We start from the raw sequence: 227,259 nt of genomic DNA, 5'->3' as shown, positions 1-227,259 counted from the left end.
TCACCACCTTAATAATAATAATAATAATGACAACTTGGGCAAAAGTCTTCTACTATAGTCCTGGGCCAATCATAGCCTAGGAAATGGACAGAAACATATACATACATACACACATACATATATGTGTGTGTGTGTGTGTGTGTATACAGGGTGCCGTGAATAAACTGTCACCTAAATTACACAAAAATGAAAATAACACTGACATCTCATTTTAACAGATATATTTACCAAAATTACATAAAAATATCTTGGAATACTAAAGAGTAAATTTATTCAATAAAATCTCCAGGCAACTTTGGAATCTCTTGCAACTCTTCTGGACGGTCACCTTGTTTAAATTGGTGAATGCTGTCATAATCCTTCCCTCAGTTCATCTTTGGTGTTACAAGGAGTTTTGTTGGTCTCTCGCTCAACTGCACCCCACACATAATAATCAAGGGGGTTGCAGTCTAGGGAGTTAGGTGACCAGATGTTAAGGGTGATATGGTTGCAGAAATTGTTTGACAGCCACGACTGGGTCCTACTGCTTGTGTGGCATGGTGCAGAGTCTTGTTGACCCTGTTGACCCAGGGCAGCACTACCTCCTCCAGGTCAAGGTGGTTGTTGTGGTCATAGTTGTGGTCTTGGTGATCATGACAGTGGTGACCAAATTAGAAGTGGTGGTCACAGCTGTAACCTTACGTCAACATGAAATACCAGACAGAAAAAGAGAAGTGGTGTAAACATAAAGCAAAGTATGGAAATGTGACTGTATGCGAAGACAGCAAGATCTTGGCTAGTCAGCTGGATATTTGTGGATATTGTGAAGGCAAATGCCTTCAAATTAAAGGTAGTAGTCCCAACAGACAATAACGCATCTCTAAGAGAAATAGAAAAATTATCCAAATACAAAGAAAGGTCTGGGAATTGAAGTAACCAGAAATGTTTAGAGCAAAAATTGAAATGATTCCTATATGAATAGATGCATTGGAGATGATCTTAATGAAAACATGCAGACTAAAACTTAATCAAAACTCAGGACTTAGAAATATTCACAACATCCAGAAACCTGCACTGCTAGTCATGACTCAATACAGTAGAAAATATAAAAGCATAACAAAACCCCACAGATAGGTCTGTACTCAATAGTACAGTGAAAGTATGCGAAAAAAAGCAAAAAAGAAAAGAAAAATAATAAAACTCCTGCTAAGTAATAATATAGACACAATCCACAAAGCAAACAACACAATCATCACTCAATATAGTGGAAAAAGTCTCAAAGTATATACATTATATTAATAGTTCTTGAAATTTCTTTTTAAATTTGTGGTTCACTAGAGATCAAACAATAAAATTACTAGCGTATTTTACATGGTGAGTTAAAGAAAATTATGTTTTAAAGTTAGAAATTAAGAAAAGTGCTGGGAAAAATTTTGCATAGTTTGTTTATTAATCCTTTTGTTATGATATTTCTACTGAAATGCACTACTTTTATTTTAATTAATTTTGAAAATAATAAAGGATTTTATTGTAATAACTTTGTCATTATTAATCTGGTGTTCTGGAACATAAATTAACATGATGTTTTGATGGAAGGTTTTAATTCAAATATTAAAGCATGAAATTTGTATCATAAAACCAAAGGTAATTTCAGGTAGGCTGGTGTCAAATTTTGCTAGTCGTAGGAGTGGCTGTGTGGTAAGTAGCTTGTTTACCAACCACATGGTCCCGGGTTCAGTCCCACTACGTGGCATCTTGGGCAAGTGTCTTCTACTATAGCCTCGGGCCGACCAAAGCCTTGTGAGTGGATTTGGTAGACGGAAACTGAAAGAAGCCCGTCGTATATATGTATATATATATGTATGTGTGTATGTGTTTGTGTGTCTGTGTTTGTTCCCCCAACATCGCTTGACAACCGATGCTGGTGTGTTTATGTCCCCGTAACTTAGCGGTTCGGCAAAAGAGACCGATAGAATAAGTACTAAAGAATAAGTCCTGGGGTCGATTTGCTCGACTGAAGGTGGTGCTCCAGCATGGCCACAGTCGAAAAGACTGAAACAAGTAAAAGAGATAACTGTTTATAGCAAATACCATCTGGTTGGGATTTGAACTTCTTAGCCACACTGCCATGTAACAATAATAATCAAGAATATAATTAATTTTATTGAAGTAGTTATTTAGAAACAAAAATCAAGAATATAAGTAGTTCATTAGAATAATCATGTAGAAATAATTTAGCAATTAGTGACAGAAACAGCCTTTGTAGCAAACATTCATTAGCACAGTCAACCTAAATTGGATGTGTTGTTTAGAATGCTTTAGATTGTGGTAAACATCTTAAGAAATCATCTTGTGTAGATGACAAATGCTAAAAAGCATGTAGAATTAATAATCAAAGAAATAAAATAGTCTATTAAAATAATCATAAAGAAATAATAATTAAGACAATTAATGAAAGCTTGAAAATATGATTTGTTTCATATTTTTCAGAAATTTTAAAATATTGTTAAAGGACAGGTTTGGTTGATGTGGTAACAATCAACAGGCATAGGTGTGGCTGTATGGTAAGAATATAGGTACACATGGGGCTGTGTGGTAAGAAGCTTGCTTCCCAACCACATGGTTCTGGGCTCAGTTCCTCTGTATGGTACCTTGGGCAAATGTCTTATACTATACCCTTGGGCCAACCAAAGTCTTGTGAGTGAATTTGGTAGATGGAAACTAAAAGATGCCCGTCTCATGTGTATGTGTGTGTGTGTGTGTGTATATATATATATATATATATATATATACATATATATATATATATATACAGGGTTGACAAAAGGTTACCTGACAGTAAATCAAAATTCCATGAATACTATCTGTAAATCTGTATTGACTCGAATGGAAAAATGTGTCTCTCAAGAAGGACTTCAGTTTGAACAATTTTCATATTTAGATGTTTTATTAAAATTCATTCAGTTGTTGAACATAAATAAATCTTGGAATTAAATGGTTTTGATTTACTGTCAGGTGACATTTGGCCAACTCTATGTATATATATATATATATATATAAAAACAAATAGTAAATGAGTATATGCATATATACGTACAGGTATGTGCATACCGACATCCACCTGTATGTATAGGTGCATATCTGGGTACAGGACATTGCAAACAAAACGTAGACGAGAAAACACACAAGCCACATAGAAAACATTCTACTTCATCAGCTACACACGTTTTAACACCGGCGTTTCGACGAGCTTGGGCAGGACGCATCGTTAAAACGGCTCATCCCACGGACCGCAGATTAAATTTGTATACGCAAATTAAATCTTGCCATGGAGGAATGTAGTGGCGGACAAAAAACAAGACAGGAAAACAAACAGAAAAGGCTTTACGGCCAGACGAGAAAAATTCTGTGTATATGAACGCTGTGAGGCACGAACTTGAAAGGGACAAAGATTCGCGTGTTTGCTCGGCGATAGCCAAGGAAGAAAAGGATTATTGACCGGAAGCATGTGACCATGCCGGTGTAAGGGGAAGAGAGAGAGTGGTAAAGGGAGAAACAAAGGGAGGAAGTAGAAGAATAGGTGAGCAACGAGAGGAAAAGAGAAAGAGAGGAAGTACGAGGGGGAAAAAAGAGATACGTAGTAGTAACAGAGGAAGAACAAGAGGGGTAAAGCGAGATACGTAGTAGTAAAGAGGAAGAACGAGAGGGGGAAAAAAGATAGAGAAAGAGAAAGAGATAGAGTAGCGTCGGAAGATATAAGTTTACGAAAACTACTTACGATTGGAGACGCCGCGTTCAGTCATGTAAAAATAAATAGTAAATGAGTATATGCATATATACGTACAGGTATGTGCATACCGACATCCACCTGTATGTATAGGTGCATATCTGGGTACAGGACATTGCAAACAAAACGTAGACGAGAAAACACACAAGCCACATAGAAAACATTCTACTTCATCAGCTACCCACGTTTTAACACCGGTGTTTCGATGAGCTTGGGCAGGACGCATCGTTAAAACGGCTCATCCCATGGACCGCAGATTAAATTTGTATACGCAAATTAAATCTTGCCATGGAGGAATGTAGTGGCGGACAAAAAACAAGACAGGAAGTGTGTGTGTTTGTTTTTGTATCTGTGTTTATCCCCCACCACAGATTGACAACAGGTGTTGGTGTGTTTACATCCACTTAACTTGGAGGTTCAGCAGAAGAGACCAATAGAATAAATACCAGGCTTAAAGAAAAGAAAAAATACTGGGATTGATTCATTTGACTAAAAATTCTTCAAGGTGGTGCCCCAGCATGGCCACTGTCTAATGACTGAAACAAGTACAAGAAATGATATCGAAAAAATCTTCTTTGGAAAACAGTACTGTTCAATATTTTATGTCTGACTTATGAAATTAAAATTAAAAATTGTACTTAAATTATTTCTTTTCATAAACTCTATTTAAAATGAAATTGTGTAAATGAACATTATTATTTCATATCGTTGGGCAATTTTTTTTTTTTTTTTTTGATTTTTAAATAGATGAGAAACGAACTGAAACAACACTAAAATAACACAAAATGTTTTTGAGTCACTTCTTCCATTTCTTTTCCCTCTCCTTGAATGGTTTCTGGGAAAAAAATGGCTCATTCCTCCCATTCTCCTCTACTTTAAAGCTGAAATGGGCCATATTAGACAGAAGACATTAAGTATATGCAAGTACAAGTGAGGAAGAAAGTAAGGCATGGTAAATATTTTCTTGCTATGTGACAACACAGTTGAGGTACAAAGTTGACTGAGTGGGACCCCAATTTAATGGCAGCCCTCCCAGCTTGCTGTGATGGAATGAGAAGTTATGGCAAAGTACAATTGCTGTGGTGGCTAACTCTTCCCCTGCCAACTTCTCCTGAGCTTTGCCATGAAAATATGTTAATGGAATATCGTGTTTGGCTCTCCCCCCCATCTGATAAATAAGAGGATGATGATATAAAGCGCATATATATATGTATGTTAATAGTTCACATAAATTCACATGCATACACAATGCATATCTACACACACACACACATATGAATACATATATGTATGCATGTGTGTGTGAGTGTAGTGTACACATATAAACATGCGCACACACACACACTAACACAAATATATATTTATATTTATGTATATATATACGTATATATATATATATATATGCATAAAAAGAAAAGCTATGAGAAACTTTGAGTGATCTCTTTTTATGTATGCATGCATAAATGATGATGATGATGTGTGTGTGTGTGTGTGTGCGTGTGTGTGTGTGTATTGCAAGTTGTATCTCTGAACCTCACAAATCAGAATTTTTCTAAACACTGGTGAGAGATAACTCTGAGTAGCAACTCCCACAGATATAGATTTGAACCACTATTACTCTAATCTACTAAACAATACCAGCTACATTTTTTTTCTCTCAATTACAATTCACACCAGTATTTACCTATTGTCTATTGCATACACACACATGTTCACGCCTGCACACACACACACACACACACACACAAACACAAAGACACACACACACTCAGCTGCATTGAATTCTCTCTTTTGACAATCTGTGTCAAATATAATCAAATCTATATCAGATCTCTGTGTGAGTGTGTGTGTGTGTGTGTATGAGTGTGTCTGTGTGTGTGAGTGTGCCTGTGTAACTATTTATGTGTGTACATATGTGTCAGTGTACTTGTCTATGGATCTGTCTACATATATATACATATATATAATATATACACATATATATACATATATATACATATATATATATATATATAGAGAGAGAGAGAGAGGGAGAGGGAGAGAGGGAGAGAGAGAGGGAGAGAGAGAGAGTGATGATGATGATATAGATAAATACAGATATAGATATATATATGTATATATATAGGTATAGATATATGTGGGTGTGGTTATAGGTTTGGGTGGGTGGTTGGGAATGTGTGGGCATTAAAAATCAACAATGGATTTGTTAATTTATGTGTTATGAGTATTATATAGTCATGTAGTTGTTATTTCTTTGAAATGTATCTACAATGCAAACTTACATATACACAAACATGCATATAAATATATATATATATATATATATATATCATCATCATCATCATCATCGTTTAACGTCCGCTTTCCATGCTAGCATGGGTTGGACGACTTGACTGAGGACTGGTGAAACCGGATGGCAACACCAGGCTATATATATATATATATATGTATATGTATGTACTAGCAGTATAACCAGACCTTGTCCGGGTGTGACTTATTATGCCATCTACGATAAGTCTTGCTAGCTGAAAATCAACTAAAAAAGAAAGCCTTACAACGAAAAAACCCTTATGATGTAAATATGTTCATAATTCAAAAGACGATGAAATTAATAGGGAAAGTCTGAAGGCTGTTTTGCTTAAAATTATTAAGCATATGTAAATTTCATCCGAGTAATTGGCTATAGAAATGCTTGTGCAAAACAACTTTTTGCGCTGCCCTGATTATACATAGCAGGGTAATCCCTTTTAGCAGGAGCTAGGACGGCAATTTCTGATGAAGCAATTGCTGGCAATCTGTTGCTAGACAGTTTTACCAGAATTCTATCAGATTGGGCAGAAGATGTTGATGCACCATTTTGCATTATGTTCAAAATAGCTTCTGGAATGTCGTGCATTACTGCAGTCTGTTGCTGTCATTTTAAACCGGTTGCTGTCTTTCCCCAGCAAACTCTCTTCTTTGGAGGCATAATCTATGTATATATTAAACAGAACAACAAAAGTTATAATAGATGGCAGTGTCGGTACTTTTCACATATCTGTAATTTTTCAGATTAACACCCGCACGATTACCCAACCCTAATCCTAACACTAACCCTAACACTAACCCTAACCCTAACCCTAACCCTAACCCTAAAAACCGTAACCGTAACATTAATCCTAAACCTTAACCCTGACCCTAAAACCCTAACCCTAACACCCTAGTGAAAATCTTGGTAAATTTATAAAACATTGACGAACATGAGTTATATTTTACTGAATGATTGTGTACTTGCACGTGTATGCTTTTGAGAGAGCGAGAGAGAAAGAGGTAGAGAGGGGGAGAGAAAGGAATAGGGGTAGTTAAAAGTTTTCTTATGACTGCTTCTCTTCACTGCCTATTACTTCATTAGAAATCTAAGGATGCACATAAGCACATAATAGAGAAAAATGAAACAAATATGGACAATTTGCTCCGAAACACCACCGAGTGGGGAACACTTCTCAAAAATAACCTGCAGTTGTTTCCTTCAAAATTCCTACATGCTTGAAATGTACATACATCAAGGTACATTTGTACAAAATTTCATGAAAAAATATTCATTTTCCTGGAAGTTAAGAGGAATTTAAGTGGAATTTCCGAATATTGTACCCCATCCCCTTCCAAAACACTTTCACCGAAAATTTTTGTATATTTGGAATCTACATAATAAATAATATATGCATAGAAAATTTCATAAATAAATATTCATTTTTATGAAAGTTATGACCTTCCAAAGTTGGGGGATACAACTCTGTAGTTATGCCATCAATGTTTTGTAAATATACCACGATGTGAATGATTGTGTTTACTTGCACATGTATACGTTTGAGAGAGCGAGAGAGGAAGAGGGGGAGAAATGAATAGAGATTGAGAGCAATGTTGTATGTTGTTGTCACAGGTCATGTATGTGTGTGTTTTTACGTATCTATGTTATGAAAAATAGGTAAAGAATACTGAGATGAAAGTTTAATCTATGACGTTGTATGTATCACTTTCTCTCTCTCTCCCTCTCCCTCTTTTACTTTTACTCTCTATATTTTTATGTTGAGCGCGTGTGTAAGAATGGCGTTCCAGGTAGCAGGGATGAAATATAAAAGTTGCTAGAAACAACAGCCAAATCTCCCTTAAATCACACAAAGTAAACGGAATTTAAAAAATCTAATTACTGCACTGGAAAGTTCAGATCGAGAAAATTCCATTGATGTAAAAATTTTTACGAAAAAGTGGAAAATGTGGATTTCTATAAACATTCAAAAAGGCTTCACACAAACGCACAATTTCAGATTTATATATTAAGATGTATGTATATGTATGTATGTATATGTATATGTGTACACACGCACGCATATGTGTATGTATATATATATATATATATATATATATATATATATATATATACATATATATATATATATATATATATATATACACACACACTCACACATATGTATATGTATATAATCATGTGTGTGTATATGTCTGTCTGTGTGTATTTAAAATTTGAATATATCCTCATGTATTCTCAGTGCATTTTCAACTTCATTTATTTCTTTTGTACTACTACTTGTTTAGATTAGTAACAATTTATATATATATATATATATATATATATCAACTTTAAAGAGAGCTCAAAACTGATCCATTGAAAATACTTTATTATAGTAATAATAATAATAATAATAATAATGAAAATGACCTACGAACATTTCGATGCAATATCCAGATCGATTCGTGCATATTATAAAATATTATAAAATATTATAAACTATGGGATACTACATCTCATCGGGGCCTTATTATTATTATTAGTAGTAATATGCAGACAATAAAAATAAAAAACATTCATATACAATTTTCATAGTTGACCTATGAAAACATGCAAAGCAGGTTGAAAAGACATGAGATGATATACAACCGTTCATCTTAAAGGTGTTGAGGTCAAGCTTGATTTTGCTTGATCTCAACAAGAGTTTGACCACCTCTTGTACCTACACCTTAGAAACATCATGGCATCTGATGTGGTTTTTTTAAGCCAATGTTTTGAAAAGACACCCACATAGATTGCATATCCGATTTGGATCACCAAGAGCTGCAGTTAAGTTCTGATTTTTGTGGATCTTAAAATGTCTTTTGAGACCTTCATTAGATTTGCAGACCTTCTGGCACACATTGCATTGAAAGGTGTGCCCAGACATATAGGCAGAATAGTTAGTGGGGGTTCGTTTTCCATGGATTTGCAAATGAGACTTGAGCCCAGCAAAGGAAAGGCATGGTTTGTCAAAAACTGTACACCCTAAAAGGTCATTGTGATTCACCTTCTCGATTGCAACATTCTTCTTAAAATCCCTCTTGTGTCTTGCATGCGTTATCCGAAGCATATGATAGATGTCTTTCTGTCTCCATCCACCAAATGCTCTCACAAGGCCTTGGTCAACCCATGTCTATAGTTGAAAACACTTGCCCAAGATACCATGCAGTGGGACTGAATCTGAAACTGTGTGATTGGAAAGCAATTTTTTCAACATGTGGCCCCACTTACGTTTACCCAAGCCACGTCTGCTCTTACGATCTACGCTTGTATCTATGCAACATGCTTGTTCCTACTTGCCACACCTGCTCATGCAGATAGGAGGTGAAGGTATCTTTATCTTTTATCTTCTACTTGTTTCAGTCATTAAACTGCGGCCATGCTGGGGCACCACCTCAAAGAATTTTTGTCGAATTAATCAACTCCAGTACTCAAATTTTTAAGCCTGGTACTTATTCTATCGGTCTCTTATGCTGAACTGCTAGGTTACAGGGACATAAATACACCAGCACTAGTTGTCAAGTGGTGGCGGTGGTGGTGGGGTAGACACAAACACAAAGACATACACATTGATATATATATATATATATATATATATATATATATATATATATGATGGGTTTCTTTCAGTTTCCATTTACCAAATCCACCCACAAAGCTTTGGTTGGCCTGCGGTTATAGTAGAAGACTCTTGCCCAAGGTGCTATGCAGTGAGATTGAACCTGGAACCATGTGGCTGGGAAGAAAACCTCTTACCACATAGCCATGCCTGTGGTTAAAAAGTTTGCTTTCCAACCCCAAGATTTCGGTTTCAGTCTTACTGTGTGGCATATTGAGCAACCCCTGGCCAACTAAAGCCTTATGAGTGAATATAGTAGAAGGAAATGTCAAATCATGAGAGTTTGGTATGCATTTATAAAAAGAAAATGAAATTAGAAGATATTCATATTTTCATATTATTGTGTTTGTGTTGTCCCTCACCATCATGACTTCATTGGTGTTGGTTTATTTGTGTTTCTGTACCTTGGTGGTTTGGCAAAAGAGACTGATATACTAAGTACCAATTATAAAAATAAATACTGGGATCAATTTGTTCAGCTAAATTGACTGGAATAGATAAATAAACAGAAAAAAAAGAAAGTGTAACTCATATTCACTATTGCCTCCAAGAACATTTTCTCCGGTACAAGAACCTTTGCAATCCTATGAAAAAGGCAACAATTAGAATAAAAATCTACCCATCATTATCATCATGATCATTGTCGCTGTTGTTCTAGATGGAATTTGTTGAAGCAAATTTTTCTATGGTCAGATGCCTTTGCTGCCACCAATCCTCACCTATTTCCAAGTAAGGTAATATTTCTCCATGGCCAGGCATGTCTCGGAAGACTGGAAACAACAACAAAAGCTGCTACCTTTGTTACCAACAAAGGTCATTGCTCTCTGAAAGCAGCTGGGAAAAGTTCAGGGAGCTACTACCTTTGTTGGTAACAATGGCTCTTACCCTCAAAATAGAAGGCAGATTGTATGATGCCTGTGTACGAACAGCTATGCTATATAGCAATGAAACATAGGCTGTGACTACAGAGGACATGCAAAGGCTTGAAAGAAATGAAGCCAACATGCTCTGCTGGATGAGTAATGTCAGTGTACATATATGACAGAGTGTAAGTGATTTAAGAGAAAAGCTGAATGTAAGAGGCATCAGATGTAGTATGCAAAAAGGACTTCATTGATATGGTCATCTGATGCGTATGGATGAGGACAGCAGCATAAAGAAGTGCTGATCTCTAATTGTGGTCGGAACCTGTGGAAGGGGTAGACCTAGGGAGATGCGGGACAAAGTGGTGAGAAATGATCTTCAGACATTGGATCTCACAGAGAAGATGAGGGGAAGGAAAGTGTTTATGTCAGGCACGTTCAATTAATAAAGTGCAATGCGTTTATCTCTCCTTTTCTCTCTCTCTCTCTCTCTCCCCCTCTCTTTCAAACCCTTTCTCTCTGTTTGTGTATATTTCTGCACGCATGTACGTGCATGCCTGTGTGTGTGCATGTGTATGATTGTGTGCATTTGTCCTCAGTGTCAAAAAGCACTGTCGGCGGATCAGGCTGAATAACCAGTCAGCTGTGCTGAATCATCAATGTCCAAACAGCTGTGCCCAAGTTACCTCAGAAATAATAATAAAAAAAAAGAGAAACAAACAATTAGCATGTGTGAAATAGAACAATGATCAATGTTTGTTGTGCTTCTCTATACTTTCCATAAACAGAATCAAATTATATGCTTTAAATTTTGTTTTAATTTTTTTGTTTTCCTTTGTTCAGGTATTTCTCTGAATTAATGAATGAATGAATGAATGAATATATCAATAGTGTCTGAAATGGATTTACTAATTTCATTTGTGACATTAAAAACAAATAAATGTTTTTCTCTTCTTTTATTTCTTGTTTTGTTACTTTTACTTTTCTCTATTATTGTGTGAAAATTTTTTCAAATGAATTTGCATAATTTCCACAATAACAAATTTTCTTTCAATCAAACATGGCCTCCACTCATTTATTTATTTTTTTACCATTATTTTTCTTTTGTCTTCTTTATTTATCTTTTAATCTTCTACTTGTTTCATTCATTGGACTGTGGCCATGCTGGAGCACAGCCTTGGAGGATTGTACAGTTATTAAATGTAGAAATACACTAGAAGAAAGAGAATCTTCCCAATGTGGACCCAAAAGAGGGACCTGCTGTCCCAGTTGACAGCAGTAAGATAAATAAGGCAATTAAGGATGTGAAGAAGACAGGAAAAGCCCCTGATCCATCAGGAATTACTGCTGAGATGCTTAAAATATCTGGAAGAATAGGATACAGCCTTGTCAAATGTATAGTTAATCAGATTGTGCAAGAATGAGTCATACCCAATGACTGGTGTAGCAGCATTATAGTCAGCTGTTACAAGAGTAATTACAGAGGTATGAAATTGCTGGATAAGGTCATGAAAGTTACAAAGAGAGTAATAGTCCAATTAATTAGGAACAGAATTAGAGTAGATGGGATGCAGTTTTGTTTTCTGTTATAGAGAAGTACTACTGATGCCATCTTCCTAGTGAGGCAACTACAGAAGAAGTATTTAGCTAAAAGAAAAACATTGTACTTGGTACTCATTGACCCAGAGAAAGCTGTTGACAGAATCCCTTAATTAGTTACCTGGTGGTCTCTGAGGAAGCTAGGGATACATGAATGGCTTGTTAAAGCCATGGATGCCATGTTCAGGGGTGTTAGTAAGGTGACAGCCATGAGTACAGCGATGAATTTAAAGTTCAGGTAAGAGATCACCAGAGCTCAGTTCTAAGTCTTCTTATTCACCATTATCCTCCAGACCAAAACAGAAGAATTTAAGACTAGCTATCCTATGCTGATGATATTGTTCTTAGGGCAGTGTTTGTAATAGAATTGGAAAAGGAATTCCATGTATGGAAGCTAAGACTCTGCACTCTTCAGGTAATGGCTTAATATGTAGGAAAGGTGTAGGTAGGAATTCCATATAGTGTACCTAACCTCCAGCTGTAGAAATTATACCAATGCTGACAGCAGAGCTTGGCACAGCCCTATGACTTGTCAATTCTTGTAAGACCATCTAACCCATGCCAGCTTGATGATGATGCTGCTGCTGATGATGATGATGAGGAGGGGGAGGAGGGGGAGAAGGAGGGGGAGGCTGATTATGAGGAGGAGGAGGAGGAGGAGAAGAAGAAGAAGGAGGGGGAGGAGAGGGGGAGGCTGATGAGGAGGGGGAGAGGAGGGGTGGAGAGGGGGAGGCTGATTATGATGATGATGAGGAGGAGGAGGAAGAGGAGGAAAGAGATGATGAGGAGGAGAAAGATGATAATAAGGAAGAGGAGGGGAGGAAGATGATGATAATGATGAGGAGGAAGATGACGATGATGATGATGAGGAGGATGGTGAAGAGGAGGAAGATGACGATGATGATGATGGAGAGAAGGAGGAAGAGAAGGTTGATGATGGTATGAGAAATCTCAATGAATAAAAGATTTTAATTCCAAACAGACCAGTATAAAATATTTACTCCCAATATTAAAAAAAAGATTTTGATTGTAACTATTAATCTTACTCTATCCCTTTCCCTTCTCTAGCATGAAAAAAAAGATTCTTTTTAAAAATACCAAGTTAACCATTGGCACAAATATCAAATTATGCATATGCATAATGGCTATATTGTCCTAGATATTTAGTATGCTATGCATCTTTCTACACTGGGTAGAGTTAACAGTTATTCAGCAATGAAGAAGTTAGATGTTTTTCAACCTTGAAGTGAAATCTGGTCTTTGTTATGTAATCTTAGCTATTTGATGAATGTATATTTACCATGAAGGGTTACTATAAAAATATTTAACCCCTATGATATCAACCTGCCTGAGACTGCCCCTGGTTCAAAGATACAAACTTACTGTTTTAAACTGATATCTTAATTAAAACCTTCCATCAAAATTTCATGTTTTATGTTCCAAACACCAGTTTAATAATTATGAAGTTATTTTACTAAATGCGCCACTATTTTCAAAATTAATTGAAACAAATGGGTATGTAGGTATTTGAAATACCTCATGGAGTGATGATTGCGCCCTGCATAGTTATGGGCTGCCTTTTGGCAAGGCACAGCACCTGTTCAGTCACCCTGCCAGGGATACAGTGAAGTCATGGGACCGCAGCATGGTGGATTGTGAAGAGGTAGTGGAAGAGCCCAACTGAGTCAATGATGCTTCTTACATTGAAGCTGAGTGGAGGAATCTTGGAAGATCTATGGTCAGGATCGCCATCTCTGTCAAGAGATTAACTGCATTCAGCAAAAATTTCAACAAAAATTTTCATCAAAAATTTTCATCTAAAATTTTCATCAAAATTTTCATCTAAAATTTTCATTAAAATTTTCATCGAAAATTTTCATCAAAAATTTTCATCAAAAATTTTCAGCAAAATTTTTATCAAAATTTTTCAGCAAAATTTTCATCAAAAATTTTCATCTAAAAATTTCAAAAATTTTCATCAAAAATTTTCATCGAAAATTTTCATCAAATAATTTATGGAAGTTTTGGTTGCTATTTCTTGCAGGCTCAGAGACCATGTAGAGGCACTCTTGCTAGGTATGTATTCTTTTCAGTTTGAGATCACATAATCCTGTCACTTAAATAGTATTTGGTGGGGATTGTGGAATAACAGTCAGGCATTGTAGTATCTATTTTAAGACATCCAGTTTCAAGATTGCATATCATGAAGAGAAAATGGTGCAGGTTAGCTGCATTTCTTTGGGATTTACTGCAGAAGGACTGCAACCTAAAAAAAAAATAATCAATTAACCAGAACAAATTACCATAAAGTATCTGGTCCAACATGCTTACATTTCTGTCAATCCACTTGTTATGAATTTATTCTTTTATTCTTTTACTTGTTTCAGTCATTAGACTTCGGCCATGCTGGGACACCACCTTGAAGAATTTTTTAGTTGAATAAATTGACCCTAATATTTATCTCTTTTTAAAGCCTGGTACATTCTATCAGTCTCTTTTGCTGAATCACTAAGTTATGGGAACGTAAACTCGTCAACACCAGTTGTCAATCGATGGTGGACCCATTTCTGGGTAAGATTGGCCACCCTGTTTATCACCTTACCCCAGTTTTTCTCCACCTGGAGGTCTGGACTAAATCAGACCCTGAGTAATTTAACTGGACTGTCTGTCTAGCACCTCATGACGTTGTTGAGTAGCATGGACTTGCCTCTCCAGTTGCCAAATTGCAAGCCAACTGATTTTTCCACATTACCTACAAAATTACCCACCATCTTTCAAACAACAATCTAGGACACCCTTTTGAATTCCATGCATCTAACACTCATAGGCATGCTTACAAAATCAAAAAACAACACAAGACCTATGACTTTTGGAAATATTTTTTCACACTCAAAATTGCTGAAGCATGGAATAAATTAATTTATGTTTTCAACACCTGTTTCATAATGACAAAGTTCACTAAATTCTTCATTATTTTCAGAAATAATTGAAATAAAGGCAGTGTTTTTCAACAGAAATATGGAAACAAATTGGTCAACCATTCAGCTATACTATGCCTAGTCTTTCTCTCCCCACTTTTCTCTCCATCTTTCTCTATCTCACTCACACACTGATACATAGTTAGCCTTGAAATGTACTTTTTTTTTTCAAGTGAATAACTTGTTAATTTCTTTATCAGTACTAGAAAGATTAAAAAACAGAGAATCAAAGTTTACCTTTACTGAATTCAGTAAATATATATATATATATATATATATATATATATATATACAGAAAGAGAGAGAGAGAGAGAGAGTGAGAGAGAGAGTGTGTGTGTGTGTGTGTGTGTATGTTGGGTACTTGTGAACACAAATTTAGTGGGCTATAAATGGAAGTCAACCTATCATAATGTTACACAGCATGCACCAAACTTTAACCTGACTTTTCTTTCAAATGTATCAATAGTATCAACATGACAGATTACTATCTGACAGAGAAAGTGGTAATGCTTGTTGTTCTAGTCTTCAATCACAGTGGCTCAGAGATCACCAGTTTCTTGAATGTGGCTGAGTTCTTCATGTTCAGGGTCTGGAGAAAACCAGTAACTTCTGGTGAGGTTGTGTCATACATAATCAAGATAAAAGAAACATTATCAGCGATGACGTGTCATCAAGTTGGTTGAATTCACCTAGTAGGTTTAGGACAACAACATTAAGCTCAATGGGCCATTGAAAGCCATCTCTGAACAGCTCAAGATGATAGCATTTCTTATCAGATGTTTGGTGTATGAGGGCATCATGTGATTGGTGGAGGGCAGTCCATGTTTGGCAAGACGTAGAATTGTTTGATCATGTGAATTCCAACATTTTGTAACCTTCTAGCTCTTCTGACTTGGAATCCTGAGACTTCTGCAACTGGGGTACGATCAGAGAATGAACTGATCAATGACCTCCCTGTGCCAAGAACTCATCAGGATCTTCTCATCATTGTTGTAGGGAGTGATAGCCTAACTGTGGTGTGCAGTTACTTCTATGGTTGCATAGGAGCTGTCATTAACCCTTGTGTTACCATATTTCTGTTGACATACACTGCTTTTGTTTCAATTAAATTAGAAAATAATGAAGAATTTAGTAAAATAACTTTGTCATTTTTATGCTGGTTTCGAAACATAAATTAACACAAAAAATTTTGATGAGAAATTTTAAATTACAAGGGGTTGCTGAAAAGTTCCTGGCTTTAAGGGTAATGTGAAAGGCATTGTTGGAGGCCCAACATTCCAAGTTCTTTCATAGGACTTAGAAAAACTGAAGGACTACTGCAATAAGTGCATGAATCTAAGATGGGAATATGTTGAATAAAATAATTAACTGATCCTTCTGTACTTTCTTTTACCCAAAGCCAAGAACTTTTCAGCACCCCTTTGTAGATCACTTTAAGACATTGTAGAACTAGGGCTGGTCTTAGGCATGTTGGTATAAAACAGTTAAGATTGTTTCTTTGATATACCTAGTTGAATATGTGTGCCATTTTACTGGAAGTATCTTGTTTTTCTAATTGATGATTTAGCTTTCTGCTTGGAGTTTTTGCATTTTGTTTAGTGTGAGTTGTTGTTGTTGGTTCCTTCTCAAGCCATGCCTAGCTCCTGGTTTCATTGATGTATAAGTTTCCTGCCTGGATGGGATGCTGGTCCATCACAGGTGAGCTGCTAGATGCAGGGGGAAAGAGTGAGAGAAAATTGTGGTGAAAGAGTCAGCAGAGGTATGCCATTATTGTCTGCCGGAGCTGCATGGAGCTTAGGTGTTTCACTCATAAACACACACATTGCCCGCATTCCCTTGACTGTGAGTCTGCTGCTCTAACCACTAGGCCATGTGCTTCCACCTAGTGTGAGTACTACATATATATATTTGTTTTGTATGAATTATATATATGATATGAATCCGGAACCATGTGGTTGGTAAGCAAGCTACTTACCACACAGCCACTCCTACACCTATACACACACATACACACATGGCAAATGAAATACACAAGAATTTATTAATCATTTGCCACACACATAACGATCGCTGTCAATGTGACCATGCTTTACCAGTAAGCTACCAGGTGTAAACCATTCGTTTGTAACTTTTTTATACTTTCTAAACTTTTTTGTACTTTCTGGTTTTTCCTATTGTCAGTTCTTCCTACTCTGGTTGTTCTTAGCCACTACACATTCTTTATTTTCTCTCCTTGTTTCTTTCTGTGTTCCTTTCTGTGGAAGAGCATAGGCTCGAAACGTTTTTCACTTCCTAAGTGTTATGCTAATACACCTGTTTGTTGTCTACACCACCTGTCTTCGTCTTTTGTTTTTTTGTGAATTCTCCCTATACATATGCATATATATATATATATATATATATATATATATATATATATATATATATATATATATATATATATATATATATATATATATATATGTGTACGTATTTATATATGTGTGAAATCACACACACACACATTTGAGTTTATAAACTAGAGGGAAAAATAGTTCATGCAGAAGTAGAGACTAAATATTTATTAGCTAACTAACCTATGAAAGGACACAGAAGCTACTGAAACAGTCTAGATAAGAAAAGACAAAGAAGAGTTAATAAATTTGGTTTATGGAAAATGAGTAATAAAATAGGAATATACTGCTTTAAAGAGCTATCATCACTCCTTCATAGTCAACCTATGAACATTTCAGCTCACCCCTGTGATGTAAAATTGTTGGAATATACAGAATAGACCTGGTGTGGGCAATCTTTTACAAGCAGCAAGCTGCATGAGATATGGGTTATAATCAGGCGGCTGCTCTAGTAACAGATTCAAGGCAATTTTTCACTAGGTGTGCCTTTCAGAAAGTCCTGTGGGTTGCAGTTTGTCCATGACAATAATCTGTTATTTATCTCATTATACTTAAATTACTCAAGTCTCACCTGTGGCCGATTTTGTCCTTCATAACTTTCAAGGTTGATAAAATAAAAGTACCAGTCAAGTACTGGGGACCAATGTATTTGACTGTTCTCTCTTCAAAAATTTCTTACTTTGTGCTGGTGTAAGAAATTAATTTCATATAACTTAACTCTTTAGAATTCAGGTTAGTCTGTCAAACTTAATGTTTATTTTAATCATATTGTTTTTTATTGTAGCTTCAAGATTTTAATGATATGATTGTTTATTTTTAGAATGACATTGTCAGGTAGGTGTGACAAGCTGCATTCAGTCAGTTTGAACATAAAACAGGTGGAATATTTAGGCTGTATGGGACCAGTTTAAATGCTAAAGTTTTAATGTTACATTTTAAATAAGGTGTATTAGCTTAGCAATTTCTGACAAGTACCTAAATTTTAGGCACAGTTTCAGAGAGGCACATCCGTATATCATTCTCAATTGATAAATGTGTGTAAGATCTATTTTTAGCCATAAACTTTGCTGAAAATCCTTGCTGACAACTGTAAGTGGATGACAGCAGCAAAAGTTCTCCAAACATTTTTGAGTCACATGAGTTGCACTTAGCTGGTTGTTATTTCTTAAAAATTCCAGTGTTTTTACAGACCTCATGTATTCCTGCAATTTCTCTTGCATACCCTTATAGGTACATATACCCTGCTTTCAGAAATCTTTTTTTTTTTATCTGCAAGAACTATTTAATGGATAGAATAGTTTGCCAAGTCATGTAAGAAGCATCACAACCAGTGAATGACTTTATTGATAAATATGAAAGATATAAGATGAATGCACAGATTAAAATTTATTTGATGAGGAGTGGAGGCAAGCAGAAAGGACTAAGCAGAACATAATTGCATCATTTCAACTGGTGTCTGTAATAAGTGCTGAAATTGCTACCCAACCTTCTGAGTTCTCTTACAGGACTTAGAAAAACTAAAGGACTGCTGCAATAAATTTGAGTGGGGAATATATTGAATAAAATCATAATTAACCGATCCTCCTGTATTTTCTTTTACCCAAAGCAAGAAACTTTTCAGCCCCCCCCCCCCACGCACCTTCTTGTCTTGAGGTCACCACTTCTTTGTTATCTCCCCTTTTTCTTAGCTCTCCTGTGTGATCCTTCTGTCCGGCATTCGCCATGATAGATCGCTGACCACTACATTCATATTTTTTTTCTCTCCTTGTTTCTTTCTGTTGAAGAGCGTAGGCTCGAAACATTAAAGACTTTCTCTATTCCAAGCATTATACTAATACATCCATTTGTTGTTTACACCACCTGTCTTCGTCTGTTGTTTTTTTCATAAATTCTCCCATACATACATACAGTTGTCTAAGAATGCATTCCTATATTTGTCAGTAGAGTGGGCATATTAATCGAAGTATACAGTATTATTGATTCATTATAGCCAGTCTTACCAATCAATTTTGTACTGGATATTAGATAACGGGGTGGCTACCTAATACATGTACTCTTCAGAGATAGCAAGAATGGAAAAAATATCATAAGATGACTTTGGGATATTTTTTTGTTGAATATTTAGGTCATATGTATTATCATGGTACTTTATTGTTATCCTTTTATCTCAGTTCCTGTTTTAGACAATGCACAGATCTCAGAACAAGAAGTAACCATGACTTATTCAAATCAATGTTAAGAATGTGAGGTGGTCATGTAATTCAAATTCAATTTCTACAGAGTTAAGGATTTAAATTCCAATCTATGAAAAGTTTCCATTCTACAATATTCTTAAAGGAACAAAAAATCATCCAGCAACTCAGGATAATATGAATGAGCCTGGTAGGTGTAAAAGACTAACTGGTATCTCTTGTCAAGAGTACAGATGACAGTCAGATCGCTAATGTTTGCTGTGCACCCCGCTGTCGTTATTTGATTGCTGTTATTCTGTGTATCTGTGTGTAAAGATCAGTTGTGTTTTGCAGAGTTGCTTTATTTTTACCCTTAACTTAGAAACAGAGAAAGACATAGTGCTAGATATAAAAAAATAAGCCATTTTGGGCTAGAAGTATTATGTAAAGACATGAAATTCTTTGAACAGGCATGTGTCTTATGCGAAATCTCTGACGAGCCCAAGTAATGAAATATGTGATGAGTCTGAGTGACAAAATCTGTGATGAGCCTGAGTGACACTGAGGACCTAGAGTCACCTCTGATATATACATACATACATACATACATACATATATATATATATATATATATATATATATATATATTATTAAAACATATGGCAAAAAATCATATATTAATTAATATCGATTAATTACCAGGAAGCTAGCACATTTAAAGAATCAAAGAGATTCAGAAACAGTATCTGCAATCTCAGGGGATTAAAGTACATTTTTATATATGATGTTGACCACTAACGTGGACATTCAATGTGCTAGAAATAGATCACATCTTGTGTCTAATAAGACCAAAATTGTTCTCAACATGAAATATAGCGTGATACCAAAACGTAAGCGGGCAAGACATTTAAAATCACCGAAAAGGAACATTATTAAACCGGTTTAATAATGTTCCTTTTCGGTGATTTTAAATGTCTTGCCCTCTTACGTTTTGGTATCACGCTATATTTCATGTTGAGAACAATTTTGGTCTTATTAGACACAAGATGTGATCTATTTCTAGCACATTGAATGTCCACGTTAGTGGTCAACATCATATATATATATATATATATATATATATATATATATATATATATATATATATATATATACAGGGTGTGATGGGTAAATTGTCGTCAATTTATATTTTTAATTTCGTGCAAATGCATTGTTTGTTTTTTATTTTGTCATCTACACAGTATAGTAGGGTCATTGTGCGTTATAAAGATGTGTATTTGTGTATGGTATGTGTATACATATATGCATGCATACATACATACATAGTGTACTATACAGTAGTTTCCGGATTGTTTGAAAATATGGTATTCCTTTTTTGTTTTTTAAAGTAACACCTGCATAATCGCGACTGGCTGCCACTGTTGCTGTTTAGCCCTATTTTGACCCGTATCCAGCAGACCTATGATTAAAAAAATATTCAACTAGAGAGAATCACGTCTTTTTCTTTTTGTTGAAAGTACAACTAAACACAAAAACATATATTCATGTTTCGTTTATTTCTCGAGTTGTCGAAATTTTCGTCGCACCTCTGCAGCCTATTCCGCGACGTGTTTGAGTGACCAGGTAGTTGTGGTGCAGCTGAAATCGATCTTCCTTGGTGCAGTTTCAACACATGATCTTAGATCAAGTCAGCTAGATAAGTACCACTCCGAAATTGTTGAATGTATTTTTAAGTATTTAAAAAAAGTTTTTGTCTGTCTTAAACATTTTCATAAGTTTGTCCTAAGCTTCCATGCTTGTTTTCAAACTTTCAGTTAGCTCTTGTTTCATACATACGTCCCGAGTAATATAAAGCTTTCGTTTTACCAGTTCCAAGTTACAGTGGTTGAAAAAAAAAATTATATATGATGCATGGAATCCAGGGAAATATGCCCTCACAGGCAAAAGGTTAAAAACTGGAAGTGTATGATTGAATGGAGATTTGACTGCTATTTCTAGCAGGTTGTGACACCACGTGGAGCTTCCCTTATTGGTGTCTCGAATTGATCGATACCAAACACACAAGCAAATCGATGTTGTTTATATTCAACTTGACCATGATCGCCTGAAGTTATGCACTCTGGCGATCAACCGGCACTGAAATTTTGAGAAAATAAATATGTAGTATATAAAATATATAATATATAAAAAGAAATAAATTGCGTTATCCCAGCATAGCCACAGCCTTTGGGTGCGAACACATAAAGGAACAGAGGAAATAAAATATAATTTTGAAAAAGTAAAAGAAAATTTTGAAAAAGAAAATTTCTTTTCAGAAACGTAATCCCATATTTTAAAAAAGATGGAATCCCCCTTTCGAAAAAAGGTTAAGAAAAAGAATTAAATAATGAAGAAGGTAACCAAATTGAAAAAATTGAAAGGTACATTTTCTTATGCAAAATCATAATTTCCAATTAAAAAAAAAAGAAGAATTCTAGGAATACGAAGATACTTTTTAGAGGGAAAAAAATACGGGCGAGTCAGTACTTTCATATTTTCACTTTCAGTTTGTGACCACAGACCGAAAGAATTTTATTAAAAGTAGATTAGAGCTATTTTCTCTTCCTTCTCACTCCAGGTAACCACAGTCCCATGTGGTTATTATTATTATTTTTTTTTTTGTCCTATGACGTTAAAGTGTGTGATTTGAGGAAGATTTGATTGCTATTTCTAGCTTACGGAGAGATTACATTGAGAGACTCTCTCGTCGACGTGTCGTACTTATTTATTACCAAACACCGAACACCAAAGCGGCTTATTTGGTACCAGCAGCCGTTGACTGCAGTCAATGCCGTAGCACAAAGAAGAAGAAGAAATCTGTTGCGAACGAGAGGGGGACGACGACAAGAAGAAGAACCAGAAGGGGGGAAAAGAAAGAGGAAAAGAAGGAGGAAGTGGTGTGAAGCTGAAATGTGGCAGCTCTGGGAGCCATTGATGATTATGGAGAAGAGAAACGACTTCCTCTAACCGGCGGAGTACTACCAAAAAAAAAAAAAAGCATATTTGTTTTTTTTTTTTTCGAGGCCTGCATTTGTTGATTATTATTATCTGCTGCAGTCATGGGGCTCATTTTTTCCCGGTCCAAAGTAAGTTGTTCCACCGCAATAATTGTATTTTTTTTTTGGCTGTGTTTATCTTCTTTATTTATTATTATTATTATTATTATTTTTACCTGTTATCATGTTTGTGTTGAAACTGAAACGCGCAACAAAATAAAGTTAATGCTGTTCAAAATAGAGGGATCGGTTTTGTATAGATTCTCATTGGAATTTCAGTCCCCGAATTTGTGTCCGTTATTGACAGCGACCTTATATCCACCGATGTTGAACGATTATTTTATACATAAACAAAATTTCTGTTTTGTAATTGTTTTAGCTATTGTCATAATAATGACAACTAATAATATTGCTATCTCTGATTTCATTAAAGTTCATCACTAGATGCTGTTATTTTATTTTTAGTCAATATTTATCTTGTCACTGACATTCTCTCAAACCATCTGTTCGTTCCTAACATGTTTTTAACTAAAATATATTAGTGTATAACAGGTTTCAGTTTCTGTATATAGTTATTTAGTTTCTATATTTATTCAAGGTAATATTTTTGCCCAAATTCTCTTGTTTATGCTGTGTAATTTACAAGATGAATACGTGAATAAAACTCAACGGTATTTTTTATCTATCTCTCTATACATACGTCAATCAAACGAAGTTTTAAAACAGTCCGTTTCTTTTAACCAACTTTTGAATTTCTGATAATAAAATACGAAATACTACAGCAGTAAAGATGATACATATACAGAAATAAAAGCAAGAGAGAAATTGAAACTGACTGATACAATTATTTACATTCATTATATATTCCTATGAATAATAATATGCAATCGGAGTGGTGAAGATAAACATGTCATGTTCAGTGTCTTCCTGGTTTTGAGTTTCAGTTTAACCTGATCGACAATAAATACCAGTAAATATCAAATCCAATGACTAATATTCGATTCCTTTACGAAAAGAACAATGTACAGGCTTTAAATCACGTAAATATATTTTATTCATATGTTTTATTTCATTAGGCTGGATGAAAACATTATTAATTTCTTAATTTGTCATTAGACTGTGACCACGCTGGGCCACCGCCTTTTAGAGTATAGTCGATTATTTAACGCCTCATAGACCCCCAGTACTTGTTTTAACAGTATGAAAACTATGAAAGATATAGTGGAATTGGTTGGAATTTGAGCTCTGAATGTTAAGGGGCGTATCCAGGTACCACAAAGTATTGTTACCATAGTTTAGAAACAAAAGTTCCTTGTTCGAATCCGGTCTGTGATCAAGTGCACATTCAGGAATAAGACACTTGTTGACGATCGGAGATCAATGACCAATTAATATGTAGTGTAGATAGAAGTATACGCTAAATATAATACATTGTTAAATCATATTCTTATGAAAAGTTATTGTGTAATCTATTTATCCAATCCACCCAGGCGGAAACTGATGGTGTCCATAAAAATCAATGATGATATTTTCATCCCGTGACGTAATTCATTTACCTATCCTAAATGTATGTGTAGTTGTTGAATGGCTGAGTGGATGTAATCAGTACTGAGTTTACTGGTTCACTTCATATCTACGTCTGGTTTTGTGTTTCTGGATAGAGCGCTTGGCTATATACATATCATTTTTACTCTTAGTTTTTAGGAATAAGTATCTACTCATTGAGAAATAGACCTACAGTAGACTGGTATTCTGCCCAGAGTGAGAATTCTCTCATCCTTTTCTCACCATTAAACCAAAGTTATGCAACAATTGTCAGGAGTTTTAGGACTTGTGCTACATTATTGTCTAATGAATGTTTTGTTGGTTTAGGCTTGCTATAAGATGGGAATCTTCCTGAGTTTTTTTTTATATAATGGGTTAGTCAAATAGGAAGAGTGGCACCCATTAAATTCTCACCGAATCCCAGTCGCTGGCAAGAGAACTGATCTGAATACTTGTAAGAGTGGACTCTCCTAAGATACTCAAGAGACAGGTGGTAGTAATGTAAAAACTAGGAAAAGGATTAAAACTCAGGAACACATACATTCCATTTGATGGTCGTTTGTACAGTTTCCGTCTACTCAATTACATTCACAGGGCTTGGGTCAACCCATCACTATTGTAGAAAATACTTGCACTGTCGCTCTGATGTGACCTTCAAAATCACATGGTCTCCCGTATTCCCCGTCTCTGGCAGTGATGGCCTTGAGGGACAACCTATGTGGATATCTATTGTGTAAACTGATCTGGAACAAGACATCAGTATGAAAGCATAGTGTTTGATACAGGAGTATAGTGTTTCATGAATGCTTTGCAATTCTTGACTAAAAATGTTACTCCCTAGAATTTTTAATGTGACATTCTGTTGAACCTTGCCAAAGAAAAAACAGCTTTAACTTGATCAAGATTTTCTTTTGTATGTTTTAACTCCTTGACGAGATTTCTTTGAAATAAGATTGCCAAAGAATTTTATGGATGCTGGACCATAAATAAGAGGTACATTGCAAAAGGAGTGAAAGAGTAAACAATTGTTAACTGGAAAGTAATATTTTCAGATGTGGTATTGATATTCTGAGATTTCAACTGAGAACATTGAGAGCACCAAACTAGATATTATAAAGCAGTGGTTCTCGACCATTCTTTGCCTATGGACCTATTTGATTCCTATTTTCTTCAGGTGGACTTCCATAGCCATTCAATGTTTAAAAAAGACTTATTATATTATTATAATTAAATATTATTAGGAATTGTATAAAAAAACATTGTCATATATTTTGTGTATTGTTGAAGTATAACCAATTATTCACACATAAATTTTAACAACAAAATCTTATATGGACGGCCAAGGGTCATTGCGGACTCTAATTGAGAACCACTGTTATAAAGCAACTTGTTGCTTTAAGGCTCACTCACTTTGCTGACAAGAAGTTCATTTTTGTTTTTACATTGTTGCAAAGCCACAAATGGCTAATAGATTTTAAGTGATTTAATCAAATCGTAATTATTCTTTTCACCCACAAATAATGAAAGGCAAAATGGATCCTCAACCCAGTAGGATTTGAACTTGATGCAGAAGGATTCTCCCATTTTCAATTCCATCAAAATATTGCTGGTGATAATTATGTATTTCTTGACAAATATTGTCAAAACTCTTAGTAAAAGTAATACAATTCATTATCACACTCTGCTTAAAGTTTTTCACCTTTTGTTATACTATAATCACACCTGTCGGTGTTCTCAGAATTTACCTTACCACACATACACATTTATAGTGTTAGATTTTGCTTCTAGCTCGGCTTTTGAAAAGGATTATGAAAAATATTTAATATATACTCTAAGCTATCTGTGTGTGTGTGCGTATGTATATATGTACACACACACACATATATATATATATATATATATATATATATATATACATACATCCAGATGATGTTTTTTAGTGCCTTCAGGTACAATTGCTACAAACATCCTCTCCCACTCCACTTTAAAATTGACAGTTGAGTATAAAAAAAGATGTTTCACTTGAATGGTCTGTTTTGATGTTGGTTGGCTGCTTACCAGGTCAAATTTAGTTATTGTTTTTTTAAACGGTATATCAAACAAAGAAAATACTTTTTCGTCTAAGTTTTTAAACCGTATTAAAGCTATTTTGTAACCCAATACTAATCTGATTGATTATACATTCTTTTAGTTTTACAAATGTCATAAAATATACACGTCTAATATATTGTCTGTTTCTGTGGATTTGTCATTTGACAATGAGCATCATTTACAAGTGGCTTTCTTTCCGTCATGTACAGAGTAACAGTTTTATATCGTCTTACCCCCCCCCCCGCGCGAATTTTCCACTTAAATGATTCCATATTTACATAGCAAGTCTGTGATCATTTTTTTTTTTTGTTGATCATACCTAATGTTATTTTACATGTCTTTGTTTTGCTTCTGTCCGCAATGCTCGAAAAATGATGTTTCATTGACAATGAAAGTAGAAACTTCCGGTTGAGTGTATTTTCAAACAATCGCATATTTGAATTAAGTCTAAACCGTAGAAATTTGGAAAACAAACACACACAGCGATGGGTAAACTGAAATTGGATGGTAATTACGAGTTTTTTTTTATTGCTGACAAAGAAAACCTGTATGAATAAAAATGTGATGTACTTTCATTCTTTTGTTGGTTTCAGTTGTAGTGTAGCAAAGTTATTAAAGCTATCTATTGCTAGGGCATTGCCGTCAAGAGCCGATTATCTCGATCCCCTACTTGAATTCTGACTTTTATCGATTTCGCAAGGGACAAAAGGCAAAGTTGATCAGGCATAAAGGGAAGTAACCTGAACGGAACAAATTACCGCAAGGTATTTTTGTTATAAACCGATTTTACCATCCCATCCCTGCACATATATATTATATTATATATATATATATATCTATCTATAGATATATATATATATTTTCGGAGTGGTCTTTTTTTTGCTAAATAAACACGCACCATAGTGCGTGTGTTTATTTGGCAAAAAAAAAAAAAAAAATAATAATTAAACCCACCATCCCGAAATATAACAGTATCTGTTGCAACACAGTTTCACATCAGGAATCTTGCAACACAAATTCATAAACGAAAATATGTAAACGTGTGTGTGTACGTATACATATACACACACACACACACACACACTAAATGAGCATCAGGAATCAAGAAATAATTTGGCAATCTTTTAATAAGAAAAGAAAATGAATTGAAAGAAAGTTACATATACGAATAAATATTAGGATTGTTAGGAAAAAAAAGATTCATGTTACGAGAAATAGATATTAACTCAATAATTATACGTTTGTATTTTCGAACAAGACAGAAAAAAAATGCTAATTCGAGTACTTTTATGCGTTCGTTCGTGCTATGAAAGGATGCTGTTTCAATGTTAATCTTGGATCGAACGCGCAAACGCCGAATCTCCAAATAGAGGCAATAGATGGTCGTGGTGTTGGTGGCGGGTGAATCATCAACCTCGAACGAAAATAAATATTTCAACTTTTTCTGCCACGAATTTGTAATAACTAATACACATGTGCGCGCGCTCACACTCGCATACACACTTGTGTATTTCAAGTGTGATTTTAAGTGGCGAATTAGTATTATAAAGTCAATAGTTGTTTTTTTGTTATCTATCAGTGGAGAGATATTATTTGTTAACTTCTTTTATCTAAACCGATCAAAAGCTCAAGGAAATTTGGACTACTTTCAGTCAACCATTCATTCTTTCATTCATACTCTTTGAGCAGCCCCTGTCCATTCATCTGTTGTTGGTTGTAAAACCTACTAAAAATACTTCTGTGCAAATTTACTATCCCAGCTCCACTACTCTGCGATTTGTTAGATATTTATCAGAAATATTTTCTTGCAAAAGATTATATATATATATATTTATATATATATCATATTATCGTTGGCCAGCCTTTGTTTCATTCATTTTATTTAAAAAATTTAAAGAAAATATGAACTTTTTTCTCCTGCTTAGTTTTTCATTGTCTGTCTCACCAATAAGCCCCCCCTCTCTTTCTCTCTCTTGTTTATGGCTGCGTGCATACCCGTGCATGTCACCATATGTGTGTGTGTATATATAACTACGCACATGTGTTACATATATACGCATACTTACTCGTGAACAAACCTTCAGACAGACTTTATTCGAAGTCTGTCAACCTCTTCCTATGTTATTTATCACTTAACATCCATTTCGATTCACACACGCATACATGCGTATAAATGTACGTACATATGCACGCATATAAAATGTATGCATATATTAATAATATACGCATAATTTTTTGTATACATAAATATGTATGTGTGTATAGGTATATACAAAGAAAGTGGGCGCGTGCATATAATATATTATCAAAGTGGTAAAGTTAATGTCCGGTCAAAGAATGACCTATGGTTTCGCATGATGCGAAACTATTGGTCACTGCTTCTTTTCTTTTTTTTCGGATATATGATACATTGACGATATATATTCTTTTATTCTTTTACCTATTTTAGTCATTTGACTGCGGCCATGCTGGAGCACCTCGACCTCAGAACTTATTTTTTGTAAGCCTATTACTTATTCTGTCGGTCTCTTTTGCCGAACTGTTAAGCTACAGGGACGTAAACACACCAACATCGGTTGTCGGGCGATGGTGGGGGGAAAACACATGCATAAATACCCACATACATACACGACAGGTTCCTTTCGGTTTGTGTCTAGTAAATTCACTCACAAGGCTTTAGTCGGCTCGAGGTTATAGTAAAAGATATTTGACCAAGGTACCACGCAGTGGGACTGAACCCAGAGCAATGTCTTTGGGGGAGCAAGCGTCTTACAACCACGCCTGCACCTATATATATATATATATATATATATATATATATATATGGTGGTTGTCTACTCCTTAAACAGAGTTTGACCACCTCCTGCACCTACACCTTAGCCCTTTCATGGCGTCTGATGTGGCTTTTTAAACCAGACAGTGTTTTGAAAAAACACCCACACAGATTGCACCTCTGATTTGCACTACCAATACCTGCAAGTAAGTTCTGCTCATTGTGGATCCTAACATGTCTTTTAAGACCCCCATTGGATTTGCAAACCCTCTGGCACACACCACATTCAAACGTGTGCACAGACATATAATCAGAATAGCTGGATGAGGTTTGTTTTCCAAACCTTGTATATATATATATATATATATATATCTCCAAACCTTGTATGTATATATATATATATATGTGTATATATATATATATATATATATATATATATATATATATATATCTGATTTACCATGCTTGCATGGTTTGGCTGAGTTCTTTTCAACATACTGTCGTTTGGTGCATTCCTTTTTAATCCCCTTTGTGAAGTTTAACATTGTGATATCAGCTTTGTCTACTCCTAGCCATATGTTCCTTGTTCAACCTCTTTTTTAGTTTTCTTCCTCTTGGATCTCCTGGCACTTCTTTACTCATCTGTTATCATCCCTATGCCATTTCCTTTGCCCATCCTTCTTTGTGTTCAGTCCATGTTTTATTACAATTCAGCATTGCATTTTGTACACAACGTGTAATGAGATAACCCTAACGATGCCAGCCGAGGTAATAAATTACCTGTAATTTTCTGCTTCTCATTCTGGTTATTTTGCATTCAGAGCACCACTGATGATCAGGTTGCTAAGTAACAAGCTATAAACTATTTCTATGGTGCCTGCCAAACATCAAAAGGGAGTTATTTTACTAATGTTCCGATTATTAACTACTTTTGTACATCTGCTTCATACAGATTCTTTATTCAATGACACCTACCTGTAATTTCAGTACACTTCTTGTGCACCCATAGCTCACCATGTATAGTGTATGGAGATTTTTCCCTATTTTTTTTTTCTGTATACTGAGCACAACCATTTCTCCAGCCTGAGATTGATCTCTGTTGTTGGGGAGATGCAGTTGAGTGGGGTATGGTAAGATTTTTAGAAGCTCAAGCTTTTGTTCTCTCATTGGATTGTTCAGAATGTCATGGAGAAACTGTTAACTTCCTCTGAGCACATGAGATAAACTTGTTTAGTAAAGCCAAAAGAATTAGCAACAAATGCAGATTACCTTCTAGCTCTCTCTCCTCTCTCTCTCTGTTTCACTTCTCGTATGTCACTCGACAAAGGGTCATAAGCCTTTTGGGGCCAGCCAGAGCCTTGTGAGTAGATTTGGTTGAAGGAAAATGAAAGCCCATTACATATATGTATGTATATATGGGTGTGTATGTTCCTTCTTGACATTGGAGGTGTGACTGAAGCTTACTTCTCAACCATATTGTCCTAGATTCAGTTTCATTATGCAACATGTTGGGCAAGTACCTTCTACTATAGCTCTAAGGCCAACCAAGGCCATGTGAATGAATTTGGTGGAAGGAAACTGAAAAGAAACGTGTTGTATATGCATGTTTGTGAGTACCCTGGCCTTGACATCATGTGATGGTTGTAAATGAGTGTCATCATACAAGCAGTGTCATTCATCTCCAATCTTCTGTGAAAACCTGTCTAGCCATGCTTGGAAATAGGTGAGGTTTGGTGATGGGATGGGTATCCAACCATAGAATATCGGTTTGAATAAATTCAGTCTAACCCATGCAAGCATGGAAAAATATATATTAGAACAATGATGATGATATATGTATGTGTTCATGCACTGTATTTTATTAACTCTTAGCACATTCGGCTATAATGGACTAATACTTGATCATATTACAGTGTGTCACAATTTTCTGATACATTATTCCACTGTTTCTCAACATTTATAATATTTGCACAAGCTCCACTCAATAAACACTCCTAACACTTGACTTACACTTCATATTATATTATATTATACAGTTTATATTTTGTATTAGACTTTCAGAACACATAGTAACATTATTCTAGAAAATAGTAGCCCATCTAGGTATACAACTGTAAAGCACCTTAACTGTATTCAAGTAGTTGACATTACTTTCCAAATATTACTCACTTATTTCTCCTTCAAGGTGGTGCCTCAGAATGGTTGTAGTCCAATGATGAGTAAAAGATAGTTGATGATATGACTTTAGACTCTTGCCTATGATCTCTTACCTTTGCACTTTGGTGGGGTGGTAGTGGTGGTGGTGGCAGTCTCCCTCCTTCACTCATCTTTATCTCTTTTTCTTCCATCTTTCATCTTTCCACTCACCTTTACTCCTCACTTACTCATGAATAGTATGGGGGTCTATTTGCACTTAATCTGTGAACCCCAAATAGCTCCCTCATCACTCTGTCACCTTCACCTTTTATTAAGCCTGTGTATAAGAAACTTCTTCAGACTATCCGCTTCACTCTGCCTGAATGAAGAGAATAGTCCGAGGACTGCATTGTGCTCCAGTATCTTCTTTGGCAAGTGTTTCTACGGCTGAATGTCACTCCTAATGGGACTGCATTGAACTTTCTGTACATTTTACACTCTGATTCCATCCTTTGAGTACTGCCAGCCATCACTCTCTCTCCCTTGGGTCGTCTACTCTTACCTTTGTCCACCCAGGAATATACTAGAAAACACTTGCCCAAGGCACTATATATGGTTGTATACATAGTATTTGTGTGTATCTCATTCATCATCCTCATTTAACATTGACATTTTTATACTTGAATGGCTCAGATGGAATTTGTTGATTTGTTGAGGCAGATTTTCTGTGGCTGGATGCCCTTCTTGTTGCCAATCCTCACCTGTTTCTAAGCACAGTAATATTTCTCTTTGAACAAAAATATTTTTCATGGAAGACTGGAAATGAACAACATTGCTTGTTTGATGGTGATGCTCATTTGCATCCATCACATAATGTCAAGGGAGGGGGTACTCACATATACATAGATGGCAGGCTTCTTTTCAGTTTCTTTTTTGCCAAATCCCCCGACAAGTCTTTGGTTGACCTGGAGCTATAGTAGAAGGTACTTACCCAAGGTCATATAGTTGAAAGGTAAGCTTCTTAAACACACAGCCACACCTGTTCCCCCTGTTGCTTCCTGTAGTGGAAGTGTGTGGCTTATTGGTTAAGGTGTTGGACTCATGATTGTAAGATTGTGGTTTTGATTCTTGGACCAGGCAACGCGTTGTGTTCTTGAGCAAAACACTTCATTTCACATTGCTCCAGTCCACTCAGTTGGCAAAAATGAGTAATCCTGTGACGGACTCGTGTCCCATCCAGGTGGGGAATATATACACCATGGAAACTTGGAACCTGGTCCTTATGATTTGGTATGACTTGAGAAGGAAAAAGAGAGAGAGAGAGAGATGTTGCCTCCTGTATGTGTGTGTATACATATACACACACACACTTTTAACTAGCATTAACAGGCTAAGAGTGCATGGCAAAGGAGAAAAGCGGTTACAAATATCATACTTTGCAACATCTGCAGGCTTTGCAAATTGTTGGCGGGACTCAAATGTCACACTTGACATATGCATTATGTCTGACAAAGAAAGTGTAGGTTGTTGGATCTTCATACATTGACACCAATGGGAGAGTCCATCATGCGCGCACACGCACATACACTGTATTCTAACATCTGCCTGGAACAAGATAGAATGTGTAGTATCATTTTCTGTTAGTTGATATCATCATTCTTTTGTGTCTGCATTTTTGTTTTCTCTTTGATAATGATACAAGAAACACTATATGTTGAGTTATTTGCCTACTAGAAATGAAAAAATAATGACAGACTACTACAAAACAATTATTAAAATCAATTATATAAACCAGTTAGTTTAGAGTGCTAAATTATATATAAATAGTAACAAGTATTTAAGAAATTTCACCAATGGAAAAAAAATGGATTTCTTTGTTTTATGGTGATGTTTGATTTATAGGTTATTGGCTTAGTTTACTAAGAAAATATATCAGTGGCTTAGCATGGCTATGTAGTCAAGAAGTTTGCTTCCCAACCATGTGGTTTCAGGTTCAGTCTCCCTGCATGACACCTTGAGCAAGTATCTTCTAGACCTGAACTGACCAAGACCTTGTGAGTGGATATGATAGACAAAAACCAAAAAAGGTTCATCATGTGTGTTTGTTTGGGTCTTCTTGTCTTGACATCAAGTTATAGTTGTAAATGAGCAACACTGTCAAATAAGGAGTGTCTTCAGTTTCCGATTTTTCATGTAAACATTTCCAGCCAAGGGGAAATATCTCGCTTGGAAGCAGGTGGTGGTTAGTGACAGAAAGCTCATCCAGTCATAGAAAATCTGCTTCAACAAATTCTATCTGACACATGCAAGCAAGCAAAAGTGAAAGTTAAAATGATGATATTAACATAATCATGCCCTTAAGATGTTTGTTTTGTAAGCACATGGTTCTGGGTTTAATTCCAAGTTGTAACATCTTGGGCAAGTGTTTTCTAACCTTACTGCAGGTTGACCCAATCTTCTGTAAGCGAAATTGGGTAGATGGAAATAGTTAGATGGACTGTACTTGTTCTTGAATGGTAGACCTAGTCTTTCTGCTAGTCTCACACTTCTATCTGAGTTCACTTTGCTGCATTCACTCAGGCCAGTTATCTAGTTTGAGGATAACTCAATGTTTCTTAATGTACTAAGCCTGGTTTGAAGATAAATCAGTGCTTCTTAGTGCACCAAGCCTTGTGTTGTGTTTTTTTTTTTCCATACTTTTCCATTAGTTTCAGAGGATTTTCATAAATTGACGAGCACTGTTTGTCATTCTTTGACTTAGCTACAAATAAGGTTGAATATAAGTACTAGAATAGCAAATTAAACACAGTTCCAGAAGGAACCTACAAGAGTGCCTCATAATGTTATCTTAACTTAGCTAGGAATTTGCTAGAAATAGTAGCTGAATCTCTCTTAATCATACCCTATCATCTTTTTAAAAAAATAGGACACATTGAATAGTGTTGTTCTAGATACATTATGCAGGAATAAAAGATGGCATGGTCATGGCTGAAATGTCTTTTATCACCGGTTTACTTAAACTGGACTGAACTAGGGCTAAATAACAACAACTAGTGCCGTCTTAAGGCATGGGCACACTGGGTGGTTGTCTTAGGGCCCCATGGGTCTAGGGGCCTTGAAACAACTGCTACTGGGCTCATTGTACTGGTTTGCCCAGAAGCTTTTGATACTACTAACACATCCTTGACCACAGCAACTACAAATACATAGAGAATTGTTCCAACAGAATTTTAAAAAATTACCTTTATCAATTCAATTTCAAGACATTTTATTGTTTGGTCTTACAAAGGACATTCAGCTGTAGAAACCATACCAAAGAAGACACTGGAGCATGATGCAGTTCATAGGCCTATCAGATCCCGTCAAACTGCCCATCTGAAGCCAGCACAGAAGATTGATGTTAAATGGTGATAATGAAAAATAATACAGGAAAGTCACTCTAAGTGAATCAGATGACAAAACATATTAATTTCTGGCAGTAAAATACTCTCATAAACTTGTAATTGCCTGTAAATGAAATATATTTGCGAACTATTGACATAATTAATACTGAGAAAACATTTACCAGGTAAAATATGAGGTAACATAAAGGAGAGTAGTTGGGGAGTTTTTTTTTTTTTTTGTAATAGATTCATACATCTACTGACTTGTATGCAAATATTAATAAAATTAAAACTTTTTAAATATTGTTTCAAATAAAATAAAATAATATATAAGAAAAATATCCACCTAAATAATGAAAAATTAGTATAATTGAATAAGAATTTTTTTTAAAGCATAATTCTAAATGAAAGGAAATACTTTTTAATAATTGGGTCTAATATTGATTACTGCTAATTGGTTTAAGTCATTACTTAAATATAAATCGTTATAAAACTTTAACAAATGAAAAATATTGAGATTTTTTTTTTAGAATCCTTCAGACTGAAGCCTTTAGCAGTAGCTTAACTAGCTTATGCCTAAATCTGGCCCTGCATTCAGCCATTGTAGTGATTATGCATTTCAAAGAAACAAGATAGCACAGAAAATGATATGGCAAATAGCATAGTTTCTAAAAATAGAACATTTGCTAAAGTAAAAATAATGTATAATAATGTATGTTCTGTAATTAGTTTCCTTTTTCTTGGAGATTCATTTGTCTGAGCACTTGGCCTATTGACTTATATTAGAACTAGGCTCTTGAATGTCCTACTCCATATTTTGTGAACATGATATTTTAAGAGAGAGAGCAAAATAGGGTGTCATAAACAATATAGTGTGTTTTAAGACATTGAATAAATATGAATTAATGGGTGGTGGTGGTGGAGAATGAAATCTTTATAGATATAAATATACTTAAAAATAGTTTTTTTAAACCTGTTGATACTAGAAATATCAACTTTTACAGAAATGAAAAGTCTTAAATGTATCATAATTGTAAGAATTTAAATGTGACATTGAAAAAAATTAGGATTATTCAGTTTAAATATAAATTTTTATTTCATATATTTTTCAGTATTTTAACTTTGTTGATCTGTTTACATTTAGAACATTTCCATAGAAGCATTGTGAAATATGTAAATAAGTCTTCTATAAATGATGTAATCCCAAATGCCATTCTAGCTGTAAAATGTAGCTCATATAATCACGGCATGGCTGTATGGTTATGATATTTATTTCCCAACTATACTAGTTTCAGATCCAGTCTGACTTTGCAACATCTTGGGCAAGTGTCTTCTACTATGTATAACCCCAGGCCAACCAAAACCTTGTGAGTAAATATGATTAGATAGAAACTGAAAGAAGCTCATGGTGAAACTTTTATTCATGATTTAACTTAAGTGAAACAGTTTTTGGCAATGAATCAAGGCTGAATTGCATATTTCGTTTGCATAATTTATTTTTTAGATAATTAAATGTTTCTAATTTATTTCTTAATTCTCTTGGTAGTTGTATTAGTTATAGTATCAGTCTTGTTTTGTCTCATTTTTGTCTTTTTAGTAAAGGTATATTTATAGGTGCAGACACTGATACCAACAGCCAAGCAGGGATCTTTAGTACTATACATAAAAATATTACAGTATCAAGTATCACAAAACTCTAAATATTGAAGACTTTGCATTAGATAAGTCATTGTTACACACACATACACAACTATACCGATCATTTTTGATATAAAATTGTTTTTCTGTATTTTGGATTTTTAATAAATAGTGACAGCACTTCCCCCACAACTCTTTAGTGTTTAAACCAGTCATATCAACTCCAAATATTCCACCTATTTTATGTTCCAACCAACTAGATCCAGCCTCTCACACCTACTCTACAAGGTCATCTAAAAATAAACAATCCCATCACCAACATCTTGAAGCTACAAAATAATGGATGATTAATTCAAAACAATGTAGATAAGTAAATATTACATTTGACAGAGTAATCTGAATGCTAAAAGGTTAAATATCACAGTTGATAGATTCTAATGGTGTTGGGTGCAAATCAAGAGTTTTGCGACTAAGCTGATTTAAATGATTAAGATAGCTTTTCTGTGTTTTGTCTCCTTACCTAACCAACTGTCATTTCAGGGTTAATTAGTCTGGTCTCTTGTCTGATCTGTCTAATTGGTTAGATTATTATTAATTCATAGATAATTTACCCTGTATTCTCTGATTAGCTGAACTGTGTGTAGAAATAAGTAATATGTCTGCATAAACTACCTGTGATAAGGTCCATTATATTTAACACATTTAAATGTTTGATTGATGTTGAATTTATGACTTATGTTCTAAGCTTTAGTTATTTGGCCTGCACTAATTTATATTGAACTTTACAAAGCATGTGCCATTAGCATAAATATAACATTGCCATTAAAATATATTTTGAAAATTATTGCTTTCTTCTGAAGGGAATTGGTTGAACACTTTTATATATATATATATTTATGCCGATGACAGTACCACCTGATTGGCACTCGTGCCAGTAGAACATTAAAAGCATATTCAAGCATGATCGTTGCCAGGGCCACAGATTGGTGCCCATGCCGGTGGCACGTGAAAAACAACATTCAAGCGTGGTTGTTGCCAGAGCTGCTGGACTGGCTCCCGTGCAGGTAGCATGTAAAATCACCTTTTGAGCGTGGTCGTTGCCAGAACAGCCTGACTGGCCCTTGTGCTGGTGGCATGTAAAAAGCATCCACTACACTCTCGGAGTGGTTGGCATTAGGAAGGGCGAAACTTTGCCAGATCAGATTGAGCCTGGTGCAGCCTCTGACTCACCAGTCCTCAGTCAAACCGTCCAACCTATGCCAGCATGGAAAGCGAATGTTAAAAGATGATGATGATATATATGTTTGTCTGTGTGCATGTGTTAGGTTCAAGTTTACAGAAAACAAAAGATGAAGACAGATTAGGGAACAACAAGCAGGTGTATTAGTTTAACTGTTGGGAAGAATGGAAAAATCTTTGACATATTGAGCCTATGCTGTTCAACAGAAAGGACTATATACATGTATATATATAATGTTAGCTGTTCAATCCTTATATTTAAAACTAATGAATGAAATAATACATTCAGAATTTTAACTTGTTTTATTTCTGATTTATCCCTCCTCTTTTCTCGCTACCCTTCCTTCATTGGTAAAACAGAACTCAAAGCATGAGTATATATATATCATCATCATCATCATCATCGTTTAACGTCCGCTTTCCATGCTAGCATGGGTTGGACGATTTGACTGAGGACTGGTGAAACCGGATGGCAACACCAGGCTCCAGTCTAATTTGGCAGAGTTTCTACAGCTGGATGCCCTTCCTAACGCCAACCACTCAGGGAGTGTAGTGGGTGCTTTTATGTGTCACCCGCACGAAAACGGCCACGCTCGAAATGGTGTCTTTTATGTGCCACCCGCACAAGCCAGTCCAGGGGCACTGGCAACGATCTCGCTCGAAAATCCTACGGGAGCCAGTCAGGCGGTACTGGCAACGGCCACGCTCAAAATGGTGCATCTCATGTGTCACCCGCACAAGAACCAGTCCAGGGGCACTGGCAACGATCTTACTTGGCTTGCCGGGTCTTCTCACGCACAGCACATTTCCAAAGGTCTCGGTCAGTAGTCATCGCCTCGGTGAGGCCCAATGTACGAAGGTCTTGCCTCACCACCTCAGCCCAAGTCTTCCTGGGCCTACCTCTTCCACGGGTTCCCTCAACTGTTAGGGTGTGGCACTTTTTCACGCAGCTATCCTCATCCATTCTCACCACATGTCCATACCAGCACAATCGTCTCTCTTGCACGCCACAACTGATGCTTCTAATGTTTAGCTTTTCTCTCAAGATACTTACACTCTGACGGGTATTCACATTGACATTACACATCCAACGGAGCATACTGGCTTCATTCCTTGCGAGCTTACGTATGTCCTCAGCAGTTACAGCCCATGTTTCACTGCCATGTAGCATGGCTGTTCGTACGCATGCATCATACAGTCTGCCTTTTACTCTGAGTGAGAGTCCCTTTGTCGCCAGCAGGGGTAAGAGCTCTCTAAACTTTGCCCAGGCTATTCTTATTCTAGCAGCTACACTTTCAGCGCACCCACCCCCACTACTAACTTGGTCGCCCAGATAGCGGAAGCTATCGACTACCTCTAGTTTTTCACCCTGGAATGAGATAGAAGTTGTTTCCTGTTTGTTTACAGTCTTTATTGCACCTGAACATCTGCCACAAACAAAAACTAACTTGCTAGTTAACCTGCCTTTGATGTTGCTGCACCTCTTATGTGTCCATAGCTTGCACCGGGTACATCTTATAGAGTTACTACCTTCTCCTTTTCTACATACTGAGCAGGGCCATCTACCTGAAGGGGTTTGTGTTTTATCTACCTTCCTACTTATTAGGATTTTGGTTTTTGCTAGGTTGACTCTAAGGCCCTTCGATTCTAGTCCTTGCTTCCACACCTGAAACTTCTCCTCTAGTTCTGATAGTGACTCCGCAATTAGGGCAAGGTCATCAGCATAGAGGAGCTCCCAGGGGCAACCTGTCTTGAACTCCTCTGTGATTGCCTGGAGGACTATGATAAATAAGAGGGGGCTGAGGACGGAACCTTGGTGGACCCCTACCTCTACCCGGAATTCATTGCTGTACCCATTTCCAACCCTCACCTTACTGGCAGCATCTCTGTACATGGCTCGCACAGCTCTCACTAACCATTCTTCTATCCCAAGTTTCCTCATTGACCACCAGATAAGGGATCGGGGGACCCTGTCAAAGGCTTTCTCCATGTCAACGAAAGCCAGGTACAGAGGTTTATCCTTAGCTAGGTATTTCTCCTGCAACTGTCTCACTAGAAATAAGGCATCAGTAGTGCTTTTACCTGGCACGAACCCAAACTGCATCTCATCTAAATTGATTCGCTCCCTAATTAGTTGGGCTATGACCCTCTCTGTAACTTTCATAACCTGATCTAACAGCTTGATGCCTATATATATATATATATATATATATATATATATATATATATATATATATATATATATATATATATATATATATATAATTTTTAATAGTCAGAAAGATTTGTGCATTAACACTTGTCAAACTCTGATAAATGCAATGCATGGCACCCTTGCCCCTTGAGAGTCATTTTATAATGTCTGCCAATTAAATAATAATAATAAAAATATCCACTTATTTCATCCATTCTCATTAGCTTCTCAACTTAGACTATTCCAACTTCCTTAAAATTCAGTATACATTATTTCAATCATCTTGTTACAACATCTTTGTCCTTTAAACATTCTTTTAAAATAAGCTGAGAAGTTCATTTTATAAATACATATTTGCATATAGACATAGACATGTGGTTGAGTTCACTTTACAGTCTCTGTCTCACGGATGTGCCGTCTCTTCACCCTGCCTTTCCTACCACTACTACAAGCACTACTACTCCTTAAAACTGACTGGCTGCTTGAATGCTATATCTACTCTGTTATTTCCTATTCACTCATCTCTCCTTGTCATCCATATTGTATTCTCCAACCATCTCCTAAGAATTACACTAACCACTTTGCTTAATCCTTGACCTCCCATATGTCAATCCTCTGGAATTCCCATCCTGCTCATGTTTTTCCTGCAGTTGTCAACTTGCGATGATTCACAAAGAACATCAACTGCATCAATCCTACAAGCAAATGACATCGGCATACCTTTCCTTATTAGTTTACTTGCATTGTTGTCCAGTGTTAAACAGTAACCTTCAAAAGGTGTAGCTCTAACCTGCAAAAGCTGCAGCTCTTTTGCAATAGACAAAAACCATATCTGAAAATTCATCATTATTTTACCTCTGTCTTTTTATTTCATGAAAACATGCAGTTATTTTTCCAGAGTTCAACACCAGCTCCATTGTCTTTATTTAATGTTGTTGGACCATTTCATTTTTATGAGAATTTTAAATAATGATTTCTGACTGATTATATTGATAGGATTCAATATAATTGTTCTCTCCTAAAATGTATGGCACAAGGCCAAACATTTTGGAGGTGGGAACGATCAATTATATTGATCTTTGTCCCTTGGAATGATAAAAGAGTGAAGTTGAGGACTTTAGCAAGATTTGAATGCAGAACTTACAAAGTTTCAACTAAATATTGTAAAACATTTGGTCTGTTCATCTATTGATTCTATCCACTATTTGCCAGAATGGAAAAATGCATGTATGGAAACATAATTTGCATGCATGATTGAATGTAGATTAATATGTGTAGCATGACACAAGCATGACTATTCTTTCAAAATATCAGCAATGCATATTATAAACTGGCTATTCATTGATAACTAAATTTATGAGCTTTACTGAAATGATCTGCCAAATCTAGTAATAAATATTTGCTTAATAATGGAGAACGAAGAATTGAATATAAAAAGCCTGTTGCATGTGAGCACACATGCATGCATTGTAAATAGACATTGTTTACTTTGTGAAAACACGTTTGAAATTGGTGGTGAAGTGTTTTTTAGTAGGGATAGTTGAAAGAAAGTTGTTTGGATTAGATCAGAGGACTTTATGCCTCTCTTAGATGAGATATTGCTTTATTGAGACATGTACAAAGATACTTGTTTTTAAAGCCATTCAGTGAATGTAAGCATCATTAGCATTAAAAAAGGTATTAAAATGATGAAAAAGAGATAAGTGTGTATGGTGGCAGCTGTATGTATATTTATGGCATACTTATTACTTATATAAATTAGAAAAGAACTATTGTGGAAATGAATTAGCTGGGTCTAAACTCAAATAATTGCATGAATAATTGGAACAGATGTTTCATAACTATGCTTTTCCTAACAAAGCATTCAACCATAACATGAAAGTGGTACCTAATTTCAGTGTACTATAGTAAAACTAGTAAGTGAATGTACCTATAGATAGACACAATGCCATAGTTTTTGTGTCAGCAGTTATCATCACACCTGCTCAGGTAGTAATTCTGTCTTCTTCTCTCTCTCCCTCCTTTCTAGCATAAGTCTGTATTGTAGGGGACTCTTGTACCATGATAGATTGATGCAAAGCACATCATTCAGCCTTCACAAAAGACACACTCAGTGCAATGTGCAATATCTTCATTGTGGAAATCTAATGCTCATAGACTATATTTCTAAAGTTCAGTAGTCTGATTGTTTCTAATTATGGAGATATTGGCGTGAATAAATCATAGCAAAGGAAAATGATCTGCTGGTGGAAACCTGTGTATTATGACTTTAGTATTGTCACATTCTAACCATGCATAACCTGTCAACAGACCTAAGATCTAAATTCAATAGCAAAGTGAACTGAAACAATTGATAGACTTTAGCTTGCAGCCAAATTTTCTTGGGTGATTTGGTATCTCTTCCTTAGTAATTAGAAGTTTTGAGGTAGTGCAGAATAAAGTATTCTTGTGAGAAACATCATGAAATATTAGCAGGTGATTTAAAGTCACAATCTTGTGTAGGTCAGAGGTTGACAACGGGTGGGCCATTGAGGTATTTTTTGTGGGCGTCAGACCTTCTTTAAAATCTTCTCAAATTTTATGTATTTGTGGGCCACTGATGGCTTTTAGAGATGGAAATGGTAAGAGGTAAACACTAGATATTTATATGTGAGGATAAAGATATTTTATGTAGAAAATATATAATATATAGGTGGGCCATGGGTAAATGCAAGAAAACATTGACTCTAGGTCATTACAAAAAATTGTCAACTATTGATATCAGATGTGAGTGTGTGCGTGCATGTATATTTTAGGAAGTTAAAAGTTATGACTAGTCATAGTGACCATTTTTTTCTACACTTATGAAGTGCTTAGCCATATAGGCGACTCATCAGACTCAAATGGCTGAAGGCGCATAACCTCTCTACTTCTCTAGAGAGGTTGTGTGCACATAAATTTTAACAGCAAAATCTTATATGGACCTCAAGTTGAGAACCACTGATCTAAATGAATGTAATTCCTTATATACAAAATAGTAAGATGATTACAACTGGAAGGTCTGTTTGATTAAGGCTAATCTGGGTTTATTGCAATCACATCTGGTTATGGTGTTGGGATGTCTGTTGGTTTGTTGAAATCTTGAGGATTTATTTTGTATCATAGGAACTGGGTTCCCTTTCAAGCTCCCAGTACACTTATTAATGGATGATAACATAGGGAGATACAAGTTCCTACTGTAAGTAGAGTAATGCTTTGAAGACTTGGCAAGTGTTTTATTAGCACATTGTGCTGAGCTCACATTCTTCTATAAGACACCCTCCTTCTTCCTTTGTGATAAATCACAAAAAAATTATCGTTCCTTCTTGTTAAGATGCCATTCAAGAAAGAGTTTATGGCTATACACTGGACATTCTGGTGTAAGTTCCTGCATAAAATAAGCTCAATCAACGATCCATTCTAACCCGCCCCTCCCCCACTACCTCTACTTAGCTATGTGTTAATTGTTTCACCAGGAATCAATGTATGTATGGCATGGAAAATGGGGAAGCTACATTGGTTATGACTACAAGTTGAAAGTGTCTACTAAGATCCAGTTGCCAGAGAAATAAATCTTATGTTAGACAGGATACCATTCCCTTTCTCATATGACCTGGTATTTGTTCTTGACTGATAAATAAAAAGAGGAATTATAGGATTTAGGGTTTAGAGGGTTGGAGAACAACCTAGGAAAAAAAAATCCTTTTAGTATTCAGATTACTCTGTCAAACATGACGCTTATTGACTCACATTGTTTTGAATTAATCATGCAGGTTCATATAGCTTCAAGATTTTGATGAAGTGATTGTTTATTTTTAGAATGACATTGTAGTGTAGGGGTGAGGGGCTGAATCTGGCCAGTTTGAACATAAAAACAAGGTAGAATATTTGGGCCTGATATGACCTTCTAAATGCTAAAGGGTTAAAATACCTATTACAGATTTGAACTTAAAACCTAAGCTATCTACTTCACTTTTGCAAGAACAGACACAACAAGGGAATCCAGGTAAAATGAAGTGTCTGGGTAGTTAGATAAGCTCTAACTACGAAACCAAAGAAAACTGATGTATAAGTTTATTTGATGATACCAATGATTTTTTTTTATGCTGGTATTCAGCTGAACAGGGTTGGCAAATTTATATGTATGCGTGTGGTAGGTATAGAATATACAAATATGCTAAGTAATCATGAGATCTAGATTAAAGCAGATTCAAAGTACATCCAGCTCATTTGTGCTCTGTCATTCATGTAGACTAAATTTATACAAGAGTATGTTGGCTTCATTTCTTTCTAACCTTTATATATATGCTGTATTCAAGGCTTGCATTTTGCTACCATGTAGTATTGCATTTTATACACATGAGAGAGAAATCCTTTGTTACCAGTAGAGGTAATAGTTCTCTGATCTTTTGCCACCTGTTACTGTATCCTCAAAATACCCACCTTCACAATTAATTAGATTACCTAGGTAACAACTGCTTCTAAGGAGTCTTCTGGGTATTTGAAAGAAATCTATTTCATGTGTTCTCATACTGATGCCTGCTTCTGTGTATCTGCCACTTGAAAAAATTTATCTTCTCCATCAGCTGCCTGTGATTCCATTACATTTCTTGTGCATCCATAGTTTACAATGAATACACTGTATGACATTTCTACTTAATCTTTTTCTGCATATTAGAACATGGCTATTTCCTTCATAGCAACAGGCCTGCCTTTTTTTTTTTTACTACTGACTGACTAAAATCTCGATCTTTGCTAAGTTTACATTGAGACCTCTCAATTTTTAAGTTTGTTTCCATGTCTGGAATTTGCTTTCTCTAATTCATCTACATATTCAATTGTAAGAACTAGGTCATTAGCATACAGCAGTTCTCACAGACAGCTGGTCTTAAACTTCTCTGTTATGGTTAGGAGGGGGCTGAGAACTGAGAAGTTATGGACTTCCTACTTACATGCTAAATTCCTTGCTGAACTTGCTAGCTCTCAATTTGCAGACAGTACTTCTATGGCTCTCACAATCTATCTTCATTATCTGTAGTCCAGAGAAATACAGATAGTGCAATTCTGTTAAAAAGCCTTCTCCAAGTTGCTAAGTATTTCTACAGTTGTCTCACTTGGAACAGGACATCAATAAAACCTCTTCTTGGCATGAAATTGATTGAATGTGTGTCTGTTGAGTGATATTTTAAGCATAAAACTGAACTCCCTGATCAACTATGTAAATGACTGCCACCAGATACTTTAAGCACCCCAGCAACTAACCCCGATGATCTAGCTGCGTTCTTCTGCTCTCATATCCTTAATCATACTTTCTACCATTCTACTGTTGTCAGCTTCAAATGCTGATCTTTCTATAGGGGAGTAAACCTTATTTCTTCCATTCAGTCTTCTCATTCAAACTCTCGTAATAGCATTTCCATGCTTCAGCATTAGTAAGTGCTGTTGAGTCACTGTCACTTCATTCACATTTCTTTCTAATGCTTCCCATCTTTAATCTATCAGTTTTCAATCCAGGACACTTCATGCTTTTCATCCTCACACTACAGACCATGTGTACACCTCTTGTTTTTTGCTAATTTAATTGATATCTTATTTCTTTTCTAGCTACTTGGTATTGTTTTCTGCTGCCCACCTTTCTTCCAGTCCTTTGAGACCTCTCCTTTTATATAGCTGTACAGCTTTACATACAGTTCTATTCCACATATCACCATCTGCCTGGTTTGGAATCTTGCATCGGCCACAAATCTAATCTGTAGCCCTCAACAGGCTCTCATAGAATCTTCCAGTTGTCTTTCTGTGTTATAAATTTCTGTCTCCTCCTCACTCCTGTTCTATGTGTCAATTTGTATTTCTCTGAGCCTGCAAATGGTTGAGAGCTTTTTTCAGCTTCCAATCCTTCCTTCTTTCAGATTGTCGTGTGTCTCTGGGTCTATCTAGTACTTAGTCTGAAGTCACTAATCACCTGTCAATGTTGAGCGGTGCATTCACACAGACATTCTGTCTTTCCTGTTTCCTTACAACTACAATATCTATCTGGCTTGTGTGTTTTCCTGATTGGTAGGTGATCAGATCGCTGATTATTTTCTTGAAGTTAGTGTTGTAAATAGACAATTTAATTAGCTAAGCAAATTCATGTAGCCATTGCAGCTAATTTCTAGACTGTATTTGATTCAACCCTTTATCATTTAGATTACTTTATCAAATGTAATGCTTATGTACCGGTGCTGTGTAAGCGCACCCATGCTGACAGCATGTAGGAAGTACCCAGCACATTCTGTTAAGTGATTGGTGTTAAGAAGGGTATCCAGCCATAAAAACCATGCCACAACAGACAGCTGGAGTCTGGACAGCTCTCTGCTAGCCAGTTCCATGTCAAATCATTCAACACATGCTAGCATGGAAAACAGATGTTAAACGATGATGGTGATGATGATGCTTGTTTGAATTAATGATGCATTATCTTGTAGCTTCAAGATTTTGATGATGTGATTATTTATTTTTAGAATGACATTGTAGGGTAGGTGTGAGAGGCTGGATCTGACTTACTTGAACATAAAACAAGGTAGAATATTTTGGCCAAATATAGCTGGTGTAAATGCTAAAAGGTTAAATAGCAATTGCTTCAAAGGCAGAAGAATGAGGTGGTACTTGTTCTCTCATGAGTAATCAATGAGCCATGACACATGCCTGGGCAGTTTCCTTTATTATCCTGTGCATGAAGAGAATAACAATGTATTTTCACATCTTGGTTTCACAGTGAAGGCTTTAAAATTGTAGTTTAACTAGGGATCAAAGTGTAGGAAGAAAGTTAGCTTCAAACAATCTGTAGTAAATATAAAAAACGACTTTCAGGGACAATAGTGGTCTATTGAGATGGAAGGTTGTGGATTTTTAAAAAGAAAAATTTCTTTTTATCTTTTGCTTATTTTAGTCATTTGATAGTAGCTATGCTGGGGCACTTCCTGGAAGGATTTTAGTTGGACAAACTGACCTCAGGACTTATTATTTTCTGAAGCCTAGTACTTATTCTATGGGTCACATTTGCTGAACCGCTAAGTTATGGAGATGTAAATGCACCAACACCAGTTATCAAATGGTAATGAACACACACACGCACGCACGCACGCACGCACGCACGCACGCACGCACGCACGCACGCACACACACACACACACACACACACACACACACACACACACACAATGGGCTACTTTCAATTTCCATCTTTCCATCTATCAAATTCATTCACAGGGCTTTGATCAGCCTGAGTCTATAGCAGAAGACACTTGCCCAAGGTGCTATGCAGTGGGACTGAAATCAAAAGCATGTGGTTAGAAAGCAACCTTCTTACCACATCTATGTGTGTGTGTGTGTGTGTATGAATTTATCTGTATATAGTGTATATTTATATGTGTGTGTGTGTACATGAGATGAATAAAAATGCATACAACATGTACGAGTAGAAATCTGGCTTTGTTTTCCCTGTTGAAACATTCTTTTTGTCTTTCAATTTTCCCTAGGGATTTTTTCCTACAAAACTAAAATGCTAAGTTTGCTTTGTCTCCCGTCTTCATTGTGATCTTAATTTTTGCATTTTCTCTTTCTCTCTCACCCAGCTTATTTGCTTATTTTTTGCATTTCAACTTGTCTTATAATATCCTAATGTTCAGTTCAGTATTAACTTCCTTGTACAACTCTGAATGTGATTAAGGTAACATATCTACCCTAGATTAATTTAATTTTTTATTCATTTAAAAAAAAAAAACTATTTGCAGTTAGGACACTTGATGTGAAAGCTAAATTTTTTTCTGGATCAAAGCTACTTATTGCATTTCTCACTCAGTCAGTAAGGTGTCAGGTTATGAGCTGAATGATCATTGGTTTGTATTTCGCCACCTGCGTTCTGCTGCATTCAGAGCTAAAGCACTGAACTTTCACTGGCTCAGTCTACTCATCTGTATTTAGACACCACATGTGGAACAAAATCAGATCCACATGCCACTGGACTCCAGTATAATTAATAAACAAGTGCTTCAGGGCCATGATCAAACCTTGTTAAGAGCCTTACTCTTTTACTTGTTTCAGTCATTTGACTGCGGCCATGCTGGGGCACTGCCTTTAGTCGAGCAAATCGACCCCAGGACTTATTCTTTGTAAGCCTAGTACTTATTCTATTGGTCTCTTTTTGCCGAACCGCTAAGTTACGGGGACGTAAACACACCAGCATCGGTTGTCAAGCGAAGTTGGGGGGACAAGCAGACACACAAACATATACACACACATACATACATATATATATATATATATATATATATATATATATATATATATATATACGACAGGCTTCTTTCAGTTTCCATCTACCAAATCCACTCACAAGGCTTTGGTCGGCCTGAGGTTATAGTAGAAGACACTTGCCCAAGGTGCCACGCAGTGGGACTGAACCCAGAACCATGTGGTTGGTAAGCAAGCTATTTACCACACAGCCACCATGATAGAAATATTCATACCATTGCCTTGTTTCAACCAACAGTTTAAATGCTCCTTCTTTGGCTCATGTGTCCTACCTATATTTTTTTTAATAACTATAAAACACTCAGTGATGTTAGGAAGGGCATCCAGATGTAGAAGTTTTGCCAAAGCAGACATTATAGCATGCCAGTCCTCTGATGTGTTGGATAAACTGTCCATCCCATGCCAGCATGGAAGATAGTTGTTAAAAAAGTGGTGATGATGGTGATGGTGAGATTTGAGAAAGATTTGACTACTATTTTTAGCAGAGTGGCCACAAAGAGAAAGAGACTCCTCCCTTGTGAAGTTGAAAAAATTAAATAATTTACATTGATTGTATCTTTTAACTTTTCCTTTTCCTGTTGAATACAAGTGATTATCTTTGCTGATATATTAATTCATCTTAAAATCTTTTCTTATCTTCCTTCCTGAATCCATATCATTGTATATAACAAAAAATCTTGGATTTAATTACTAATTTCTTGTTAAACAATTTTTCTCATTTCCTTGATGTTAATAGTTAGACAATGAAAAGCAGCATACTTTCAGAAATGTTAGGCTACAAAATTAAATTGCCTGACTGCTTTTAATTTTACCCTTGTATAGTTGTATTCACACTCCTGCCTTTCATTTCTCTGGCGATGAGGAGGGAGAGGTCAATACAATATGTACCAGTAATATACTGCATTTGATTTAATTTACTCTAATTCTTCCTCAACAAAGTTATTTACTAACTCCTTGTTTCTATAACTGTTATACTTGTCTTTATTATATGGGTTTTTCTTTTTAGAAAAATAGTAAGCTTTACCAGCGTCGCCTTCCTGGCACTTGTGCCGCAACTTCACGCTCCTAGCACTTGTGCCGGTGGCACGTGAAAAGTCATTTGAGTGAGATTGTTGCCAGTGCCGCTGGACTGGCTCCTGTGCAGATGGCACGTAAAATACACCATTTTGAGTGTGGCCGTTGCCAGTACCGCCTGACTTCATGCCAGTGGCACGTAAAAGCACCCACTACACCCTCGGAGTGGTTGGTGTTAGGAAGGGCATCCAGCTGTAGAAACTCTGCCAAATCAGATTGAAGCCTGGTGTAGCCATCTGGATCACCAGTCCTCAGTCAAATTGTCCAACTCATGCTAGCATGGAAAGCGGACGTGAAACGATGATGATGATGATGAGTTTCTGAATATTCTTTGTCAAGTTTTATCACAATGTTTTTGAGGTAGGTTAAGTCAAGATAGTAACATGAAAATATATTTGTAAGCATTTATTTTAAACTTTCCATAAAGAAAAAAAGAAGTTTCATTAGCACTCAGCTTTAAGTGATTGTGTATACTTCATGTATATATAATGTTATGTTTATGGTAACAGAGAATCACATGTGTATATCAATTTGTGAAAGTGAGTTCCATTGTACAATCAAGTACAGTTAAAATCGAATTCATACTAGTCATACCAGTGACCTAATAATTTATGTTTTTGTATTTTGAATGTTTACCTGTCTATATTATTTTTAACACATTCCTCTGAAGAAGCCAACCTGCTTTTCTAGATAGGAGGGAAGAGATAGTGTTTGTGCATCTGTTTCACACAGATATCTACCATCTATATGGACACAAATATGGCTGTGTGGTTAAGAATTTTCCTTTGCAACCACATGGTACTGGGTTCGATCCTACTATGTGGCACCTTGATTAAGGATCTTCTACCAAAGCCTTGGGTTGACCCAATATCTTAGAGGTGAAACTTGATTGTTTGAAACTATGTTGAAACCTGTCAAATATGTCTGGATGTGGATCAGTGGTTAGAGCATTGGGCTCACAATTATGAGATAGTGAGTTCAATTCCCAGACCAGGCTGTGTGTTGTATTCTTGAGCAAGACATTTTATTTCACAGTGCTCCAGTTCACACAGCTGTAGAAGTGAGTTGTGATATCACTGGCGCCAAGCTGTATTGGCCTTTGCCTTTCCCTTGGATAACATCGGTGGTGTGGAGAGGGGAAGCTGGTGTGCATGGGCATCTGCTGGTCCTCCATAAACAATCTTGCCCAGACTTGTGCCTCAGAGGGGAATTATCTTGGTGCAACCCATTGTCATTCATGACCAAAGGCGGTCTTTACCCTTTTATAGCTTTTGCTGTACATCATTAGAGGATGCAAATATCAGTGAAAAGTCAGTACTTCAGTAGTTTTCAAGGTTAAGATCAAGCCTTGATAGGAACCTAACCCATGATAGGAGTATTCATACCATTGCTTGGTTTCAACCAGTTTAGACATCACTTTGCTAAAAGAGTTCTGAACTTCAAAATACACTGTGTTGTAGATACTCCTTTATTGCTTACACTATCAAAAATGCAGTGATGTAATGGTTGGCCCCGTTGGAAACCCATAATCAGCAAAGCTGCTGTTAACAAGTTGCAGTAACAAAATAAAAATAAATTTTCATTTTAATATGTTCCTTTTCTGCAATAAATCAATAAAGGGATAAAACAAATAATTAGTTATCACCATCACCATCGTTTTTAGATCTGCTATTTCTATAGGGGCATGAGTTGGTTGAGATTTGGTGAGGCAGTATTCTATGGCTGGATGTTTTCCTTGACGTCAAACTGTACTTGTTATTCAAGTAGGGTACATTATTCCATGACTTCATAGAAATTGCTGAGCTGCTGAACATTTTGTTTATGAGAGACATAAATGTAAACACTGCTAGTTGAATAGTATTAATACAAAGACTTGTACGCATGCACACACACACACAGATGCATGTGTGTACATATACACATGCACACATACATGCATATATGACAGGTACCAAACTTCATTCAACCTGAGGCTATAATAGAAGACACTTAACGAAGGTTCCATGCAGTGGGACATAACCCAAAATCATGTGGCTGCCAAGCAAACCTCTTAATCACACGGATATGTCTGCAATCTTTGTTTAATAGATTTTGAATTGTTCATATTTATACACATGTGTACACACACACAAATACAAACTCTTTCTCTTCTGTCCTGTTGTAGATGACAGATGAGGGTTTTGCTGCACAGATGATTTAGCCTGCACATTAGCTCACTCCTTCCATCAAATCAACATTGCCTGAACTGGTGCATGGTGTGCCACATGTCAGATGTCAAAGTGACTGTAGAGCAACATGAGATGTTTTGCTCAAGAACACAAGACAGTGACCCATCCAGGAAATTACACCCATGATATCTCAATCATGCGTGTAACACTCTAACCACTTGGTCACATGCCCGCACACATATATTTATATACCAGTCTACCAGTTGTCCTCAGTGGGGTTAGTGCAGTATATGTGAAACCGTTAGAGATAAACATGAGATTGATGGATAGGTGACCTACAGTGGTGGCATTCATGATTCTAGGGTGGGAGATTGGTGCATGCTTGAGATAATAGTGATTAGAGAGGAGATACAACATCAATTGGGTTTAGATAGTGTGGTTTAGTGTTAATGAGTTTTGAGGAGCAGGTGTGGCTGTATAGGTAAGAAGCTTGCTTCCTTTCCATGTCCCACTGTGCAGCGCACTTTGGCAAGTGTCTTCTATAATAACCCCAGGCTGATCAAAGCCTTGTGAGTGGATTTGTTAGATGGAAAGTGAAAAAAGTTTGTCATACATATTACTCTTTTACTTGTTTCAGTCATTTGACTGTGGTCATGCTGGAGCACCGGCTTTAGTCGAGCAAATCGACCCCAGGACTTATTCTTTGTAAGCCTAGTACTTATTCTATCGGTCTCTTTTGCCAAACCGCTAAGTTACGGGGACGTAAACACACCACCATCGGTTGTCAAACGATGTTGGGGGACAAACACAGACACATACACACACACATACTTATACATATAAATGACGGGCTTCTTTCAGTTTCCATCTACCAAATCCACTCACAAGGCTTTGGTTGGCCCGAGGCTACAGTAGAAGACACTTGCCCAAGATGCCATGCAGTGGGATTGAACCCGGAACCATGTGGTTGGTAAGCAAGCTACTTACCACACAGCCACTCCTGCGCCTATATATATATATATATGTGTGTGTATGTGTGTGTGTGTGTGTGTACATGTGTCCTTTATAGATTTGTTTACATCTGCATAACTTAATGATTTGGCAAAAGAGACCAAAAGCATAAGTATTAGACTAAAAAAAAAAATAAAAAAAGGTACTAGAGTTGATTTCTTTGATTAAATGCCCTTCAAGGCGGTGCCCCAGCATGCTTCAGTCTATTGACTGAAACAACTATAAGATAAATGATTGCTGTATTACTGGTAGAAATGACAGGTTGGAAAGAATGCAGTGTAGTGGTTCGGTATTTGTCAAGCATTGGTAAATGAAGCTTTTTGTTTGACTATATCAAGAATGTCTGTTTGAGTCTGTGTGGGGATGTGTGAAAGTGAACCATTATGGATATGTGAGCATGGGGTGCAGGTTGCTTCTTTGAGATTTGTGATGTTAGTGTGGTGAAGTTGTGAAGTGTCCATTCATAAAGAATATAAAAGCATAATAAGTGTTAATTCTGTTAAGTGAACAAAGTGTGTGTGTATGGGAAGAGTGATGTAGTCGGTAGGAGCATGAATCTGTGGCTGTCACAGTAGTTTTTATCATTAATGTCAAGCAATAAGGCGGTGAGCTGCTGGCAGAGTCATTAGTATGCCAGACAAAATGCTTAGCATCATTTTTGTCTGTCTTTATGTTGTGAGTTAAAATTCTGCAGAGGTCAATGAAATAAGTACCAGTTGAGCACTAGGATTGATGTAATTAATTGATTATCAACCCCCCCCCCCCCCACTCACCCTATAATTTCAGGCCTTGTGCCTGTTGTAGAAAGGATCATTAATGTTAGGAAAGGTTTTGAAGAGAGTAGCAATTCAGACTTGATTAAGCAGACTACTCAAAAGCGTTCCAACCATGACCATCCCATTTCCTTTTCTTTCCTGCTTGAGAAAGAGGAAAAGCAAAAAAGAAAAATTAAAAATCTGGTTGGCCATGTTTGGAAAACACACACATATGCACCATGCACACACACACACACACACACACACACACACACACACACACACACACACACACACACACACACACACACACACACACACATCCAGTGTCTTCTTTTTATGAAATAGGATGGGATTTAAGGAAAATTTGGTTGATATTTTTAGTAGATCAAGCAATCATATAGATGTTCCCTCATTGGTTTGTAGAGAGAAAAAAAAAAAAAGAGAGGTTTATGGGTTTTGTAAAATCAGGAGCTTAATTATGGACACAGTATTTCCGGTTGATTGATCACCAGATCACTGACAGGCTCTGTTGCCTCATTAAATTATAATCACATAAGATACTATAGCTTTGTACATGGATTGGCTCGAAGTGTGGGATTAATTTTGATAGAGCAGAGTAGTTGGTCAGACCATAAAAATGTGTTAATGATTGTGGTATTACAGATTATAGTATTATAAAGCCAGAAATAGCACTAAGAAAAAACAAACAAACAAACTCTCTTTGTTATTTCAATTGCTACTAAATTCTCTTAAATAATTCATTGAATAATTTCACTGAAATATTTCTTGAAGAATAAATTACTGGAACTAAACACAGTATGCTCCTTGGTAACTGTTTTAAAATTTATATGTTTACCTTATATTTTAAAGTAACCCCCCTGACAAGGTTAGTGTAGATTGTTTTGACTTATTTGCTGGTTAACTTGCATGAAAATTAAAGACTGAAGAACAAAATCAGGCATCTACCAGTTTGCGTGTAATATTTAAGTATGGTCCAAGTGTGAATGTGTTGGAAGAAATTTGCTTCCCAATCACATGATCTTGGTTTCAGTCCCATTGCGTGGCACCTTGTGTGAGTGTCTTCTGCTATAAGCTCTGGCTGACCAAAGCCTTATGAGTGGATTTAGTTGATGGAAACTGAGAGAAGCCTGAGGAGAGCTGTGTGCACCATGTGCACACACACACACACACACACACACGTGTCACTCCCTAACAGTGGAAAGAACCCGTGGTAGAGGGAGACCCAGGAAGACATGGGATGAGGTGGTGAAGCATGACCTTCTAACGTTGTACCTCAAAGAGGTAATGATGAAAGACTAAGACCTCTGGAGATATGCTGTGATTGAGAAAACCTGGCAAGTAAAGTGAGATCACAGCTGTAACCTACATCAGTGTCACATAACCAGCCCATTTAAAAAGTACCTTTGAATTGTTGGGCGACATTCCATGCTTGAGGAGACCTATTGAGTCAAGTAAAATCAAAATCAAATCAAATCACAATCAGATGGAACTGTAGTTGTGGCTGATGCCAGTGCCACCTGACTGACTCCCATGCTGGTGGCACGCAATAAACACCATGCATGTGTGGGTCGTTGTCAGTGCCATCTGACTGGCTACCCAAAAAAGCACCATCCAAACATGGTCAATGTTTGGATGGCTCCTTTGTTGGTAGCACGTAAAAAGCACCATCTCCACTTAGCCGATGCCAGTGCCACCTGACTGGCTCCCATGCTGGTGGCACGTAAAAAGCACCAACTACACTCTCAGAGTGGTTGGCTTATTTGCTGGTTAACTTGCATGAAAATTAAAGACTGAAGAACAAAATCAGGCATCTACCAGTTTGCGTGTAATATTTAAGTATGGTCCAAGTGTGAATGTGTTGGAAGAAATTTGCTTCCCAATCACATGATCTTGGTTTCAGTCCCATTGCGTGGCACCTTGTGTGAGTGTCTTCTGCTATAAGCTCTGGCTGACCAAAGCCTTATGAGTGGATTTAGTTGATGGAAACTGAGAGAAGCCTGAGGAGAGCTGTGTGCACCATGTGCACACACACACACACACACACACACGTGTCACTCCCTAACAGTGGAAAGAACCCGTGGTAGAGGGAGACCCAGGAAGACATGGGATGAGGTGGTGAAGCATGACCTTCTAACGTTGTACCTCAAAGAGGTAATGATGAAAGACTAAGACCTCTGGAGATATGCTGTGATTGAGAAAACCTGGCAAGTAAAGTGAGATCACAGCTGTAACCTACATCAGTGTCACATAACCAGCCCATTTAAAAAGTACCTTTGAATTGTTGGGCGACATTCCATGCTTGAGGAGACCTATTGAGTCAAGTAAAATCAAAATCAAATCAAATCACAATCAGATGGAACTGTAGTTGTGGCTGATGCCAGTGCCACCTGACTGACTCCCATGCTGGTGGCACGCAATAAACACCATGCATGTGTGGGTCGTTGTCAGTGCCATCTGACTGGCTACCCAAAAAAGCACCATCCAAACATGGTCAATGTTTGGATGGCTCCTTTGTTGGTAGCACGTAAAAAGCACCATCTCCACTTAGCCGATGCCAGTGCCACCTGACTGGCTCCCATGCTGGTGGCACGTAAAAAGCACCAACTACACTCTCAGAGTGGTTGGCGTTAGGAAGGGCATCCAGCTGTAGAAACAGATTGGACCCTGGTGTATGATGAGTAGCTGCTATACTCAAAAAAATTTTCTGGACTGCATAAAGAAAAATACCATTAGACTGAGTGGGAAACTTTCAGTTATCAAAGATCTTCAGTCACTTGTCCACCAACACACTCTACACAATCTTCAAGTGCACAAGAGTAATTACGTGGTTACTCAACTAGCTAGAAATAGCAGCAAAGACTGGCTCAAATCACAACAGGACCTGTGAGGTAATGTTATCTTGAATATGTTTTTAAAAGGATGGCTAGATTTCCTTTGACCATAGGCCTGCTCAAACAGGATTGATGGGGTTTAACAATAGCACTCTTCTCTCTATGATTCCTATACTTCTCAAATATCAACCTATAAATTACTCCTATTTAAGCTCACTCAATCATCATCATCATCATCATCATCATCATCGTTTAACGTCCGCTTTCCATGCTAGCATGGGTTGGACGATTTGACTGAGGACTGGTGAAACCGGATGACAACACCAGGCTCCAATCTAATTTGGCAGAGTTTCTACAGCTGGATGCCTTTCCTAACGCCAACCACTCAGAGAGTGTAGTGGGTGCTTTTACGTGTCACCCGCACGAAGACCAGTCAGACGGTACTGGCAACGGCCACGCTCGAAATGGTGTCTTTTATGTGCCACCTGCACAAGTGCCAGTCCAGGGGCACTGGCAACGATCTCGCTCGAAAATCCTACCTCCTGTTTTTTTTCCCTCTTACTGTCCTCACTGTATTTCTTTCCCTACCATCCCTGATGTACTAAAGGTCTTTTTAAGGTTTAATCCAGACAATCAAGCTGAATCTTGACTGCATTGACTTCACATATCTGTGGAGCTATGGCTTCTGCTCCTATCTCTTTAGACTAGAGAATAAAAACTGAAAAAGAAAAAAAAAAAAAAAATCCTCTTAACTAGTTGGAATATCCGAAGTATAATTGAAGTATTCATTACACTTCAGTAAACAGTCTTTGTTGCAGAGTGACTAAACTAATTTGTGTGTGTTTGAATAGTGTAACAAAATATTGTATTTGTCGACATTTAAGAAGACTTTCTGCAAAAGCAGCATTCACCATTATTGTAAGGATATTTTGAAGAAGATAAAAACAGTTTTAGTATGATGTCCCATCATACATTGAGTGAAAGTGATTTCAAAATGGCTTTGATGGGCAAACATCTTTGTGCATGTAAATACAATATACTGGAATCAGGTATAGAATCATATATAGTAACATTGAGAGGAAAATAAATTGAATTTACTCCAGATGAAAAGAAATACCATACATTGGTTATGTATAAATACTATGCAGACAAAGCAAACAATGCAATAAACAATTTTTGAGAATTTTGTTAAGAAAATGGCTACAAAGCAAACAAAAAGGTACAATAAATGTGAACAAATTCCTATAGATACAGTATATACAAATAAAACAATTATTTTGTTTATATCAGAACTCAGTGGGTAACGGGGTAAGGGAGAATTGAATACACTCTAATAGAGACTGACATTTCTGTGAATTGCATAGGCTACTGTATAGCAAGCATTAGAGTAGAATAGATATAAAAAAAAAACATTATTATGATTTATTTATTTGTGGTCTACAAAATCCTAAGAAATTGTCATCTCCAGATCAAGGTAAATCGTTATCCTCAAAGCCTGCACCCTCATCTGCATTGCTGGCTTTCATATTTATTCTCTCAAAAACCAAAATTGTCTGCAATAGTAACTGGATCAATATTTCCTTCAAGCAATAAATTCTCCTTAGTACTTTCAAAAGCATTACCAATGTCATGTTTCTAACCTTTTTGATATCCACTTACTTGAAACTATCCTTACTTAGTTCTCTGATGCAAATTTCCCATTTTAAGGTGATCTGAATTAAAATCTTCCTTCAAAATGCCATGTTTATGTTCCAAACACCTGCCTAATAACAACAAAAATATTTCAATAAATTCATTATTTAAAAAATTTATTGAAACAAAGGCAGTTATCATCATCATCATTGTCGTTTCACGTCCGCTTTCCATGCTAGCATGGGTTGGACGATTTGACTGAGGACTGGTGAAACCAGATGGCAACACCAGGCTCCAATCTGATTTGGCAGAGTTTCTACAGCTGGATGCCCTTCCTAACGCCAACCACTCCGAGAGTGTAGTGGGTGCTTTTACGTGCCACCGGTACGAGGGCCAGTCAGGTGGGTACTGGCGACGGCCACACTCGAAATGGTGTATTTTACGTGTCACCTGCACAGGAGCCAGTCCATCGGCACTGGCAACGATATTCTTCAAAAAGAAATATGACAACAAAAAGATTAAAATGTTTCCGTAGTTACATCTTTTAGGTATTATCTGAACTTTTTCTCACTAACACATCTCTGTAAGAGTGGACCACTTCCTCCTCTTTGTTTCTATCACTTCAGAGTCTGAATTCCACTTCTTTTTTTACTCTTCCCTTATGAATGAACCCTGTAAATGGTTTATTGGTTAAGATATAACAATTGCAAGTAACTGATTTAACCTTCTGGTATTACAGTTGAGTCTTCAGTTATCCAACTTTAATCTTTGCAAGCTTGTTCCTGTGAGTCTAAAACCATTCTGAACTAATAATGCAGGTCTCTTTTCTTGTCCACTAGAGCACCTGAACTACATTTTATCCACACTCTCATTCCTTTCTCATTCATTCAACCTTTAAAATGGACATAAGCATAAACTCTTTGGGTATACCTACTTTAGGTAATGTTTTACCTTTAAAAATAAGAAAATATTCAGTCTTGCACGAACAAAGTAGCCTTCTATAACAACTGTGTGTTCTCATGGCTAAATGTTTTAACAGAGACAGTTCACATTTTTGTATTCCATCTTGTTTGATAGTACTTCACATGTTATGTAGTATGATCTATGAATCTTCATCATCATTATCATCGTCATCATCATTAGTAGTAGGTGTAGTAAGGTAGCGAGCTGGCAAAATCATTAGCTTGCCGGGCAGAATACTAAGCAGCATTTCATCTGTCTTTACGTTCTGAGTTCAAATTTCACTAAGATCGACTTTGCCTTTCATCTTTGAATCCAGCAGATAAGGTACAATATATATATATATATCATCATCATCATCATCATCATTTAATGTCTGCTTTCCATGGTAGCATGGGTTGGACGATTTGACTGAGGACTGGTGAACCAGATGGCTACACCAGACTCCAATCTGATTTGGCAGAGTTTCTACAGCTGGATGCCCTTCCTAACGCCAACCACTCCGAGAGTGTAGTGGGTGCTTTTACATACCACCGGCATGAAGGCCAGTCTGGCGGTACTGGCAATGGCCACGCTCAGAATGGTGTATTTTATGTGCCACCCGCACAAGAGCCAGTCCAGGGGCACTGGCAATATATATCTATATATCATAAAAATGAGAATGTGTGTCTGTCTGTCTGTCTGTCTGTCTGTCTGTCTGTCTGTGTGAATCCCTAAAACTCGAGAACTACGCAACCAATTTCAGTCAAATTTTACACATGCCTTACTTAGGGTTCCAGTTGTGTTTTAGTAAAAAAAAATAATTAATTTCTTGCAGAGTTCGAGCACACGGCAACATAATATCTCCTCCACTATTTAAGTATTACGTGTCAAAAGTGAAACAAAAACACTCATGTCAAATACTTTCACTTTAAAAATGAAACTATTCCACTAACTGAAACAATCACATTTTGATACTGTAGTGACAGATACTTTCACAGAGAGAGAAAGAGAGAAAGAGAGAGACAGAAAGAGAGAGAGAGAGAGAGAGAGATGTATATGTATACATATACATGTATATGTACACCATTTCGATACTGTAATGACAGATACTTTCAGAGAGAGAGAAAGAGAGAAAGAGATAGAGAGAAAGAGAGAGAGAGAGAGAGAAAGAGAGAGAGAGAGAGAGAGATGTATATGTATACATATAGATGTACACATATATGTATATATATATAGATCTATACATACATGTATATGTATACATATGTGTAGATGTATATATATATATATATATATAGATGTACATGTAATATGTACACATATATACATATATACATGCATACAGATATCTATACATATATACACCCATCACACACACATACACATGCACACAAACACACACATTAGTCATTTGTTTTCTTATCCAAAACTACGTCAAAAGTACTGAATGGATCTTTATGAAATTTGGAAATTATATTCTTTGCATAACGGCCATAACTCCCATGAAAATTCATATATTTTTGATGTTGATGAAATTTTAACCCGAACATAACAGATGAGCATTATTTAGAAAATGATGTCACACGTTATCGAGGCTACCATTCTTTCTGGATGTGCAAAAGGGGATGACGTCTTTATTCCAAGAATTCCTCTTACTCCATCAGGAGCAGACATTCCTTTTACATTCAGAAGACTACAATTCCCCCTTCGTGTGACTTTTGCCATGTCCATAAACAAATATCAGGGTCAAACACTGTCTGTAGCTGGTCTTCTCTTGGAAGAGCCCTGCTTCTCACATGGACAACTGTATGTTGGCTGCTCAAGAGTGGGCAGCAACAAAAAACCTATTTGTATATGCTCCACAAGGGAAAACAAGGAACAGAGTTTACAATGAGGTGTTATAATCACAACAGCAAGAAAGTATGTACATGATCACCTTCTTTTACGAAACTTCATTGACTTTCATATATTTATATTGATATACATATATATACGTGTGTTTGGGTGTGTGTGTGTATATACATCTCTATATATAAAGATGATGCGTAGTCTAGACGGCGTTTTTAGATTTCATTATTCTCTTTAACCCAGGCAATGCCGGGTATTTCTGCTAGTATATATATATATATATATATATATATATATATATATGATTGACCGTTGACTGAACACTATTCAATTTTTTTTCTCCGTGTTTTTCTCCTTGTCTCCGTACTCTTTCTGTTGAAGAGCGTAGCTCGAAACGTCAAAGACTTTCCGTATTCCCGAGCGTCATACTAATATATACTTTTGTTATTTACACCACCTGTCCTCGTCTGTTGTTATTTTTTGTATAATCTCCCATATATATATATATACATATATATTAAATAAAAACATTTTTATCTTCTATTTTGCTCACCTTCTTGTACCATGAGAGTTTGCTCTGGTACTCCATCACTACTTTCCTTTATCTCCTTCTCAGATACTTTCACCCACATTTATCTATAATGTGGGGGTAGCCCTGTATCTCCACTACAGCAAACCACCTGTGCTTGTCCCTCTATTATACCTTAGCCTTTTTACACGTTGCATCAAGTAACCCTCCCCCCCACACTTAGTAGTGGGAGTTTTACTGTTTTTCTTTTCCTTCTTTGCTTTTCTTTTTCTGTCTTGCAAGTTAAATGGCAACCTAAGTAGTGCTGGTACAAAAAAAAATGCACCCAGTACACTATGTAAAGTGGTTGGTGTTGGAAAGGGCATCCAGCTGTGGAAACCATGCGAAAGCAGCTCGCAATCTGCTGGATCCTGTCAAACCATCCAACCTCTGCCAGCATAGGAAGTAGATTTTAAACGATGATGATGATGAGATATATGTATGTATCTCTCTCTCTCTCATATATATATATATATATATATATATATATATATATATATACATATACATACATACACACACACACACACTTTACAATGAGAAAAACAGTATAAACTAGAATTTAGATTTCAATAAATTTTTGTTGGTTTAAAGCAATAAACCTTGGTGATAAATCATTGTAAGTACAAAGTTTGAGTGTGTTTTGCATAGTTTTAGAGGTACAAAAATCAAATCTCTTTTCTTCTTTTCCTATATTTTCTTATACTATATATACAGTTAACAAATCAAGCTGTATGGTATTTTCTTTCTTTCCTTTTTTTTAGCTACTGTGCTTTTTAAATGCTGGGAAATATCACTCTAAATGAAAGCATCTATTATTCTTTTCACCAGCAAAGCACTCTAGACATGTTGTCTCACTCATAACCAGCTGACTTAAGGACCAAAGTATAGGTCAGGATAAAATCAAGGCCGGCAGATAAATGCAGTGTGTATGCTTTGTATTACACAATAAATTTTACTCTTTTGAACTCTAAGTTTAAAAAGCAAGTGATTCACTAGAGTAATAATATGAAATATTTCCAGCTTCCAGTCTTTTTGAACAACTTTCTCCACAACAGCTATTTAATTTACAATCAATCTTTTTTATCATTTACTTGCTTCAGTCATTGGACTGCAGCCCTACTGGAAGTGTGTAGTCAAAACAAACTCACCCCACTACTTTTTTTTTCTTTTTTAAAGTCCGGTACTTATTCTGTCAGTATTTTTTTGCCAAACTGCTAAATTTTGTGGATGTAAACAAACCAACTCCGTTTGTCACGTGGTGGTGGTGGGACCAACACACACACAATCACACACATATGATAGGCTTCCACACAGTTTTCGTGTACCATATTCACTAATTCACTGACAAGGCATTAGTTGACCTGAGGCTGTAGCCCAAGTCACAGCGCAGTGAGACTGAATCTGAAACCATGTAGTTGCAAAGCAAGCTTCATAATCACAACCATGTTTGCACCTGTGTTTTTTTATGTATTTTTTAAAAGTAATATCAATCTTAAAAAGGAAAAAATGCTCCATAATATAATGAAATGTTGAAGATCTCATTAATAAAATGGTAGTGATGTGATAAATTTTTTTATACCCTGCCATCTCGCAGAACTACTAAACATGAAACATCATTGCTAAAAACATACTTTTTTATGGTATAAACCAAGATACAGTATAGGTATGTTGTGTCCTTATTTGTCATAAGAGTTAACTAAAAGGTTGACAACAGAAAGGTTGTTAAGTCATAAAACACTTCCTTAAAAAACAAATGCAAGCCATACCAATATGGTAAAGCAGATGTAAAACAATGATGATAAGAATGGTAATATCTACTTACCTTGTGTTGTGAGGGGCCACCTGGACACTTCATTGTCACTATCTCTTTGCAGCTCCTACTGATCGTTTTTTTTTTTTTTATCTCTCTCTTAACTGAATCTGAGTAGCCATGCAGCTCCTCTGCAAGAAACTGCTTTGACTCCTCCCCCTCTCTCATACTTTAACCTCTCATTCCCTATCATAAGGTCAACCCCCTCCTCTACCTGCCTTGAGGTTTGTAGTTTTGTGGCCAAAATGGTGCTGGTGGTACGAAAAAAATGCAGCTAATACATGCTGTAAAGTGATCGATGTTAGGAAGGAAATTCAATGATAGAAACCATGCCAAAGCAGACACTTGAGCACAATGTAGTCCTTGAACTGATCAGATCCTGTCAAACTGTCCAACCTATCCCAACATGGAACATGGTCATTAAATGATGATGATGATGACAATGACAGTATTATTGCTTTTTAATTTGTTGTTGTTGGCACTCCGTCACTTACGACGTTGAGGGTTCCAGTTGATCCGATCAACGGAACAGCCTGCTCGTGAAATTAACGTGCAAGTGGCTGAGCACTCCACAGACATGTGTACTCTTAACGTAGTTCTTGGGGATATTCAGCGTGACACAATGTGGCAAGGCCAACCCTTTGAATTACAGGCACAACAGAAACAGGAAGTAAGAGTGAGAGAAAGTTGTGGTGAAAGAGTACAGCAGGGTTCACCACCATCCCCTGCCGGAGCCTCGTGGAGCTTTAGGTGTTTTCGCTCAATAAACACTCACAACGCCCTGTCTGGGAATCAAAACCGTGATCCTATGACCACGAGTCCGCTGCCCTAGCCACTGGGCCATTGCGCCTCCATGCTTTTTAATTATCCCTGTGCTAGTGTACATAAGCAGTGAGTTGCTTAAAGTTTTGGTGATTAGAGATATTCATCTATGAATGGGTCCTCAGCAAATGGGGCCAGGGCAAAGTCAATTTCATTGACTTCATTATTCTGCAACAACTTATTTTATATTGGCCCCCAGGAAGGTTGGAAGATAAAAGCAAACCATGGTAAGAATTGACCTCGCCAACCCACCACCTTATGTATAGTAACAGATGTAAACTAATACTTAGATATATAAGAATAATGTGTGTCACATGCTACATAACATGTCGTCAAGTGTGATAAATAATTCTATATACAAAAGTATTTCTAGTCTTGCTCAAAAAATATTTTATCCCTTGAGAAAACATACAGGTCTAACAACAGAGAAGTCAGAATTTTGATTATATATAGCAAGGCTTGAAATACTCTATTATAAAGAATTAATTAATTCATATGCTCTCTTGGGTGCGACATAATTTTCTTTGTACAGTAATTACCAATTGTACACCAGTAGATCCTTTATTATGGATATTGACTGATATATGATGAACTTCACTGAGAGAGAACTTGTGATCCTAACTGCAATGAAGTTGTGTGTGTGTGCATGTGTAGGATTTGTATGTATAGAGGTAGGTAGGTAGGTAGGTAGTTAGGTATGCATACCGATAGCTTATGATATTATATCCTTTTACTTGTTTCAGTTATTGGATTATGGCCATGCTGGGGCAGTACCCAGAGGTATTTAGCCGATCAAATCAAGACCAGGACTTTTTAAAGCCTGGTACTTGTTCCTTTGGTGTCTTATGTCAAACTGTTAAGTTATGGGGACATAAAAATAACACCAGTTGTTGAGTGATGGTGGGGGAGAAAGACTAAGACAACCACATATAGATACACACATACACACTCACACACATGCATGTGCGTGTGTGTGTGTGTGTGTGTGAGATGGGTTTCTTTCAGTTTCTGTCCACCAAATCCACTCGCAAGGCTTGGTCAGTCTGAGTCTGTAGTAGTAGAAGACGCTTGCCTAAGGTGCCATGCAGTGAGACTGAACCTGAGACCATGTGGCTGGGAAGCAAGCTTCTTACCACACATATATGTATATATACATACATACAGTGGCTGTGTGGTAAGAAACTTGCTTCTTGATCACATGAATCTGGGTTTTGTCTGGAACCTTTTGAGCAAGTCTCATCTATCATTTTCCCCAGGCTGACCGAAGTCTTGTGAATAGATTTGGTTGACAGAAACTGAAAGAAGCCTGTGTGTATTTTTGTGTCCCACCACCATTTGATAACCAGTGTTGCTTTGTTTACATTCTTGTAACTTAGTGTCTTACCAAAAGAGACTGATGGAATAAGTACTGGGGTTGATTTATTTGACTAGATCCTTTAGGGAAATGCCCTTGCATGGTTGCAGTCCAGTAACCGAAACAAGTAAAAGATAAATGATATTACTATGCTGGCATGATAATATAAACAGGGCTTAAAGTATCTCACTAACTGTTCCAGTCATCTAGCACACGCATCAACAAAGAAAACTCTCTGTCTTTGTTGTTATGTATGTGCTTTTATTTATATATTTTCTTGTGTGATTTCTGCAGCCCTGATTCTTTATTACCGTCACCAAACTGTATACAACATGGACTATGTTCATATAATTTTACCACTGGCCCTAGAGTGATTGTCAGCAATGACATTAAGTGGCTCCTATTCTATGTTTCACTTTTCATAAAAAAATTCAGAGTTACTAGATTCCTAGACTGTATATGGCTTGCATGGTCCACCTCTCTTTTGTTCATTTGTGCTTTTCAACATGCCTTTTACAACCGAATGTCCTTGCATCACCATTTTTTAATGTGTCTGAATGTATTTTATCATGCCAAATTTTTCCATTTCTTGTAACCACTTCTTCCTTTTGAAAGCCCTTGGAACTCAGGTTCCCTGTTATTAAATATGAAACAGTTATCTACCTGCAATGATTGCTGTAAAATTCAAATGAATGAGAAAGAAAAATATTCACATTGTTACAATCTAATGCAGCTTATACAATAATGAGAATGATGTCAATATTTTAATTAACTCTTTAGCATTTAAACTGGCCATATCCAGCCTTAAATATTCTACCTATTTTATGTTTGAACCAGCCAAATCTGGCCTCTCACAGCAATGACAGTTGCATCATCAGATTCTCAAAGCTATGAGATAATGCATGGTTAATTAAAAACAATGTGAATAAATAAGCATTAAATTTGGCAGAGTAATCTGATTGTTAAAGGGTTAAAATGTGAGAAGATAAATGATATTGTTGGGATGGTAATATCCGGATAGACTTGGCTTTCTGAGGTGAGATTGTAATATAATAGATGAAAGGTGACTAAAACTAGCTGAGATCAGAGGACTAAAAGTAATTTTAGATAATGAGAGGGTTAATTATGTTGACACTTCCTCTTCACATATTTATTTTTATAATTTAAGACAGTCAAATCCACCCACACAGTCATATTCTGCACCTGTGCCATGCCTCTATATATGTGTGTGTATTAGTGTGTTTATATATATATATATATATATATATATATATATATATAAATATATAATATATATATGGCAGGGTATCATATACATACACAGTGATTATTATATACTTGTATTAACTTTCAATGTCTGCTTAGTTTAAATTATTCTGGAATTTCCAATATTAGCTCTTGTACTGGAGCTGCTAGTTTCCAAATAAACACTTTTCTTAAATTCAGGCTGGTATGGGAATAATACCATATTTTTGAGTTGATTACTTGAAATAATTATAGGTTTTGATCTCATGACATTTCCCTATTTTACTGATTTAAAGTGCATCTGATTTAAATTAATTTCTTATGCTGATGAATACTCTCTGTTACCAAAGAAATACTTTTTTGTTTTAGAATGTCAATTCAGAGAAAATTGGAATTGCAATCTATTTCATCAAATTTATTGAGGAAGTGTGATATTTTTTGAAGTTGTCTGTAATAGCCAAACTAATCAAAAATATTTTATTTCTACTGTCAGCTGGTCAGCTCCTGTCAAACTGTCCAACCCATCTCAGCATGGAAAATGGATGTTAAATGATGATGATGTCAAATGAAAGATATTAATACGCTTTCTAAAACTTGCATCACATTTCTTACTTATACCACTGAACAGAAAATCTCTAAAAGTATTCTGAAAAATTGCAGTTTATTCCCTTATTATTGCTTGGTTATTTTGTATTTATCCAATTAGGTGTATTGATTTAACTAAAGGGCCATGAGTTTGATTCCTTCTCTATTGTACTTTTGATTATTTGTGTAAAAGTTTATGGTAAACATGGTTGTATTAGACTTTCTCAATGTATATACTCAGTGTGATGATATAATATATATATACAACCATGCTACATGGCAGTGAAACATGGGCTGTAACTGCTGAGGACATACGTAAGCTCGCAAGGAATGAAGCCAGTATGCTCCGTTGGATGTGTAATGTCAATGTGAATACCCGTCAGAGTGTAAGTATCTTGAGAGAAAAGCTGAACATTAGAAGCATCAGTTGTGGCGTGCAAGAGAGACGATTGCGCTGGTATGGACATGTGGTGAGAATGGAGGAGGATAGCTGCGTGAAAAAGTGCCACACCCTAACAGTTGAGGGAACCCGTGGAAGAGGTAGGCCCAGGAAGACCTGGGCTGAGGTGGTGAGGCAAGACCTTCGTACATTGGGCCTCACCGAGGCGATGACTACGGACCGAGACCTTTGGAAATGGGCTGTGCGTGAGAAGACCCGGCAAGCCAAGTAAGATCGTTGCCAGTGCCCCTGGACTGGTTCTTGTGCGGGTGGCACATGAGATGCACCATTTTGAGCGTGGCCGTTGCCAGTACCGCCTGACTGGCTCCTGTAGGATTTTCGAGCGAGATCGTTGCCAGTGCCCCTGGACTGGCTTGTGCGGGTGGCACATAAAAGACACCATTTCGAGCGTGGCCGTTTTCGTGCGGGTGACACGTAAAAGCACCCACTACACTCTCTGAGTGGTTGGCGTTAGGAAGGGCATCCAGCTGTAGAAACTCTGCCAAATCAGACTGGAGCCTGGTGTTGCCATCCGGTTTCACCAGTCCTCAGTCAAATCGTCCAACCCATGCTAGCATGGAAAGCGGACGTTAAACGATGATGATGATGATGATGATATATCATTGCACTCCATCGGTTATGACTATGAGGGTTCTAGTTGATCCGATCAACGGAACAGCCTGCTCATGAAATTAATGAAATTAACGTGCAAGTAGTTGAGCAATCCACAGACATGTGTAACCTTAACATAGTTCTTGGGGAGATTCAGCATGACACAGTGTGACAAGGCTGGCCCTTTGAAATACAGGTACAACAGAAACAGGAAGAAAAAGTGAGAGTAAGTTGTGGTGAAAGAGTACAGCAGGGCTCGCCTCCCCCCCCCTTGTTGAGTTTTAGGTGTTTTTGCTCAATAAACACTCAATGCCTGATCTGGGAATCGAAACTGCGATTCTACTACTCCGAGTCCGCTGCCCTTATAACTGGGCCATTACGCCTCCACTATACATATACATATATATATATATATATATATATATATATATATATATATATACACATACATACATACATACATACATACATACATACATACATACATATATATATATATATATATATATATATATATATATATATATATATATATATATACATATATATATATATATATATATATATATATATTGGTTATATGTTAGATATACTGATGTAGGATTTCAGCTGTATTGTGAATGATTTATTGAAAAAGAGCCAAAATTCGATTTTTTTTTTCTTTTTGTTTTCTTGTTTAAAGTTTTTCTCTTACACTAGGAGTCATTATCATATGAGCAGTCATCCATTTCTGTGAAATCAGTCGTGTCTAGTTATGGAGAAATATTACCTTGCTTGGGAACAGGTGGAGATTGGCAACAGGAAGGGCATCTGGCCCTTGAAAGTGCCTCAATAAACCCTCTCTGATGCATGCAAGCATGGAAAAATTGGACCTTAAAATGATGATAATAATCACACACACACACATATATATATATATATATATATATATATGTATATATAATCACATGCACTTAATTTCTGTAATAAGTTGAGTTCAGATATTCTAAAGCCTTACATTTTAGTTCAAAGATTAGCTGTTAATTCTAAACTGTCGAGAGGGTAAATTAAAAATCCTTGATTTAGGCTTATAATTAGTCACTCTCATCAGCTGATGTACCTGTGCTAGACATTTCAGTTTCATTGAGAATAGTTGATCTTGTTCTCCCCCACTTCTTACGCACACCACCTTAGGGCATATCATAGGAAACATGTACATCTATTCTTGGAGCTTACAAAATTATTACAGCAAGGTGGGAGGGGATTAAGTGTCAAGATGTTTTCCTTCTAATCTCCTCTCACCTTTTATTTTACAGTTTTCTTATTTACTGTTCAATAATATTTTCTTGTTGGCTTTCTACATTAACTTCCCGTCCTCTTTCTCTCTCTCTCTCTCTCTCTCTTTTTTCTTATCTCTAAATATGTATTATCTCATATTTTTTTCCCTTCTCACAGCTGCTTTACCATCTTCTTGACTTTTAATATCTAGAACTCTTGATCCTAGTAAACTTGTTCTCATTGTTTCTACCCTGGTTGTAAATAGAACCAGAGCTACTGTGACCTAGAAATTTACATGGAGTTTTTTTTTGTTTTTGTTTAGTCCTTTTTTTTTAATATATTTTCTTTTTCATTCCCCACCTTTTTATACATTGAACAACTGTAACACTACTTTTTATGTTGAAATGATGTGTGTGTGTGTAACTGCATAAAAAAAGAAAAAGAAAAGAATGTGAGACTCAAAATACTTAAGACTTGAAACAATGAAACTGGGGTATATTTTCTTAATTTCGTTTTGTTCTGATGATTTCTTTTTTTTTGTGTGTTTGTTACTTTGTTAGCCAGCGAAGTTCAGGTTACTGTTATAATATAGTTACACTAGTTGCCCTCTACTAGCTTTCTCTTTCCCTTGTTCTCTGTTCTACACAGACAGAGCATGTCTCTTATTTACCTTAAGGCACTGTTGAATGTTGCAGTCTTTATTAGCTTGTACCCCACCCTTGCCACACACATACACACACACACTTCATTTCTTGATTATTTTCACCCTCTGCCCTTACCTCCTGGGCATCGTTTAATACATATAATGGGTTTGTAACACAAGAATTGATTTGGCTATCAATGAATTTAGCAGTTTTATTGAACAATAGTTTTATTCATTCCCTTTTTTGATGACTCATTTAAATAATTTTTTTTTTTTTTTGATATTTAAATTTAATCTAAAACCTGAACAGATAAGGGGAAAGAAAAAGAATTGCAATTTCAGTTTTTAGTCAGGATAAATATTATTAATCAAAATAATGATCCCAAAGAATATAAACATTTTTGCCAATTTAACAAAATGCTCATCAATTACTCCATGCCGGAGACATTGCAAGCATTAATGGATATTAAGAGTAAAGGATTTTTCTGCAAACACTATGCTGAGAATGGGATATGAACTATTGATCTCTTTGGGTAGTCCACAAGTTTCTTAACATCTTCCATAGTTTTGGCTTTCTGTTGCTTGTAATAGTAAACATTGTGACTTCATTTTTCTGAGTGGCAGAAATAGTAGGGCTTTCATACCATCTGACTATTTTTGAAGTTGTGTCCAGCCAAGACTAACCTGACTTTTCAACTCTATCTGGGATTAATAGACATAAGTCATGTTCTGGAGTTTGAGCCATGTAAATGTGAATATGTCATGTGCTATGTGACCATAATTGAAATTGTTGTTGTAGATTTCATTTTTAGTTTGGTCTTTTCAAATTTATTTTTAATAACATGGTTTAGATGATTTTAAAGCCTGAGTCATTTGCAAGAAATTTTTTGATCAAATATTTTAGTACCTGATGATGCTCTTCCATTATGCTAGCTATTCAGCTAGCTGGGATGGTATATGTTTTCAAATAAGTGGACTTAATTACCATTTTTGAGGGCACAGTATAGAATATCAGTTGTAGGTTTTTATTTTATGGATTAGTAGTAGTCAAGCACTTTAAGCACTTAGCAGTCTTTCTTTTCAGAAAATAATTTTGGACTCCAGGTGAATACACTCAGTATATCTATCATTGAACTTAAGATATTGTTGTATTGATTTTTAAGGTTCGTTGGAGATTTGCTTGGCATAAAGGCTCTCTCTCTCACACATACACACACTAGACACACACCACATGCACACAAAAGAAAAGTAGAAATGAGATTGTGATAATCATGTTTTCTCAAATATATTAGTGATACAAGTGTTTTGTCATAGTTACAAATTGGGAATCAAAACAGAGATAACTGTAAGAATAAAAGTTAGTAAATTCAAGCATTAATTTTATTTATTTCTCTTTCTGATATTCCAACAACTCTGCGACATCTTAATCCTTTTGTGGCCATACATCTAATAAATACATTCTCTCTTTGTAGTGTTAATTTTAAAAAGCATCAAGAATTTTTGAGATATTTATTAAAATCATTGTAATTATTAAACTGGTATTTGAAACATTACTGAACCAAAAGTTTCCTAGATAAGATTATGAAGGACATTTTTAATTTAAATATGAACAGCCTAAAATGAAAGGGTTTTATCAAAACAAAAAGATGGTTACAGATGGGTAGGTGTTAAAAGTGTTAAAGGAGGCAAGCAAGTAAGTTGACAGAAATAGTAGAATGCGGTCCTAACTGGTTTGTGGTATTCAGTTTTGTTTTCAGTCAGTGAAAATAAGTATATTACAATGGTTTGATTCAGTCAGCTATACACTTCTATAGCAATTGGCTTTGTGCCTAGTGGAAGAACCTTATCTTATAAATAAACAATGAAATTTGCTCTACTGAATTCCTGAAGATATATCTCTTAATTTAAACTTTCTTTTTTTTTCTTTCTTTTAAATCTGTCTACCCTATTGTATATCTAATGATTAATCTTTCTTTAATCTAAGATTTTCTTTAAATTCCAAATATACTCAATACCACTAGCAAGTTGCTTTCAAATGTCATTCATATCTAGTTAAGTTCTTTGGGTTTTCTTACTTTGCCTCCCCCATTCTTTCTGTCTTTCTTTCTTCCTGCCTCTGTCTCTCTCTCTCTCTCTCTCTCTCTCTCTCTCTCTCTCTCTCTCTCTCTCTCTTCTCTTTCATGCACAGATGCATACTCTCCCTCTCTGTGGGTCTGTCTGTCTTGAATATTCATTTTAGAAGTGTGGGGACTGGATTTATAAAGATATAATTAAAGGATTATGTTATCTGATAGATAATAGACACTGTGTGTATGTACACTGTATCAATTCTTTAACAATAGTTTTATACAGCTAGTATAATGTCTATAATCCTTTACAGTAGTATTTTTGAATGGAAACACACACACACACACACACACACATACATGGATATATGCATATGTATGTATATATATATATCTGTATATATATGTGTGTGCGTATATATATGTATATATATATATGTGTGTGCGTGCGTGCGTGTGTGTGTGTGTGTGTTCATACAAACATACATGTGTACGTTTGTATGGTAGCTCATGCATAATGACTATTATGCATTTCATTCAATATATTTACTTAGATATTTGCTGTTTTATATCCCCCCCCCCCTTAGCTTCATAAAAGAGCTAGTTCTTTAAACTTATATGTTTATATATTGTTGGAATGAAGTCTTTTTCTAGTCAGAAACTCTTCCAGTTGTTAATCACTCAACCACAAAATATAAGTGATACCTGTTAGCTGGGCAGAAATTCTCTGACCATTATAATATTCATGTTGTAACCTGCTTTACATATTTAGTGTGTCTGACATATAATTCAACATGATTGAGCCACATCTTGAGCTCCCAAAAGTGGCTGAGATCATCTGTCAGGTGCCATGTTAAATTGCTCAAAGGTTCTCTTTGTCTACACTCTGTATAACCTCAATCTAATGACTAAAGCTATTTTTTAAAAGAAAAAGAACCTTTTAGTTGTTTTTGCAGTTTAAAGATCGAAGTTAATTATGTTGTTCAATGTGGGCTGCTGCAATGATAAAAGATGTTACTGATTTTCTAAGATAAAATAATCTTATGTTCTTTTCAGTCAGTGTTAATAATTCTGAATATTATTTTTTTTCTTGCAGAAACAGAAGACAACTGTTGAAATTCTTGAAGAACTTGATAAGGTAGTTCTATGTTTTTTAATTGTTTTTCCTTTTTTTTCTTTTTTTTTTCAAATTTTTATTTTTTAATAATCTCAAATTCATTAAATGTTTAAATGTCTCAAATTAGTTGTTGATGTTGAGATTATAATTTTTCCAATGATTAGCTTCATCTTTAAAGTTGAAACAATTTATTTTCCTATTTGCATATATGCTACACTCAATCAATTTGATATCTGATTGTCATTAGGTGCACGCCTGATCAAACCAATTTTGTGCTTCATGAAAAAGTGGACAGGTAAAATGAAGTCTCTTTTAGGGAATGTGCATGTCAACATAAATAACTGTTGGAGAGTTCACAAATGCCTCAGTGATGTACCTCTCTGTAAAGGATCAATAGACAACAAAGAATAGAATGTTACAGATTCAGCATGCTCTCTCTGACTGTCTGAAAATGTTATTCTCTGATTAATCAGTTTTGAATTTTCTATGTTTATTGCAGAATATGGCAACAATGTAGTAATAATCGCATATGTGTGTGTATGTGTGTCTGCATATACATATATATCTTCTATGTTAGAAATTAAGTGATAAATGTGTCCATGGTCATGTGAGAGATTACAATTCATGTGATGTGATGTGATGTGCGTGTGTGTGCTTATGCAAATATAGGTGAGATGTGGACTCCATAAGCTGCATCACAGTTTCTCTATCTTGAAGGGCAGTAACTCCAAATAAAAACTGATAGAGTAGGGAGTCCCTTTAGTCCTTCTCACAAGGGTCAATCCTCCTAGTGCTAGTGGCTTCGTAACAGGTACCTACTACACTCTGTAAAGTGGTTGGTGTTAGGAAAGGCAGCCAACCATAAGGAATATACTAAAATGCATTGCATGAGCAAGTTGTGTAGTTAGCCTTTTGTTGGTTATAGCAGACAACACTTGCTCAAGGTGCCACACATTGGGACTGAACCTGAAAATATATTGTTGGAAAGCAATCTTCTCTGTAGCAAATTTATAGTATTGATATTATCAAGTATGAGCATAGCCATTGAGAACATGGCAAGAACTTGACAGCTGAATCATTAGCATACAACTGATATGTTTGAAAGAAGTCGTTGTCGTCGTCGTTTAACGTCCGCTTTCCATGCTAGCATGGGTTGGACGATTTGACTGAGGACTGGTGAAACCAGATGGCTACACCAGGCTCCAATCTGATTTGGCAGAGTTTCTACAGCTGGATGCCCTTCCTAAAGCCAACCACTCAGAGAGTGTAGTGGGTGCTTTTACGTGTCACCCGCACGAAGGCCAGTCAGGCGGCACTGGCAACGGCCACGCTCATCTCGCTTGAAAATCCTACGACAACCCCACACAAGAGCCAGTCCAGGGGCACCGGCAACGATCCCACTCGAAAGATTTCATGTGTCGCCCGCACATGAGTCAGTTCAGAGTCACTGGCAACGATTTCGCTCGAAAATCCTACGACAACCCCACACAAGAGCCAGTCCAGGGGCACCGGCAACGATCTCGCTCGAAGAAATTTCATGTGTCACCTGCACAAGAGCCAGTCTAGGGGCACTGGCAACAATCTCGCTCGAAAAACCTCATGTGTCACCCGCACAAGAGCCAGCTCAGGGGCACTGGCAACGATCTCGCTCGAAAAACCTCATGTGTCACCCGCACAAGAGCCAGCCCAGGGCCACCGGAAACGATCTCGCTCGAAAGAATTCATGTGTCGCCCGCACATGAGCCAGTCCAGGGGCACTGGCAATGATCCCGCTCGAAAGATTTCATGTGTCGCCTGCACATGAGCCAGTCCAGGGGCACTGGCAACGATCCCGCTCGAAAGATTTCATGTGTCGCCTGCACATGAGCCAGTCCAGGAGCACTGGCAATGATCTCGCTCGAAAATCCTATGACGGCCCCGATCTCGCTCGAAACATTTCATGTGTCACCCACACAAGAGCCAGTCCAGGGGCACTGGCAACAATCTCGCTCGAAAGATATCATATGTCGCCCGCACATGAGCCAGTCCAGGGGCACTGGCAACGATCCCGCTCGAAAGATTTCATGTGTCGCCCGCACATGAACCAGTCCAGGGGCACTGGCAACGATCTCGCTCGAAAATCCTACGACGATCCCACGCAAGAGCCAGTTCAGGGGCACTGGCAACGAACTCACTTGAAAAATTTCATGTGTCACCTGCACAAGAGCCAGTCCAGGGGCACTGGCAATGATCTTGCTTGAAAAAACCTCATGTGTCACCCGCACAAGAGCCAGCACAGGGGCACCGGCAATGATCTCGCTTGAAAGATTTCATGTGTCGCCCGCACATCAGCCAGTCCAGGTGCACTGGCAACGATTCTGCTCGAAAGATTTCATGTGTCGCCCGCACATGAGCCAGTCCAGGGGCACTGGCAACGATCCCGCTCGAAAGATTTCATGTGTCGCCCGCACATGAGCCAGTCCAGGGGCACCGGCAACGATCTCGCTCGAAAACCTCATGTGTCAGCCGCACAAGAGCCAGCTCAGGGGCACCGGCAACGATCTCGCTCGAAAGATTTCATGTGTCGCCCGCACATGAGCCAGTCCAGGGGCACTGGCAACGATCTCGCTCGAAAATCCTACGACGGCCCCGCACAAGAGCCAGTTCAGGGGCACGGCAACGATCTATTTCTATTTCACTTGCCTCAACAGGTCTTCGCAGGTGGGGTTTAGTGTCCAATTTAATTTAACTCGATTTCGATTTCACTTGCCTCAATAGGCCTACGCAGTGGAGTTTAGTGTCCAATGAAGGAAGGAAGGTACGCATAAGTGGACTGGCTGGACCTTAGATTTAGGTCTCACTTGGCTTGCCGGGTCTTCTCGCGCACAGTATATTTCCAAAGGTCTCGGTCAGAAGTCATCGCCTCGGTGAGGCCCAATGTTGGAAGGTTGTGCCTTACCACCTCATCCCAGGTCTTCCTGGGCCTACCTCTTCCACAGGTTCCCTCAACTGCTAAGGTGTGGCACTTTTTCACACAGCTATCCTCATCCATTCTCGCTACATGACCATACCAGTGCAGTCATCTCTCTTGCACACCACAACTGATGCTTTGTAAGTTCAACTTTTCTCTCAAGGTACTGATACTCTGTCTAGTATGCACACTGACATTACACATCCATCGGAGCATACTGGCTTCATTCCTTGCGAGCCTACGCATGTCCTCAGCAGTCACAGCCCATGTTTCACTGCCATGAAGCATGGCTGTTCGTACACATGCGTCATACAATCTGCCTTTTACTCTGAGAGAGAGACCCTTTGTCGCCAGCAGAGGTAAGAGCTCTCTGAACTTTGCCCAGGCTATTCTAATTCTAGCAGCTACGCTTTCAGCTCACCCACCTCCACTGCTAATTTGGTCACCAAGATAGCGGAGGCTATCAACCACTTCTAGTTTTTCTCCCTGGAATGTGGCAGAAGTTGTTTTCTGCACATTCCCAGTATTTATAGCTCCAGAACATCTGCTGCAAACAAAAACTAACTTCCTAGTTAACCTTCCTTTGATATTGCTGCACCTCTTATGTGTCCATAGCTTGCTCCGGGTGCATCTTATAGAGTTACTTCCCACTCCTTTTCTACAAATCGAGCAGGGCCATCTACCCGAAGGGGTTTGTGTTTTGTCTGCCTTCCTACTTATGAGGACTTTGGTTTTAGCTAGGTTGACTCTAAGGCCCTTCGATTCTAGTCTTTGCTTCCATACCTGAAGCTTTTCCTCTGATTGTGATAGTGACTCAGCAATTAGTGCAAGGTCATCAGCATAGAGGAGCTCCCAGGGGCATCCTGTCTTGAATTCCTCTGTTATAGCCTGGAGAACTATGATAAATAGGAGGGGGCTGAGGACAGAACCTTGGTGGACCCCTACCTCCACCCGGAATTCTTCACTGTACTCTCTGCCAACCCTCACCTTACTGACAGAGTTTCTGTACATGGCTCGCACAGCTCTCACTAACCATTCTTCTATCCCTAGTTTCCTCATTGACCACCAAATGAGAGATCAGGGGACCCTGTCAAAGGCTTTCTCCATATCTACGAAAGCCAGGAACAGAGGTTTATCCTTGGCTAGATATTTCTCCTGAAGCTGTCTTACCAGAAATATAGCATCAGTGGTGCTTTTCCCAGGCACGAACCCAAACTGCATCTCATCTAAACTGACTCGCTCCCTAAGCAGTTGAGCTATGACCCTCTCCGTGACTTTCATTACCTGATCTAAAAGCTTGATACCTCTGTAATTATTTGTATCTAAAGCGTCACCTTTACCTTTGTAGCAGTTGACTATGGTGCTGCTACACCAGTCTTTGGGTATGACTCCTTCGTGTATCACCTGGTTCGTAATATGGGTGACTAGGCTATAGCCGACACTGCCAGATATTTTGAGCATCTCTGCAGTGATTCCTGATGGGCCGGGGGCTTTCCTTGTCTTCATACTCTTAATTGCTTTATCTACCATGGTACTGTCAACTCTGATAGCTGGTCCCTCTGTTGGGTCGACATACGGCAGACTCTCTTTCTCCCATTCATTCTCTTTATTAAGCAATCTATCATAGTGGCTTCTCCAGATCTCTTTCTTTGCAGCTTCATTTAGAGCAAGCGTACCATCATCCATGCGAACACATTTCTCTCCTACTACATCACTATTCTCTCTCCTACACTGTCTTGCGACATGAAATACCTTAAGTCTTTGGTCCTCACGGCGCAGAACATTGGCAAATCTTTTCTTATCTGCTTCCCCTCTGGCTAAATAAACCTGTCGCCTAGCTTCCCTTCTGGCAGATTGGTACAATTCCCTGCTACCACCGTTCTTCCAGTCCTTCCAAGCCTGTTTCTTTTGTCTAATAGCCCTGTCTACCTCCTTGTTCCACCACCACGTTATTTTGGGTCGAGAAGGGACCTTGCACCAACCACAGATCTCGTCGGTGGCCCTCAGCAGGTTGTCCCGTAGAAACGTCCAGTTGTCCTCTACATTGTGTGAAGCTACATCCCCCTCTATTTCGTCGAAGGCTTTGAGTAATAAGTCTCTATATCTCTGTCCATTCGCAGGATCTTTGAGCTTCCATACCCTTCTCCTCCAAGCTGGTCGTCTTCTGGGCAGCCACTTAGCTCTGATCCTAAAGTCACTAACTACTAGTCTATGTTGTGGGGTACATTCTTCGCCTGGGAATGTTTTGGCATTTCTGAGCAGCCGTCTTTCCCTTTTCCTGGCGAGGATGTAGTCAATTTGGCTTGTGTGCCTGCCAGAACGGTAGGTGACTAGGTGACTGGTAGGTTTCCTGAAGTTAGTATTACAGACCATAAGGTCATTTGCATCACAGAACTCCAGCAGCCTGGTTCCCTCCTCATTGCGGGAACCAAAACCATAGCCTCCATGTACGTCATAGAAGCCCCCTGAATGTTGTCCAACATGTCCATTGAAGTCACCAGCCACAAAGAGAAGGTCCCTGTCATTCGTCGATGAGGTAGTCTGCAGAAGGGTGTCATAAAATTGGTCTTTCTGTTCGTCGGGTAGCCCGGGCTGAGGGGCATAGGCCGAGATAATGGTTGCTAAACCATGGTGTAGGACTAATCTAATCTTAAGTATTCTATCGCATACTCTAACCACCTCGATTACCTTATCTACCCATTTCTCTGCAAGAAGTATACCCACACCCCCGACCCCGTCTGTGTTTCCTGCCCAGAAAATCTTGTACCTGTGTTCTTTGCCTGTGAGGAGCCTAGCGGAACAACCTCTCCACCTTACTTCTTGGAGGCTGCAGATATCGACACGTCTCTGTTCAAGCATCTCAACAATCTCACCAGATCTACCTTTCAGTGTGCCGACGTTAAGAGTGCCAACCCTGAGGGTGTGGGGGGTATGGACTCGTGAAACCTTGGGGCGGGGAATGGCGTCATGTACCTGAAAAGAAAGCTCGCATTTTGCTGAGAACAACAATCAGTAGCATTCCTTTCAGCCAGCATCCACTATACTATAGTATTATGCACCATATGATCTCTACCTTACATGAACTCTTAAAGTTTTACACATAAAAGCTGACTTTCATTCAGTATCTGAAAATGTAGGTTTAAACAGGCTGAAGAGACAAGTTTTTGTTTACCAGTACAATGGAATCTTGGTTTATGAACATCTCTCATCATGGACAAATCTGTAAGTGTACAATTTTTTGAACAACTGGTGCCTCAAGTAATGAACATGCATGCTGGCAACAATGGTTGACGACAAGCTGGGATTATCAGCTGGAGAGCATTAGTTGCTGTTTAGTTTTCATTCAATGCAATTCCTACTCAAATTTGCCATGCTTTCTCTTGAATTTCCTATGAGAAAAATAGTTCTGGTTTACAAACATTTCAGGTGATGAGCAGCCTTCAGGAATGATGAAATTTGTAAACCCAGGTTCTACTATATTGCTTGTTGTAGTATGGAAAAGGTGAACCTGCTTATAATGACTTGCAATGTAAATGAATGATAGTTTCCTGGATTTAAGAAATAATGAATTCTAAAATGAAAATTTAAAGGGATATTGCAAAACCATTATTGTAGACTATTTCTCATGATGTCCCCATTAAGATTTTTCAACTCTCTAGATCTGAAGTATTTGGATTATATATATATATATATATATATATATATATATATATATATATATATATATATATATATAGACACGCACGCACGCACGCACACACGCACACACACACACACACACACACACCTAATTCAATTTGTTTTAGTTCATACAGCTGATATGAATAACCAGCACCAGATAAATTACCTCTTCCTAGATTGGTAGAACTCTGTTCCAGGGTAAATTTATCATTCAGCCACTTAACTGCTAAAACTGAAACCTTATAAGTCCCAGGAGGCTTTATACACATCAGTATTTTATTTTATTAATGTTTATGGGACAATATTTGAGTGGTTACTTTGAAAGTAGTAGAAGTCTGGCCTGTAATATTCCTTGCTCTTTATATATATTTCATGTCTGTCTCTCATCTGGATGAATGAAAGTAGAGTTAGTCTTAATAAAAGAAAAAGAAAAAAATCTGAAATCATTGACTTAGGATTTTGTCAGGACTGATTTTATTTTTTTTTTCATCTCATTGTGAAATGCTAGAGTCAACCCTTTCAAAACTATTTCTAACCAAAGACACTGCCTTTGTTTCATTTAATTTTGAAAACAAATGAAGCATTTAGTAAAATCTTTATCATCATTGTTGTTTGATGTCCGCTTTCCATGCTGGCGTGAGTTGAATGGTTTGACTGGCAAGCTGGGAGGCTTGTCATTTGTAAGCTGGTGATTGGAACATAAACTAACTTGAAATTTTGACAGGAAACTTTAATTTAGATCATTCTAAAACAGGAAATTTGTATTATAGATCCAAGGCAGTCTTGGGTAGGTTGGAATTAAAAAGGTTGACTGTACTACTTGCATACTACTCTGAAAAAAATTGGCTTTGTGTTCAAGCAAGAAATTTCATATTTACATCAATATACACACTTGAAACAATATTAGATTATAATAATTATGTATATTACATTTGTATATACTTTATAAATGTTATGCACATTGTTATTTTAAACTAATACTGTTTCGGTATTTACGGTACAAAAATTAGACTAAATTTAAGCTCACAATTTTGTTTGTTTATTTTGAACTTTTTGCTATCAACCTATCTGTTTTTTAATATAGAACTGTCTATTTTAAAATGCTCAGTGTTTAAATTAAAATATATTGTCATACTTTTATGCAAAAACCTTTCTGTATGATCATGAACACAAGCAGCTGAAATATGGTTCCTCTGAAGGGTCTCTGAAGCAACGTTACTTGACAGGGCACATAGCTTGGAGATCAGGAAATCTCCTCTGGTCAAGCTGTTACTTTTCTGTATTGAGGGATCACAGCTCAGGTGCATGTGATTAGAATGTTGCAGGAAAGGATTGGAAGATGGATTCTTAAAACTGAGCCAACTGGCAGGAGACCTAGAGGTAAACCGAGAATGAGATCATTGGATAATAACCATAGTCTCAGTTAGTCATACTTGAGAATCTAGCTGGAAACTGTAATGGCAGTTGCTTCTGACACACAATTCTATGGAAGAGTGGCTAAGGACTCTACCCACACAATCCTCCCAGGAATAATAGGTGGAGAAGATGAATGTTTGGATGGAACTTTTTAGTTAAGTTACATTCAAAACATCTGCTTAATTAAATGAAAAGTTATTTTACCAAAACAGTTTTTTAATTTCTTTTTGAAAGAGGCAGTGTATTTCATTAATAATATGGTCACAAAGGGCTTAAATAGAATTATCATACCTCATATTGTGATAGTGTTGTTGAATTTGGTGAATGTTTGGCATTAAATATTTCATTAAATGACCATCTTAAAATTTTATTAAGCTAAAGTAGATTTGTAGTAAGGCTAGCCATCATCAAGTGGACAACTGAGGAGGAAGGAGAAAGAGAGACAGACTGGTGAAGATGTGGTAAAAGACAGCACTAGAAGACTTGATGGAGATGTTTGTCACCTGGGAAGAAGAGCACAGTTTGGTTCAGAATGGTACTTCTTGGAGAACCTTCATTGCCTGATGCTCTTCAAGCAGATAGAGATAACATTATCTTCAGAATTGAGGTCTAAATGATATTCTCTGAAGTAATGCATTTTTGTTTTAATTAAATGCAGTCTAACTAAATGTGCTGCGAATTTGACATGATGAACTCAGTGTGAAAACCATTAATCTAAATTCTAGAAAGATTGGTTTTAATAATTTTGAACTTAAGTACTTTTGCTCTTTAGTCCCAGGTTACTCCAGATCAATTAGACTTATGTTCACATTACTCTAGCCCTGTCTATCCCATCATATTTTCTGTCAGTTATCCAGTCTATCTACCCTTTTTTTAGTAAGGTATTGTTTGAGGGGTTTTTTGCATATACTTTCAGGCAAGTTAAACAACTATCTAGTTGCTCATTTGTTGATACTTTGTTCTGTTTAATTCTAAGGTAAATTTAGAATAAAGATATATTTTATACATCTGCTTTTCTCCACTAATGAGCATGGTTCAGTGTTTATTTTATATATTCATACATTACACAAGACGTTGAACTAACAGCTCATAGGTGTTGTATTCAAATCAACTGCTTGCATGTATTGTGTACATTGGTTACTAAACTTAATTCATCAGTTCTCTTACATACTGGAAGTGTGTAAGAGATATTCTGGCTATGTCACCTTTAATAGACTCATGCTTTCTTTTACTCATGACCATAGATCTAGAGCTGAAACTGTTTCTTATGAAAACTTTGTCTTTGGAGGTCTACCTTTAAATATTGTATTAGTTCAATGCCTGCCTAACGCAGTGAATTGGCAGAATTATTAAAGAGTTAGATTGAGTACCTTACATTATTTCTGCTCTCTACGCACTGGGTTTAAATCCCACTGAAACCATCTGCACCTTTCATCCTTATAAGGCTGATAAATTGACAGCGGACTAGCACTGAATCCTATCCTTCTTTCTCTATGGATTATCTTTGTTATTCAAAGGTTCAACTTTGTCACGTTGTGTCATGCTGATTCAGCTTGAGAATTGTGTTAAAGGTACAGTTCACTGTAGATTAATCAACTACTTACAAGTGGTCAAACAACTGAATACTAATTGTCAAGATTGATGGAGAATACATTAGTTTTTGATGTCCTTTGTAGCAATATTCTACAAATGCTCTTTTGCTTGACGCCCTTTTAATGTTAAATATGGTTTAGGGCAGTGAGTTGTGTGGAGGATTGAACCACAAATTAAATTTTTTTTGATCTTATGTGTCTAGATTCAAGTCTTGTTGGGATTGATTTTGCCTTTTCATACTTCAAGGGGGATAAGTACTAGCAACCAACATTTCCCCTAAATTTACAACTGCTGAGTGGGAACTTGGGCTGCTTTGGGCAAAAATATTTTTAATTCAATGCTAGCACTTGGGGGAGTATTCATACTTAACACAGCTTATGGAGTACACTCTTGTAAATTAAAATGGGCTGCCACATTTTGATGTGTATGGCACCAATACATGGGCCATGCAACTGGACCTACATGCAGCTTTGGGTGTACATTGCTAATAAGATACTAGTATCAAGAATTAATTTTATGCTTTGTTAAAGGAAATCAATATTATAACTCTTTTTTTATTTGATCAGATGTTATTTGTGAATTTTTGTGGTAAAGGATTAGCTGAAAAAAGAAAAAAAGGAAAATTATTTGGTGTTGACTAAGAAGCATGTGATAGAAGTCGTATAAGTCTGTCACTGGTATAACAAGAGAAAAAGGGGAAAGTGGCTTTAAAATCACGTTGATAATGACAATGAAATTGGGTTGATTGCAGATTAACCTCATATCATTGGATTAATAGACAAATAGTACAACTTGACTCATTCTGTCTATATTATTTACCAAGGAAATGAAAGGAAAATATTTCTGAATTCATAGCAATTATAAATACAGTTTAAGTAAAATATCTGGAAAAGTGTAAATGATAACATTGGTGAAAATAATGAGTCCATGATGATGGACATATGGTAAATTAAGGGTTGTCATCTGCACCTTGTATAGGTAGTTAAATGTATGGTTATTACAGGCCATGGGGTCATAAATAAAGTAACAATTTAATGTACTGAAGGAGAATGGGAACGAGCCCAACTGACTCCCTTAGCATGAATGTTTAATCTCTTGAGTGACAAGATGAAAACTTTAATTCCAGTTTGCAGTCATTAGGAAAAATTCAAGAAATCTATTAAATAACAGGGAATAAGATAGCATTAAGTTGTGTCATCCTGAGCTTTTTTTCCTTTCCTTTTTTCATTTTATCGTTTTGTCAAAACATTATGCTAATTACAGTAGTAACCATCTGCACTATTAGAGTTATTTAAACCTACTGTCTATCAAGAGTTAAAGGTACAGCTCTATAGTATATGATTACTGTATAAGTAAATGATTCACATGAACAGTCTCTTACAAATGCACACACAAATACATGCACGCGCGCACACACACACATGCAGAACAAAACTAGGAGAGCTAATGAGGTATAGGCATAGTGTGGTTATTGTTAAATGAAAACACACGAGCATGCACGCGAAGGAATAAGTCTAAGATTAGGGAACAAGAATGGGTATGATTTAAGCCAAAGGATTTCCACCTTTTAATAAATGAGTAGCCGTCTACAAACATGAACAATGAATGAAGGAAAGTAGAAAAAAGGAACCCCCCCCCCCCTAATAAGAAAAGCTAAAAGAAGAATTAAAAGTAAATACTTTGAGCAGGTGAGGGTTTCAGCATAGCTGAAGTGTTGTAGACATTTGATCATTGACATGACTTGGAGGTCTGCCTAAAGGTTAGCATTCTAGATTAAAGTTGTAGGTGTGTAATCTCTTGAATGAAGAAGGTATTTGTAAAAATAAATAATTAGCTACAACAACAGAAACAAAAAGCAATAAGTAGATAAAAACAAGCAAATTCAAATCAAATGGAATGTTTTTTGTTTTGTTTTTTTTAAAGGGCCTTTGTTCTAGGCAGGATGTTGAATCAGTTTCTTATAGAGTTCAAATATAATATTTTGAAGGGTATTAGTTCATACAGTTAACAGAGACCTGCTTGTGAAAATGCTAGAGTTAGTCTCTTTGTATAGTGGAGTTTGGTTGGATGATGTATAGGTTTAAATATTTTAATATAGTGGATGCATTAAAATGTATACTGTGTCAGTAAGCAATATATTAAATATGTGCATCTATATCTCTCTTTCTACCCCTCCCCCCATTACTCCCTTCCACTTTTGTATAATGTGAGTGACCATGTATTACCCCTGTACCAAGAAACCTGTTCTGGCCTCTTCCTGCATGCTTTAACCTCACATCATCAAGCATACAGTTGTCTCTCTCTCTACTGTAGTCCCACTCAGTCAAAAAGATTCTTGGTCTTGTGAGCTACATGTTGAAGTCAGTAGTGCTGGTGCCATGCAAAAAGCATCCAGTACACTCTGTGGCATCCAACTGTAGAAATCATGTCAAAACAGATTGGAGCACAGTACGGTCTTCCAACCTGTTGGATGTTGTTAAACCACCCAATCGATGATGGCATGGAAGATGGATGTTAAAAGACAACAATGACAGTGTGTTAATAAGTAATATACTGGAATGTGTGAATATGTAATGAAGTTCAAAAGATTGATATAATTCAGCTGAATCCCAGTTGTAGTAAATCTACAAGTACCATATTTAACAGTATAGAAGATGCATGGGCATATTAGACAAAACCCCAATTTTAATGGTGCATATGAAGGGAAAACATGTTTTTTGTGCATTAAAGCATGTAATGTAGACCCTATGTGGTATTATCATGTGTGTTTGCGTGTATGATGCTACCTTATTGTTTTATTATAGCTATATCCTTGACCAAGTCAGAATGTTGGAAAATGCTTCCCCTATATATATTTTTTTATATCTTAAATACAAATGCAAACAGTAGTTTTTGTTTATGTATCATACTAAGATATACATCAAATTAAAAGAAATCCTATTTAAATCATGCCCAAATATTCTTTATTATTTAACTGATTTCAGTCATTGGACTGCAGTCATGTTGTGTAATCACAGTCTATTCTATAGTCAATTGTATTGACCCCCAGCACTTGATTGGTACTTACTTTATCAAACTGAGAGACGTCAAAAGCAAAGTTAATCTGGGTGAACTTAGTACAGTTATGTCACCAAACACCTCGATGAATTTTGTCTGGTGTGCTGCTGATTTTGGTCATCCACTATCCTTTGCTGCTAACTATTTACTACTAATTGCAGGAACATACCATTTTGCTACTGTTTGTGGTTATGGTAATTTTAGGGAGAAAGTTCATTTACCAAGCAGTTATAACATCACTCTTCATTTCAGTCGTTTTGTCAATGTGAACATGAAGCAGCATTTATAGGGAGCTGTGATGAAGACTAGGGCAGGAGAATAGGCAGCAAGATCAGAAAAGAGGTGGGATGCCATATGTTATAAGCAGGAAATGATGTGGTGAGATAAATTATGAAGAGATAGCATAAATGTGTGTGTGTGTGTGTGTGTGTGTATAAGCTCTTTTAGTTAGGAACTGAGTAGGTGTAAGAAGAAAGATAAAAATTGTAGCTGATAAAATCAAAGACTGTAAAGGAATATTATACAGAAAATATAATGAAGACAGTACTGTGATATACATTCCGCTGGTTAGAGCTCGCCAATGATCAGACATACTTATCTGTGTTAGTGGAGATTATCACAAAAGTCAAATGCAGGAACATGGTTATCTGTGCTTGGGTCTTTAATGATCATATTGCAGAACATCTAGATGGATACTCTGTTGTTGGATGAATGTTATTAAGGATGGTGGGTGGTGGGGGACTTATCTTTTATCTTTCTATTTATTACGCCCATAAGATTGTGGCCATGCTGGGGCACTACCTTAAATGACAAGCAAGTTGATCTTAGTACTTTTTTTTAACCCATTAGCATTCAAACCGGCCATATCCAGCCAAAATATTTAACCTGTTTTATACAGAAACTGACCAGATCTGGCCTCTCACCTCAGCCCTACCATGTCATTCTAAAACTAAAAAAAAATCACATCACTGAAATCTCTAAACTACAAGATAATGCATGATTAATTCAAAACAATATAAACAAACAAACATCACATTTGAGAGAATAATCCAAACACTAAAGGGTTAAAGCCGGGTACTTATTCTCCTGGTCTCTTTTGCTGAACCACTAGGTTATGAGAATATAAATAAACCCAGTTGTCAAGCAGTGTTGGTTGGACAAATACATATATACATATATCTATCATCATCGTCATCATAGAGATATATGTATGTATTTGTGTTTGTCCCACCAACACTGCTTGACAACTGGGTTAATTTATTCATATTCTCATAACCTAGTGGTTCATAAAATTCTGTGTCTGTTCCCTATGCATTCTCAAACGGCTCCACCAAATCAAATCAAATTTTGCAAGGTAATAAATAGTATTACACCTCACCAGTGTCAACATGTAATTTTTATTTTCATTTGGATTAAAACTGTATAACATTTTCTCAAATAATCTTTCTGTACTCAACTATAGTAAAGGACATTTTATACCACGACCACAACCACGACCACATTTTGTATATAAGTGTGTATGTGTCTGTGAGTGTGTGTATGTTTGCTTGTTCGTTATATACAGGTATGTCTATGTTGTCTGTTTAGTATATGTGAGTGTATGTGTATGTCAATGTGTATGTGTGTGTATATATATATATATATATATATATATACACAAAGAGTGTCTTGCAGTTTCTTTCTGTCAAATCTGTTTACAAGACAGATTGTTGGCCCAGGGCTATAGTAGAAGACACTTGCCCGAGGTGTCGTAGAGTTGGACTAAACCTAGAATCCTGGTTGTGAAGCAAACTTCTTACCACACAGCCATGCCTGCACTTAGCCAGAGCAATATGTTTAAACAGTTAAGAAACTTTGAGGACCAGAGATTAAGCTAAAGAAGATCAGAGAAAAAGTATTGGTGAGTGAAGATTCTCCTGTCAGTAGATGGCTCTTCTTTTATACAATCCAGTGCATGTGTGTGTGGGTTTGAATGGACATTGTACTGGATGTGTGAGCAATATCTTCAGACTAACATGTAGATTGTATAGCTCTAACTTAACTTTTGCAGTCCCTCATTATACAAAAGTAAATAATTTGCTTTTATGGAAATAAAAAATGTTTTTAAGGGTTGAGAAATTTAGTAAATAAAAATCATTGAAATTGATTTATATTGTATTCTCCACCTAATTATTTTATTAATAAGTTTTCATTTGTTATATGTCTTTGCAGGACATCACCAAACTTCATCTATTTAAGCGCCAGAATCAAGAATATCAAAAAAAGTTAATTGCTAGTCTCCTACTGTACTCTTTCTTCATATGTGTCATTGCTGCTCTCATCATTTTTCTGTACTACTTGCCTACAAGCTGGAAAGGCTGGTTTCTTGTCTTCTTCCCAATACTGATATTTATTGTATTGTAAGTATTGAAGATTATTTTTATTGTTGTTATTAAGGTGATGAGCCGGCAGAATCGTTAGTGCACCGGATGAAATGCCTAGCAGTATTTCACCTGTCGCCACGTTCCGAGTTCAAATTCTGCCAAGGTTGACTTTACCTTTAATCCTTTGGGGGGGGGGGGGGGGGGGGGGGTCGATAAAATGAGCACCAGTTGAATACTGGGGTTGATGTAATTGACTTATTCCCTCCCCCCAAATTTCTACCCTTCTGGCAAAATTTTAAACCATTATTGTTGTTATTAGTTGCAGTTTCTTGTCAGTAAAAACTGTGGAGTTGTGGTTGAAGCTAGAAATATAGAATATACATAAAAATAAAGTATTAACTTCGGTGTTCTACCATTCTGAATTTTATTGCTTTTTGTTGTTCGAGAGTACAATGCTCCCTGGCAAGAATGGACTGAACCACTACATATAGATAGTAGCAGTCTGAGTAAGTGAGGTAATTCATGCTAGTTCCCTTGTTTTGTACTGAAAGGCTTGACTGAACGGGTGTTAAATATCGCCACGTGCTCGTCAGTGATGGTGTGAAGAATTTGGTAGCAGAACGGAAAAAAAAAAAGTTGAGTGAACTGGAGCAACATGAAATTAAGTATTTTGCTCAAGAATAGAATGCACTGCCTGTGGTTATAGGTGCAACACTCTAACCACTAGGCCACACACCTTCACAGACAGACAGCGGTGTGAAAATGAAAAGCATTTTCATTGAATTGTAATGCTAAAATTTGTTTCCTAGTCAAGCAAGACACCTGTAATAATTAGTACCATATCCAGAGAAATTTATTATTCATCTCCCAACATTACAAAACCCAGAGAAAAGCACCAGCTATATGAACCTGTGTGATATGAGAGGCACTTAGAGAGAGAGTATACAGGGAATGTCGCTTCTAATAAAAAGAAAATTGTTTTTTGCCTGTAATTATTAATTACATATGTAATATGCAGCTTTTAACAAACATGTCACTATCAATAATAGCAGAGTCCTAAGCATTCAGGTTTACATCATTGGTTTAAACTTTGACACACATGTTACATTTATCATATTTATCTCTTTGTACTTGCCACTGTCTACTCAGCTGGAAGATATTAAATCGTGTCATTCTGTGATAAGAAGTTTTACATTTTGAAGAGGGACTGGGTACAGAAAAGTTTCTCTAACTACTCATGCAAATCTCTAAATTGTAGACCTGTCTAACCCATTATTTTATACTTTAATAATGTAACAGATGGCAAGTCCTGAATAGCATAGGTTGTTGTAGTGGCAGTATAGAATGAATTTAGTTGGAATGTTGTTCTTCTCCAAGGGCATGACACACATGTACATTGACATAATAACACCACTACAGTTTGTGATAGAGAATGGTGTTCAAAATCAGTTCACTGGAATCTCTGCTCAGCTCTTTAGCACTTACCACTAACTGTAGCTAGAATTAATATTATTATTTATCCATATCACTCTTTAATGTCTGTGGCTTTTAACTCTGTTTTGGTCTTTATCCCAGTCCTTCATGCAGCTATCATAACCTTTCAGGTATGTAGCCAGGTGGGGAATTACTAGTTTATTCTTTATTCAGTGTCTGATACTGTTTGTTTCCTTAATCTCTTTTAACTTCATTTGAACTTAATCAAACTTCTAGATTAATAACATGGCATGTAGCAAATTGTGAAGGTGCATAACCTAGTGGTTACGTTACTGCACTCACTATTGCTTGTTCATGGGTTCGATTCCCAGACTGGCGGGATGTTGTGTTCTTGAGCAAAACACTTCATGTCACATTGCTTCAGTTCCCCTTTCAATCAGAGGAGGAATGTTAGCCTGCTCACTAGATGCAAATTGCATTGCAACTAGCAATGTGTAACAACGTCTAATAGTCTGGTCAGTCATGTGATAACATGATGTAGTAAATTATATTTATACTAATATTCTAAAGTTTCTTAACTACCCAACTTGCACGGCCAAACTGTGCTGTGTTTCTTATTGCTTGTACCTTGTCCTTTTTGTATTTGAAAGAAATAATTTAAAAGAACGTGCTTTTTTTTTTATCATCGCTTCCTGTATTTGCAGTCATAATTGGCAGTGTTCTTATTAAATTACTAAGGGTTTTATCTGTAATTAGATTAGTTAGTTTTGGCTGCTTATTCTAAATGTTATACTAACTAGAGTAAATGTTTTTGTCTTATCAGAATATGGCTGGTAAAGAAGGTTTTACAATGGTATTATGTTAAACGGATCTCCAGTAATGGTTTGTATTTCTTTTAACTATTTTCATATCTATCATCATTAATTCTACACACACACACACACACACATTTGTTAGGCTTCATGTAAACATGCACACTTACACATGTTTTCACTTATCAGTGAATACTCTTACATTTTGTCTTGCAAACAAAGTTTTCCAATCCTCAAACAATTTACTTCCATTGTATGCAACTACATTCATGCATGCTGATATTACATATCTTATGAGATATGCTTGCCTTATGTCATTTCAACATTTGTGTATCCTCTATGTTCAGCACCCATGGCTTACCCCTGCACACATCACTTGATAATATCATACTTCATGCAATCTGCCCTTCATTCACAGTTTCAGTTATTCTACTTTTAAAGACAGGTAATTTTCACTGATCCCAGAACTATAGCATAATTACACTCACTTCTAGTCTCAAACATTTATAAGTCAGTGCTCCTCAGTTCCCCTCATATTAATCCAATCTTACAATGGAACCAAAACAACTTCCACAAAGACAGGTCAACACTACTGTTCAGAATATTGTATTTGTGCATTTCTTTAAAGCACTTGGTAATGTGTATATCTCTTGTTTCCCATTATTCCCTCCCCTATCATTGATTGACATGTCACTCCTTCTCTTTTACCATCACCCATCTTTATTGCTGTCCATTACTCAATCTCATATTACTTCTTCCTCTAATACCCATTGTTGTCATTCCCCATTCTCTTTCCCATTTTCATTCCTCCTTCCATCACTTTGTTTCTTTCTTTCCTGTCTCTCCTTCTACCCTACTGCATTACACATGCTGTTTTCTATTCAATCTCCTTACCAACAATCAGCATATAACTGTCAATTCAATTTCTCTTTCTCTTCATTCTCCATCACTCTAACTTTCATTACTTTTTCTTCTGTTTCCCTCATGGACATGTTATGAATGAACACTGACAACATAGAGAAGACTTCTTCATAGGACAAGGCAGTCTTCCTAATGCTGTGATAAATGCACCCACTAGTGTTAGATTGGATAAGATACAGTTTGGATTGCTACATTGATAAAGGATCACAGATATCACATTTGCATGAGTTAAATGCATGAGAAATTCTTAACTAAAACCAGCAGTTCTTCTTGGTACTTATTGAGCTAGAGAATACATGAGACAGGACTCCATGTCCTGTATTCTGAGAAAACTAAGTACAGATCAAGGGTGTGTGAGAGCCTTTCAAATTGTGCCTGTCCAGAAGAGTGCTGTTTGTCTAACAACTGGTAGGTGTTAAGTAGAGTTTTCCTTATATGAAAATTAGAGCACAGGTGAGTTAACATTGAAGGCAAAAGAGATGTTGTGCTTGTATGTAATTGTGATAGATGACATCTATAACTAAAAAAAGTGATGGATGCTGTTAGTAGAGGACACTTTCTTCTAAGCAGTTCAACAGCAAACCTACCCAACTTGTCATTATATAAAACCCTTTATTTCTTTTTAAGTATTTCTGTTGTTCTTATCTGTTTGTTTAAAAAATAAGTTGTTTTAATTTTTTAGCTTCTGGATGTGAAGCATTTTGTTTAAATACATTCTGCTGTCTTCTATTTCCTTAAGTCTAAAAAGATTTTAAGTTATTCTTTTGTAATATTAGGAAATTGATATTACATTTACTGCAGATTAATAATTACCATAAAAATTGGAAAGGTGTGACTATTTACATCTTAACTTTTACGATAACTATTTTCTTCTTTCTTAAAATCCGAGAATCTTACCACTTCCTGCTGAACAAAGTCAATAAAAATGGTTTAATCATACTTGCTTTTTATTCTCAAGGTGTATTTAAAAATAGGATTTCTCAATCATTTTTTTTTTAAAGTGTTTTTACTTTTGATATAATTCAATAAGTTATTTAATCCATATGCTTAGAAATGAAAATATTTCTTTCTAGTTAAACTGAAATAAAAGACTAGTTAGATTTTTGTTAATTAGTCAATTGATATGCTGTGGGAAAAGAAAAAGGAATTTCGTTCATTAAGTCATGCAAGTTATGTGAGAGCTTGTTGACACTCGGAAGAGTGTAACACATGTGTTACAGCCTGTGAATAAATAGCTTTGAATCTCATAGATAACTCAGTGGATAAATATTTAGTAATTAAGAATAAAAATTTTTTTTTCCTTCTGTAATATAAAGATGTTATTTTTATTAGAAGACCTTTGCTTTTCATTTACTGCTATGTGCATTAGATAGTTTTCATGAAATAATAATTATGTGATTTATAGCAGTAAATAATATACATAATTAATTCCAGTTCTGTGGGAATGTTTCTGTTGTGGTATTTACATTTTTCAATTGTTTGTGAAACAATGTATTTTAGCGATACAGGAAACATCACTAAATGCTTTTTATTAAATATATAGCCTAAAATAAAAATTCATAATAAAACTCCTTTGAAACGTGACTGGTATTTGTTTTACTTATCATTCTCTTCTAATTTTCTTTGATCTCTTTTTCTCTAGAGCAAGATCTTCAAGAACTTAAAAGTAAGAAGAAAGCTATAGTAAGTATTTTTTTCATTGATGTTAATTTTCATTTCATACTGGGATTATTTTTTTTGTTTGTGGTTTGACTTTCTAGGTCAGGCATGGGCAACTATTTTGCCAGGCAGGCTGCAAGAGGCATGCCTCACCATCCAGTGGGCTACATCACATATATATGTATGTATATATATATATATATATGGGTGGTGTGTGTGTATATGTGTATGTATATATTTGTGTGTGTGTGTGTGTGTGTGTGTGTGTGTGTGTGTGTATGTGTATGTATGTATATATTTGTGTGTGTATATGTGTATGTATATATTTGTGTGTGTATATATGTGTATGTATATATTTGTGTGTGTGTGTGTATATATATATATATATATATATATATATATATATATATACAAATATATATATATATATATGTCTGAGGTGGTATCAAAAAGTTCCCAGACTAGTTCTGTAGCATGCCAACAGATGGCAGCATATTGATTGTGTGCGCTGTGAGAGCTATCAGTGACCTTCATGAGGCAGTGTGCTGAGTGACTTGCTGTGTTTACTTTGCAAGTTGTGAAATTTGTGTTTTTGTCATCATGTGTATGCTGTAGTCTGCAATTTTGTCATGGACAAGAACTAGAGCCAACATGAAATTTTTTGTTAAACTTGGGAAGCCTGCTGCAGAAACATTGAGCATGCCTCAGCAAGTGTACGGCAATGAGGCAATGGGTTGCATACAATGTTTTAAGTGACAAGGGTGCTTCAAAAGCATATATATATACAGGGTGCAGTGAATAAATTGTCTACATTATGCATAAATGAAAATAACACTTACATCTCATTTTAACAGATATATTTACCCAAATTACATAAACATATCTTGATATACTAAAGACTAAATTTATTCAATAAAAACACCATTATTTTCATCCATCACCTCCAGATGACTTCAAAATCTCCTGTAGCTCTTCTGGAAGGTCTCCTTGTTTAAGTTGATGAATGCTGCCATAATCCTTGCCTTCAGTTCATCTTTGGCATTACAAGGAGTTTTGTTGGTCTCTTGTTCAACTGTGCCCCACACATAATGATCAAAGGAGTTGCAGTCTGGGTAGTTAAGTGGCCAGATGTTAGGGGTGATGTGGTCGCAGAAATTGCCTGAGGCTGTGTGGAAAGATGAATGGAAGCATAATGTTGCAATCACTAGTGATTACTCCAAACCCGATGATGTTGACTGGATGTTTGACTTTTATCACTCTTGGTACATGTTTTGGGAACATGACAGCCAACAGTTGTTCTGTATGTTCACCATCTGATCCTGGCAGAAATTTTTCACATCTGAGAAAAACCAAAGCATGTTTGGTTGGAGGGGATGCTTGAGTTTGTTCAAAAGCTTCATAGCACGGTCTTTCCTCTTGTCCTTGATGACTTGGGATAAAAATTGGCCCTTTCTCTTCTTGTATGAGGAATGCTGAATGTCTTCATGCACTACCTGCCTGATAAGAAACTCAGACACTCCCATGTCCCTGGCGATGGACCTGATTGACTTGGAAGGATCGTTGTCAATCATGGCCTGGATCTTATCAACAAATTCAGGAGTTGTTTTCGTATCAGAACGATCAGAGTGAGTTTTCCGAGCTGCCGTACCTCCATAATCACCATTAGACTCATCCAACTCTCTCTGAATCTTCTGCACTGTTCTCAGATTGACACCCAAACTCTGAAATGTTTGTATTGGAGCTTCCAGCATGAATGCCAAGCAGTACAGCATGTCACTTCCAAATTTCTGGCAGAGTGAATTACATCGTAGTGCTGTTTTTCTCACAGACGGTGCCCAACTGACTCTACTATACTGTGTAATCGACAAAATCAAAAACAAACAATGCACATGCACGAAATTAAAAATATAAAGTGGCGACAATTTACTCATTGTGCCCTGTATGTATATATATATGTGTATGTGTGTTTCTTTAAATATGTATATATTCCTTGAATAACTTAGTATCATTTTCACACATTTTTGCCAATGTTTGTTACAATGAAATCTTATGATATGTTGTTCTTGTTTATGACTCTTCTAAAATACTCTTTTTAATCTCTAAACTTTCTTTTTATTGCATTTCAGCTTGAAGAGGTTCTAGAAAATGAAACTTACAAAGTAGCTAAAGAAATCTTTGAACGATTCGATCCTGCAAGATTTAAAAAGCTAGAAGTATGTACTGGGTGCCTTTTCTTTTACCTTTTGGCCTTGTTAACTTATCATGCCCTTTGTTCAACATATTTTCTTTGCTTGCTAGCTGTTACTTTACTGTCTTCTTACTAGTTAGGGTGGAGGCGCAATGGCCCAGTGGTTAGGGCAGTGGACTTGCGGTCGTAGGATCGCGGTTTCGATTCCCAGACTGGGCATTGTGAGTGTTTATTGAGCGAAAACACCAAAAGCTCCACAAGGCTCCAGCAAGGGATGGTGGCGAACCCTGCTGTACTCTTTCACCACAACTTTCTCTCACTCTTACTTCCTGTTTCTGTTGTGCCTGTAATTCAAAGGGTCAGCCTTGTCACACTGAATATCCCTGAGAACTACGTTAAGGGTACACGTGTCTGTGGAGTGCTCAGCCACTTGCGCGTTAATTTCACGAGCAGGCTGTTCAGTTGATCGGATCAACTGGAACCCTCAACGTCGTAAACAACGGAGTGCCAACACACTAGTAAGGGTGTTTCTCCATCATCGAGTTTTTAGGAAACAACTGCCTCATCTCTAGAATGTCATTGTCCCATTGTCTTCAAAAAGTGAATGAATATGTTGCTTTCCAAGATGAAGCCAAGTGCTGCTATTCTGGCCCAAAATACTAAAATATTTTTTCATTATCCTAAAATATATCATATCTGTAAAATAGACTGGATGGTCACAGCCGGAATGCTTTTGATCAAGGATCTGTTTAATCAAGGTTGACTTGACTTGAAGCTTGTAGAAATCAGTATAAATACAGGACGGATATGATAATACTGTACTAGTGATATAATTTAAAAAATTCTTTTTCTAATTATTTTAACCTTCTTTTTCTCATATATTCCAGAGTGATAAAACAACTCCTGAGCCAAAACCAGGTGAGTGAGCCATGTTTGGTCATTTTATCTTTTACTGTCATACTTTCTTTTAAACTGTCACATAGGTGGCCGCAGTATGGCCAAATGGTTTAGGAGTTCAGATTGTAATCAAGAAGTCTTAGGTTCAGTTTTACAGTGTGGCATCTGCAAGTTCCTTTTATCATTGCTTGAGTCAACGCAAGCCTTGTAAACGAAATTGGGTAGGTAGAAATTACACAGAAGCCTATTGGATGGATTGTACCTGTTATTCAAAGGGACATCCTTGTCACATATTGTGCCATGGTGATACTGCTTGAGAATTACATGTGGTATTAACAGTCTCTGTTAATTTTGATAAGAGACAAGAGCAGTGTCTTAAGTTAGAATAGAAACCAATGAAAGGAGAAATATTTTTTTGTGATCAAGTATGATTGTTCTAGAGTTTGCTGATGGTTAATGCATCTCTCATGAGTATAACTACATGGTTCTGGATTCAGTCTCACTGCCTGGTAGTTTGAGCAAGTGTTTTCTACTGTTGCTCCATCTCTTTGTGAGTGGAGATGGTAGGTGGAAATTGAAAGAAGCCTGCTGTATGTATGTGTGTGTGTGTGTGTGTGTGTCCTTATGTTGACAGTGCATGCTAGTTGTAAATGAGTGTCACTCTCATGCAAGCAAGTTCATTTCCAACATTCTGCAAGAACATGTCTGGCCATGAACAAACATTACTTTGCTGGGAAACAGGTAAGGGATGGTGACAGGAAAGGGCATCCAGCCATAGAAAATTTGTCTCAAATAAACCCCTAAACTCTATTCATGGAAAAAATGGATGTTAAATAATGGTTCTTATGTTATTATCAGTTACAAGGGGATACCCAAAAGTTACTGGGAACATTCTCTGTGGGATAAGCCTGTTGTAGTTCAGGCTTCTGCCACTAGAAGCAACTTGATGTGACCCTCAGGCATCAGTCTGCTGATTGACATTGTCCTATTTAGTTGTACTGTCATGTGATGTGTCTTTGTTTTGCTGTGCTTCTCTGTTCATCAATTTTTGCAATGGCTGAAACAAAGGAACAGCGTGTTTCTGTGAAATTCTGTTTTCTGCTGGGGCAAACGGCAGCTGATACAGATGTCATACTTCAAATAGCCTACAAGGATGCTGCCATAAACAAAACACAAGTTTATGAGTGATTTCCATGCTTTAGGAATGGTCATTTGAAACCAACCTCATTCAGGGCAACTGTTAACCTCCCGAATGAATGAAAACATTGTGAAAATTCATGAACTGATTTTGGAGGACCGCCACTGAACAATTGATGAACTTTTTGATATGACTGGTGTGTCCTGGGGCTTCTGCCAACGAATTGTAAATGAAAAGAGTTGTAGCAAAATTTGTTCCTTGCTTGCTCATGGAAGATCAAAAGCAGTCATGACTGAATGCATGCCGTGAACTGTAAGAACAGTTGGAAGTTGATCCAGACCTTTTTTCGAAGGTCATTACTGTTGATGAAAGCTGATGCTATGGAATTTGCAGATGTGGAAGAGGCGAAGAAAAAACCAAGAGGTGTTGAAAGGCATCCCTTTGCAAGAGTTCCAGCACTGCTTCAAATAATGGAAAATGCATTTATACTGATGCATTGCTTCAAATGGAGAATACTTTGAAAGCAATAAAAGTGTAAATATGTGAAACTAAGTGAATAAAATAATATTGCAAAATTTCAGTTTCTTTTGGGTACCCCCTTGTACTTGTTAGCATATTTACTTCCTTATTAGTTAGCTAGAATAGAATGTTCTCTGTTATTGATGTTGTGTGTATTTTGTGCAAGACTAAAGTCACGGAATAAATGCAAAGAAAACTTTTTAGTATTTTCGGCCAGAAAAGCAGAATTTGGCATCATCTAGGAATGAAAGTTCCCTTATAGGCACAGGAGTGGCTGTGTGGTAAGTAGCTTGCTTATCAACCACATGGTTCCGGGTTCAGTCCCACTGCATAGCACCTTGGGCAAGTGTCTTCTACTATAGCCTCGGGCCGACCAAAGCCTTGTGAGTGGATTTAGTAGACGGAAACTGAAAGAAGCCTGTCGTATATATGTATATGTATATATATATGTATATATATATATATATCTGTGTGTGTTTGTTTGTCCCCCCAACATCGCTTGACAACTGATGCTGGTGTGTTTACGTCCCCGTAACTTAGTGGTTCGGCAAAAGAGACCGATAGAATAAGTACTAGGCTTACAAAGAATAAGTCCTGGGGGTCGATTTGCTTGACTAAAGGCGGTGCTCCAGCATGGCCGCAGTCAAATGACTGAAACAAGTAAAAGAGAGTAAAAGAGTTTTATGTCATTGATTGCTGTCTAAAAGAGTTTTATTACTCTTATTTAGTTAATTATAACTTATTTTATTAACATCAAATGGACGGAATCTCAAATCCTAGTTCTCTATCATTTGGGCATCTGCTTTATTAGAACTAACAGAAAATGTGATTGAAATTCTTCTTGCAGGGGTCTGTCTTTAATGAAACTGTTATATTATTTTGTTCATGATCTTGAATATAAATACAGTGGAAGCCACTTATTATAATCACAGATAATGTTATCAACGAGTTCCAGTCACCAAACTTTGTGGGTCCCAAACTCTTTATTTGCTTAATGTTTTCAGCTGGCAATTGCTATCAAAAAGGCTTCATCGCAAGGTGATCACAATAAACAGCTTTCACTGTACTTCCTTTACTTTCCAAACTGTATTTTCAAGGATTTATGCTTGATCAATAGATTAGCATCAGATTTTTCTTTTACAATTATAAATCCAGGCAATTTTGTGCAACAAGCAATGCTTATCATTTCACTTATCAGTGCACAATAAATTGCAATGTTGCTATTTGTTTTCACATGAATTTTAATTTATGTTATTATTTATTTGTTTTATTTCATGAAATACTTTTGAACTCCATATTAACTGTAACAATCTGCTTATTTGAAGTTCATTGGCTATGGACAGTTATGCCACCCTCAGCTGTGACTATAAAATAAATAGTATAGGTTTATACAATCTGATTGTGGCAGGTCTTTTTTTAATCTTATTTTTAATGTAGAAAATAACAGACTATTATCATGAGCACCATCTTATTACAAGTCTTGAGACAGATGTGTCAATAACAATTTCACTAGATACTGTATGATGTAATAGTGTTGATTGGTTTGAGAAGGAAAGGAAAGTAATGAATGTATGTGTGTGTGTTTGTGTGTGGAAGGAAGGGAGGTTGAGAGAGAGAGATAGACAGGCAGACAGCAAGAATACATATGTCTGACAGTTAGAAAATGCTAACTTGTAATGAGTTTAACATCAAGCCTTATAGATATTATTGAACATAACAGTGGAGTAGGATGTCCATGTAGTAAAGATAAGCATCCAAAGGTGTTTGGACAAGAGGAAAAAAAAAACAAATCATGGGAACTAATCAAGATGTTATGGGGGGAGAAGAATAGAGATATTTATTTAGAAAGAAGACAAAGATGTAATAAAAGTGACTGTTCAATAAATACTATAAAAGCTCTTAAGTGTCTTGAGTAGCATATGGATAACATTAAAAAAAATAAACAATAATGTTCAGTGTTGATTTTAGAATAGTTCAACTTAGTTGAATTATACTGTACATTCTGAAATGACTTTATAGATGAGAGGAGTGGGGTGAGGTAGAAAATTTAAAAGGAAAAAAAAATAGATTGATGCAGGTATGGCTGTGTGTTAGGAAGTTTGCTTCCCAACCGCATGGTTCCAGGTTCAGTCCCATTATGTTACACCTTGGACAAGATAGAAACTGAAAGAAGCCATGAGCTGGCAGAAATGTTAGCACGCCAGGCGAAATGCTTAGCAGTATTTCGCCTGCCATTATGTTCTGACTTTAAATTCTGCCGAGGTTGACTTTGCCTTTCATCCTTTCGAGGTCAATAAATTAAGTACCAGTTACGCACTGGGGTCGACATAATCAACTTAATCCCTTTGTCTGTCCTTGTTTGTCCCCTCTATGTTTAGCCCCTTGTGGGCAATAAAGAAATAAGAAACTGAAAGAAGCCCATCACCGGCCCATCAGGAATCACTGCAGAGATGCTCAAAATATCTGGCAGTGTTGGCTATAGCCTAGTCACCCGTATTACGAACCAGGTGATACACGAAGGAGTCATACCCAATGACTGGTGTAGCAGCATCATAGTCAACTGCTACAAAGGTAAAGGTGACGCTTTAGATACAAATAATTACAGAGGCATCAAGCTGTTAGATCAGGTTATGAAAGTTACAGAGAGGGTCATAGCCCAACTAATTAGGGAGCGAATCAATTTAGATGAGATGCAGTTTGGGTTCGTGCCAGGTAAAAGCACTACTTATGCCTTATTTCTAGTGAGACAGCTGCAGGAGAAATACCTAGCTAAGGATAAACCTCTGTACCTGGCTTTCGTTGACATGGAGAAAGCCTTTGACAGGGTCCCCCAATCCCTTATCTGGTGGTCAATGAGGAAACTTGGGATAGAAGAATGGTTAGTGAGAGCTGTGCGAGCCATGTACAGAGATGCTGCCAGTAAGGTGAGGGTTGGAAATGAGTACAGCAATGAATTCCGGGTAGAGGTAGGGGTCCACCAAGGTTCTGTCCTCAGCCCCCTCTTATTTATCATAGTCCTCCAGGCAATCACAGAGGAGTTCAAGACAGGTTGCCCCTGGGAGCTCCTCTATGCTGATGACCTTGCCCTAATTGCGGAGTCACTATCAGAACTAGAGAAGTTTCAGGTGTGGAAGCAAGGTCTAGAATTGAAGGGCCTTAGAGTCAACCTAGCTAAAACCAAAATCCTAATAAGTAGGAAGGTAGATAAAACACAAACCCCTTCAGGTAGATGGCCCTGCTCAGTATGTAGAAAAGGAGTAGGTAGTAACTCTATAAGATGTACCCGGTGCAAGCTATGGACACATAAGAGGTGCAGCAACATCAAAGGCAGGTGAACTAGCAAGTTAGTTTTTGTTTGTGGCAGATGTTCAGGTGCAATAAAGACTGTAAACAAACAGGAAACAACTTCTATCTCATTCCAGGGTGAAAAGCTAGAGGTAGTCGATAGCTTGCGCTATCTGGGCGACCAAGTTAGTAGTGGGGGTGGGTGCGCTGAAAGTGTAGCTGCTAGAATAAGAATAGCCTGGGCAAAGTTTAGAGAGCTCTTACCCCTGCTGGCGACAAAGGGACTCTCACTCAGAGTTAAAGGCAGACTGTATGACGCATGCGTACAAATAGCCATGCTACATGGCAGTGAAACATGGGCTGTAACTGCTGAGGACATACGTAAGCTCGCAAGGAATGAAGCCAGTATGCTCCGTTGGATGTGTAATGTCAATGTGAATACCCGTCAGAGTGTAAGTATCTTGAGAGAAAAGCTGAACATTAGAAGCATCAGTTGTGGTGTGCAAGAGAGATGATTGCGCTGGTATGGACATGTGGTGAGAATGGATGAAGATAGCTGCGTTAAAAAGTGCCACACCCTAACAGTTGAGGGAACCCGTGGAAGAGGTAGGCCCAGGAAGACCTGGGCTGAGGTGGTGAGGCAAGACCTTCGTACATTGGGCCTCACCGAGGCGATGACTACTGACCGAGACCTTTGGAAATGTGCTGTGCGTGAGAAGACCCGGCAAGCCAAGTAAGATCGTTGCCAGTGCCCCTGGACTGGCTCTTGTGCGGGTGGCACATGAGATGCACCATTTTGAGCGTGGCCGTTGCCAGTACCGCCTGACTGGCTCCCGTAGGATTTTCGAGTGAGATCGTTGCCAGTGCCCCTGGACTGGCTTGTGTGGGTGGCACATAAAAGACACCATTTCAAGCGTGGCCGTTTTCGTGCGGGTGACACGTAAAAGCACCCACTACACTCTCTGAGTGGTTGGCGTTAGGAAGGGCATCCAGCTGTAGAAACTCTGCCAAATTAGATTGGAGCCTGGTGTTGCCATCCGGTTTCACCAGTCCTCAGTCAAATCGTCCAACCCATGCTAGCATGGAAAGCGGACGTTAAACGATGATGATGATGAGATATATATATATATATATAAATATATGGGAGAATATACAAATAATAACAACAGACGAGGACAGGTGGTGTAAATAACAAAAGTATATATTAGTATGACGCTCGGGAATACGGAAAGTCTTTGACGTTTCGAGCTACGCTCTTCAACAGAAAGAATACGGAGACAAGGAGAAAAACACGGAGAAAAAAAATTGAATAGTGTCCAGTCAACGGTCAAATAACTATTTAAGAATCCATAAGTCAGGAAAATATATACTCATATATTTGTTAGTAGAGTGGGTGTATTAATCGAAGCATACTGTATCGTATATCCATTACGGCTGATCTTACCAATCGGTTTTGGACTAGGGGTTCAGTGGAATGTTAAGTATGCAACGTTTTGAACCATGAAGAATTCGTACCGGATTTTTGCAGAGTTTTGAATTTTTTAAAAACATTTTTTTGCAATTGTCTGATAATACAGACATAGACTTGCCCAAATGCATCAATAAATTAACATTGATTTTTTTTCACTATTGTTACAATCATCTGAAATGGAACTGTCAAAGTGCGATATTCAAGCAGTTTTGCTATTCAACTTCAAAAAAGGATTAAGGCAGCTGAAACTGCTCGCAATATCAATGAAACGTTTGGTGAGGAGATGACCTGTGAGTGGTCAGCTCAGAAATTGTTTGAACAATTTCGCAGTCAAGACCTGAGCTTCAAAGATCGTTAGCATAGTGGATGCCCATCTGTCATTGATGACGGTCAGTTAAAGACTGTCACTGAGAAAGACCCATGTAAAATCACTCGAGAACTGACAAAAGAGCCTCAAGTTAGCCAGGAAACTGCCTGCAATCATTTGCATGTGATTGGAAAATCAAAAATGCTCGACAAGTAGGTACCACATGTTTAGAACGAAAATCAGAAAATGTGCAGATATGAAATTTGCTTGTCACTTCTCTATAACCAGACCAATCCATTTTTTAACTGTATCGTCCAACCCATGCTAGCATGGAAGGCGCACGTTAAACGATGATGATGATTGTAACTTGCGATGAAAAGTGGATTCTGTACAATAATAAAAAACATTCTTCTCAGTGGTTGGACCAAAATAGAGCACCGTAAACCTTCCCTAAACCCAAGTTCTTCTAAAAGAATATTATGGTGACTGTTTGGTGGTGTACTGCTGGACTCATCCACTATAACTTCTTAAAATCCGGAAAAACCATAACTGCAGAAACATATTACCAAAATGAATGAAAAACTAGTACTCTTCCGTCCCAGATTGATCAACAGAAGAGGGCCAATCATTCTTCATGACAATGCTGGACCACACGTTTCACTCCAGAAGTTAAGGGACCACACCACACTCCAGAAGTTAAGGGAATTTGGTTATGAAGTTCTTCCCCACCCAGCTTATTTCCCAGACCATTCTCCTACTGACTACCACTTTTTCAAGCGCCTTGATGGTTTCCTGTGTGAGAAGTTCAAAAATTAAGCCAATGCTGAAAGTGCATTCAAAGAGTACATCAGTTCCAGAACTCCAAATTTTTATGTTACCAAAATAAGCAAACTTGTAATTCATTGGCAAAAATGTATTGATTGTAATAGTTCTTACTTTGATGAATAAAATTCTGCTTTGTTGAAATATATTGTGATGAATTTCCTGTTTCAAAACGTTGCTTACTTTTTACTCAGTCTGATAGCTCACTTTCGCTGTTTACAACAGTGCTTGGAAGGAAGGTGTGTAGCATGCGATTGTTGCATTGACCACGACAGACAAAGTTGAGCAGAGAATCTGCATCAAATTTTACCAAAGGCTTAGTGATACCTGCTCAGAGGCCTACACAGAATTTTCAAAAAGTTTTCATCATTCTTGACACAATCAAGGAGATCTTGTGCAACTGAAAGCCAACTTTTTGGTCAACTGAAAGCAGTTTTGGCACAAACTTGGCAGATAAGTGTCTCATACCCAAATCTTCAGTGATAATGGACTGAACTAAACTGTAATTAATCTGCACATCCTCTGATGAATCATGGATGGTAATTTGCCGATTTCCCCTCAAAGCTGTGTGCACGTCTGCGATGTTTTTTTCAGTTCTGCTAGTTGTAGGTCTCCCAGAACATTCATCACTATCGACATTTTTTTGGCCATCTTGGAAACATGTGAACCACTCATACACTTGTGGCTCATACACTTTCTGCAATTTTGCAAAGGCCTCTGAGCAGGTGTCACCATGACATCTTTCTCTGTCATGGTCAATGTGACGATCACACACTACACACCTTCCTTTCAAGCACTGCTGTAAACAGTAGACTTGAGCTAGAACGTTAAAACTTAGTATGCATGCACAGCAGAGTTCAAAATCAATCTGTGCCAAGCAGCTTTACTCTGCATGCTTTAGCTTTGTTACTATGGCAACAGTCCGGATACTTATTGATCAGACCATATATATATATATATATATATATATATATATATATATATATATATATGTGTTCGTCTTGGTGTCTGTGTTTGTCCTCCATCACCACTTGACAACCAGTGTTGGTGTATTTCCGTCCTTGAAACTTAGCAGTTTGGCAAAAGGGACTGATAGAATAAGTACAAGGCTTAAAAAAGTAACATCTGGGTTGATTCACTCGACTAAAGTTCTTCAAGGTGGTGCCCCAGCTTGGCCACACTCTAATGACTGAAACACCTAAAAAGATTAAATAAATAAATAAATGATGCAGACAAGGTTGTGTGGCTAAAAACTTTATTGTTTTATGTTATGGTGAGATTTTGGGCCCAAGTAGAACTGGCATTATTCATGATGGATCTAAAGTATTATTAACATACTAGTGTTGTTGTTCCTTTATGTTTTGCCATTTGCACTGCTTACAGGTGCTCTAAATATGTTTGTGTGCTGTTCTGTATTCTTTTTTATACTTGCTTCATGTTTCTGAACTTATTTTGTGATCACCTAGTATTTTTGTCTTTTTAGTGTGAAGTACATTTACATTGTTCAAGTGTAAAGGTTGGGTGTATTTTGATGACTTCTTGTGTCACTGGTAAAAAAGGGAGGCAGTAGATTGAAATCAGGTTTCTGAATGACTCAGAACCAGGCTTCTGAATGATTGATACCACAAAGTCCAGTCCTTGTTGCAGTGTGGTAACTTGTGTACCTTAATGATCCTGAGAGCTTGCAAAGACGTGTTGGGGCAAGTGAAAGCGAAATTGTGATGTTACCTGTACCAGTAGATCACTAAGAGCACCGTCCGAGCGTGATCGTTGCCAGAGCACCAGCTGTCTGGCTTCCGTGCTGGTGGCACATAAATAGTACCATTTGAGCGTGATCGTTACCAACGTCGCCTTCCTGGCACGTGAAAAGACATTCGAGCGAGTTCGTTGCCAGTACCGCTGGACTGGCTCCTGTGCAGGTGGCATGTAAAATACACCATTTCGAGCATGGCCGTTGCCAGTACCTCTTGACTGGCCTTCGTGCCGGTGGCACGTAAAAGCACCCACCACACTCTTGGAGTGGTTGGCGTTAGGAAGGGCATCCAGCTGTAGAAACTCTGCCAAATCAGATTGGAGCCTGGTGTAGCCATCTGGTTCACCAGTCCTCAGTCAAATCGTCCAACCCATGCTAGCATGGAAAGCGGACGTTAAACGACAATGATGATGAGAGCTATACCAGTGGAGCATAAGCTCCTTGTAGGACCACCTGTGCTTGACAAATCAATGGATAGAAGTTGGGCTAATATAGACCACCTCTTAGCAGAGGTAAAAATGGGCTTACATAGGGCCAACACCCTCTACTTAAAAAACAAGTAAAGCTATAGAAGCATTGTTAACAATTTAATCCTTTAGTGTTTAAACTGGTCATATCAGCCCAAAATATTCTATCTGTTTTATGTTCAAAATGGTCAGATCTGACCTCTCATACTTCCTGTACAATATCATTGTAAAAATAAACAATCACAACTTTGAAATCTCAAAGCTACAAGATTATACATAATTAATTCAAAATATTGTGAATAAGTAAGCATTACATTTGACAGAGTAATCTGAATGTTAAAAGGTTAAATCTAAGAAGACCTGGGAGGCACAGTCCAGATTCAAGAACAGTGGAGAAAAAGTTGTTGTCGGCCTATGCTCCATAAGGAGTGTGGGGGCTTAATATGCTGTTCTAGGTGATTGATGTAAGGTTGGAGTAATTGTCTAATTGTGTCATGTCTCCTACATGTGATGCTACATGTATTGTGTGAAGAAATGTTTTGGAAGGTTGTGTGTGTATATAGGTTAAAATGAGTATGGGATAGGAAGGATGTTTGTGGTACTCATTTGGGAAATTGTAAATTCAAGACGTGTTATTTTAGTAGCTTTAATGACCTGAAAGCTAGTTTTCTAACCAGCATGTTGAGTTGATGTCAGTAATTGTTAAAAGGATGTGTGGGACGCTTTTTGTCAAAGTGGAATGGGTGATTCTTGCATTTTGTGTTCCCGTTGCTCAATGCAGTTTTCTTTGCAGCTGATTTTCAAGGAATGCTTGAAGACATTTTTTCGCTGGTGAAATGTGGTTCTGTTATTTGAGCTTTGTAATTGTAACATGCAGAAGTGGTGTGGCTGTCACTGATGATACTAATTACTTTGTATAAAGTTTTCACTGCCTATTTTGTTGGTTTATGCTAGATACAAATGTTTGCCTCTTTCCAACTTTTCTTTGGTTCGTTTTCCTCATCATTTCCTTATTTAGCTGTTCGAAACTGAGTTTTAATTATGCTGTGTGTTGTGTATTGTGTTTTTGATTTGTCCCCCAAAAATTGCTTATTCCTGGTCTAGGTTAAGATGGCTATTTTGTATGTACCTCAGCACAGTTCACACTGCTTCTATATCACCATTTATTAAAGATGTTACCTCAGAACATGCTTATTGGATTTGATTAGAAGGAAATAATCAAATTTTCAGTAGATTATCTCATTTTTATTTTCATGTTATAATTGTTGGGTTAAGAAGTGAGAAGAGCTTATAAACAATTTTAAGCTTATAAACAATTCATCATGTTCATAAGCTTATAAACAACTCAGCATGTTCAGCTTCAGCTGGAGATTTCATTTAAGGTACATATAGGGGCAGTTAAGGGTGCATAATAACATATCAACTGAGAATTGCATCTAATAATCTTGCAGTGACCTTATGCAAGAAAATCTTTTCTACTGCACCTTTTGGCAACAGTATGATTCCAAAAACATCAACATAAGTATACTGTTGATCACCAGGAGTCTTTAGAGATAGCTTTCCAATATTTTGAGTTCTAATGTACATTTATGTGATTTTAAAAATCTGCCACAAAATATTGATTTCAGTTTGTGGCACAAAGCCAGCAATTTTAGGGGAAAGGTCAGTTGAGCACATCAATCCCAGTGCTCAACAGGTAGTTATTTTATCAACTGTAAAAGGTTGAAAGGCAAAGTTGGCCTTGATGGAATTTGAACTCGGAATGTAAAGGTGAATGAAATGCTGCTAAGCATTTTACCCAGTGTGCTAACAATTCTGCCTGCTCACTGCCTTCATCTGCCACAAAATATTAAAAACAAAAAACAAGCTGAGTGTACAGAATATATATGGAAGAGTAAACAAACGAAAACCAAATAAGTTTGAATTTTGTAATAATCTTCAGATTTCATAGAATCCAGTTTATTATTTATTTTTGGTTTTCTTTTTCATATGTTTACCTGTTGTGGTTTCTGAACTAAAAGAATGACCAACTTTCTCATACTTAAATCTCTGTTTCTTAAAAATATCCTATTTCCTTGTTTGTAATCCTCTTTGATGTGGCAATTGCATTAGTCTAAAAGGAAATTTATTGACAGCTGACTAAATATTTTCAAACAACAATAATTTGCCAGTTAGTTGAAACAGTTGGCACTTCTTTGCTGGAAGTGTTTTTGTTTTTTAGAAAGAAAATTCTTATTACCTTACTAACTCCAACTGAAATTAGAAAAGATTGGAGTGAAAATATTGTGGTCCCAACAAACCCCAAGATTCTTTCTGTAGTGTTAATAATAGACAGTCATTGGTAGGGTTTTGTGTATAACTGCTTTGTTTTCCAATCATTGTCATCTAAAGAGGCAGCAGTTTTCATTGTCTTTCATTTATTCTTCTCCAGCAGAGGATCGTACTGTAGATGAAGGTATGTAACAAAGACTCATTCTACTACCAGAAACGTTTTACTTTTTTCCCTAAAATTCTAATAGGATTTCTTTTTCTTTCAGAACTGAATCCCTAATCTGTAGCTAAGCCTAATATTCTGTAAGGCATGTTGGTGTAACTGCATACTGACAGTTACACTTTCCTTTCAACTTAAAATGTTTTGTCTTAAAAACAACAGGATATTAACCCTTTTGATACTACTCCACCTGAAACCATTCCTTGATCTGTATTTTAAATTAAATCCTCTCTTTATAGTTTTATGTGAGAACCTTTTACTGTGTGCCAGTCATTAGATTAATAATGAAAAACTTGGTCTTTTTATTAAAAACCTCTGAATTTTTGAATATTTTCAAAATTAATTGTAGCATGTAGACAGTGTGTTTTGATATAACAAGAGTCTCAAAAGGGTTAATATAACACAAGACTATTAACAATTCATTTACTTTACTAACCTTCTTCTCGCCTGTTGTTGCACATACTCTATCACTCTGACACCTTTTATAAACATTTTATTTTAAAATTTAATTAAAAATACCAAACTTTTATTGATATATTAAAGGTAAGCTAAGTTTGGACTTTTTCCTTTCTTATTTCACTATCTTTTTATGGCTTACTCAAAAAGGGAAGGTTACTGCCTCTGATCTTTTGGTCGGCTTCTATCATACCTAGTGACAAGCCCTCAACGGAGATCTGAATCCTCTAACAAATATAATGGGTGATGTTGTGGTATTTAATTATTCTCAGCCATGAGACCTGGTCTAACTCTAAATTGCAATGTACATATGTGTATTATATGATATTACTTCAAACTATTCATAAAACCAATACAGAATAAAGAATTTTTATTCTTGGCATATAACATCCCTAGTGCCAGTGTAAAGGGGTTAGCAATAGGAAGTTGTGATAGTTTTGCATCATATACAACGATAAAGAATATTCTTATATACCAGGGCAAGGTATCTTATACAAACAGTAGAGAGAAGAACTTTCTCTGTGTCACCAAAGATACATTCAAGAGTAACATCCTCAACAGATACTTTCTTTTTAATATACAGACAGATGGAATATACAGTGTCCCAGTATTAGGAGTGTGAAATGGAACTTAGTTGAAAATATAAAAATAGATGAATCAGTTATTGAAACCGCATCTCTGGAAAATGTTCCAGAGGATCTGTTGTGTTTAGCTGAAAAGTAACATATTCATTTTTTTTTTTTTGTTTTTTCACTTGCTGGGTCTTGAGGAATGAACATTTTCAATGGCTTTTGTAGCCCCTCTCCCCAGGTTGGTGAGATTGATACTATGAATGTTCATCTTGAATCTTTGTAAATTAATATTGGTGGGAAATATTATGAGCAAGGAAAGATGGCTGACATTGCTGATGTATATGTTTGATATGTTAAACAAAAAGAACGAGTTATTTCATGGGTGTTATTACTGCCAACAAAAGGCAGTAATTTAAGAAAATTTCAACTACTTAATAGGGTATTATTAGATAAGTAAACTAAGAGCAGTGTTGAAATTAGTGTGGCTTTAGCAGCAAGCACCTTTATGCACATATACTCACTTGCAAACATATGTATTTGTTCATTTGCTCTTTTATTTAACGTTCATTTTCCTATGCTAGCATGGCTTGGATGGAAATGTGTTTGAAGCAGAATTTCATTGATCTTCAAAAGTACTGAAACTGGTCATAAATTCAACAAGGAATGTAAACATCTTTTCCTGTTTCACTCAAGTGAAACTGTGGGATGTCCGCGTTTATACACACTCACACTCACAGGGTGGAAGTCATGACCTAAGTAAGACCACATTTGAGTGGATAGCACTGAATCCACTTTTCAGAACAATCAGCTATAAACCCAGTGGCACAACAGAGGTTGAAACAACCAGAAACCAGCTGCACTTCAGGTTTCTTTTATACAAGTTTACCTTCTCCTAGAAGGAAATTTTAGCAAGCACTAGGGCACCTTCACTACCATTGGTTCACATGTTATTAACTCAGAGCTGGGACCCTAAAAGGTGCTACGACTCTGGGTCAGAGTAGATCTGGGAACAAAAGTGGCTAAGAGGTGGTTCCACTCTCCTCAAAGCCCTGAAACTCCTGTACCAGGCCCCCACTACCAGATGCAGTTTATATATACATACTTATGCACATGCTTGCATGTGTGCACACAATATTCATATGATAGGTTTCCTACAGTTTCATCTACCAAATTCACTCACATGGCATTGGTCAAATGTTTTACTTAGTAGGAAAGAAGTTAGGACTTTGGGAAGTGGCCAGGCTTTATACAAAGAGAGAGAGTAATTAGGAATGCTGTATGGTGTTTCCAAAATAAACTATGGATGCACAGGATGTGTAGGTGTGGGTCACATGTCCACTGACAGAAGGTAGATACTGAGAGTAGTCAGCAGTAATAACATCCATGAAATGAACACTTTTAAATGCTCAAAGGGTCCCGTAGTTGTAGCTGACAGCTTCCCCCTATGTCATCTAATTAGCAATGAAGTTCAGTGTTATGACAGCATAGTAGTTAGAGTAAGAATGGATTAGAAACAATTTAATGAGCTATTACCTCTGACAACAACAAAGGGACTCTGTTTCCAAGTGAAGGATAAATAGTATTAGGCCTGTGTATAAATTGCGATGTTGCATGGCAACAAAACCAACGCATTGGATCCTGAGATTGTGCGAGCTGGAAAGAAATGAGGCAAGCATGCTTTGCCAGATGTATAATGTTAGTGTGCATGAGCAACAGAGTACAAATGATCTCAGAGAAAAACTGGGTTTAATCAGAGCATGCTCCCACAAGCTTTCTCTGGAATTTTCATACATCAGGCACCACAGCTTCATTTTACATTCCCTTCCTTCCACCTGCCTATTTATCAATCCGTATCTTGGTGGACTTGTAGTAGTCTTGAAAGAATTAGTTAAAAGTTTTTGTAAACTTTGTATATAAGGCGCAGGAGTGTGGCTGTGTGGTAAGTAGCTTGCTTACCAACCATATGGTTCTGGGTTCAGACCCACTGCATCGCACCTTAGGCAAGTGTCTTCTACTATAGCCTCGGGCCGACCAAAGCCTTGTGAATGGATTTGGTAGATGGAAACTGAAAGAAGCTCGTTGTGTGTGTGTGTATATATATATATATATATGATAGTCTCTTGTTGTCTGAGATAGACTTTTGCAATTTTTTGCAGAACAACCTGCAGAATTGATTTCTTTATAGTGATCAAATGTTTGGGCTGTACATTAGCCCCCTCTCTCCATCAAATTAACATTGCCTGAATAGGTGCATGGTGTAAAACATGTGAGGTGTCAAAGTGACCGCACAATGCACCACCTGGTCCAGGAATTGAAATCACAATCTTGTGATCTTCAGTGCAACACCCTAACCACTGGGCCATCTGCCCCCATCACATATGATGTATATATATTTATACACACACACACACATCAAAGGAAGGAACTATGAATTTTATTTCTACATATTAACCATAGTTACCGTCGGTCATCACTTTAAAGCAGTGGTTCTCAACCATTTCTTACCTATGGACCCGTTTCATTACTTTATTCTGGTGGCCCTCCATATATCCATTTGATGTTTAAAAACTAGTTTTACAGATACTTCTTTCAAAATTCTTATTTTGTTTTTCACACATTCACTTGTGTAAATTTGTAATAGGACTCTCTGAGGGAACATGTTTTAGCGGCCAGAAACGTGTTAAACTGGCCAGTGTTACTGGAAATTTCAACAGCAATGAGGATATAGGCACATTATTGCTATATAAATATAACACATATACAGTGTTATCAAGAATAAAAACACTGACCTAGCTTAAACTATAGACACATTATTGACGTAAACATTCTTTTACTTGTTTATATATATATATATATATGTTTATATATATATATATATATTATATATATATATATATATATATATATATATATATATATATATATATATATATATATATATATATCCACATACACACACACACACATGTGTGTGTCTATGTTTGTCCCCCAACATTGCTTGACAACCGATGCTGGTGTGTTTACGTCCCTGTAACATAGCTGTTCGGCAAAAGAGACCGATAGAATAAGTCCTGGGGTTGATTTGCTCGACTAAGGGTGGTACTCCAACAAGGCCGCAGTCAAATGACAGAAACAAATAAACAAGTAAAAGAATGTTTACGTCAATAATGTGTCTATAGTTTAAGCTAGGTCAGTGTTTTTATTCTTGATAACACTGTATATGTGTTATATTTATATAGCAATAATGTGCCTATATCCTCATTGCTGTTGAAATTTCCAGTAACACTGGCCAGTTTAACACGTTTCTGGCCGCTAAAACATGTTCCCTCAGAGAGTCCTATTACAAATTTACACAAGTGAATGTGTGAAAAACAAAATAAGAATTTTGAAAGAAGTATCTATAAAACTAGTTTTTAAACATCAAATGGATATATGGAGGGCCACCAGAATGAAGTAATGAAACGGGTCCATAGGTAAGAAATGGTTGAGAACCACTGCTTTAAAGTGATGACCGACGGTAACTATGGTTAATATGTAGAAATAAAATTCATAGTTCCTTCCTTTGATGTGTGTGTGTGTGTGTGTATAAATATATATACATCATATGTGGTGGGGGCAGATGGCCCAGTGGTTAGGGTGTTGCACTGAAGATCACAAGATTGTGATTTCAATTCCTGGACCAGGTGGTGCATTGTGCGGTCACTTTGACACCTCACATATTTTACACCATGCACCTGTTCAGGCAATGTTAATTTGATGGAGAGAGGGGGCTAATGTACAGCCCAAACATTTGATCACTATAAAGAAATCAATTCTGCAGGTTGTTCTGCAAAAAATTGCAGAAGTCTATCTCAGACAACAAGAGACTATCATTGTGTGTGTGTGTGTGCATGCGTGTGCATGTGTATATGTCACAGATCCTACCAAAACTATATTTAATAGGTATGTTTAATGAATAATCCACCTTTTTGTATAACAAGGACTTCATTATTCACCATGTCTTCTATTTTTAAGACACAGAAGGGTGTGATTTGAGAAGGTTTTGGTTGTTATTTCTTGCCACATCATTACTGCAGAGTGTTGCTTGACCATTTAGAGTGATCATGTTGACATTCCCTTGTTGGGTTGCTATAAATAACTTGAATAAATACCTAAAGAGAATCGCTTCTGAAGTTCCTCAAGATGTTTCACATAGATGTAACTTGTTTGGTGACTTGTCAAATTCCTTGAAATCAGTAAAGAGGTTAAATTCTCAGAAATAGAATATTCCTTGTAGTAAACTTAGCTGCTGATAAGTGACCATTATACATGATAATGAGTAATTTAGACCAGATAAATTAGTTATCTTTTATGTTAACCTTTGAGTTGAATATTAACTTTAGGAGATATGAAGCGAATTAACAGGCTATGAATTGTGTTTTTCAATAAGATTTGTATACTCTTACGTCAACCACCTTTCTAATATAGTATCCATTTTTATGTACTGAGTTTAGGAACATGGAAAGCAATGTTAACCTGTTGTCTTTTACTAATGCAGGTATTTTGAAAATACCTCACGGAGTGACAACTGTGCCCTGCATAGTTACAGGCTGGCCTTTGGCAAAGCATAGCACCCATTCAGCCACTCTGTTAGGGATATGATGAAGTCATGGGGCTGCAGTATGGTGGATTGTGAAGAAGTAGCGGAAGAGCTCAACTGCACCAATGGTGCTTCTTACATTTATGCTGAGCAGTGGAATCCTAGAAGATCAATGGTCAGGATCACCAAGCTCTATCAGGAGAGTAACCGCAGTGCATCCATAGGGCTGTGTCCATGGTTGTGTAATCAGCTAATGAAAGATTCATTATGACTGAAGTTCCCAATTCAAATCCATAATAATGGAATTGGGTGGCAACAAAGAGTCATGGGAATCTGCGGAATCAGTGAGAAAGAATGCTGGAGCACTGCCTTGAAGAGTTTAGTTGAATAGATTGACCCTCAGCGCCTTTTTTTAAGTCTGGTATTGATACGATTCATCTCTTTTACCAAACTGCTTAGTTATGCGGATGTAAACAAACCAATATTGGTTGTCAAGTGGTGTTGGGAGACAAATACAACACAAAGACGCACACACAATGGGTTTCTTTCGGTTTCTGTTTACCAAATCCACTGACAAAGTTTTGATCAGCCCAGGGCTATAGTAGGAAACACTTGCCTAGTGGGAATGAACCTGGAATCATGTGATTTGGATGTAACAGCAGTGAACTAAACAGGAGGGTGGCACACAGGTGGAAAATAGCTACACATTGACCTTACCAACTATATATTACTGAATTATGCTTCTCTGAGGAATACACACACACACCGTCTCCCAGTCTTACTCACTAAGCTCATTCTGTCTTTGATTTTTTTTCACTAATGTATGTACTTCGTTACAGCACTCAAAAACTGCTTTCTTAATTTTTATTCATCTTGAGACAGCTATCACTTTTTAAATAAACATTTCATCTTGCTATTTTGTTGAGTTATTTTTTTTGTTTATATGTATATATATTTAGGTGTGCGTCATCGGATTGTAACCACCCAAGTTACACCAGTAATGAGAATGCCATCCCAAGTGCACCCAATGTCAGCTGTTCATTCTCCTCAAAGATTACCTCATACTCCAGCTTCTATACCAGGCAATTTTCAGATAAATGGTAGCCAAAGGCCAATGTTGCACTCTGGTTATGGTCAGTACATAAGTTTACCATTTGTTGGTTGTTAATAATAATTTCCTAATTTGACATCAGTAATATGGATTGTTTTGCAAATCTACAGTGTTGCTTTTCCAGTTATCTTTATCTTTTGCTAAATTCTTTATAAATCCATGTTCTTAATTCATATCTTTTTCATTTTATGTCCTCCTTGACTTATCTCTGCTTATTATAACAACCACCAGCTCACAATACTTTTACATATTTTCATCTAATTTTCACCACTGATTTAAACTATCACAATTCCTATAAAATATCTAATGTTTCTCACATCTTGCCACCCTATTTTAATTTTTTTTTCTTTCTATGTCACCAACATTGAATTGAGATTTGAAGAACTTCATAAATACCATAAAAACATTTTTTAAATCTTTGAAAAAAGAAATAATTAGCAAATTTTATATAATTTGAAATTGAACTTTACTTCTTTGTGTATTTGGTTTAAACAATAATTAGAATGTTTTAGTTTTTTGTTTTGTGATTACCTCTTGTATCTCCTACTGTGCACTGCTCATCAGTTCATCTTTTCACCGTTCTGTAGCATATCAGTTTTTCTATGAAATAGGCTCCCACTCAACCCTTTACCATTTCTGAAGAAAAGGACACTGTGGGTGCTGTTTTCACAGCACAGCATGATGAGCAGTTCTCTTTGTGTGTGTGTGAGAGAGAGAGACAGAGACTGAGAGGACTCTGCCGTACTATATTTGATTCATACTTTATCAACCCTAAAAATATGATGACAGGATGAAAAGAGCAGCATTGACACTGAGAGCAATTACAAGGCATTCTGTCTGCTGCTTTAATGACTCTATCAATTCCTGGTCTTTAATTAAATTTATTTGTTGATGTCTAAGCAAAATTTTAGTGTGATTTTCATAAGATTTCATATAGTATGTTTTGTATTTTGAAATCTTGTAGTGTATTCTGGTAGGATTCTGCTATTAATTTGCTAATTAATAAAGGTAAACAGTAAAGATCAGTGACAAAAAAGAAATCAATGAATAGGTCACAAGAGTGTAACTATAGACATCAATGATAAATGTAACTAATTATATAAAGAAGTGACTAAGTAATTAACAATGAATGAATTCATTGATAGGATCCCTACCAAAATACAACAATATCTTGTTGCAGCAGAGGTTTCAAATGAAATCTCATGGCTAATATTTGTTTGTCTGTCTATCAGTCTTTCTATCTATCAGTCTATCTATCTGTCAGTCTATCTGTCTGTCTATCTACCTACCTACCTACCTACCTACCTACCTACCTACCTACCTACCTACCTACCTACCTATCTATGAATGAAAGAAATGTTTTATTTATTTATTTGTTATAGGTCCAGGCCCTCCAATGCCAAGACCTGTACCTCCAAGAGACAGGACAACTTTTGACAAACTTGTTGACTATGTAGTCGGAGAAGGGCCCCAAAACAGATATGCTCTGATATGCCGCTACTGCCATTCCCATAACGGAATGGCAATAAGAGAAGAATTTGAATTTATAAGTAAGTTTAGTTCATAGCTTATTCAGTTTGCCACAACTATTTCATCAACCTCGCCTCATTGGATTATTCCTTTTAGCAAGGTAGATTACTCTGCTCCCTCAATCACTCTTCACATATATGATTGATTGATTTTTTTTTTTTTTTTCATTATTAAAATCGTTATCCTAGGAATTCTCTTTTATTTCTGGCTGAACAAAATTTCTACCTTTTTATTTGTATTATTCTGACTTTGAATCAGATAATACTAATATATATTTTTCCGTAACACCTAAAGCATCAACTTTTTTGTGATTAACAATAATTCACGTCAAGTGCGTAAACAAATTTTCAAGTCAGTTTATTTATTTTATTTTATACTTCAGATGAGTTATTCTCTGACTAATAAACATGTTTTCAGTCTAATAATCTCATCTTTATATTTCTGCCTTCACTGTATTTTGGATTGTAAACTGTAGCATAATGAATTAAAACAATATAAAAATTTTCAGTTCAGTTCTAGACAATGGATACATGATGAATCTTGTAAAATTGCATATTTATTGTATGGATTTAATTTTATCACCTATTCATCTTTGATTATGGAGGACAAAATCTTTACCGCTAGTTACAGTTTAGGATTAGCCTGCAAGAGTTCTGTGCTGGTTCCACATAAACGCACTCATGCTGGTACCATATTAAGAGCACCCATCACACACTGTAAAGTGGTTGGTGTCAGGAAGGGCATCCAGCCATAGAAATCAAGCCAAATCAGACTGAAACCTGCTCTCTGGCTGCCAGCTCTGGTCAAACCATCCAACCCATGTCCAGCATGGAAAACAGATGTTAGGATGATGATAGTGATGATTCAGCTGGATTCAAAACACTCATAAATTATGTGTCGAAACACCTTGTTACATCACTTGCACTCTTAAAAATGCAGCATATAACTGATTAGTCTATTATTTCGTTTTGAGACGAAAGTACCCAATGAAGCGATTGCTTACAAATTAACGTTTATTTGAAAAAAGTTTCTGTTAAAGGTTTAGAGCTAAGCTAATTGTCTCACTACATGACTCATTCTGAGTTTCTTCTAAAAATGCTTCAGTTTTTTTCATGGTGTTTTATATTTTATTTTATAGGCTTTCGGTGCTGCTACTGTTACTATTTAAATCCAGCCAAAAAGCAACGGCCTCAGGCACCAAAACTTGATCTTGTATCACCTCAGCCATCGCCGTCTAACACAGCTCTTCAAGCACCAGAATCAAAATTGAGTTTAACATATGGTAAATATTGTTTTCTTTTCTATTATATTCAAAGCTTTTATTTTTCCTTTCATCTTCAATTAACTCTTGAAGACTAAAAGTCGTTATCTACATTTATTATGTAAAGTTGTTGTACAGGAAAAATTTGAAATCCAGAGAGATACTTCTTAGAATATTGTGGATGCTGAAAGCTTGATCTTGAAGAGAATGTACAATAATTAAAAGTTGTATCAATGTCCAGTTCAATTACCAAAGTTTTTTTTACCTGATAAATTTGTCAAATATGATTTGGGTGTGGTAAATAGTTGTAATATAAGTTGGGTAAGAAAATGCTTGTCATAATTTATTGTATCGTGTATGAATGTATATATATGTGTGTTTGTATCACTTGGTCTTGACATTGCATGATAGTTATAAATGAATGTCACCGCCATATATGTGTTGTTCTTTTACAATCTTCTATGAAAACATGTCCAACCACAGGGAAATATTACCTTGCTTGGAAACAAGAGAGGACAAGAAGGGCATCAGGCTGTAGAAAATAAGCCTCAGTGTATTCCAACTGACCCATGCAAGCATGGAAACATGGACATTAAAATGATAATGATGATTATTACCATGACATTCTGCCTGTAGATTATATCAAGAAATGGGGTATTTGGGGAATTTTTAAAGATTGCAATAACAGGTTTATTGGGGACGACTTTTGTGAGCATTGTATTTGATTAATGTTAGTTTCTACATTCTTGTTATTTCACTGTGTCGGTAGGAATTAATTGTAGTTCAGCCCTATGTCAACTCTTGCTGAGCAGACATATGATAATAAGTATTTCAGACGTGACTATCCATATTTTTTTTTTTTTTATCTCAAACTACATAATTCAATTTTCTTTTTTTTTTTAAAGATGACAGGGAGAATTGGCTGCTAGTTTTAGCAAGTCAAGCAGTTTCACTCAAAGAGTCTCCTTGTTGATTTGCTATTAAGTCTTTAGCAATCAAGTTATTCTATCAAATGTAACACTTATTTATTCACATTGATTAGAATTTATACTACATTATCTTATAGCTTTGAAAGTGTGATTATGTGACTGTGTATTTTTAGACTAACATTGTAGGGTAAGTGTGAGATGCTGGATCTAACCAGTTTGAGCATAAAACAGGAAGAATATTTCGGTCAGATAAGGCCGGTTTAAATGCTAAAGAGTTAAATATATATATTAGAATTGTGATATCTTGTAGCCCAAGGTGTCTTTATTTATATTGAATTCAGTTAAGTGTAGTGAGGATAAGTTTGATGGGAATAGGGTTTTGGTCTGAGCACTGCAATTATGGCCTAGATCCATATAGTCTATAGCTTGGTGCTGTAAGCTCACAAAATGTTTGTCAGTTTTACAGTACTTCTGTATGAGTATACCTCCACATGTTACTTGTTTTCAGCTAAGGTTAGATAATTGAGAGTGATTCAGCCTTTTAGGTATATTAGATGTGTGTATATTGTTTCTTTTAGGCCCCACAGTTTGTGAGTATCTGTTTGTATAATTGCTTCTCTTCCCTTAATGTAAATGCATTAGCTTTAAAATAAATTATAATAAATAACAATGTTCTCATACAAGTTGTCGACACAAGAGAGCTTGTTTATGGTGGAGCTAAAAAAGAATCCTCCCTACCCTTCCACCATTTCTTTGTTCCTTGTTTTGTTATGATTTTTACAGCTGGATGCCCTTCCTATCTCTAACCACTTTACAGCATAGATTGGATAGATTTTATTTCTGCCATAGATAATCTCTCTAGTGCTGGTGGTACAAGAGCCTGTCTGTGGCAGGGTGAAGAGCCCACGCTATCCTCCCTTCATTTATTTGTTCCTTCTTCAGTATGAGTTTCATAGCTGGATGCTCCCCACATTCCCTAATATCAATAACTTTACACTTAAACGAGTACATTTTATTGTATCACAAGAGTATTATATATATGTTGCTTAAGTAAAATAATTGAAGTCAACTACTTTTAATAATAATAGAACTTGTTTTTAGCTAACATTTTAAACATTAGGCCTCACTGAGGCAATGACTAGTGACCGAGACCTTTGGAAATATGCAGTGTGTGAGAAGACCCGGCAAGCCAAGTGAGACCATAATCCGTGGCCTCTGCCAGGGGTGTAGCCAGCCCACTTATTCATACCTTTACTTCATTGGACACTAAACTTTGCTTGCAAAGACCTGTTGAGGCAAGTGAAATCGAAATCGAACCAAATTTGATGACTGGCACCCATGCCAACCTCTCCTTCATTGGACACTAAACTCTGCTTGCGAAGACCTGTTGGGGCAAGTGAAATTGAAATCGTAATTGAACCAAATTCGATGACTGACACCTGTGTCAGTGGAGCGCTAACAGCACCGTCCGAGCGTGATCATTGCCAGAGCAGCTGTCTGGCTTCCTGCCAGTGGCACGTAAATAGCACCATTTGAGCAGGATCGTTACCAGCGTCGCCTTACTAGCACTTGTGCTGGTGGCACGTGAAAAAAACATTCGAGCGAGGTCGTTGCCGGTGCTGCTGGACTGGTTCCCGTGCAGGTGGCACGTAAAAAACACCATTTTGAGCGTGGCCATTGCCAGTACCACCTGACTAGCCATCGTGCCGGTGACATATAAAAAGCACCCACTACACTCTCGGAGTGGTTGGCGTTAGGAAAGACATCCAGCTGTAGAAACTCTGCCAGATCAGATTGGAGCCTGGTGCAGCCATCTGGTTTGCCAGTCCTCAGTCAAATCGCCCAACCCATGCTAGCATGGAAAGCGGACGTTAAACGACGACGATGATGATTTTGTGATTGAGAGTGACTCTACCTCTTAGATGTACTTGATGTGTGTATATTGTTAAGAAGTCAAAATAATCTATAATATAACAAACATGTGTGTGTTTCTGCATATATACATGTTAGATGGATGAAATGCTGCTGTGCACTGGATCTGTCAGTTCACTTGATATGAGATCACCATGTCGCGCACATATGGTTGTGATGCGTGTGCCTGGTGTACCCTTATCAGACGGGTAGTCATGATGGGTATAATGGGCTTCGTATATTTTACCCCAGTGTCACTTTGATGGCATGCACTGCTCTCTCACTCAATAATAATAATAATCCTTTCTACTATAGGCACAAGGCCTGAAATTTGGGGGAGGGGTATAGTTGATTACATTGATCCCAGTATTGCACTGGTACTTAATTTATCAACCCTGAAAGGCGAAGTCGACCTCGGCAGAATTTGAACTCAGAATGTAAAGACAGACAAATTGCCACTAAGCGTTTTGCCTGGTGTGCTAATAATTCTGCCAGTTTGCTGCTTTCTAAATAATAATAATAATAATAATAATAATGATAGTAACTGACATTTTCATCTTGAACCAATGGTAAGAATCTAGTTAAATGTGAGTAGTTATTCATTTATTCACTAATACTCGTTTATTCTATTTGCACTAATTTTCATGATTGAAAAAAAGAAATATTCCGTCCAAATTATTTTAGTAGTTTCATCATTGTACACCAGTCATACCTTTAAGAGTTTTAGTTGATTGTAGTGACCCTAGCAGACAAATTCTACTTCAGTATGCATATGAAATTAAATGCCTCAACATATTTTCATTCAGCCATTCGTCACCATACACACACTTGTAATGGGATCCATGCAGGTGTCCCTTAGCAAATTTCATTCACCAGGTATATTACCTGCCTCATAGTTTTGGTAGAAAGACATTTACCCAAGGTGCTATGCACTGGGATCACTTGATCAGATTTGCTGGCAAGCAAACTTTTTGATGCAAGCAGTCACGTTTACACCCCTAGTTAAATGTTTAGTGATAGAAATATATCCCTGACAATTCTTTTAAGTTACTGTATTTCTTGAACCTTCTAACCAAGAGAATAGGGACAAGAGAAAGAAATGCAAAATAGTAATTAAAATTTTTTTTTTAAATTGTCTATTACTGAATAAGTCATAAACCCTTTAGCATTTACACTATTCAGTCAAAAGTAAATGCTTAATTATTCACATTGTTTTGAATGAACCATGCATTATTTTGTACTTTGAAATTTTGATGAGGTAACTGTAAATTTTTGGAATAATATTGGTGTAAGGGGCCAGATCTGGCCAGTTTGAAGATGAAACAGGTAGAATATCTTGGCCAGATATAGCCAGTTTAAATGCTAAAGAGTCAAGGAAATTCAGGTAATGTGATTTTTAAAATTAAAAAAAAATTTATTTTATGTGGTTATATTACTTGAAAAGGATTACTTTTGCTTCCAGAAAAACAAAGTACGAGTTCAGGGCCAGAGAGTGATGAAAGCCATGAAGAATCCGATATGTCCGTGGGCAGTAGTAGCAGGAAGGATGAAGAGAAAACTTCTGAAAATGATAAGAATGCAGAGAAGAAGAGCGATGACGAAAGTCTTGCAAATATTACCAATATCACTGAAGAGGAAAACCCTGAAGAAATGGATGTTCCTGATGAGAACACCAACAAAGAAGATCAGAACCTTAGCTGAGGTTCAAGTAGAAGAATAGACAGAGAAAAGATTTGTTTAAAATTTGGCTTGATAAAACCAGATTTTCATTTTATTAATTTTTTTTTTCCCCCTTGTACTTTATTGCACTGCGTTTGGTGCTTCTCGGTAAATAACAAGAAATCCAACTGTTGCCATACAGAATTTCTAGTCCTGCTAATCAAAATATTGGGAGTGAATTCTTTTTATGAATTTATACTGCTGTGCTGTCAAAACAGCAATACATATTGTTTTGTTATCTAAAACTACCCTGACTAGCCTTATGTTATTTATTAATGTTTATTTTTTTTTCTTCTGTTTGTTTTGTTGGTTTGCTACAAGACATTACGGGGAAGCAACCGAATGAAATTGGTAAGTTTTTCTTTGTAAATAAGGGGAGTAACTCTCAGCTTGAAGAAAACAAAATGCTAAAATTGTGCAAGGGACACAACTCTTAAAATGGACACAAATGATCGTTGTAATTTTATGTCATTTTTCGGAAGTTTTTCCCTTAAAAGAATAGTTTTTAATATAAAACAACAAAAAATAATAAATAAATAAAAGCACTGAAAGATTTCTTTTATCATTTCATTAACTTGTAATCTTGTACGATGTTATGTTGTGATTGGTTATGTATTCTATAAACATGGTGCTGTCTTTCAACCCTTGAATGCCTTAACTGATGTTCAAGACAGTCAAAGGATTTATTTCCCTGTCAAATAATGATAATATGATAATCCTTAAATATCTATTTAGGGATTTCTATCATCAACATTACTTACTGTGTTAATTTCAGTGACCTTAATTCCAATCTTGTTATATCATATGGGATTAAATCCATGCAGTTGTTTACCTAATGTGGAATCTACATTTTGGTTAACTGTTTTATTAGTGATTCCGTCTCACCACAGGACGTCTCTACTCCTACCCTACCCTCGAACCTCTCCAGAGTCTAAAGAAATTCCCAATTTCATCTTCACATGAATTTCACAAAGTCTGTATTTATTTCCGTTCCCCAGTCACGAAATAACATTTTTTCAAGGTTTGTACAGAAATATTTTATTAATATAAAGAAAGAAATTTTTTTTTTTTGTTCCCAGTTAGGCATTAGATAATAGGTCGGGAATCTTTCTTAATTTTTCATGTTTTAAAAAATAAAGTCCAAAATCCATTGTTCCTCATTGCAAAATGCTCTCTATTGATATATTACAGGGTTTCCCTCTCTGTAATATTTGATAAAATGGCAACTTACTGTTGTCAATAAAAGTAACTCAGCAAGTTTGAAAAACTAGAGATGATTTCTGAAATATTTTCATCTAATGATCTCTCTCTTTATTTTTTACCTTTTTTTTTTTTTTTTTGCCTTGTCATCCATGTCTTTTCATTAACTTGCTGGTTTACTACTGCTTTCAGGAATTCAATTTTTTTCTTCCAGTTTCTTTGCCATCTTTTTCCTTCCTCTCATAGTCCACTATGGATTTCCCACCGAGCTGTAACTGTAATTTGGAAGCTTTACATATTAGCTTAAGCCTTGAGCTTGCTATATAATTTTAGTTTCCAATTGATGTATGAGATATTTGTACTGTGCTATGTTTCTGGCTCCAGCTACATACCAGTTTTGCACTTCACACACACACACACTCTCTCTCTCTCTCTCTCTCTCTCGTTTTAATTCCTTTACTACCAAATGTTTACTTTGAAAAGGATATCTTTTTACATTTTGTAGGATATTTTGTCTAAAAAGAAAAAAATGAAATTCTCTGTAAACATTTCATACCAATAAATTATGTGGTAAGATTAACTAAAATAAATTGCGTTTTCTTTTTCTTTCTTTAAGCACACCATTTTGTTTTAGAAATTGTTGTATAATACTTTCAGCGCTAACATGAGGGTATGGTGATGGGTGTAGTCCACACTAGGTGATGTTTTTTAGGGCAACACTTTTGGGCCTGCTGTATAACCCCCTATAGTGGGTGGGCAACAAACTCAAGGGCTACCAGAAGTGGCACACATTCTAGCTCCACTACCGACTTTCTGATCATCTATCTGATTTTTAAACCTACACTTTACAACTATCTATCCTTTTACACACCACCACCATTAACACTGTACATAATATTTGTCTGTCAGAGTGACATCCTGGGGTTGGTGTTGGAGTTAGGCTTTGTGGATGTGTTGGTGACTGATCAGGCTAAGCCATACCCAAAAGGTTCTCAGGCAGAGTGGAGAGAGGATGATGGTGATAGTTGGGGATTTGGTGGCACTGGGTTTCTAGGTTTGCCTGCATTACTCAGTTGCCTACACATACACACACGCACTTCTGTGCTCTTTCCAGCTACTTTCAACTCTCTTTGGTCCCTCAAACACACTATCCCTGCTTAAAGTAACTGATTCTATCTATGCTCAGTCACCCATCACCTATTGCTTGCATCACTTTTAGACCCAACACTTTACATTATCCATTTAATCCTTGTCTATCAGAATTAGATCTCCCTTGGACCTTTCACCATGTTCATATTGCTTCCAGTTTAAAAGTTTAAGGTAGACATTAAATATGGATAAAAAAAAGGAAAAAGCTCCTTCCCATATCATATAGACTCATAGGAATGGTTACCTAGTTTCTGTGGCATACATATTCCTCTGGAGGACAGGATGCCGGTCTGTTGTAGGATTGGTAATTTTTGCCAGCTGAGTGGACTTGAAGAACATGAAATGAAGTGTTTTGCTCAAGAACACAAAACATCAACTGATCCAGGAATCAAAAGAACAATCTCATGATCGTGAGTCCAACACCGTAACCACTAAGTCATGCGTCTCCACAGATATCAAATATGATGGAATCTCTGTTTCAATGAGTAATTGTTTGCTCAACTGAGTGACCTACTCTGTGAATTGATGTGTGAAGTGACTGAGTATTCCATAGGCATAGGTACCTTTAAATTTTCAAGGACACTTAAGTGGGGCTGTGTGGTAAGAAGTTTGCTTCCCAATCACATGGGTTTGAGTTCAGTCCCACTGTGTGGTGCCTTAAGCAAGTGTCTTCTACTATAGCCTCAGGCTGACCAAAGCTTCATGAGTACATTTGGTAAACAAAAACTGAAAGGAACCGATCATGTATGTATGTATATGTGTGTGTGTGCACATGTTTCTGTCTCCTTGCTTTGATATCATCATGTGATAGATGTAAATGTTTGTCACCATCATACAAGTATCAGGTCATCCCATAAGTTCTGTCCAATTTTGAATAAAGAAAACAAGTGATCAAATGTTATATTTAATTGAAATTTAATCATCAGTGTACTTTCCCTGATTGTCTATGACTTCATTCCATCTATTTACAAGCTTTTTAATCCCATCAATGTAAAACTCCTTTGGTTTCAAAGCGAAGAACTCTGAAATGTCAGTTTTGACCTCCTGGCTTGCGAAAGTTATGTCCCCCAAATGATTCTGTAAACTACAAAACAAATGGTAGTCTGAAGGAGCAAGGTCAGAAGAATAAGGTGGATGAGGAATTTTTTCCCAACCAAGCTCTTCGATCTTCTGTGATGTGATCTTTGCAGTGTGGGGTTGCACATTGTCCTGATGAAACATCACTTCTTTTCGATTTACTAAAGCGGGTCTTTTTTTCTTCAAAGCTTGGTTCAAACGCTCTAGTCGCTGACAGTAGACTTGAGCATTGATTGTTGCATTAGGTGGTAACAATTCAAAGTGAATTACTACTTTGCAATCCCACCAGATAGAGAGAAGAACCTTTTTTCCATGAAGTTCCCTTCCCGGTTGTGGTTGAGCTTTTTCCCCTTTTACCAAGCCACTGTTTACGACATTTAACATTTCGATAGCAGATCGATTTTTCATCACCAGTCACAGGTCTATCCAAAAAGAGTGAAATAAGTTCGCGAGAATGGAGAGAAGAGCAGATGTCAGCGCAGGATTTGCAGTTGCTTTGGGACAATTCATGAGGCACCAATTTTCCAAGTTTAGGAATCTTTCCAAGTTGTTGAAGATGATGATGAACAGTTGTATGATTTGAACTAAGCTTTATTGCCAATTCTTCAACTGATAATGCAGGATTTTTTTCAAATAATGCTTCAAGGAGCTTATCATCAAACTCAACTGGACGTCCTGTTTGATCTTCATCTTCAAGGCTGAAATCGCCACTTCTGAATTTTGAAAACCATCTTCTGCAAGTTCTTTCATTCAAGCATTCTTTCCCATAAACTGAGTGTATGTTTCGAGTCGTTTCGGCTGCAGAGTTTCCTTTTTTGTACTCATAAAGCATTATGTGCCTCAAATGCTCTTTGGATACTTCTATGTTAGAAAGGGTTTTAATCAAAGAAATTTTTATTCTATTATTCTGTAAAATAATATTTAATTAGTTTAAATGTACACAAATGCATAAAAATAATTTTTAATTCCATTAGGCATTCTAAAATACTGTTAAATTTCATCAATTTTAAAACAGGTAAAATCAGACAGAACTTATGGAATGACCTAATAGTATTCTTCATATCCAATTTTCTGTGAAAACATGTCTGACCATGGGACAATATTGCCAAGTGAAAGTTGGTAACAAGAAGGGCATCCTTGCTCACTATATAGAAGAGCTGTTGATAGAAATATATAGTGTACCTGGTGTATGAAATGCTCAGAAAGACCCCTAGAGGAAATAGATAGTTTCTATTACCTAGGTAACCTAACTAGAAATAGAGGCGGATGCTCTGAAAGTATCGTTGCTCAAATAAGAACTGGCTAGGGAAAGTTCAGAGAGTTATTACTTGTTTGTAACAAAAGGCCTCTCTCTCAGAATGAAAGTCTGATGGCACAATGCCTGTGTATGAATAGCAATGTTACATGATTATGAAACTTAAGCTGTGAATGCAGAGGACATGTGAAGACTAGAAAATAGTGAAGCTAGTTTGCTTTGAAGGATGTGCATGTATTACAAAGTACAACTGTGTTGAGAGAAAAATTGGACATCAGAGGCATTGTGGCATGCAGGAAAGAAGGCTGTTCTGTTCTGGTATGGTCATGTGATGCAAATGGAAGAAGACAGTTGTATAAAGAAGTGTCAATCAATAAATGTGGAGAAGGGAAACCCAAGAAGACATGGGACAAAGTAGTGAAGACTGACTTCAAAATGTTGAGCCTCTTGGAGATGACAGGACCAAAATCAATGATGATATGCTGTGCTTCAGAAGAATCATCCATCTCTGCAACATTGAGGTCCTGTCTAGCTTTCTCCAACGACTCATCTTCTAACACCAATCCCTTCCACTTGTTCCTCTACAATTTATTATGTCCCTAATCACTTCCTCTTTCCTTCATTTCCTGTTCCCCATCACTGTGTCCTATTCAATCCCTATCTCTAATTATTTGTCACATTATTTTCACTCTAACACTTATCTACTCACCTATCCTTTCTGTTTCCCTTTCCTATTTCTCTCTTTCATACCCACCTTCTACCTCTACTTCATTGCTTCTCTCTCGCTCTCTCCAGATGGAGAAGCCATGTATTCACTTCTTCCATTGTTTTCATATCCCTCAATACAATAACCTACTTAGATATGGGATCTTGTCCTGCAGGTACTTGGTAAGTTCATCAGTGTTGGTGCCAATGAAAAAGAACCCAGTATTCTCTGTGAAGTGGCTGGCATTAAGAAGGGTATCTAGCCATAGAAACCATACCAAAGCAGATGCTGGAACTTAGTACAGCCTCTGACTTGTCAGATGGTGTTGAACTCTCCAACCCATGTCAGCATGGAAAAAAGAGATGTTAAATGATCACACCATCACCACCACCTGATCACCACCATCATCATCATTTAATATCCTCTTTTCCATGCTTTAGGAAAGAGGACATTAGTCAGGTAGACTTTGTTGAGGCAGATTTTCTACAGTCAGGTATCTTTCTTGTCAGTAACTGTCACCTGTTTCTAAGCAAGGTAATATTTCTACCATGACCACACATGGTTTTCAAACAAGCAAAACATGTGATATCACTTTAGAGCATGTAATTTATAATACAAATATAATTGCAGAATAGTTATAGTAAGAGACGGATGTATGTGTCTTAAAGAACTGAAATTCCAAGAGATATGAAGTATTGAAATAATGGTTTCAAATTTTGAAACAAGGCCAGCAATTTCAGGAGGAGGGTGCTAGTTGGTTACATTGACCCCAGTGTTCAACTGGTTCGTATTTTATCAACCCTGAAAGGATGTAAAGTTGAAGTCAACCCTAGCAGAATCTGAACTTGAGAACATACAGATGGACAAAATATTGCTAATCATTTTGCCCGGCTTGTTAATGATTCTGCCAGCTCATCACCTTAAACATTGAAATAATAAACAGTGAATCATTCAACCGCGGGAATGGTTGAATATATTCTTCAGTCCACTATTTTGTCAATTGCAGAAGCTTTCAAGCTTCACCATTAATTAATGTGAAATTTAACGTTTCTGGAATGGCACAACAATGCAGAGTGGACTATAATAACTGTTATAAAATAATTTAATTATTCATAGTGTAATATAATATTTTGTAATATAAAAATTACTTCAGATATTTCTAGGAATTAATGGAGTCACTGTTATATTCGGTTTTCCAACAGTTACTGAAATTTGTTGGAAGTGTCCATGCAGTGGTCTAACAAAGCTTCTTCCGGAATTCCTCATGAGAAGTGCGTGAGGGTGGTAATGTCTTGAGCTCGTGTGTGTTAGCATATACGCAGCATTGCTTCCAAGTTATGTTTTATATGTGCATTTTTTAAAATAATGTTTTGTTCCATGAGCATGTTACTACTGTGCGTGCAGGGTGTTGATGTTATTAAATAATATAGTGATTGTTAATTTCCAACCTGTTGTTAATTTGGGGCCCTAGTTTGTCAATGAGGATAGGCTCCTTAATTCTTAAATTTCCTAAATTTCTGTCATTGGCTTCAATTGTGACTGTTATATTTTTATCTGTATTCTAGCATCTGTCTAGATGTTTTCTGAAGGAGGAGGCTCACGTGTTTAGATGTTCTTTGATGCGAAGAACATTTCGCATCAAGTAACATCTAAACACATGAGCTTCCACCTTCAGAAAACATCTAGACAGATGCCAGAACACAGATAAAAACATAATGGTCACATTGTGTGATAGTTGGTAACAAGACAGGGTTTATGGTAGGAAGGGTATCTGGTCATTGAAAATCTGCTTCAACAAATTTCTTTTGACCCATGCGAGAATGGAAAAGTGGACATTAGAATGATGATAATGATAACTGTCATGGCAGGCATCACTCTGCAGGGAATTTTGATTTAATATTAAGCTTTCACCAAAACTAGAAGAGCTTCCACAGGCTGTGAGTCTAGATTTAAAAAGATAAATAAATAAAATTACCAGCAAGACAAGGATATCAGGTGCAGTCCCAGGCATTTTTTGAAGGGAGGGCACAAGGTCAGAAGGGTGCAGCTATTAAATCAAATTACAAGTAATAGCATTATTTAGAAGTGTGCACTTCTTTTCTTGAGTGGGGCACGTGCCCCTCAGCAACCCCTTCCTTGGCTCCACCCTTGAATATCATATAAAAACAATAACATTGTTGTTTAGCTCCTATATTAACCCTGATCAAAAGTTTTCCCAGCAGTAGCCTTATCTAGAACTACATATATTATCAAACATCTATTAGCTTTTTAAAATGGTAGGGTGTGAAACGAAGAAAATTTGGTTGCTATTTCCGGCATGTCAAGTGACCGCATAGAGGATTCAGTTTTATCTTGTTGTGGCTGTTGATGTTGAAGTTGTGATCTTAATTGTCTAGTATATTGTTTTTTAGGAGACGATTTAAATTTAAATTTTACTTGCTTATGGTCACTTTGTTCCACCACAGACCTTCATGGTCCACCGAATCCACTCTTATTCCCAGTTTCTGTAATGCATAGGGTACCATACTCTCATCATTATCATTGTTTAATGTCTGCTTTCCATGCTAGTATGGGTTGTGCAGTTTAACAGGAGCTGCCAGACTCCAATTTTCTATTGTAACATGATTTCTACAGCTGGATGCCCTTCCTAATGTCAACCACTTTACAGAATGTGCTATTTGTGTGAAGCTTGATGGATAAAAACCTGTTGTGTGTGTATACTGGTGGATGATGTCAGAACTGATGCATCAAACAAAACTATCTGGTGTAAAGAGATTCCATCTCTTTATACTCAGATCACCTTTGCTTTCCATCCCAAACAACATCAAGAAAATAAGTAGCAGATAAAGCACTGAGGTTGATAAAATCAATCCAAACCCAGCATGACCGCAGGCATGAAACCAGTAAAAATGATTAATTTATATGAGCCTAATCTAACAGAGCATATAAAAACAGATAAATGGTTTATTGTCTGTATTAGAATTAATTTGGAATAGATAAGTTTTGTTATTCAGATGAAGTGCAAATGGACAATACAGTAATCCAGACAAAGGTCAATATACTGAGTCCTTGGTATAAAGATATCAAACTCATCTGAATCATTCAATCAACTTAATTGTAAATATGCATCTAAATATGTCTGCAAATATATCTGCACTTCAGCTTATTGCTGTATGCAGTGGGAATTGCATAAATGCTAATTTCCTTTTTCTTTTCAGCATTGAATATCAAATGATTTTGTGAGTATTTTGTAACACTGCTTGAAATCAAAGACTTCAGCAATGTCCCAACAACTTCAGGTTTCTGTAAAAATAAAAAACTTATGTAACAAGTACCAGGCCCAAAAAAGAAAGTACCGGAGTCAATTTGTCCAATTAAAATTCTTTAAAGTGATGCCTCAGCATGGACACAGTGGTTGGCGTTAGGAAGGACATCCAGCTGTAGAAACTCTGCTAAATCAAATTGGAGCCTGGTGTAGCCACCTGGTCCACCAGTCCTCAGTCAAATCGTCCAACCCATGCTAGCATGGAAAGCGGACGTTAAACAATGATGATGATGATATGACGGGCTTCTTTCAGTTTCCGCCAACCAAATCCACTCACAAGGCTTTGGTCAGCCCGAGGCTATAGTAGAAGACACTTGCCCAAGGTGCCATGCAGTGGGACTGAACCTGGAACCATCCAGGTTGGGTGACTTGCCTGAACCAATGTAACCTAACCGTACCAGATGTCCTGATCAAGTGATAAGGATGAATGTCTGGCTTGAGGTTTAGTCACATTTCACAAGCTGAAATATCTCATCTGTGCATACCAAAACTACAGATTATAGCAGTCATTCACTAACTGAACTGTGTAATTGTGGCTGTTGAGAGTCTGTTGTCTGTTCATCTACTCAGCATCTAGTGATGATATTCAACATTGACTCAATAAGTTCATCTGCTGAAACAGTTCACATCCACTATTTTGCATCCCATGAATTTTATGTACCCTGGCTCAGATGGTTACCCATAGCTGGGACCCTAACAGAGTAGACCTTGCACCAATAGTAGCTAACAGGTTTTATATCCTCCTTTAAACCCTGGAACTCCCGAACCAGGGTCCCATTATCAGATGCAGTTTAAAGTCTTCGTATCCAGGACTATAATTTACACATTCTTTTATTCTTTTACTTGTTTCAGTTATTTTGACTGCGGCCATGCTGGAGCATCGCCTTTAGTTAAGCAAATCAACCCCAAGACTTATTCTTTGTAAGCCTAGTACTTATTCTATCCATCTCTTTTGCTGAACTGCTAAGGTACAGGGGACATAAACACACCAGCATTGGTTGTCAAGCGATGTTAGGACACACACAAACATATATATATACACACACACACACACACACATATATATATATATGTATATAATGACAGGCCTCTTTCAGTTTCCGCCTGCCAAATCCACTCACAAGGCTTTGGTCAGCCCAAGGCTATAGTAGAAGACATTTGCACAAGGTGCCATGCAGTGGAACTGAACCTGGAACCATGTGGTTGGTAAGCAAGCTACTTACCGCACAGCCACTCCTGCGCCATTGTTTATTATTATTCTATTGAGCTAGTTTGATTATTATAAAAGTCTTCCATTGTGCAACACAGAAGCACAAAGAATAAAATAAATGTTATTGTAGTTATAGGTCAGCCCCAGTCAAGCAGACAGATATTCAAAGGCATTTCACCTGTGACCATCACATCTGTTTTCAGGTGTAATGGAGATTTGACCAATATTTTTAGAAGATCAAGCAGTCACCTAGAGGTTCCTTTGCTGGTTTTATAATAAAATAATTTGTAAGATATTAGTGATGTCTGAGTTGGTGAAAGATCTGTTGGTTATGCAAAATGAATCTATTCAATAGATCAAGTTGAAGTATGTATTTCTGATATGAATATATAATGTAAATAACTGGTTACAAAAGCCATATAAACAATAAGACGTTAGTACATGCAATATTAAATGTCATATATAATATGAATATATATTGTAAATTACTATTCACAAAAGCTGGAATTTGATGTGAAAAATATTTTCGGAGGTTGGTGGGGACAGAAGCTTTATATAATTCACACTAATTGACTTTATTTCCTCATAGCTTTCAGAAAAATGGGGACTTTTTAATGAAATTTTCAACAAATAGCTTTCAGATAATGTGTAGAATACGATTATATCGGAATGCAAAAAAAAAAAAAAAAAAAAAAAATGGTGGGTACGTTTCCATACACACTGACACACATAATTTTTTTTTTAATTTCAAGTTTATTTTGGGTGTCTGTATACAGGCGTGGCTGTGTGGTAGGAGTCTGCTTCCTAACCACATGGTTCCTGTTTCAGTCTCATTCCGTGACATCTTGGGTAAGTATTTTTTACTATAGCCTCGGGCCGACCAAATTCTTGAAACAGAAATTGAAAGAAGCCCGTCGTGTGTGTGTGTGTATACCCCGTTTACGTCTCCTTAACTTAATGGTTCGGCAATAAGTGTTTGTTAGAATAAGTACCAAGCTTTAAAAACTAAGAACTGGAGTCGATTCGTTCAGCTAAAATTCTTCAAGGCGGTGCCCCAGCATGGCCGCAGTTTAATGACTGGAACAAATAAAAGATGAAAGATATGTGATGTGTAAGTATGTATATATGCGTGCCAGCCAGTTATTTTCTCTTTTTTTTCTTCATATTTTCTGAACGATATGAGGAAACAAAGTCAATGGGGGGCACACTTGTGTAGATATGCCGCAAAACGTTGAGGTATGACTGGGAGTTTTACATTTTACTCTCTACGACGCTCGCTGTTTAAAAGTATAAATCCATCAAACTTAGATGGCGAAACGCCGAAAAAGTAAAAAGAGTCGAGGGGAAAGATTCATAAATGGAGCTTATACATGTGTTATTGCGGTTATTGGTGCTGTCGACTCGGAGCAACAATGGCAGCACAAGAATCAAAACTGGATGGAAGATAATAACCCCTCATTAGCAAAGATCCTAAGAGTGACAAAGTGTCTCGTCACTACCAACCTATGTTGCAGCATCGCATTTACAAACCAACAAACCGTCGATAGACAGACCTGGCTTACACAATAACAACTATTAGGCTTCATAAACTGAAGTTTGGGATGCTAATGTCTATGTCTTCGGTTTTTGTCTTTGAGAGAGATTTTAGTATCATTGCAGAGAAGAACAAAGTTGTTACTAAGTCAAACAGTTTTCGAATTTTGTACAATAAAATCCTTGAATTTTTTTCTTGTCCGTTTCTGGGAACAAGAAAATTCATCTTTGGGAGATAAGTGGGAGCGAATTTTATTTTGGAATTAGTTTAACTTAATCCATGAAGTGCTTAGAAAGTTGTTCAATATGAAGGTAACGAGACGCACGAATATAAGAAATATATTTGCAACGATACAACAGGAAAGTGACAACGAAGACAACAATGATGATAATAACGACGACGGTGGTGGTGGTGGTGGTGGTGTTGATGATTTTTTTTTTCATAAGTACTAGTCCCTATCTGTGAATTTGTGTATAATTAATGAAATCGATTTTACTTGGTACGTATTTTTATCTATTTATTTATTTATAAACTTTGTAAATGCTGAAAGGAGAAGTTAGACCAGATAGGTGGTGAGATTTGAACTCTGAAACACTGAACTGAAATTTCAACAAAGCATCTTGTATTGGCTGTCAATTGCCCGCTTCGTCTCCCAATGATTAAGGGAAAACGACAAGCGATATTGACAATGACGACAATATAACAATGATAATTATTAGTACTGTGCTGATTTTTGTGTGAGAACCTTAATGGAAAGCATATCTGTGGACTTATCTTTTGGTTGTTCTTCCAATTTGCCCCGTGGTTTTCAGAAATTCAATCGAATTCAAATGTTTTAGTTGGTATGTACGATATATAATCTTCATCACTTGGATAAGCAAGTGCGTCTTACGTCAGAGCGCACGGGCGCCAATTTGAACCATGGACGCGGACACTCACTTGTGGTTGCGTTCAAACAATCTACTAATAGTTGCTTGATTTCTTTTTTAAATGTTAACATTCAGTAAAAATTTTCCTTGAATTGCTCCTGCTCCTATAGACTACGATGCCTAGGTGTTTCCTTGATGCCATCAGGGGATATAAAAATGGAAAATACCGCGGTGGAGTTGGTGAGTGAAGTCCTCGATTTTTTTTTGAAATTGACATTTTTTTCTTGGTTTGTTTCGGTCAATTTCGTTACCTTGTCATTTTTTATTCTCTCCGTTAATTAAACTACATCGATTTTAGATGTATTTTTATTAGATACCGACCATGAGAAATATTCGTGAAATTGTATTTAAAGAATTCGATCATTATATGACAACATTTTGAAACGTCCTTCAATAAAAGTTACTAATCGCAGGTGCTCTCACTTGAACCTCTTAAAAACAAAAAAATTCATATCACTGACATCGCTCGCTTTTCGACTGATGACTTTCTTGATCGTTCATTTAACGGATATCAAAATCTGTTCAAAGTTAATTTCATTGCTTATCTTTATATTTCATCAGCCAAGTGGCGCCTTGAGCAAGTGTCCTCTACTATAACCTCGGACCAACCAAAGTTTTGTGATTGGATTTGGTAAACAGAAACTGAAAGAAGCCCGTCACATATGTATATATCTATATGTGTGTGTGTTTGTGTTTGACTCCATCACCAGTTGACAACCGGTGCTGGTTTGTTTACGTTCCCTGAACCTAACGGTTAGATAGAAGAGACTGATAGAATAAGTACCAGGTTGTAAATAGTGGAATCGATTCGTTCGACTAACACCCTTCTAGGCGGTGCTACAGTATGACCGCACTCTAATGGCTGAAACAAAACAGTTGAAAGGTAAAGATAAAATTCCATTTAATTCTATTCTTTTTTTTTTTTTTGACTATCAGACAAAAATCAATCGATTAAATCTCTTTTAATGGTTTCAATATTGTTCAGTAATAGCTGTAAAGATCAGAAGAGTGCCAGATAATATGCCTTGCAGCATTTAGTTCGGACTTCCACGTTCCGTCTTCAAATCCCACTGAAGCTTAATGTTTCATCCATCCCAGAGTCAGTCCCCAATACAATTTCATCCTATATATTTTTTTGCAGCATTTTTGTTGTGACCTTGTGCCTATATAAGAAATCAATATTATTCTTTTGATCTTGTTATTTATGTATAAATTGGTAATTTCCAATGGACTTCAAAGCTTACCAAACGTCAGTTCCAATTAGTGTGTTTTAAATACAAATCGTTAAAGCAATCGATATTGCTCCTTATAACATTTTATTTATTATTTAGTTGCGATATATAGATATTTCAATGCAGCGTAAATATTTATAATATAAACGCGGTGTGTGTGTGTGATAAAAACCGAATATATTGCTTTTGCATTCATTAAATAATATTTTATTGATGTATATTGTTATAACTTTTCAAATTACGTATGTGTGTGTGTTTATCTGTCGCTATATGTATATATAATGTGTTTGCATTGTTTATCAGTAAGTATATGCACACACACACACACACATATATATATATAGGTGATTATATGTTTGTGTATACAATTATATATGTGGGTATATATATATATATATATATATATATATATATATGTGGGTATATATATATATATATATATATATATATGTGGGTATATATATATATATGTGTGGGTATATATGTATATATATATATGTATGTATTGTATTTGTTTATCTAGGAAAAGCCTTTGACAGCATACCACCATTCATGATCTGGTGGCCACTAAAAAAATAAGAGTTGAAGAATGGTTCATGGGAGCAGAGAGCAGTGCAAGACATGTTGAGAGAAGTTGTCAGCAAAGTGAAAGTTGACAATGAGTTTAGAGAGGAATTGAAAATGAAAATAGGTGTCCACCAGGGCTCAGTTCTAAAATTCCCTCTGTTTATTATAGTCTTCCTGGTAATAACAGTGAGTTTAAGGCCAAAATACTGATGACTTAGCTCTTAAAGCAGAGTTTCTGGAATGTTTAGTTTTGTTTCCAGATGTGGGAACAAAACCTAGCAGCTAAAGGCCTCCGGCAAACTTAATGATGACTGAGCTCTTAGTAAGTATGAAAGGAGATAGGACACTGAGAGCATGAGGAAAAGTTGTGCTCAATGTGCAGAAAATGAGTTGGCAGAAATTCCATGCAGTGTGTGCATGTATGTGTGTATGTATGTATGTATGTATATATATATATATATATATATATATATATATATATTCATATATATATTCATATATATATGATGCATGGGTGTAGTGGAATCAGAGGCAGGGTGTCTATGGATAAAGACTTTGTCTAGTAAATGTACAAGATTAGTGAGCCCTCAGAAAACTGGTAAAGTAAATTTCTTGCACTGTTCAGAGGCTCTGTAGAAGTAGTTGATAGCTTCTGTTACCTAGGTGATTTAATCAACAGTAGGGGAAAAGTATATGAAAGTGTTGTAACTAGGGTTAAGATAGGATGAAAAACCTTCAGGTAACTCTTACCTTTTCTGACAACAAAAGAATTCTCTCTCTCAGCAAAAGGTAGATTGCATGATGCATGTGTATGAACTGAAATGCTGCATGGTAGTTAGCAACTGATTGCAATGGATGTGCAAAGTTTGGAAAGACATGATGTGAGCATGATTCACTGGACATGTAATGTTAGTGTTATAAAAATGATGAGGCATAGAGGAGTTGAGAGAAAACACATAGTATAAGAGGAATCAGTTGTGGTGTGCAAAAGTAATGGCTACATGAAGTAAACACATAATGTGTATGGATAATGACAGGTGAGAGAGAAACATCAGAAGTGATGAAAGTGAATCTTGAGCAAATGACATGGAATGTTTTGTACCTGTTATTCTAAGCTACAGCCCTGTCACCCTGTGTCATGCTGAGTTTGTCAGAGAATGGCAGGTTCACATATCTGTGGAATGAATACTCCATCACATACATGCTAATTCACTGAACCTTGTAGTATTTCATGTTTTGTGTGTGTAACTATTTCTCTGTCTTTCTATGTATCTATCTATCTATCTATCTATCTGTCTGTATGTCTGTCTGTCTGTCTCTCTCTCTATCTATATCTATATATCTATCTATCTATCTATCTATCTATCTATCTATATATATATATATATATATATATATATATATATATATATATATATATATATATATATATATATATATACCGGAGTAAGCACGTAAATGTGCAACAAGGCGGAAAAAAAGAGTACTCAAATACCAGAGGTAGAGTAATATGTTTTATTTAAAAGCAGCAGAAATATAACAAAAGACTGTTACTCGGAGTTTCACGTTCCCGTTCATCGGACAGTTTTGTTAGAATTTTCCTAACAAAACTGTCCGATGAACGGGAACGTGAAACTCCGAGTAACAGTCTTTTGTTATATTTCTGTTGCTTTTAAATAAAGTATATATATATATATATATATATATATATATATATATATATATATATCGTTGTGCGTCTATTTGTATGTCTGTATCTAACCCTCTGTCTATCTCTCTATCTGTCTCTCCCTGTATTTCCTTTTGCCACTACTGCGAGTTGCGCATTCTCACTTGTCAACGGACTAATCTTGACAAGGACGCGAAACTCGGAGTAGATTGAAAGTATACGTGAAAGCTTGGAGTAACGATTAATCAGTTTCCGGCTGTGAGGTAAGCAGTTAGTTTCCTAACCACATGGTACCGAGTTCAGCTCCTACTGCGTGGCACATTGGGAAAGTGTCTTCTACTTATAGCCTCAAGCCAACCAAAGCCTTGAGTGGATTTGGTTGACGGAAACTGAAAAAAGCCCGTCGTGTGTGTGTGTGTGTGTGTGTTTGTCCCACACCACCGCTTGACAACTGGTTTTGGTTTGTTTATGTTCCCGTAACTTAACGATTCGGCGAAACATACAAACGGAATACGTACTGGGTTTTAGGAAATAATTACTAGGATCGATTCGTTCGATTAAAAATTCTTCAAGGCGGTGCCCCAGAATGGCTACAGTCCATTGATTGAAACAAATAAAAGATAGAAGATACAAGATTTCCTATGGCGTATTTAGTTTTCTCCTTGCTTGAGGGGTGCTAAAGCCTATATGTAGACGTATATTTGTACACACGCACTTATGTATGTTTCCATGTAGAAAAAAATATTCACTACACAGGGTTAATTGATAATCCTTTCTACTGGAGACACAAGGCCTCAGATTTGTGGGGAGAGGACTAGTCGATCACATCGACCTCAGTGTTTCACTGGTACTTAATTTAATTAATAATGGTTTCAAATTTTGGCAAGCAGTTTTGGTGGGAGTAGGGTTAGCTGATCACATCGACACCTGTGTTCAATTGATACTTATACTCTCGACCTGGAAAGGATGATAAGTAAAGTTGACCTCGACGGAATTTAAACGCACAGCGTAAAGAACCGGAAGAAATTCCGCTACGCATTTTTTGCCGATGCGCTAGCGATTAGGCAAAAGTACTATCTGGAGTAGTGGTCACCGGTTACCCAGTTTCCATGCTGTATAAGTGATCGAGATCAAAACACTCGTCCTAAACGCTAATCCGTTGCAGGGTTACTCATTTACAGTCGGGTGAAATAAAGTGTTTGGAGCAACGCGAAAAAAGTGTTTTGCTGAAGAATACTGCGCATCACTTGGGGAATCGAAACCACGATGTTGCGATCGTGAGATATCCCTAACCAAGTAGGCCAAGCGCCTTCGTTGCGGCCTTGGGCTTAATGAATAATAACTGTTTCTGTATAAGGACAAGTCCACAGATTTGGTATTCGGAGTTAGTGGATTGAATCGACTTCTGTACTTAAGTGGTACTTTATTTTAATCGAGGAAATAAAGTTCAGGTTCGATAAAATAACGGCAAAGTTGGACTTCGCGGGAATTGAACTCAAGCAATAATATTAATTGTTTCTAAATTATGCAGAAATCCAGCAGGTTTGATGAGAAGTAATTAGTCTATACCACCGATCTCAGTATTTGACTGGTACTTTATTTTATCGATAACTAAAGGATAGAAGATAAAGTAGTCTCGGATGCATTTGAACTCAAAAGACCACAAAAACATTTTTCTGCAAATTCATCCTCTTGCTAGAATAATCATAATTGTTTCTCATACAAGTTGAAGATCAACGGTTCTGACGAAAAGGAATAAATAATTACCACCGATCGCAAATTGATGAAGTGCAAAGCTGATTTTAGTATGGTTTGAACTCATGAAGTAAAGAGCCGGAAAAAATACTGCAAAGTATTTTCTACGACGCTCTATCGATTCTGCCAATCCACCACTAGAATACATATAGTAAATCAAAGCAGATTTTAAGGCAATGATCTAGCAGAATTGTTGGCACACCGAATATGCTTTGCGACATTTCTCTCAGCTGTATGTTCTGAATTCAATTTCCATCGAGTTTGCTTTTTATCCTTTCGTGATCGATGAAATGAAGTACCAGTTGAGCACTGGGGTTGATATAATCGACTAGCTCCTTCTCCACAAATTCAGGCCTTGTGAAAGAATTTAAACAGACTTGAGATCTTAATTTAAATTATAGTCTTATGCAGGTCATACTTCCACAAAATACGTTTGTAATTTAAAAAAAAAAAACAGTTTTAAATGAGACCGTTACGTGAGATTGCTTATTTCGAAACCTACCAAATATGTGAATACGGTTAAAAAAAAAAAAAGATCAAAACATGGCGTATTTATAAAAGAAATTGTAGGCTATTTCAGGTTAAGATACAAACTAAGGCGGACAAAATGCTTAGCGGTATTTCTTCTGCTTCTTACGTTCTGAGTTCAAATGCCAGAGGTTGACTTTGCCTTTCATCTTTTCGGGGTCGATAAAATAAGTACTAGTTGAGCACTGGGGGTCGATGTAATCGACGAGTCTCCTTCCCTGGGACTTGTGTCTATTGTGGAAAGAAGTTAGATATAAACGCACATGCATACACGTATATAAAAACCTTGTCCGAATCAATTTGTGTTTCTATTCCTCCTGACTAGTTATAAATATACTTGCAATTCATACTTTTTACTAGATTTCAAACCGAATATAAATCGGCGTTGTTCCCAATCAAATAAAATACGAATCAACGAGAGATTTGCTATGTGGTCACTCGGCATGCTAAAAATAACAGTCAAATCTTCCTCAAATTACATCATATCACGTTAAATAAGGAAATACATATAAGATAATGTAACCCTAGATACACTGTATCTGAATAAAAGACGGGGCTGTCACAGCTGAAATGACTTTTATCACAATAATTCCAGTTAGGATTTTTTTTAAAAAACATGCATACATGCACACATACACGTGTGTGTGTACTAGAAATTCGCAGTCTCCAAATTCAATCAATTAGATTATCAAAACTTTTCAAACAGTGGATCCAGCATTTCAGTTAGGCAACATATTTAAACACCTAAGTTTTGTCTCTAGAAGGACCCGAACCTTTTTCATTTCTAAGTGGAATTTTTCAATTCGAATGTCCATATGTCTTCAAATAATTTTTCGATAATGAGCCGACGAGAGAATATGGATCAGACAACTTTTTCATGTAATAGCCCCAGTACCGTGTTAATGCATGGACACTGTGTTGGTACATTCTACATCAATGGGCCCATATGCAGTGGTTGTGTATGTAGCGGCCCCAGCAAATTTCTTTGCCTGGAGGCCTTTGATGCCGTTCAGATGGCTCACATTGTATTTTTCTTACATATAAAAATGTCACCGCGTATTACCCTATTCCTATGACTGACAATGTTTATGTAAGACAAAAATTAAACAAATAGCACAAAGGCCATTAACTTTCAATTGCCACAAATTAAATTTAAAAGTTTTTTAAAAACAGTCTGAGGCCCAGAGAAAACACTTTTGAGGGCTATCTGTTACCGAACCATGCTCTACGCAGTAGCTTGACCGGCTAGAGATAGTAGCTAAATTTTTCTCAACTCATACTGTTTTAAAAGAAAGGACGTGTAAGATGATAAAGGCGTAGATATATAAGATTCGAGAAAAGGCAAGATGGTCGTGGTTGGAAAGCTTTTGATCATAAGTCGTCTTCTGCTATAGCTGATTGATTGGCTTCAAAGAGGACCCGAACACCTTCATTTTTGAGTGGAACTTTTCAGTATGAATGCCCATATGCTTCAAATAATTTTTCGATTGGCTCCAAGTAACAATAATTACGTTCAAAATGTAACTGATATTTTGTCTTCCTTAAACCATTTTAAGTCTCTACATCGACCCCAGTACATTATTCTTCCATCAACATGGTAGCAATAGTCATCTTTTTTCAATAATAGTCTGCTGGAAAACATTTAAAAAAGAAATTATTTTTATATTTTCGATGAAGAACAATTTACTAAAAGCAGACAAAAGAAAATATTTAACTAATCATATTTATAACTATTTATAACTATTCTGGATGATAAGCAATAAAAGGAAGGTATCCAAAGTAGGAAATTTCAAAAAGAAGTGAGGGATATGAGATATGTTATTGAAAAATGTCTTCATATATAGTATTAGTGCCAAACTCGTCGATTTTCATGCATGTATTTCACAATGTTTAATCTTCGTATAATTTCATATTGAATTACTATTATGAGAATGACGACTGTGGTTTAGCACAATTGTTAGAGCATCAGCTAAAATGCTTTGCGGTATACAATGTTCTGAGTTCAAACCTCGTTGGCTAACTATTATCTTCCTACTTTATTGGGGTTAATAAAATAAAACGAAGTACTAACGCTGATTTATCTCTGACCCCCAAATTTGTGGTTTTGTACCTGTTACAAATCAGTATCGAGGATTAACATCTTTGCTGCATATTTGTTTTGCAATCACAAGAAACCGAGTTCGATCCTGTTGCACGACAACTTAGTCAAAGCGTCTTCTACTTCGGGGCAGCCGACAACAGGAGCTCTATGGAAGCCCATCGATGTCGCACCACTGACTCTAACTAGTGGATTACATTAAGACAACTTGATTGAAATATTCAGCTACTGACATTATATGACGAATAGGTAGGTTGAACGAAACGACAGAGGATTCTTTTCATTAAAAAAAATTATAATTACGATACAAAGTAATAACATTAATTTTTAAATTTAATTTATTCAAAATATATTTTTAATAGACTTTTTTCATCTTTTTTTATCATGTAAATTTCAAGAGAGCCGCCATATCTGAGTTTGTGTACATACATATTCCCTCTTTCTTTCTTTCTTTCTCTCTCTCTCACTCTCTCTCTCTCTCTCTCTCTCTCTCTCTCTCTCTCTCTCTCTCTCTCTCTCTCTCTCTATATATATATATATATATATATATATATATATATATATATATATATAAAATAATATTAGGGATTAAATCCAAAATTACAGGTAAAAACTTAATTAAAATCAATTTATTAAAAACTAAAATTAAATTAAGTTTCACAGTATAAAATATAAATATATACTGTCATATATAAATATATGTGACAGTGGATTTTAATCGATGAGTTCATAAACCATGGTTCTTTTCCCTAAAACTATATATATATATATATATATATATATATATATATATATATATATATATATATATATATATATATATATATATATATATATATATATATATATATATTTAAATATCCATATATATGTGTGTATATTTACATGCATATTTCTATGTATATATATGTGTGTGTGTGTGTATGTATGTATGTACGTTTATGTACATATGTGCACACATTCTCGCGCCCGCGCGTGCCTATCTAGTTTTCCTCCAAGAGAAAGGAAATAAATTCATGCCCGTTCTCAAATTCTGTGTGTGTGTGTGTGTAAATATCTGAATGCATGTATGTATGTGCGTGTGTATAAATATATTTCTTCTCTACTTCATTTGAGTGAAATACGAACATGCCATTAATCATACACGCGTGCTCACACACATAGCCACTGGACTCCTCTAAGATCATCATGTTTTTTCATTCTGCAGGATGTTCAAAATCACCTTCCTCGTCAAGCAGGCATGGTGGAGTTACTAATTTTAATTGGCGATGACTCGACCATGAAGCAGGTTGTTACTATGTTACTTGCTACCTCTGGCGCTCACAGCAGGCCAAAGAGAACAACTGGTGCAGTTATCCAACATGCCATCTTCATGGGTTTAAAGCTTATGATATAGGGCAAACATTTGGTGTGTCTTTATGGGCTGAGACACACGAAATTAGATGGCACTGCGAAGTCTGGAGAACCCTTCAGCCATTTTGGCAGTTTCCTGCTTTCTCATACAAGCTCAGTTCTCAAGATAATTTTGTGACTTGGCATATTCTCTAAGAACGAACGGAACATTCTCTTAAGAAAAAAATCCATGTGCTAGTTTGTCAAGCATCTGCCAGGCAATCAAAATTCACAGACGCGCGCGTACTCACAGGCACATGTATGCATACTTGAGTATATATATATATATATATATATACTCTTTTACTTGTTTCAGTCATTTGACTGCGGCCATGCCGGAGCACCGCCTTTAGTCGAGCAAATCGACGCTAGGACTTATTCTTTGTAAGCCTAGTACTTATTTTATCGGTCTCTTTTGCCGAACCGCTAAGTTACGCGGACGTAAACACACCAGCATCGGTTGTCAAGAGATGGGGGGGGGGGCAAACACAGACACACACACACACACACACACATACATAGATATATACGACGGGCTTCTTTCAGTTTCCGTCTACCAAATCCTTTGGTCGGCCCGAGGCTATAGTAGAAGACACATGCCCAAGGTGCCACGCAGTGGGACTGAACCCATAACCATGTGGTTGGTAAGCAAGCTACTTACCACACAGCCACTCCTGCGCCTTTTCCCTCATAACTTTTAGGAAAATGGGTTTTTTTCAATGAAATTTTATAGAAATACCTTTCAAACGGCATACATTACGATTATGAAGAAATTTGTGGGGGAAATCTTTTCCAAGGGGGTGGGGAGAGGACTTCGGAAAATTCACAAAATCCGAGTTTTTCCCTCATGACTTTTAGCAAAATGTTTTTTTTTTTCAATGAAAATACCTTTGAAACGGCATACATTATGATTATAGAATAATTTGTGGGGAAAATTTTGAACTGAGGAGAAGACTTTCGGAAAATTCCCTAGATCCGAATTTTTCCTCGTTATATTCCGAAATCGCATTCAACTTTCTACAGATACCTTAGCGTAGTACTACTAAGCTATGTAGTCTTTATTTCTACCCACTTTCAATAATTTTTAATGTTTTGTCTTCAATTTTGTTTCATTTTCAATTATTTTTACGCTTTTTTAACCCTTCGTCGTTATTCTCATTCATTCGTTATTACTTTCTCTATCTATCCATCTATCTATCTATCTATCTATCTATGGAAAGATTTCCGCCCCCGCCCCCCATTTTCTCCCAAATTTGTTTATTTTTGTAATATTTTTGCCAAAACTCCCCGTTTTCGGATACGTAGGTTCCGGAAAATTGCCAAAAATCGGTATTGTGAAATTCCCCCACCACACCCCCAACTTCTTCAATTTTGACTTTTCCCCCCAACACTAACCCCAAAACCCTAACCCTAAAACCGTAACCGTAAGTACAGAAATGTTTTGAAATTTTTGTCCGAATCATGATGTCCGTATTTTTCCGCATATTTAGAAGAAAAAAAAAAAAATAATAATAATAATAATTCTTCAAAAAAAATTTTACTAAGATTTTTGGAAATTTTTTCAGAATCATAATCTCCGTATTTTTCCGCATATTTTGAAAACCAAATTCTGAAAAAAAGTTTAAAATTGTGGGGGTGGGGTAATTTAGAAATGTCGAATTTTTCCAATTTTTTTTGCAGATTTGTATTCCCCGTAGCCCCGTAGCCGAAAAGGGGGTTTGTGTCGAAAAAAAAAATTTTTTTTTTAAGGGTGGGTTTTTTTGGGGGGGGGGGAGTTTTGCCATATATATATACACACACACATGTATATACATGAGGGAAAAACTTGGAACTTGTGAATTTTCCGAAGCTTTCTCTCCACCCTTTGGAAAAGATTTTCCCCACAAATTTCTTTATAATTGTAATGTATGCCGTTTGAATAGTATTTCTATAAAATTTCATTGAAAAAACTCCATTTTCCTAAAAGTTATGAGGAAAAAACTACATACATATAGTAATTATTTAAGTATTGGCTACGTTCCTAGTAGTTAGCCAGTGAAACACGTTCACTGCTTTCTGCACCGAGGGAGGCACCATAACCAGTTGTTTAGTATCCCAATCGTGAGGGATCCATGCAGAATCGGTCGAAACAATCGTTGTGAGCAATAAAGTTTCTCATTTCTTTATTGCCCACAAGGGGCTAAACATAGAGGGAACAAACAAGGACAAACAAAGGGATTAAGTCGATTACATCGACCCCAGTGCGTAACTGGTACTTAATTTATCGACCCCAAAAGGATGAAAAGCAAAGTCGACCTCGGCGGAATTTGAACTCAGAACGTAGCAGCAGACGAAATACCGCTAAGCATTTCGCCCGACGTGCTAACGTTTCTGCCAGCTTGCCACCTTGTGAGCAATAAAGTTTCTCGTATATTCCATTTTCTGTCTCTATCATTTGTTATGTATGTACGTATACTTATGTATACACATATGTTATGTCTCTGTGGGCGTAAAAAATGTTCTTACATTAAGTTTCCCTCTTGAAACTACTTCCCAAAAAATATTCGGATATAGACAATTGGAGTTTGAGAAGGACTATTATTACTACTGCTGCTGCTGCTATCACACCTATGCTTATGTAGTATTAAGTAGAAACATATGTTCATAAAAACGTTCAAATACTTTCTTGCACAAATATTAACTTACACTCATACATGTATGCATGCACATAGCTCTCGGTCCCTAAATCACTTTTGTAATTTTCTATTGATTAAAAATAATCTAAAAAAAAAAACGTGTGTGTATATATACATCTATCTATCTATCTATCTATCTATCTATCTATATATATATATATATATATATATATATATATATATATGTATATACACACATACACACACACAACTATATAGGTTTGGTGAGCCATCTGGTTTCACCAGTCCTCAGTCAAATCGTCCAACCCATGCTAGCATGGAAAGCGAATGTTAAACGACGATGATGATGATTATATATATATTTAATATTTAGCAGAAGCATGCATGCACACACAGACACGCACATATCTGTTCATTCTCCCATTCTTTTTCTCCCCCTCTCTCTCTTAAAAGGATTCTATCACTGACCAACAATGTCCACAGGCATTTTGCTGTGAGATGCAAGTTTTGATTTCATTGTAAGTTGATGTTGTTTAGTTCCAGACCAGACCTTATACAGCAGATCTATGATCAAAGATGTCCAACCATGATCACTCCTGTTTTCTTTTTCATTTCCAGACATCTCCTAATCCCAAACTACATTATTTAGTGCATTTTTCTTATTTGAAAATATTATTGTGATTTGAAATATTAGGTTTTTGAATAATCGTCAAGTATGAAATTTGGAGAAAAGAAAAAAATGTTTGCTAATGTTTTATAAATACAAGGAATAGTTTTATTCATCAAAGTCTGCACCCATATTGTCAATACGCTTTTGCTATTTCACTGGTAGCTTGTCCAGCCTGGAACTGTAAAAGCCTGGCAATCTAGAGTCAGTAAAATTTTGGAAGGCCTGTTTTACAGCCTTGTCAGAATTAAATTTTTTTCTTATCAAAAAGTTATCCAAATTCTGGAAGAAGTGGTAGTCAGTGGGGGCAAGATCAGGTGAGTATGGTGGAAGTTTCTGCATCATTTGGTCCAGTTGGCTGTAGTATACTTCAGCCATGATTGATGAGCCAGGTTTAATGAAATCATAATGGATCACACCTGCGCCAGACCACCAAATTGATCTTCAGTGAGGCTTGAATGTATCCTTGAAGTACTTTTTCTGTCCACCTTGCTTGTGTTTACCTCTGCCTGTTCACTGTGAAATTGTCTCTTGGGAAGTCGCGTGTCAAGCATTCGAACAATGTGGCCTGCCCACTTGACTTGCGCTCTCTTCAGAAGTGTGTAAGTGCTTGGCAAATCAGCTAGAGAGGAAGGCTCCGTATCTGGGACCTTATCTTGCCTAGTGATTTTCAACAGCTTTTATAAGCAGTTCATGTGGAAGTAGTTTAGCATTTTTGCGTGGCATTCGTAAACCGTCCAAGTCTCGCAGGCATGTAGTAGCGTAAGCAGTCCAATTGTTTTGGTACCTCTTCAACTTGGTAGCCAGTCTAATGCCTCTCCTCTCTCACACCGATTCACGTAGCTGCCTGGATGCTGAACTTCCCTTCTTGTTGCATGTGTCAACTTCATCATCAGTGTTCACAGATCTGGAAAGTGTGCAACCTTCAGGTTTTCCCCTTCGACTGACAGTTGAATCGACATGCAACTTCTGCGGGGCAGGTTAGTACATGACTTCTGTCCACTAGCGTAGTTAGAGGCGGGGGATGATACTATTTTTAAGTTTGTTGTAGACAATATGTATTTTTGTGGGTGTCAGGGGTGCCTTTGTCTTATGAGTACTGAGTGTGAGGCCAAAGTTGTAGCAGGCAGTGGAAAAGCTGTTCATGCTCCGCTGCATCTGGGCCTCTGGCGGTGTTTGAGTGCACTGTTATCTGTGAACAAAATAGGAAGTCGTGCACTGAATCCTCCTCTACCGTGGTCTCGTCCTGTAGCCTCTGCAGGTTGAAGAGTGTACATTAAACACACACATGTACGATGTCTTATATATTTTCCTTAATACGTTCCTGTGGTCTTGAATGCAAGTATGTTAATCGCTGTTGTGTTCGTCACAAAAGAACAGCTCCTTTAACATGAAAATGTGTTCATAACACACCCGATTCATCAGTGCAGGGGATTCTGGTCAGTAATGGGCGATAGGTGAGGTAAGGTATTTAATTACTCTCCCAACATATTTATGCTATGTAAATTACTGAAGTCATTTAAGCTCTACTTAGTGATTGATTTACATAGCGACTACTTTAACGTTTCATAGGCAGAAAGGTGCAAGGTGCTAATCCTCTGGAAAATGGAAAATGGCTACTCAGACATGGGAGGAGTCAAAGCAACCTCCCTATTTCACAATTAGAAACAGCAATCTATCTAAAAAATTTTCTTAGATACTTATCTATATGTTTATATATATACGTAAATGTCCAACAATGAAAATGAGTGCTCAACACTCCATTGGTTGATAGAATTTCTTTATTTGTGTATTAAGGCTACCATTGGTTTCATGTTAAGAAAAGCATTTTAATATCTTAATTCTTTCAAGCCGATCACATGGAGGAATGGTGTTCATCTCCATTTTGTTTAGCTATGTGTTAAGAAGCTTGCTTCCCAACCACATGGTTCTGGGTTCAGTCCCACTGCTTGGCACCTTGGGCAAGTGTCTTCTACTATAGCCTCGGGCTGGCCAAAGCCTTGTGAGTGGATTTGGTAAATGGAAACTGAAAGAAGTCTCTTGTATATATATGTATATATCTATGCGTGTGTGTGTATCTCTCTATCTGTGTTTGTTCTCCACTGCTTGACAACCAGTGCTGGTTTGTTTATGTCCTCGTAATATAGCGGTTCAGCAAAAGAGACAGATAGAATTAGTGCCAGGCTTAAAACAAAAATGTAAATTCTGGGACCGATTCATTCGACTAAAAATAGATTCTCCAAGACGATGTATATATATGTATATATGTATATATATATATATATATATATATATATATATATATATATATATGTATATATATATATGTATGTATATGTATGTATATATATGTATATATATATATATATATATATATATATATATATATATATATATATATATATATGGATATATATATATATGTATATATATATATATATATATATATATATATATATATATATATATGTATGTGTATGTATATATGTGTGTGTGTGTGTGCGTATATGCATGCGTAAGCATATACGTATACACGCTTATAATTTATGAAAAGACCAGTCAATAAGCCAACCTCTAACGTGGTTCGGCCTGCAGAATATAGCCGCAAAATTTCCCTTAGCTCACAATTGAGTGTTGAATAATGATTTTGTCTAAGACTACATTGGATAATCATTCTTGGAACGTTTATGCTTATAGATCTGTTTAATCAGTCGGCCTGTGATTAAATAACCCCAGCAGATAGTGCACACATCAAGCTGTTACGTCTGCCCATCTTCATAGCAGTATCATTTTTTACGTACACTCAGCCACTTTATCTTCGACGTACAATGATCATTTAAGGCCATATAATATCGATTTATAAGCACCACAACGCAAACATTTAATACAAGGAGGCCCTCGTAATTTCACTAAGTGGTTATTGTTTTGGCTTTTTAAATTCGTTTCTGTGGAATTTCTTTGTTATTGTTATTGATTAAATCCCAAGTCAGCTTTAGTCGAGCAGACCTATAACCAATGGCTTTGGATTATATTGCCTAATGCGACCTGTCCTTTTAGATAGATAGAAGGGGTTTGGCTGCTATTTCTAACACGTCGATCGACATTTGTATGGTCCCGTTTTAGTTGCATCTGAAAATGTCGGTTTGGGATAAACCTTCCTTGACCAAGCAAAGAAACCATTTCAAATTTGAATAACACACACACACACAGACTGTGCGTTACTCTATTTGAGACCTTTTTCAAATAGTTTGCCTTCATCACTTGTATGCTACGGTTAATACTGATCTGGTTTAATACTAATGAGGTTTATAGCCCATGTCTGTCACGATTTTCTTCATTTACAGTGTGTGCCCACGACTACATTATTCAATGTGTCCTTCTTCTAACTGCTATTTCTAGCAGATCGAACTGATCTATTCAATTTGACGGCCAGATTTTTTAATTAATTTTTTTAACTAAACACTTTGAAACTTCAGATTCTGGTAGAATGTGTCACATAGAACAGGGTTTACTCGATCGAACAACTACAGATTCTCCTTCGGCTGGTTTTGTCCATATCAACGTTGTCGTGTCTTTTTTTTTTTCAGATTTGTTCATCCTTATTTTATTTTTATTTTGTCCAAACAGAATTTTGTCATAGCTTTTTAAATTCTTTCCTTCAAGTTCATCATATTACCAGTCAAGTTGTCTTGTTGAACGTTGAAAATATATTTACTTTGTCAGTGTCTTCTATCTTTAAGCTTCGCTTAAAAATCCAGAAAGGCCTCAGACAAAAGTAACTTCCGCGCTCAAATGATTAAAAATATGTTCGTTGGAAATAAAGAATTGCTGATGGAAAATAATTATTGGGAAAAAAACAATTAAAATCATCCTTTGGTCGCCTTTAGATATTTGTTACCATAACAAATTGTCAGAATCTTTCTTTTCTCTCTTGAATCATGATTCTCATTGAATTATAATGTCGAATGACACGATGCAGCATAAGTTTCGTGACAGTTTCGACGATACTGTTGTCTATTAACATTTAGATCTATTTTCTAATGCTCTTGAGGGAAATCTATAATTATCTTCTAAAAGGAGTCTTAGCAAGTTAACCTTATCACAATATCATTCTCACTAGTTGAAATAGCAATAAAAGGGAAAAGCAGATTTCAAGATTGTACGACCCAGAAAGTTACACACACACTCTCTCTCTCTCTCTCTCTCTCTGTCGCACGTGTCCCTCCAATGATTTTATTTCCTCATAACTTTGAAAACAAAGAATGAATAATTTTAATTTTTTTTACTTTTCTAGAAATACCTCACAGATTACGATTATATCGGAATTAATGTGAAAAGGAAAAAAAATGGGCGCTCATACATTACAGTTATCTTCAAAATTTCGAATTTCATTCGCCCCCCTCCCTTTTTTTTCACATTAAATTCCGATATAATCAGAATCTACACTACCTCAGAAGTATTTGTAAGAACTTTCACCGAAAATTCTCCTTTTTCTGAAAGTTATGAGGAAACAAAAGTTGGCGGATGCTGGGGTGTACGCTTACCGTATGTGTGTAAGCGTTACTCGCAAAATTCTAAGTAATAATAGAATAATCTCAGTACTACAATAAATATTTACTCACTGTTTCTATATAGAATACTTTTCCTCAAACATACAAACACGAACATTAATAAATGTAAGCAGGCGCCATTGGAATAGTAATGATATTTTACATGATGGCTGCTTCGATTTCCAATATATTGCTCTTCTTACATCTGTTTCAAACATTCATTTTCGAATTGCTTGTGCGTTTTCGATTCATGGAACTCACTTGTTTGAAGAATTCTTTACTGTAATTATAGTTACTTAATAAAACATTGTATGTAATTTTTTTTCTCTAATGTAGTATAGAAATTAGTTGATAAAATGATAATAGTAATATAGACATATACAGTTAAGCATTTCCACCTTGACCCAATATAATGCCTAATTCTGCTGAAACAAATAAATACATTTTGGATTGTAAATAAAAGATTTTATACAGTTCTCCATGGAGTAGGTTTTGTTGAAATGGTGAATGTTTTATTAATCTCTTAATTTTTTATCTGATAATTATAACAATTATCAGATAAAAGAATGAAAAGATACACTTTTCTAACAAGTAGGAAGTATTTGATGCAAACTGATGTTCAGAAAGAAAGAACATTGAGAAATGCATGTAATATTCTCAGCTAATGTGATAACTACCCTTAACAGCTAAGTAAACATATAAATATTAGCAAAAAGTTTGGAACTCACATGCAATATATTTGGCTGTTTAGTCTTTCCTTTTTGAGGTTTGTTTCGCTTTTTAATTTTGTGAGAAAATCTTACTTTAGATCACCTCAGGATCACTTGCATTTAGTTTTAGTTATACAATTACAGTTTTATAATAATAAATTTCTACTTATATTTTACAGCTTTTGATCCCAGTGTTATGGTTACCAGATCTGGACGCGTTATAACTAAAAGGCAAGGTCATCATTCCAACCAATTAGCTTATTGTCAGAACACTTTAAATTGCCATGATTCTTCATACCAAGAACAGAGCTCAACATCCAATAATCACACATTAGTAAAGACTTCGTTGAGTAATATGTCCTTTGTGACACGTTTTCATATCAATAGTAATGTTCCAGATTTCTATACATCTGCTCTACCTTTGGAAGATGTGATTTGCAAACAGAATTTTAACTATGTTTTGAACAAGAAGATTTCAGCTGCTAATCGAAAATTAAAGTTCCACTGCTCTGAGATCCCATATAAAATAAATAAAAACATCAGTAACTTGACAAACATGTCCAGAACTACGTCCTATCTTGCTGAGTCTTTGCCTATTACAACCCGATATCTAAATAATATACCTCTTGGAGAGAATCCATTTTGTTTAGAAGATAATATTAAGGCTGGAGGTATTAAACCAAGTGAACATTATACATATGAACCACTCAATATGTTGCTGTGTGACAGATATGTTTCTACCAATCACTCTTTCTTGATTAGCCATTCATCTAAAGGAGGGAAGCAAAATTCTGATTCTGACCAAAAAGTTTCAACAGATTACTCCAGGTTTTCTGTAAATGAATTACTATACCCTTATAATTCATTTGAGTTGAACACTAATGTATCCTGTCACAACTGTTTAAAATGCAAACGCTCTTTCAACAACTTTTCAGCCCTTGCTGCTCATGCTCGGTCTCACTCTGATCAGAAAAACAAGTGTGGTATTTGTGGAAAGATTTTTACTCGTTCTTGGCTTCTAAAAGGCCATATGCGCACACATACAGGTGAAAGGCCATTTCAATGCACACATAATGGATGTAATCGAGCATTTGCAGACAAATCTAATTTACGCTCGCATATGTTAATTCACACTGTTAAAAGCAAGAATTTTCTTTGTGAAAAATGTGGTCGAGCTTTTGCTCAGAAGCGTTACTTACATAAACATCGGCTTGAAGTATGTCAAGTGATTTAAAAATATTGAAAAGAAACAGTCTTTTAAATAGAATTTTTACAAATTTTTTTTAACTATTCATATCTACAGTTAATGATTTTATTTTGGCAAAAAAAGAAAACAATTTACAAATGTAAATTTTTATTTTCTTATTTGCTCTCAGAGTACTTAAAGTTGATTTTTTTTTCCCATTTATTTACTTGAAATGTTTTGTTCAATTAAATAATTCTTTCAATTTTCTGTTCTTACGTGTTAATGGTACAAAGCTTTTCTTATTTGTAGAAGTTAAAATGATTCAGTTTTTAATTTTCATCATAACTGTTTAAGATTCCAATATTTTAGTATTTGGACATCAAGGCTCTTTTTAAAAACAATAAAATGAGGAAATTGGACTATTCCAAACATTATAAGATTGATGCAGACTACTTGTTATTTTCTTTACTATTTCACTGCATTTCACTTCATCTAAAGAAAACAATGTATGATGGATAAAAATTTAGACATGAAATTTACTTTGAATAATGCAGCATTTGCATCTGCATAACTAGTTTGGGTGTAAACTTAAATGCTAATGAATTCTCACTGTGGGAAAGCTATATATTTAAAACAATCAGTTGAAGAGAGTTCTAGTGCTTTATGTAAAAAAACAAAACAAAAATGTATTTCATTGCATGATGATTAAAAAGTGACTGTTAATATTTATGAAACTAAACACATGGATCCTGCTCTCAATTTTCTATACTTTCTATTATGGCTTATGATTTCCATAACTAGAAATATTAATGAAGAGAAAAAAAAACTTCTAAGATTTTCCTTTATTAAATCTGTTAATAAGTTTTATGTTCCTTATCTTGTTAAAAAGGAAGTGTTGGTAGTATCAGTTTTCAGCTGATTCCAGTATGAATTTTATTGGCTATTTAATATCTTGATTGTAAGTTGCTTACTTTCTTTTTAATGTACTTTGGATTTGATGTTCATATAAATTCATTGATTTCTCTATATGTAATACATGGATTGAATAAATATATTGACCTTATATTCTGTTGAAGTTTCTACAATATCATTCTTTTGAGCTGTAGGCCATTTCTCTTGGTGCTTTAGTAAAAAGATAAAAAAGTAAAGTCAGATCTGCTGGTCTCAGCCTCCTTTCATAATTTTTTTTCTGGCACTTGAATGTGATGATTGTTTAATTGAGTAACAAATGACCATCACTTAAGATTTCTGCACTGTACCACCTATTTTATTGTTGCTCCTAAGCACTGCCTGGTCAGGTTTGTCAAACAACAGATCCAAACAAAAATTTCATCTACTTTATGTATATTGATGTACTGTTGACAAAATTTAGCCCTTCAGCATTTAAACCAGTCATAACTGACCCAAATATTCTATCTACTTTATGTTTAAACTGGTCAGATTTAATCTCTCACGCCTACCTTACAATATCATTCTAAAAATATACAATCACATCACCAAGATATCAAATCTACAAGATAATTGCCTAATTAATTTTAAGCAATGGGAATAAATAAATATTACATTTGACAGAGTACTATGAATGTAAAGGGTTAACATATTGACATCAAGTACTAGAAGAATACACAAATATATAAAATATCATCTTCAGTATTGCTGCCCACATTTCAAATTTTGGCATGAGACCAGTAATTTCAGGGGAGGGGGTCAGTCAATTACATTGACCCCAGTGCTCATTTTATCAACTCCAAAAGGATGAAGGGCAAAATCAGCCTCAGTGGAATTTGAACTCAGAATGTAAAGACAGACAAAATGCAGCAAAATATTTTGCCTGACATGCAAATGATTCTGCTAGCTCACCACCTTCTCCATGTCTTATATTAAGGCTTTCTGCCAAGTGCCCCACTAACTTTGCTGCCTAATCAGTGGAGAGGGATGAATATATAATAATCACATGGCCTTTGTGGGCTCTCTGAGACCGGTGAGCTTGATGCTATTAATGTTCCATTTAAACTGTTGTGTGCCAACATCTGTAGGAAGGACAAGAGTAAGAAGAAGATTCCAGAGAGCAGATATGCTAGGGAGAAAGGACTGAGGATAATAGTTAGTGCAGGGATGAGCTGTTTGGTCACACAAAGAGTGATGAGAGATGGGAAGATGAATGGGTTGAGGAGTGTCAGTGTAGTGGAAGTACAAGACTAGCTAGTTCTAAGGAACAGAGGCCATTATAGAAAAGACAAAGGATACAGCATGCTTGCAAGCCAAAAGCTGGAGTGTGTCTGTTAGTGATTGAATACTAATTAGGTGAGTGATTCTTCTCTGGATGTCTATATACATCACAGCAACACTTTCCTTTATGTGGAATCAGTTCTTCATTGTGGGACTTACTTGAGCCTTATAAAGTGTCAGTAGTTGTTGCAGGATGAAATATCTTTTGCTCTAAAGAGAAGGGCCTGTCTTTGGGATGTGGTTCTAGCTATATAAAGGATGTACTTTCACCAGGAAAGACTATCAGTGATAGGGAGGACCAGCATTTAGAGGAACTGAAGGCTCTAGCTGAGTGCTGTTCATACTTAGTGGGAGGATGTTGCAGTGGTGTTTTCTTGATTTGAGCAGTGCTTGTTATTTTGCTGTTAAAAATTTTCATCAAAAATTTTCATCAAACATTTTCATCAAACATTTTAATCAAAAATTTCAATAAAAATTTTCATCAAAAATTTTCATCAAAAATTTTCATCAAAAGCTACTGGTTCAAGTCATGAGAGATGGGTGGAAGACATAAACTGGAAATTTTGATTGGAGGTTTGCATTCCAGACATAGTTGAAGGCTTTCTTGGTATTTATGAGCAACATTGCTTTCTCTGAACTCCAATGTCAGAGAGCATTGGCAAGTGACATAAGAGAAGCTATACTGGTGGTTACTGAAAAGAGAGAGTCAGACAGAGACTGAATGTGCTGAAAAATGTTGTTGTTAATGGCTGTCTCCATTACCTTAAGGTGAGAGCATGCTTTCAAATGTCAGAGCATATTCTGTAGAGCAGTGGTTCTTAACTGGGGGCATCAGTAATTTCCAAGTGGGATGTGAGCCCTTGAGAAAAAACAGGAATTTCTCTAATTATATTTGTTATTCTCTTAACTAGAGCATGATCAAATAATGAGAAGTTTATGAAAAAATGCAAAAGTATTGCCTTATACCTTTAGTTTTCTTATTCTACTATCTTTGCGCTGCTTACCATTTTCTGTACTTATTGACCCCTTCATATCCCTCAAAACCCTCACTAATTCTGAATTGTAGCTTTAACATTTGCCTTTATTTTGTAGAATTTTTTTTATGGTTACAACAAGACTCAGGTTAAGAACCACTGATATAAAGCTTAGATATTATTATCATATAAAGACAAACATCTTTTTCAGTTAATAGAGTATAAACAAGTTTGATCCACAGTTTTCATATATATAATGTGATTCATAAAAATCAAGAAACATGCTGAAAATCATTATAGTAACATATTAAAAAATATTAACTTAATTAAAAAAATTTTAAACTAATTTTAAATTTTAGCAAGATGAAAAGTATGGTATATTTAAAAATAAGAAATAAAACAAAAAGTATGTAATAAGCTCTATTATTGCTCAATTTAATAGTCTCAAAGAAATTAAAAACAGATTGGAAAAATAAAAAATTTCAACAAGAAAACCCAAATTTTTAATATTAAATGTTTATGTTAAAAATATATTAAATTTTTTTGTAAGGAAAAAATTATAATATAAATCCAAATGTTAAACTAAAATTCAGATTTAAATATTACAGAAAGTACTAGGTAAAACTAAAAGCTATGCAAAATCTTTTCTTTTTTAAAGAAACTTTTTTTTATATTTTCGCACAAATAAATACATGGCGATCTCATAGGAAGCCTCAACAACCATTGAAGTTTGTTGCCGAAATGCCCCACTACCGTCCAACTTAGTTTGCTTCAAAGAATGCCTTGGGCTTGTCTGCAAGAGCAGGATGTGTTGTCCTTAAGTGGCGTTCGAAGCGTAAGTGTTGCATTCCATCATTGCTCAAAGTTTTGTAAACATATCACACACAATGAGTGCAAAGAAACAGAAGTATCTTGACGAATATATTTGATTTGAATTCGTGTTCCCCCCAAAAGGGTGACACAGAAGTTACCCAGTGTGTGTGATATGTTTACAAAACTTTGAGCAATGATGGAATGCAACACTTACGCTTCGAACGCCACTTAAGGACAACACATCCTGCTCTTGCAGACAAGCCCAAGGCATTCTTTGAAGCAAACTAAGTTGGACGGTAGTGGGGCATTTCGGCAACAAACTTCAATGGTTGTTGAGGCTTCCTATGAGATCGCCATGTCAATTGCAAAGAGCAAGAAGAACCATAAGATCTGAATAAAGATAGTGCAAACAAGCTTTCCCAGATTTCACTATCAAACGATACAGTCAAGGGAAGGATCAACGACATGTCTCAAGACATCAAAGATCAAATTCTTGACCAAGTAAGAGATTCTCCAGTTTTTGCAATCCAGTGTGACGAAACAACTGACATCACTCAGTGTTCTCAGTGACTGGTACATGCTCGTTTTGTGTCAGGCAACTGTGTAAAAGAGCAAATGTTCTGTCACCCTATGGATAGGATGAAAAGTGGAATTTGAACTCAGAACGTAAAGGCGGACAAAATGCTACTAAGCATTTTGCCCAAAGTGCTAATGATCCCGCCACCCTCACACCGGCTTAATATTAACAAAGTTATTATATTAGATTCTTCATTATTTTCAAAATTAAGTGAAACAAAAGCTGTGTATTTCTACAGAAATATGTTAATAAAAAGGTTAACAACAGTATTGTCTGTGAAACTAAATATCTGAGATGAGTATTTAATAAGATTATAATTTTGCAGATTATTCACCTCATCTTCAGATGTAAAAATTTTTCAATACTGATGTTTACACTGTTACATTTGGTTTCAATTCCAATTGCTTGCAAGTATCTTATTGCAGGATGTGTATCAGACCAGACTGAAAGTAAGAGCCTTTATTTTTAAACTAAGACTAATAGCATCCTTATAGCTTACATATGGCAGCAGTATAATAAATAAGAATGTTACTACTCTTAGTTTGTATCCTGATTTACTTAGAATAATTGCACCATATTCCTTTTTGTTGTAAGAGGTGGCTAAAATGGTTGGTGACAAGATGGATATCTATAAATAAAATACTGTCTCAAATAGTACCATCTAAACCATGCCAGCATGGAAAAATGGCCAAAAATGATGATGATGATGATGTTGGTGTTGTGATAGCAATGGTGATGATGATAATGATGATGATGATCTGAATCTTGGAATAAGAAACATAATGAAGATTGGAGTGCAGTGAACTGTCGGTTCTAATTATGTAGATTTATGAACAAAGGTATTCCATCCAGGGTCATCTCAATGTCATTATAGATCTCTAGGCAAAGCAATGTTCTGGGGCCCCTACAAACAAATTCACTGCATACATAGATTAGCATTTGGCCCCTGGACCCATAGACCACCTGGACAACTGCCTAGACTGGCTATACCTTAAGATAGTACTCATTTCAGTTATAATTAACCCCCAGATAAAATGCATGCTAATGTTTCTGCCAGCTCGCCACCTTATATATATATACATATATATATACTCTTAGTTGTCAGTATTTTGTATATTTGATAGAGACCTCGGTTGACCTAACTCTCTGTATACACATAACTTTTAATGATACATCTAATGATCTTGATCCAATTCTGAAAATTAAATCTAAAGTGCCAATAGCTTTATGATTTGCTGAGAATATTCAACGATTATATTATTATTGGAGGAATAGAAATTATTATTTTTACAATACTGGTTTCAAATTTTGGTACAAGGTCAGCAAGATTAGGCGAGTGGGTAAGTTGATTGCATTAACCTCAGCTCTCAACTGGTACTTATTTTATCGACCCCGAAAGGATGAAAGCAAAGTTGACCTCAGCGAAATTTGAACTCAAAATATAAGGACAGATGAAAAGCCACTAAGCATTTTACCCTGTGTGCTAATAATTCTGCCAGCTCACTGCATTATATTGTTCCTACTATATTAAAGCATATAATTAATAACACCTCTTTATACTTGTTGAATGAGGCAAAAAAAAAGTTTTATGATGAAACTTGATTGGAAAGGCGAAATGTGAGTGTGAGGCTAGTATCTGTTTGTCTATAAGGCAGGTCAAACCTGTATGACTCCATAATGTGAATGGTGCTGATGATCTCAAAATGGACATAAGATCAAATACCAGTCAATTAATCTAGTTAGTGAGGATCTTAAATCAGTAAGGAGGCACTAGTGTACTGTAAGGCTGTCGAGAGGAAGGCCCCCAAAATGGTGTGCATTCTCTCCTGATGACCCCACCTGAATCCTACTGGTGTCCAGTATGTGGAGTTTTCAATTGACCACATTTGCACAAACAAGTTGTTTCCAAATCTCTTTTCCACCTTTGCTTCATTATATTTCACACTTTCTCTCCAATCCTGCTCTCACCTTATAAATTTACAGGCTTTTCTTTTCACCATAGCATATCTTAACACTTTATTTTTAATGTACACCACCTATTTAGTTATTCAAAACACCTATTATACCCAGTTTTGTTTTTTTATTCACATTAACTTTCCCCATTACTCAGTTCCATCCATTTGAACTTAAACACAATTACAACCGTAAATCACAATTGCTCATATAATTCACAGTATACATTTATATCTACATTATCTTTATTACACCTATTAAAATACACCCTTGCAACCATATCATGAAACTCTCATTTATCTAAAGACCTCCCCACTAAATATTCGCTCATACATGGAGAACATAGATATATCCATAATAGCAGCTACTATGTTTATACAGATCCCTACCCTATCAAAAATAAACAACTCATAACAATATCCATAAAATTAGAATCTGCCTCCCAAAACCCTGATACACATATTTCTATTTCAGAGTGAATCAATTTTTCATAAGACATCTTGATTATACAAACTGAACAAACTGCTACTAACAATATTCCTTAAGTAAATATTTTCCATAACACCAACCCCATCCAACAACATATAATTTTTCTGATCCCCTTATATAATTCCCATAATATATACATATCAACTATACACATGCATTCATATTATCATATTACATACCCTGACTGTTATGTCATATTTTCATTATACTGAATTCCCTACATCTTAAACTCATATTATATAATTAACTATTTATTCAGGAAGACATTCTATATCATATTTCTTCTGTATCCATATAAAGCATGATTTGCATGGAAGTCTAATTAATATTCATGTGCAAGGGAACTACACCATATCTATGCCAGGTTATGACATCCCCTCCCTGTTTTTGTGTTAAAATCTGTGAATCATTTTTTGGTTGATCATTGCACTTACTTCACCCAAGCAATTATATAAATATATTTATGATTTACGATATTCATAGATTAAATAATCAATAATGTTGTTTCTATAAAATATGCTGTTCTACAACATGACAACTTCCAGCAAATAAAAGGGAGAAGAAAAGAAAAGCAGACATTTTTTATTGGGGGACGGTCAACTCACCAGGCAAATAGTTACGTAATTAAGGCAACAGCACTTAAAATGTTATTCTGACCTAATTTCTTTCTGAGATCTTGATAAAAATAGACCATCATTAGAAAATGACAAACATATTGATTTTTATCAGCATTTAAAACTATTTTATTGCTTTATTTGGATTTTTTGCAGTAAATAAAACAATAGATTTCTATTTTCTGTATATCTTCCTACACTTAAATTTAATCTTTAACCTCATATTCACTGGTCACAGATGGGTACCATTTTTGGTAATCTATATTCTTCAAACAATTGAAGAATACACACACACATATACATACTTATATACATGTGTACACACACACACACACATACACATATATATACATATATGTGTGTATGTATAGTGCAATTGTATATGTATGTGTGTGTGTGTATATATATATATATATTCACACATATATATGTATACATATTATATAGCTTGGCCACAGTCAAATGACTGAAACAAGTAAAAGAATAAAAGACTACATACATATATATACATATATGTATGGATTATATATATATATATATATATATATATATATGTGTGTGTGTGTGTGTGTGTGTGTGTGTGTATATATATACATATAATCATATATATACTGTATGTATGTATATAACTATATATATATATATATATATATATATATATATATATATATATATATATATATATGAGTACCTATGAATAACGACCTACCTATTGCAAGAATTGGCTAACTGCCATCCTAGTGATGCAAATAAATGTACAAAAGTACATAGGTACCAAGATAAACTGTGCTCAACACCAATTATTGTCGACGTCAAGAAATTCGACACTTCTTCCCTCGAGTTTATCCTTAAGTAAGGTAAGTTAAACATCTTTCTGTTGTCCATCCTCGTTAATGATAAAATAATGTTTTACTTTTATACTTTTTCTGATCATCTTGTTTATCAGTTTAAAGTTTGCTACTTAAAAGAATTAATTGTAAAACATGTAGAGAGAGAATACAGAGAATATATATATATATATATATATATATATATATATATATATATATATATATATATATATATATATATATATATATATATATATATACATATATATATACATACATATGTATGTATATATACCGTTTTCATGGGCTGGTCATTTGTTACAAAGTCAGCGGTGCTCAAACAACATGCGCTGAAAACAAAATAGATAAAATTTCGCTCTTAATTTATTTTGAATCTGTTATCACTTAATGAAATAATGATTTTCGTAAATCAAAATTTATTTATTTTTCTTTTACATATTAATTTACTCTTTGGTTTATCACGCTTGTCTTTTTGCAGCTGCAAGCATTACAGTAGTTTGTCTTCTAACATTACGCAATACTTCTTATTCTGTAGCACATTGCAAACCCACGCAAGTCACATCTTAGTGGTAGACATGCTTAGATATATAGAAAAATGCTCGATTTCTGATAGAAATTTATTAAATTACTTGGTGTCCTAATAATAAATTGCGTGTAATGATCACACATACGACATACACATCTGTTGATTGTTCAAAAGTTTTGTCAATTAAACGTAACCGGCTCTTTGGATAAAATACAGGTCATTATTTGAAAAATTTATTGTGATTTGTTTACAGCATTGTTAAGTTATATTCGAACAAAATATTTTGTCAATCATTCAGTCAGGCAAAAGAGAACCTCTAAAAAAAAAACTCCATCTAAGGATTGTTTTGTTTATTCATTCATTCATTTATTTGTTTATTTATTTATTGGTGATTCTTCATAGCCTTTGCCTCCTCCTCATTGCCAATACTATCGCCCACATACTCACTATCTGGTAGAATCAGTAGTTCGTAGGTGAAAATGTTTTGCGGTATTTATTCCGACTTTTTATGAACAGGAGTTCAAACTCCACCGAAGTCTCAACTTTCTTTTTCATCCTTTTTGGGTCGCTAAAGTTAAACACCAATCAAGTACTAGAACCAATAATATCGAAAAGTAGTTATTGGCGGACGTCGGAGTTAGGGAGCACCAGGTTGGAATTTCTCCGTTTTGACGGGGATTTCTCAGATTTTTTTCTTTTTTTTTTCACGCTGCCCTTGGGAATGATCTGGAGTATTTGTTTAGCTAAAGAAAAAAAAAAATAGAATTTCGAAAAATTGTTTTCGGAAAAGGTAAAGAACACGTACACCACCCGTTTTCGGCATAATAAAAACCCTAACCCTAACCTCCGGGTGTACGTGTTCTTTACTTTTGCCAATTGTTTTTTAGGCCCTTCCCCCATCTTCCCTTCTCCCGACCGATTTTGGTCAATTTTGCGGGCACTGCGCACGATGAATTTTTGGGGAGCACTACGCACAAAGGTGTGTGATTTAAGGGACATTTGGCTGTTGTTTCTTGCATATTACATGACCACCTTCCTTGTTTCTTTCCTCACTCTGACGTTTTTCAATATTTTCTCCCCGTTAATAGCGTAAAACTCATTTATGGTATTTAAATTTTTTTGTTTTTGAAAATTTATGATTTTTATCAGCCCTAAACCTTACCGGTCATGAGACATGCTAGAAACAACAACCAAATGTCCCTTACTTCACACACCTTTTCTTTAAAAAAATATGTACTTTTTTTTTATTTATCGAAAAGGCTTCTATAGTTTTTAAGTACGTAGTGCCCCCCCCCCCCTCAAATTATCGTGCGTACTGCCCACAAAATCGACCAAAATCAGTCCGGAGAGGGGAAGAGGAGGTGAGGTGGGGGGTAAAAAAAAATTTTCGGAAATTTTTTTTTTTTTTGTAAAAAGATGCTCCAAGAGCACTGTGAAAAAAGTCTGAAAAATCCCCGTCAAAACAGAGAAATTCCAACTTGGTGCTTCCTAACTCTGACGGCCGCCCAGCTTATTTATTTATTGTCAGCGTCATCTTAATTCAAATTTTTTACAAATATATATTACAGACATGCTTCAATTTGTGTCTGTAATTGGTTACAAAACATGAAGTTTAACTCGAAAACCGACATAACACACACACACACACAAAAAACAATAAAAATTTTATTAGCTTATATCTGTTTTAACAGATGGTCTGTTTGGCTTTCACTTTTCAATTTCCTTAATTTTGTTCCAATTGATTTCAGGTTTGGTGTATCGATGTTTTGTATGCTAATTATTGAAATGCATTTCATTTACGTCATAAATCAATAAATAAACAGTTAATAGTTTGCAAATTTTGGGTAATTGAAAATTTTCACTTAATTTTTAAATTTCAAAAAGTGAAGGCAAACAGAAGCGATCCTAGATGGTTCATACATATTTCCACCTGTATTTTATTTGATTTTCCACTTCAGTATTAGTTTTTAGATTTTGAAAATAATTTTTATGCTTTTAAATATGTTTACTGACACCGACTTCAAGTCAGATAGATGGTGTGGCGTTAAGGTTTATTTTTTCCATTAATTTCGTTAAAACGAAGATAAAATAAAAAAACGTAAAGTCGAGTGTAAAGTTGAAAAAGACGTAACTCGGAACGACGTGAGTTGTGATCTGTTTGAATTTACAAAAATGAACAATGATAAATAATAAACAATTGCGTAATTTATTTACAAACGACTTATTTTCTCAACCGAAAAAAAAACCCAACAAACAAACAAACTATTTTTCAACCATTCAATAATTTCATGTAGTTTCACAAGTTTTGTAGTCAAAATTTAAAGCTATTTTTATTTATTTTATAACTGATTTTATTCACGTTTCTTGTATTATGTTTTCGTCTCATGTTAACATTGATTTGATATTTGTAAAAACTTAAATTTGTTATTCTATGCAGTTAGTAAAAATGCAGACGCTTTCTTTCTAGTCTTTCTTTAACTTTCTTTCTTTCTTTCTTTCTCCTCTTTTTTGTCTCTCTCCTCCTCCTCCTCTTCCTCCTCTTTCTTTCTTCCTCTTATTTTCACGGAATATTTTTATCTGTTTCAAATTTAAAATTACATTGTCCAGAGAGTTTTATTGCAAAGTAAATTCTGTTAATACGTTGCTCAAAAAACATAAGTAGACCTTAACATAAAACAAACTTGCTAATGATATCAAAATATTAAGGCTATTGGTTACTTACTTAATATTCTGTTTCTCCTACAATTACTACCATGCATTGGTGTACACAGGAATAGCTTATTGTCCATGACATTCAGTAACTAAGAAACACTTCATAGTCTGGAAAGAAACTTGCTCTTTTTTCAGATTTTGACTATTGAAACTAATAAAACACTTAACCAATCAGTTCTAGCTGCCTGGATTAGTTGTCTATACTTGTACTTTTCTGTGGTATTTCCCTTGTGTCTAAGGTGGTTTGAGTTTAGTATTTTGACCATAGATTTGGAGACAAGTCATCAAACTGTTACTTCAGCAGGGTGTTAATGATAATTGGTATTTTCCAATGGATAGCAATCAACATTTTTAAACATTAGTCTTAATCAAAACAAAATAGTATTTAAACTGGCTATATTGTATTTAAATCAGCTATAGCTGGTCCAAATAATCTACTGACTTTATGTTCAAACCGGACAAATTCAGTCTCTCACACCTACAATGTAATCTGAAAAATAAACAATCACATCATTGAAATCTTGAAGCTACAAAATAGTGAATGATTAATTCAAAGCAATGTGAATAGATATCACATTTGATAGAGTAATCTGGATGCTAAGGGGTTAAAATTTGAAGCCATGTTACTCATCTGCCAATTAATAAAAGCTCAATGCAGAATTAAAGTAAATTTTAACTAAGAATTTTAGTTTCAAATTATAGTATATATGTGTGATATTTATCATTAACCCAAAAGAAGAACTCTAATGACATGCTGACTTATATATGAACATTATATTGAAGAAGCAAATGTGTTTTGGTTCCACTGTATAAAGAAAACATTGTTTTGGAAATTGTATTCATCAAGTGTAACATAAATTATTTGAAAATTTTCAAGCAAGTAGGATCCCAAAATCTGAGAATGCTTAAAGATCCTTAAAATCATAATTGAAAACCTGCAAGTAAGTAGGAGTCCTAAATATGAGAATGCCTACAGATCCTGAAAAATCACAAATCTTTCAACAAAAGTGAATCTGACCTTGACTGCCCATCCATCATGGAGTTGTGTTCATTGCCATGTTCTGAGAGTTGTGAAGAGAATGAAGCCCCTTGCTGTGCTTTGTGTTAAGTTGTGATATTTATTATTAACCCAAGCAATGCTAATCATAACAAATAAACAAGGCCATCTCGGTTGATGGAACAAACCCCTTTATTCCTTAACATACCACAAGCACTTGTAAACCACCATGTTGTGTTGTCTTCCTTGCTTTTCCAAACATGATGGATGTATACCACCTCCATTTCCACTTGCTTGTTTTTATCCAGCACTCTTCTTCTGGAGATTTTCACTGTTTCACTCCATACACTCTGCGTTACTAAACACTTTTTCCTCATTCATTCTTGTCCTTCTCAAATTCCTTCTTATAGTGGACATGGGAAGGCTATAAACTATGGGCTCTGTCTTTCTTTATCAGATAAAGCTATAATACTCTTTACTTGTTTCAGTCATTTGACTGCAGCCATGCTGGAGCACTGCCTTTAGTCGAGCAAATTGACCCCAGGACTTATTCTTTGGAAACCTAGTACTTATTCTATCGGTCTCTTTTGCCGAACTGCTAAGTTACGGGGGACGTAAACACACCAGCATCGGTTGTCAAGCGATGTTGTGTGTGGGGGGGGGGGACAAACACAGACACACAAACACACACATACACATATATATATATACATATATACGACGGGCTTCTTTCAGTTTTCGTCTTCCAAATCCACTCACAAGGCTTTGGTTGGCCCAAGGCTATAGTAGAAGACACTTACCCAAGGTGCCACGCAGTGGGACTGAATCCGGAACCATGTGGTTGGTAAGCAAGCTACTTACCTCACAGCCACTCCTGTGCCTATAATATGAAAAATTCTTATAACATCAAGAATCCCTTATCCAAAATTCCTGGAACTGAAATTGTTACAAACTTTGAATTTTGTTTTTATTTTGGAATATTCTTTTATTAACACCTGTAAACTGGGACAGCTTTGAGATGGGACCCAAGTCTAAACACAATATCCATTTAGATTTCATAATATAGCTTATAGATATATCTTGAATGTAGTTCTATATAATTTTTTAATAACCTTTTATGCATAATTCTATCAGAAAGATAAAATACTAGTTTCCACTATGATGTCCTGTTTTGATTTACAGGTTACAGTACATGTTTGCCATTTGTACTTAATTTTTTTAACTATATAGATGTTAGGGTTTATGTAAGGTATAAAAACAAAGCATTGAACATGATTACAGGTAAATAAAAGGAAAACTGGAAAAAAGTCAGCATTTTATTTTTTAAATAACATACTTTCAGATTTTGGAATTTTGGATAAAGGATTTTCAACTGTAGTGCCATTTTAACCCTTTTTACTCATGTTTATTTATTGGTGAAATATTAAGGAAAAACAAAAAAGAAAAAACAGGGAAAAGAAGAAAGAGTTTTTAATATTTCTAAGACAATAAATATATATAGATGAGATTTAGTTTTTTAGGGGGTTTGTTTATTTGGCTTGCTTTTAAAAAAAAACACCTAATAAATTTGTTTACCTCAATTAATTAATTATACTGAGAATATTCTCATGAAACAGACTTGTAAAACACATTTTCATTCATTTTTATTCCATTTCATTTTTCTTTTCTTTTTTTTTTTTTGTATAGAAAACATTGCTGGAAATGATGATCTTATGGCTGTTTGGTCCCAAGAATGAAAGAAGAGAGGACAAACTGAGCTTGATGATTCCAGCTTAAAATCATTGCAGGTTATAAAGAGTTGGTGGGATTAATATCTTAGATAATCTATCTTAGAGTTAACATTAAATCTCAAGTGATTATGAAACTTAGAAAACCCAAATCACTGAGTCAGTTTCGAGGGACTATTTTATTCATTTACTTGCTTCATTCATAGGACTGTGACATTGCTGGGGAACAACTTAGAAGGCTTCAATCTATCATATCAACCCCTGTATTTATGTTTTGTTTTTTGAAGTCTGGTACTTATTTTATTGGTTTTTTTCTGCTGCACCACTAAGTTAAGGGGAAAGATGTGAACAAAGCAATACTGGTTGTTAAGCAGTGAGGGAGCAATCACAGAGACATGTGCATATGCATGCACACACACACACACACACACAATATATATATATATATATATATATATATATATATATATATACACACATCCACATATAATATATATATATATCATCATCCTTTAATGTCTGTTCTCTGTATGGGTTAGATGGTTTGACTGGAGTTGGTAAGCTGGAGAGCTGCACCAGGCTCGATTCTGGTTTCGCTTGGTTTCTATGGCTGGATGCCCTTCCTAATGTCAATCACTCTACAGAGTGTACTGGGTATCTTTTACATGTTACCGGCATGGGAGCCTTATATGTATCACTGGCATAGGTGCCTTTAATGTGTCACCAGCTTGGGTACCACTTATGTGTCACTGGGATGGGTCCTTTTTACATGTCACCAGCACTGGCCATGAACATGATTTCACTTAGCTTGACATATCTTCTCAAGCACAGAGAGAGAGAGAGAGAGATCCAGCCTCTCCCACCTACCCTACAATGTCATTCTAAAAATAAATAGTCACATCATCGAAATCTTGAAGCTATGAGATAATGTATATGGCACTTCATTGGATGAGGTTTCCAGTTGATCCAATCAATGGAACAAACTTCTCATGAAGTTAATGCGTAAGTGGCTGAGCACTCCACAGATACATGTACCATTAATGTAGTTCTCAAGGAGATTTCAGTGTGACACATAATGTGGCAAGGCTGGCCCTTTGAAATGCAGGTACTACTCATTTTTGTCAGCTGAGTGGACTGGAGCAATGTGAAATAAAGTGTCTTGATTAAGGAAACAATGTGCTGCCAGGAATCAAACTCACAATCTTACGAGCATGAGCTGATTACTCTAACCACTAAGCCACTGAGACAATGTATGATTAATTCCAAAACAATGTGAATAAATAGGCATTACATTTGATGGGGTTAATTTTATTGATAAAGGAGTTCTATATGCTACATGAGATATAAGTAGAAGATTTGAGTAGTACTACATTCAAATGAATATTGTGATGAATTTAGCACTTGGGCAGGTGGTTCTTATCAGTTTAATAATACCCATGATTATAATGCCATCAGTCATTTGATAAGGCACATTTTAGAGTGTGTGTGATGTTGAGGAATATTTAACTGCTACATTGAGCAGGCATGGCTGTGTGGTTGAGAAGCTCACTTTTCAACCATGTGGCTTCAAGTTCAGTCCTACTTTGTGGCACATTGGGCATTTTCTACTATAGATCCAGGCCAACCAATGCCTAGCGAGTGAATTCAGTAGGCAGAAACTAAATGGAAGCTCACCGTGTGTGTGTGTGTGTGTGTGTGTGCGCGCCTGTGTTAGTCCTACCACCACTTGACAATCAGTGTTGGTTTGTTTATGTCCCTGTAATTTAGCAGTTCAACAAGAGAGACTGGCTTTTAAAAAATAAGTACTGGGATCAATTTATTCGATCATAACCCTTCAGGGTGGGGACCCAGCATGGCTGGAGTTCAATGACTGATACAAGTAAAAGATACAAGATAAATCAAGAAACTATACAGAAAAATCTTCACAATCTTGTATTTTATGTATTCTTCAATAGAGTACTTAATGTTACTTCTCTTAATCTGAAAACGGGTTTCTTGGTTAACTATCAAATGTGTTTATCTCTTATTAATTTGTTAGTCAGCACAGAAGGATCACAGCTCATAGGCAAAAGATCCCTCAACTGAATGCTTGATTCAAGTGATTGCAATAGGGTTCTCTGCTAAAGAGACCATTTCACAGAAATTTTATGTTTATCACCATGCAAAATTATTGAAAGCAGAGATAAAGATGAGATTTTTTTATTTGAATAAGTTGCTGGTATTGGGAACATTCAACATCAGTTATAGATTTATCTGAAATACCATATATGTGAAGGTGCATGGTTCAATGGTTTAGAGCACCGGCTCACAATCATAAGGTAGTGAGTTCAATTCCTAGACCAGGCTGTGCGTTGTATCCTTGACCAAGACATTTTATTTCAGATCAATTAATTTCAAATAATAGCATAATACTGACATTTACATACCATAGTACAATATATTAGATGTGCTCAGCTGGTGTAACATAAATACTAGTGATATCATTTAAGTGTCTGTTATTTTACAAGAACTAACATGGTGTCAAGTATAATTTAGTAATTTAGTGATTTATATATGGTGTGTATAATATTATACTGCAATATATTAGAAAAGTTGATGTAAAGTATATTGCAGCCACGTTTTTTAAATGTGTAAGGCCTGTTTTGCTTCATGAAACTGCAAGATATTATGGTTCAGATTTTAGCCTTGGGTTTTCAGATGATATCTGGTTCTGAGGTTAATTTGCTAAAGTTTGAATTCCACATCAACATAAACAGTATCAAAATTTTAATGGAATTTTTTATAATTATAAATTATAGTACATATTGTTTGCAGATTGTAATCTATTGGATTGCATTCAATTTTATATTTTACCTTCTATAATCTTTTAATATGAACACTGCTGGTTCAAATTCTGCCAAGGCTGACTTTGCCTTTCACCCTTTTGGGGTCTATGAAATAAGTACCAGCTGAGCACTGAGGTTAAAGTAATCAACTTATCCCCTCCCCTAAACTTACTGGCCTTGTGCCAAAATTTGAAACAAATATGAACACTGCTGAGCAGTTGTAAGTCTCAGTAAGCTAAATATGTGATTTATAATGTTCAGTATTTAATCGAGCCATTTAGCTTCTCTCATTCCTCATATCTGTCATTTTTAACCAAAGGCAATAGATTGTAGATGGATTATAAAATCTGGAATCCAAGAAGACTGTTGTTGGTCTGCACTGGAAAAAGTCCATTCATAAAATTTCATGGATAAAAATAATTACATTGAGTTGGTTTGACGTGAGAAGTGAAACATTCAATATTTTAGACACTTGTCCTGGAGAGAAAGAATAAAGAGGTTAATATCATGTTCATAGAAAGTCGAATGAGAAAAGAGAAGAGGTGCAAGAATAATGTGGAGTGGTAGAGAGAGAGAGAGAGAGTATAAGGAGAGTGTGAGAAGTGTGGAAAGTGGTATGAGTAGTGAGGAAGATGAACAGTGTGGGAGGAAGTAAAGTTAGAAGGAAAGGTGGTAAAAGTTAGTAGCAAGAACCAGGCTAGTTGAAATGGGAGGAAGGTCATGAGGGCCATGTTGGGTGAATTAAGTGAAGAGTGGAGATGGGTGGGTGATGGGGCAAAGGACAAAAGAACATATACAGAATAAAATAGCTGTGCACATGAGATAAGAGAGAGAGTAGGAGAAGAGAAAGACAGCATGAAGAAAGCAGGAAACATTGAAGGATGGTATGAATGTAAAGGAAATATTTTTGCGTAGAGAAAGGGAGGCAAACAAGTGTTGAGAAGAGTTGGAGTGGAGAAGGGGATTGAAATAATGAATATGGATCAGTAGAATATTCATTAACTGTAAGAACTACACACATATATAGTGTATAGTATAGTAACATAGTATATATAGTGCCTATATGCAGTCAATATATATAGCAAATGCTGAAATTTTTAATGCATTATATAAGACTAGTTAATATGCATACGTACATACATACATGTTTATATATGTATATATATATATAGGCGCAGGAGTGGCTGTGTGGTAAGTAGCTTGCTTATCAACCACGTGGTTCCAGGTTCAGTCCCACTGCATGGCACCTTGGGCAAGTGTCTTCTACTATAGCCTCGGGCTGACCAAAGCCTTGTGAGTGGATTTGGTAGACAGAAACTGAAAGAAGCCTGTCGTATATATGTATATATATATGTGTGTCTGTGTTTGTCCCCCCACCATTGCTTGACAACTGATGCTGGTGTGTTTATGTCCCCCGTAACTTAGCGGTTCGGCAAAAAGAGACCGATAGAATAAGTACTAGGCTTACAAAGAATAAGTCCTGGGGTCGATTTTCTCTACTAAAGGCGATGCTCCAGCATGACCACAGTCAAATGACTGAAACAAGTAAAAGAGTATATATATATATATACATATATATATATATATATATATATATATATATATATATATATAAATATATATATATATATATATATATATATATATAAACAATATATGAGTATATGCATATATATGTACATGTATGTATATACGTTCATCTACATGTACATATAGATACATAACTGGGTACATGACGTGGCAAAAGAACAAGGACAAAATGGTAAACAAGGTGCAACAAACAAGCAGGCCACATAGAAACATCCCCTTCATCAGCTGCCACCATTAAAACTCCGGCGTTTCGAAGAATTAAGGCAGTACGCATCGTTAAAATGGTTCTTCCCACGAACACAAATTAAATTGTTTTCGTGGAGGGTAGTGGCGGACGGAAAACAAAACAGGAAAACGAAATGGTGAAATAAACAAACAAAACAAACAAAAAGGCTGTACAGCCAGACGTGAAGTGTGTATGTCTTGAACGCTGTGAAGCACGTACAGGAGGAGCAAAGAAGTATGTGCGAGCTTGGTGATTCCAAGAACGAAAAGAAATAGCAGCCGGACACATGTGACCAAGGCTGTGTGAAGAGAAAGAGTAGCAGAGGGAAAAGGAGGGGAGGAAGTAGAATAAAAGTGAGCAACGAAAGGTAGAGAGAGAGAGAGAGATAGTAGTAGTAACGGTGAGAGGCGAAGGACGAGTAACAAGAGATAGAGAGAGAGAGAGAAGTAGTGACAGGTAGAGGCGAAGAACAGTAGAGGGAAGAATGAGAGGGGGAGATAGAAATAGAGAGAGTCGTGTTAGAAAAATAGTTAAAACTTACTGTATAAAGGTAACGCATGCGTTCTGTCGTGATACAAACAATATATGAGTATATGCATATATATGTACATGTATGTATATGTATATATATATATATATGGGCTGTAACTGCTGAGGACATATGTAAGCTCGCAAGGAATGAAGCCAGTATGCTCCGTTGGATGTGTAATGTCAATGTGAATACCCGTCAGAGTGTAAGTATCTTGAGAGAAAAGCTGAACATTAGAAGCATCAGTTATGGTGTGCAAGAGAGACGATTGCGCTGGTATGGACATGTGGTGAGAATGGATGAGGATAGCTGCCTGAAAAAGTGCCACACCCTAACAGTTGAGGGAACCCGTGGAAGAGGTAGGCCCAGGAAGACCTGGGCTGAGGTGGTGAGGCAAGACCTTTGTACATTGGGCCTCACCGAGGCGATGACTACTGACCGAGACCTTTGGAAATGTGCTGTGTGTGAGAAGACCCGGCAAGCCAAGTAAGATCGTTGCCAGTGCGCCTGGACTGGCTCTTGTGCGGGTGGCACATAAAATGCACCATTTTGAGCGTGGCCGTTGCCAGTACCGCCTGACTGGCTTCCGTAGGATTTTCGAGCGAGATCGTTGCCAGTGCCCCTGGACTGGCTTGTGCGGGTGGCACATAAAAGACACCATTTCGAGCGTGGCCGTTGCCAGTATCGCCTGACTGGCCTTCGTGCAGGTGACACGTAAAAGCACCTACACTCTCTGAGTGGTTGGCGTTAGGAAGGGCATCCAGCTGTAGAAACTCTGCCAAATTTAGATTGGAGCCTGGTGTTGCCATCCGGTTTCACCAGTCCTCAGTCAAATCGTCCAACCCATGCTAGCATGGAAAGCGGACGTTAAACGATGATGATGATGATGATATATATATATATGTATATGCATATATCTATGTATGTATCTATGTAACTATATGTGCATCACTTCTCACATCAAATGTACGCAATGTAATATATACATGTTGTATTTTGGGATGGTCATTTTTCTTTTTTTTTTGCCAAATAAACACATGCACTATATATTTGTTCTTCACTCATTTATTTATTACTGTTCATATTTTAACTCATGTTCATATTTTAACTCTGGGCAGTTGACATGAGTTAGAATAAGAACAGTAATAAATGAGTGAAGAATGTGTTTATTTGGCAAAAAAAAAAAAAAAGGAAAATGACCATCCCAAAATACAACAATATCTGTTTCAACACATGACTTCACATCAGTATTCTTGCAACACAAATGCTTATATACATATAATTGTATGAAATCTCTTCCTGAATGAAGTGCAATCTGTGACAGAGTTATCCATTAACAGCTTGATGGCTTGAAGTAACATGAAATGGAATGTTTTGCTCAAGAACATAGTGGTCTGTCAATCTTGGAATTGAAACCATGATCTTGTGATTGTGAGTGCAACACCCTAACCACAAGGCCACATACCTTCACACACACACCACACTCACACATGCACACACACACATGCTCACATACACACACACATGCATGCACACACACTCACACATGCATGCACAAATACACACATGCACATACACACACACACACACCACACCACACCACACTCACATACATGCACGCATGCACACACACATGCTCATATACACACACATACATGCAGGCACACACACATATGCACACACACACACACACACACACATGCACACACTGAAATATAACCTAATCCTTTCTATAATAGGCACAAAACTTGAAATTTTTGGGGAGACACTTGTTGATGACATTGACCCCAGTACTCAACAGGTTAATTATTTTATTGACCCTCAAAAGAGTGAAAGGTAAAAATCAACCTCAGTGGAATTTGAACTCAGAATGTAAAATTGGGAGTCTGAAATATAACATAATGCAAAATAAAAAATAGGACAGTAAATTCATATACTATCTACAAATACTGTATGTATACAATGTATAGTGTATACAGCAGATGTTTTCAACCATTATTGAGACACATTTGAATGTTATTTATTGTCTGCAGGCATGTTGCAAGTTTTTGCATATTTGAGTTTTTTTAATGCACTGCACTAATGCATAATGTTCCTTTGTGCCAAAATACAATGCATGCTTTCATCACTGTTTAACAACAATTTTAATCACAAGCAAGCAAAGCTGTTACTTGCAAGCAAGTATAACTTGGTAACATGTACCATGCTTTCATTAATTGCTTTTGGTGCCTATGTAGTAGTAAGCTGATATAGACATTCTCTTGGAATTTCCACTGTTGATCCAACAGAATGTTCAAGAACTGAAAGCTGGGGGGGGGGGGAGAGGGTTGCATCAGCACCAGTGCTTGTATGAATTTTCAGCTGAGTAGAGTGATAAAACATGAAATAAAGTGCCTTGTCCAGGAACTGAATCCACAAGTGACACTTGTCTTTCTTTGAAGAGAAAGGATAGAGGTTAATATCTTTGTTCATAGACTGGCAAATGAGGTGCAAGAATAATGTGGAGTGGTAGGTGTAGTGAGTGAGAGAGAGTATAAGGAGAGTGTGAGATGTGTGGAAAGTGGTATGAGTAGTGAAGAAGATGAGCAGTGTGAGAGGAAGCAAAGTTCGAAGGAATGGTGGTAAAAGTTAGCAGCAAGAACCAGGCTAGTTGAAATGGGAGGAAGGTCATGAGGGCCATGTTGGGTGAATTAAGTGAAGAGTGAGATGGCTGGGTGATGGGGCAAAGGACAAAACATATACAGAATAAAATAGCTGTGCACATGAGGTAAAAGAGAGTAGGAGAAGAGAAAGACAGCCAGCACTTCCACCATTAACCCAGCAGAATATTCAAGAACTGAAAGCTGGAGGGAGAGAGGGTTGCATCAGTACTAGTGCTTGTATTAATTTTCAGCTGAGTAGACATGAAATGAAATGCCTCGTCCCAAAATTGAATCCATGATTTTATGACCATCTGGCAAACACTCTAGCCGTCTAATTCTCAACCATTTTTTTTTTTTTTTTATCTATGGACCACTTTGATTTTATTCTGTGAAACCCCATAGCCATTTGATGTTCAAAAACTAGTTTTATAGGTACTTCTTTCAAAATTCCTATTTTGCTTTTCACCCAATAACTTGCTTAAAGTTGAACTATGTAAAACATTAGAGAAAGAAACCTAGTTATTTCTTGAAATAAACAATTTGTGGACCCTTAAAATACTACTGTAGATTCCTAATTTACTATTTTTTTTTTGCATGGACCCTCAGGGGTCATATGAACCCCTGTTCAGAACCACTTCTCTAACCACCAGGCCTGACATAGGCAACATTTTTTTTAAAGAATTGGGCTATGTAAGATATGACTGATCATCAAGTAGGTCGTGCTACTAAAAAAATTCAAGGTAAATTGTCATTAAACCTGCCATTCAGGAAGGCCCACTAACTGCAGTTTGTACATGACTGTACTAGGCCATGTCCTTTCACATTTTCATACTTGCTTTTAAATAGTAAAACAATTTTAATGCTCATCTTTTGTATGGAAAAACTTTTAAGTAACTTTGAGTATGATGTCACAACATTTGCACTTTTATTCAGTGTGTCATGGATTGAAAATAGTTAAAAGTTGCTGGTGTACAGTATTATGATAAAGACTGTAAAAACAATACTTGATAATTATGACTAAGCAGTATGTATGATTAAAAGACTTATAGACACACATAGTTAATTATAACATTTCCAGGGGGATTATTTCTACCAGACTGGCTTATCTTTGATGTAATTCACAAAGACAAAGACTTTGGTGACATACAAAAATATAAGTAAGCATGATATAGAAGGGTTTTAACAATCATTATCCTATTATTTTTAAAATACCAAGTCCTTGAAAATGCTAAATCATAAAACAATATTTCTATTTACAATGTATTTTATAGAGATAAGAAGACTGCTACTGGAGAGAAGCATAAATATTAATTCTTTGTTTTGTACAAGAATACACTTTTCTGCAAAGGCTAAAGGATTATTTACATGAATGTTATAAATAATTTTAGGCAATAAGACAATTTATGTTGTATAAATTATAATATTTAATCTTTGCCAGCCATGAAAAAGTATTTAAATGATTTTCATAGAGCTATAATCTTATCTAGAGGGTAACGAAAATATTTTGTATGAAGTGAGGAATTAAAATACTGTATTATTTTGAAATATTTTATGTAGTGGTCAGAAATACTCAGGATTAATAAACATGGAAAAGTAAGGAATTTTAAGTTAAAGTAACTACTTAATGAAACTTCTTGTCACTTTTGTTTTTGTATGAGCATTTTAAGTCCAGAAGGATAGCATTTGAAAGTAGAATTAGAGATAGAATCCACAGTAATCTGAAACTAAAAAAGATTTGGCTTAAACTGATGGCACTGCAGATGATACTGGCTATCAAGTTTTTGTAAAACATGAGTGCAAAATATAAAAAAAGTCATATAAAATTATATCTTATGAATACACCATTTTCTGTTCCTCTAGCTTTTCTGCTATTTAAAAATTTAACGAAATATTTTCATAGGACTTAATTTTAAAATGTCATAATACTCTGACTCCATAATTACATTAACTCTTTTTCTTAATTGTCATAAGTGCATGCATGACTAAGAATTTTGCTTTGCAACAATGTGGTTTTAGGTTCAATCCTACTACAGCGCATTTTAGGCAAGTGTACCATAACCTTGGATTGACCAAAGTTTTATGGGTCAAATTTATTTGTTGGAAACTTTGTGGAAGCCTATCAGATGGGTTGTTTCTGTTTTCGGGTGGTAAACTAACTCTGTCACCCAGTTTGACACTACCATCTTTTTATTGGGTTCTGTTTGCAATATCGACTCAGTTTCAAGGTCCCTGATTGGAGGACAACTGCCTCTCCTCATTTCAGAAGTGCTGGAAGTACTGAAACAGTCACATGCCCTGCCTTTGCTCTATTGTGTAAGGCATAAGAACTATCTTGAAACTATATATAAAAGTTCAGTTGTTGAAAGCTTTCCATCCTTTATATTAATATTCAGTTCTTGAAATGTTTCCTTTGAAATTTAGTGACTTCAACCCTATAGTTTCAATAAATGTTTCCTTTACTAATTTTCACAATACTCATATAACCACATCTTATAGACACAACAGTTGTCTGTGTATACCCTCAAATATCGGTGATATCACATTTTTCTCTTTGTGACTCATTGTGTGTTCCAACCTCTACCCTCAACATCAACATTACTCATAATCTCTCGCAACAAATATCTAAATGGCTTCAACAATATAAAAATATCCTCCATTGTACATTATTCTTAGTGTTGGCTAACAGCAACATAGTAAAATGATTGAGTTATTAAAAACAATACTGTTAAAAATAACTAGAAAAACAAAGCAAAATTTCTTGGCAGCTCCAAATGTTGGTTGTCTTGTTACTTACCAGAAAACCATGAAATGAAACAAAATTTTCCAAGAATATGGCCTTGTAAATGGTATGCTACAAGGTTCATTATTATTATTTACCCTCTTCAACCCATATGTGCACAACCTGTCTTTAATCTTCTTACAATGTATGCATAGCATTCTATGTCAGTGATATTCCTGCCACTTACTCCAACAGCAGCATGAACAGATAAATCAAAGAAACCAACTGCTATCTTACCAACCAACGATTCTCTAGACTATTGTGTTGCACTATCACTGTTCATAAAACCTACAAATTTAATACTATTGACCAAAATTTCTAGGCAACCCATACACTGATGACATAATAATTAAAGCAAAACTATAATTAAACTACAATTATCTCCTGAGCACAACATTCAGGTAGAATATTACTGACACTCAGTTGGTTACGATGACCGGGATTCCTGTTGATCTGATCAATGGAACAGTCTGCTTGTGAAATTAATGTGCAAGTGGTTGAGCACTCCACAGAAATGCATACCTTTAACATTGTTCTCCAGGAAATTCAGTGTGATACAAAATGTGACAAGGCTGGTCCTTTGAAATACAAGTACTACTCATTTTTGCCAGTTGAGTGGACTAGAGCAACATAAAATAAAGAGTCTTGCTCAAGGAAACAATGCACCACTTGGAATCGAACTCATGACCTTACAATCATGAGCCTTACCACTTAGCCACATGCCTTCACTAGACAGAATAAAGTAAGCTGTAATAACAGTGAGTTATTCTGTCATAAACGAGAGGTGAAGATTCTGCAACCTCTTGCTAAACAACTTGCACAGATGATTTGTTTGGATGTTAAACGATGATGATGTTCAAATATTTTTGCAGTACATTAGCTCACTCTTTCACTCCAAATTGACATTACTTGTAAAGGTGCACAGTATGCCATGTATCAGATGTCAAATGATCACAGGGCATTGTGAAATGAAGTGTTTTGCTCAAGAACACAAAACATCACCCAGACCAGAAATTGAAACCATGATCTTACGATAATGAGTGCAACACTGCAACAATAATATACTAAGAATACATATGCCATAAATTTTTCTATTGCAAATCTCCAAAAATGACTACACTTTCCAAACATTTTCTTTATCATCCTAACAAGCTGTACACACACACATTCACCTCATACACAGTCAAAAACCGACAGACCATCTAATCAAAAGAAAAGTATATTTTATGACTGTTGTCTTCTCCAACTGACATAGTCTCTGTTACTACATGTAAAAATTACAGCAAATATAGAGACAAGCTAACAACACTCTTGAATTATACCATAAAAACATTTTAAAAAACAACATAACCAAATCGCTATCTGCCCATCTTGTCAAAGAAAACAAAGCAAATGCCAAAATGGTATTGATTGTCACACTATAATTCTGCAGTGAGTCACAGATCACATTCAGGAAATACTAAATAAAGAGGAAGCAAGCCAGCATGAAAGCCAATAATGACTCAAAAACTCTGGGCTAAAAGCAGAAATGGAAGGTCTGATTTTAGCTGCACATAATCAATTCTTAGGCACTGCACACACCATATACACAGACATATACACTGATGCATGCATACATATGCACATGTATACACACATACACATAGACACATACATTCACATGCACGCATATACTCACATACACATACATTCACCAAAAAAAAAAAATCTATAAAAAACAAAAAAATGAAACAATCAGCTGCAGGCTGTGCAATAAACACAAAGAAACAATTGATTACATCATTTCTGCCTGCTCAGTTCTAGAAAAGAGAAAATTTATCCCTGAACAAACCTGGGTTGACAGCTGTCTATTGGGTAATATATTGTCACTAACAATAAATGATATAAATATGCACCAAATCCAGTAACAATGGCCTGCCTACAATTGTCTGCGATTTTGCCTGTTCAGATGGACAAGGAGAAAAAAAAAATGAAGCAAAACAAAAAAAAACGTCTGATATCATTATAAAAGACAAGAATGAAAATCTATATATGCTAATGAAGTCAATAAAAGCTATTGAAGTACAAGAACCTTGGAAGTATTAGTGCAGAAATAGTGCCTACAGTAATTGGTTCACTGAATATGATAAAGTAAAAACATAAATGAATGAAAAATACTCACTCCAAGGTTTATAAATTTACATTGGAATCAACCAAAGAACATTTAAGATGTTGCTCAATCTGCAACAAATAGCAGTCAAATCTCCCTCAGATCACATCTTACTGTTTTTAATAAAGAAAGGACTCATTAAATAATACAGACCTATACATACCTCAGGCTGACCAAAGCCTTATGAGTGGATTTGGTAGATGGAAACTGAAAGAAGCCCGTTGTATATATATATATATATATATATATATATATAAATTTATTTATTTATATATATATATAAGTATATATTTATTTATATATATATATAAGTATATATTTATTTATATATATATATATATATATATATATATATATATATATATATATATATATATATATATATATTTATTTATATATATATATATATATATATATATATATATATATTAATTTATATATATATATATATATTTATATATATATATATATTTATTGCGGGTGGCACATAAAAGACACCATTTCGAGCGTGGCCGTTTTCGTGCGGGTGACACGTAAAAGCACCCACTACACTCTCTGAGTGGTTGGCGTTAGGAAGGGCATCCAGCTGTAGAAACTCTGCCAAATTAGATTGGAGCCTTGGTGTTGCCATCCGGTTTCACCAGTCCTCAGTCAAATCATCCAACCCATGCTAGCATGGAAGGTGGACGTTAAACGATGATGATGATGATGATGATGATATATATGTATGTATGTATGTGTGTATATGTTTGTGTGTCTGTGTCTGTCCCCACCAACATCGCTTGACAACCGATGCTAGTGCATTCATGTCCCCATAACTTAGTGGTTCAGCAAAAGAGACTGATATATTAAGTACTAGGCTTACAAAGAATAAGTCCTGGGATCGACTTGCTTGATTAAAGGCGGTGCTCCAACATGGCCGCAGTCAAATGACTGAAACAAGTAAAAGAATAAAAGAATAAAAATCCCTAAAACATGAGATAACCACAGCTGGAATGCTCTTAATTAAGTCCACTTAACCCTTTTGATACCAACCCAGCTGAAACCACCTCTGGCTCTGTAGTACAAATGCCTTGTTTTCATAAGTTTTGAATTAAAATATTCCACCAAACCTCAGTCACAACTTATGTTCCTACCACTAGCTTGATGATAACTAAGTTATTTTACTAAATTCTTTATTATCTTTAAAATTAGTTGAAAGAAACACAGAGCATCTCAACAGAAATATGGTAACAAAAGGGTTAAGGTGGCGAGCTGGCAGAATTGTTAGCATGCCAAGCAGAATGCTTAGCAGCTGTCTTTATGTTCTGAGTTTAAATTCTGCCTAGGTCAACTTTGTCTTTCATCCTTTTGGAATCAATAAAATATATACCAGACACGTGCTGGGGTTGATGTTGTTGACTGGCCCCCTCCCACAAAATTTCAGGCCTTGTGTTTCTGGTAGAAAGGATTATAGGTCTACTTGATTAATGTCGACCTGGGAGCTAAACAACTGCAGCATCCGCATTACATAGAGTTTTGAAAACAGCTCTACTGCTCATAGCCACTTATGTAAGAAACTTTCACTTCAGCAGGTGAGAGTTGGCAACAAGTAAGAGCATCCAGCAGTAGAAAATCTGCCTTAACAAATTTCCTTCTAACCCATGCTAGCATGGAAAAGCAGACTTAAAAACAAACAAACTCACACAATACACTTTCTGTACAATAAAGTAACACAATTCACTCAGAGAATTAAATGTATTCCATATTTCTAAAAATCAATGCTGCACACAACTCAGGGAAATGGAAATGTACTTAGCAGTACAGTAGAACTGTGGTGTAGCTTTTCCATCTGTGACTGTGGTCCCCTAAGTCTGTCTAAGCTTAAACAGCAGGCCCAAAAAGTGCTGTCACTGTAAAACCTTCAACTGGGCTGGACTGTGCCCCTTGCCTATTTCCCTGCCCCTAGTTTCACTACTACAACTCTTATGAAAATACTAGAAATACAACAACAACACCAATAATAATGGTGTCTAAAAAAGGCACAAGGTCACAGATTTGGGGAAAGCAAAGTAGTAGTAGTCTTTCTACTGTAGGCACAAGCCCTGAAATTTTGGGGTTGGGAATTTAGTTGATTACATCGACCCCCAGTGCTCAACTGGTACTATTTTATTGACCCCCAAAAAGATTGAAGGCAAAGTAAACCTTGGTGGCTATTGAACTTAGAATGTAAAGCTGAAAGAAATGTCACCAAATATTTTATCCAGCATGTTAATGATTCTACCAGTTTGTTGCCTTAACAACGACGGTGGTGGCGGCGGTGGCGATAATAATAATAATAATAATAATAATAATAATAATAATAATAATAATAATAATAATCCTTTCCACTATAGGTACAAGGCCTGAAATTTTGGGAGAGGGGACTAGTCAATTACATTGACCCCAGTACTCAACTGGTACTTTTTTCATCTATCCTGAAAGGATGAAAGGGAAAGTCAGCCTCAGTGGAATTTGAACTCAGAATGTGAAGACGGACAAAATACTGCTTAGGATTTCGTCCAACATGCTACCAATTCTGCCATCTCACCGCCTTAACAATAATGATAATAACAACAATAACAACAACATCAATACTGGTTTCAAATTTTGGCTCAAGGAGAGGGGTTAAGTCAATTACATTGATCCCACTGCTCAAATGGTACTTATTTTATCGACCCCCAAAAGGATGGAAGCAAAGCCGACCTCAGTGGTATTTGAACTGAGAGAAGTGCTGCAAAGCATTTTATCCAGCATGCTAATGGTTCCGTCAGTTAATCACTTTAATAATAATAATAATGATAACCAATGATCTTTTCTACTATAGGCACAAGGCCTGAAATTTGGGGGAGGGGGATAGTCGATTACATCAATCACAGTTCTCAACTGGTGCTTAATTCCTCAACCCCAAAAGGATGAAGGGTATAGTCAACCTCAGCAGAATTTGAACTCAGAATGTGAAGACAAATGAAAGATTGCTAGGCATTTCGCCTGGCATGCTAACAATTCTGCCAACTCGCCACCTTAACAACAACAACAACAACAGCAACAGTATTAATAAAAAAACTAAATGAGTCACTTGTTTAAAACAAAATCAATGATAAGTATGCTTGTAAGAATCTAGATGACAGAAAGTCAATATTAGTTAATTAGGGCAATCAATGGTCACAGAACAGATTTCACACTTACCAAAACAATAGGAATGTAAAAAAAATAACAATGTTTTTTGATAGATGTCTTGAAGAAATATATACTTATCTAGAATTGGCTGTTTCTAGAAGAATTCTAAAGCAAATTTTGTTGGAAGGGCTGTAAATGCAGAAGGTGACTTCGATATGTTGAATACAATTTAACTATCTAGTCTTCAGATTATTCTGTCAAATGTAATGTTTATCTATTCACATTGTTTTAATTAATCATACATTATTTCATAGTTTTGAGATTTTGATGTGATTATTTGTTTTTAGAATGACATTGTAGGATGGTTAGACTCCGGAACTGTTGGGTTTAAACATAAACGATGCTAAAATAGTTTGGTATTTGGGCAGGAAATGGCATTCAGTCACTAGAGAAATGGAGGTAGGCGTAAAAGTCAAACTTGCTATCTACAATTCAGTGTTCATGCCTACCCTTACCTATAACCAAAAGAATATGATTATGAATACAAGTGGCCAAAATGGAGTTCTTCCAAAAGGTCTTTGGAGTAATGGTACTTGATAAAGAGCATAGCCTGGAGATCAGTGAATTGCTCCAGGTAGAGCTGTGACTGCTCTGAAGTGAGAGATCACAACTCCGATACTATGGACATGTGGTAAGAAAGCCCCAGGAAAGAATTGCTGGACAGATTTTATGGGCAAAAACTAACCAGTAGGAGACTCAGGGGTACACTATGAACAAGATCGTTAGATACAACCAGATCAATTGAAGATAGTTGCTTCTGACAAGACCTGATGGAAGATGTGTTTGAGGACTCTGTCCCCAAGAACCTCTCAGGAATAAGTGGGTGAAGAAGAAGGGATGAGATGATACTGCTAGTCTAAATGCTAAACGTTTAAATGTACCACACTGGTTGATTTTAGGCATGTGAATAATAAACTGTACTGCCATGTGATATGGTGATCATACTTTATTTCTGTAGTCAGGTGGAAGATGTTTGGAATTCAAAGTCGTCATCATTATTATATTGATGACTATCATCAAGGTAGATTTTCTATAGTCGGATGCCCTTCCTGTTACCAACTCTCATCTATTTCCAAGGTGTAATTTCCCCATAATCAAACAGGTTTTCATAGAAAATTGGAAACAAAGAACACCACTTGCATGACAGTGACACTCATTTACAGCTATATACACATCAAACAAAAACAGACTCACACACATGCTCTCTCTCTCTCTCACACACATTCACATATGCACACACTACCACTCACACACTCACACATACACATACCCACACACAGAGGTTTCTTTCAGCATCTGTCTATCAAAAAGTCACTCACAAGCCTTTGGTTGGCCCAGGGTTATAGTAGAAGACATTGCCCAATGTGTCACATAGTTGACCATGTGGTTGGGAAGTAAACATCTTACACAGAGCCATGCTTGCACTTAACATACCATAATTAGCATAACTAAAAAAAAGAAAAACTGGACAAGAAAAGAAAGGAACAAAAGAAAGCAAAGATTAAAAATCTCAATGATAGCATAAATATTATGCAATGCTGGCTTTTGAAATTGCTCAGAAAATATTTGTACATATTCATAAGTTTCTGAATAGGAAAAAAAACATTATTTGTATTTCTTGTGAAAATTGTTTCCTAAATACTTGAAGACTGGGTTTGTTGTCAATAAAATTGGTTTGACTTATCATAACAAACCATTCTAAATGAGACTTGAATTTCTGGTTTTACATGAATGAAATGAGTGAGTGTGTTTTTTTATGCAAATACAAGAATGTCCAAGTTGATTATCATTGTTTGTCGAAAGCTGAAGGTGTCAAGCTGGCAAAACCATTAACGTGTCAGACAAAATGTTTAGCAGTATTTACTCTGACTTTACCTTCTGTGTTTAAATCCCAATGCAGTCAACTTTGCATTTTATCATTTGAGGTTGCTAAAATAGAGTATCAGTCAAGTACTGGGGTCAATGTAATCAACTTGCCCCACCTCCTCAGAAAATTTCTGGCTTTGTACCAAAATGAGAAAGAGTTATTTCTGGAAAGCTGAGGCGCCTTTTTATATAAAGATATTTTTTTAAATAACTTTTAATTAACCTAAAATAAGTTTTTAAAGACATTATTTTTATTACTTGCTATTTGCAAATAAAACACTCAAGTATCATTCAAAATGGATTGGTGGAGGTATGGCAGTGTGGTTGAGAAGCTTACTTCCCAACCATGTGGTCTTGGGTTCAGTTCTATTGTACTGCATCATGGGAAAATGTCTTCCACTATAACAGCAAGCTGACCAAATCCTTGTGAGTTGATTTGATGAAGCCTGTCATATATATATATGTATGTATGTATGTCTTTATGTATCTATTTGTCTGTCCACCTTGCTCCACTTGACAACTGCTGTTGGTTTGATTACATCCCTGTAACTTAATGGTTTGGCAAAAGAAGTCTTTGGAATAAGTACGATTCTTTAAAAAAAAATAAGTACTGGAATCAATTTGTTTGATTAAACCTTGTAAGGTTGTGCCCCAGCATGGGTGCAGTCAAATAACAAATTTACGCAAAGGATAAAATATAAAAATTAGATTTAAAAGTATATTAAATCTTCACTGTTTTTACAGTTTAAAAATATAGCTTCCAATGATAGAATTTTTAGTATAATCAAAAGCGATATGATTTTCTTGCTTTTTTTTTCTTTCTTTTGTTTTTAACTTTGTTTCAGCTTGTACAGATGCTGAATGGGAAGTCTAAAAGAAATATTAAAAATTCATCTGTTAGAGATAATATTTTTTATTCAACTAGTTTTAACTTTGCAATTTGGCAAAAGAGACCAATAGGATAAGTAACAGAATTTAGAAAACAAGGATTAGAGTTGACTCGTTTGACTAAAACCCTACATTTGATAACATTCATTCCTTTTGTTATATTTGATGACCCTGACATGATTCGAACCTTCATTCTTTTCGTTGCACATATAAAGGATAAAAGATAAATATATTCAATAATGTAATGGGCACGGTGGTAAGTTCTTTGTGAATCAAGTATATAATACAATTACTATTAGCAGCTGAAACCATTTCATTTATATTACTAATGCTTCTGAGGAATATTACCTATTTCCTACCCCATTTCTCCTATAAATTTTTGCCTCAAGATACTTTAGTTGTTCTTGCTTGTTTTCACTTCTGATGTAGACATTGGAATTTTGTGGTGCAGGATAGTGTTAAATGAGAGTAACAAAATTTACAAATTAGAGAACATTTTGTTTTCCTTTGCTCTCAAACCGGATGGGCCACAATGCTGTATAAATCAAGTCCTTACGATGTATTATTTTACACCATGTAAGACAATACTTGTGGTGAGTAGGATAGCTGAATTCCTCTGGCTGGTGTCAAACTTCATCATGTGCTTGCCGGTGTCAAGGTCATCAGATCAATTTTAGAAGGAACAGCTCTAAGTAAGGTTATGACAGTAAAAATAGAAGAAATAAATGTGTTGTGAAATGTGAAAGTTGTTTTGTGTATATGTGTGTGACATTTTAAATATAACAGCCATGTTACATATTTACATAAGCCCAGTCAAATAAAGAAAAATTACAATTGGATTGATGGCAGAATCATTGTTCAAAACTTTTGGAAATATTTCTTGCTTTACACAATTTATTTACATTAGTTTATTTGATTTTTTGATGGATCCACGAGACATGGCTTTTATTAAACTTTTACAACTGCTATTGCTGCCATTACAACTATCACTAGTTATTACTAATATTCAGGAATGGAAAGCATTCTTTAAAACAAGCAGTATTAACCCATTCGTTACCAACCTGGCTGAAACCGGCTCTGGCTCTGTAGTACAAATGTCTTATTTCCATAAGTTTTGAATTAAAATCTTCCACCAAACCTTAGTCACAATTTATACTCCTAACACTAGCTTAATGATAACTAAGTTATTTTGCTAAATTCTTTGTTATATTTAAAATAATTGAAAGAAACACAGAGCATCTCAAAATAAATCCAGTAACAAAAGGGTTAAACAAGAAGCTGTAGCATTATCAGAGCAGTAAATCTGTTTGGTTTCTACATTGCCAGCAAACGGCACTATCCTGTGTGTGAAAGTGAAGTTACAGCAATATAAAAAAATAAAAGACCTGAAACTGAAAGACTTTCCAGCCAACTGCAAGTGGAAGGTAATTCTTCTGGGAGCCGTACACTTAGTGAGAACACTTTTATCAACATCAATTAACAGCACACTACATGGAAGAGTCTTTCTTTTCACAAGACTCACAATATATGGAGAAGCAAAACTTGGTTGCATGATCCCTGGTGGAAGTGTTTTCATCAGGGAACAGATTCTTTTTTGAAAGTGATCTGTTAACGGATGCCAACCACATTAAGCAATTGTTAGATTTAATGGAGGACATGTTGTGCATCCTCTTTCAGTTAAGGATCTTTAAAGTGTGGAGAATGTTACGGAATGGGAAATTTTGCCTGTGTGTATGTGTGAGTTATGTTTTAAATATAATATCAACCCACAGGTCATAAGTGCTGGCTTGACTGTCAAATAAAAAATAACAACAGCAGTGGCAGAAGATTTGAATTGCTGAATAAAACATTTTCAAATATTTTTGCTTACGCAACAACATGATTAAATTTTATGGAAAAGATATACATGGGTCTGGCTGTGTGGTTGAGAAGTTAACTTACAGTCACATGGTTTCAGGTTCAATTCCACTGTGTAACACCTTAGTAAGACCTTTCTGTAGAATGTATTGGATCCAGTTTTCATATGCATAGGCTGGCAAGCCCTAATATGCTAATTAATTCATAGCTGGGACCTTGACAGGTGCTACTACTCAGGGTAAGAGTAAACCCAGGAATGACAGTAAATCAGAAGTTGTATTATGTTATTGAGTCTTTGCCAATCAGTTAGACAGCTTACTTTTGGATGTGTTCCAGGCTATTTGAAATGTATAATAGGACCATCCTAAATATAAAAATAGTTCTCTATTTGAGTCTTTCTTAAGCTTTGCAGAAGCTCAGAACTAACCAGAGCTAAAGCATTTTATGGCACTGAAACAGAAGGCTAATTTTTTAAATGCAGTTCAAGCAATACTGTAGATGTAGGTACACCATGAGAGATTATCAGGCATTTGTAACTAATTTGAGGGTTTTAAATGTGCTTTGTTGATAACCACAGAGAGTAAGATATTCATAAAACTGTTTCCTTGATATGAGCAGTGACTGTGTCTTTGTATAATTGATAAAATTTACACAGTCACCTTTCTGCTGGGGAGCACTGGGGTCAAAGTAATTGACTAACCCCATCTCTCACTGGGGTCAAAATAATTGACTAGCTCCATCCTATAACAGAAAGGATTAACATTCAATCAGTCAACCAGTTAACCAATCACCTAACAGATTATTTTATTGATTATTTGGTCACTCACTCAATCAGTGAGGTTCCTGAGAGTTCTTTTGTCATACATTTGTGACCTCATCGATGATATGCTCCACTACTTCAAGCCCGCTCAGAGTATATCATTGATAAAGTTGCTAACAGCGACAAAAGGACTCTGATGAACTTAGCTGATTGATTAATTGACTGAACAATTAATCAAACAATTAATTAGTTAATTGGTTTAATGGTTAACTTGTTGATTAATAATGATAAAGTAAGTGAAACAGGACCATTGTTTATTACAGACAAAATAACCTTCTTAAGATACAAAATCTTTTTCAACACATGATTTCACATCAAGAATCTTGCAAACAAGACACAAAAACCGTATTTTTGCATTAAAGTAGTTTAGTTTCATGTGCTTTTTTGAAATTTTCAGTTTTAAATCAACTCACACGTTTATCCTCATTGTATTTGAATGGTTGAAATTTTTGCATTTGAAAATCTCCCTTTCATTTTGGAATAAAAATGATGCATATCATCTGTTCAGAAAAGTTGATAATGTTTTAAGTGAATATTCTGAATTTTGAGAATCAAAATAATATTCTATTAAGTTGGAGTCTTTGGCTCATTGTTAAAATATATCTCTGTGGTGTCTTTTCTCTAAGTATATCCATGGTCATTGCTCTGATGAACTCTCTGGTTTTGTACCCTCTGCCAAGACCTTTAAATGTGCATCATTTCTCTTTTGAGTTTCCTGTTTAGTTATAGACTCTTTTATTCTAATATCTTTTTTCTTCAAACTACTGCTCTCTGGAGCTCATTAACATTGTCTTGTTTTCCTCTGGTCTATGATATTCACTCTTTTAAGCTTTCTGTTAGTTGACATCTTTTGAATTTATTGGTCCCCTTCTTTGCCTTATTTGTAGTTCTTTACTCTACAGAGGCCTCAAGCCTTGTTTGAGACAAAAATCATTGAAATGCCCTAACTATTTAGTTCAGATATGTTTGATTTTTTCTCTCCTCATCTATCCATTCCGTAGAAGAGCGTAGGCTTGAAATGTCAATGACTTCTTCCAATTTTCCTGATAGCAAACCTAATACACCCTGTTTGTTGTTCTTTTGCTTCATGCTTCTTTGTTTTTGGCACCTCCCCCCCAACACACACACACACACACACACACACACACACACACACACACACACACACACACACACACCCACACACCCACACACACACACACACTTAACATTTCAGTACACTGAAGTGTATTTTATAAAGTCTTACTGTAGAATGGAATCATGTTCTTAGTAACATGGCATGAGGTAATAAAAATTAGTTTTGAGATTCTTATCTCTTATCAATCTCCATTATGCTGATAGAATAATGGCTTAGAACGTGTAAGATATATCAAACAGACCATTTCTTATCCAACATTATATGATAATTGGATAGACTTATCATCAAAGGCATTTCAACTGAAACCACTCCATCATTAATATCAGATGTAGTGAACAGAGTATCTAAGATAGCATTATCTAATGTCTGCTTCATTTCTAAAGATGGTATAGTGGTATTTGAGAGATATTTGGCTGCTATTTCTTGCAGATTGAACAACCAGTTAAAAACTTCCTCACAGGCTCACATACAGAAGATATTTTGACTATTGTTGGCAATTTGTTGTTGTTGTCATCATCATTTATCATCCACTTTTCCATGTTTGCATGGTTCAGATGGAATTTATTGTAGTAGATTTTCTTTGACCAGATCGAAACTAAATATTTAGTACCAAAGTCTATGTTCAAAACATATGCAGTATTACTGTGGAATGACAGAGCAGCAGAGCTTAACATAAACCAATGAGCAGCATTAAAAAAACTTTTAAATGGTTGTCAAGCTTTTAACAGTTTTTACATAACTACAAGGGGATGCTGAAAAATTCCTGACTTTAAGGGTACTGCAAAAGGCCTGGTTGGAGGCCCAACCTTTGGAGTTCTTTTATAGGGCTTAGAAAAACTGAAGGACCACAGCAATAAACATGTGAATCTGAGAGGGGAATATGTTGAATAAAATCATAATTAACTGACCCTTCTGTATTTTCTTTTACTCAAAACTAGGAACTTTTCAGCACCCCACTCATATAAGCTATTGTTTTCTCAGCAAAATGGAGGAGTAATATGGAAACTGGTAAGTGATATAAGAATTGTGTATGTTGTATCTTGACATCCTTTAATATTTGCTGAGAACTATATCCAAAATCAGCAAGACTGCATATGTTCTTTCTGTCTTCAGTTATGCTGCTTTTGTGGATTCCCATGACTCTCTGTTACCATCCAATTCCATTATTATGAAATTGAATTGGGAGCTTGAGTTATAGTGAATCTTTCATTAGCTGATTGCACAATCATGGATGCCACTCTTATCAATGCATGGCAGTTACTCTCTTGATAGAGAGCTTGGCATTCCTGACTTGATCTTCTAGGATTCTTCTCCTCAGTATCAATGTAAGAATCACCATTGGCTCAGTTGAGCTCTTCCACTACCTATTCATTATCTACCATGCTGCAGTTCCATGACTTTGCTGTATCCCTGGCTGGGTGGCTGAATATGTGCTATGCCTTGCCAAAGGGCAACCTGTAACTATACTAGATATGGTTGTCACTCCTTGAGGTATTTTCAAAATCCCAACATATGTTCTTAAACATTTGTATAAGCTTTCGTATTTTTGATTTTTAGATTCCATGCTGTATTTAATGTAAAGAGAAATATAACAGGTATAAATAACCATATACAGGCTCCAAAGTTGGCTGTAGCTTTTGAACATTTGCTTATTTTGAGACTCATATTTCTTTATAAATCGCATGTGTACACCTATTTGACACATCAGAAATTTAATTGCAACATATATATAATCTTGAAATAAAAATATTGAATTTATTTCACATATAATTGTAACAATTGAAAGAATAATTTTTCAGCGCATATTATTACTACTAAAATTTAAATATTTGTTATGGATTAGAAATGAATAAATATTTTTGTATTGCCCATTATATATAGATGTCTAATTCTATGTTTTTCCTTTATTTTCAAGATTGGAAGTCAGTTATAGAAAAATGTTATTATCACTTGGCATTGTAAGCTTATTTTGGTCTGTGTGTTATACTACGTTTGTTTCTGATAACGAGGAACTAAACAGAATATTTGCAGACATGTCACCTAAAGTTGTTAATCCTTTGAAGGAACCAATTATTTTAAGTTCAGAACCAGTTCAAGGATTGCACTTAGCACTAAAAGGGCACAACGAAATACTTGCAATATGGCTGACTCCTGTTCCTTTTATAAATAATTCATTTTCTCCAGCATGTCTCTATGGCAATATTCATTCTGAAACGCCCAGTAAAGTACAAGGAAAATCATACACATATACAGCTGGAATGTTTCAGTTAACATTAAATAGAGCTGTGTTAAAATTAGAGAAATTTGAAAACATATACGATATTGTTTACTACGTCTGTGGTGATCCTGCTTACGGCTGGAGCACAATCCAAAGTTTTAGTTTACAAAAACCAAATATGCTAACTCCAAAAGAAGTAAATAGTTGCACAATCTCAAAGTCAGAAAATTCATACATTAGCAGTGTAAATAGCAAATCAGAGAAGCGTAATTTGATTGGAATTGTTGGTGACCTTGGTGTCACAAATAGCGATGAAACAATTGAATCAATTTGGAATTTTACTCGTTCTTTAGAAATGAAGATTCTTATACATATTGGCGACATCAGCTATGCAGACAATTTCAGCAAACGAGAAGGAAACAATTCGTATATATGGACAGAATATATGAATAAAATAAAAAGAATAACGAGTAGAATTCCATATATGGTTTTACCAGGAAATCATGAAGTTCAGTTTAACTTTGGTGCTTATCTAAACTGGTTTCGGATGCCCTACTTGGAAAGTGACTCTGACTCTCCATTCTGGTATTCTTTCGATTATATGGGTGTTCACTTCAGTATGTTTTCCACTGAGCATGACGTAAACCAAAGTTCAATACAATATCAGTGGCTTGAAAATGATCTGAACAAAGCTAATTTAAACAGAGACAAAGTACCCTGGGTTATTGCCCTTGCACATCGGCCTTTGTATTGTAGCTCGCACAATGCAAATATAAGTTGCAAATCTCTCTCTACAAAGCTCAGAGCTGCATTGGAAAATCTTCTAGTACAAAAAAATGTTGATGTTTATGTGAGTGGTCATGTACACCATTATGAAAGAAGTTATCCTGTTGCAAACAATGTGGTTAGTAGCTGGAATTACCATAATCCAAAGGCACCAGTACATTTAATTAATGGAGCTGGAGGTAAGAAAGTAAAACTCTTTATAATGCTTCAATTTATATAAAGAAATTATTTATGATTTGAGAGCCATATTGTGTGTGTGTGTGTGTGTGTGTGTGTGTGGACTGGGTATGTGACTATGAAGTTGGTTTTGTTGCAACTATATAGTTTGGGGTTAAACCCCACTGTTCGGAACATACTTTAGCCCTGGGCCAGTTAATATGTTGTGAATGAATTTTGTTGATAAAAACTGTGTAGAAGCCCATTGTGTGTGTATATATATATATATATATATATATATATATATATATATATATATATATATATATATATATATATAGCATGTCTGGTAAAGAAGGTTTTACAATATGGCTGGTAAAGAAGGTTTTACAATGGTATTATGTTAAACGGATCTCCAGTAATGGTTTGTATTTCTTTTAACTATTTTCATATCTATCATCATTAATTCTACACACACACACATTTGTTAGGCTTCATGTAAACATGCACACTTACACATGTTTTTACTTATCAGTGAATACTCTTACATTTTGTCTTGCAAACAAAGTTTTCCAATCCTCAAACAAATTACTTCCATCGTATGCACTTGATATTTGTATGCAACTACATTCATGCATGCTGATATTACATATCTTATGAGATATGCTTGCCTTATGTCATTTCAACATTTGTGTATCCTCTATGTTCAGCACCCATGGCTTACCCCTGCACACATCACTTGATGATATCATACTTCATGCAATCTGCCCTTCATTCACAGTTTCAGTTATTCTACTTTTAAAGACAGGTAATTTTCACTGATCCCAGAACTATAGCATAATTACACTCACTTCTAGTCTCAAACATTTATAAGTCAGTGCTCCTCAGTTTCCCCTCATATTAATCCAATCTTACAATGGAACCAAAATAACTTCCACAAAGACAGGTCAACACTACTGTTCAGAATATTGTATTTGTGCATTTCTTTAAGGCACTTGGTAATGTGTATATCTCCTGTTTCCCATTATTCCCTCCCCTATTAGTGATTGACATCTGTCACTCCTTCTCTTTTACCATCACCCATCTTTATTGCTGTCCATTGCTCAATCTCATATTACTTCTTCCTCTAATACCCATTGTTGTCATTCCCCATTCTCTTTCCCATTTTCATTCCTCCTTCCATCACATTGTTTCTTTCCTGTCTCTCCTTCTACCCTACTGCATTACACATGCTGTTTTCTATTCAATCTCCTTACCAACAATCAGCATATAACTGTCAATTCAATTTCTCTTTCTCTTCATTCTCCATCACTCTAACTTTCATTACTTTTTCTTCTGTTTCCCTCATGGACATGTTATGAATGAACACTGACAACATAGAGAAGACTTCTTCATAGGACAAGGCAGTCTTCCTAATGCTGTGATAAATGCACCCACTAGTGTTAGATTGGATAAGATACAGTTTGGATTGCTACATTGATAAAGGATCACAGATATCACATTTGCATGAGTTAAATGCATGAGAAATTCTTAACTAAAACCAGCAGTTCTTCTTGGTACTTATTGAGCTAGAGAATACATGAGACAGGACTCCATGTCCTGTATTCTGAGAAAACTAAGTACAGATCAAGGGTGTGTGAGAGCCTTTCAAATTGTGCCTGTCCAGAAGAGTGCTGTTTGTCTAACAACTGGTAGGTGTTAAGTAGAGTTTTCCTTATATGAAAATTAGAGCACAGGTGAGTTAACATTGAAGGCAAAAGAGATGTTGTGCTTGTATGTAATTGTGATAGATGACATCTATAACTAAAAAAAGTGATGGATGCTGTTAGTAGAGGACACTTTCTTCTAAGCAGTTCAACAGCAAACCTACCCAACTTGTCATTATAGAAGAATGATTTTAAAATTTATTGGACAAATTCTCTTCAAATTTCTTTGTGTTACTTGAAGGTTTAGTTGATGATATTTCCATTTTTAAAACCCTTTATTTCTTTTTAAGTATTTCTGTTGTTCTTATCTGTTTGTTTAAAAAATAAGTTGTTTTAATTTTTTAGCTTCTGGATGTGAAGCATTTTGTTTAAATACATTCTGCTGTCTTCTATTTCCTTAAGTCTAAAAAGATTTTAAGTTATTCTTTTGTAATATTAGGAAATTGATATTACATTTACTGCAAATTAATAATTGCCATAAAAATTGGAAAGGTGTGACTATTTACAGCTTAACTTTTATGATAACTATTTTCTTCTTTCTTAAAATCCGAGAATCTTACCACTTCCTGCTGAACAAAGTCAATAAAAATGGTTTAATCATACTTGCTTTTTATTCTCAAGGTGTATTTAAAAATAGGATTTCTCAATCATTTTTTTTTTAAAGTGTTTTTACTTTTGATATAATTCATTAAGTTATTTAATCCATATGCTTAGAAATGAAAATATTTCTTTCTAGTTAAACTGAAATAAAAGACTAGTTAGATTTTTGTTAATTAGTCAATTGATATGCTGTTGGAAAAGAAAAAGGAATTTCGTTCATTAAGACATGCAAGTTATGCGAGAGCTTGTTGACACTCGGAAGAGTGTAACACATGTGTTACAGCCTGTGAATAAATAGCTTTGAATCTCATAGATAACTCAGTGGATAAATATTTAGTAATTAAGAATAAAAAAAATTTTTTCCTTCTGTAATATAAAGATGTTATTTTTATTAGAAGACCTTTGCTTTTCATTTACTGCTATGTGCATTAGATAGTTTTCATGAAATAATAATTATGTGATTTATAGCAGTAAATAATATACATAATTAATTCCAGTTCTGTGGGAATGTTTCTGTTGTGGTATTTACATTTTTCAATCGTTTGTGAAACAATGTATTTTAGCGATACAGGAAACATCACTAAATGCTTTTTATTAAATATAATATACCGCCTGACTGACCTTTGTAGGGTTTTCGAGCGAGATCGTTGCCAGTGACCCTGGACTGGCTCTTGTGCGGGTGGCACATAAAAGACACCATTTCGAGCGTGGCCATTTTCGTGCGGGTGACACGTAAAAGCACCCACTACACTCTCTGAGTGGTTGGCGTTAGGAAGGGCATCCAGCTGTAGAAACTCTGCCAAATTAGATTGGAGCCTGGTGTTGCCATCCGGTTTCACCAGTCCTCAGTCAAATCGTCCAACCCATGCTAGCATGGAAGGCGGACGTTAAACGATGATGATGATGATGATGATATATGTTATATATGCATATATAGCATACATACATATACATATGTATATATTTATATGTATGGCATACGTACATTAACTGTAATTTAATTTTTATTAAGTTTCTTGGTGCTTCTACAAAATGATGAAACGAATACTAATTTTCAAAAGAAAAATATTTATTACTTCAAAAAATATAAAATCAAAACAAATTTTTCATTTGTATAACTGCTTCCATAAATATTGCCTCCTCCTCCTCCTCCTCCTCCTCCTCCTCCTCCTCCTCCTCCTCCTCCTCCTCCTCCTCCATCAACTTTTTCTCTCTACCTTGGCATGTGTATGTAGCATGCCTTCACTTATTGCTTGCCACCAAACCTAGTACGTGCACTCATTCCTTATCATCATCATCATCATCATCATCATCAACATCGTTTAACGTTTGTTTTCCATGCTAGCATGGGTTGGACGGTGTAGTGGGTGCTTTTTATGTGCCACTGGCAGAGAAGCCAGTCAGGCGGACCTGGCATTGACCACGTTTGGATGGTGCATTTTACATGTCATTGGCACAGGAGCCAGTCAGGGAGCACTGGCCACAGCTACAATATTGGTTTTACTTGACTCAACAGGTCTCCTCAAGCATACCATATCGCCTGATGCATCAGGGGTGCACTTAACTGGGCTGGACATGCATTTCCTCACACAGCTGACCTCATCCATATGTAGCACATGACCATACCAGCACAGTCATCTCTCTTGCACACCACATTTCATACTTCTCACGCCCAACTTTTCTCTGAAGGCATTTACACTCTGTCGTGTATGCACACTGATATTACACATCCAGTGGATCACACTAGCTTCATTTCTTTCAAGCCTACGCATGTCCTCAGCATTCATGGCCCATGTTTCACTGCTGTGTAGCATGGCAGTTCACACACATGCATCATACAGCCTACCTTTCATCCTGAGTGAGAGGCCCATAGTTGCTAGCAGAGGTCGGAGCTTCCTGAACTTTGCCCAGGCTATTTTTATTCTAGCCCCTACACTCTCAGAGCGACCACCTCCACTACAGACTTGGTTGCTTAGGTAGCAGAAGCTATTAACTACTTCTAGTATCTTCCCCTGGCATGTGATGGAATCTGTTTTCTGTACATCTTCAGTGTTTATTGCTCCTGTGCATCTGCCACACACAAAAACTATCTTCCTGGTTAACCTTCCTATAATATTCCTGCACCTTTTATGTGTCCATAGTTTACACTGGGTACATCGTATGGAGTTTCTACCCATGCCTTTTCTACAGATCGAGCAGGGCCATCTACCTGAAGGGGTTTGTGATTTGACAGCATTCCTACTTACTAAGATTTTAGTTTTTGCTTGGTTAATCCGAAGGCCCTTTGATTCTAGGTCTTGCTCCACAGCCTAAACTTCGTCTCTAGTTCTGGCAGTGACTCAGCTATTAGAGCAAGGTCATCAGCATAGAGGAGCTCCCAGGGGTAGCCTGTCTTGAATTCCTGTTATTACCTGGAGGACTATAATGAACAAGAGGGGGCTGAGGGCTGATCCTTGGTGAACCCCTACTTCTACATGGAATTCTTCACTATATTCTTTGCCAACCCTCATCTTACTGACAGCATCCCTTTACAGGGCTTGTACAGCTCTTACCAACCACTTGTCTATCCCCAGTTTCCGCATTGACCACCAGATAAGAGATCAGGGGACCCTGTCAAAGGCTTTCTCCAGGTCAACAAAAGCCAAGTGCAGAGGTCTATCTTTGGCTAGATATTTCTCCTGCAGTTGCCTTACCAGAAATATAGCACCCATGGTGCTTCTACCTGGCACAAAACCAAACTGCATCTCATCTAGGCTAACTCTCTCCCTAATTGGTTGGGCTATGACCTTCTCTGTAACTTACATATATGTAATATATATGTATTGTATTGTGGAAAAATTGTCTTGCTTGAAACCAGTCTGTGGTGCAAAATGGTTTGGGATTGCTCGAATAAAAGATCAATCTTTGCCCTCTTTTATAATTATCAGTTGAAAGATAGATGACTCATAAAATGGAAGAGTGAACAGGAGTGAAGTGGACTTATATGATTGGCCTATCTAGACCAAATAAGTAATCTTTTGTGTTGCTAGATCAGTTCAAAAAGTGACCTTCAAACTTGTATATGTGCTGTGATTGTGGGTCACTGAAGTGAAACTTTGTGTTTTGAATTTGCCCAAAACTCCTATTACAAATTAAGCCTTTGCTTGTCCAAAGCATTTTCATCAGTTTATCCTAAACATCCATGCTTGTTTTCAGACTTTCAGACAGTCTTTGTTTCATATGTTCTGAATAATATAAAGCTTGCCTTTCATAAATTGTAAGTTACTCTGGCGGTTGAAAACAATTGGGAATGTGTATCATATGTTATACATGGACACCAAGAACAGGCAAAGGGTTATGTAGCTTAGGCACATAAATCATATTTTCATTCAATAATGAACAATGATTGATTCAGCCTTTGTTTCATGTGTTCTTGCCAAGCAGGGCCAGCACTAGGGAGTGCGGGGCCTAATTACAGAATTGTCAGTGGAGCCCTCTACTCTACAAAAGCTGAACATTGATGTTTTATGCTTTGTGTAGTATGCCAGTCCCAACCAAAAAGCATTGAGGGCTTCATGCTCCACCTTTAACCATAATAAAATGCTAAAAGTCCATATTAGCATCCCCCACTTCAGCATGTGTGCAGGGCCCTCTCTTGGCGCTGGGACAAATTTAGACAAATATATTTAATTGGCTTAAAATCAGCCTTGCTGCCACCTCATTCAAAGCAATTTAACCTTTTTCCCTTCTTTTCATTTGAACCTCACTTTCCGGTCACCCAATTTTCATATTAACCTAAAAATACCAATTTTTGAATACTTTTATTCGTTGTTTTTCTTTATTGTTTTTGAGAAGAATTTAATTATATTTCTATTGTGTTAACCCATTTCGTTTAACTAGTTCTTTATTTTTTTCTGATCACAATTACTCTCTTCTTTCTTCTTTCATTTTTAATTTTAATTTTATTAATTCCAGCCACCCCTATGTTTCTTGTTATATGTCTCTATATTCTTCTCTTGACATTTCACCAGTACACTTAGAAGCATTCCTATGTATTGACCTTTTTAAATACTTATGCCCACAACTGTTTTTCAACTGTTTACTTCCTTACCTATGTAACTATATTTGTTTGTACATATGTAATGTATTTATGTGTGTGTGTGTATATATATAAACATGTATATATATATATATATATATATATATATATATATATATATATAAACATGTATATATATATAAACATGAGTGGTTGGTGTTAGGAAGGGCATCCAGCTGTAGAAACTCTGCCAAATTTAGATTGGAGCCTGGTGTCAACTTGAGCAATTACTTGACTCATATGTCTATGTTTGTATGTGTCTATATATATATGCATATCCATGTATGTACATATATATATGTAAGAGAATGTGTATGTGTACATATGTAGCAGCAGATGCCTGTTAGTCTGTGAGTTTGTGCATTCTGGTGACCATCTAAGTGCGTAATGTACTGTCTTTAGGTTTCCTGTTTTACTGCATATCTTCCTCAAATCACGTATGAATAGGAAACAGATGAGCACTCTGTAAGGTCTTGTGCTTCAAATAAACACTGCTACTCTTCCCAACATGTATTCTGAGTACCCATTTGATCTATAGTCATCCCTGCTCTATGCTAGAAAGACACACACACACACACACACACACAACTGCATGTATATATATGCAAACATAGGCATGATTTTAGTGAGATTTTGGCAAGGTTTTGGTTACTGTTTCTAGCAGAATGAGCAACTTTCTGGATGTTCCTAGATTCCTTAGCTATCTTGCCTTTCTGCTTGTCCAGTACTCCATGAGCTTAGCCATATGCAACATACAGGATATGTGCATGTGTATGTGTGTCTATGTGTTTGTGTGAATGTGTGTTTTTTAAGTGTGTATGTGTATGCACAAACATATTTCTGTCAATGACAAGTTATTAGATTTCAATGAAAATTAAATTATCTTTTCTATAATTATAATGATTTTATTTTTAAGTTTATTATTTATGTTTTTGCTTGAGATCTTATTTGTTTCCTCTGACTGAAATATAACTAACACCAAGTCAGTCTCATGATAATTTACTTGTTTTACTTCCAGGTAACCCTGAGCCAAATGATGAATCTTTCTACAATAAAGCCAAATGGAGAGCTTTCTACGTTAAAGGCAAAGATACTGGACATGTTATCATGGAAGCTTTCCCAAAAGCTCTTCATTTTCAGTACATAAGAAGTAAAAATAGTGCTGTGATGGATGAATTCCGTCTTACACGAACTTGAAGAATTGTAGATTAAATATCTCTTTATTCATTGTTTTAACTGTCCTTCATTATTACAAGTAAACATATGTATGTACGTATGTATGTATGTATGTATGCATGTATGTATGTATGTATGTATGTATGTATGTATGTATGTATGAGCAGGCAAATGTTTTACTTATCTTGGAAGTGATATTTCATCCACCGCAAAAAACGCATCAAGTCACATAGCAAAAGCATGGAGTGCACTGGACAAATTAAGAATAATTTGGAAGTTTCTTCTGCCTGATTGGATGAAAAAGGAATTCTTCAAAATCATAGCAGAGTCAGTTCTTTTTTTTATGATTCATCAGCAAATTACAAAACAATAAATTAAATAGAGAGATTCAATTGACAATCCAATATTTATTTATATTATAACATAATATACTACGAATATAATATAATATAAGATAACATTAAAAAATCATTAAAAAACCAAAATAGCCAACAATTTGTTTCGACTTATATACATTATTTGGTTTATAAACAATTCATATTCATTTGTATCTTCAGAGTTTTGCTTTAAAGACAGATGAAATTCCATGTGAAAGGACAGCTGGGTTGTAAAAAGAAAAACATTTTTTTTTTACAATCCAGCCTTGGACAAGTGTCTTCTACTGTAGCCTCAAGCTGACTGAAGCCTTGTGAGTGGATCTAGTAGATGGAAACTGAAAGGAAGCCCACACCATTTTGAGCGTGGCCGTTGCCAGTACCGCCTGACTGGCCTTTGTGCGGGTGACACGTAAAAGCACCCACTACACTCTCTGAGTGGTTGGCGTTAGGAAGGGCATCCAGCTGTAGAAACTCTGCCAAATCAGATTGGAGGCTGGTGTAGCCATCCGGTTTCACCAGTCCTCAGTCAAATCATCCAACCCATGCTAGCATGGAAAGCGGACGTTAAACGATGATGATGATATATATATATGTATGTATGTATTTATGTGTGTGTGTCTTTATGTCTGTGTTTGTTCCCCCACTATCGCTTGACAACTGATGTTGGACTGTTTATGTCCCCGTAACTTAGCAGTTCTGCAAAAGATACCAATAGAATAAGTACTAGGTTTACAAAGAATAAATCTTGGGGTCGATTTCTTGGACTAAAGCCCTTTAAGGCAGTGCTCCAGCATGGCCACAGTTAAATGACTGAAACATGTAAAAGAATAAAAGAATAATCATTCAAGAGTGGAGGATACGGTATGCTGGTCACTGCTATTGAAGCAAAGATGAATTAGTGAGTGAGCTCACTTTGTGGCTTCTGAGCCATTGGAATTCTCATTGGAATTCGCAAAAATGGGAAAGAAATAAAACAAACATGTTCGACTAGATGTTTAATATCAGTGTGCATGAATGACTGTGTAAAAATGAGTTGATAGTAAAACTGGATACTGTAAGAGGTATCAGGTGTAATGTGCAAGACAAAGATTAATCTGGTATGGTTACTGCGATTTGGGGAGAATAGGGACAAAAAAAAAAAATTTTAAATGCTAACTAATATCAGCGTGTCAGCATGATAAGAGCTCTGGCCTTCTGAATGATCTTATGCCCCTTAATGGTAGAGCTCTTACTATACTGACATTAGTATCTTAATTTTCTTTTATTGTCCCTATTCACCAAGCTGTCCCTGTTCCACCACAAATCATGGATCATGGTATGCATTGTATATGAATGATGGCAGTTGTATAAAGATATACTTATGTAGTCTTAAGCAGACATGGACACCCTTTCAATTCTCTAATTCCTTTGACTCACAGGCACATCTAGGATGTAACTACTGGAAGGAGAGGGCTGTGCTAGTACAAGGCTGGTACTCATTTTTAGCTGAATAGACTGGAACAACACATTACTGGTCAGGAATTGAACTCATTACATTGTGACTATGAGCCAAACATCCTAACCATGAAGCTGTATGCCTTCACTTTGTTATAGTATTAGTCAAGTAATTAGCCAAATTTAAGGATAAGATCCATTCCCATCTGCATCTGATTTCTTTTCCAGAAACTTCTGTTGGTTGATTTTATTGGAGTTATTTCCCTTGCTAGCTGTTTTTAAATTTTAAACACCCCTTAGAGGAAGTTTTTGCTTATTGGCAGCATTGAGTAATCTCAATTAATTGAGTTTTTTTTTTTTTTAACTCAGTATATTACATATGCAAGATCTTACCTTGTGTGTATTTAGTTTTCACAACATTCCCCTGAGGTACTTTCCCCCCAGCCATATTGATAATTAACTAAATTATTTGACAGCTGTTATTGTCAGTGTTTTGTATATCAGTTCCATCTTCAAATATTAATTGTACAATATAATGGTAAAACACTATTGACTGTTACTCACCAGAAGTATAGTTATTATAGTTGTTGTTGTTTTAGTGCCAGGTCAATCCTGATAGAGCAGACCTATGATCATGAACATTCCAGCTATATGGATCCTGTATGTTTAGGAGTATCTAAGATTATCTAATGTGTCTTTTCTTTTAAAGATGGTAGGATGTGATTTGAATGATATTTGGCTACTATTTCTAGCAAGTCTAGCACAGTCAAGGTTGTAGTTTAAGCATGATAAAGATGTATTAAACAGATAGATATGACACAAAAAAATTTGGATGTAGAGAAAAAACAAAAAAAATTATTGAGAGATTATAATCTTCATTATAACTATCATTTAAATAGATATTTCTGCAATTTTTTCTGTTTCTCCACATTTTATCTTTGACAATATAATGCCAGCAGGCATTCACGTTGTATATCCTCATATCATTTTGCATATTCTCATAACATTTTCAGACACTGTCTGAAAATAGTGCTTCAACTATCTATTTCTGATCTGAACAGACTGTCCATAAGCTTGAAGTCTATCATATTGATTCCAGACTGCTACTTTTATTAACTCCAGAAGGATGATAACAAAGTTTATCTCAGCAGGATTTGAGTACAAAGCACCATAACTAAATACCACATATTATTTTGTCTGATATGAACAGTTCTGTCAGTCCACCACCTTTTGTATTGATCACATCAGTTTGAAAAAAGTAGATTAAAATTCATTCAATTCCTGTTTCATCTCAACTCTGAAGCCAAAGTTCATTACCTCTTCCTGTATCTTTCCCATTAGCAGGACTGGGCAGGTTGTTTTTTTTCTTTTACCCAGCAAGTATTGTCTCTTTCAATCATATGTCCTTACCAATGCCTACAGATCTCCTGCACATATTAGCTGCTGCATTTAATGCCTCTTAATTGCTATCACATTTCATTTCTGTTCCATATTTCATGCAGATTAACATTGTAAAATATAAGTAACTCTTGAGTATCACCTGTTGTACATATACACACTAGTGTAGCTAGTGGGAATGGCAGGGGTGGTCCTTTTAAAGGGGTGGCACTTTTAATCCTGTTGTAGGCTATTGCTGTAGGCAATATGTGTTTTTTGTGGGATCCAGGGTGGAAAATTGAAGGGCCACCCTGGGTGGCACACACTCTAGCTACACTAGTGCGTATACATATATGTTATCAGTGGATAATCATTTAACTTCATGTGAAATTTTCAACTTAGATGGACATAAGTGTGGTTTCTTTTCATAAAACAACCTGAGCACAGTCATCTGACACGTATCTTGTGACAAACAGATCTACATCCAACGCAGAAGGTCCAGTGGGTATGCATTGCAAACGGAAATTCATCTGTTTGACTTTGTAGAAAAACAAAAACAAGATAAAAAATAGTTGATCTCTTAAAGAATGAGATGAAAAAACTAAAATTACAATATACCTTATCTGTATACCTACATATTCTTTTCTACTCAAGGCACAAGGCCCAGAATTTTTGGGGAGGGGACCAGTTCATTTGATCGACCTCAGTATGCAACTGGTACTTAATTTATCAACCCTGAACGGATAAAAGGCAAAGTCGACCTCGGCAGAATTTGAACTCAGAATGTAAAGACAGATGAAATACCGCTAAGTATTTCACCCAGCATGCTAATGTTTCTTATTTCTTTATTACCCACAAGGGGCTACACACAGAGGGGACAAACAAGGACAGACAAATGGATTAAGTCGATTATATCAACCTCAGTGCGTAACTGGTACTTATTTAATCGACCCCGAAAGGATGAAAGGCAAAGTCGACCCCAGCGGAATTTGAACACAGAACGTAGTGGCAGATGAAATACCGCTAAGCATTTTGCCTGGTCTGCTAATGTTTCTGCCAGCTTGCTGCCTTTGTATACCTACATATTGATTTCAGATTTTGGCTCATGGCCAGCAATTTCAGAGAAGTGGTTAAGTCAATTACATTGACTCCAGTGTTTGACTGCTGCTTATTTTATCAACCCCAAAAGGATGAAAGGCAAAGTTGACCTCAGTGGAATTTAAACTCAGAATGTGAAGATGGACAAAATGCTACTAAGCATTTTACCTGATGTGCTAACAATTCTGCTAGCCCACTGCCTTATCTGCATGCCTACATATTAAAAAAATAATGGTAAATTTGAAGTTTGTTCCATATATACCTCAGACTAGCTCTAAATTTTACTCAAGTGTTTTTAGGAAAAATTTTTCGTGACATTTAAAATTTTCCTTTTGCGTCAAGTATTCTGGAAGCAATATTTTTTTATCTTTTCTTTCTCCAGATTATTAACCGAATGACTTCATTTGACCCAGTTTCACCCAAGACACTTTGTACTGATTTCAAAGAATTAAAAAAAAAAAACAGAATTCCTATTGTTATAGAATCTAGAAATGCTCACAGAGTGTTATTTTTTCTTCTGTGTACTGAATTACTTTGTTGAGAATCTCTTGAATTTTTAATTTGGCTGTTCATTTTATATTTGTTGTTTGTTATATGTTCCAAGTTTAAGTTCAACATCAACTCTTCAGAGTTCTTCCTTTTTCTTTTTTCTTTTCTTTTTTTTTCAGAAAAAAGAACATAAAAGGAAAAAGTAAAATTTAAACTTGGAAGTCATAATATCATTTAACCTTTGTGATACCAAATTACATTTGTTTCTATAATAGAAAACATCCTGCTTCAGAGTGTTCACATTTAAACTAAGTGTATATATTTAAACTAAGTGCATTTAAACTAAGTGTATATATTAAACTAAGTGTATTTTATGTAAGAACTAAGTTATGTTTCAAACAATAGCTAATAATAAACAAGTTAGTTATTTTGCTAAATCCCTTTAAATACTAGATTATTTTCCCAAATTTATTGAATACTAGCTTAAAAGCAACACTCTTTGCGAAATTTAAGCTAGCTCATGTGGAGGGCTAATTGGGTCTGGGTCCAAAGCTAAAGAGAGCTAAATAGCATGACTATAATACATCTATAATGACTATATGCCCCAATGGTGTTTGGTCAGAGGTTAAGGATGGATGAGAATTAATTCTGTAATGCAATCATTACAGACAGGAGGAATAGGTAAAATTCCAGTCAGAATTTGAATTCCAACTGTTGGCCAATTTGTCCCAAAGTTCTTAGCTTGACATAAAATGAATGAAGTAAATGTCATTTATCTCGCCCTTGATCTCTAATGTCATCTGATAAACACCAACCAAGAGGATGTGAATCAGCCAAGCTTTACCTGCTAGAAATAGTAACCCAAATGCTTTTAAATCAGATCCCAATGCTGGGTGTTCAAGAACCAGTTGAAGAGCAGATTTTCAATCCTGGGATCATCCTGATTCGAAAAAGGTATAATATGTCTTTGTAGAGCTAATGTAGACTGAGATGCAGGGGTCTCAGACTGACAGACAGAATTTTGCATTTATTATTATAGATATACCAGCAATTCTCAATCATGAGTAAATTAACACTCAAAAGGTAAAAATTTACAGGACAGGAAGAAAATAATGTCTGGAAATGAATTCTGTTATACGCAATATTTGGTCAATTTGTTTGACAAAAAATTATGGCTGGCATAGGTGAAAGTTTTGAGATGAAGATTTTGAAGATACCTCTCTTCATCAACATCACTTCTAGAATGATAGCATGTTTGAAGTATTTCTCATACTCTTTATAAATTTCCTTTATGTTTTACAATAAAAAATACAAGCAAATATAATTATTTGAAATTTATGAATTATAAAAACAAAAATACACTTATTTATTTTCATTTCTCTTGTAAAATGTTTATTGTAATAGTAATCATAATTACATAACCTACTAAATCTATTATAAAATATTTTAAAAATTGTACTTTTTTTAATTATATTGCATAATGATGGAAGGAGCTCTTAGAATATTAAAAATTGTCTTTGCATTTGGTACTTATTAAATCTTAGCCAAATTTTTCAGAAGATTCCTTGGAAAGTACAAAGATTGTATATGAGTTTGAACATGTTTTTAATGCAGTTTTATGTTATGGAGAAACCGTAGCTGTTACATCTGTTAACCTTACAATCCCCCAAAAAACTGAAGGAAAATAAGTGTGGTTGATCTCAGTTTAAACTAGCATAACTGTTTCAGGTCTGACTTAAAAAAATACAAATTTCTAAACATAAACTATTTGTTGAGGTTAAAAATTTTTTTTTGTGTGTGTTTATATAGTAATGCGACATGCCTGCTATGACAGTGTTGTCCCAGAGTTGTAATTTCCCTGAATAAATATTCACAAGAAATCCACAAAAGAACAACTAAACATTCTTCTGTAGTACTATACAAACCAAACAAATATATGTAAATGGCGAGCTATGTAATAAAACGAGAGTACTAAATTTACTTCAGTGAACAAAATAGGCATAGGTGTGACTGTGTGGTAAGAAATTTGCTTCCCAACCACATGGTTCTGAGTTCAGTCCCACTACGTGGCACCTTGGGAAAGTGTCTTCTACTATAGCTCCGGGCCAACCAAAGCCTTGTCAATGGATTTGGTAGATGAAAACTGGAAGAAATCCATTGTAAATGCTCATGCAGTGCCACATAAAAGCACCCATGCAGTGTCATATAAAAGTACCTGAGTGGCGCCATGTAAAAAACACCTGTGCAGTGCCATGTAAAAGCACCCAGCTCACTCTGTAAAGTGTTTGGCATTAGAAAGGGCATCCAGCCATAGAAAACATGCCAAATCAGACTAGAGTCTCATGTATCTCCCCAGCTTACAAGCCATGGTCAAACCATCCAACCCATCCCACCATGGATAATGAATGTTAAAATGATGATAACAATGATGTATATATCTATGTGTGTGTGTCTGTGTGCTTGAGCTTGTCCTCATTGCCCCACCACTTGACAACCAGTGTTGGTGCGTTTACCTTGCTGTAACTTGGCAGTTCAGCAACAGACACCTATAGAATAAGTACTAGGCCTAGGTAAAAAAAAACCAGTTGTGGAGTTGATTCGTTTGACTAAAACCCTTCAAGGCAGTACTCCAGCATGGCCACAGTCTAATGACTGAAACAAGTAAAAAATAAAAGATATAAGATAAAATAGAGCAATTTCTAAAGAGAACTGTAAACATAACCTCTCTCATACAAATCTGGGGCAACAGGTTCTGACTGCCTTCATTATTGTCACTTATCAAAAGACAATGTCACAGCTCTATAAGCTATAAAAATAAAGTCAAATTTGCATTGATATCTTTCATACCTTTAGTTTGTTTATTCATTAGACTACAGCCAGCTAGGGTGATGTCTTGAAGGGTTTTAATTGAACAAATCATCCTCAGTACATATTTTATTTATGATTATTTTTTTTTTGAAGTCTGGTATTTATTCCATTGGTATCTTTTGCTGAATTGCTAAGTAACAGGGACATAAACAAACCAACACTGGTTGTCAAGCAGTGGTGGGAAGTATGCAAATACAAATATACACATGTACACGTGTGCGTGCACACACATACACATATGCATACATGCAACAAATACATACATTACACATGCTTTACATACATACATACATATATACCTACATACATCACACATACATACATACGTCACACACACATACATGCGTCACACACACATACATACTCACACATACACACATACATACATCCATACATACATATATACACACTCACACAAACATACATACATACATACATATGATGAGCTTCCATACAGTTTCCATCTACCAAATTCATTCACAAGGCATTGGTCAGTCCAGGGCTATAGTAGATGGCACTTGCCCAAGGTGTCACACAGTGGGACTGAACTTGAAACTATATGGTTGCAAAGAGAGTTTCTTAACCACAATGGCTTTTAGGAGGCATATATCTCTCACTAAGATTTTAGGTTAGATTCATGGAATGTATGTGTCCCATCAGTCTCTGAAAGAGATAATTAAAGAAATTTATAAATATAAGGAAAAATCTTTTATCTTCTAGCTTGTACTTGTTTCAGTCATTAGACTGTGGCACCACCTTGAAGAATTTTTAGTCAAATGGATTGACCCCAGTACTTGTTTTTTTTTTTAAAACCTAGTACTTATTCTAGCAGTCTCTTTTGCTAAACTGCTAAGTTACAGGCAAGTAAACAAACCAACACCAGTTGTTTAGTTGTGGTGTGGTTGAACACATACACACACACACACACAACAGTTTTTTCAGTTTCCATCAACTAAATCTACTCATAAAGTTTTGGTCATCTCAAGGCTATAACAAAAGGCACTTACTCAAGGTTCCACACTGAAGGACTGAACCTGGAACCATATGGTTGGGAAGCAAACTTCTTACCATACAGCGACGATGAATTTTCCATAATTTTTTTTTTTTTTTTATGATAAAATGAGAAACACTAAAATATATGACAATAAGCAAAGTTTTATTTTTTTCCTAGTTTAAAATTTCCTGCTCTCAGATTAGAACTGTGATAAATTTTATAATAAAAATAATAGTTTTTACATAGTTTCTTTCCTGATTAGTGCTTCAGTAAATAAACCCTAGGCTGGAAGGTTTGTTATCCTTCATACTGCTAACAACTCAACCATGAGAAACCAAGGAGCTTCTATGTGGTTGATTAACCAGTTAGAAACAGCAACCAAATCTCTTTTAAATCATTCCATACTGTCTAAGAATAAAACAGAAACAAAGATGCTATATAATGTGATCCTGGGTTTCCTTTGCATAGGAAAAAGATGGGGCAATCAAGGCTGGAACGCTTTTGATCATAGGTCAGTTCAAACAAGACCAGCCTGAGGCTAAAAAAACAATTCAGCTGTGAAAGAGTAAAATCTATTTGCTATTCACTCAGGTCAAGTGGGGTCAACAGGTACAGGCTTGGCTACATGGTTGGAAAGTTTACTTTATAGTAATGCAGGTTGATATTTGATATTTGACATACAAGATTGTCTTCTCATACAGGCTTGCCTTTTACACATATAGGCTTGTCCTTTACAGGTGCCAGTGCTACATAAAACGCACTCGTGCCAATGCTACATAAATGCACCCATGCTGGTATCATGTAGAAAGCACCCAGTACACTTTGTAAAGTGTTTGGTATTAGGAAGGGCAGCCAATGGTAGAAACCATGCTACAACAGACAACTGGAGTCTGGACAGCTCCTTGGCTGGACAGCTCCCTGGCTGGACAGCTCCCTGGCTGGACAGCTCTGGTCAAACTGTCCAACCAATGCCAGCATAGAAAATGGACGTTAAATGATGATGATGATGTCGACGACGACGACGATGATGATTCCACTGAGTGTTTTCTCAGGCAAGTATGTTCAGCCTTAGTCTCGGGTTAATGCAAGCCTTGCAAATGGAATTTGGTGGATAGAAACAACATGGAAACTTACAAGTCTGAACCAGTCGTTGTATGGTTTGACTTAGCTTCATCCATTCTCCAATCTAACACTATTGCTTGATCTCTGAGTGCATTTTAGTAGAATCCATTTTTGTTACAAGTATCTGGACCAGGTCATCTGTCAGAGAATCACTTGGTAACTCAATGCATCACATTTTACTGCAGCAACAATGAGTCATGGCTTCTTCCTCAATTCCCCTACCCCAGTCTTAGAGGCCTTGTAAAGGTCATAAATGCTTCCCCTCCTCCTCTGACTAAGCCATTAATAAAAAAGAGGGTTAGGTGCCTTGCTTAGAGAAAAATATAATGATAGTAGTAAGATCTGAATGTCAGTGCATGTAGTCATCAGTCCAACAAATATAAAACAAATAAAAACAAGGAAAGAAAGAAGAAAACAGCTTTCAAGATCAATAATTTGTTTTTTCTTTTGCACTAATTTCCTGTATAATATGTCTGATGTATTTGTACATTTTGATTGGTGTTAATGAATAAAGCACACAGCTCTATGATGCCTGACACTGTTGATGTCTAAGGGAGAGAAATCTTTGCAGCAAGTATTACTATAAATAAATAGATAATGAATGCATTCAATCTTTTCTCCATGACATGGACGTATTCCAGCAGAGATAGAAAGTGCAGAATATGAATTTCTAGCATCAAAGAAAATATTAAAGAAAAGCTTTTTACTGTTTTTACCTGGTGTAAGCTATGGACACATAAGAGGTGCAGCAATATCAAAGGAAGGCTAACTGGGAAGGCAGATTTTGTGTGTGGCAAATGCTCAGGGGCAATGAACACTGAACCTGTGCAGAAAACAGCCTCTGTCACATGCCAGGGGGAAAAACTAGAAGCAGATGATAGTTTCTGTTTCCTAGGTGACCAGTAGCAGGGGTGGTTGCTCTGAGAGTATAGCTGCCAGAATAAGAATAGCCTGAGCAAAGTTCAGAGAGCTCCTATCTCTGCTGGTGACAAAGGGCCTCTCGCTCAGAGTAAAAGGTAGACTGTATGATGCATGTGTGCGAACAGCCATGCTACATGGCAGTGAAACAGGGGCCATAACTGCTGAGGACATGTGTAAGCTTCCAAGGAATGAAGCTAGTATGCTCCGCCAGATGTGTAATGTCAGTGTGCATACATGACAGAGTGTAAGCACCCTGAGAGAAAAGTTGGACATAAGAAGCATCAGATGTGGTGTGCAAGAGAGACGACTGCACTGGTATGATCATGTGTTGCGGATGGATGAGGACAGCTGGGTGAAAAGTGTCACACTCTAGCAGTAGAGGGAACCTGTGGAAGAGGTAGACCCAAGAAAATCTGGGAGGAGGTGGTGAAGCACGACCTTCGAACGTTGGGCCGCACCGAGGTGATTACAAGTGACCGAGACTTTTGGAGATATGCTGTGCTTGAGAAGAACCAGCAAGCCAAGTGAGACCGTAACCATCTCCACTCCTGGTTTTGTTACCAACTTTGACCATCCACAAATCACAAATTTTATTTTGGTTTGCAGGAACAACTGCCTTTTTGAAGCCTCATATTGTCATTAATTGCTCGAAATGAGGAGTAGATGGACAGCCGACAACTGATGAAGGATCGTTTTTTATGTTACTTGTCTTGTTTTCCATTTGTTTCACTTGTTGTTTGTATACTAAAGTTGTCTTCATATTTCATGTTGTTTGTGTATCTCGTGTTGTTTATGTTTTGTGACGTCCTGTACCCATATATGCACATATTTATACATATATATGTACATATGCACATATATATGTACATATGCACATATATATGTATATATGCATACACACACACACACACACACATATATATATACACATACATACATACACACACACACACACACACACACACATATATATATATACACATAAATGTATACATACATACATACATACATACATATATATATATACATACATATATATATATACATACATATATATATATATATATATATATACATACGCATATATATATACATATATCTTCTTCTTCTCCTCCTCCTTCTTCTATATATATATATATATATATATATATATATATATATACACATATATGCACATACATATATATACATATATATATATATACATACATAAATATATATATGTACATATATTTACATACATAAACATATACACTTGTTGCGTTTAGCCCCTGTAACGTAGTGGTTCAGTGTAAGAGACTATTAGAATAAGTAACAGACTTAAAAAAAAACTACTGGGGTCAGTTTGTTTTGCTAAAATTCTTCAAGGCAATGCTCCACTATAGCTGCAGTCTAATGACTGAAGCAAGTCATAGGCAAAAAGTAAAAGATGCGATAGATTGATGGGTTTTATAGGAAACATACTAAAAAAAACTAGTTGTAGATAAAATCAGATATGATTGAAAAGATTCAAAATGTCACCATCTGCTTATCATACTAAGTGTATATACTCCATTTGAAGGCATGACGCTGTGGGATTGTCTGAGATAAAATCTCTTCATAGACTTGTGTTAAAAAACACAATATGTATCAGAGTGAGATGGACATCATAGCTGCAGTGACTCACAAGAACAACAGAGTGTTTCATCTTTCTTGAGATGCAAGCTTCTAAACTACACAGCCATGTCTATGCCTATATATATATATATATATATATATATATATATATATATATATGGGAGAATATACAAATAATAACAACAGACGAGGACAGGTGGTGTAAATAACAAAAGTATATATTAGTATGACGCTCGGGAATACGGAAAGTCTTTGACGTTTCGAGCTACGCTCTTCAACAGAAAGAATACGGAGACAAGGAGAAAAAAAATTGAATAGTGTTCAGTCAACGGTCAATCATATATATATATATATATATATATATATATATACATAGGTATGTACATATATGTATGGATATATGCATATATTTATATATTATTTATATTATATTATATATATATATATATATATATATATATATATATATATATATACATACATACATACATACATACATACATACATACATACATACATACATACATGCATACATGTTAATACATGTATGTATATAGATAGATGTACATATATATGTATGTATGTATGTTCAATCACTATTGAACAAGCTTACCAATCCTTGACATTCAGCTCACATAATTTATTTATAGTTCATCTTCAAATGGCAACAAACTGAGAATTGTACATATATAATCAGGCAGAAGTCATTGTATGATTAAGAATTTTTGCTGTGGAACAGAAACAAGAATATATAAAGGCTCAAATTTTGTCAGAGAGAGAGAAGCAGAGACAGGAGAGAGAGAGGGGGAGGGAGAGATAGATAGATAGATAGAGAGAGAGAGAGAGAGAGAGAGAGAGAGAGAGAGAGAGAGAGAGAGAGAGAGAGAGAGAGAGAGAGAGAGAGAGAGAGAGAGAGAGAGAGAGAGAGAGAGAGAGAGAGAGAGAGAGAGAGAGAGAGAGAGAGAGGCAGCAATAATATTATTTCAGCAAATGATATTGATATGGTCACTGAATTTATTTGATAAAAATCATTATTACAATAGTACAAATTAATAAATAAATGAGATATCATACTAAATTATGTCATGATAAGATGAAATATACCCTACCAAACAGATGAGTTCCATGCAGTATAAGCACATTAAGAATATAGAAAATAGATGTCACAGTTTTTCTATCATACAAAATTAGCAGATGGAAACTGTACAGAAATTAGTGATATATATATATATATATATATATATATATATATATATATATATATATATATATATATATATATATATGTATATATATCATCATAATCATCATCATCGTCATTTAACGTCTGCTTTCCATGCTAGCATGGGTTGGACGATTTGACTGAGGACTGGTGAAACCAGATGGCTACACCAGGCTCCAATCTGATTTGGCAGAGCTTCTACAGCTGGATGCCCTTCCTAACGCCAACCACTCCGAGAGTGTAGTGGGTGCTTTTACGTGTCACCCGCACAAAGGCCAGTCACATGGTACTGGCAACGGCCACGCTCAAAAAGGTGTTTTTTCACATGCTACCTGCATGGGAGCCAGTCCAGTGGCACTGGCAATGACCTTGCTCGAATGGTTTTCTAACGTGCCACCTGCACAAGTGCTAGAAGGCAACGCTGGTAACGATTACTCTCAAATGGTGCTATTTATGGGCCACTAGCACGGAAGCCAGACAGCTGCTCTGGCAAAGCAGATAAGAAAAAATTTGCCATTGTTCTGCATTGGGAGGACCAAAGACTTGAAGTGTTTTGTATTGCAAGGCAGTGTCTGAGAGAGAATTGTGATGTCATAGGAGAGAAATGAGTCTGCATGGATGATGGCTCACTCGCATTTAATGAGGCAACAAGGAGAGAGACTAGACTTGGAGACGTCACTATGAAAGGTTGCTAAATGAAGAGAATGAATGAGAGAGAGTCTGCCAAATGTCGACCCAACAGATTGACCAACTATTTGAATTGACACTACCTTGGTAGATAAAGCAATTAAGGGTATGAAGGCAGGGAAAGCCCCTGGCCCATCAGGAATCACTGCAGAGATGCTTAAAATATCTGCCAGTGTTGGCTATAATCTAGTTACCCATATAGTCAACCAGGTGATACGTAAAGGAGTCATACCCAATGACTGGTGTAGCAGTACCATAATTAACTGCTACAAAGGTAAAGGTGACACATTAGATAAGAATAATTACAGAGGTATCAAATTGTTGGATCAGATGATGAAAGTCATGGAGAGGGTCACAGCCCTACTAATTAGGAAGAGAGTTAGTTTAGACGAGATGCAGTTTGGGTTTGTGCCAGGGAGAAGCATCACTAATGCTATATTTCTGGTAAGACAGCCTCAGAGAAATTCCTAGTCAAAGATAAACCTCTGTACATGGCTTTCGTTGACATGAGAAAATCCTTTGACAGAGTCCCTGATCCTTTATCTGGTGGTCAATGCAGAAACTAGGAATAGATGAGTGGTTGGTGAGTGCTGTACAAGCCATGTACAAGGATGCTGTCAGTAAGGTGAGGGTTGGCAATGATTATAGCGAAGAATTCTGGCTAAGAGTTAGGGGTCCAGCAAGGATCAGTCCTTAGCCCCCTCATATTCATCATAGTCCTTCAGGCAATAACAGAGGAATTCAAGACAGCATGCCCCTGGGAGCTCCTCTGTGCTGATGACCTTGCTCTCATAGCTGAGTCACTATCAGAACTAGAAAAGTTTCAGGTGTGGAAGCAAGGTCTAGAATCGAAGGGCCTTAGATTCAATCTAGCAAAAACCAAAGTCTTAGCAAGTAGGAAGGCAAACAAATCACAAATCCCTTCAGGTAGATGGCCCTGCTCGATCTGTAGAAAAGGCGTAGGTAGAAAATCTATAAGTTGTACCTAGTGTAAGCTATGGACACATAAGAGGTGCAGCAATATCAAAGGAAGGCTAACTGGGAAGATAGATATTGTGTGTGGAAGATGCACAGGGGCAATAAACACTGAAGATGTACAGAAAACAGATTCCATCATATGCAAGGGGGTAAAACTAGAAGTAGATGATAGCTTCTGTTACCTAGGTGACCAAGTCAGTAGTGGCAGTGGTTGCTCTGAGAGCGTAGCTCCTAGAATAAGAATAGCCTGAGCAAAGTTCAGAGAGCTCCTACCTCTGCTGGTAACAAAGGGCCTCTCACTCAGAGTGAAAGGCAGACTGTATGATGCATGTGTGTGAACAGCCATGCTACACAGCAGTGAAACATGGGCTGTGACTGCTGAGGACATGAGTAGGCTTGAAAGAAATGAAGCTAGTATGCTCCACTGGATGTGTAATGTCAGTGTGCACACACGACAAAGTGTAAGTTCCCTGAGAGAAAAGTTGGACACAAGAAACATCAGATGTGGTGTGCAAGAGAGACGACTGCACTGGTATGGTCATGTGTTGCGCATGGATGAAGACAGCTGTATCACATCCTAACAGTGAAAGGAACCTGAGGAAGAAGTAGACCCAGGAAGACATAGGATGCGGTCGTGAAGCATGACCTTTGAATGTTGGTCCTAACAAAGGTGACTGAGACCTTTGGAGATATGCTGTGCGTGAGAAGGCCTGGCAAGCCGAGTGAGATAATAGCCATAGTCAATGCCAGTGTCCCATAACTGGCCTGTTTAAAAGTACCCTTCAATCGTTGGGCAATATGCTGTGCTTGAGAAGACCTGTTGAGCCAAGTGAAATTGTAGTCATGGCTGATGCCAGTGCTGCCTGACTGGCTCCCGTGCTGGTGGCATGTAAAAAGCACCATTTGAGCATGGTCAATGCCAATGCTGCTTGACTGGCTCCTGTACTGGTGGCACGTAAAAAGCACCATTCGAGCATGGTTGACACCAGTGTTGCCTGACTGCCTCCGATGCTGGTGGCATGTAAAATGTACCATTTGGGCATGGTTGATACCAGTGCCACCTGACTAGACCCCATGCTGGTGGAATGTAAAAAGCACCTGCTACACTCTCGGAGTCATTGGCATTAGGAAAGGCATCCAGCTGTAGAAACTTTACCAGATCAGATTGGAGCCTAGTCCAGCCTCCTGGCTTGCCAGTCCTCAGTCAAACTGTCCAACTTATGCCAGCATGGAAAGCGGAAATTAAACGATGATGACGATATATATATATAGTTCAAATTTACAGAAAACAAAAGACGAATTGAGTAATTCTTCAGTTTAATGTAAAATTGTTTCTATTAGGTTGGGCAAAAAGTCTGTTCAGCTTTTGTTGAAACTAAACTTCATGCACTTTAGTCTTTCCCTTGTACATGCATGCTTGTTAGATACTTGACACTTCAACATAGTTTGACAGGAATTTGTCATGAGACAGCTTGTATTTTGTGCACTTGGGATCACCCTGAAAATGGAAAACTAGGAGTGTGCCAGGAGTGGTTTTCAAGAATTCAATTGGGAAAATTTGGGGTTCAAGATGCACCTCTCTTTAGCTGGTCAACTGATATTAACCATGACATTGACTCCCATTATATGACCCTGGATGATTGCTGATTATATCCCCCAAAACCATCAGCATCAACTTGGTTATGTCAGCAAGCTTGATGTTTGGGTTCTACATCAATTGTATAAAGCTAACCTCACCCAATGGATTTCCATCTGTGATTTGTTGCAGAAACATGCAGAAAATGATACTTTTTTCTAATAGAATGGTGACAGGGGATGGAAAATGGATTGTCTATAGCAATGTGAAGCACAAACAATCAAGGGGGAAGTGGAGTGAACCACCATAAACAACCTCCAAAGCAGGACTTCACCCAAAGAAGGTTATGCTTTCAATTTAGTGGGATTGGAAGGGTGTTGTCTTTTTCTGAGCTTCTTCTCACAGACAGGGCCATCAATTCAGATGTATACAGTGACTACCTGGACAAATTAAGCACTGCAGTCTGCCAGAAGCATCCAGCACTTGCTAATTATTAGGGCATCATCTTTCATTACAACAATACTGGGCTGCACACTTTGCAGATGTGACAGAAATTACTGGGGATCAGCTGGGAAGTTTTGTCACACCCTCCATATTTGCCTTCAAATTTCTCCCTGTTTCTTCAAAATTTATTGAATGGGTAGACCTTCAACCCTGAAGAGGATGTAAAAATTCACCTGGAAAAGTTTTGCACAAGTAAAGACAGAAAATTCTTTGAACAAGGAATAATAAATCTGCCCACAAGATAGCAGAAAATATTGAAACAAAACAGTTATTGGATCATTGATTGAATAAATCACTTAGTTTTTAAAACTTGTCTTCTTTTTGCATAAAAAACTGAATGGATTTTTTTATCAACCAGATATATTTACACTAATTCCACTATTAATTCATTTACTTCATATATTCTGCTACTATTTTTTAAGATGTATCATGTATCCAACTTTGGCCTATTTACATGTATGTATTTCTTGATTGAACGGAACAAAGTATGAAAATAATTTGAAATTATAGATTGAAATTTAAGGGACCTAAGATGTGTTGGTTCCTCTTTATGTCTATACAAGGAATATGGTCATGAACTTCTGCCATGAAAGTGAATAATAATGGTTTTAAATTTTGGTACAAGGCCAGCAGTTTCAGGGAAGGAACTAAGTCAGTCACATCAGCTCCAGTGCTCAACTGGTACTTATTTTATTGACCCTGAAAGGATGAAAGGCAAAACTGACTTTGGTGGAATTTGAACTCAAAATGTGCAGACAAATGAAATACCGCTAAGCATTTAGCCCAGTGTGCTAACAATTCTGCTAGCTCACCACCTTGTGAAAGTGAATAATAATACTTATTATGCATATTTTTCGCACAGGTTTTGTCAAATATGTTGCACATGTGCAGATTTTGCATAAACTAAACCAGTTGTTACTTGATAACCTTCAGAAAATGTATATAACCTGTTTGTAAGATCATGTACTCATGTGTAAATATGCATATATTTTGGAAGTTTGGATACATATACATGTACAACATTTGTGAATTTATGTTGAGCATTTAGTGGAGAAAATAACATAAAGTTGAATAACATGTGAATCATTGACTACAATAGATTGTACATAATAAAAGTAATCAAGCCTATATAATATTTGGGGAGTGATAAATATTAATATTCTTTTTTTCCTGTTATTTTAGCATTTTTATTTGCAACCTTGTGTTCTCACATTTGTAACCTTTATCATATACATTTTCCTGTAATAGCTCAGTCATTATTGATAGCTCAGGTACTCTAGCGCATGCATACACACACACACACACACACACGCATATACACATGTGATGAACTCTCCCATTGAAGACAACTCATGAGTGTTCAGTGAATAAACAGATAAAAAAATCCAACCAAAAAGACAATCAATAACACACTCACGCTACTATTACTGCTGTTCACCAATGTTTACAATTCACCTGGTGACTCCTCATGTGAGTTCTCAGCCACCAAAGGCAATATGGATATAAGCATGAGTATGGCTTACTAAACCAGCGCATGATCTAGCTGAGAAATCGCAATGTGAACAAAAGCTGTTTTTCTGTTAGTTTCTTTTCTTGTTTTCATCTGATCTACTTTTGCTGTTGTACCTTTTGGGTTTTGAAATTTTGAAGCTGGAGAAAGCGCTTTCTCCTCCAGTCTGCATAATTTCATATACATACACACACAAGCATGCACACATGTACGCACGCACACACACACACACACACACACACACACACACAGAGGAAACCCTAACTCTAAAACCCTAAATCTAAAACCAGTACAAACGCATGAACGATGTCATAAATTACAGTGACAAAATAAATTTACACCGCCAGAACGTCTTGTTGACAAATCACAGCAGTAATTGTTTTCACCTCAATAGACGTCATTGATTGGTTGAAATTACCGAAATACGACAACTTTAACACGAAATAACTTCGAAAATAAAGAATTTTCTTAAAAACGCCAAGAGTAAATGATGTTTTAAATGACACATTCTACCAATATATGAAATTTGAAAGTGTTTAGTTACAAAAAATTATTTTTTCTATGTGTCGGCCAAAAGGAAAAGATCTTATATGGATTTATATATATATATTATGGAGGTGTACTTGCATAGCAAGCGACCTGATCTGAGATCGTGTGCTGGAACGAAAACAATTGCAGCGTGGAAGGTGTTTATAAGCCATTTAAGAAACACACAAAAACCGTTAGATTCACTTCAACATTTAAATTTAAATATATAAAAATCATCATTTAACATCAGCTTTCCATTCTGATATGGACTGGTTGGTTTAACAGGGGCTTACAAAGCCAGTAGTCATACCAGGTTCCATTCTGTTTTGGCATGGTTATGTGTGTGTGTGTGTGTGTGTGTGTGTGTGTGTGTTTGCGTGCACGCGTGTTTTTGTCTTTGTGCTCCACTAAGTTTCTGGCCTTTAAATTCATTCACAGAGCATTGACTGGCTTGGGGGTCATAGTACAAGATACTTGCCCAAAGTGCTGTGCAGTAGAACTGAATCCAAAGTTACATAGTGGCAAAGTGAGTGGATCTTTCAGAAAATTCTGAATGAATTGGAATCTGTCTTTTAGTTGGAGAAAGAGAATAGAAATTCAGCAGTGATTGTTAGTGACTTGCAAAAGAATATACTCTTTTACTTGTTTCAGTCATTTGACTGCGGCCATGCTGGAGCACCGCCTTTAGTCGAGGAAATCGACCCCAGGACTTATTCTTTGTAAGCCTAGTACTTATTCTATCAGTCTCTTTTTGCCGAACCGCTATGTTACGTAAACACACCAGCATCAGTTGTCAAGCGATGGTGGGGGGACAAACACAGACACACAAACACGCATATATGTATATATACATATATACGACGGGCTTCTTTCAGTTTCTGCCTACCCAATCCACTCACAAGGCTTTGGTCGGCCCGAGGCTGTAGTAGAAGACACTTGGTCAAGGTGCCACACAGTGGAACTGAACCTGGAACCATGTTGTTGGTAAGCAAACTACTTACCACACAGCCACTCCTGTGCCTATGTAATATACTGTATATACTATATGTAATATACTTTACATTTCATATTAAATAAGCATGTTCTGTTGAACATTTTATATAAACCCTTTAGCATTTACATTGGCCATATCTAATCAAAATATTCTACTTGTTTTATACTCAAACTGGACAGACTTGGTCTGTCAGACCTACCCAACAGTTTCATTCTAAAAACTGAACATCATCAAAATCTCAAAGCACAATTAATTCAAAACATTGTGAATAAACAAGCATTGCATCTCGTGGGGTTCAAACAAGATCATACAGAAAATCAGCTCTGTCTGTTGATCTGTCTCTGTGTATATGCACGTGTGTGTGTGTGTGGAATGAGAAACTAAGAAAGAGAAAAAAGAAGAGAAATGAAAGAGTGTGGGGGGGGCTGCTGGATGAAGGGAGAGGAGGGGGGGGGGTTAACTAAAGTACATACAGAGAAGGTGAGGGGTAACAAGAAAATATATGCTGCTACATCATTCAAGAGAGAAAGGAGGGGGAGAGAGAGGGAGAGAGAGAGAGAGAGAGAGAGAGAGAGTGCAAAGTAGCGAGATAGACACATTGCCCAGAAATATAGGAAAAGATTTACTGAAGAGAGTATCACTCGGCTAAATGGAAATAACAGACGACATATCAAATGGCAAACAGGCATAGTTGTCATTTTTGCCTTTGATGTTAATTGTACATTAACAAATTTAAAAAGAATATCAAGAAAGAAAAATAAAAGGTTTGGATTGTTATTGATGGGGCTACATTTATGTGACTTCCATAAATCTTTGTAAGATAAAATTTTTATTTTGTTTCTTCCAAAAGATTAATGATATTCAGAGGAAAATAAATAAATAAATAAATAAGATGAATTAGAAAAACACACAAATATGTAATCTTTATGTTTTGATATTTATAATTTTATGGACTATAAATTATATTTATAATTATTTTCAAAGAGACATTGAATATAAATGCCCTTAAGCCAGTCTTACTTTAGGCAGATCAATGGTCAGATTGTTCTAGTCGTGACCACCTCAGCTTTTATTCAGAGATGCCATACCTAGGACTAAATTATCCAAAGCGTCTGTGTTTTTGTTTTTTGTTTTTTCCTTTTTTTTTGAAGATGGTAGGTTGCAATTGAGGGAGAAGATGGTTGCTATTTCTGCAAGTTGAGTGATCATGTACAGACCCTCTCTGTGTCAGCTTGCATGTGTGTGTGTGTGTGTGTATTGTGTTTATGTGTGTATTGTGTGTGTGTGTGTGTGTGTGTGTGTGTTTTGCATGTATGCATGCATGTGTATGCTTTGAATGTGAAGTAGAAAAATCTAAGAATGTATACTGTATGAAAGATGAGATTGTGCTTGCTTCTGTTCAGTAGGGATTACATTTGGCAGCAGAATACCTTATGGTTTATATTATTGGCTACTTAGGATGTAGCAATTTAAAGAAAGAACTGTTTGAAATAAATATATTCTGAGTTCTGCAATTTTATTTTTCATTTATAAATGTCTTAGTCTTTTATTATAATTCCATTTGCATCTACAATACTGTACAGGAGGATTATTAAAGTTGAAATATAATATCACCTGTGAAGTGAGAAAAGTAGGAAACCTGATGTCATGTTGATCTGGTTACAATGTTATCATTGTGTGTTATATTGCAAAGGAAATAAGATAGACTGTTTCTGTTAAGCTCTTGAAATAAGGAAGTATAACAAAATACTTCTTGTGACTTCCACATAAAATTTCTTCAGGGTTGTAGTTTTCAAGAGAATAGTAGCTTAAATAGTATGTCCTAAAATGGGCTTTTCCCAGGAAAGAACTAAGATGTCTACATAGCATATTGCCAAATATATTTTGTGTTTCATACATATTTAAATAAAAATACCCAACATACAGTTATTATTTCTATCTGTAATCTGTGGCTCACCTTCTCTATTTCTCTCTTTCACCTTTCTTCCTTTTTCTATGTTGGAGTTATTCTTCTTGTAACCTTGCATAAGTATTCAATTTTAGAAAAATATAGTGTTTTTTACCATAGCTCCAGGAAACCAAAGCTTTGTGAGTAGATTTGGTAACTGGAAACTGAAAGAAGCCCATTGTATATCATCATCATCAAAATCATAGTTTAACGTCCGCTTTCCATGCTAGCATGGACTGGATGATTTGACTGAGGACTGGTAAACTGGATGGCTGCACCAGGCTCCAATGTAATCTGGCAGAGTTTCTACAGCTGGATGCCCTTCCTAACGCCAACCACTCCGAGAGTGTAGTGGGTGCTTTTACGTGCCAGTCACGCAGTACTGGCAACAGCCACACTCAAAATGGTGTTTTTTACGTGCCACCTGCATGGGAGTCAGTCCAGCGGCACTAGCAACGACCTTGCTCGAATGCTTTTCTAACGTGCCACCAGCACAAGTGCCAGTAAGGCGACGCTGGTAACGATCACGCTCAAATGGTGCTATTTACGTGCCACTAGCACGGAAGCCAGACAGCTGCTCTGGCAATGATCACGCGCGGAAGGTGCTGTTAGTGGTCCACTGGCACAGGTGCCAATCATCGAATATGGTCCAATTATGATTTCGATTTCACTTGCCCCAACAGGTCTTCGCAAGCAGAGTTTAGTGTCCAATAAAGGAGAGGTTGGCATGGATGCCAGTTGTCGGATTCGGTTCAATTTCGATTCAGGTATATGTATACATGTGTGTGTATTTGTGTGTACCCTTGTCTTCAACGTCATGTGACAAGCATCACCATCATACAAGTGATGCTGTTCATTTTCAGTTTCCCACGAAAAATGTCTGGCCATGGGGAAATATTATCTTGCTTGGAAACAGGTTAGGGCTGGTAATAGGGAGGGCATCCAGCTATAGAAAATCTGCCTCAACAAATTCTGTCTGACCTATGCAAGCATGGAAGAGTTGATATTAAATGATGACGGTGGTAGTGGTGGTGGTGATTATGATGATGATGATGATGAGGAGGAGGAGGAGGAGGAGGAGGATATTTTCTAGAATTATTCATCCCCACCAATCTCTATTGGAAGCCTTATACTTTTAACAGTGTTATTTGCAGTTGAAGACAAAACCCTAAAAATCTTTTTGACTCTTTCCAAGACTAGAATACAACTAATCATTAATTACTGATCACACTTTTGCATGATATTCCTTTGATTACAGGTCTGTTATCAATAATAGTCCTTCAGTCAGAGCAAACTTTCAATCTGTAATCCTTCACAGCCTTGTAACGCCCTCTTCTGCCACTACAATAAACTTAGTTATCTAGCATAATCTGGTTATTCGCCTTGAATTCAATCTGAGCCTCCTCATTCACCTTTCTGTGTTTTTTACACATGTGCATGTTATGCTGTCTAAATACAGTTCTAAGTTTTGAGTAGTCTTCATTTTCTAAATATGCTTCTACTACTATATATTGTTATTTTACACTTGTCTCCATCTCAAGTGATTCAGATGAACTGTATTGCTCTTTCCTTATCTTGTGCCTATTAGGAAGCAAGGCTCTCTTTCATATAATGTTTTTGATATTTTATGTAGGTCAGGACTGTTGATCCAACCCGGATCCAGTCAGCAATCAGAGATGTAAATTTTGGTGCCCTTAATCTGAAAAAATAATCAAATATGGCATCAACCAGAAAACAGGATAGAATCCTTCCCAATCTGCATTAAAGTACTTGAACATAGCCTGATGGAACAGCACATCAAAAGACATTTTGTTCTATATCTAAATAACAACCATGCCTAAAAGTGATCTGATCTACCAAGCAGAGATTACAAAGCTGCAACATAAAGATTAGGCTATATAGTCAGGAAGAGATTAAGCAAATTGGGATTTTTATTATCAACATATTGAAAATGAGTTGAAGAAACAACAATTTGTATTAGATTGAATACCACATAGAAATCATTGTAACATCTGCCATCTTCAGCAATTTTGTTGGAATAGAACTAGTTGTTAGGGTCAACATTGAAACATCAACAAATGTGGACATTAGAAGATAGATAATCTATCAGGATTTTGTTAATTTAAAATACAATTTTAACAGTGACTATGAAACTGAGATGGATAAAAGCTATGTCATGTAGAAGGGCTAAGACATAAGGGATATATGTTTAGTGGTTAGTAGATAGCAGTGTGAGATGTAAAATTTTCTATTAGATATTTTGGGATTGGAATCAGTCTTGATATATATATATATATATATATATATCATCATCATCATCATCATTTAATGTTTGGCTTCCATGCTGGCATGTGTTTGGTGGTTTGAGTGTGATAGAGGGACAGAAACTGTTGTCTTGCTGTAGAGGAGATACATGGTTACTCCAGTCGGTGTGGGGATGGAGTGTAAGCGCATTTGAGGGTGAGAGAGATGGGGTGATGGCATAACCAACTGTCCTGGTCTTTGCTATGGTAGTAAGCTCTCGTGTTTTGTTTCCCACTTAAGTTTCATAACATGTTGGCACAAATGTGACAATATCAAGCAGCTTCTCCTTTGGTCAGCTCTTTTCTCATTTGGAATGATTGGCAGTATTGATAAAATGTTTCCTGCTATGGCTATGTTACTTTGCCAAACAAAGAATTTATTCCTCTGATATCCCTTTCAGTTTGATCCAAAACATCAAAAGCATTTTTATGGGACATTGGGTATTCATTGACTATTTTCCCATTTCTACTGCTCTGGTTCCTTTTCTATAAGAGTTGTGTGAGAGCTGCAATGCTGTATGGGAGTGAGACATGGTGTCTGAGGGAGAGAGAGATGGCAATTTTGAGAAAGACAGGGAGCAATGGTGAGAGAAATGTGTGGGGTGAAGCTGTTTGATAAGAGGAGGACTGAGAAATTGATGGGAATGCTGGGGTTGGAGGAATTGGTGGAATGGTTGGCAAGGGCAAATCGAGTGAGGTGGTATGGGCATGCATTGAGGAGGGATGAAGAGCATGTTCTGAGGAAGGTGATTGCATCTGAGGTAAATGGAGCGCAAAAGCAAGGTAGACCGAGGAAAAGGTGGAAGAGGAGATTGGGAGGATTGGGTTGAAGAAGGAGGAGGACGCCCAAAACTGGGCAAGATGGCGAGATGGTGTGAGGGCGGTTGTTATGGCATTGAGGTAAATCTGGCCACCCCCGTTAACGGGGACAAAACCCAGTTTTAAAACACAGGATGATGATGATGATGATGATGATGATAGGATGCTGTGTGATGAATGATGAGGTTCAATAGCTGCTGAATGCATTGTAAGCTGGTTTAACTCTAAGCAGCAGTTAGAAAGCTAGTTTAACTCGAGCAGTAGAATTATCAGAAAAGTTTTTCTTGTTCTGGTAGACATTCAGAATATGGTCATCATCTGTGCCAGAGAATTTTCATGTTTTGATCAAGTATCTGGGTCTCACTTTCAACAATAAATTTGATCTGCAGAAACAGCATCATAACAGAGCTTATATTGAACCTGTGACCAGTTACTTATGCTAAGGAAACTGCATTTATACAATTAGTCTCCACCCAATCTGTAAACTATAACCTTGATAGCAAAGGCAGTGATGTTGAAGCTGGCATCATGGAAATGAATGACAGCCTGCGGATGATGTTGCTGAACTCAATGATTACAATCATTAGATAAGTATCTTCTAAATTTTAGCTACAGATTGTCAGGTGCTGACAGTCCACAAATTTTCTATAGAACTGCAACGAGGCT

The 227,259-nt window shown here is 36.2% G+C and overlaps 3 protein-coding genes across 14 annotated transcripts; all 3 read left to right on the top strand.

The window, feature by feature from the left end:
- The first annotated feature begins 22,651 nt into the window (after window positions 1–22,651).
- Window positions 22,652–123,953, top strand: LOC106874860 (endoplasmic reticulum junction formation protein lunapark-B). Of its 7 annotated transcripts, none has more exons than XM_089351258.1 (12): window positions 22,652–22,843; window positions 72,851–72,892; window positions 87,780–87,967; window positions 90,189–90,247; window positions 92,741–92,781; window positions 94,884–94,970; window positions 95,833–95,863; window positions 108,039–108,059; window positions 114,662–114,835; window positions 116,196–116,363; window positions 117,482–117,625; window positions 121,907–123,953. In XM_089351258.1, exons 1-12 carry the CDS (start codon window positions 22,817–22,819, stop codon window positions 122,143–122,145), a joined length of 1,221 nt encoding a protein of 406 aa, XP_089207384.1. In that variant the 5' UTR covers window positions 22,652–22,816; the 3' UTR covers window positions 122,146–123,953. The 7 variants fall into 7 exon arrangements, with proteins under 7 accessions (XP_089207384.1, XP_089207383.1, XP_089207385.1 ...); XM_089351257.1 differs by having other exon boundaries at window positions 108,036–108,059; XM_089351254.1 differs by lacking the exon at window positions 22,652–22,843 and adding an exon at window positions 23,237–23,793 and having other exon boundaries at window positions 108,036–108,059.
- A 9,438-nt stretch (window positions 123,954–133,391) lies between these two features.
- Window positions 133,392–154,601, top strand: LOC106874858 (uncharacterized). 5 transcript variants are annotated; one of them, XM_089351251.1, is made up of 3 exons: window positions 134,205–134,728; window positions 135,110–135,431; window positions 152,532–154,601. In XM_089351251.1, the coding sequence occupies exons 2-3, from the start codon at window positions 135,407–135,409 to the stop codon at window positions 153,584–153,586; spliced, it is 1,080 nt and encodes a 359-aa protein (XP_089207377.1). In that variant the 5' UTR covers window positions 134,205–134,728; window positions 135,110–135,406; the 3' UTR covers window positions 153,587–154,601. The 5 variants fall into 5 exon arrangements, with proteins under 5 accessions (XP_014778239.1, XP_089207377.1, XP_014778237.1 ...); XM_014922753.3 differs by lacking the exons at window positions 134,205–134,728; window positions 135,110–135,431 and adding an exon at window positions 133,392–134,118; XM_014922751.3 differs by lacking the exon at window positions 135,110–135,431 and having other exon boundaries at window positions 134,213–134,728.
- Window positions 154,602–161,919: 7,318 nt separating this feature from the next.
- LOC106874853 (uncharacterized) lies at window positions 161,920–201,771 on the top strand. Of its 2 annotated transcripts, none has more exons than XM_089351249.1 (3): window positions 161,920–162,044; window positions 192,423–193,690; window positions 201,070–201,771. In XM_089351249.1, exons 2-3 carry the CDS (start codon window positions 192,445–192,447, stop codon window positions 201,246–201,248), a joined length of 1,425 nt encoding a protein of 474 aa, XP_089207375.1. In that variant the 5' UTR covers window positions 161,920–162,044; window positions 192,423–192,444; the 3' UTR covers window positions 201,249–201,771. The 2 variants fall into 2 exon arrangements, with proteins under 2 accessions (XP_089207375.1, XP_089207376.1); XM_089351250.1 differs by lacking the exon at window positions 161,920–162,044 and adding an exon at window positions 190,084–191,515.
- Window positions 201,772–227,259: the final 25,488 nt, after the last annotated feature.

Source organism: Octopus bimaculoides, chromosome 4, assembly GCF_046866305.1.
Source record: "Octopus bimaculoides isolate indiv1 chromosome 4, ASM4686630v1, whole genome shotgun sequence".
In the NCBI taxonomy this organism is placed as follows: Eukaryota; Metazoa; Mollusca; class Cephalopoda; order Octopoda; family Octopodidae; genus Octopus; species Octopus bimaculoides.
The sequence above is the reverse complement of the archived record's forward strand: the minus strand, read 5'-3'. Positions and strand labels throughout refer to the sequence as shown.

Excerpts from the sequence above, each read along its gene's own strand:
- LOC106874860 (XM_089351254.1), top strand. The coding sequence starts at position 23,740 with ATGACTAATATTCGATTCCTTTACGAAAAGAACAATGTACAGGCTTTA. Across the intron at positions 90,248-92,740 it reads TAAACGGATCTCCAGTAATG|AGCAAGATCTTCAAGAACTT; the intron begins GTTTGTATTTCT and ends CTTTTTCTCTAG. Across the intron at positions 114,836-116,195 it reads AATGTTGCACTCTGGTTATG|GTCCAGGCCCTCCAATGCCA; the intron begins GTCAGTACATAA and ends TATTTGTTATAG.
- LOC106874858 (XM_014922751.3), top strand. The coding sequence starts at position 134,665 with ATGCCTAGGTGTTTCCTTGATGCCATCAGGGGATATAAAAATGGAAAA. Across the intron at positions 134,729-152,531 it reads AAAATACCGCGGTGGAGTTG|CTTTTGATCCCAGTGTTATG; the intron begins GTGAGTGAAGTC and ends TATATTTTACAG.
- LOC106874853 (XM_089351249.1), top strand. The coding sequence starts at position 192,445 with ATGTTATTATCACTTGGCATTGTAAGCTTATTTTGGTCTGTGTGTTAT. Across the intron at positions 193,691-201,069 it reads TTTAATTAATGGAGCTGGAG|GTAACCCTGAGCCAAATGAT; the intron begins GTAAGAAAGTAA and ends TTTTACTTCCAG.